This window comes from Nannobrachium achirus (assembly GCF_963921795.1).
Source record: "Nannobrachium achirus genome assembly, chromosome: 16".
Classification (NCBI taxonomy): domain Eukaryota; kingdom Metazoa; phylum Chordata; class Actinopteri; order Myctophiformes; family Myctophidae; genus Nannobrachium; species Nannobrachium achirus.
The window spans coordinates 158,169-446,526 of NC_137823.1; the positions used below are offsets into that span (position 1 = coordinate 158,169).

At 42.6% G+C, this 288,358-nt stretch overlaps 3 protein-coding genes and 1 long non-coding RNA gene across 5 annotated transcripts; 2 read left to right on the forward strand and 2 right to left on the reverse strand.

The window, feature by feature from the left end:
- Positions 1–44,411: 44,411 nt before the first annotated feature.
- On the forward strand, positions 44,412–147,372 carry LOC308300330 (uncharacterized protein; the record flags this gene model as incomplete). Its single annotated transcript, XM_080744146.1, has 49 exons — positions 44,412–44,553; positions 47,870–47,944; positions 49,017–49,041; positions 51,636–51,653; positions 53,363–53,416; positions 56,554–56,687; positions 59,933–60,058; positions 62,218–62,275; positions 64,540–64,593; positions 65,854–65,922; positions 66,634–66,773; positions 68,959–69,087; positions 73,050–73,107; positions 74,396–74,476; positions 75,433–75,489; positions 76,661–76,743; positions 77,572–77,722; positions 78,124–78,149; positions 78,290–78,358; positions 78,754–78,781; positions 79,631–79,654; positions 80,114–80,182; positions 94,495–94,634; positions 95,079–95,123; positions 96,044–96,097; positions 96,201–96,255; positions 97,960–98,007; positions 98,641–98,769; positions 99,664–99,698; positions 114,147–114,215; positions 114,701–114,728; positions 114,837–114,860; positions 115,044–115,118; positions 115,676–115,815; positions 118,853–118,945; positions 125,181–125,292; positions 128,359–128,442; positions 129,576–129,613; positions 131,060–131,128; positions 131,251–131,278; positions 131,401–131,424; positions 135,880–135,948; positions 137,780–137,919; positions 140,552–140,668; positions 141,201–141,255; positions 141,505–141,552; positions 142,100–142,990; positions 144,420–144,532; positions 147,349–147,372. The coding sequence occupies exons 1-49, from the start codon at positions 44,527–44,529 to the stop codon at positions 147,370–147,372; spliced, it is 4,302 nt and encodes a 1,433-aa protein (XP_080600272.1). The 5' UTR covers positions 44,412–44,526.
- On the reverse strand, positions 103,191–110,208 carry LOC308300621. The gene is made up of 5 exons (XR_013962844.1): positions 109,822–110,208; positions 109,451–109,612; positions 109,252–109,360; positions 103,402–103,480; positions 103,191–103,292 (listed from the first exon to the last, which is right to left on the reverse strand). It is a non-coding gene; the product is annotated as an uncharacterized lncRNA (long non-coding RNA).
- Positions 147,373–147,479: 107 nt separating the features above from the next.
- On the forward strand, positions 147,480–169,159 carry LOC308300220 (uncharacterized protein). 2 transcript variants are annotated; one of them, XM_080744029.1, is made up of 16 exons: positions 147,480–147,600; positions 148,964–149,106; positions 150,873–150,995; positions 151,547–152,084; positions 153,763–153,905; positions 156,910–157,032; positions 157,857–158,358; positions 159,670–160,116; positions 160,661–160,735; positions 161,219–161,370; positions 162,190–162,324; positions 164,343–164,400; positions 164,975–165,031; positions 165,280–165,387; positions 165,851–166,045; positions 167,355–169,159. In XM_080744029.1, the coding sequence occupies exons 1-16, from the start codon at positions 147,528–147,530 to the stop codon at positions 168,272–168,274; spliced, it is 3,792 nt and encodes a 1,263-aa protein (XP_080600155.1). In that variant the 5' UTR covers positions 147,480–147,527; the 3' UTR covers positions 168,275–169,159. The 2 variants fall into 2 exon arrangements, with proteins under 2 accessions (XP_080600155.1, XP_080600156.1); XM_080744030.1 differs by lacking the exon at positions 165,280–165,387.
- Positions 169,160–194,236: 25,077 nt separating this feature from the next.
- On the reverse strand, positions 194,237–242,822 carry rhag (Rh associated glycoprotein). The gene is made up of 10 exons (XM_080744553.1): positions 242,440–242,822; positions 209,445–209,628; positions 208,415–208,565; positions 204,924–205,071; positions 203,865–204,031; positions 201,957–202,094; positions 200,129–200,244; positions 199,343–199,419; positions 198,104–198,177; positions 194,237–195,897 (listed from the first exon to the last, which is right to left on the reverse strand). The coding sequence occupies exons 1-10, from the start codon at positions 242,633–242,635 to the stop codon at positions 195,838–195,840; spliced, it is 1,311 nt and encodes a 436-aa protein (XP_080600679.1). The 5' UTR covers positions 242,636–242,822; the 3' UTR covers positions 194,237–195,837.
- Between the last annotated feature and the right edge of the window lie 45,536 nt (positions 242,823–288,358).

Consider the following 288,358-nt stretch of genomic DNA (forward strand, 5'->3'; position numbering starts at 1 on the left):
CAGTCAATGCTAGTTAGTGCAACAAGTATCTCAACATCATGTCAAACACAAGCAGAAAAAAATGCTAACACAACCTAATAGTGCAGTGTCCAAAGGTCAGAGCGATAAAAACAAAAGAAAAAGAAACAGGAAAGGGTGACGCAGCAAGACGCACAAGAGCACCCTCCATGGAAGGTCCTTAGAGGTCAGAGTCAGTGCAGATATAGTTCCAGTAAAGAAAATCAATTCTAAAGAAAACTTGAACTTTCGCTCTATACTTGGTCTGCTCTTTTTCCCCTCTACACCAAAGCTCTTTGCCGATCTACAGGCTCACAACGCCTTACAGCGTGTGAGCTTGTAGATCGGCTATTTTTGGCTAAAGTTCTCCGAATATGGACGATATATAGGGGTTCACGTGGTTATTATAAAAAAGGAGAAAAAGGGTTTTTATCATAAAAAGATTTGGAGGACCCCCTGTAATAACTCTGAGGACCCGGAGAATCGGAGTAGCAGGAGCAGTTTTGCAGTCGCTAAATCGCACTGTTGTGAAGGAAAAAAATCACACCCGTGTGAACTGAGCGGTGGTCGTGGAGGCTGCGCAACAGCAAAACAAATATAGAGCGAAAGTTATATATATATATATATATATATATATATACATATACATATATATATATAATATTTAAAAAATATATTTAAAATAATAATAATAATAAAATAAAATAAATATGGGGGGGGTGCTTGCTTGCGTGCGAGAGAGAGAGAGAGAGAGAGAGAGAGAGAGAGAGAGAGAGAGAGAGAGAGAGAGAGAGAGAGAGAGAGAGAGAGAGAGCGCCATCCATCCATCCATCCATGCCACTCAGGGCAGACTAGACTCAACAGCACCTCTCTGGTCACCCAGGGGTACTTAGGCTTCATACAGACACACACACCCACCCACATACACGGATACATACACGGATACACATACGGCCACGCTATGGAGACGGTGTGACCACCGCTCAAAAAGAGTTGAGCCGTAAGGCAAAGCTCTCTGTCTACCGAGCAATCTTCCTTCCTACTCTCACCTATGGTCATGAAGTGTGGGTCATGACCCAAAGTATAAGGTCGCGGGTGCAAGCGGCTCAAATGGGTTTCCTCAGACGGGTGGCTGGTATCTCCCTTAGAGATAGGGTGAGAAGTTCAGTCACCCGAGAGAGAACCGCTGCTCCTTCACTTGGAAAGGAGTCCGCTTAGGTGGTTGGGGCATCTCGTACGGATGCCCCCGAGCGCCTTCCTAGGAAGGTCCTCGATGCGCGTCCCACTGGGAGGAGACCCCGTGGCAGACCAAAGACCAGATGGAAGGACTATATCTCCAAACTGGCTTGGGAACGCCTCGGTATACTCCCTGAGGGAGTGGAGGAAGTTGCTCGGGATAAGGAAATCTGAATGTCTCAGTTGGCACTGTTACCCCCATGACCCGATTCCGGATAAGCGGTTGAAGATGGATGGGTGGATGGCAACACAGGTTTGTCTGTGGGTTTGATTAAATATTTAACAAATGAAAAGTATCAACTAGATTAAATGTATTAACTAAATACAGGTTCCTTTTTCCATTTCCTGAAAGGTAACAGCGTTGGACTTGGGCCAACAGAGCCAGTATGCAACACGCATTCAGGCTAATGAAGAGGGGAGCCCCTGTCTCTGCCTCCGCGGCTCCGCCGTCATTGAAAACTAGACCAGGTCACCTGGACGTGCCAGACCCGCAATGAAAACTAGTATGGCACTGAACTAACACATGAACACACAGGATTTTATAGTCTCAGCAACAAAGCGTAGTGAGCTTGTAGATCGGCTGTTTTCACTAGTATGGCACTGAACTAACACATGAACACACAGGATTGTATAGGCTGAGCAGCTGGAAATGTTTGTGAGCTTGGAGATGGGCTGAGGAATTTATAGTGTCAGCAGCTCATCAGCCAACTCAACTCAGCTGGTCCTGTACAGGTGACGGCACTCAAGGCAATCAGCCCAGCAAGGGAAGGGAGGGGCAGATGAGCAGTCAAACTGAGGAAAAGAGGGACAGGCAGAGGAGGAAAAGAGGGACAGACCGACCGACCGACAGACCGACCGACAGACAAAGCCTTTTGTAGGCCGACCCCCTGGGTCTGGCAAAAAGTCAGCACCGCATTCCAACAGATAGCATCAGCCAGGGAACTATGCTTATTGTACCACAAATCTCCTCCAACGAGCTGTTGTGTTTTACAAAGCTCAAAGCATCAAACTGTTTTACAAGTACAAGAGTTGAACTGTGCGTGAGTTATTTTTCCATACAACTCTCTTCACCAAAAAATAGCCCATCTACAAGCTCACCACGCATCTTGTGGTGAGCTTGTAGATCAGATTTGAGCAGTGCTACAATATACTGGAACATTTTGATTCCCTTAAATTATTTGAGCAGTATATAGAACAAAGGTCTACACCTATAACCCAACTCTGAGATGGTATTTAGCAGAGGTTGGTTGCGACCGAAGGTCGCAGTTTAGTATGTGAAATGGCACATTTTTTTTTTATGGTCTATGGGTTTGCCTGTCTGACATCACGCTCTGACATCACTGTGATGTCAGGGGAACCACACTAACATAAAATCCCTTTTATACCCATATGTGGAGTTCCCCTGATGTCATCAATATTAAGCCCATATCTAACAGGACTTATTATGGGAATGCCCATATATGGAGGCCACATACCACACTAACAGAATCCATATATGGCCAAGACAGCCCATATCTGTGTGGCTGGTTCTAAAGGCTGGGATCTCCATGTATGGGCATAAAAGTGATTAGTATGATGTCAGATGTCATACAGACGTCATAGGACTTTCACATAACGAATAACTGGTAAGCATGTTTGGGCTCTCACAGCATATCTCCATATGCAGTACAAGGACCTCCATATATGGGTACCAGGGGTCTCCATATATGGGTAACTGGTCCGATATACATCACTGGCCAGATGGCCAAGACATGGCGCGACCTCACCCTTTAGGGCGAGGTTGCTTGTCGCCCTGAGGCGTCTTACTAGTATTTAATGACCGCAGTCATAAAGGCTTCCTCTAGGCTGAGGTCAAAGGTGCTGCCATCTCTAATACAGACACTTCCCTGGACTCTTCATCAACTACAACATCTGGTGTATTACAGTAGCACACACACACACACACACACACACACACACACACACACACACACACACACACACACACACACACACACACACACACACACACACACACACACACACACACACACACACACACACACACACACACACAGGTCAGAGGTCATTCCAAAGGCTCAGAGCTAGCAGGGAGAAGAGTGTCAAGTTGTGGTTCAGGACCCCCAGGGGGTCCCCAGGTGATTCTCTTAAAGGACAACACTGTTTTTTTTACAAGGGTTCGTTTTAGACTGTACTCAGAGAAAAGAAAAGATGGGTGTTAAAATTATTTCATTTACTGCTTTCTATTGTTTTAGAGCGAGTTTAATGATTTTTATTTCAGTGGTTGAGTACAATAAGCCCATTCCCAGGATGCACCACAATCTTTCACGGTCAGATGTGACAATGAGCTTGTAGAAAAGGCGACGTGTTGTGATTTATCATCATCATAATCTTCCTCAGTGTGTGTGTGTGTGTGCGCGCGTGCGTGCGTGCGTGTGTGCGTGCGTGCGTGCGTGCGTGCATGTGTGTGTGTGTGCATACCTCTGTCCCTCCGTGTCCAGCTCCTTTGTGGGGGCTTTGATGACCTTCTTCTTCAGCGAGGCGTGTTCCTCTATCGTTCTCCTGGCTCCTTCCAGGTCTTGAGGGAAGTCCTTTGTGGACACCGTGTCCTGCATCTCCTCCAACCTGGCCAAGGCCACGCGCACCTGTTGCAACAAAATGGTCACAGGTCACTGTATAGGTGAACCCAAAGGAAACGTATGGAAGTTGTGCCACATCCATTGAACAGTGCTTGAACATCAAGGAATCATCAGGACATTTCCCAGGGAACCCATTTGTACAGTTATAAGTGCAATAGACAACATTTAGCCGCTAGATATCACATTCTCAACACAAATATGGTTACTTATTTCCCTGACTCAAGTCTGCAAGACAGCATTTGAGCAGTTAGCAACGTTTTAAAGTGTTGGCCGATGTGTCAGTATCACAGTAAGTAAGAGATGGGCCAGGGGGGTACTGTAGGTTAAGTGGATTTCAGGCCACGATCTCATTTGGACACATACCCCGACTCCATTTCAGCTAGAGATGCTGGGATCTAGATTTTTCACTTTCGATCCGATTACCAATATGGCAGAATGAATACAGGGATTTCAACTCACATCCTCCACCTCTCACATTATAATGATAATTCAAATAATCCTTTCCTCGCTGCCTTGGAGAAGTAGGACAATGTGTAAACACAGAGCTGTTAAATAACCCCAAGAAGACTGGGAGCTTTTGAAAGAGGACGGAAAAGAAAGGAAATGTATGTAGATGGGTTAGGTAAAAATATTGTACACAAATATCTGTTTATTTCCGAGGTTCAGAGAGACCCGACCATTGAATGATTATTAAAGCCCCTTGCGTGCCTCTGGCTTTCATGTGCTGAGGTCTCACTCACTGCAGCCGTGCGCTGTTAACTGATTGACAGGCAGAAGAAGGCTGCCAATGAATCTATAATATTAACACCAAAACAAAAGCCAGGGATAAAGGAATGCTTTTAGGCTATTTTCTATCTTGAGAGGTAAGTCATTTTCGGTTTGTTTTATCATGAGTGTCAGTGTACACGGGTGCTTTCTCATCAGCCGGGCAGCAGCAGACTTGCCTTGGAGTAGCTATGCATCACGCATGCATTAAGCTCTTTTTCCCCCACTGTTAATCTGATCCTAGACCAGCATAATCATCTCACAGTTACACAACCATTCTTGTTGCTGCCTTGCTGCTAACTGACCTGATCCTAGGTCAGCCAAAACGCAGCACACATGTTAACCCATTCAGGCCGGGAACACATTTTAGTGTATGGAAGGGGCTTACAGTACATGTACAGTACAGTATGTAGCAACATATTTGTTTTTGTAGGCTAATTTCTGATTTTACGTGGTGCTGCTGTAACTCTGAGTGTACAAATGGAACCAAATGGACCCTTACAGCTCTGTAACTCTGAGAGTGTACAAATGGAACCAAATGGACCCTTACAGCTCTGTAACTATGAGAGTGTACACATGGAATCAAATGGACCCTTACGGCTCTGTAACTCTGAGAGTGTACAAATGGAACCAAATGGACCCTTACGGCTCTGTGACTCTGAGAGTGTACACATGGAACCAAATGGACCCTTACAGCTCTGTAACTCTGAGAGTGTACACATGGAACCTAATGGACCCTTACAGCTCTGTAACTCTGAGAGTGTACACATGGAACCTAATGGACCCTTACAGCTCTGTAACTCTGAGAGTGTACAAATGGAACCTAATGGACCCTTACAGCTCTGTAACTCTGAGAGTGTACACATGGAACCTAATGGACTCTAACAGGTATGAAACTCTGAGAAAAAGCTTAAACATAACACAACTCCCTGTAGGCTGCAGTTGCCCATTAAGTCCAACAGATGGCATCAGAAAACCATTTCATAGACTGACTATTAGACAACTGAAGATAAACCTTGTACAATACAGTAGGCCTACAGGCTGATATTATTATTCAGTATTACAGTAGGCCTACAGGCTGATATTATTATTCAGTATTACAGTAGGCCTACAGGCTGATATCATTATTCAGTATTACAGTAGGCCTACAGGCTGATATCATTATTCAGTATTACAGTAGGCCTACAGGCTGATATGATTCTTCAGTATTACAGTAGGCCTACAGGCTGATATGATTATTCAGTATTACAGTAGGCCTACAGACCGATATTATTATTCAGTATTACAGTAGGCCTGCAGGCTGATATTCAGTATTACAGTAGGTCTACAGGCTGATATTATTATTCAGTATTACAGTAGGCCTACAGGCTGATATTCAGTATTACAGTAGGTCTACAGGCTGATATTATTATTCAGTATTACAGTGGTGGCCAACTACTGGTTGGCAGAAGCAAGAAGTAGGGATTGCAATGGGATGTTCCATCTCCCCCATCCTCTTCGTGGCAGCCTTTGAGGTCATCCTTATCGCGGCCAGGCAGGTGGTGGGTGGTGTCCGACTGCCTGCAGGTCTGAGGCTTCCCCCCCTAAGAAGCTATATAGTCCATGGGCCAGACGAGATGTCGGTATCAAAAAGGTGGCAAAGGTTATCATGCATTTTATAAAAGCTCTATATCAGTAGATTATATTTTGGTATGATAACCCTTTCTTAGACCCAGCTAAATTGGTGTTATCAGCCGCTAGAGTTGTTGTCCCATTAACTTTACATTACAGGAAAAAAAAGCTAAAAATGAATCTGCTTTAATTAGCATAAGAGGGGTCCAACTAGGGGGTTTTCATGATGCTGAATCCATTGCAAGCATCTGTTTTGCACGAAAAACATCCGTGGGGCTAAAACGCCCCCCACAACAGTGTGAAAAGTGATGACTCATCACTAAACCATAGTCTTGTGGGACAGTTTTTAGCCCAATGAATGTTTTTTGTGCAAAACAGATGCTTGCAATGGATTCAGCATCATGAAAACCCCCTAGTTGGACCCCTCTTATGCTAATTAAGCATATAAAGCAGATTCATTTTTAGCTTTTTTTTCCTGTAATGTAAAGTTAATGGGACAACAACTCTAGCGGCTGATAACACCAATTTAGCTGGGTCTAAGAAAGGGTTATCATACCAAAATATAATCTACTGATATAGAGCTTTTATAAAATGCATGATAACCTTTGCCACCTTTTTGATACCGACATCTCGTCTGGCCCATGGACTAATATGGATGACATCACTTGCCTGCTACGAACTGCCCCATGCACATCTAGGCTGCTAAAGAGGCTGGACGAGCTGATCGCCATGGGCAAGGATGAAGTTCAAGCCTCAGAAGTCCAGGAGCCTCTCATTGCGGAAAGGGGAGAGGAATGACAGAGTCGCCTTCACCATCGGTGGCGAAGACATACCTCTCATTGTGGACCAGCCCCTCCGAAGCCTGGGAAGACTATATACATCTGATCTCTCAGACAAGGATATGGGGAAAACCATCCTTCAGCAGCTGTCAACAGGCCTGGCAAAGATCGATTCAAGCCAGCTACCCGGAAAGCTCAAGGTGTGGTGTTATCACTTCACCCTGTGATGTGGCCTCTAAAAATGTGTGAGGTTACATCAACAGCCGTAAGCCGGATGGAGGCAAGAGCCAACTCCTTCATCCGCAAATGGCTTGGGCTGCCACAGTGTTTCTCAGCAGCTGGCCTATACGGTCGGAATGCACTACAGCTACCCCTGAAATCCATCACCCTGGGCTACAGGCAGGAGAAGTCAAGACTGGTGATGGAACTAAGGGACTCCGCCGATAGGACAGTGGCAGAAGCAAATGCCAAAGTTGCGACTGGAAGGAAATGGAGGGCTGTGGAGGAGGTGCAGAAGGTCATGGGCAGACTGCAACATCAGGAGCTTGTGGGCAGGGTCCAAATAGGGCGGGCAGGTCTTGGATGGAGCACCCCACCCATTCTATGGTCCAAGGCAAACAAGAAGGAGAGGAAGGACCTTGTTGTTGGCGAGATCACCAGAGTGGAGCAGGAGGAGCTCCGAGTAAAGTCTGTGGCACAGGGGCAGCAGGGGCGGTGGACCAACTGGGAGGGTGTCGCAAGTCGAGCAATCAACTGGGCAGACTTCTGGAAACTGCCACAAGCTCGACTTAGTTTCCTCATTAGAGCGACCTACGACACGCTCCCGAGCCCTCGAAATCTCCATCAGTGGTTTGGAACAGAGCAATCCTGTGACCTCTGCGGGACCATCAATGCCTCACTCCAGCATGTCCTGTCCGGATGTAAAACAGCCCTGACACAGGGTCGACTCACATGGCGACACGACCAAGTGCTCAGGAAGCTGGCAGAGGTGCTGGAGACAAGTCGTCAGGAGGCAAATAATCTGAGTCCATCAAGGAGCCAACAGCAGATCCACTTCCACAGGCAGGGGAACCCTGCAGGACACTCCAGCAAGAGACCACCACCCTCCAAACTATTAACACCAGGGGCGGAGTGGAAGATGGAAGTGGACCTGGGTAGACAGCTCCGGTTCCCACAGGAAATATGTACCACCACCTTAAGACCTGACGTGGTGCTGTGGTCAGCAGCAGTGAAAACGGTGCTGCTGGTTGAATTGACAGTGCCATGGGAGGAGGGACTGGAGGCTGCCTATGAGAGGAAGATGGCGAAATATGCGGACCTGGTGGCAGAGTGCAGAGAAAGCGGTTGGACCGTGAGGACATACCCGGTGGAGGTGGGAGCCAGGGGTTTCGTTGGTAGCTCCACGTCACGATTACTCAAAGATGTGGGGCTACGGGGAGCCAGACTGAGCAAAGCCACCAAGGAACTCTCTGAGGAAGCAGAGAAGGCAAGCCACTGGCTCTGGCTGAGGCGGCGAGACAAGACTTGGGGGGGAACATCAAAATAAGTTGTGCTGCAGGGAGTGTCAGGGAGACGTCCCTGTACACTGCCCCGCCACCAGGAGATGTTCTGGGCTAAGGGGCGAAACATCAGTGAACGGTGGTCCCCAGCTGAAGACCCTGCAGCACAACTCCTTTTATGGTATGCGGTCAGGTTTAGGCTAGGCTCAGGGAAGTGGACGCCCCTGCCATGCACAGTCCTCCATCGGCACCGTTGGAGGTGCGTCATGCCTAAGGCCCAGCAGGTATAACATCATCCTGTAAGAAATAAAGTAGGCCTACAGGCTGATATGATTCTTCAGTATTACAGTAGGCCTACAGGCTGATATTCAGTATTACAGTAGGTCTACAGGCTGATATTATTATTCAGTATTACAGTAGGCCTACAGGCTGATATGATTCTTCAGTATTACAGTAGGCCTACAGGCTGATACTCAGTAGGTCTACAGGCTGATATTATTATTCAGTATTACCGTAGGCCTACAGGCTGATATTCAGTATTACAGTAGGCCTACAGGCTGATATTATTATTCAGTATTACAGTAGGCCTACAGGCTGATATTCAGTATTACAGTAGGTCTACAGGCTGATACTATTATTCAGTATTACAGTAGGCCTACAGGCTGATATTCCCCCATGTTGACAAAATGGTGTGTACGGTAAATACAATAAAAACAATAGGGCTAAATATAAGTCAACAAAATAACAATGCATTGACATATTGACATTGACACATGTCTAAAGAAGGTTAGCCCTTGCTATAAAGTGGTATTATTACGAATAAAAGACAGTCCAATGTTGGTAGATGCATACTGTGTAGCCTACTGTAAGTGCCAATGTAGTCACAAATTGCAACACTAGATATTTCTTTTTTTTTAATCGGATGAATCTAGGTTTGCAATACCTCCCATAGGCAGCCAATGCATCAAAACGTTTCTGTTTGTTTTTTGCTATCTTTTTTGACATGGGTTAGGGTTAGGGTTAGGGTCCTTGAAAAGGAAATGGCAGAGAATCACTGGGTTAGGTTGTGTAGAATATCATTCCCAGGTATTTGTATGGCTTTATCAGTGATTCCCAAACATTATAATGTCAATGACCCCCTGTCTGACATGCATTAGGCTACGGACCCCCATTTAATGGCATTTCTATCTCTGAGAACCCAATTTATATTCTAAAATCAATGTTAATTTAACTCAGAGAGTGTGGTTGAATTTGCACACTCTCTGAGTTACATATGGGGTCCATTTGGTTGCTAACTTTATCTGGGGACCCCTGGAACTCCCTGAAGGACCTCTGGGGGTCCCCTAGCCCCTCTCGCCTCTTCAGAATACAAAGTAACAAGAAGGAGCGAGTGGTCCCCGGACCCCACTTTGAGAAGCAATGCATTACAGGGAGGAGACGAGGCAACAAACATGAGAAAGTGAATGACAGACTGAAACTAGTTTCTAGTTGATATATTCATACCTGGAGGCTGGAGGCGATGTCTTCTCATCAAACTGTACATTAAATCCTTAATTGGTCCTTTTGATGCACCTGCGTTTGTGTTGGTTTAAGCCAAGCTGTTGCTGCCTGGTAAAACCTTTTATATTTACTCTATGGTTAAAACACGGTAGAAGCGCATTTTCAAACGGTGGACTAAAGGTGGTTGCACACTGCTGCGTTTTTCGGGCCGAATATCGGAGTGAATTTCGGAGCACGCAAATAAAAAAATCAACCTCACGTTATGTCAGTCACGTTTGCACACTGCTGCCCTTTTCGCGCACCACTCGGTCCCTTGCTCTCTCTATCTCTCTCTCTCTCCTTGCCCTGAAAAACGCATTTCGCAACGAAAAACGCAGCAGTGTGCAACCAGCTTTACTGGGAGAAAGAGAAGGTAGTTTACACTGCTAAACATTGTCGTGTATGTTTCTGTTCAACTTGTTGTTAGCGACGACAGTAAACTAAACAGCATAAGCTCCAGTGCTTCCACTCTCTCTGAAAGCCTGTGGGCGGGGTTAGGCTTCCACGCGTGCGTGCGTGCGCGTGTGTGCGTGCGTGTGTGTGTGTGTGTGTGTGTGCGCGCGCGCCTACTGCCTTGCGTGCGTGCGTCGCGCGCGCGCGCGCGCGTGTGTGTGTGTGTGTGTGTGTGTGTGTGTGTGTGTGTGTGCGTGTGCGTGTGTGTGAGGCTGCACTCACACTGAGACGCACTTTTTTTTTTTTTTTTTTTTAAGTTCAGTCAAAGTTGTGTGTTCAGATGTAAAGGGCCTCTCTATAGTCGGTAGAACGCTATCCATTACACAACTAGCAGATGACACAACCCTTTTCTTAAAAGATAAATCTCAAATTGGTGAAGCCCTCAAAGTCATTAACACTTTTTCATTGGCCTCTGGTCTCAAATTGAACATTTCAAAGTGTGAGCTTCTTCCAGTTAAAAACTGCACGGATGTTGTTATTTCAGGGGTCCCTGTCAAGCACAAGGTTAAATATCTTGGTGTTGTAATCAAAAAGGACCAAAGCTCTAGATTATCAGAAAATTTTGACCCTCTTATTGCTTCGGTCCAACAGAGATTTAATCTTTGGCTTCAGAGAGATTTGTCCATTACTGGGAGATCATTAGTAGCCAAAGTTGAAGGCCTCTCCAGACTTATATATACAGCAATGGCTCTTGATGTCTCAAAGGAACAATGCACAAAAATTGACAAAATGCTATTTGACTTTATTTGGAAAAAGAAAATCCATTATATTAAGAAAAGTGTTATGATAAATAAGTTAAGTGCTGGAGGCCTTAATGCTTTAGACTTCACCTCCCTGAACGCTTCCTTTAAAATCAAATGGATCAAGCTCTTTCTTAAAAACCCCAACTCAATTTGGAACTTTATTTCTGCTCATGTGTTCAGCAAACTAGGAGGATTGGATTTTCTGCTTAGATGTAATTACAATATTGCTAAGATACCGGTTAAACTATCTAATTATCATAGTCAACTTTTATTGTCCTGGTCGATGTTGTACTCGCATAATTTCTCTCCTCATAAATATTTTATTTGGAACAATCTAGATATTAGATTTAAAAACAAGTCTTTGTTTATTAAGAGCTGGTTTGATAATAACATTATATTAGTTAGTCAGTTATTGAATGACAGGGGTCAGTTATTTACATATGAAGAATTTCTTTCGGTTTACATTTTCCCTGTTACTCCTCGAGAATATTCAATTGTCTTTGATGCAATACCAGATGGTGCTAGGAGGCTACACTCTAAAAACAAAAACTAGGCTCTACTCAATTTTATTGGTGAAAAATTTTTACACTCAAAAATATTGAGTAAATATTACTGTTATGAAATCAGGTAGATGATACTCAATTAATTTGAGTAAAAGTAACCAAAACTTTTACGTACTTATTAACAACTAAAATTGAGTAGATATAATTAAATTATTCAGTCAATGCCACAAAAGACTACAAGTAAATACATTGAAATATTAAGTAGATCTAATTGAATATTAGAGTATGATTTAACAAAACAAATATGTCACATTTACTTTATTCATTTACTTTTATTGATTTAATTCATATAGTACCATTTACCCCTTTCATTTACTTTACCTTTTACTCCAGGAGTACATGATGTCAAATGAATACACATGAAATAATTATGCAGATAATTATGTTTTTAATCAACTAATTTTGACCAGTGTAACACCACATCAAGTATGAACATTCAACATACTTTAGTATGTAAATGACATGCAACAATGCCTGCAAAAACAATATGTTTAAAGATAATGATCAGGAAAGGGGTATCCTGACACTTTTAAAATTCTGTTTACTAAAGAGCAGTGTGTGTTCACAATACTGTATATAAGTACCTCTAATTGAACTGTGCATACTGTAAGTAAGCAGTCTGTCAAACATTATGCACCATAAGAACAATGAGCCCATCAAATGAACAGTAAGTCATAGCCACAAAATACATTAAAGAAGACAGTCAGAGGCCATTTGGCATGAAAGAAAATCACAACTTTGAATATGAAATAATAAATAAGCATTTACAGTAGCTCAACATTTAAACATATTGACTATGCACACGTGTAATGTCTATATGCTAAACTGACCTGTTTGCATTATGACTCGAATGCACCAGAAACAAACACTTTACATTAACTAATTACTATCAGCAACAAATACCATTGCAAAAATGCTGTTTTGACAATAAATCCACTTTCAGTAGGTTATACCCACTTTCTGAGAGCATCTTGCTGAACAGTAGTCGGCAAGCAGACATTTTTTCAGTCTCTGAACTTTGGCTGAAAGGTGTCCAGGATCCAACTCAACTAGTACTTTTTGGAACATCTCAAGACCATATCTGAGGTTCTTGGGGTATCTCAGATTAAAGGCATAGAACAGTCCCAACAGATAGCAGCAGATCCCCAAGATTGTTGAGGGCAGTGATGCCCTTAATCACAATACCTACATCAGTAGGTTCATTCATTGAGTCCTCTTGGTTCTGCAGCAGGTAGATCTTCATCTTCATCATCACCTCCTCTGTCAACTTCTCTTCTACTCTGACAGGTGCACCAGCAGCTTCCTTCCTGCACACATTGTGAAGATAATTGTTTAGAGCTCACTTTCAGGCTAAATGTTACAAGACACACAGACACACATTGAGCAATCCTAGCTGTCTCCACACATGCAGCCCTGGGCATAATCTTGAATCAGTTGGACCAGACATGCAACGGATGCAACAGCCATTCAGCCAATGTCACAACCTCATTCTCTGGACATCACTATGCTGTTCCTTTGCATGTGATGGTCTCATCCACGATGACATTAAAACGTCAAAACATTTATTTTACTAACTTGAAAGTCCTTGATCTTGACACTATCTTCTTCCAGATGGTCGATGTGACATCGGATGATGACCTCTCGTGTTCGTTGATTGGGGATTCCTCTCTGCAGAATAGAAAAATAATTATTTGAACAATAAAGAAAAAGTATGACTGCACTTTCATAACTAACATAAACTTTGGCAATACAATTGTTTCCACAACCCAGTTTTAGCAACGGAAGCTGGGAGACTGTCCTTAGTAGCTATTAAGACATACATTTAGAAATGAATAATCAGGAGAGAGAGAGTTGCAGGGGATAAAGATGAGTTTAGCATAAATTAATATAGTAATTATTGTCATTAGCCAGGTGAAATATAATTAAAGCAGTTAGAGTAAATGAAAGTTTCATACCTGAAGTACAATACTCATTTGTGCCCAAACTGCCCTTCTTGGACTGGAACATGGACAGTAGTTTGGGGGTATAGAAGTCCAACATTGCCATACATTTTGGCTCAAGATTCAGTGTGGTGATCATCCTGAACTTTGCACTAACCTGGAAGACAGAGATGAGGGGAAGAGAGTAAAAAAGAAGACATGTAGATAATAATGTAGGCCTATACCTGTGCATTTTATCTTCATTGTACACACCATTGTATGCAGCTGTGCATAGCTTGTAATAAATGCAAAAAGTCACAATGACTAGAGGGCTTGCACATTCCTCTCACTGTAACCTTAACTAGCTGCAAACCTTTGTAAAGAACATAAGTTATACCCAATACATTTGTGTAGCCTATACTATATGCACAAAGATACAGTAAATCTACTTACCAATATTTGCAAACACTCTCCAGGTTTCTTGTTGAAGAAGATGTGTGCTGCTGCTGTTTGTTGACAGAATGTTCCAGTAGAACTTTCCCATGAACCCTTGTGTACAATTTTGAATCTTAGTCATATCTACTCAATTGTTTAAGTTGTTGTGAGAGATGAAAGATTATTAAGTTGGAATGAATAATAATTAAGGGTCTTTTTAAATTGATCCATATAAGTACTCCATACTCAAATATTATGAAGGAAAATTACCAAAACAAATTGAGTATAATTCATGAATAAAATCAGTTGGTCAAATACTAATTTATTCTCATGAAATTAACTCAAATAATATATGTACATCTAACTCAAAAAGAACAGTTGGATTTTTACTCATTTTGTTTGGTGTGACCTACTCAAACAATCACATACATGATATTCAGTGATTTTATTGAGTAAATATAACTTTTTCTAATAGTGCTATTTACTCGGTCACAGAAATCTTTCTTAGAGTGTATTGATATCAGCTCCTAAAGGTAGAAACTGTACTGTCCCAAGTTGGAGTCCACATGATTTATATATTGGCAATGTATGTCCATTATTAAGTGATACATCCACCAATCAATGTGTTAGGAGTATTATTCAAAGAGATATTGTTTCTAAACCCGCAGCAGTTTTCTATTGGAATAATCTATACAATGACATTGATTGGAAAAACGCTTGGGTTTTGCCAAGAACATTTCTTGTTACAAACAAGGTACGTGAGGTTACTTTTAAAATAATGCACAGATGTTATCCTGTCAAGGCTAATATGGTCAAATATAAGTCTGACATAGAGATACATTGTGCTTTTTGTGGAACTGCTGAGGAAACTTTATCTCACCTATTTTGGGATTGCACTTGCACTCATGATCTTAATAATTTTATAAATTCCAAAATTGACTCCTCGCTTAAATTGAGTATTCGACATATATTATTTGGTCTTTCAAACGATGATAAAATAAATGTAGACAAAATGTATGTTATTAACCTTCTCTTAATTCTAGCTAAATATCATATTCATTGTACCAAATTTGCCAACCAACGTCCAAATATTGTTGTTTTTAAAGCCCTACTATTGTCATACTTAGATACTTTAAAACACTGTACTAACACTAAAGCTGTGAAAACCATAAGAATCTGTGATGAATATATTACCTAAGTAACCTCGAGCTTATTATTTATTTTATTATATTTTTCTTTGTATTTCTTAATTTTATTGTGATGTGACTGCTTTTTGACCTGTTCTTTGTATGTAATGTAATATTTTGTCAATAAAAAAAAAAAAAAAGTTGTGTGTTCAGTCAAAGTCTGTTCCAAAAAAGAATACAATTCCCACAATGCTTTGCGGAAGTGGGCGGTTCTGCTTGAGGAGGAAGCAGATATGGTATTTGGCCATGTAGTTCTTTTGGAGGTGTCATTGGGTGCTTTTTGGTGACAGGTAAAATGGATTTACAAGCTCACAGCGTGCCACCATGCGACACGTTGTGAGCTTGTAGATCTGCTATTTAAAAAAGTTACTTTTAACAAATGTTTCAGTATTGATACTTTTATTTAAGCAATGAATTTGAGTATTTTTTTCACCACTGTATATTTGTATGTTTCAGTATTGATACTTTTATTTAAGCAATAATTTTGAGTATTTTTTTCACCACTGTATAAAGCTTTCATTCAATCAATTGCATCTGTGTAGGCATCACTGTCACCATGTATGACATGTAAAGAAATATTTGTAATATTCATTGTTATTGTCGAATGTTTACTGTTACACACACTTAACTTTAATTTATTTATAATATTTCGTTCTGAAATGGAGGTTTCATGTCACTGCAGTGCAGGCAGACAGGCTCTGCTACTGTGGAGTACTAAACTACAAGTGAACACACCTGTGTGGGATTGCATCATGGCCTCTCTGTCCTATTGGTTAGCAGTTCAACCCTGCCCTTCTGTCTCATCAAGTGCAGCTGGTCTGCCCTATAATGCTTGCCTACAACAGTCCCTGTGCTGTGCTTGTGTGCTTGTGTGCTTGTGTGCTTGTGCTTAAGCAACACCACAGGACTCAAGCACTCAAACCATGTGACTTCCATCCGGAATGCATTGTGCTGTCTCTGCCCCCCCCTCCCCCCACACAACTCTCACTAGCACTTTGTGCTTGTCTGTGCTTGCAGGTCTGCAGTCAGAGCAGGGTTCTCAACAACACAGCTGACTCTCACAGGTTGATTAGAAGGGTTGCCAGGTCATGGCTGTGGATCAAAGCACTGAGCACTGATACAGGTCAAAAGATATAAAAACCTGATTAAAGAGTGTATCACACTTTTCTCAGTTGATTCTTATGTAATGTTTGGCATAGAATCCATTTCTGCTTGGGTAATGTTTGTATCGTGCATAGTTAATGAGATAATTTGCATATTTATGTTGAATAAACTATAGCGAATAAAGGGCATCCAACTTGTGTTTTGGTGGTTTTCTGTTAAACTAATGATTATTTTATCTCATTCAGATGTAAGGATATTTACAGTAACCATTGGGTATGTTTATGGTTTATAAAATTCATTCATAGAATAATAAATTGAGTCCCTCCCGTTTTCCCCCGCGTCTGTTTCAAGGCGTCCTTTGCCAGAACGATCAATTAAATACGTTTAAAGTGGCTTAATGGTGATCATTAATTAACTATAATGTATGGATCATCTTTTGTTCTTCTTTTTTTAAGTGACTTTGAATTGTGTAATTTAATTCACATTAATTCGTTTCGGAACACAAGCTCAGGTCTGAGTTGGAGCAAAGCTTAATTGTTAAATTTAATTAGCATATAATGTGATATAGGCCTAATATTATACATTCAAATTCTCAGAGGACCCTGAAATGTGTGAATTTATGCAAAGAGTATAGTGTTAAAATAATGAGTGTAATTAATGTTAACACTTGCTATGCATCCCATCCCATGTCTGTGATCAAAGTACATTACAACCGATCACGTGATGATGCAACTATTTGTTTAGATCCGCTGTGGTCACGTGCTGCTGCACATGTCATGGAGTTTACTACAGCAACAAGTTAACAACCCCAACAACACACAAGCTAGCGTTAGCCGGCTGATCGCCAAAATAAAAGTCTGGGTTTCCGAGGCTAGCCGGCTGCTAACAGAACGTCCCACCTCTAACATGGAGTTTACTCATAGAGTATAATATATAAAGAGTTTACTGCAACAAGTTAACAACACACAGGCTAGCGTTAGCCGGCTGCTAACATGTCAAAGAGACAAACAAAACGTTTTTCAAAAGGACACAGAAACGCTGAAAGCCACAGGAGTAAAGTAAGAAGAAGCAATAAGCAGGATGTGGGCTTTATGTTGTTGTTTGGGCGGTTTTCAACTGAAAGGTAAGCACACGTTGTTTGCATTTATCTTGTGCAGTGTTATTGATTTAGAGCTATGAGTAAATTAGTTTGTGCTGTGATTGAATGAGTGTGAAAATGTCCCATCGCTGTGTGGGTATGATTAACGTCAACGTGAGTCAAGTGGGTCTGTCTGCAGACCACAGATGGGCGGGGTCTTTTGGGAGGCGGGCTTCTTCTTCTTCTTCTTGGCGTTTTATGGCGGTTAGGGAGGCGGGCTGTGAGGCTCATAGGGGGTGGATTGAGATTCCAGGGGGCGGATTGATTCCTTCTCAGACCTGGGGATATTCTGCACTTAGAAAAAATCCCGGCTCAAGTGCCCGCCTCAGCCACTCGCTAACACTACAAGTCAGGGCTATGGGAGATGAGCCCAGGGGGTCCCCGGACCCCCAAGAGAACCAGGGACCACCCTCCCCACCCCAAACCCGAGTTAAGACACCATTCTGGGCCACTTGCCACCCAGCACCACCCTCTACACCTCCGTGATGGAGGGTGTGCTCACTTTGTGCGAGAGGATTTTTCAAAGACAAAGGGACAGGGGGAACTTGCCCTGCCTCTGGCACCTCCAGAGCACCAGGGCCGACTCGCCCGACCCTCTAGCCCGACTCGGGGCACCCTCCTCGGCCACTTTCCACCCAGCGCCGGCCTCTATACCTCCGTGATGGAGGAAGTGCTCACTTTGCTCTGGAGAGTTTTACAAAGGAAGGAGGGGGGGACAGAGCCAGGGAGCCTGGAGCTCGGAGCTCCAGGGCCCAGGGGCCGGCCCCTCACTGCTCGAGGCCGACCTGGGGGCCTCGGCCTCGGCCGAGGGACCACCCACGGACCCCCTGGAGCCGTCGCGGACCCCCGCGGACCCCCTCCGGCGGCCCTAAACGGCCGCAGCTCGGGAAAAAAAAAAAATAGCAGACCCCCAAGCTCGCCAGACGCTTTAGGCTCCCATTCAACCGCCCTTTGGGCCTCGCGCTCGAGCCTGGTACCGTCGGAACCGGCTCGCCGCCCCGCACACGATGGTGCCATCGGGGACCCCCGCGGACCCCCAGGGCCGGCGCCAGGCCCCGAAAACCAGGCCTGGACACCTCCAGGGACCACCGGGGACCGCCAGCGGGGGTCCCCGGAGGTCCCTGGCCGGCCTCCGAGCGCCTCCGCCCGGGGACCACCTCCAGGGACCCCCGCGGACCCCCAGGGCCGGCGCCAGGCCCCGAAAACCGGTCATAGGGGGTGGATTGAGATTCCAGGGGGCGGATTGATTCATTCTCATACTATCCAATAGCATCCCCCCACAATCCGCCCCCTAATCTGTGGTCTGCAGACAGACCCGTCTCACGTGAGTCGTGACATTGCTTGCTCAGGGACAGCGATGTTTTGTGTGTGTGTGTGTGTGTGTGTGTGTGTGTGTGTGTGTGTGTGTGTGTGTGTGTGTGTGTGTGTGTGTGCGTGCGCGTGCGTGCGTGCGTGCGTGCGTGTGTGCGTTCGTGCGTTGATGGACAGTGAATGGACAGAAGTGAGAGAACGTGTCTTTTTAAATAAAACGTCCAGTCGTAATTCTATGTCCCCTCCTAGCCGCAAATTGCAACACTAGATTTCTTTATACTCGGATGAATCTAGGGTTGCAATACCTCCCATAGGGATCCAATGCATGAAAACAGTTTTTTGCTATCTGATTGTATTAAACGACTTCAAACTCACCAATATTGTGGCTCTATGGAAAGTTGGAATTTACTCTTGCTATCTGCAAAGTGTTTGTTTCTGAAAAGTCCACCGTAGAATTGTTATCATTTTATTTTCTGTCAAGAAATCCGAGAAGACAAGTCTTGAACTTCGGAAGCGCTCGTCTATAACGCCATGTCCCGCTGCCTCCTGCATACTATGTGACATTTAGAACCAGCTGGTACACAGGACTGCTGAGTGACTTCCCACAAGCGCTTCCAAACTCCAGCACTTAGAAAAAATAATCACCCGAACTGAATTTCTTGACAGAAAATAAAATGATAACAATTCTACGGTGGATTTTTCAGAAACAAACACTTTGCAGATAGCAAGAGTAAATTCCAAGCTTTCCATAGAGCCACAATATTGGTGAGTTTGAAGTCGTTTAATACAATCAGATAGCAAAAAACTGTTTTCATGCATTGGATCCCTATGGGAGGTATTGCAACCCTAGATTCAACAGAGTATAAAAAATCTAGTGTTGCAATTTGCGGCTAGTCCCCTCCATTGAGGGAAACTACATTAATGAGGACTGGAGGACAGGAGAGCCAGTGAGAGTACTGTGAGACCTTTGTGACGACTTGTCTTTATTACAATACATAAGAAGAACTCATAGAACTGATTGCAACATCTCTGGAAAAAGATGTCAAGTGTCTGAATTTGCAAGCATATGAAGAGGATTCAGTTAGTCATGGACACACCACACGTGAACAAGAAAAGGAAATACATCCTTACACAGGACAATGAATCAGACTGAATCTGAATCTGCTTTTGTTGGACTGGACATTAGTGATATTACTGTTGTACACTGATATTTGTGTTAGCAACAGTGAGTTTGGCTGTGTGTGTGGTGTTCTTACAAATAGTAAAAACAAAAACACTGCACATAACAGGCTATAATATATCAGGCCTAGGAAGCTGCACAGCCATTCAATATTCTAGGAGACTCTCCACATTCTCCACATTGGCAGGCCTTTCTATCTATCCAGTGTCTCTTCTTGTGACTGATGGAAATAGAGACAGGAGACATCTGCTGTAGTCTGTAATGTCTCTTCACTGCCCTCATCATCCATAATGGTGGACAGATGTTTTATTGTCAGGCCAGCCATTGATTTTCAACCTGTAGGCAGTAGATGTTGATAGGCCCATTTCCGTAACATGGAACCTCATCTAGGTGGTGTGCCACCAGTGGGATTCCCAATGCAGAGTCATTGCTTCCCCATAGAAATAACAACTAAATAACTCAATAATGTGTGTGTGTGTGTGTGTGTGTGTGTGTGTGTGTGTGTGTGTGTGCGTGTGCGTGCGTGCGTGCGTGCGTGCGTGCGTGTGTGTGTTTGTGTATTGTTAGCTGCTAGCTAGCATAAGGGCTGCTAGCTAACCAGGGACACCTTAGAGAGAGAGAGATGAAGCAGGGACCCCTTAGCTGAGAGATGAAGCAGGGACCCCTTAGTTGACAATGATTGATTGATGTATCTCAGACATTTAACCATTTAAACTCAGTAAACTTAGCCTCGGAAACCCAGGCTTCTTTGGCGATGGTAAGAAAAAGAAGCCTGGGCGATCGCGTTATGATCACTGTTGTAGGAAGTGTAGAATTTCCCTAACCAATCAGAGTGCAGAGAGCGTTGCACCGAATGTGTTGACGGCATGACGCAGCAGCGTTCTCTGCAGAGGAGCAGAGGGGGGAGGGGGGAGGGGGTAGGAGAACTCGGGAAGCGCTCACTATCCCGACTATCCGCTGTTCCGACATGGTCGGCAGGTTAGTTACTTAGCGTCGGCAGGTTAGTTACTTAGCGTAAGGCAGGTTAGTTACTTAGCGTAAGGCAGGTTAGTTACTTAGCGTCGGCAGGTTAGTTACTGAGGTAAGGTTTACTGAGGTTAGGTTTAGGGTTGGGGGTAGAGTTAGGGTTATAGTTATCTGCATACACAAACTGTCCACATTAGGTTAGAGTGCAGTAAACTTCACCCTTCACTTACTACTCAGTCTTCCCTCTACAACAGGGAACTTCAACAGGGGGTCCTCAGAGTTACTACAGGGGGGCCAACACATCTTTGTGTGATAGGATCACCTTTTTTTTTACATTATTCATTTGAACAGGCTAGTACATAGGGCCGGAAATCTCTCTGTACCTGGCCATTTGATTTGATTAGATTATAAAATGTTGATATGATTGATTATCTTGAATTTTTGCTTGAGATTGTGATTGTGAATGTGATTTGCCACATGAACACTAGCTTCCATATTATACTACTAATCTACAAGCTCCCAACATGTGAGCTTGTACTGTAGATTGGATATTTTTGGCAATTGGGAGATTTGGTGTAGAGGGGAAAAAAGGAGGGGACCAACACAAATCAATTCTATTCTCTGAACAATCATCTGATTCATTCCAATCAAGATATAAAATTGAGAATAATTAATTTAACTTGAAGAAGGTAGAAGTAAATCAAAATGCAGATGCAGTATCTTCTTTTCAAGGTGGCCTTTTGAATCAGAATGTTTTGGCTTTCTGCTCAAGTTTGTGAGTCTGCGTTTGTGAATAAAAGTGTGGCTAGTTTTGTATATCAGTATTTCATTGTTTACATGCTATTACTATTAATTACTATTATACGGGAGAGGGAGATGTACCCAGTATTCCTTTAATCTCAATGAATGGCCTCATCAGAGGCTATACAGCCATTATCCTTACTAGGCTTTGTTTTCTCTGTCCCTGTCCCTGACTCTTTCTCTTTCTTGTTTCATCATATCATCATTAACTAGCAATGCTGCTGCTGTCATCAGCTTTCAGCCCCTGTCAAAGTAATATTTATATATTCTTACTCAGTCAGCCGCTAGCAGGGTTTGCTAAAGTTTTGAGTGATGCCGTGCGCCACCTTCAGACCAAAAGTTCCAGTTGGGTGTAAGGAGCAGAAGGGCCTCTAGTGGCCAGCAGTGGCCAGCAGGGCATTTAAGTCTTGTTTCCTTCTACGTTTCCATCGCGTTGTGAGCTTGGAGATCGGCTATTTTCAAATAGCCACGGTATAAAACAGGGCTAATGTAGTTTATGTATGTTTTATAATTTATATATGCAAAGTAACTTTTATCAAATAAATGTGGTGGAGTAAAAGTACAATATTTGGATCCAAGATGTAGTGCAATAGAAGTATAGGTATTGGAAATTGGAAATACTCAAGTAAAGTACAAATACCTCAAAATTGTACAGTACTTAAAGGGATATTACACTTTCAAAACTTTTTTATCGTCTAATCAGGCTTGTATGAACACCCTGAACAGTTTTTAATTTGCTTCATTCAATATTTAGATATTTTATGTAAATGTTACCACCTCCAACACGCCCAGGCCCTCTCCACATACACACCCATTGTAACTTCAAACTCCATTTTAACCATGATAGATTCATTAAAAACACCCATTATTTTTTCTGGTGACTCATTTTACCTTCCTAATACGTGAGCAGACCGTGTTTTTTCAATAACCTTTTTCTTTTATTTTTAATAATTCTTTGGGAAAATGGAAAACATTAAATACAATAATATTTTATTGAAAATAAATGAAAAAAGTTATTGAAAAAACACAGTCTGCTCACGTATTAGGAGGGTATTATGAGTCACCAGAAAAAATAATGGGTGTTTTTAATGAATCTATCATGGTTAAAATGGAGTTTGAAGTTACAATGGGTGTGTATGTGGAGAGGGCCTGGGCGTGTTGGAGGTGGTAACATTTACATCAAATATCTAAATACTGAATGAAGCAAATTAAAAACTGTTCAGGGTGTTCATACAAGCCTGATTAGACGATAAAAAAGTTTTGAAAGTGTAATATCCCTTTAAGTAAACATACTTAGTTACTTTCCACCACTGTAGCTAAGTACTGTCCATCTTCACCTTGGCCACTTGTCATGCAGTATCCAAGATTCTTATAGCATCAAACTGTCACTTCGGACCACATGTTGCCCTTTCTATAATTTAAATGCCACATTTCTTTCCGTTACTCCTCTCTTAGGAGAACACATCTGGATAGTCCTAGATGGCCCAGTAGACTCCATATGGATGGAGAATCTGAACTCTGTGTTGGACGACAACAGAACGCTGACGCTGGCCAACACAGACCGAATACCCATGGCTCCCAACTGTAAGGTGGTGTTTGAACCGTACAACATCGACAACGCCTCGCCCGTCACCGTTTCACACAACGGCATGGTGTTCATGATCTCCTCCGTGCTCAACTGGAGCCCCATACTGGAGGTATATATAGGGGCGTAACAAGGGAGGGGGGAAAGTGGGACTGAGTTACTAGGGCCCAAGGCGGAGGGGCCTTAACTATTTTATACTTTAACTATCAAAAAAATAGCAGATACACAAGCTCACAGCGCGGCACCAAGTGCCGCGCTGCGAGCTTGTAAATCAGCTATGTTTTAAAACCCGTGAAAATGTGTGCAAATCTTTGAAAATCTTTGAATATATATATATTTTTTAAGCAAACATTTGTACTCAAATTTTTGCTTCTGGGGGGTCCCTGGAACTAAATATTTTCGCAGCGTGCCACGCTGTGAGCTTGTATATCTGTTATTTTTCAATAGTTAAAGCTCAAAATGATGCATAACAATGCGTTCCCAGTCTAAATGGGTTAAACCCCCTCCCTCTATGAAGGACATTTATGGGGGCCCGCAGTGAATCCTTGTACCCAATTTATTTGGACGCGTGAAAAAATATTTAAACTTGAAGTTATTTTCAGTCAATTCTAACCAAAATGGCTATTATCTCAAAGTTGTCCTCGAACATAATCAATAAAAACTCGTCACTGTCAGGCAGAAACCTCATATCTCAAAGTTTCAAATGTGTACGTCTTTTGGTAAAGCAAAGCCCTGCTTCATCATTCAAGACTGTTGCAAAAAACTAGTGAAAACAGCAGATCTACAAGCACACAACGCCTCGCGATGCCAGGCGTTGTGTGCTTGTAGACCTGCTGTTTTCACTAGTTTAGTACATTTTATAGATGATAAATACAAAACGAACAGTTTTGGACAAGGTTTCCTCCCGACAACGACGATATGCTATAAATATAAGGTGCTGGGAGTGACATTTATAATGTAGGGGTGCCTCGGATTAAAACAATATTTATGGGGTGCCCTGAGACAAAAAGGTTTGGGAACCCCTGCACTAGGGGCCCACATAACAAGCCCATTCCCAAGATGCACCGCAAACTGTCATGGCCAGATGTGACTTATGGGGGCTAGTAGTGTTACTGTGAATAGAAATAAAGAAATTGGCAGCTTATTGTGTTGAAAAAGACACATTTAGCCACTTGTACGCATGCTCCCACGCACCCTAACCCATACCCTAACCCTAACCACTGAAATGAACATAATTAAAATCACTAAAACGATAGAAAGCAGTAAATGAAAAAAATTTAACTTAATTCATCTTTTCTTTTCTCAAATTACAATCTGAGTCTTATGCACACCCGATTAAAGCTTAGCGATGGGTGCTTAGGAAGGGGTCAACATGATTTCAGACAAAAAGTACATAGCTACGCTGTCTCTCTGCGTTCTATGATCCTATAGTTTACTGAGACGCTACGCCGTCTCTCTGCGTTCTATGATCCTATAGTTTACTGAGACGCTACGCTGTCTCTCTGCGTTCTATGATCCTATAGTTTACTGAGACGCTACGCCGTCTCTCTGCGTTCTATGATCCTATAGTTTACTGAGACGCTACGCTGTCTCTCTGCGTTCTATGATCCTATAGTTTACTGAGACGCTACGCTGTCTCTCTGTGTTCTACGATCCTATAGTTTACTGAGACGCTACGCTGTCTCTCTGCGTTCTATGATCCTATAGTTTACTGAGACGCTATGGACCCTTGCGGGTCTGTAATTCTGAGAGTGTACAAATGGAACCAAATGGACCCTTATGGCTGTAAATATAGTGTTCTTACTGGTTCTAATGTTCCCCCAGGTCCTCAACCTCCAGCAGAACCAGATCAAATCCCTCCCAGACTCCATCGGTAACCTCCAGCTGCTACAGACGCTCAATGTCAAAGGTGAGCAGTAAGGACGAGTATCAAGGTGAGAGGCTGCCTTACCACCAGTGTTGGGCAAGTTACTGAAAAATAGTACACTGTACTTTGCATAGGATATAATCAATAACACATGCAGAACAAAATGAAACATGGGTGGGGACAGAAGGGGGCTTAGTCTATTTAAGTCACGAGTAGCAGCCGTCTGAAGGTGACTTTTCATACCAGTTTTGAAGGAGGCTAGGGATTTGCACTCCTTTAGGGCCGGCGGTAGGGCGTTCCACTTACTGTACATGCATTTGGTCCAGTAACTGTCTTTTAACTCATTTACCGCCTCCCCCGATAGTCCCGAGAAAATCCCAATGTCGTTCCCCGCCAGGCCCGATAGTCCCGAGAATTTGCTTTTATATAATGTAATGTTTAATTACACTCTCCCCCAGCTTGTTACAAATGTTTAGCCTTTTATCTTACAGGGAACCTAAAATATCACACATCAAAGTAAGTGTGTTTGAAAAAAAGACTGTGATAATGTATAAATTGCAATACAAATGCATATAAATCTCCCCATAACCCACAGTGAACTGGCACAGTGACGCATTTTGCGCACACAAGGCTGGCGGAAAAAAAAGAGAAGAAAAAAAAAGTGTGAGAACAGCTGTGTGTGTGTGTGTGTGTGTGTGTGTGTGTGTGTGTGTGTGTGTGTGTGTGTGTGTGTGTGTGTGTGTGTGTGTGTGTGTGTGTGCACATCTCTTAGCTGGCTGGTGGTCCACGGACCACTGTCTGTTTCAGTGGCCACTGGTCCCCCTGTCCTGATCAGCACAGTGCTATCAGAGTCTCTGATTCAGAGATCTGTCTCTCTCTCTCTCTCTCTCTCTCAAGACACAAAAAAATTATCGCCAATTCGCCATATAAATGCTTCTAAAACATAGGCCTACCTGAGAATGATGATGGTTGATTAGAATCCACAGGTTATAATCCATATATCCAGGCTATAATATATTGTTTTGTAATGGTCCACAAGCAGCCAAGCAGGCCATTGGCGCCAGGCGGTCCTTTGCAAAGGGGGGTCCCTGGTCGGCTTTCTAACGGAACCAATAAGGGGTCCGCGGGCCCAACGCTTCGCTCCGCAGAGCAGTGGGAACACGATAATCAACTCTTACAAAATCAATCAATAAAACTGCCCGATTACATAAAGTTCACACGACGCGATCCAGTTGAGTCAGAGACAAGTGAAGTGGTCCCTGGAAGGGGGTCCGTCCTCTCATTACCCTGCCTGGTCTCCAGCCAACACTTCTCACGGACCACCACCAAAACTCCCACGCTCCCCCACCACGCTCCTCCCAAAAAGCAAGAGATCAACTAGTGTCGTTACTAACGAGCAAAGACGCAGAGGAGCTGTTTAGCAGCCTAGCAGGGCAGTGCAGAGGATTTTTTTAGGGGCAGGGGGAGACATTTTTCTAACATGTCCTAGAATGTGAAAATAGCAGATCTACAAGCTCTACAAGCTCTCTCAATGTGTCACAGAGCGATGTGTTGAGCTTGTAGAGCTTGTAGATCTGCTATTTTCACGTTCGGACATGTTAGAAAAGACTCATGCCCCCTTTGATGTCTATTTGTGTGTGTGCACCTGTACAGATCAAAACCCATCCGAGACCAACAGCAGACACATAGAGACAGAGAGAAAGCGCCCCCAAGTGGGGGCTCACATAAATACTCACATAAATACTGCAATAATAGTATGTGAAATTGCTGAGTGTATGGTCAGACATAGCCAATAAAAATATGTTTCTCTGCATTTTTCTAAACAGAAAATTAAAAAAAAAAAGAAATCCTATTACATAATTACATTAGTACACTTATCTGATAATGCCTGAAGCCATAAAGACAAATATCAAGTGAGTTATCCACTTGAAAAGCAATCGATCACAAAAAGGTCAATATCTCCAGTTTTTTCAATTATAGCTGGATTTTGGTCAAAAATGGCTATTTTGAGATGGCTGCAACTATAGAAGAAAAAGCTTTTTATTTATTTATTTTATTTTTTGGTGAGACTAGAGGTTGTCCTGTTTCATTTCAGGTACTGTATGACATTGTCGAAAAAATACAGAATTTAGGAAAAATGTCAATATAAAAAAACAAAAACAAAATGGCAGTGGAGCCATACAGTCAATGTTAAAATGGCGGCCAATGTGTTAAAGACAGAACAGGGCAAGGAGTCGTCAGGATGTTTGATTATTTGGAGATCTAACGTTGGGGAGGATGTGCTAAATAATGCACTTCTAGGATTTTAGCACATGTTCTCAGAAAGATGCTTTAGTTTCAATATTTATTGATCATTTTCAGACATTTCATTCCTCATTTAAGTTGGTTAAACCACTCCTGATTTAGAGGGATTTAGATTTGAGAAGATGTCTATAGAATCAGGTCAACCTATTATGCCTTGCACACATTGTATTGTGATGTTTAAAAAATAGCAGATCTGCAAGCGCTGTGAGCTTGTATTTCTTCAATGCCTTCCAGGTTAGCGATGAATGATTGATCAAAGCTGTGAGCTTGTAGATCTGTTTTATGTTCTATTTAATAGAGAAGAGACAAGGAGAGTCCCTGTTACTAAACAAACACTCTATAGCAATGATTACTGTCACAATATAGAGCTATTTAACACTGTTACTGAACACTCTATAGCAATGATTACTGTCACAATATAGAGCTATTTAACACTGTTACTGAACACTCTATAGCAATGATTACTGTCACAATATAGAGCTATTTAACACTGTTACTGAACACTATAGCAATGATTACTGTCACAATATAGAGCTATTTAACACTGTTACTGAACACTCTATAGCAATGATTACTGTCACAATATAGAGCTATTTAACACTGTTACTGAACAGTCTATAGCAATGATTACTGTAACAATATAGAGCTGTTTAACACTGTTACTGAACAAACACTCTATAGCAATGATTACTGTAACAATATAGAGCTGTTTAACACTGTTACTGAACAAACACTCTATAGCAATGATTACTGTCACAATAGAGCTATTTAAAACTATTACTGAACACTCTATAGCAATGATTACTGTCACAATATAGAGCTATTAACACTGTTACTGAACAAACACTATAAAAATGATTACTGTCACAATATAGAGCTATTAACACTGTTACTGAACAAACACTCTATAGCAATGATTACTGTCACAATATTGAGCTATTTAACACTGTTACTGAACACTCTATAGCAATGATTACTGTCACAATATAGAGCTATTTAACACTGTTACTGAACACACGCTCTATACTCTGAGACGCTACGCTGTCTCTCTGCATTATATGATCCTATAGTTTACTGAAACGCTACGCTGTCTCTCTGCGTTCTATGATCCTATAGTTTACTGAGATGCTACGCTGTCTTGTATTGTGATGTTTAAAAAATAGCAGATCTGCAAGCGCTGTGAGCTTGTATTTCTTCAATGCCTTCCAGGTTAGCGATGAATGATTGATCAAAGCTGTGAGCTTGTAGATCTGTTTTATGTTCTATTTAGGGAGCGAGTCTGTAGTTCTAATGGAAGCTAGGGAGCGAGTCTGTAGTTCTAATGGAAGCTAGGGAGTGAGTCTGTAGTTCTAATGGAAGCTAGGGAGTGAGTCTGTAGTTCTAATGGAAGCTAGGGAGTGAGTCTGTAGTTCTAATGGAAGCTAGGGAGTGAGTCTGTAATTCTAATGGAAGCTAGGGAGTGAGTCTGTAGTTCTAATGGAAGCTAGGGAGTGAGTCTGTAGTTCTAATGGAAGCTAGGGAGTGAGTCTGTAGTTCTAATGGAAGCTAGGGAGTGAGTCTGTAGTTCTAATGGAAGCTAGGGAGTGAGTCTGTAATTCTAATGGAAGCTAGTGTAACAGAGTTAAAAGTTAATTAATTGAATTTGTCTATTATTGAGCAGCACCAGACAGAATGTGTTTCAAACTAATGTTTATATAGTATTTTGGGTCACTGCACATCGTACTGTATGTCCTAGTGGAGTTGCTGTAGCTGCCGCACTGTGTGTCCTAGTAGTGTTGCTGTAGTTGCCTCAGCAGACAGAATGATTCTGGTCTGCTGAAGGTAAGATGCGCTCTGGAAATACAGTGATGTTATTTTGTGATTTCACTATGGAAAACGTCTCATTTCAACTGTAAAGTGAAGCACACAATGCATGAATATTTCATGATGTTGGGTCATTGTAAGGAGATCAAACTGAATGAAATGAACTGCTTTATAAACGTCTTTTGTTTCATCAAGCTGGAACTAGTGATGACATCAGTGTGGTGCTTTCTCCCGCGAAAATAAAATGAATGTACATTTTGTTTTATGTGTACCCAGACTTTATGATATGCAGTGGCCATCCAAGGAGACAAATGGTGATATTTGTCTGTTTCCTACAGGTATGTGTTGCATACTGTACCTAAACTATATTGTTTTCATTTAATGTTCTGGCTGAATGTTTTTCTGTAAACCCAATGTTTAGCCCAGTAAATGCTGCTATTACAGTATTTTTCTATTCACCTATTGTTAAAAAAAGAAAAGAAAAGTGTTTTAGATTAGATTACTTCTGTTATTGGTTAGGCTGAGATTAGATTATTTGTGTTATTGGTTAGGCTAAAGCTGAAGACTTTATGATATGCAGTGGCCATCCAAGGAGACAAATGGTGATATTTGTCTGTTTCCTACAGAATAAACTGTCAAAAGAGGTTCCTGCTGTCATCATTGCCTTCCAAGTGCTGTCCGTTACACTAGGGAGTGCAGGCATGCAAACGTGTAGCTTTTCGGCGAAAATCGCCGTTTTGAATCCAAATTGGTCATTTGTGTGAATCGTGCAGATTCGTTAAAAAATTGTTTAGGGGGGTGGGGGGGTGTCATGTCGTCAGAGCAGCAGTGAGAAGAGGAGCGTTTATTTCTATTCTCGGAGCCGTACGTTTTGTCAGTACAATGGTGTTGAAGGTAGATGGGGAAGTGGGTCGTTTTATTTTTTACAAATCAAGCGCTCCCTGAGTCCCTTCTCTTGCATGTGACGTCGTCGTTAGCTGGCAGCGCTCAAAGTCAACACTACACTGACTGCACTCAGTGCACTGCGAGCCACCACTGTACAGAGCAGAGCGGTCATAGTCTCAAAGCTTGCAAAGTTGCTGTAGTTTTGGTGTTACTGTGGACTGTTGGCTGTTTGATTCGCTTGCATCGCGGTCGTGCGCTATTCTGCATCGATGCGTGATGATGTGATATTATCGGTTATAGCCTTGTTGTTGATTTACGATGATTCGCTAGCTTAGCCACATGCTAACGCTAGTCACCGTGACTTCTTCCTACAGAAGGACTGGAGGATGCTGAGACAAGTTACAAAAAGTCTGGTATCTCAACTTAAGAACGGACTAACTGAGCTCGAGTTACAAGTGAAAAGGATCGACCTTTTCTTTGACGATGATGGCTAGCTAGATTGCAAAAAGTCAGCCAGGAGAATCCACTAAATGAATCATCTGTGATTTACAACTGTTTCCCAAACACTGGGTCGGGACCCATGTGTGGGTCGTGGACACATTTATATGGGTCCCTTCATTTTTCGTTTCCTACATTTAGTTTTTAATTATTTCAAAACATTTACAAAAAAACATTCCCTCCCCAAAAAAGCTAAACATTTCATGATAAAAAAAAAGAAGTAAATTACTTTTCTAATTTCATGAATAAATAAAATACAAAATGATCTAAGAAATGATCTTAAAAAACAAATAGGCCTATTTAAGAAGTAGTTAAAATAGCCGATCTACAAGCTCACAGTGCACATTGTCACTGTCTATGCCTGTTTATTAAAGACAAGTCCCTAAATATTAGGATATTCCTATAACTACCGGTATATCTGTAGGCTATATTATTGTAGATTTAATTTTCTTTATTGCGACCGTAGGTCGCAGTTACTTGCACTCCTATACTATCCAAACCTCCACTGGCTGTCCGTCAGTCCGTCAGTCAGTCTGTCACGTCAGTCAGTCTGTCACACGTCACACGTCACAATTTTGCCCTGCTCATATCTCCGCAACCGTTGCCCCGATCCATGCCAGATTTTGCACACACACTCCTTGCCTGCCAAACTACAACCTCCGGACCCCCGGAGCTCCAGGGACCCCCAAGTCCCTGGGGGACCCCCAGGTGTAAAAAATGACCAAATGTGCAAAAATGACCACCCCAACGGGGCTGCTCACGGGGAATTCCCGGGGACCACCGACTCCTGGTGCTCCAGAACGGATGCAAAAGTGGTGGCGCCCCCAGTGGAGGACCCCCTCCACTGCAGCTCACATAAAATGCCTTAACTCGGGCTAGGAGCGACCGGGAGAGCCGGGGCCGGTACCTATTTGTCCGCCTCGGCGGCGCGGAGACCCCACCCCTCATTTCTCACATGGCCCTCTTCTAGCGCCACCATGAGGCCGATTCTTGCAAAACACATTTTTGGACACTGCTCCTACAATTTTTGCCCTAAAATCACGCAAATCGGTACACAGTATGTCTACACTCATGTCATCAACTTGGATCTGTCCCATGGACCCCCGGAGCTCCAGGGACCCCCAAGTCCGGCTTGTAGATCTTCCCAATCCTTTATTTTTCTTTACATCAGAGTTTACTAACTTGTTCATGAGTATTTTCTTCACCTAATGAGAGTGGAATTTGCAATTTAAAGTTACATTTGTGACCGAAACCGGACTGAGCACAAGCTCTAGATCCCAAGCCTGGCTTAGGCTGCAGTAGCAGCCCCACAAACACCACCAGGCAGCAGCTAGCCACGAGGCCTCCACCAGGCAGCCACCAGGCCAGCCACCACCATCAGGCAGCAGCAAGCAGCTAGCTTCCAGGCCAGCCACCACCACCAGGCAGCAGCAAGCAGCTAGCTTCCAGGCCAGGAAGCCACCAGGCCAGCCACCACCACCAGGCAGCAGCAACCCACATTCTGACACTCTGGTTAATGGCAGAGACACACACAGCACACACACTTTGACACTCTGGTTAATGGCAGAGACACACACAGCACACACACACTCTGACACTCTGGTTAATGGCAGAGGCATTTACATTTATATTTCTTCACCAAATGAGAGTTAAATTTGGAAATTAAAGTTAAACAAAAACCACCAGTCAGCAGCAAGCAGCTAGCCACCAGGCCAGCCACCACCACCGGGCAGCAGCAAGCAGCTGGCTACCAGGCCAGGCCCAGGAGCAGCCAACCACCACCTGGCAGTAGAAAGCCATCACCAGGCAGAAGCTATCCACCAGGCCAGGCCAAGGAGCAACCAGCCACCATGCCGACTCGGAATAGGAGCAACATAAGTGAGGACCATGTCTCTATGCAGCAGGTGCGTGAAATGCTTGAACAGCAAACAATGCACTATAAAGAACTAATGCAGCAACAGGAAACCAGTTATAAAAACTTTACACAAATAATCATGAATACTGCAAACCAGCGAGTAGATGAACTCATGAAGGAAGTACATGAACTAAAATCCAGCCTCCAATTCACTCAAAAGGAGGTAGATGATTTGAAATTGGCCTGCAAAAAGATCTCCTCTGATGGTGGGTCTAATGAAAAGGATACCCACAAATTGTCTGAAACTATACAGACAATAGATTCAAAATCAGACTATCTAGAGAGCCAACTCAGACGAAATAACATTGTGGTGGATGGCATTCCAGAGTCTCCCAATGAAAAATGGTCAGACTCTGAAGAAAAAGTGAGACAAATGATTAAAGAGAAGCTAGATCTAGAGGAGAGTGAAATCTGTCTGGAGCGAGTGCATAGAATTGGGAAACCGAGGACATCGACTGAGGACACCACCAACACCAGGCCACGTACAATTGTGGTCAAATTCCTTAGGTTTAAGGACAGGGAGGCTGTACTGCAGAGGGCAAAACAACTGAAAGATACCAACATCTATTTGAATGAAGACTTTCCAGAGGCTGTGCGGCAGAAACGGAGGGAACTGTTGCCAGCCATGAGAGCTGCTAGGGAGAGGGGGGACATTGCCTATCTCCGCTATGACAAACTTATCTCTCACCCACCAACACAGCCACGAAGAGATGGAGGTAACACTGAACAAAAGTAGGAAGATTATGCACAGGCATCATTATTTTTAGGAATGTGAATCACTGTCTTATACATATAAACCATGTCACTATTAACAAAGTTACCTAGGAAAGGATTGAAATTGGCTCATATTAATATATGTAGTCTCAGGAATAAGTTGACTGAAATAAATGACTTAATAATCTCAAATAATATACATATTCTGGCTATCTCTGAAACACATATTGATGACACAGTGTCTGATAATGCTGTGAATATACAGGGATATAGTATTTATAGGAATGACAGGACCATAAATGGGGGTGGGGTTGCCTTATACATTCAGAGCCATATTCCAGCTAAACTAAGACAGGACCTTATGCCAAGCAGCATTGAGGCACTGTGGTTGCAGGTTCATTTACCACATGTCAAGCCATTACTGATAGGCTGTTGCTATCGACCACCAAGCGCTAGGAGTGAATATTTAGATATATTGTGTGAAATGATGATTGATGTGTGTGACAATGGAAATGAGGTTTATTTGATGTGTGATTTGAATATTAATTGGCAATCCCGTGAATGCCCACTGAAAAACAAAGTGGTGTCTGTAACTAATGCATGTTCTTTAACACAAGTTATTAAGCAAAATACACGTATATGTATAAATAGTGCTGGTAAAATGACATCAACTTGCATAGATCACATTTTCACTAATGCTGTTGATCTCTGCTCTAAGGGAGTATCAGTTCCTATTGGATGTAGCGATCACAATGTAGTGGCCATAGCAAGAAAAGCAAAGGTACCTAAAGTGGCTCCTAAGGTGGTCTATAAGAGATCATACAAAAGGTTCTGTCAAGAATCGTTCTGTACAGATGTAGGCAATATTTGCTGGTCGGAAATGTATAAGGAGGAGAATCCAGATGAGGCAATTAAAAGCTTTGAAAGTATATTTTATGAAATTATTAATAAACATGCTGGTGCATGTACTGTGAAAAATGTTAGGGCACCATGGATTGACCAAGACTTGAAAGAGTATATGGTTAAAAGGGATGTGGCAAAAGGTGTGGCAAACATGACTGGCAACAAAGATGATTGGCAAATCTACTGTAAACTGAGAAACCAAGTCACCAGTATCAATAGGAAAAACAAAAGAATGTATTTTAAATCAAAATTAAATGAGTTTAAATATGATGGGAAAAAGCTGTGGAGTACTTTAAATGATATAATGGGTAGAAAGCCCAGTTCAACTCCATCATTTATTGATACTGGTGAATCATTCTTAACAAAGCCCAATGAAATAGCTAATTATTTTAACAATTTCTTTATTAACTAGACCAGGTCAACCTGGTTGTGCCAGACCCCGGTTCTGCCAACCCCCTGTCTGTCATCATCATTTATGACATCATGCCTTTTGTAGGCATGTCATCATCATGTCATCATCATATATACCCTTTATATAGAAAACCCGGACAGACCGACATTTGCTTATGTAGGCCTACCCATTTCATGGGTCTGGCAATAAGGTGGATAAATTGAGATGTCAAATGCCATCCACAAGTAACACATTATCATATTCCAATATAGAACAACAAATTATGAAAGGTAAGAACTGTTATTTTGAATTAAAGAAAGTAAATGTAGAAAAGGTGAAACAGCTACTAATAAGCATTAATAATGACAAACCAGCAGGTAAGGATAATTTGGATGGTAAACTTTTGAAGATGGTGGCCAGTGATTTGGCTGGTCCTGTCTGCCACATCTTTAATGCCAGTATTGCAAGTGGTGTATTTCCTGTGGGGTGGAAAGCAGCGAAAGTAATTCCTTTGCCAAAAAATACAAATGAGAATTTTAGTGGAAAAAACAGTCGTCCAATTAGTTTGTTGCCGATTCTCAGCAAACTACTAGAAAAAATTGTAACTGACCAAATACAATGCTTTTTTACAGTGAATAAATTATTTTCAAACTTTCAGCATGCTTACCGTGAAGGGCATTCAACTGGTACAGCACTAACACAGATAACAGATGACTGTCTAAGACATATAGATAATACAAATATAGTAGGTGCAGTATTATTAGATTTTAGTGCGGCTTTTGACGTTATAGATCATACTTTATTATTGAACAAATTGAAATGTTATAATTTTACAAATAATGCAGTAGAATGGTTTAAAAGCTATTTGACAAACAGGAAACAGTATGTTTTTTACAATGGCAGTTTTTCACAAGTGGGGCAGCTACAGTGTGGTGTTCCACAGGGCAGCTGCCTGGGTCCTGTTTTATTTTCCATTTTTACAAATGACTTACCATTAGTTTTAAATCAAACAACAGCCGTAATGTATGCTGATGATACGACCTTATATATGCCATCAAAATCAATTGATGATTTAACAGTGACTATGAACTCAGAATTACAATCTGTAGTAGCGTGGGTCAATAGTAATAAGCTAGTACTTAACTTATCAAAAACAAAAAGCATTGTATTTGGATCAGTGTTTTCTGTGAAAGATAAACCTCAATTAAATATATTAGTAAAAGGAATGCAAATTGAACAGGTAGAAGAGACAAAATTACTAGGCATCACTTTAGATAGTAAGTTAACATGGTCAAAACAAGTTGATAAGACTGTTGCATTAATAGGAAGAAGTCTGTCCGTTATCAAGAGATGTGCCACATATGTACCACAACAATGCATTCCCCAAATTGTGCAAACACTAGCTCTCACTCATCTGGATTACTGTCCAATGGTTTGGTCTAGTGCTGCCAAAAAGGATATAATTAAATTACAATTGGTCCAAAATCGAGCTGCACGTACTGCTCTGAGCTGTCCAAAAAGAACAGGCATCAAAAGAATGCATGTCACTTTGGGATGGCCTTTTGTGGAGGACAGACTTCGTATTTCCCTGCTGTCATTTGTCAGAGGCGTTGCTTCATCAAGAGTTCCGGCTGTCCTGTATGAGCGGCTGGACTTTAGCTCTGATGTACACAGCTATAACACCAGACACGCATCACAAGGTCTTTTTACGCTTCCTATCTCAAATTCTAATTCCATGCAACACACAGTAATGTATAGAGCTATGAACGAGATGCATAGTCTCCCATCACAAATCATACAGGCAAAAAATAAATCTGGTTTTAAAAAGAAATTAAAGAAATATCAAATGGAAATTGCCTTTGATCACGGCTAACACGACAATGCACAATGTTTAATGTTTCTACATAGAATGAATGTAATGCATTTTTATTTGCATTAATTTTGTTTTAATTATTTTGGGTCATTAAGAAGTATTTCTGTAATACTCACCATAATTACTTATTTGTTTTATATTTGGTTGTAGTAACCCTAACCCTAACCCTTTGACAATTTTTAACTGTTTCTTATATTGTATTGTGAAATGTATTCATTTTTGTAATGTATTTTTATCTGTGGACCCCAGGAAGAGTAGCTGCTGCTAAGGCAGTAGCTAATGGGGATCCAAATAAACTAAATAAAAATAAATAAGTCCCTGGGGGACCCCCAGGTGTAAAAAATGACCAAATGTGCAAAAATGACCAAATGACCACCCCAACGGGGCTGCTCACAGGGAATTCCCGGGGACCACCGACTCCTGGTGCTCCAGAACGGATGCAAAAGTGGTGGCGCCCCCAGTGGAGGACCCCCTCCACTGCAGCTCACATAAAATGCCTTAACTCGGGCTAGGAGCGACCGGGAGAGCCGGGGCCGGTACCTATTTGCACCTCTCTACAGTCATGTAATCAAAACGCATCTGTCCCATCTAGCGCCACCATCAGGACTATTTTGGAAAAACACATTTTTGGTGTAATTGTCCCGATCTCCTGATTAGGGAGTCTTACTGGTTATATCTAGAACAATTGGTGGTAGGCAACAAGTCCAATTTTGCTGCATATGTATGATATGTATGAGTAAGTCACTGTTTAACCGAGTTAGAAACGTGCAAATTCAGTAAAACAATGGTCAAAAATGTCACATTTTATCCCTATAAAAATGTGTCACCTTTTTCACCTTGGGGCTGTTTGCATGTCTGGGAGTGAGTCTGTAGCTCTAATGGAAGCTAGGGAGTGAGTCTGTAGTTCTAATGAAAGCTAGGGAGTGAGTCTGTAGTTCTAATGGAAGCTAGGGAGTGAGTCTGTAGTTCTAATGGAAGCTAAGGAGAGAGTATGTAGTTCTAATGGAAGCTAGGGAGAGAGTCTGTAGTTCTAATGGAAGCTAGGGAGCGAGTCTGTAGTTCTAATGTGAGTCTGTAGTTCTAATGGAAGCTAGGGAGTGAGTCTGTAGCTCTAATGGAAGCTAGGGAGTGAGTCTGTAGTTCTAATGGAAGCTAGGGAGTGAGTATGTAGTTCTAATGGAAGCTAGGGAGTGAGTCTGTAGTGCTAATGGAAGCTAGGGAGTGAGTCTGTAGTTCTAATGGAAGCTAGGGAGTGAGTCTGTAGTTCTAATGGAAGCTAGGGAGTGAGTCTGTAGTTCTAATGGAAGCTAGGGAGTGAGTCTGCAGTTCTAATGGAAGCTAGGGACTGTGTCTGTAGTTCTAATGGAAGCTAGGGAGTGAGTCTGTACTGTAGTTCTAATGAAAGCTAGGGAGTGAGTCTGTAGTTCTAATGGAAGCTAGGGAGTGAGTCTGTAGTTCTAATGGAAGCTAGGGAGTGAGTCTGTAGTTCTAATGGAAGCTAGGGAGTGAGTCTGTAGTTCTAATGGAAGCTAGGGAGTGCACCTGTAGTTCTAATGGAAGCTAGGGAGTGCGTCTGTAGTTCTAATGGAAGCTAGGGACTGTGTCTGTAGTTCTAATGGAAGCTAGGGAGTGAGTCTGTAGTTCTAATGGAAGCTAGGGAGTGAGTCTGTAGTTCTAATGGAAGCTAGGGACTGCGTCTGTAGTTCTAGTTGTGTGAGACAACGATGGCATGGTTGCCTGTGTAATGACAATAAGAGATAAACCACTATTTTGACCACAACAAATAGTTTAAAAGTGATAGGCTTATAGGCTCCACTCTATGCTATGAGAGCTGCTGGGTTCTGCTGGGGAAACTGGACAACAGGAGAATTTCTGCCCAATGGATCGATCTATTGGGATCAATATAACACCTAATAGACCCCATGGATCGATCTATTGGGATCAAGCCTAGCACTTTGAGTTTGCTACTTGCTTAGACAAGCACAATAAAAATGCAATCCATTATAGTACTACTATTACTAGTATTGTTATTAGTATTATAGCTTGTACTATTTTATGTTGTGACACTTTTTTAGCTTTTGTAGCTTTGGCTGTTCTCGACAAAGTTTTTTCGTATTGTACACAACAGTACTTGTTTCATACTTCTCTGTAACTTCTTCCTTATACTGCTGTGCTGCCTCTGGGCGACTGATTTCCCCCCTTGGGAGAATAAAGATATTGTTCTATCATATCCGTGAGGTCAGATGCAGAGGTATTGGCCAGCTCCATATATGGAGATGTCTTGGCCATATATGGAGTGTGACATGAGGCTTGACGGACGGACAGACATGATGATCAGCAGGATTGTTTTGTTTTAATGTCTGACCTCTGTTTACATTTATTACTAATAAGGTATTCAATCAATCAAAATGCATACCAACCCTCTCTCTCTCTCTCTCTCTCTCTCTCTCTCTCTCTCTCTCTCTATCTCTCCCTCTCTCTCGCCCAGGGTGTGTATGGAGAGGGAGAGAACACTCAGGTCAGAGTGTCAGAGTTGGAGGAAGAAGTTCGAACTCTGAAGAAAGTCAACAAAGATCTTTACGACTTTTCTACACAGCTGTTGACGAAACCTACACACGCACACACACTCAGTCACACATGCACACACGCACGCACGCACGCACGCACGCACGCACGCACGCACGCACACACACACACACACACACACACACACACACACACACACATATTTTAACCATTTATTTATGTCCACACAAAGGAGATGCATACAAGGACACAAATATTATAGGTGCAGTATACAAAATCATGGCATATGTCTTCATGATACAATAGCATGTCTCTTGGTACTCTACGGGTATAAGTAGCAGCGTCTCCACCATATGTGGCGGCTGCCGATTATAGCGGAGACGGAACGATACTTTGCCAGCCTTTTTGCCTCTTTTTTTAGGCATCCCAAGTTGTTGAGACCCTCTAACAACCAGCCTGTGGGTAGAATGTCCTAGGCTGCTAAATATAAAAACAAATAGTCTGCACCTTTTAGCCCAGCTCTGAGATGGTATGTAGGAGAGGTTGGTATTTAATGACCTTAGTCATGAAAGCTTCGATAGGCTAGGGTCAAAGGTGCAGGCCATCTCTAATACAGACACTTCCCTGGACTCTTCATCGACCACAACAACATCTGGTGTATTCGCTGTCAAAGATGCAAAAATGTCCAAGTTATCACAGAGATGAAACATGGGTGGAATGACACGGGAATGTTTGAATATTCTCACTGAGAGTGCATGATATTTTGATATGTCCTTTGCTATGAGTTCCACTATTCTATCATGGCGTGCTATGTACATCCCTTTGTATGCATAGCAGCCATTCAAGATGTGTGACAGTGTTTCCGTGATCTGTTCTGTGGTGTTATGCAAGCAATGAGGAACCTGAGTGCTGGGGAACCAGATGGAAAGATTGAGTCTGGTGGGAAGGACTTTTAATCTGGTTTAACTGTGAACGTGATGATGTCCTCATTGAGTGCAGTGTTCTTGAGGAATGAGTGTGAGACAGAGTGGTCAGCATATTGGAGACATGCAAGTTTCCCTTGGAGTTTTAGTCCAGTCCAGTGTTGTTGTTGTTGTTGATGCTGGTGTAGATCCATGAGGACCCGTCTGGCACCTGTAGCTGTTAGCAGGTGACTGTGACCAGCATAGGTGGCTGTGGGGCTTTTAAGCTGTGACATCATTTTGTAGTCAGACCTCCAAACAGATGTATTATCAATATCTGTCCCTCGCTATTTCAACAGATCCGAGACAAAAATAACGACTAAAGTATAATTCTACCACTTTCAACAACAAAGAAAGGAAAAATGTGTAAACTGGAAATAGTAAAAAGATTCTCAGGTGCTGGGGCCTTTTGGCCCCAAAAGTTCTCCTCTGCCTACAAAATGATGTCAGACTTAACAGCCCGTTGCCCTGACCTGAATGAGAGGGTCAGTTATAATGTCCTCTGAGACCCTCACACACACACACACACACACACACACACACACACACACACACACACACACACACACACACACACACACACACACACACACGATTCATGTGTCCATATTTGGTGTGGTTTCATGAGAAATGGAGTGAATTAAGGCAGTTGAAAGGGAAATAAAGGAGTTCATTAAATCACATTTAAAAGGAAGAAGGACATCAAACAGACGTATTCATATCATAAATAAACATAAATAAATATCATAAATAAACATAAATAAAGAAACATGGAACAAACCTGGGTTTGTTTTGATGGAAAAAACAACATTTAACATCAGGCATCTTTACTTTGACTTTAATGTATAGTAATTATAATAAAATATTGGAACTAGCAGATCTACAAGCTCAATCATGTGGCATCTCAAGTCGACCCGTTTTGATCTTGTACATCTGCTCTTTCCACTATTTACACAAACGTTTAGAAATATATTATGAACGTCTGTTTTGATTGATTGAAGACTTTATAAGAAGTTTGCTTAGGAAAAAGTACGGTTCAATGGTACAAGGTCAACTAAAAGGAGACTTTCAGCTTATTTACATAGGAAACCTTTATGTATCTCATGAATAACATTGAATAACATGTCGGCATGGAAATCATTGTGGCGATTAGAATTAGCCTATGCAAGCATTTTACAATAATTGTGATACTAAAGGTATTAACTATGCTAACTCATAGACATTGTTTTATTGACATTCATTCATTCACATTTCTTATGGAACCTTTTGATATTAAATGTAATGATTTAAGGATTCCTACAGGAGGAAATGTTGTGGGAAAAACAACTACCCCATGTCCTCCCTCCACGATGTCATGATCTACTGAGCCACAGTGTTGGTTTCAGTCAGTCTGAAAATCCCAGCTGCGTATGTGCGCGTCAGGAGGGAGGTTATGGTGAATCCGTCCCTGAGAAAACAATGTTGCACATTAAGTTAATCATCTGGGGACTCCTCAGAATTTATTTGCACTGACTTTGGTTACTTCTTTTCTGGCCCTGCACAATTGGGTTGTATTGTTTGTACTGTGTACTTTTGCTGTGTTGATATGGCGGTGTGATACTTGTGTTGCATTGACTCATGATGTGCACTTTCTTTTTGTTAGGCACTGTTTGCTAAGTTATGCTTTGAGTATAGCTTTTTCTTGTGTGTGTGACGTCGACGTGTCACTTATGAGCGTTGAATGTTTCGTGGTCACTTTATGTTTATATTCTTATGTTTTTGTTTTTGTTGCAATAGCTCTTCGACACTTTGTTTATATTTTCTTTTTTTCGTGCTTGCTCTTTGGACCGTACACTACAGCACTCTTTTTCTTCAATCAGAGGCCGGGCCGTCCCTCCGGGCGATGGGACGCAGCATAAATGCTTCAGTGGTTCTCAAAAACAGACTTGTTTTAATGTTGTTTACATCTTTGAGAAACTTGCTGGCTAACAAGCTAGCTAGCTAGCTGGCTAACAGATGTAAACAGATGGTACTGCGCCTGCGCTGTCGTCGAAGATTGCCGATCTACAAGCTCTCAAGATCGGCTATTTTCGGGCAGCGTGCATTGTGGGACGCAGGGAACATTTTTACCCCTACTTTAAACATCAGGCATCTTTACTTTGACTTTAATGTATAATAATGTATCATTTAATATAACATATGTTTAACTATTAGTAGAGCTGGTATACTGTACTATCACTATGGTTTACATCCTATCAGTAGACCTGTCTGAACCGTCCTGTGTTTAACTATGAACTGATAATAAAGTATTCTATATTATCATTTATAATTATATATTATTATCATGACCTCCACGTTCTGCTTTGAGACCCAAATGCATTAAAACATGGATAATAGCATCCTGTAGTGGTTCACATACTCTGTGCTTTGAGCTGCATTTTGATGCTAAATGTATTAAAAAGTTGATAATAGCGCCGTCTGGTGGTTAATCTAAGTATAGGTCGCATTGGCTTATTTCTTAGCGTTATTACACATCATAATGTAAAATTTAAAAACGTATGTTTTTATTCTTGTAACAATCGACTGGTGATAATTTAACACAACCATTGAATTACCGGTAATAAAGAAAAATAACACTTTTATAACAAATACAGGACGTTTTACATTGTTTAAGCAGCTAGCTAGCTGGCTAGCCTAGCATGCTAACGGATGTCTCCAAAGGGGATGGTGTTTTTTACTGGTGTTTCAGTCCGAGTGTGGGGAAAGGGTGCGTTCGGAAATGCGCACCGGACTGCGCGGGCGTTTATCGTGGGCTTGCCCAGGCCTTACGGCCTGGGCATAAATATAACGATTGCATTCACCACGGCTTCGTAACGCGGCCCTGGCCAAGGTCCGCTGGCCTTCGCGCCGCTTGCAATGTCGTGGACAATAAAACGAGCGCACCCTTTCATACACTCTGACTGAATCACCAGTAAAAAACACTCTCTCGTCAACGAAGCCAGGTCACACTAGCATAGGGATTTCCGGTGTGTTGCATCGAAATCAGTGACCCTATCGAAGTCTGTGACTCGTGTTTACTTCCAGGTCCGTGCAATGAGCAGAAAGAACCTTTCCGGTCTGGGCGCTAGCAGAAATAAGCCAGGCTCCAGCCTTCAAAATAAAAGTGCGGTAAATAATGTATATTTAAAAGACACAAATGTATTTAAAAGATGAGTATATGATGTATGTCTCTATACTAGTGTACTTCTAATTGTCCCAACACATTTTCCAGGTTCTTTCAGATTGAAATTCGTGGAATGCAAGCTATTAAAGGCCACTTTACACAATGCCATCCCAATTCAATTCGTTCTACTGTACTATCAATTGGCTGTTCATACACAATTTTCCAGGTTCTTTCAGATTGAAATTCGTGGAATGCAAGCTAAAGGCCACTTAACACAATTCCATCCAATTCAATTCAACTCCTACCAATTGGCTGTAGGCCTACACAACACCTGGCCTATTTACTATTAAAAACCTTGGGGTGGGGGGTTCACCATAAAACTGCAATCTAAAAATACTTTGTGGCAAGTAAAAGTTCCAGAATTCAAACTATGTGTAAAATGTACTAGTGCATTATATCTACATATATCTACATATCGTCACTGTCTAGCCAAAACCTCTTCCATTTAGAGGCTTTTGATTTTTTTGGCATACATCAGGGCTGTAAAGATCACATAACATAAAAACATGATAAATGGATAAATGCTGTTCACTGAGTGCATATAGCCTTTACAAATTTGACTCTGGACAGCAGACGGCTCTTTGTGTCGCCACTTTGGAGACATGCACGCGTGCGGGTAAACCTCCTCTATCACGCCACACTCTCCGCTATAAGCGGGGGAGGCGTCCCCTCAATTTCTGCTGGCTTTCCAGTGCAGCCACCTGCTCAAAAAAGTGACATTTTCAGACATTTTCAGACTCTAGTTGGCGCTGGAGAGCAGACGGCTCTTTGTGTCGCCACTTTGGAGACATGCACACGTGCGGGGAAACCTCCTCTATCACGCCACACTCTCCGCTAAGCGGGGGAGGCGTCCCCTCAATTTCTGTTGGCTTTCCAGTGTAGCCCCCCGCTCAAGAAAGTGACATTTTCGGACATTTGCATTTTGTTTGTTCGTTTAGATACTTAATCTATAATAATCTATATTTTTAACGTCCATATTATGACAAAATTATCTGTTTTCAACGTTTTTCAATGGCTTTAGGGGTACTCTTATTCTGAAGAGATCGGCGCCGGAAGCCTTATTTCTGCTAACGCTATTTCTGCTCATTTCACATAGGCGGAAACCACACACACAGATGTTTATAACGGTTTATAATGGTTCTCTCTCCTAAACTACAGATCAATGGTATAAAACAGGGAATAATCCTTATTGTCACAACACAGGACACGAGCTCAGAGAGCTAGGGTTTGATCATGGAACCCCCAGGACTCCACTGTCAGGTATGTATGAACTACTATGAACTTTAACACACGTTTAGCCCTGAATACAGGACGGTCATATGACCGTCCTGTATTCAGGGCTAACACACGTTATATCTATAGGCCTACTGACAGGCATGTATGAACTATGTATGAACTTTAACACACTTTATATTAACTACTTTCAGGTATGTATGCGCTATGTATGAACTTTAACACACTTTTAACTACTGGGTTGTTGTCACTTTACTTTCTCCAGAGCTGTGGTTGCTTCTCAAAGTTTTTCATGTAAATAAAGCCCATAACTACCTCCCCCTTTCCTTTGTAAATATCTCCTATTTCACCTTATTTATTTTTCCCATGTTATTTTAACTCTTTATGACTCTCTCCCCCTTTTGTTACTGACAATTCCCTATGCATAGTAGTACTGTGTTCTATCTGTCCGTCTTTGAATGTTATATGAGATATATAGAGTGGTTCCAGTGTAAATAAGCCGAAAACCTTACTAGGATCTCCTTCTAGTTGACCTTGTACCAAACTACCAGTGAACTGTACTGTCATGAAACTATACTTTTTCCTATGCAAACTTCTAATAAATTCTTCAATCAAACAATCAATCAATCAATCAAGCAATCAATCAATCAATCAATCAATCAATGTCAAGTCAAAGACCCCCTAAATGAGCCCTGAAAACGGATGGGATTCTGGGAATGTATGTATGTATGTAGGTGTCCCCCTACAGCCAATGAGGGACCAGTATTCCTGGCGATGATGTCAGCAGAGTTTATTATATAAGACTAGAGCGCTCTTGGTAATGTCTTCATTAACGGGCGAAGACATACGCATGGGGGCATGCGTACAAGTGGCTAAATATGTATTTTTAGACACAATAAGCCAGCAGTTTCTTTATTGCTATTTACAGTAACACTTCTAGCCCCCATAAGTCACATCCAACCATGAAAGGTTGGGTTGTATCTTGGGAATGGGCTTATTCTGTGTAAAGTGACATATTTAGCCACTTGTACGCATGTCCCCAACCACTGAAATAAGAATCTCTAAAACAATAGAAAGAAGTAAATTAAATCAATTTAACACTCATATTTTATATTCTTTGATTACAATCTCAAATATGAACCCTTGTTGTAAAAAACTAAAGTTGTCCTTTAACACCAATGCTCCAGTGCTTTAACTTCAATAGAGAGTATGCGTGTGACATCATCATCATACCCAGAAGTTATGTGGGAACGCCTACTGAGTGGCAAAATAATACGTTCTGGCCTTGACAGCCCATACATCCAAAATGACTAATCTGGTTGCATTAAACAACGTTAAAGGAGTAGTTCACCCCCAAAATGACTTTTTTCCTATTGATTACTCATGCCATGGAGAGTAGAGTTCAATAATATTTTTTGGTTTTTGTCGCATTCCTAAGACAAAAATTTGATTTGAGTAAATTTACCCCCATTGATTCCGGATGGTGACCCGTTTCGAAATCCGGAATCAATGGGGGTAAATTTATTGTTATCACATTTTTGTCTTAGGAATGCGACAAAAACAAAAAAATATTATTGAACTCTACTCTCCATGGCATGAGTAATCAATAGGAAAAAAAAATCATTTTGGGGGTGAACTACTCCTTTAAACTCACTTTGCCACTGACTTTGCCACTCAATTTGCCATTCACTTTATGCATACCCTTTATACACATTTGACCAAGCAACATTTACTTGTAGACTAGTATAATATTTTACCTGGAGTAGGCTATCTGGACCGGGGTCAGGGACGTGCAGAGAATGTTAGAGAGGCAGGGTCTGACATTTCTAAATGGGCCTTTTGGTGAAAATATAAAAAATAGCAGACCAAGCTCACAATAAGTCGTGCTGCAATGCGTTGTGAGCTTGGAGGTCGGCTATTTTCGGTACTTGATACCACACTGAACTAAGCATAATCAAGTGAATACTTGAGATGGCGTAGGGCCTGGATTTCTACACAGAGAGCGCAATTCTTTCAACATAAGATGCTGCATTCAAGTTCAGGAGAGTTTGGACAAGGCAATTATCTTGTAGCTTTCAGGTATGGCATGGAAGGGGCATTTGCATGTCTTTCATCATAGTGAAAACTGCACTCATGGCCTGGAGAGGGCACTTTTTACAGACGGATAAAGGGGCAGGGGCTCAAGCCCCCCTTGATGTCTATGTGTGCACGTGCCTGACTGGGGTTGAGTTCTTCTTACACCACCGCAGACTGCGCAGAGGCTCTATTGGAGGTTTAATTTCAAGCACTCCATCTTCTGAGTCGAACCAAATGCCCTGTAAAATTGATTGATTGATTAATTGAATTTATTAGAAGTTTTCATAGGAAAAGGTACAGTTTCATGACAGTACAGTTCACTGGTACAAGGTCAACTAAAAGGAAACACCCAAAAAAGCTTAAATAAATACTATGCACTATTTATCATAAGAAAAACAGACGTAAAAAAACAATGCAAAATAAATGGTATTTACAATAAAAAGGTCAGGGTGAGGCTTTTGTGCCCAATCTGGGTTGGACATGATCTGTGGAGCTGCCTCTGGTGTTGTAATTGTGAACATCCTTGACGTGTTGGAAGTATTTTGTCAGGTACATGGGTATCTTAGTTGTGTAGCGTGACACCAGGCCCATTGCAAGATGCTGTAAAACACTTACGGGGTTAGGGTCCATTTGGTTCCATCTGTACACTCTCAGAGTTACATACCCTGAGGGTCCATGGACCGCATTTTGAGAGCCACTGCCATATAATTCATGTATATCTAATGTAGAGATGATGTTGTTTTGTTTCCTGTTCCTGTAATGTAGTGTAGAGCATTGTTTGTTTCCTGTTCCTGTAAAGTTGACCGTCAGGTCGCAGTTACTATCAAAACCTCCACCGGCTGTTAGTCAGTCACATCACGTCACGTCACGTCACACTTTTGCCCTACTCATATCTCTGCCACTGTTGCCCCTATCCATGCCAAACTTTGCACACACACACTCCTTGGCTGCCAAACCACAACCTCCACCCTTCATTTCTCACATGGCCCTCTTCTAGCGCCACCATGAGGCCAATTCTTGCAAAACAAATTTTTGGACACTGCTCCTACAGATTTTGCCCTAAAATCACGCAAAGCTGTACACAGTATGTCTACAGTCATGTCATCAACATGGATCTGTCCCATTTCCCATATTCCCTCCTGATTGGCTACCATTGCCTTCTAAAGTTTGTGTATGCGACCTGACGGCCGCTTCTCCCGATTTAGGGAGTCTTACTGGTTTCCTGTTCCTGTAAAGTTGATGCAGAGCATTGTTTGTTTCCTGTCAGATTTGCCTTCTGGACTGGAATCATCCCAATCCAAATAACTTCCATCAACATCTGGTAACAAAGAGACATAAACAGGTATGTAATCAGCCTCCCCGGGCAGGGAGAGATAAGAGAAATGAGGCGTGGCTTGCGTGGGCAGCGGGCCACCCTGATCAGCTGATCAGTCAGACACATGCTCTATCCATCTGATTAATTGTAAATTGTGCTGCTGGTACACGGTCAATTAAAAGGATAAGATCAAGTAAACACATGGCTTATTTACATTGAGATCCCTTTATTAACTCACACACCATTGAATGACAGGCAGATAAAACAAAGTACTCTGAAGAAAAAAGAAACTCGTGAAAAACACAATGCAAAAAAGGTATTTACAATAGAATGGTCAGGGGGAGGTAAGGATGGGCTACGTTTACTGTTACCAGTTTCGAATAGCAGCCGCCTGTAATTGGCTTAAATACTGTTATGGATTTTTCTAATTATCTAATACTACCTCTTTCTTTTACCTATATAATCTGTGTAAGTCTCCACTGAAGGGAACTTTGGGCTATTTGACCTGTGCCTACTGCTGGACTGTACATTTACAAAGCACCATTGTGACTCCCATCACCATAGCCTCAGTTCATGTGTAGGTCATATGTATACAGTATATTTGCTTCTGTGTCTAATCGTATGCTAGAATGATAATACATATGTCAACTTTAGCGTTCTGCTGTGACAGGTTGATGGTCACTGATTTAATAGTACGATTCACTTGACCACTCTCCGGTCTTGTGATATCAGAGAGGGAGTATCGTTTTTTCCACTGAGAAGTCTTTGTGAAGCATCAAGGTCATTCCATTGGCATAGCAACACACTCGCACCTCTGGTGCTCCGGACTGATAGCTCGGGGAGGCCCCTCCCGTCCTGTTCCTCAGACACATCTTATATATTCGCTTGTTTTCTCTTTTTCCTTTTTCCGGAGAGAACTCTGTACTTCTGTCCGGAAAGCAAACGTGCACACTCATTTACTTGTTGAATAAACCACCAAAAGACAGCTCTTGTTTCCATTCTTTATTTCCATCATCAATACTGATATGCTCAGCTGTGTCATGTTGTGAGCTTTTTCAGCTACTCATTACTAAAGCTGTCTCTTGTTCTCTACCCACAGAACAAGGCTAAACTATTTCAGAAAGGTAAGGCCCTCTCTTATATTTAGTAAACTATACTAGGGGCACTCCACTGGGGTGGTGCAGTGCTAAAGGGTCTGCCCACCACTGTGTAAACTATACTAGGGGCACTCCACCGGGGTGGTGCAGTGCTAAAGGGTCTGCCCACCACTGTGGAGTTTGGAGGATGGAACCCACCACGGTGTGACTGGAGCTGTCATGATTATACATTTTAATTGTCACTCAAATAATTGCGATTAACAATTTAATTGTGTTCTTGGCATTGATTTCTGTTTGTCATTTAGGCCTCATAATCACAAACTGCACAGGGCAGATTTAATAATTTTATACTTTGAAGATAGCGGAAATTCCTGATCTATAAGCTTACAATGTGTCACTTCATGATGCGTTGTAAGCTTGTAAATCTTCTATTTCTGCTATTTGTAAAAAATGTCAACATGGAAATGATTATGACGATTATGCAAAATAATTGCGATTATCTCAAATAATTGCGATTAGACGATTTTGTAATAATTGTGACAGGCCTAGGTGCATCTGGCTTTGTCCTGTGTCTAGTCTCTATCTATACGAACACAATTGGCCCGTGTTCAGGGGAGGGACGCCGAGCGAGGAGGGTGATATTTGACACGACACATACTCCTACAGGCTGGGGGCGGAGCCTGTCAGCAGGGAGGGTTGGGTGGGAGGAGTAGGAGGAGGAGTCCTCACTGGCAGGTGAGCCAGTAGGATACAACAGTACGTCCTCCCTGTGGGGGCTCCTCACTGGCAGGTGAGTCAGTAGGATACAACAGTACGTCCTCCCGTTGGGGGCTCCTCACTGGCAGGTGAGTCAGTAGGATACGACAGTACGTCCTCCCGGTGGGGGCTCCTCACTGGCAGGTGAGCCAGTAGGATACGACAGTACGTCCTCCCGGTGGGGGCTCCTCACTGGCAGGTGAGCCAGTAGGATACAACAGTATGTCCTCCCGGTGGGGGCTCCTCACTGGCAGGTGAGCCAGTAGGATACGACAGTAGTGACAACACACAAATGGGTGTGGGGAGGAATCGGTTGGCATAACAACTAAAAAATGCAGGGCGGGGCAATACTATGCCAGTTTGCCTTCAAGATAATGATTGATTGATTGACTGGCTGACTGACTGGCTGGCTGGTTGACTGACTGGCTGGCTGGCTGGCTGGCTGACTGACTGATGATGTGTTTTGGTAGGGTGGGAGAAGAAGGAGCTTTCATAATTTCTTTTCAACAGATGTTTAAAGATGGAGCATTCAAACGTAGAGCATTCATTATTGCCTGAGGTCATCAAACCGAGGGCTTTGGTGTATCAGTTGGAGCCGTATAGGAGATGTGGTGAAAGTACAATTCAACCAACTTCTACCAAACCAAACACAATACTGAGGCAGGGGTAAAATACACAATGAATCTGTTAGGAGACAGTGTAAGAGCTCTCAGTTAGAATGAGCCCAGGCAAAAAGTTCAGCCTTTTTTTATCAGAACATTGATGAGGTGAAATTATATTATTATGCTGGATTGCTGAATATATTTGCTAGTTTGAGTGTGAGCGCTGAGAAGTTGGATCTAACAGCAGTTGTAGATAAGGTTAGAATGTAGGGAGTGTAGGGAGGGAGCCAAGGTCACAGTGCTGGCAGTAGAGGGCCTCTTGTTTTATGATTCACACTCTTTACATCTCTTGATGCATTATACAGCCCAAGGAATGCTGCAGGCTAACTGTAATACAGAGCTCTGTTTGCTTACTGTATGCAGTACATGTCATCATTAGACCACAATGATTACATGTGTGTGTGTGTGTGTGTGTGTGTGTGTGTGTGTGTGTGTGTGTGTGTGTGTGTGTGTGTGTGTGTATGTGTGTGTATGTGTGTGTGTGTGTGTGTGTGTGTGTGTGTGTGTGTGCGTGTGTGTGTGTTGTATGTATGTGTATATATATATATATATATATATATATATATATATAAATATATATATATATATATATATATATATATGCATAATCGCCATAATCTTTTCAATGATTAAAAAAGAAACATCTGTGATACGTATGATGCTAAACACAGCTAAATGAGTTGAATCTGGTTTATAACGTGTGTGTTTAGAAATTAGATGAGTTAGATGTGTTACTAAAGGAGGCGTTTACTTAAGAGCAGTGGTTCTCAACCTGTGGGTCGGGACCCCCAACAAACTAACATAACGTTTAAGTGTATAGAGGGTATCTGCACATTTCTAAAGTGATAATTTAAGGACTTTTTAATACTTCTAAAATGAAAAATTAAACATTGGCCAAACTGTCAAATATTAGGGGCAGACATTGTGAAAATAGCAGATCTACATGCTCACAACGCCTCGCAACACAAGGTGTTGTGAGCATGTAGATCTGCTATTTTCACAATAGAACCGTGTTATACAAAATGTAATGCCTCAACTATTTTTGCTTGTCAGGATGGGGGGGTCCCCAGTTAAAATGTGATTATTTTGGGGGTCGCGGCCTGAAAAGGTTGAGAACCACTGCTATAGTCAGGTAGAGTTCTACTGAGCTCAAGATGTGTTTGAATTCACCTCTGATCTGTTTGTTTTTCTCTCTGGATGCAGGGTTTGTTCGGGGCCAAGGTAAGATAAAAACCATCCCTTTAATCCATTTAGGCCTAGAATTATTGAATGCTTTAACTATTGAAAAATAGCAGATATACAAGCTCACAGCACGGCACTCGGTGCCGTGCTGCAAGCTTGTAGATATGCTATTTTAGAAAAAGTTGTGAAAATGTGTGCAAATCTTTGAATATATGTATTTTTAAAGCGAACGTTTGTAAATTTTGCTTCTGGGTGGTCCCTGGAACTAGATATTTTGAGATGGGGGTCCGTGGCCAAATAAATATCAGTTTGGGGGTCCTTCACATGAAAATGTTTGAGAACCACTGACATAGTAGTCTCTCAAGAACAGACTAACTGAGCTCCAGTTAAGTGAAAAGGACCTCTACTTTGACGATGGCTAGCCAGATTGCTGACGTTTTTTCAAAAAACCTTAGAAGGATTCAAAAGACACTTATAGAATCGGGTCAAAATTCAAATTTTCACCATTTTTCAGATCTACAAGCTCGCAGTGCGTCACCCGGTGCCGCGCTGTGAGCTTGTATATCTGCTATTTTTCAATTGTTAAAGCATAAAATAATGATACACAATAATGTGTACCCATTCTGAATGGGTTTTAACATACGTTGTTTATGAGAGAGACAGTAGGGATGGGACCATATGAATATTTCATGTCACCATTATTGTGAGCAAAGAAATTGTGATTTACGATGTTATCACGATAATCAAAATAACCCCAACATCCATTAACCTTGGGCGGAACATTTGCCAAAAAATAGCCAATCTACAAGCTCACACCGTTGCACGCTTGTAAATCTGCTATTATTTGGCAAAGAGATTTGCTCGACTCAAGAGTGAAACAAAGACTGTATCAAGTACAGTACGTTATTTCCAGGTCTGTTTGACCAATTATAGAGGGTTTAAGTGGTACCGGATATGCATCTAGGACGATTTCACAATGAAGTTAAATCTCCACGATACAAGTGTTGTTTGTTTTTTTTATCACAGTAAACGATAATAACGATTATCGTCCCATCCCTAAGTGAGAGAGAGACATGATGGTAAATGGTAAATGGGTGCGTTTATATAGTGCCTTTATCCAAGGTGCTTTACAATGACACACACAGGGAGATTGAAATCAGGATTAAAGAACTAGAGAAGTCAGTCAGGGTACAGATGAAACCAGTGCAATTGTAGAAGTAATGACACAAAGAAACGAGCAGAACAAAATTGGAACTGGAACACCCCGACGATCACCAAGAGTTGAGGCATTACATTCCGTATAACACGGTTCTATTGTAAAAATAGCAGATCTACAACATAATTGTAGATCTTCTATTTTCAAAATGTCTGCCTCTGATATTTGACAATTTCGCCAATGTTTAATTTGCCATTTTAGAGGTATTAAAAAGTCCTTAAATTGTCACTTTGGAAATGTGAAGATACCCTCTCACATTTTATGTTGGTTTGTTTACTGTTGAGTGAGAAAACAATTTTCACGTTAAGTTCATCATAATCATCTGGGGACCCCCCAAAATAATTTCAGGACTCCCCTGGGGGTCCCAACCCACAGGTTGAGAACCACTGTTTTAACCCACAAATAGCACTTACACTACCTTTAAGTGATTAATGACAAACATATTGATACAAGGAACAGTCTATTGTTTTAATATTGTGCATTTCTGATGTTTCTCCTTGTCTGTCTGACTCTCTCTCTCTCTCTCTTCCAGTTTATCTGAACCACATTCCCTCTCTGCGGAAGTCCCTGATAGACCCATATTTAGGTTAGTTGTGTGTGTGTGCGTGCGTCCGTGCGTGCGTGCCCGTGCGTGTCAGTGTTGATTTAATTGACGGGCCTGAAAATGAAAGACTAATTAGCATACGTTTTAGCCAGGCCGGGTATAGAATTTGAGAACTCTTATCACAGAGTAAAAGTAATATAAATAATACAAATATATATTTCCTATTTTCATTGAGCCCTTGGCCTGGCCTGGCCTGACTAATTAGCCTACATTTTAGGCCCTACCCTACCCTAAATGTCAGGTCGGGTAGGATCGGGTTCGGGCAGAATTTGCGGACTCTTACCAAGAGGCGCTTTTTCCAGTTATTACTGCACAGTTGTGATTGAGTCTGAAGTAGGGGTGGGCGATATGGAAAAATACAATATCACAATATTTTCCCAAGCTGTATCACGATACACGATTTCATCACGATTCCTTTTCACATTGTTTTTTATGGTTATTTTTCAAGTTACTTGACAAAAACAAGACTCTCTGGGTTCCTTTTAGGAGGTCTAAATTGAACTTTACAAGTATGTAACTCTGACAGTATACACATGAAACCAAATGGACCCTTATGGGTCCATTTGGTTTCATTTGTATACTGTCAGAGTTAAGGGGAGACCTTGACATTTTTAAAATTTGAGAACTTTAAATTTAGACCAAAATGCAGGTTTAAATTAAATTCTGCTAGAATCTCTGTATTAACGATTAAACAGGATTGTTTACAAGGGTCCCTCAATTGTATCACAATATATACGATACCTCTGAAAAGGCATGTCGTGGAGACATTGTATCGTCGCAATGATAATTATCACCTTATCGCCCCCCCTAGTCTGAAGTGTCCTAGCCATAGAGTTATAATAAATATAGAGAGGGCACCAGATATCCCTGCCCATCCACTTGTATTGAGTTGCTCACCCAGCGCATGAAGCCCTTCTTCCAGTTGTAAAATGTGACGTAATGGGGCCCAAGTGACGTGTTTTGCGTCATAGAGTTTGTTCATGGACACGCTGGGGCTCCATGTCATGAACGAGCACTTCCGCTATGAACGCGCAGTCAATTCAAAGGAGCATAGATGTGTGTTCATGTTTCTGGCCCCATCTGTAAAAACGCTGCAGTACCTCAAACGCCCACCATGTCAATTTGGCCTCAGCCCTCCCCCTGGTGTCTGGGGGCTTGGTCCTAGCAGGGAATGTAAACAAAGAAGATAAGGAGACATCTCTGTTAGAGTTTACTGGGACGAGTAGACCTGTTTAGACAAAATACTGCATCAGGGCACGGTCAGATCTAAGTATGGCTGCTGGCCAACAGTTTTTTAGCAGCAAGCGGATAAAAAAAAAAAAAAAAAAAAAAAGCCAGTGACGTACCTGTCAATCACTTTCAGGACCCTCCCCGTGTGAGCGTGTGCAAAGCAACGCGTGCTTGTTAATTTTTGTTTTGTTTTTTGTTGCACTGACCATTGGACACTTTTTGTTTGGCTCTGCACTATTAGGTTGTGTTAGTAGTATTGAGTATTTTGCTTGTGTTTAATGGTGGTGAGATACTTGTAACACTGACTAGCATTGACTGTTATGGGCACTTTTTGTTTGGCACTGCATTGATAAGTTGTGCTTTAAAGTTTTACTATGTAACTTTTTTTATAAAACAAATCTTAAAATTGTCCTAACTGTTAAATCGCTAAAGTTTTAGAACACCCACTCCGTTATTTTCAGCTTCTGAAGCCTTCTCTTTATATGTTTTCTATGAGCCGTGAGGGGGGGAGAATTTCGCGCCATGATGACGTAATCTGCATCATCTGTATACGTTGTGTATACGTTGCCCAATCACATCGCCGATCATGCACACATGGTACACTACCGGCCAATCACAGCTTATCTGCCCTGGTCTTGAAGTGGGGTCGCCATATTTGTAGTCGCCGTGTGTCTCTTTACTCAAAAAGTAATCTCGCCTACCAGGCAGGGTGAAGTCGTCCGTTTCTCCGGAATGCCTGAACGCCCAGGAACCAGGGACCCCTCTAAAGATAGCTCTCGGCGTTGTGGAGGCAGACGCGGGGGTGTGAAGGTACGAAAAACGGGCGAAAGACGCGAACGCGGTTTGCTATATGGCTACTGACCACTAGTTGAGAATCTTACACAGTATAGCTTTAAGTATTGCTATTTGCTTTTTAAGTATTGCTATTACACTTATGAGCGTTGACTGTTTTGACACTTTCTGAATATATTCTTCGTTCTCTTTTTTTTTGGTGTGCCTTGCTCTTTACTGTGTACACTGTGCAAGTTTCTTTTCATATCTTCTCTGTAACTTTGTAAATAACTGCTGTGCTGCCTCCGGGCGACTGATTTCCCCCCTTGGGATAATAAAGGTATCTTATCTATCTAATTAACAGCTGATGCATTTGCTTGCAGCGCCCTCTAGTGATTATGCAGATGTGTCAGTAATGGTCATCATAATATGACACCCCGCCCTTATAGCTACACAACACACATAGAAAATAGCAGATGCTATTTTTAAATAGTTAAAAAATAAAATAATGGTTAACGTAATAACTAGGGGTGTAACGATATAGTAACTGCATCGAAATATCGTTTTTAGCGTAAAAAATCGAAGTATATCGAAATGAAAACAGCTAAAATCGAATCGTATCCTTTGAATTTGTATCGTATCGAATCGGCAGTGTAAAGAATCGATTGTATCGATACTACCTACTACCTACCTACTTAATTTAGCATTTTTAAGAAAAAAAAAAGAAAAGGAGTACCGGTAGTTTAATTACTTTTTTGGTCTATCGATAAATGTGTGTAATCTCTGGGTTCATGTCAAGGTGCAGGTTTGTCAATATACAATGTCCATGTATTTGGCAGATAATCACTGTGTTTACTTATTTATATCCATAATAATACATGTTTCCCATAAAAAACCTGCACTATCCACACCTTTCACACAGATTTAATTTCTTTGCTAAATAGTTACTATATCGATTTTAAATCATTGAATCGAATCGCATCGTATCGCCATGAATGAACAAATATTGTCCATGTATCGTATCGTCAACCATGTATCGTGATATGTATCGAATCGCTATTAAAATGTATTGTTACAACCCTAGTAATAACTCTTTCTTGGTCTCTCTCTCCTCCCAGGCGTTCCGTCTCTGGTCTCTCTGGTCTTGAGCTCAGAGTGTGGCTCCCTGCTCTACCTGTGTCACGCCTGTGAGGACTCCGTCTCTGACCTAAGTGGACATTTCAGCTCCGCCGAGCACTGCCGCAATTACTATGTAAGTTCTAAGAGACACACACCAATTCACTCTTTGTCAAATCCCGCCCCATTCTGCTCTGTTACTAAGTGGTACAAAATACCCAGGGCAGATTGTTTTTATAGTGGCAGTGAATGGGGGGAGGGGGTATTTTCCAGCAAGAGCCGCTGATACAAACGACCTACGGCCTGGTCGCGACTTAGGCCACGACTTGGAGGTCGTAGGTCCCGGTTCTGGAGGTTTTGCGCGATCTCGGTCGTAATTCAGCGACCTGGGAAGTCCGCGATCGAAACTCTACGCTTGCTAAGGGAAGGGACGCGAGTTTAGAAACTCTACGCTTGCTAAGGGAAGGAGCGCCGCGATCGAAACTCTACGCTTGCTAAGGGAAGGGACGCGAGTTTAGAAACTCTACGCTTGCTAAGGGAAGGAGCGCTCGTTTTCAACAGCGTCGGCAGGTTAGCTACTCAGTGTCGGCAGGTTAGGGTTAGGGTTAGGGTTAGGGTTAGGGTTGGGGTTAGGGTTAAGGTTAGGGTTAGAGTTAGAGTTGGGGTTAGGGTTAAGGATAGGTTTTGGTGCACCTCGCGCGGTCCAAGTGACTAGCGCTTCCTACCTCCGGTTCAGCCAATCACAAGCTTCAAAAGGTTGAATAGCGCTGCTGCTCTAGAATATTCTGCAAAAAGACCTTTTAAATACGACCGCGGACTTCCCAGGTCGCTGAACAACGGCCCGATCGCGCAACAACGGCCCGGGGACGACCGAGGTGGCGCAACCACGGCCGGGGGTCGCGAAACTAGACCGGCCGCGACCTAACAAGTATGTACCGCGAACTACGACCTCCAGAACCGGGACCTACGACCTCCAGGTCGTGGCCTAGGTCGCGACCAGGCCGTAGGTCGTTCGTATCAGCGGCTGTCTCTCGTATTTTCATTGCCTCATTATTGCTATTTAAAGTACCAAAGGAAAAACATCTAGGTGATATTAATAAGAGACCAAAGTACGGTAGTTACATTGCAAAACAGGGGGTTTCCCCCAAAAATATATGTTTTAATTTGTTTAATCCCAGTGGGACAGAAACACCAGGGCAGATTGTTTTTACATTGGAAATTAATGGGGAAAAACGATTTTTCATAGCCTCATTATTGCTATTTAAAGTACCAAAAAAAACATCTACTTGATATTAATCGGTGAACAAATGCTATTGGTCGGAGTGATTCTCCGGCAAGTGTATCCCCACCCTTTTGTGACAAAGAATGGCCTTGCTACACACAGAGAGACACTTCAATTACTAAGCTAGGCGCATGCACAGCACGCACTGGCCCTTGTGTAAAAAACACTGTATTTTTCACCCAAATTTTGCGTAGGACATCGTTCAAGTGGCATTTACGAACACGTCCTAAATAGACACACCTGGCGTACATTTGATCCCAGCGTTGATAAATGTGCAGGCTGAAATTTAAATAACACATCCTTAAATATTCTTGAAACGCCCCGACATGAATGACACAAGTCACTGCCATACCTTTTGGATTAATTAATTTAAACCATATCCGTGCCGTGCGCTGACAGAGCGTGTTCATTTGGTTACAAGCTATCATAATTCCCCATGGCCATGATATCACGGGCTCGCCACGTTAATGACAGACAGAACCTGGAAACTAAAGGTCATCTGAATGCAGTGGTTGAAGAATGAAATAGGCTATAAGCTGCTGGCTGGTGTTGAGTGCCAGCTGCTATTATTTTGTATGAGGGGATGGTTCTAACTCCGATCTCTGGGTGGCAACAATATATCCACGGCTTCCACGGGGAAGATGGTGAGCTGTGGGCACAGGTGGAACGTCGGGTTTCATCATTAACTCCAGCATAGTGTACAGTAGCTACTGTATACATTGAGAGACCCCACGGTTACGTTTAATTTATTTAACCCAATATCGGCGACGAGCAGAGTCACGTTGAAATGATAAATGTCGAGACTCGCCTAAATGTTGGTGTACGCCAACATTTTGATCTGCACCACGTTGATAAATGAGGGCCACTGTGTGTAGGGCAGGGTGCTGTGATGCCTGTCCAGGGGTGTCTCGGAATAATCTGATAACATTTGGAGTTCATCAATATCACTACATCAATATCACTTCACTATGCTTAGTAAAACAGATCTGATTTGCACTTTGATGAGTTATTTTTTCCATCTAAGGCCAATTCTCAAAAATAGCAGTTCTACAAACTCACATTCAGATCGACTATTTTTGGTGTGAACCTTCCCCCCAGAAGAGGGATGGTACGGTTCAAGTGGTTAAATATCAACTATAAAGTTCATATTTTAGATTGTAATTAGAGAAAATAAAATATTAGTGTTAAAATGTTTTCATTTACTTCTTTCTGTCGTTTTAGCAATTATAACGATTTAGATTTCAGTGGGTGGGGGCATGCGTACAATTGGCTAAATATGTCCTTTTAAACATATGATAAGAATCAATTGCTTTATTACTATTTACAGTAACACTACTAGCCCCCACATCTGCCCATGAAAGATTGTGGTGCATCTTGGGAATGGGCTTATTGTGTCTAAAAAGACATATTTAGCCACTTGTACGCTTGCCCCACCCACTGAATTCAAAATCATTAAAATGGCTAAATCAATAGAAAGCAGTATATGAAAACATTTTAACACTTATGTTCTCTTGTTTACCGTGCTCTCCCAGCATGCAGAAGCAATCTGCAATGTGCGTTTAATAATGTTTAACCGAGGAAAAACGAGCGTGTACGTGCGGGAGACACCCGCCGAAAGCCAGTTGTTGCGTAGGGCAGTGGTTCTCAACCTTTTCAGGCTGTGACCCCCTAACTAATCATATTTTAACTGGGGAGCCCCCACCCTGACGAGCACTAAGAGTTGAGGCATTACATTTTGTATAACAGGTTCTACTGTGAAAATAGCAGATCTACATGCTCACAACGCGTTGTGTACATCGGCTATTTTCACAATTTCTTTCTCAATTTGACAATTTGGCCAATGTTTAATTTGTCATTTTAGAGTCCTTAAATTGTCACTTTTGAAACACACACTTAAACGTTTAAGTTGGTTTGTTTACTGTTGAGTGAGATTAAACAATGTTGCACATTAACTTAATCATTTGGGGACCCCCCCTGGGGGTCCCGACCCACAGGTTGAGAACCACTGGCGTAGGGCACCCAAATGGCTAGCGGCACTGGACATCAGCTTGGATAAATGCTCTCTGTACTTAGAGATGTTTCTCTCCTGTGTTTCCCAGAGCTACACCAATCCAAATGTTCTGAGGTTCTCCTGGATTCCCAGCCAGCGTATGGAGTTCTGTGTGGACACCCAGGCCCACATGGAGACCCAGAAGACCTGGGCTCTGCACACTGGGACCGTGCAGGTCACAAAGTTGATTGATTGATTGATTGATTGATTGATTGATTGATTGATTTTATACTTTATTAGTCAGAAATGCAAATGACATGTGGTGCACGTCGCAAAATAATATCCTTTGATTGATTGAAGACTTTATTAGAAGTTTGCATAGGAAAGGGTACAGTTTCATGACAGTACAGTTCACTGGTACAAGGTTAACTAAAGGCTTGTTTCAATTATGGTATTCTTTTTAAAAACTCACATAACATAGAATGACAGGCAAATGACAAATAAAACAAAGTACTATGCAGAAAATATATATATAAAAAAAGTCAAAAAACGATGCAAAATAAATGGTATTTTTACGATAGAAAGTTCAGGGGGAGGTAAGGATAGGCTTCGTTTTCTTTTACCAGTTTCGAGTAGCAGCAGCGTATACGTGGCTTTTCAATGCCGTTTTAACACATGGGCTGCTAAGGTTTATAACATTTATAGCTGTTGCTGGTGCCACCATTGACTTACGCTTTGTTTTGACGTGCCTCGCAAGCTTCGTGCGTGTGCACGACACGTGCGTGTCCAGAGAAGATTGAGGAGGATAATCCATTTGTTTACAAACGCTCGCGAAACTAAAATCCAAACCGGGACCGGCCATCGCGGTAAAGTGTCGCCGTGAAAACAATCAGCTCTCTGCTTCCCTGGGGCTGTTTTCATCTCATTCTTAGCCGTTCTTATGTTTCAAAGTAGAATCTAAAGCAATGTTAAGTGCTTCCGCAATTTCTCCCCCAGAAGAGCTGCCAGCAGCTGCCGGGTGACGTAATGGACTCGGGTCATTCAGAGGGCAGCTGCAGGCTCGTAGAGTTAACTCTTTGTTGCCTCGTCTGTAAACGAGATAACTTCCTTTTGGCACAGTGACATCTAGTGGCCTTAACTCGTCCCTGAACGAGTTTGGCTCCCCAAGTGTTAAAGGAAGGTAGGGATTTACACTCCTTCAAGGCCTTCGGTAAGGCGTTCCACATTTTTGCACCATAGCAGGAGAAGGAATTTGACCCTTTTTCTGAGCCAATTCCTTGATGTTGACGGGCAGTATTTGAAATGCATGTATTTGAAATACATTTTTGTATTTTGTAATTTGTATTTGGCTGGGATGGGAAAAAAATGGATGTAATTTGTATCAAGATACTTTCAGGTCTAGTATTTTCTGAATTTCAAATACGAAATACTTTTTTAATGCAATTGTATTGTCAACTGGACACATTTTAAACATTCACAAAGGTTTATCTATTCTAATTTGCTGGTGGTTCATGTGTGTGTGTGATCAACCAATAGCACTTGACATTGATTTTCTTCAAATGTAATGTGTGTTATGATTACAATTTCTAATTACTTGCGCCAGCAGAGTGTGCAAGTACTGTGTTCGGTTGCGTACAGTATGTATGTAGGTAGGTAGGTAGCTGTGTGTGCTTAAGCCCGTAGCCCAATCAGGGACCAGTATTTTTGCCAACGTCATCATTAACAGCCAATGAGGGACCAGCATTTCCTGGTGATGACAGAGGTGATGTCACTGGCATCACCAGTGGTGAGCGCACCTCATGGCGCGCCCTGCTGGTGCACAAGTAGGCCATGTATGGCCTACTTGTGCACAAGGCGCAAGTTGCACCTCAACAGAGTGCAGTTTTAAGGCTGGCAGAGCGGTTTTGCGTTCTATGGAGTACTGGCAGCTGTAAATTCAGTCTCATATGCCATAGTTCCTGTCTAGCTTTCGAAGATAATGATAACTCTGGCCTGCACTCTCACACACTGACACACAGTGGTAAAGGTTTAGGCTGCCTGCTCCAAAGACAAACACCATAGTATGGTCAATTTATTCTTAGAAATTCTGACAGGCAATTAATGTAATACTTGGCAATCAATTTATAAAATTACTAATCATTGCATACATTTTTATAAAATGTATTTTCATGTATTTTCAAAATACGAAATACATATTTGAATCTCAAATACATTTCTCTGGCCTGTATTTATATTTTGTATTTTGATACATTTTTTGACCCAGTATTTGTATTTTGTATCAAAATACTTTTCAATGTATTTTCGCCCATCATGTTGTAACCAGAAGGAACAGGGTGGATTAGGCTTTTAATATACAGTATATGAGCTGTTTTATTCCATCTTCTCTTTGTGCAGGCTCTGGACCTCCCTCCAGATTTGTTTGAAAAGGTGAAAGGAAGCAGTTATGTCAAAGGTACAGTGCTGTTGCTGCTGCCCCTCTGTTTTATGATTTACTTTACCTCTATGGGGAAGTCCTTACCAAAAAAGCATACTTTAGTGACCTAGGATATTATGGAACGCAACAAGACGTTGTCAGAAACTGCATAACTGTAAAATACATGCATATTTCATTTCGCGGGCCTACTGTACATCATTTTGGCACGACTGTCTAAAGTTATTTAGAACACACATCTCAGATTTCCACTTCAAATTACTTAAATGTTAAAGCTCAAGCTCACTTTGCTCACACAAATGGCTGAATCAGTTGAGAATTTTCATTATGAAAAAAAGAGCCGTTTCACTGTGCAAATTTTTTGCACAGTGATTTTTTTGATTATTAATAAATACAAAAACGGCACAATGGAACAAGATATCTGGCCAAATGGATTAGTTTACACTGTGACATGTTAATTACTAGGGCTGTCCTCGACTCGGGATTTTTGAAATCGACTCGAGTCGAGGGGTTCATTCCGACGCGTCGACGAATCGTTTTATAATTTATAGTCTACTTTGTGTAAAAAAAAAGAAAGAAAAAAAAGTGTTGCTTTAAACGTCCTCATCAACACAACACAATAATACATTAAGATGAATTGAATGTACGGTGTTTTCGGTGATATCGGTGCGCGAGCACAAACATTATCTGCATAGCAATGTACAACACACCGTTAAAACAAATAAAACATCTCCGCTGATCAACTCTGCCCCGTCTCGGCAGCATCCACTGCCGTGAAGTAGAGATGAGACATTCGCGAACGATTCCGCTCTCTTGAACGGCTCTTTTAAATGAACGATGGGATCCAGTCCGACTCATTACTCTGTCAGACACCGAGCACTGACAGAGTAATGAGTCGGTGTCGAGAACGGATTCATTTCAGAAACGGATCATAAATAGCTGGAGGCACAGCTCCCAGCTAAGAGCCCTCAGTGTACCCACTGAGCACGCCGTCTAAAAGTGGTCTAATAGACGTATAGATTTGAAAGTTTATTAGTTGTCTAAACTAGACGACTAATAGACTTCTAATAGTCGTCTAAATGTAGACGGTCTACATTTAGACGACTATTAGAAGTCTATTAGTCATCTAGTCTAAGTTTAGACAACTAATAAACTTTCAAATCTATACGTCTATTAGACCACTTTTAGACGGCGTGCTCAGTGGGGTGGACATGTCATGGACGCAAACACAGCAAAACAAACTACAAACATCATCATGGATTACTTACAACACTGGAACAATTCAGAAGCACTTTAATTAGGAAATGTAACAAGTAGCCTACACTTGTGTATGTTAATTTGACTTTAGTAGATTGTTTAATTACTTTGTGGACGTGCGTGTGTGCTGTGGCAGGTTATTTAATATGGGATTTTGACAGCGTGCTTCTCCTCTTAACACATATGGTGCCAACCCCGAGTTTCCCGAGTTTGTATTGGTACCACCGCTGTGCCAACCCCGAGTTTCCCGAGTTTGGGCCGTTTTTGAAAACGGCCCAAACTCGGGGCGTTTTTTTTGGACCTCCAGAAATGTGTTAGGCATGATCGCGATCGCGAAATTGCATGTTTAACCCCCATACCAACCCATTCTTTCAAACATGGCAGCCATGTTTGTTTACATCTGAAGAAAACATAATGGCTGATAAATCATGAATGCCTGAACGGATTTCCAAGCGGATTTTTTTGTTTGAAAGCTGGGCACACACGTGGTGCATCATCTAGGCATGGGCGTGCACGATCCGTGCACTATAAATTACATGGAAGTCTATGGAGACCATGGCATCGCGGGACATTGAAGAGAAAAAATCATGGCACCAAAAAAGTTAACGGAACACCCTCCCGGCTCCGAATGTTTTAACGAAGCGGCGGTTCTGGCCGTTCCGTCTCACTTTCACCCCTATGCTGGTGCGAGACAATAAATAACTGTTCGCCAATTGCTACATCTCTCAATTGGAAGTACATGACACCAGTCTAGCAGTGCACCGCAGTAGTAGGCTAACTGGTGATATAAAAAAATATATATTTTCGACTCCTCGACTCAAACAATTGGCGTCGATTCCCGGGGCTTAAAACGTCGATTTTTAGAGGACAGGCCTATTAATTACAGAACCCAAACCTGAATTCTTGAGTGGACATATTCACCATTCTTCTCTCTACTCTCTCTGACAGCGATACACTCTGTCACATATTCACCATTCTTCTCTCTCTGACAGCGATACACATATTCACCATTCTTCTCTCTCTGACAGCGATGCACACTCTGAGTCACACCCCCTGCCTGAAGAGACTGAAGAGGACCACAGGTCAGTTGAAGAACACTTTTCCATGGGTCCCCTCATCATTTAGCTATGTTTTCTGTTCCCCTCGTTGGCTTCCGGTCATACTGTACACAGCCCTGGTGTTGGCCTTACACGGCAGTCAAGGGTGTGATGGCACACTCTTAACTCATTGACTGCCAAGGCCCGAGTTTCCCGAGTTATTACAGTAGTCCCAGGCTGCCAGAGCCCGAGTTTCCCGAGTTGGAAGCCATTTTGAAAAAAAAAAAAAAAAAAACAATTTTTTTTTTTTTTCAAAATTTTTTTTTATAAAAAAAATTCTAAAAATGCCTCAAATGTATTAGGCATGATCGCAATTGTGAAATTGCATGTGTAGCCCCATAACAAACAAACACATCTTTCAAAATGTCAAAAATGGCTGTTTTGTCTGACTTTGAAGGCTTGTAACTCATGAATGCCTGAACGGATTTCCAAGCGGATTTTTTTGTTTGAAAGCTGTTAAAAAGTACTACACATATGATGCATATATGGTGCATGGGCGTGCACGATCCGTGCACTAAAAATTGATCCGTGCACTAGAAATCTAGGATAGTGGCAGTCTGGTACTTGGGGGCCATCTTGAAATGGCATTCAATGAGTTAAAAATCAGGACTTGATCCAACCCCATAACCCAGCCTGCACACTCAGAATAACTAACACGTGATGGGGCATTCACGAATAGTGATTTTTAGTATTCGAATGATTCGACAACAGAGTATTCGAATAGTCGAATATTTGACAGGACTGGCCAAACTGTCAAATATCGAGTAAGCAAGAGGCGAACATTGTTGCGAGGCGTTGTGAGCATGTAGATCGGCTATTTTCACAATATTAATCTGCGGAACCGAGTCACATTAAATGTAATACCTACAATTCCAAGTGCTTGTCAGGGTGGGGGTCCCCAGTTCAAATATGTTTATTTTGGGGGTCACAGGCTAAAAAGGTTTGAGAACCCCTGGTATAGAGCATTAACAAATTCATCCACCAGGGGCATTGACAACTCATTCTTATGACTTCCTATCTAGCCGAGCTTTATAAACTATAGATTTTTTAAAGAGGGAAAAAAAAAGCGAATATTTAACTTCAGTGAACAACGTCGAATAGTGACTTTAATATTCGAATATTCGAATATCTGGTGAATGCCCTAACACGGGAATGCTTTGCGAGTCTTCCAAAGCATTCCAGTTGGAAAATCCCTGCTTTATCGGGTCGTCACAACTCCAATATGTGTCACCCATGTGTCTACAGATGCAAGGACCACCAGGATGAGCGCACAGACCTACCTGGGGACCCCCGACAGGAAGCATCCTCTTCTAGGTCAGTGCTTTGTAGTCTCAGAATAATAAGACTGTCTGAAGGCAACATAATCACAATTGTTAGGATGTTTTCATTTTTTTATATATATATATTTTTTTTCTGCATATTGTGTTTTATTTGTCTGTCATTCAATGTTATATGAGTTAAAAAAGGACCCCGATTGAAACAAGCCCAACATCTTTTTGAGAAATCCTTTTACTTGAAACTGTGCAGTTTTCCTTTGCAAACTTCTTATAGTCTTCCTTCCTTCAATCAATCAATGAATCAATACTTAACTGTTAGCTGATCCACAGCAGTAGATTGGTTTAACCTTATCTAATGATGATATGAGACACTTCAGCCCAATAATCATGATAATGCAAACCCTCCGGTGTTATATTTCTTAACCCATTTAGGCCTGGAATTGTTATACTTTAGCAAGTCGTGATAATGTGTGCAAATCTTTGAATATATGTATTTTTAAAGAAAACATTTGTAACTCAAATTTTGCTTCTGGGGGGGTCCCTGGAACTAAATATTTTGAGATGGGGTCCGCGGCCAAATACTTAATTTGGGGGGTATTTGACTTGAAAAAGGTTTGAGAAACACTGACATAAACATGCTGTGAGCTTGTATATCTGCTCTTTTTCAATAGATAAAGCATTACATAATGGTTAAAGTAATAATGCGTTCCCTTTCTTATTACTCTGTTGTACCTTTTCCTCCCTGCAGGCCTGGAGCACCTGGTGGAATGCAGCTGTGAGGATCAGACTGACAGACGATTCTATCTCTGCACCGTCTGTAAACTGACTCTGAGCCACGATAAGATCATCAAACATCTGCTCAGCTTCCACCACCTCCATCGCTACATTGTAAGTAGGGATGGGACGATACGCGATATTATCGTATATTGTGATAAAAAACACTCACGATAATCGTATCGTGGAGATTTAATTTATCGGGATATCGTCCTCCGTCATGCACTGGGATCAATTCACCTTTTATTTGCCGAGCAGCATCTGATACCACTTAAACCCTCTATAACTGGTAAAAGGTACTTAATATAATATACATACTTGATACAGTCTTTTTTTTTTCACTCTATCAAATGTCTTTGCCAAAAAATAGCCAATCTACAAGCTCACAACGCGTCGCACTGCGGCGCGTTGTGAGCTTGTAGATCGTCTTTTTTTGGCAAAATGTTCGGCCCCAGGATAATGGATTTGGATTATCGCGATAATATCGTAAATCGCGATTTATTTTGACACAATAATCGTGATATGACATTTTCATATCGTCCCATCACTAAATGTAAGTTCACTAATATGTGCTTTTATCACCTCCATCACTACATTGTAAGTTCACTATGTGCTTCTATCACCTCCATCACTACATTGTAAGTTCACTATGCTTATATCACCTCCATCACTACATTGTAAGTTCACTATGCTTATATCACCTCCATCACTACATTGTAAGTTCACTATGGTCTGTTCTATCACCTCCATCGCTACATTGTAAGTTCACTAATAATCACCTCCACCACTACATTGTAAGTTCACTACACTCTGTTCTATCACCTCCACTGCGACATTGTAAGTTAAGTTCACTATGCTTATATCACCTCCATCGCTACATTGTAAGTTCACTATGCTTATATCACCTCCATCGCTACATTGTAAGTTCACTATGCTTATATCACCTCCATCGCTACATTGTAAGTTCACTATGCTTATATCACCTCCATCGCTACATTGTAAGTTCACTATGCTTATATCACCTCCATCACTACATTGTAAGTTCACTATGCTTATATCACCTCCATCACTACATTGTAAGTTCACTATGCTTATATCACCTCCATCACTACATTGTAAGTTCACTATGCTTATATCACCTCCATCGCTACATTGTAAGTTCACTATGGTCTGTTCTATCACCTCCATCGCTACATTGTAAGTTCACTATGGTCTGTTCTATCACCTCCATCGCTACATTGTAAGTTCACTATGCTTATATCACCTCCATCGCTACATTGTAAGTTCACTATGCTTATATCACCTCCATCGCTACATTGTAAGTTCACTATGCTTATATCACCTCCATCGCTACATTGTAAGTTCACTATGCTTATATCACCTCCATCGCTACATTGTAAGTTCACTATGCTTATATCACCTCCATCGCTACATTGTAAGTTCACTATGCTTATATCACCTCCATCGCTACATTGTAAGTTCACTATGCTTATATCACCTCCATCGCTACATTGTAAGTTCACTATGCTTATATCACCTCCATCGCTACATTGTAAGTTCACTATGCTTATATCACCTCCATCACTACATTGTAAGTTCACTATGCTTATATCACCTCCATCACTACATTGTAAGTTCACTATGGTCTGTTCTATCACCTCCATCGCTACATTGTAAGTTCACTATGCTTATATCACCTCCATCGCTACATTGTAAGTTCACTATGCTTATATCACCTCCATCGCTACATTGTAAGTTCACTATGCTTATATCACCTCCATCGCTACATTGTAAGTTCACTATGCTTATATCACCTCCATCGCTACATTGTAAGTTCACTATGCTTATATCACCTCCATCACTACATTGTAAGTTCCCTATGCTTATATCACCTCCATCGCTACATTGTAAGTTCACTATGCTTATATCACCTCCATCGCTACATTGTAAGTTCACTATGCTTATATCACCTCCATCGCTACATTGTAAGTTCACTATGCTTATATCACCTCCATCACTACATTGTAAGTTCACTATGCTTATATCACCTCCATCGCTACATTGTAAGTTCACTATGCTTATATCACCTCCATCGCTACATTGTAACTTCACTATGTGCACTTGGTGCACATAGGCAGGTTGCAAGGCAGGTTGGTGCCTTGCATGGTTTCCACTGTGACTGGTGTATGAATGTGTGTGTGAATGGGTGAATGTAATGCACAATCTGTGAGTGCCTTGGATAAAGGCGCTATGTAAATGCACCATTGACTACACTGACCTCTGTGCTGTGTGTTTCCAGAACACATGGCATCCCTCCACTCTGCAGCACTACAGTTCATACGACTACAGCCAGCCGTTTAACTGCATGATGCAGGATTTGGCAAAACAGATGGAACAAATACATGGAACCACCATCGCTGATATGAAGGTAATGAGTACAGTACATTATCATTTATCATTAAATCCATTTAGAACAGGTACACATTATTGTGTATCATTATTTTATGCTTTAACTATTGAAAAATAGCAGATTTACAAGCTCACAGCGCGGCACCGAGTGCCGCGCTGCGAGCTTGTAGATCTGCTGTTTTTGAAAAATTGTTTGATTCTATAAGTGTCTTCTATGTCAGCAATCTGGCTAGCCATCGTCAAAGAAAAGGTCCTTTTCACTTAAATGGAGCTCAGTTAGTCTGTTCTTGAGAGACTACTATGTCAGTGGTTCTCAAACCTTTTCATGTGAAGGCCCCCCAAAATGATATTTATTTGGCCACGGACCCCCATCTCAAAATATTTCGTTCCAGGGACCACCCAGAAGCAAAATTTTAGTTACAAACATTTGCTTTAAAAATACATATATTCAAAGATTTGCACACATTTTCAAAACTTTTTCAAACATAGCTGATATACAAGCTCGCAGCGCGGCACCGATAGTTAAAGCATTCAATAATTCTAGGCCTAAATGGGTTAAATCCATGGAACGACCTTCACTAACATGAAGGTAATGAAGTACACTCTAGAAGTAAACGATCATTACCGGTATATCCATGGAACCACCATCGCTGATATAAAGGTGTCGTAGATTAGAGTTTTGATTGATTATGTGTGACGTTATAGAGTAGATCAGGTCTTTATGATGATACTAATACCTGATAGTTAGGAGTAGAGAGGCCTTCAGTGGGCCTCAGTAACTATTGTTTTGGTAAAGCCAAAAGGTACAGCTCGTTCCAGAGGCATTGAAGCCACACAGCATAACTCTAGTGTCGGACCATTCTTCTTGGCAGAACTACCTTACCACTGCCCAGAGTGTTAATTGTACTTCTGTCCATGATATCATGTTATATAAACTTGACCACACCACCGCCTAATATAATTCTCCGTTGGTCAGCTTTCTGATTGGTCCCTGAGACTCCCTGACTGGCCAACCAGAAAACAACATTCACTTTTTGCTATCGGGGGTGGAGTTTGTGCAGTGGAGAATGTTGCTTCAGGCTTTCAACAACTGTCCGCTCTGCGCGACACGGCGTTCGTCCAGTACGGACGCGGGAGGTGATAGCGATCTCGCTCATCATAATGAATAAGCTTCAACAAACTAGTTCACATGGACCTTATCAATGTAACTAAGAGTCAGGATTGGGTACATATATTTTAAATGGGCAGAATTACGAAAAGCCAGCATATTATGTGAGGAGAACTATAATCTGGCTGTCCTCTTCCTACCCAAGATGCAATGCGCTTTCTCTTTCTATTTCTATTCTCTCTCTGATCCAGAGGATTAAACTAATTAAAACATATATTTTCGGGGGAAAACTACTGTTTTGCTATGTAATTACTGTACCTGTTTCTTCCCTTTTTATTAATATCACGTAGATGTGTTTTTTTTGGTACTTTATATAGCTGTAATGAGGCTATGAAAAAATAAAAAAATCCCATTCACTGCCACTATAAAAACAATCTGCCCAGGGTCAAATGTCCCACCATAGTAACAGGGCAGAATGGGGCGGGATTTGCAAAAGCCTGAATTGTCTTGTCTCCTCTGTTTCTCATGATTATTGATTGATCTGAATTCCACCACAAAGGTAATGATTACAGTGCACTCTGGAAGTACAGTAAATTATCATTTATCATTAAATTCACGCAACGACCATCACTGATATGAAGGTAATGAAGTCACAAAACCATTATGCCTTAGGCCCATAAAATTACCAAAGTCTGGAATATGTTTTTTGATTGATTGAGCGCAGTATTTATTAGTAGTTTGCATAGGAAACAGTTTCACGACAGCACTGGTGCAAGGCCAATTAAAAGGATAAGCTCAGGAAAGCACATGGCTTGTTTACATTGAGATATTTTAGTTTTTACTCTAATTAACATTGAATGACAGACTCATAACACAGTTCTATGCTGAAGAAAAACATGATGCATTTAAATCAGTAAATAATTTGGCCTAAGTCAGGTTTAATCCTATTTAATCCTCTTATGTTACATAACATAACTATCATTTTTAAGTCAATTGTCATAATTTCGATGGCCAAAACGCAAAAGCTCCTTTCTGCAAATGTCATGATTTTTGGATTTCACTTGAAATGAGGACAACAGGCTATGCTGCACATGGTCAGTCTGTCTGCAAGATCCTTCTGCCCCTCATTTTGCCAAAAATTTCATGTGACTAGAACATGACATTATTTTTGACAGGTTTGGAAAAGAGGCAAAATGATGAAGCTCAAAACCTCCTATCTGCATTGCCTTATTGATTGCTAATGATTGGTGTCAGGTCACTCAGGTGGTGAAACTTTTGATAAAAAAAAATGTAATGGTAATACTTGTAACTGACCTGTAGAATGTCTGGATAAAAAGTGCTATTTAACAAAGAAATAGCCTAACTATATCTAGGTAAAAACCTCTTATCTGCATGTTGTCGACAAGAGATTGTAGATGGGAGGTTTTGGTGTTGAACACACATTTTCTTTTTCATTTTCCCAACAAAGTGAATTTTTCAGATGGGAGGTTTTGCGTTCTGGCCATCGATATACAGTATTGTTATGAAGTCTGGAGTCAGAAGTGTCTGTGCTGGGGGAAAACACCTGACAGTGCAAAGCTAAGCAGGACGCTTACAGTACGTCATCCAATTGTAACATGTATTAAAGCCCGTTCCAGGAGGATGTGGAATTCAATGGGGTGCGGGACACGGCACCATATGATGTGTTGACACATCAAGGTCTATTTTGTGTTCCCACTATGATGTAGTGATGCCAAACCCATCTGGGTTTACTATAAAGTCCTTTACATCCTGTCTGAACAGCACTTGGTGCTGGGTATTGTATCCGTGCTTTGTAAAGGGGAAAATAACACATCGACTGCAGATGACGTGCGTCAAAACGGCGTTATTTAGTTAGTTAGTCAGTTAGTTACGCCACTGTTCTATGTGAACCCTTGTCGCGTGGTGAAAAATATTTTTTATCTGTGGTTCTCAAAGCTTTTAATGTCAAGGGCCCCTAGAATTATATGTTTTTGTCCTCGGACCCCCATCTCAAAATATTTTCTTCCAGGGACTCCCCCCAGAAGCAACATTTCAGTTAAAAATGTTCGACTTAAAGAATATATATTCAAAGATTTGCACAATTTTTCAATCTTTTGTCTTAAACAATAGCAGATCTACAAGCTTGTATATCTACAAGCTCGTAAGAGATTGTAGATATACAAGCTTGTATATCTGATATTTTATAGTCAAAGTATACAAAATAATGGTTAAAGTGGTTACGTGACACAGACCTGGTCTTATGAATGGGTCTTCCCGGTCTTATTTCACTTAAAAAATAAACTTTTGGTCATTTTATCGTCTAATCAGGCTTTTATGAACAACCTGGACAGATTTAATTTGCTTCATTCAGTATTTAGATATTTGATGTAAATGTTACCAGGCCCTCCTCCTCCAGGACCTTTCCCCATACACACCCATTGTAACTTCAAATTTTAACCATGACGGATACATTAAAACTAAAAGCACCCATTATTTTTTTATGGTTACTCATACTACCCTCCTAATACATGAGCTGGTCGTGTTTTTCCGATAATGTTTTTCATTTATTTTGAATAATATTTTATTGTATTTAATTTTTTTCCCATTTTGCCAAAGAATTATATATAAAAAATAAAAAAAACAACACGGTCTGATTAGACGATAAAATTACCAAAGGTTTCTTTCAAGGTGAAATAGTCTTATCCCTTAAATGTTATGAAGGAAATGAAGTGCTGTAGACTTTAGAAGTTAATGATCATTAGAAATCATTTCCTCAGATGCTCCTGTGGTGTACTGTATGTTAGTGTTAATAACTTCCTAAGGTGGTTCCCACTGTCTGTTAGTTTTAATAACTGTAAGAACTTGTCTTATAGAAAGTGGTCCTGAAGCCTGCTTTGTTATCATCAGTGGAAGGAGCTTCCTATGTGGATGGTAAGTTTTTATTAATTTCTATTTTCAATTCCAGAGTCAGAAACACTATTGTCATTGATATTACTACCGTTGGCCATATTCACCGATCGACTGATAGAGAATTTTCCATTTAGGACTATACTGTGTATACTGTATATGGGCCCCATCTTGCTAGCCGCCTTACCCCTTATCCCATAGGGGCTGTTAAGTCTGACATCATTTTGTAGGCAGAGGAGAACTTTTGCCCCCCAAAAAAGCGAATCCTTTTACTATTTTTACTATTTACTAATTTTTCTTCTCTTTGTTGTTGAAAGGAAAGTGGTAGAATTATACTTTAGTCGTTATTTTTGTCTCGGATCTGTTTAAATAGCGAAGGACAGATATTGACAATAAATCTGCTTGGAGGTCTGACTACAAAATGATGTCACGGCTTAAAAGCATTTAAAAAATAGTTAAACTAACAGATCTACATTGACACGGTGTGAGCTTGTAAATCGGTTATTTGAGCTATTCTAAAATGATTTTCAAAATAGTAAAAAATGGCAAATAAGTTTAAGGAAAAGGAATGAGGTTGCTCGCAAGAATATGCCCTGCACACAATCACATGCACGCACCATTATACTGATGTGCACGCACACACACACACACACACACACACACACACACACACACACACACACACACACACACACACACACACACTATCTCTCTCTCATTATAGATTCCTGGGATGTTTAAGCCATTCCTCCAGTCAGGACATGATAACAGACCCAAGGTCATAGCGCTAACAAAGCTGTAACTCTCAGACTGTGACAGAGCACTTTAGCCTGCGAGGCTGCGACCTATGACCTTCAGGCTTGTTCATCTTGTTGGGGCCCAGTCAGTATCCCTCGTATAACACTTAGATTCTTTTAACAACCCATTTAGACCTGGAATTATTTTATACTTTAGCTATTGAAATCCAGTATCCAGTTGAATGTAGCAACTCTGGAAAGAGGACTTTAGGCAGATGATGATGATGAGATACTGAGGATATGTTGCCCTCTGTAGGTGGTGAAGAAACACTACAGGCGCAAATATAATGCACCTCCAATCCACTCATGAGTGCATGCACCTGATCAAATACATAGATTTTAACAGGTGGATATTAATGGGCAGGTTGAATTGTATATTAAAAATACAATATTTTTTTACGAGGCAATTTAGAGTGCTTTACACAAAACATTAAAGGAAAAACATCTATCTTTATTTTAGAGCCAATATGTCCCTATGTGTAACGATTGAACCGTCCCTCACTGACAATGTTTAGCCTTGAAGATGCTGCAAGACTGGAGGAAACAACGCAGGGAGACCAGCTTGGTGACTCTCATCTCACCAGGAGACGAGCTGGGTAAGTACAAGGGTCTTCAACAGGGGTCTGGGACCCCTAGGGCAGGGGTTTTCAAAGTGGGTGACGGGGCACCCTGGGGTGCTGTGATGGCAGTCCAGGGGTGCTGCGAGATCATTTGATAATATTTGGAATTTATTTGGACACTTGAAAAAATATTTGGTATTATTTTACACAAAGTTATTTTCAGTCAGTTCTAAACAAAATGGCTATTATCTCAACGTTTTCCTCGCAACATAATCACTAAAATATCGTCACTGTCGGGCAGAAACCTCGTATCTCCAAGTTTCAAATGTGTACGTCTTTTGGTAAAGCAAAGCCCTGCTTCATCATACAAGACTGTCGCACAAAACTAGTGAAAACAGCCGATCTACAAGCACACAAACGCCTCGCGATGCGAGGCGTTGTGTGCTTGTAGATCTGCTGTTTTCACTAGTTTAGTACATTTTATAGATGATAGAGTGAAAACAGAGTGAAAACAGCAGATCTACAAGCACACAACGCCTCACATCGTACATTTTATAGATGATAAATACAAAACGAACGGTTTTGGACATACAAGGTTTCCGCCCAACAATGACTTGTGCTATAAATATGCTGGGAGTGAAAATTATATTGTAGGGGTGCCTCGGATTAAAATGATATTTATGGGGTGCCCTGAGACAAAAAAGTTTTGGAACCCCTGCCCTAGGGGGTCCTCAGAGTTACTACAGGGGGGTCCTCCAAATCTATGAGTGATAAAACGTGAGTGAGTTTCAGGTGGAAAAATGTAAACTTCTACTTTTGTTTTTGTTTTGTTTTTCAAATGAAAATGTAAAACAGGTCAAAATGACCCAAACAGAACTTAAGGCTTAATGGGTTAACTTATTTCATGTAACGTCTAAGATTCCCTGTTCCTCTTCTAATCCATGTCTCTTTTTCCTTCCATGTTGTCTGTTTGTTCTTTGTGTTCTTTTCAGTTCATGACAAGTTGAAAGCCAGCGTGACCTTTGGTGACCCCGTATCAAGGAAACAGGGTGAGGTTTCAGCATGGCAGCGCTCTCACTCTCTCTTTCAGGAGAGTGAAAACAACTTCACAAAGTCACAGATCACCTGATCTTCTCTTCTTGTTTTCCTGTTGTTTGTTTGTGATTGATAGAGGGGCATCAGAATTGTGTCTGTTTTATAAAACGGTTAATCCATGGATGGTACCAGGGCAGGAATTTCACGGAGGCCATGAAGGCCATGGCCGCCTTTGCCCCTCAGTTTGGCCTTGTGCCCCTCAAACCAATGGCATGACCTGAGGCCACAGTGGCCTTAATGCCCCAGCTGACTGTGCCACTTTCTCCTCTGTCTATTTCTTATCAATATGTAGACAGTACTAGACACCAGTCTCTTTCTTGTCATGTAGAGGTTATCATCCCTAACCCTTAAATTCAACAATTTTTTTTAGTGGACTAAAATCTTGTTTTATTTGATGGCCTTCCTGCCCTGGCATTTGGCCTTTGTGCCCTCAAAAATGGACAACACCAAAGGCCAAGTGGCAACATATGTACAATTATAGTTACAAGCACTCATAATACCCTCAGCACTATAATCCATAATCATTTATTCATTATAGTTGAAAATAATGCACTTTATAAAGACTTATAAGGTCAATTATTGCAATTATAATATTTCATAATTATTTGCAAGGGTCATAGTGTATTATTATAATGTCATAGTTGTGATACATGTTAATACTGTATTACGGTGTGATTGAGAAACACACACACACACACACACACACACACACACACACACACACACACACACACACACACACACACACACACACACACACACACACACACACACATTCTAATACCTTGTTAAAGTGACCATTTTGTAAAATTTTGCATTTGTAGTTATTTTACTGTAAATTAACAACATAATAACCAGAACAGATAGACAAAGAGACATTCATGGATTTATATTTAAAAGTAACTTTTATGTTCCCCCCTGGACCCAGGGTATGGCAGCTGCATACCCCTGGCCATACCCAATTGATGCCCCTGGTTGTGGCATTAACAACCACGACTACAAAGTTTAGCCATGTGAAATCATCTATGTATAGACATTAGATTCTGCTATGTTACAGGGATTTATTTGACCCTGACATTTATGCTGGGTTGATATGAAGACTTTCTACCTTCTTTTTCCTTTTAGGAAGAATGTCCTACTCGAGAGATTTTTTGATGGGGCTGAGAAACTGTGCTGCGGCCCAGAGAAATCCAGAGTTCTTGTTATTTGTAAGTTGAAAACTTCAACAATACACACTAGATCAGGGCTCCCAAAGTGGTTTTGATAATATTTGGAATTCATCAATATCACTTCATTATGCGTTGCACTATACTTGATGAGTTCTTTTTCCATCTACGTCCAACCAAAAATAGCACATCTACAGACCAAAAATAGCAGATCTACAAGCTCACAACGCGTTGTGAGTTTGTAGATCAGCTATTTTTTTGGTGAACCCCCCTCCACCTGAGATTTGGTAGACATAGTCTACCAAATCTCAGGTGGAAAGATGTGCATATTTACGTTGCGTGAAAAAAATAACGGTGTAATTTAGGGGTCCTTGGATGAAAAGGTTATTCACATGGGGTCCAAAAAGTTTGAGAACCCCTGCACTATAGCAGTGGTTCTCAATCTTTTGAGGCCGCGACCCCCAAAATAATCCTATTTTAACTGGACCCCCCCACCCTGACGAGCACTAAGAGTTGAGGCATTACATTTTGTATAACACGGTTCTATTGTTGAAATAGCAGATCTACATGCTCACAACGCGAGGCGTTGTGAGCATGTAGATCTGCTATTTTCAATAATTTTGCTGACAATTTGGCCAATGTTTGTCATTTTAGAGGTATTAAAAAGTCCTTAAATTGTCACTTTAGAAATGTGCAGATACCTTCTATACACTTACACTTTTTGTTGGTTTGTTTACTGTTGAGTGAGAAAACAATGTTGCACATGAAGTTAATCATCTGGGGACGCCCCAAGATCATTTGAGAACCACTGACACAAACAACCACCGTATTGTTTGTAATGGCTTTATTTTTTATACATTTTTTTTCCAGGAACCCCGGATTGTTCTCAGACCCTCACAGTCACAGACACCCCTGGCTTCTAAGGGACCCTCACAACCACAGACACCCCTGGGTGCCAAGAGACCCTTTTGGTCACAGACACCTCACCAGCAGTCTGCATCCAGCACGGCCACACGTGGTGGTAAACTGCTACATCAACTTACAATTAACACAACTTTGACTGCCATAATTTTACTAAGGTAGATCTTTTTTCCTATTGTTTTTACCTGATCTTCGAAGGCTCCGTGTACACAACATGTGTGCCTTATGTTCACGGGGGGTCCCGGTCACGGGGGGTCCCGGTCACGGGAGACGAAGGTCTTTTCTTTCACACGGAGAAGAAAAAATACAACCGCGATGACCATTGTGCATTTTTCTTTTCGATTTCATTTCATCACAAATCCAATTTCACTTCAGAAATATACAGAGCTAACTTATTTTAACAGAAAATATCACTTGGAACCCCTTTAAATGAAAATGTGTTTTCATGCCTTGTATTGTCTTACCATCTGGTTCTTTATCTGCATACTAATTTCTTTCCAGAAGTATCTTACGTCCTGAGCTGCCAGGTGAATATGAATTCTTAATCTCACCACCATAATATTGACATCATCCACACACTGTACTGGCTTGCCTCTTTCTTAAATGATACAAAGCACAATGTAAGAACCAAAAGACGATGCTGTTATTAATTTATTTCGACTGTCAGGTCTGCGGTGTGAAATTCGAGACAACGTCGCAATATTCTAATCACGTGAAAGGAGGGGAACACAAGCAGGTGAGACATTAGTTTCATACGTTCACAAGTTTATACGAGAATATTAAGCCATTTAGACCGGGAACGCAAATCTCTGTCATATTAGAATTGAACCAATTTAACCATTATTGTATGCTATAGCTATTGAAAAATAACAGATATACAAGCTCACAGTGCGGCAACGAGTGCAGCACTGCAAGCTTGTCTTGTCTCTTTCTACAAGATCACAACGCTTCGTGAGCTTGCAGATCTGATTTTTCCACAATTCTTTTTAAAAGGTTTTAAAATATAATCTTTTTCCACATGGAAACGATTATGACAATTATGACAAAATAATTGTGATTATGTCAAATAATTGCGATTAGACGATTATGTAATTGTGACATTGTGATAATTGTCTGTCTGTCCTTCCACAGAAAATGAAGACAATCTTTGTGACAGAAGGTACTACAGTCTACAGAATATTATACTCTGTTATCTCATGGTTTGTTGTTAATGTTAAACAAACAAAGGAATAGGAGCACACACCAGCAGTAAGGAGGTGCTGAGATACAAATGTGGAAAAGAACAGCAACACATGATCATACCCCTGATGAAGACATACTGTATGTGTCGAAACGGTGGTCATTTATAAATAAGGTTTATTGCATCGTGGCTGCGAGTTGTGCGACCTCCTGTTCTTCTCTACTATTGTTAACTCTTACAGTGCCAATCCCGAAATAGTTCGGCTTTCGGGATCGGCACCAGAGTGCCGATCCCGAACTAGTTCGGCTTTAAAAAAAAAAAAAAAAGAAAAAAAAAATTCTATGGCCATTGGGCGCCCTCTAGTGGTGAAAAGGTGGCACTCAAAGACAACTTTGTTTTTTTACAACAAGGGTTCCTATTTTAGATTGTAATAGAGAAAAGAAAAGATGAGTTAAAATGTTTTCATTTACTGCTTTCTATTGTTTTAGCGATTTTAATTATTTTGATTTCAGTGGGTGGGGGCATGCGTACAAGTGGCTAAATGTGTCTTTTTAGACACAATACCCCAGTGATTTCTTTGTTACTATTTCTACATCTGCCCATGAAAGATTGTGGTACATCTTGGGAATGGGCTTAATATCACTTAAACGATAGAAAGTAAATGAAAACATTTTAACACTCATCTTTTCTTTAATGACTATCTAAAATATGAACCCTTGTTATAAAAAAAAACAAAGTTGTCCTTTAATGTTCACCACATGTAATGTATGTGACATTAATTTAATGCATCTTGTTTATTCTTTATTACTCTCTGTTCTACAATCACAGCAGGTGAACTGGAGAAAGGACGAGGTACAGTATGATTTATTGTTATTCTACTGGTTTTATATGTTGGGCAATGCGAGGCGTTGTGTGCTTGTAGATCGGCTGTTTTCACTAGTTTTGTGCAACCGTATTGTATGATGAAGCAGGGCTTTGCTTTACCAAAAGACGTACACATTTGAAACTTGGAGATATAAGGTTTCTGCCCGATGGTGATTATGTTGCGAGAAAAACATTAAGATAATATCCATTTGGGTTAGAACTAACTGAAAATAACTTTGTACTTTATACTAAATATTTTTTTCAAGTGTCCAAATAAATTCCAAATATTATCAAATTATCTCGTGGCACCCCTGGACTGCCGTCACGGCACCCCAGGGTGCCCCGTCACCCACTTTGAAAACCCCTGAACTAGCAGACAATCATATGTCATTATTTTGTCATTGATCGCGAGTTGTAGAGCTTAACCGTAGCTTTCTGTCATCTCAGTGTACTACAGCTCTTTCTTGAATGAATGCCAGTACATCAAGAAACAACAGCGGACTCAACCAGTCAAGGGTGAGTTACAGTAGGCTGCATTATGTAATGCCAGTATGTAGGCCAGGGGCCAATACTGATACAGGTACCACCCAAGATGACCGTACGTTTTTTACATTTTTGTCTTCCTACATGTCTTTAGTTTACATTTTGGTATGATAACCCTTTCTGAGAAGTAGCTTAATTGATGTTATCACCCGCTAGAGTCGGTGTCCCATTAACTTTACTATACAGGGAAAAAAAGCAACATTTTAATCTGCTTTAAGTAGCATATGAGGGGTCAAACTAGGGGTTTTTCATGATTCTGAATCCATTGCAAGCATCTGTTTTGCACAAAAAACATTCCTTGGGCTAAAACGGCCCCCTCAAAAGTGTGAAAAGTGATGACTCATCACTTTTCATCACTAAACCATAGTTTTTAGCCCAAGGAATGTTTTTTGTGCAAAACAGATACTTGCAATGGATTCAGAATCATGAAAATCCCTAGTTTGACCCCTCATATGCTACTTAAAGCAGATTAATTTTTTCATCCTGTATAGTAAAGTTAATGGGACACCGACTCTAGCAGGTGATAACAATCAATTAAGCTACTTCTCAGAAAGGGTTATCATACCAAAATGTAAACTACAGACATGCAGGAAGACAAAAATGTAAAAAACATACGGTCACCTTGGGTGGTACCAATTTGTTAATGTATCAGTATTGGCCCCTGCCCTAATGATGCTGTTCAAGAGCTACATTTTGCTACATTAGTTTTGTACTTATTGCAGTGAAAAGGTATCTTGTTCTATAACAGTGGTTCCCAACCTTTTCAGGCCACGACCACCAAAATAATGATATTTTAACTGGGAACCCGCACACTCTGACGAGCACTAAGAGTTGAGGCATTACATTTTGTATAACACGGTTCTATTGTGAAAATAGCAGATCTACATGGTCACAATGCCTCGTGTTGCGAGGTGTTGTGTACATGTAGATCTGCTATTGTCACTGCCTCTATTATTTGACAATTTGGCCAATGTTTAATTTGTCATTTTAGAGGTATTTAAAAGTCCTTAACGAAAAAACATGCATGGATGCACCTGGAACGTATCATCAGTGATGTAGCCCAAGCTCATCAGGGTTTCGGGTCTCGCAACATCATACCCCTCACTCAGGTGACCCAGCCGGGGTTGATCAAGTCCCAACTTACGTCCCAATACCTACCCACGATCAGTCCCATTAGGGAAAGGCAGGACCATTCCCTCCACCGCTCCGGAACTGCTCTGCCAAGACTGGGAGAGGAAATGTGGTGCATGGAAGGACCTGGCTCTGTCGATTGACTCCTGTCCGGGCCCTTCCTACGTCTCACCAGGTCCAGGACCTGTGCGTTGCACCAGACTTCAACATTTCACTCAGGAGTGGTGGATTCTTGAGCCGCAATGGTACTGCAAGCTCCACCTAGGCAACGGTGGTGCTGCAGGCTCCGCTTGTGGCTTGAATGGCCCTCCTGAAAGCCTAACCAAGGGTTTGTTGGGCTTCTTCCTCAATTGTCACTTTAGAATTGTGCATATACCGTACCCTCTATACACTTACAAGTTATGTTGGATGGTTTACTGTTGAGTGCGAAAACAATGTTGCACATTATGTTAATCATCTGGGGGACCCCCACAGTTTGAGAACCACTGTTCTATGGTTGCAAACATCAAGGTCTGTTGTCCTTGGGTAATAATGAATGGACCGTCTCCTTTGGGGAGCAGGTCTTCTTCATGGTGTATAATAATAATAATAAATATAGCTGCAAGCAGCGATAAAGTGGCCAAGGCATAAATAGCAGGAAAGCAAAAAGGCATCAAGGGAAAGCAAAGAAGAAATCAAAGAAAAACTGGAAGCAGTGTTCTTCCGAACAGGTCTCCGGCAGGTCAGGTGTTTTTTTTTTTGGCCTAGTGGTGACTATAATAGGCCAAAGTCAAAAGGGTACCACGTGTTCTTTGGCCTTTCACGGCAATCGGACGCTGCATGCGGGATTTGAGGCATTTTGTTCCAAAAATGGGTTTTGCAAAAATTGACCCGCTGGTGGCGCTATAACAGGCCAATGTGAGAAGGGTGGCATCTGTTCCTTGGCCTAGTGGGAATGTGCATGCAAAATCTCACACAAATAGCAGGCTGCGTTTGAGACATTTTGTTCAAAAAGGAGCAATCCTGCAAACCTTGGAATTCAATGTTAGCCAATTAGATAGAATATGATATTGGACAAATCCGTCATGATTACATCACTGTAGAGATACTGTGTGCACATTTGTGTGATTATCGGATAAAATCTGAAGGAGTAATATCGAAGAATGTATTTTCGGCCTTCTGGTGGCGCTATAAATGACAGAGACTCTGCCGATTTTACACTAATCGGCATAGTTATTGGTTAAAGCACAAATTGACCTCTACACAACATGTATGCAAAAGACTATATGCAACAGACATAAAATAGTTCCAAAGAACTCCTCAAGGTTTTAACTCAATCTTTATTTTCCAACTTTTTCATTAGTTGTCTTTGTTGAAGAGTTGGTCATCAGGTTGTAAACTAGCGGGGCTGTTAAGGAGAACAATACTTCAGTTCTGGAAAGAAGCACCACAATTTTACAGAGTGTACCTCTTGGGTCATTCTTTAGAAAAATCACATTAGACACTTAATTTTCAAAATGTCCGCCAGTTTTAAAGATGGCCGCCTTTTCGGATATGTTTTACAGTACGCCAGCCAGTTAATATCGAATTTTCATAATATTAGAGTTGTTTTGTAGGTTTTAAAACATCCTGAGTTCATTTATTACACTTTTAAAGCAGCCAGAATAACCTTTCTGACTTTTGGTTGGGGTCTTTCCTCACCTGGGACCCCCCAGACAGACCCCTGAGCCTATTTTCAGCTCCTGCACCAGAACAATGTTAAATTAGATCTGAAATATGCTCTGAAATAAAAAATGACTAGTAGCAAATAACAGAGGTCTTCCACGGGGGGTCCGGGACCCCTGGGGGGGTCCTCAGAGCTATTACAGGGGGCCTGCCAAATCTCGATGAGATCTTTTTTTTTTTTTTTTTTTTACATTTGAAACTTTGAATGTTTTTATGTATCCTGGTTTTATGTATTGTACTTTGATGGTTTATTAGTATTCTCAGTATTATTTATAATGTTTTTTGTGTTAAAACAGTTATGGTTGACAGCTGTTACTGCAGGGATTGCAATAATGAAGGTATTGCAACTTTTCACTTTGGGTGCAGAACAACATTTCCATTTATTGCACTGCACTCACTGACAACACACACACACACACACACACACACACACACACACACACACACACACACACACACACACACACACACACACACACACACACACACACATTTTAACCATTTATTTATGTCCACACAAAGGAGATGCATACAAGGACACAAATAGTATAGGTGCAGTAGAGTAACATTTACAAAATCATGGCATTATGTCTTCATGATACAATAGCAAGGCACTTGGTACTCTACGGGTATAAGTAACAGCGTCTCCGCCATATGTGGCGGCTGCCGATTATAGCGGAGACGGAACAATACTTTGCCAGCCTTTTTGCCTCTTTTTTAGGCACTCCAAGTTGTTGAAACCCTCTAACAACCAGCCTGTGGGTATGTCCTAGGCTGCCAAATATGAAAACAAATAGTCTGCACCTGTACCCCAGCTCTGAGATCGTATTTAGGAGAGGTTGGTATTTAATGACCTTGGTCATGAAAGCTTCCTCTAGGCTAGGGTCAAAGGTGCAGGCCATCTCCAATACAGACACTTCCCTGGACTCTTCATCAACCACAACAACATCTGGTGTATTAGCTGTCAAAGATGCAAACATTTCCAAGTTATCACAGAGATGAAACATGGATGGAATGACACGGGAATGTTTGTACACACACACACACACACACACACACACACACACACACACACACACACACACACACACACACACACACACACACACACACACACACCTCTTTGTTATTGTCACCCCAAAACCCTCACCTTATCCTCTTATAGAGCCCATGGTTAATTACGCCCAAAGAGATTCACTACACTACAGTAATTTCAGACATGCAGGATATATTCGTCTTCATCATCATCATCATCTTCAATGTCCAACCTAATAGTGTTGACACAGTCTCCACCATAGCATAGAGTGAAAGGCAGGTTATTTGAGCAGCTGCACCGTCCCTTACAACCTGCTTTGCAGACACATTTGATGGGCTCAAGTACTGCCTTTGGAGCAGGGAGAGCAAGAAAACTGAAACCTGGAATATACCCTCCACTCTCTGAATTCCATCTATTTTCTTCGATTGGTGGAAGCACAGGGAAATTTGTCAGGTATGATTTATCCTGCATTGTGACGGAGTTGGCACGGAGGTAATGTGGTAGCAGTGCAGCACGAGTTGGAGGTAGCATCTCACCCTCCAAGTTATTTGACAGAAATAGTTCCCATCTGAGTAATCCCAGGGTTGTTGGACCTTTTGAACTGTAAACATGGCATGCAAAATGTTCGGACTGCAATGTTGATGGAAGCTCACAATTTATAAGCTCAGGAGGAATGGCCAATGACCTTGCCAAGGTCCTTGAAGCGGTTAGTGGCTTGGTCATCATCATCATCATCATCATCATCATCATCAAGTAGGCATTGACCCATGTCTTTTTGGTGATTCCAACAAATGTTCTTCCCCAGTCAACACCTGAAAAACGCAAAGGAACCCTTGACATTTGTAACATCAACTTGAACTCACTCGAATATATCAATTTCCTTTTTTTGTACCGGAGGCAAGGACTTGATAAGGAATCGGGGTATCAGCCTCTTCATGTGTTTGCACTTCCTCAAAATCATGTCCCTTGATGAAGGTATCGTATTATGATGCCTACTTCGTCATACCTGACAAATTGCCCTGAGCTTCCATCAATTGAAAAAATAGATGGAATTCAGAGAGTGGAGGGTATGTTCCAGTCAGGTTTCTTGCCATCCCTGCTGCAAAGGCAAAGCTCATCAAATGTGTTTGCAAAGCAGGTTACAAGGGACGGTGCAGCTGCTCAAACAATAACCTGCCTTGCACTCCTCCCTGCAAATGATATAGTGGAAACTGTCAACATTATTAGGGAGGACATGTATAGTAGTGAATTTCTTTGGGTACAATTGACCGTGAGCTCTTTAAGAGGATAGGGTGCGGGTTTTGGGGTGACGATAACAAAGAGGTGTGTGTGTTGTGTTGTCAGTGTTAGTGCAATGCAATAAATGGACATGTTAGACTGTGCGCCCAAAGTGAGAAGTTGCAATACCTTAATTCTTGCAATACCTGTGAACCTGTCTGTCTAACACACACATGTTATAAATAATACTGAGAATACTAATAAAAACAGTTTCAAATGTAAAAATATATATACATATAAAAAAAAGGAACTTCCCCATCAAGATTCGGCAGGCCTCCTGTAGTAACTCTGAGGACCCCCTAGGGTTCCGGGACCCCTGTGGAAGACCCCTGGGTATTTGCTACTACTCATTTTTGCTGTCAGAGCCCAGTTACAACAACTTTAATGCTTCAGTTATGATCTAATTTAACATTGCTCTGGAGCAGGAGCAAAGCGACTACTCAGATAAGCTCAGGGGTCTGTTTGGGGGGTCCCAGGTGAGGAAAGACCCCAACCAAAAGTCAGAAAAGTTATTCTGGCTGCTTTAAAAGAGTAATAAATGAACTCACGATGTTTTAAAACCTACAAAACAACTCTAATATTATGAAAATCGGACAATAACTGGCTGGCGTACTGTTCAGAGGCAGCCATCTTGGAAACATGGCAGCCATTTTGATTTTTCAGTGTCTAACGTGTTTTATCATAGGAACAACCCCTAAGGAGTACTTGTGAAAAGTTTTAGGTTTCTTTCCACTTGTGAAGTATTTTAGTGCAAAAATGCATTTACCTGCCCCGCTAAACCTTCAAAACAGAGGGTTAACAACCTAGCCATTTTCAGGCATGTCTTTTAAATCACAATGTTTTCAAATAATTCAAGTAGTAAACGTCTTCAAATAAAGTTTTTAAACATTAAGTATTGTGAAGTCTGAACCCAAACCAGCACACGGAAACAGTTCTCAAGGTGAAAACGCAATAAGCGTTGTTTTATTCAATGGGGCGTTCCCCTAAAACATGAAATAAAGTTCTTCACAAAACCGGGGCTTTTAACACGTCTTCAAATAAAGTGTTTAAACATTAAGTATTGTTAAGTCTGAACCCAAACCAGCACACGGAAACAGTTCTCAAGGTGAAAACGCAATAAGCGTTGTTTTATTCAATGGGGTGTTCCCCTAAAACATGAAATAAAGTTCTTCCCAAAACCGGGGCTTTTAACTCAAAATATGCTTCTTTCCAGAACTTAACAAACAGGGGTTACATTCGAAACATATGTTTCACAGTATGCTGTTGCTTCCATTAACACATGCCATTTCTCTTCCAAGACTCAGATGCAGCTCCTAATTTGCCTACAATGGGAACAGATAGAACCACCATTAGCAATGTGGCAAAATACAGAGCAAATGTGCGACAGAGGAGAACATAGTGGAGTTTTGCTTACTGCTCGATGGAAGAGTCCCTTCGAGAGCCAGCTACACAGTGAAGCAGAGCTCGGTGGTTAAGAGCAAAAACATTTGGATTGCCTGACTCGGAGAAGCTGTGTTGCGGCCAGGTGCTGACAAATCAAACTGATTGCAACAAGCAGCCATCTTAGCTGCTGCATTCTGGGAAATGTAGTTTTTTCTGAAAACCAAGCAAAGCCATCAGTTAGATTCAGTTCACATGCAAAAAACAGGGCCTGGATAAAAAAAATAAGAAAAATCAACTAATCAGCCGATCTACAAGGTTAAAACAAAATAAAGTCAACAGATCTGCTGATTTGGAGGTTGTGATTTGCCATCCAATTTGCGTGATTTTAGGCCAAAATCTGTAGGAGCAGTGTTGTAAAATGTGTTTTGCAAAAATCTGTCTGATGGTGGCGCTAGAGAGGGGCATGTGTGAAATCAGGGACGGAGGTTGTGATTTGACAATCAATTTGTGTGATTCTAGGCCAAAATCTGTAGGAGCAGTGTTCGCAAATGTTTTGCAAGAATCGGCCTCATGGTGGCGCTGGAGGGCCATGTGAGAAATCAGGCAGCCAAGGAGTGTGTGCAAAGTTTGGCATGGATAGGGGCAATGGTAACGGAGATATGAATAGGGCAAAAGTATGATGTCACACGGACAGAGTGACAGCCGGTGGAGGTTTCGATAGTAACTGCGACCTAACAGTCGCAATAATACTCACATCTCTTTAGTTAAATGCTTACATTGAAGAAAGAGATGAGGCCACACCCCAAACAATAGTGGACACAGGCAATAATCCACAACTGCACACTCCTGACAATATAAAACACATTCTCACTGTAAACGATAGAACCAAAATAACACAGTAAAACGGTAAAAGAGACCATACAAAATACAAGCAAACAGTCTTACCGGTTAACAGAGCAGCACACACTCAACTCAGCAGTGTTTTGTTCAAACTGTTCAGATGGATTCAATCGGCCGACGCCCAACAAGCAACCATCTTAGCTGCTGCATTCTGGGAAATGTAGTTTTTCTGAAAACCAAACAATTAAGATTCAGTTCACAGGCAAAAAAACTAAAAAAATCAACTAATCAGCCGATCTACAAGCTTAAAACTAAATAAAGTCGACAAATCTGCTTATCTACAAGCAATAATTACATTACCGAAATGAATCTTTTTACATTCCAATCCCAAAACCAGAAACAAACATTTCCGAGCCACATGTTCACTTACCAATTATCTTAGTCACGCAGCCTCAGTGTCAATATCAGAGTTGGTCAGGTGGATCTAAAAGCAATATAGTGTGGGTTAAATATAAATGGAGTAATGCTGTTAGAAATTGGAATAGTCTTGAAATGAAATGTGTACAAACCTGCAGCAGCTCCAATGAGGTTACTGAACAAACTGAAAAAAGACTGGCTTTATACAGGGTGTGGTGATTACGAATGCTCTGCAGCTGTGACTCAGGGACCGTGGTAAAAACATTGCATGCGAAAAATAAGAATATATTCCATTTGAAAAATAAAATAAAATGACTGTAATTCCCGCTGAACCGTGGGTTACAAGTGCACAAGTGCACAGTGCACTAACCTACATTATTGCAAAGTGTGATTTAAATGTGACTTTGAATGTATGTTTTAGAGGCAGAAGAATAACGCACGCGCGCGCACGCACGCACGCACGCACGCACGCACGCACGCACGCACACACACACACACACACACACACACACACACACACACACACACACACACACACACACACACACACACACACACACACACACACACACACACACACACACACACACACACACACACACACACACACACACACCTGTGCCTAACCATTCTGCATTAGAGGTGGGATTTATGGCTATTTGAAGTGAGACAGTACCATCGATCATAAAATGTGTGTGTAAATTAAGCTACCTTGACTTTTGTTATTCATAAAACACCTAAAAAAAACAAGCAGGCAACAATGAACTCGCTCCTCCACTTGTTCTCTCTCTCTCACTCACTCACTGTACTCAGTCAGTACCCAGTGGAGTAGCAAGGAGATGTTGAATTGGGGGGAGGGGGTCTCCCCCCCAAATGAACGGCTCTCTACTGCGCGAACCAGATCCCAACGTTCACTTCAAAGAGCCGTTCAAAAGATTTGATTCGTTCGCGAACGTCCCAGCTCTATTCTGCATCTAGCCTAAGGACCAGATCATGGGAAAACCCTACTCACGTCAGGGTGGGGGGTCCCCAGTTCAAATATGATTCTTTTTGGTTTCAGTGATATTTGGACTTACCCTCTACGGTAGTTCATCATGAAAATGTTACTTTGCATGTATGTTTTAGAGGCAGAAGAATAATTTGCATACAACTTGCAATGTTGATTGAACTATTAAAAAAGCATGTTTCAATGTTTAAAAAATCCGATCTGACAGATCTTTAGATATTGGTCCAAATTTCATGTAAAAAAAGTTCCGTGCACATGACGCGAAAGTTCCGGAATAAAAGCGGGTTTAAGTTTTTTACGAACTGCTCCAAAAGGCGGAAAATCGAAGGGCGGAGCTTACTTAACAAAGACACAGATGTCTTCAGCTTGAGTCAAGGCACGCGTGTAAGCAAGTTGCATGTCTTCAAACGAAACGAGGCATGACTTATGCCCCTTTAAAGTTTGAGTTTTCAAACGCTTCGTATAGCGCCCCCCTTTGGCCAATTGGAGTAAGATTGCTTTCAGTGATATTTGGACTAATCCTCTACATATTTGCCAAATGCCATGAATGTGTCACTTTGCATGTATGATTTAGAGGCAGAAAAATAATTTGCATATAACTGCAACATTGAGTGAATTATTAAAAAATAATGTTTCGCTTTAAAGAAAATCCGCCTAAGTTTTCAGACCGTATTGGTCCAAAGTTCATGTAAAAAAAGTTTCGCGCACATTACGCGAAAATCCCAGGAGGAGATACATTTTTACTGTTTTTCATATAATTCAAAATTGTGGGAGAAGTAAAGGTCAGAGGTCAAAAGTCAGAGCGTAAAAGTTGTTCGGCATGAGGAGACGCATAAGTGTATACAGGTTCCATTGCTGTACCTGAAACAGGGCATGAGCTACACCAGTTCAAAGTTTGCACTTTCGAAGGCTTCCTACAGCGCCACCCTTTGGCCGATTGTTGCGAGCTTCGCGTTTTAGCCGTTTGGCATGGTCCTCTGCCATACTGCCATGAACGTGTCACTTTGCAGTATGATTTAGAGGCAGAAGAATAATTTGCATGAAACTGCATTATACGGTTAATTATTAAAAAATAATGTTTTGCTTTAAAGAAAATCCGGCTAACTTTTCAGACCGTATTGGTCCAAAGTTCATGTAAAAAAAGTTTCGCGCACGTTACGCGAAAATCCCAGGAGGAGATACATTTTTACTGTTTTTCATAGAATTCAAAATTGTGGGAGAGGTAAAGGTCAGAGGTCAAAAGTCAGAGCGTAAAAGTTGTTCGGCATGAGGAGACGCATAAGTGTATACAGGTTTCATTGCTGTACCTGAAACAGGGCATGAGCTACACCAGTTCAAAGTTTGCACTTTCGAAGGCTTCCTACAGCGCCACCCTTTGGCCGATTGTTGCGAGCTTCGCGTTTTAGCCGTTTGGCATAGTCCTCTGCCATACTGCAGAGTTTCGTAAAAAGCGACTGCACGGTCTAGCCGCTAGAGCAAAAGTGGCGGAAGAATAATAATAATAAATATAGCTGCAAGCAGCGATAAAGTGGCCAAGGCATAAATGGCAGGAAAGCAAAAAGGCATCAAGGGAAAGCAAAGAAGAAATCAAAGAAAAACTAGAAGTAGTGTTCTTCCGAACAGGTCTCCGGCAGGTCAGGTGTTTTTTTTTTGGCCTAGTGGTGACTATAATAGGCCAAAGTGAAAAGGGTACCACGTGTTCTTTGGCCTTTCACGGCAATCGGACGCTGCATGCGGGATTTGAGGCATTTTGTTCCAAAAATGGGTTTTGCAAAAATGTACCCGCTGGTGGCGCTATAACAGGCCAATGTGAGAAGGGTGGCATCTGTTCCTTGGCCTAGTGGGAATGTGTGTGCAGAATCTCACACAAATAGCAGGCTGCGTTTGAGACATTTTGTTCAAAAAGGAGCAATCCTGCAAACCTTGGAATTCAATGTTAGCCAATTAGATAGAATATGATATTGGACAAATCCGTCATGATTACATCACTGTAGAGATACTGTGTGCCCATTTGTGTGATTATCGGATAAAATCTGAAGGAGTAATATTGAAGAATGTGTTTTCGGCCTTCTGGTGGCGCTATAAATGACAGAGAAGTTTTTTGAAAAAAAAAAGTTTTTTGAAAAAAAAAAGTTTTTGATAAAAAAAAATTTGAAAAAAAAAAGTTTTTGAAAATAAAATTTTTTGAAAAAAAATTTTTTTTTTTAAAGTTATTTTTTTGGAAATTTTTTTTTGAAAAAAAAAAAGTTTTTGAAAATAAAAGTTAAAGTTTTTTCAAAAACTTTTTTTGAAAAAAAACTTTGAAAAAATATTTTTTTTGAATTTTTTTTTGACTCTGAAAAAAAAAAACGGGAATCCGTGTGACGTCACAAGGATCAACTCTCAGAACAGCACTGGTCTGAGAACCTGTGGAAAGCTTTTCATCTCTGTCTTCCCAAAACCAGAGAAAGACACAATGTACAGAAATAGGACTTTGTGAGGATAGAAGGTGCCAGTGGGACCCCCAAAAAAGGTTTTAAAATAGAAAAAGTGAAAATTCATGGTGTAGGTCCTTTAAGTATTGTGAAGTCTGAACCCAAACCAGCACACGGAAACAGTTCTCAAGGTGAAAACGCAATAAGCGCTGTTTTATTCAATGGGCGTTCCCCTAAAACATGAAATAAAGTTCTTCCCAAAACCGGGGCTTTTAACTCAAAATATGCTTCTTTCCAGAACTTAACAAACAGGGGTTACATTCGAAACATATGTTTCACAGTATGCTGTTGCTTCCATTAACACATGCCATTTCTCTTCCAAGACTCAGATGCAGCTCCTAATTTGCCTACAATGGGAACAAATAGAACCACCATTAGCAATGTGGCAAAATACAGAGCAAATGTGCGACAGAGGAGAACATAGTGGAGTTTTGCTTACTGCTCGATGGAAGAGTCCCTTCGAGAGCCAGCTACACAGTGAAGCAGAGCTCGGTGGTTAAGAGCAAAAACATTTGGATTGCCTGACTCGGAGAAGCTGTGTTGCGGCCAGGTGCTGACAAATCAAACTGATTGCAACAAGCAGCCATCTTAGCTGCTGCATTCTGGGAAATGTAGTTTTTCTGAAAACCAAACTAAGCCACCAGTTAGATTCAGTTCACATGCACGCACGCACGCACGCACGCACGCACGCACGCACACCCGCACACACACACACACACACACACACACACACACACACACACACACACACACACACACACACACACACACACACACACACACACACACACACACACCTGTGCCTAACCATTCTGCATTAGAGGTGGGATTTATGGCTCTTTGAAGTGAGACAGTACCATCGATCTGGCTCACTGAAAAGAGCCGTTCAAAAGACTGGCTCATTTGGCTCCTTGTATATTTATATATTTTTAAGAAGAATTTGTTTAAACATGAATCCACAAGGTGGCACCACATTCCTCTGCTGACAGTTGAGATCACAATTTAGTATTTACCCTTTTCATAAAATGTGTGTGTAAATTAAGCTACCTTGACTTTTGTTATTCATAAAACACCAAAAAAAAACAAGCAGGCAACAATGAACTCGCTCCTCCACTTGTTCTCTCTCTCTCACTCACTCACTGTACTCAGTCAGTACTCAGTGGAGTAGCAAGGAGATGTTGAATTGGGGGGAGGGGGTCTCCCCCCAAATGAACGGCTCTCTACTGCGCGAACCGGATCCCAACGTTCACTTCAAAGAGCCGTTCAAAAGATTCGATTCGTTCGCGAACGTCCCAGCTCTATTCTGCATCTAGCCTAAGGCCCAGATCATGGGAAAACCCTACTCACGTCAGGGTGGGGGGTCCCCAGTTCAAATATGATTCTTTTTGGTTTCAGTGATATTTGGACTTACCCTCTACGGTAGTTCATCATGAAAATTTTACTTTGCATGTATGTTTTAGAGGCAGAAGAATAATTTGCATACAACTTGCAATGTTGATTGAATTATTAATAAAGCATGTTTCAATTAAAAAAAAAAACGATCTGACAGATCTTTAGATATTGGTCCAAAGTTCATGTAAAAAAAGTTCCGTGCAAGTGACGCGAAAGTTCCGGAATAAAAGCGGGTTTAAGTGTTTTACGAACTGCTCCAAAAGGCGGAAAATCGAAGGGCGGAGCTTACTTAACAAAGACACAGATGTCTTCAGCTTGAGTCAAGGCACGCGTGTAAGCAAGTTGCATGTCTTCAAACGAAACGAGGCATGACTTATGCCCCTTTAAAGTTTGAGTTTTCAAACGCTTCGTATAGCGCCCCCCTTTGGCCAATTGGAGTAAGATTGCTTTCAGTGATATTTGGACTAATCCTCTACATATTTGCCAAATGCCATGAACGTGTCACTTTGCATGTATGATTTAGAGGCAGAAGAATAATTTGCATATAACTGCAACATTGAGTGAATTATTAAAAAATAATGTTTCGCTTTAAAGAAAATCCGCCTAAGTTTTCAGACCGTATTGGTCCAAAGTTCATGTAAAAAAAGTTTCGCGCACATTACGCGAAAATCCCAGGAGGAGATACATTTTTACTGTTTTTCATATAATTCAAAATTGTGGGAGAAGTAAAGGTCAGAGGTCAAAAGTCAGAGTGTAAAAGTTGTTCGGCATGAGGAGACGCATAAGTGTATACAGGTTTCATTGCCTTACCTGAAACAGGGCATGAGCTACACCAGTTCAAAGTTTGCACTTTCGAAGGCTTCCTACAGCGCCACCCTTTGGCCAATTGTTAAGAGCTTCGCATTTTAGCCGTTTGGCATAGTCCTCTGCCATACTGCCATGAACGTGTCACTTTGCATGTATGATTTAGAGGCAGAAGAATAATTTGCATGAAACTGCATTATACGGTTAATTATTAAAAAATAATGTTTCGCTTTAAAGAAAATCCGCCTAAGTTTTCAGACCGTATTGGTCCAAAGTTCATGTAAAAAAAGTTTCGCGCACGTTACGCGAAAATCCCAGGAGGAGATACATTTTTACTGTTTTTCATATAATTCAAAATTGTGGGAGAAGTAAAGGTCAAAGGTCAAAAGTCAGAGCGTAAAAGTTGTTTGGCATGAGGAGACGCATAAGTGTATATAGGTTTCATTGCTGTACCTGAAACAGGGCATGAGTTACACCAGTTCAAAGTTTGCACTTTTGAAGGCTTCCTACAGCGCCACCCTTTGGCCAATTGTTGCGAGCTTCGCGTTTTAGCCGTTTGGCATAGTCCTCTGCCAAACTGCTGAGTTTCGTAAAAAGCGACTGCACGGTCTAGCCGCTAGAGCAAAAGTGGCGGAAGAATAATAATAATAATAGTAATGATGAAGTCCAATAACAATGAGTGGCCTTTTGCCACTTCGTGGCCTTGGCCACTAATAATAGTGCTGAAGTCCAATAACAATGAGTGGCCAAGGCTTTTGCCACTTCGTGGCCTTGGCCACTAATAATAATGAATGGAACATTTCCTTTGGGCATACTGTAGGTCTTCTTCACATGGTGACGTGCGTCTGCAGCAGGGCTAACAGCATGGCTCTGTGCGTGTGCCGGGTCTGCCAGTGTACCTTCCCTGGCTCCCAGTTCAGAGCCCATCTGGGTGCTCCAACACACATCTCACACACTCTGGTGAGGCCTCTGCTTTCTGTCCAAGAGACCCTATGTATAACATCACTTGTCACTTGTTATTTATTTAACATTTTGCTGGACCCTGGGGCTGGCCTGGAATCATTCCTATCATCAGTATATGCCCATATATGGGCTTGCCCCCTTTTATGCCCATATGGAGCTGACTGATTTTATTTGTTTGCACCTGATGTTATTGGGACACATTGAGGTTAGACAGCATATTTATGGTTATGCCTGAGTCATAGTGACATGCCTTTATGGGCATGTCAATGTTTTTTTATGGTGACGTGGCCCTCCCTCCCAAGCCAGTTCTAATCTAATCAAACTATAATATAGGATAAGTAAGTGCATTCTAGAGGAACTCTGTCAATCTGCATCCCAAATGACTCTTTGTATTTAAATACAGACTGACATACAGGTGTTTTCTTTCTTTCTTTCTTTCAGGGAGCAGCAGGAGAAGAAAAAGACTGCATTGGTTGTGTATGTTGTGTATGTATGTTTGGATTTGATTTGAAGTCTACACTACAGCCCCTTCTCAATAAAGTGCAGGTTTCAAGTGCAATGACGTCACTGGGGTGCGCAGAGTGCTGTCCCATTCCGTAGACCCCTTCAAATCTATTCTTTGGATGTGCACTATTTCCCCCCGTATTTAAGCATACAGCTGTTGATCGCACTTTGTTGGATAGAGGAGTTCCGCAATGCAACGTGCCACCTCGACTCAACCAGAATAAAACCCAGTGTCCGCCATTAAAATGTCCATCATCTAAAATGTTCAACCCCAAAAGAGCCCTCAAACGTTTAGTTTTTTGCGGCACAGAATTAACGTGTTGTTTTAGGCCTCTGCTTTCTGTCCAAGAGACCCTATGTATAACATCACTTGTCACTTTTATTTAACATTTTGCTGGACACTATTTAGTTGTTTAAATCAGTGTGGTCAATTAAATAGTTTCCATGGGGAAGCCCTCGGCTCGGCTCTGCACTCAGCCGTGCTGTCTCAATTCACGGGCAAAACGGGTGTCCTACATGCACTCAACAGGGCAACACCCTACCCTACCATAACTAGGCCCGCACTTTGAAGGGTGCACAATCTGAATTGGGAAGGGGCTTACATATCAAAGATATGTATAACATCACTTTTTATTTATTTAACATTTCGCTGGACCCTGTGCCCGGCCTGGAATGTCTTTTGCTTACTTACTGACTGACTGAACAACAGTCAGTAAAATGACTGGCTGGCTGGCTGACTGGCTGGCTGGCTGGCTGACTGGCTGACGGTATGACATCGTCTGACGCACCATCTCTGCGCTCTGAGGAGCACGCCTCTCTAGTTGTCAACATGTCAACATGTCGTTGGTTTTAACAAACTAGAGTTTTCTCATTTGTTCTCTTTGATTCTGTTTGCGCTCCAGGAGCATCAAAACCCTCTGGCCAGGGAGAAGGAGAATGCACACATGATGCTCAAGGTAAAATGGCAAACAAAGCACGTTGACATTGGAAGTCATTGATCCTTGTGTGTATTGTGATGTATTGCAGTCAGCGCTGAAAAACCTGACAACTGTTTTCCAGATAATCGATCTCCCAAGCAGGGTTTTTGGCATGCTCAACGATGACTATCAGCATGGTGAGTAGTACTGTACGATGACTATCAGCATGGTGAGTAGTACCGTACGATGACTATCAGCATGGTGAGTAGTACCGTACGATGACTATCAGCATGGTGAGTAGTACCGTACCGTACAATGACTATCAGCATGGTGAGTAGTACCGTACAATGACTATCAGCATGGTGAGTAGTACCGTACAATGACTATCAGCATGGTGAGTAGTACCGTACGATGACTATCAGCATGGTGAGTAGTACCGTACGATGACTATCAGCATGCTGAGTAGTACCGTACCGTACAATGACTATCAGCATGGTGAGTAGTACTGTACAATGACTATCAGCATGGTGAGTAGTACCGTACGATGACTATCAGCATGGTGAGTAGTACCGTACGATGACTATCAGCATGGTGAGTAGTACCGTACGATGACTATCAGCATGGTGAGTAGTACCGTACCGTACAATGACTATCAGCATGGTGAGTAGTACCGTACGATGACTATCAGCATGGTGAGTAGTACCGTACGATGACTATCAGCATGGTGAGTAGTACCGTACGATGACTAGCAGCATGGTGAGTAGTACCGTACGATGACTATCAGCATGCTGAGTAGTACCGTACGATGACTATCAGCATGCTGAGTAGTACCGTACGGTGACGATCAGCATGGTGAGTAGTACCGTACGATGACTATCAGCATGGTGAGTAGTACCGTACGATGACGATCAGCATGGTGAGTAGTACCGTACGATGACTATCAGCATGCTGAGTAGTACCGTACGATGACGATCAGCATGGTGAGTAGTACCGTACAATGACTATCAGCATGGTGAGTAGTACCGTACAATGACTATCAGCATGGTGAGTAGTACCGTACAATGACTATCAGCATGGTGAGTAGTACCGTACTGTACAATGACTATCAGCATGGTGAGTAGTACCGTACGATGACTATCAGCATGGTGAGTAGTACCGTACGATGACTATCAGCATGGTGAGTAGTACCGTACGATGACTATCAGCATGGTGAGTAGTACCGTACGATGACTATCAGCATGGTGAGTAGTACCGTACGATGACTATCAGCATGGTGAGTAGTACCGTACCGTACAATGACTATCAGCATGGTGAGTAGTACCGTACGATGACTATCAGCATGGTGAGTAGTACCGTACGATGACTATCAGCATGGTGAGTAGTACCGTACGATGACTATCAGCATGCTGAGTAGTACCGTACGATGACTATCAGCATGCTGAGTAGTACCGTACGGTGACGATCAGCATGGTGAGTAGTACCGTACGATGACGATCAGCATGGTGAGTAGTACCGTACGATGACTATCAGCATGCTGAGTAGTACCGTACGATGACGATCAGCATGGTGAGTAGTACCGTACAATGACTATCAGCATGGTGAGTAGTACCGTACAATGACTATCAGCATGGTGAGTAGTACCGTACAATGACTATCAGCATGGTGAGTAGTACCGTACTGTACAATGACTATCAGCATGGTGAGTAGTACCGTACTGTACAATGACTATCAGCATGGTGAGTAGTACCGTACTGTACAATGACTATCAGCATGGTGAGTAGTACTGTACGATGACTATCAGCATGGTGGAAACTGATATTTCTTTGTGACATAGCCTATCGTATCTTAACCCTAACCCCCTGCTCTACACCACTTAACAGTTTCTGATGATTCTTTGACAGTCTGCAAGATTCTTGATGAGTACCTTTGCAAAGACTGGCAATGTGAAGGTCAGTGCTTTTAATGTAACACTTCAACAGCTAAATAATGCGTGTGCTTCATTATGACATGTTCTGCTTTTGTGTTAACAAAGTTAACGAAAAAAAAGGTTTAAACAAGATAAAGGTTTTGCCCCCCTGGAGAGTGTGGAAATATAGCCCTCTCCATCATCAAAGTTGCTCCACCCCTGTTCTATAATCATATTTTAACTGGGGACCCCCCTACCCTGACGAGCACTAAGAGTTGAGGCATTACATTTTGTATATACCTCTAATATTTGACAATTTGGCCAATGTTTAATTTGTCATTTTAGAGGTAATAAATTGTCACTTTAGAAATATGCAGATACCCTCTATACACTTAAACTTTATGTTGGTTTGTTTACTGTTGAGTGAGAAAACAATGTTCCACATTAAGTTAATCACCTGGGGACCCCCCAAAGCGAAATGTTAAATAAATAAAAAGTTATGTTATACATATCTTTGATATGTAAGCCCCTTCCCAATTCAGAGTGTGCACCCTTCAAAGTGCGGGCCTAGCTATGGTAGGGTAGGGTGTTGCCCGGTTGAGTGCATGTAGGACACCACTGTAAAATCTATTGTATTAATTTTCTGTCTCATGCGTGTTGCCCGTGTTCTTTTCAGATCACGTCCCTGTGGAGCAGACCACCAGCAGCACCTCTGCTGTGAAACAGCGTGATGTTTCAACAGAGAAGCAACAGACAGCAACACAGCGCTCTCACACCAAGATGAAACTAAGTGATGTTCTAAAAAGTGAGCCTTTTGTTCATTTTCTTTTGTGTGGCACAAACAAATCTCTTCGTCATGATTCTCTATCATTCTCTATCATTTAATGTTCTCTCCTGTCTTCCTGCTGTGAATTGACAAAGTTTGTTGTTTTAAGTATATCTTTGTGTATTTAGGTCATTTTGCCATATATGCCTGTGCAATTTCCAAAGCCTAAAAGCCAAACAGAAATGTAATTTGTTATTCATTATGTCCCAGTGTTCGACAACAAAAACACAATTAAATCCTTAATCACAATTATTTGTGTGACATTTAGTCGTTGTGTAAAATGTCTTATTACCCGGCTTGGTTGAATGCTTGATTCTGATTGGTCGAGCGCTGAAATCAGTGGTGAATTATAGGCGTATAATGACCGCCCCGCTCTATAATTCACCGCTGCTCATCAACGGCTCAGAGAAGCTGCTGTATTCAGGCTGCACTGCGTGGATTTAGTGACGTATCCAACATGGCAGCCATGTAAAGAAACACACAGCCACATTTACAACTAAACGTTGCTCTCAAGAATGTTTTTAAAAACATTTTAGGTGAGAAATAGACAACGTAGTAGCAGAAAATGGATTCTATTTGATCAGCACTTCCTTGTTTTCCAAGGTGACGTGTTGCGCTTGGGGGTTGCACTTTCAGCCGTCTGTAAACAAGGAAATACTTTGTTTTGTTTTTATTTTTGAGTCAAATTATTAATTTTATTTATTAGCCGGGTAATAAGTGCTATAACGTCTTGCTGCGCGGTCATTATGGCTTATATGGACACTTCAGGCTGTGAATTATAAGCCTGTCGTGTCCATATAAGCCATAATGACCACGCAGCAAGACGTTATTGCATACATAATCATGTCAGCGATGTTTGATTTTATTTGACAGGAAAATCCACAGGATTTGGGGTACTGAGCTGCCAGGTGAATATGAATGCTATTCTCACCATCTTAATCTGCATCATCCCATTTCTGATTGATTGATTGATTGATTGATTGATTGATTGATTGATTGATTGAGTTTGCATAGGAAAAGGTACAGTTTCATGACAGTACATGTTCACTGGTACAAGGTCAACTAAAAGGAAACACCCAACAAAGCCTATGGCTTTATTATTTAACTCAACATTAAATGACAGACAGATAGAACACAGTACTATCGTAAAAAAACACAATGTAAAATAAATGATATTTACGATAGAAAGGTCAGGGGGAGGTATGGATAGGCTTTGTTTTCATTTACCAGTTACGAGTGACAGCTGCCTCTAAGTGGCTTTTCAGTGCCGTTTTAAAGGAAGGTACTGGGTAGGGATTTACATTCCTTTAAGGCCTTCGGTAGGGTGTTCCACATTTTTGCGGCATAACAGGAGACCACATTTGACAATTTTTTGTGCCAAATCTGGGTTGGACATGCCTCTGGTGTTGTGATTGAGAACATTGTTGACGTTTTGGAAGTATTTAGTCAGGTACATGGGTATCTTTGTGGTGTAGTGTATCTTATACACCTGGGCGGGGTTGCACCAGCTGTTACTAAGTTATAACGTAGCCTACACACTAAAAAATGTTGGGTTACCAACAACCCAACTTGAGTTATTTTTTAACCCAACACGGGGATCAATAGTGGACCAACCCAACAGTAGTTAATTTGACCCAACAAAATGGGTTGATAATTTTAACCCAACAGATGGGTTACATTATTTAATCCAATAGCTGGGTCAAATGTATTACAGCCCTGGGTCGATTCTACCCAATGATTTGGTTAACTATTGTGCACACATTTAACCCAAATGCTGGGTCAAATTAATTACAGCCCTGGATCAATTCTACCCAATGAAAGGTTAATGTTGTGCCCAAATTAACTACAATTCTGGGTTATTTTAACTACACACATTTATTAAATATTCCATCCAAATGCTGGTTCATATTAACTGCAATAGAATACCCATATATTGTTAAATTACAAACCCTTTTAAATCCTATACTTGGTCAAGAAAATAATATAATATGGAATAAACCATTTTAAAATGTTGTTATCTTAGAAAAGTATTTATTTTCAATCAATATCAATGAAGTAACAATAGTGCAAACTATTTCTCCAACAATTAAAAACAATATACAACTTGTAATTTGCAACAAAACTTTTAAAACCTTAAAAGAACTATAGGCTACTGCATCAATAGTAAACAACCACACTATAAACAAGTAAGACCCCCTAATCGGGAGATAAGCGACCTTCAGGTCACAGCGTGATTTTAGGTCAAAATGTGTAGGAGCAGTGTCCAAAAATGTGTTTACACATGGCTAGGAGAGATACTTTATAAGAGGCCTCAAGTCATGATGAGACAATACATGCTGACTTATCATTGGTTAAGGGAGTACTGCATTAATACTGTATTCTGTTTGTTGGATGATACACTTCAATCCACTTGACAAAAAAATAAAAAATAACGAATATAGACCCAAACCGTGTTGTCAGAGCCAATGAACAACACTGGAGGGGGAAAAAAATCATGAGCAGCAGAGGTTTTCAGTCCACAAGTCCACAGTCTCTACTTACTTGCAAGCAAGTATTGAAGCACGCAGAAACTTGACAATGGAGGGGGGAAAAAAAGAATGAGCAGCAGAAGTTTTAAGTCCACAAGTCCACAGTCTCTACTTACTTGCAAGCAAGTATTGAAGCACGCAGAAACTTGACAGGCTTCGATTCTTCTCCGCCCATCTCATAGACTGCATTTTGTAGTAATTCCCAAACCGGAGCACACTGCTTAGGGTATTCGACACCAAAAATGTAGTAGTCCTTAAAACAGACATCGACAGTCCAAAGCAGGGTATTCTGCTCTAAAGCCTCCTCACAGAGGATGACGAAAGCCTGGGATGTGTGGCGGATGTCATTCCCCAGTGACAGGACATGGGGGTATGGCCTTGATACCCGCGCTTCCTCGAGGTACCCCACCAAGTTTGTTGCAGGCTGAGAAAGGAAAAACAAAACAAAACAAAAAAACAAGATAAATCAACCAGTAAATGATTGTCGAAAAGCAAAGAGTAAGCAAGTTACAGTGTTTACTGATAGTTACTAAATACATTTTCTGAATTATTCTATAACAGGCGGTCAAGCATGATGTTCTCATCTTAACCCATTCAGGCCGGGAACACATTTTGCTGTTTGGGAGGGGCTTACAGTACATGTACAGTATGTAGCAACATATTTGTTTTGTAGGCTAATTTCTGATTTAGCCCTATTCTATAGGTTAGGCCTGGACCTGGGTTGGATCTGCATTTGGACTACCATTTTCCATCTACACCTAATCTCTTTTCACCAAAAATAGGCGATCTACCAGCTCGACACACACATGTCACATGCAAAGCATTGTGAGCTTGTAGATCTGCCGTTTTTTGATAATACCGACCCATGAATATCATATGGATGCTGGGTTCAACTTCAAACCAATGCAGGGGGACTTACAGGCTTATGGTCGATGAAGGCCATGCTGGATTCCTCGACTGTATGGTGAACTACTTTTCGCCCAACTTTGTATACTGTTGGCGGAAGCAGCGCTGGTAGCTGACTCAGAGCGAGTTCCCCCAAACAAACTGTAGGAAGAAAATTAGGTATCAATATGTGGAATGGCATATCTGATTTGTAGACTGGCACCAGCCCAAATCAATCATAACAACGACCGCGTCTATCTCGCTATTAAAGCGGTAAATACAATTCCAGGAATAAATAAAATCTGGTTAGTAAGCCAGACACATAATACCACAGATAAGGGTTGCATGTAGGGATGGGACGATATAAAAATGTCATATCATGGTTACTGTGACAAAATAAATTGCAATTTACGATATTATCGTGATAATCAAAAAACATTATCCTGGGGTGGAACATTTGCTAAAAAATAGCAGATCTACAAGCTCACAACGTGTTGTGAGCTTGTAGATCGGCTATTTATTGGCAAAGACATTTGATAGAAAGTGAACAAAAGACTATCAAGTACTATATTATACGATACCAGATATGCAGCTCGTCAAATAAAAGGTGACTTGATCCCAGTGCATGACTGAGGACGATATCACGATAAATGAAATCTCCACAATACGATTTTCATGAGTGTTTATCACGATTAACACTAATATTGTGTATTGGCCCCCCCTAGTTGCATTACAATCATCTGCTTTGCAACTATTGCGATTAATCAGGGGGTGAACCAATCACTGAAGACTGTCTCTTTGGCAATGCCCAATGGCTACAGTAGGAAGGGCTTTCAGATGGTAAAATGAACAGTCAGGCTATGTGATTTTGTCATTTAGTAGTAAAAAGGGTTAGGGTTGAAACATTTACATAGTCTGATGTACAACAACAACTATAATAATGTATTACCAGGTGTTAATCCATCAACTGAAGAGGTTAACTTCCTCTCCCGTCTTGCCAGGTGTAAGATCTTATTGGTGAAGAGCGGCAGCCAGGTCTCAAAAAGTTTGGGCGCAGCCTCTCCATCCAAGACCGAGAAGTCTTGCAATCTAAAAATATGAGAAAAAAAATAATTCAATGTGGCAGCTAACATACTGATAAATAATAATCATAAACAATGCAGCCTCATATGTAAATGTATACTCCTTCACAACTTACCATGCCCGGAGTGGTAAGATGTGGGAATTCTTTCAGGATCTCTTGGATGTCCCACCTGTTCTCCCTTATACACATGGCCCTGTTTGATGAAACAAAAAGAATGGGGAATTTATATAGTGCCTTTATCCAAGGCACTTTCACATATACTGACCGATGGCAGAGGAAACCACACAAGGCACCAACATGCTCATCATAAGTGATTAGGGTTCAGTGTCTTGCTCAAGGACACTTCCACAGAAACTCTGAGGAGCCCAGGATCGAACAGGGAACCTTCTGGTGCCTCTTACCTCCTGAGCCACTGCCGCAGGTTCCGATTAATTACAGTAAGTAAAACAGTACAACTGAACAAGAATGTTAAAAGGATAAGACAAAAAATGTAAGACTGGTGTCCTTTTATGGCAGTTTTGAGGGAGGCTAACGAGTTGCACTTTATTGATGGCTGGTGATAGATGTTCCACATTTTGAGCCTTCTCACCCAAGCCAGCAGAGCGAGCAAGTACTGTGTTCGGTAGCTCCTTTCGTTCCTGTATTTACCTTTTTTATATTTTGATATTTTATATTGGTAAATACAGTTCCTTGCTTGTAGATTGGCTCCCTCTGATACGCAGCGCTACCACTGTCTGGTCTCGGACGAATACAGTGTCGCTCAGATGTTGTTGAGATTCTTTAAAGATACCCAGAACTGCACTAGGAGAGCGCGGAAACGTGTGCGAAGCGCCGAAAATCGGCGATGCCGTTAGGTATCATTAATTTATCTGTGAAAATTTAGTAGCTTTTTTCCAAACTGTATCTCGCTTCCGTGTCCCGCCTCCCCGCGGTGTGGTTGGCTACGTTCCTGCCTCTGATCTATCCGAGACAGGCTGACACTACCAGCTAGCCAAAAGACGCCGTGGGGAGGCGGGACATGTGACGTAATAAGGAAGCAAGATACAGTTTGGAAAAAGCAACTAAATTTTCACAGATAAATTAATGATACCTAACGGCATCGCCGATTTGCGGCGCTTCGCACACGTTTCCGCGCTCTCCTAGTGCAGTTCTGGGTATCTTTAAAGCATCTCAACAACATCTGAACGACGCTGTATTCATCCGAGACCAAAAAGTGGTAGCGCTGCGTATCAGAGAGAGCCAATCTACAAAATATAAAAAGTCAAAAAATAAAAAGAGGTGATTTTGGGGTCCTGAGAGGGGCTATGTGTTCGGCTGCATATGTAGATAGTAGCTGTGAGTGTTTAAGCCTGTAACCCAATCAGGGACCAGCATTTCTGGCAATGTCATCATTAACAGACAATGAGGGACCAGCATTCCTGGTGATGTCACTGCCATCACCAGTGGTGAGCCCACCTGGGCACGCTGTGTGCAAGCAGAACACACGGTGAAAGTTGGCACCTGAAGTGTAGTTCTAGTTTAGATTTGAATGACTTTGACATCAGGTGGATGTCAGAGGACGCTGAGAGGACGCTGGCGTCACGTTTGTTCGCCGCTTCTCCGTTCTTGAACATAGCTTAGTTTTACCACTTCTTGTGTTATGTAACTTTTTCTAGGTAGTTTAGTTTTAGTGTTTTCTTCCTGTGCTAGTTTTTCAAGTCAGCTTTAATCTCACACTGTTATCTGACACCCTGCTGCAAGCTGAAGAAGTTTGTGTTACTCACCCGCGGGCTCCACTAGATCCACCCGGCTACTCCACCGCCGCTGCGAGCCTTCTCCCCCCGGACTTCAACAGCCTACCAGTCGGATTTACCTGGACACCTATCCTCTGATCCTGGCGCGATTAGCCCTCGCTGGCTCTACGATCGCTTCTGGTTAGCTGGCGGCTTCAGGGCTGGCCGGCTACCAGACTGTTGGCAGGGGCCACAGCACCCGGACCCTTCCGTTCGGCTCTCTACGGTGGTTAGCTGGCGGCTTCAGGGCTAGCCGGCAACCAACCAACCTCAGTCCCTTGCTGACAGTGCCATCGCGGCACACTGTGCTGGTTAGTTGGCGGCCTTAGGGCTAGCTGGCAGCCTGCATCAGTTGTGCCGTCTCAAGGACCAGTGCACCAGGAGTCCAGAACCCATCCGGCTGGTGTACCACCTCGTCTCCTCCGTGTGAGATATCTCCCGGTCGAACAGCCCTCCACTACCCCGATCAGTCCTGTTGACGGGTATCGCTACCCCCACAGCTGGCTCCGCACAGGCAGTAATAGTAGCTCGCAGCTATCCAGGCTCCAGCCATTGCCCTGGCAGCAATAGCAGCTAAAGATAGCAACAACAACAACATCACGTTCGCTGCCTGCCTGTCCTCCCGCTGTTCTACGGATCACCGCTTTTTCACCAAATTCCTCGCTCCTCCGTCATGCTGTGGATCATCGCACTGTGCCTGTCTCTCCACCTCTGGTCAACAAGCGTGCGGCCATCGGCCAGTGTATCCAGGCTAGCAATAACATCCATCGCCTCCAGCAGCATGCCACTCAAATTCTCCGCTCCACAGCTACTGGCACTAAACAAAAACATCACCACTCCATCCCACATCACAGCAGCTATCAAAAAACACGGTTTATTCCTCCGACCTAGATACATCCATCGTAGCTCACGTAGAAAGTTTATTCACTCCCGCACTGACCAACACAGCATTCCTTCACTCTGGACAAACTACCGCTCCGCCCCCACTGACGTCACACGTCATCACAACAACATTCCACACGTGCGCTCTGCCTATCTGCGACCACTCACCAAAGCCCCCCCTCCCATCCAATTTCACCCAACTCTCAAATTTGCTCTCTTCAACACCCGATCACTCAATAAAAAAGGAGCAACACTCAGTGAATTCATAACGGACAATAACATAGATTTTTTCTGCATTACCGAAACTTGGCAAAAACCACTAGAATACATTTTACTCAACAAAGCTACACCCCCCGGATACATCTACATGGACACACCACGCACTGGTCATGCTGGTGGTATAGCAACAATCTACCGCCAACACCTCAAAACCACTCCTGTCAACATTTCTAACCCCTCCTCATTTGAGCACCAATCATTCAGACTCCCTGGCCCCAAACCCCTGGTTACTGCAGTCATTTACCGCCCCCCCAAACCCAACCCTGCATTCCTCTCAGACCTCTCTGAATTTCTCACACAACTTTGTGCAATATCACCATCCGTAATACTTCTCGGAGACTTCAATATCCACGTAGACTCCTCCTCCTGCAAAACTGCCACTGAATTCCTGGACGTCCTGAACTCTTTTAACATCACTCAACATGTCGACTTCCCTACCCATAAAAAAGGACACACCCTGGACCTGATTTGCACCACCGGAATCACCATTAGCAACCTCACCAGCTCCAACCTCTCCGACGCCATTTCTGACCACCTGGCTCTCACTCTGGACATCGACATCCCCACCCCCCTCATCAAGCAACAGCGTTCCATAAAATTCCGGAACATGAAATCCATCCAACCTTCATCTCTATCCACTATGCTGACTGACACCATCCCCACTCACACTATCACCCAGAACCCCTCCCCCACTGATCTGGTAAACAACTACAACCACACACTCTCCTCCTGCCTCAACCAGCTCGCCCCCATAAAAACCAAATCTGTCTCCTACACTCACTCTGCCCCCTGGTACACTGACCACCTCCGCCACCTCAAAGCCAAGGGCCGGCAGCTTGAACGGCTCGCAAAGAAAACCGGTCTCACCATCCACTCCGACATCTACAAATCACACCAACAGCAATACAGAGATGCCCTCAACAACGCACGCACCGCCCACTACTCATCCGTCATACAATCCGGCAGCAATAATCCCAAGACACTTTTCACCACAATAAACAAACTCCTCAAACCCATGGACACCACCACCAGCTCATTCACCACTAACAAATGTGAATCATTTCTTTCATTCTTTCAATCAAAAATCGACAACATCCATGCTGAACTGGCCACCTCACCCCCCACCACCCCCCCTTCCCCCGAACACGACCCCCCTCTACTCTCAAACCACCCACTCACCGCCTTTGCTGAAATCACCACATCCGACCTATCCTCCATAACCTCAGGAATGAAAGCTTCCACCTGCATCCTTGACCCAATCCCGTCCTCCCTTGTTATCGCATGCCTCCCCTCACTCACACCACTGATCACCAACATAATTAACTCCTCCCTGTCTACTGGCTCTGTCCCCCCTTCCCTCAAATTGGCTGCCATCACCCCCATCCTCAAGAAACCCGGTCTGGACCCCAACATCCCCAACAATTACCGTCCCATCTCAAACCTCCCCTTCCTCTCAAAAATACTGGAAAGAGCAGTCGCCTCACAAATCAAAACTCACCTACACTCCAATAACCTGTATGAAACCTTTCAGTCCGGCTTCCGCTCACACCACAGTACCGAAACTGCTCTACTCAAGGTCACCAACGACATCCTCCGCTCTGCCGACACCTCCCTCTCCATCCTCATCCTTCTAGATCTTAGTGCAGCCTTTGACACCATCCAGCATTCCATCCTCATATCACGCCTCCACTCCTCCCTCGGTTTATCCGGCACAGCACTCTCCTGGATGAAGTCATATCTCTCCGACCGCCATCACTTCATCTCCATCAACAACTGCACCTCCTCCACTGCCCCAGTCACCCACGGAGTCCCTCAGGGCTCAGTGCTCGGTCCCTTACTCTTCACCATCTACATCCTACCCCTCGGTCAAATCCTTCGTCACCACGGTCTCCAGTTTCACTGCTACGCCGACGACACACAACTCTACCTCTCCACCACATCCATCACCCCAGCCACCCACTCCACCCTCACCAACTGCCTTACCGACATAAAAACCTGGATGCAAAGGAACTTTCTAAAACTCAACTGCAATAAGTCAGAAATTATCATCATCGGCCCCGACACTCTCACCCGCTCCACCCAGGAATTCTCACTCATCATCGATGGAACCTCTGTTAAAACCTCCACCCACATCCGCAACCTAGGAGTAATCTTCGACCCCACTCTGTCATTCCTCCCCCACGTAAACAACATAACCAAAACTGCATTCTTCCATCTTCGCAACATCGCCCGCCTCCGCCCCTCCCTGACTTTCTCTGCTGCCGAAACCCTCATTCACACCTTCATCTCATCCCGGTTGGACTATTGTAACAGTATACTCTACGGCATCACCTCCAAAACCCTCAATAAACTCCAGTACGTACAAAACTCAGCCGCCCGTCTACTCACCAGCACCCGCCCCAGAGACCACATTACACCTGTCCTCCATGACCTCCACTGGCTCCCCGTCAAACAACGAATCCACTTCAAGATACTCCTCACCACCTACAAAGCACTGCACAATCTGGCCCCCCCTTACCTCTCTGACCTCCTCGAGCCTTACGTCCCAACCCGTTCGCTCAGGTCCAGTGAGGCTGGCCTCCTCGTGGTCCCAAAGCCCAAGCGCCGAACCTGGGGTGACAGGGCCTTCTCTGTAGCCGCCCCCACCCTCTGGAACGAACTCCCTAAACGTATCAGAGACGCCCCCTCCATCCCCACCTTTAAAACCGCCCTAAAAACCTACCTATTTACCATCGCCTTTCCCAGCTGACCTTGAACCTACTCTTGTTTTTATTCTTTTATTTCTTAAGATCTCTTTTGTATCTTTTATCCTAGTTTTTTTTTTCCTATTAAAGTTGTTGTTTTACCTACCACTTACACACACACACACACACACTTAGTGTTGTAAAGCGACTTTGAGTACTCAGAAAAGCGCTATATAAATTCCAGCTATTATTATTATTATTATTATAAGAGTACCATGAGGCAAATACAGAGGAAAATGGCGTTGGATGAGTGCTGCAGCTAGTGTCCTCAGTGCGTTTCTACTGACCTGTACACTGCTGTGTCGAGCATGTGCTGTTCCACTTGGCTGAGGGGCTGTACATTGTTTCTCAGCCATTCTTTGAGCTGTATGGCTCTTTCGTCTGTTATCTCAGAATCTATAAATCAAATGTACACATGAGGATATTACCAATCACTAAATTATGTGGCTTTATTGCTTCAACAAATTATTCAGTTGAAACTATTACCTGGTATGAGTGTCCTTCAGGCTCCAGCTTCCTGGTTTTGTGGCCGTCTTCGTGGTGTGCCCCGTGGCCTGCTCTTGGATCTCATCTTCTTCCTGCAGTTACGAAGCCTCTCTTCCAGAAACCCTGTGGAGGGCTTGGTACTCCTTTCGTGTACCAGACTCCCTGTCAAGAAATGAAAAGACTTGAGGCACATTTTGACAGGGTGGCCACCAGATGTGGCTTGAACAGGTTTTGTCTGTCCGTCTGTCTGACAACACCGGGGATCAAACAGCTCAGAACTCTGGTGATGGGAGAGGAGTTATATTGTGTCCACTGTTCAATAGATTATTTTAGCATCAATTCCTCTAAAATGTTAATATACCGGTACTCACAATGCCGCTACTTGAGTCGTCTCTCAAGCTAGGAAATGTCTGGATCAAAGAGATTGCCAGGGCTGTTTTGGTTTCGGAGGTAGGACTGTAAACACAGAAAAACTAAATTACCAGCAGAGTCAAAATAGATTTTAAGTACTGCTAAAACATGTGTCACACCACAGTATAAAGACTGCAACTAAAAATTGCACCTGCATGGTATCAAACACGACACACGCATGTATCTCCTTGTATTGACCATTCTGTTCTACCGTCTGTGACATCAGCTGTGTGATGTTGGCGTTTTTGTTTTGTCCAAACCCAACCTTTTCCACTGAAAGAACATTCAAACTAAAATATTCATGAAAGTAAGTAAACATTAATGTATTCACATGATGAGGCTACTGACATTTGTTTATTATTGTGATATTTGATCTGCGTATTGTAAGTCGCTTTGGATTAAAAGCGTCTGCTAAATGCCTAAACTGTAAACTGTAAACTATACTTTATATTTAGCACTCCAGCATTGTCCCCCTGCATGTCAAATTTAGGAACAGGTGGTACAAATTGGGTGCTTCTCAACTACCTCTTAGCACATGCACGGAATTTAGTGTAAAAAATAACTTAACATCTCTATGCTGGATTTTTATCAAACTAAAACACTTTGCAGATACAAAGGGGATAATTCAAGCCTTCCATGTAGCAGCAATGATGGTGAGTTTAATGACGTTTAATACAATCAGATAGCACTTTTCTGTTTTGACGTATGGGCTACCAATGGTTCTTGCAAAAAAGGTTGCGGCTGCATCTACACCACAGACCACACATGAGAAAACACAGCATCAACCAATAGGCTATTGTATAAACATCTGCATTTTTTTAATCAAATGTAAAACGAGACATCAGCCATACATTGTTATGTTGTAGTTTCGGTGGCTAACACAGTTTCCCAAGCTGTGGGTCAGGAGTCAGGACCCATTTGTGGGTTGTGACACATTTCTAATAGGTCCCTTACATGTGTTTCCTGCATTGTGTTTAATTGCTATGTCTACCAAGTAGTACATAATGTTATGAATAAATGAAGACATTCCATGAAACAGAAAACAAAATGTTTAAGGAGTAGTGAAAATAGCCGATCTACAAGCTCTCAACTCTGCACAAAGCGACGCGTTGTGAGCTTGTAGATCTGTTGTTTTCACTAGTTTGGGTCCCAGTCAATTCACGACGCGGTTGTGAGCTTGTAGATCTATTGTTTTCGCTCGTTTGGGTCCCAGTCAATTCTAATCTCTTTGGGTCTTGAGCTAAAGTTTGGTAGCCACTGGGCTAACAGGCTTCTCTGTATCATACTCAACAAAATGAACTGAGCGGCGAAAATGCTGCTATAAGGACATTTTACTGCATAAACATGCCGAACAGACTGCAGTCGAATCATGTTTAGCCAACATATTTAACGTTGGATTACTACTGCCCGTGGTAACGTTAGCTCTGGTCCACGCTAGCAACACAGCATGTTACACAGAACAACAACAACAAACAAGCCTCGATAAAATAACGTGGAAATAGACTTCCTGATCACAGACAATATGACGTCGCTATGAAGGTATAAAAGTGTGCACAAACCTTTTAATTTAATGTGCCTCAGCGACGATAAGTTTTCTCTTCTCCTCTGGATGTTGTGGACAGTTACTCGCAGGCTTTGAAATTCAGTGACGCAAGCACGTCAGTATACGCAGTGACGTCATTCCTTCAAAAGCAGGGTTCACGGAACCACCCCCAACCCAACCATAGAGTTATAATCATGGTTATAATAAGAAGAACCCAACAGAGGAATTATTTGTACTATAAATCAGGGGTCTTCAACAGGGGGTCCGCGGAGGTACTGCAGGGGGTCCACGAAATTATTGGTAAAAATAATAATAATAATAATAATAATAAGATTTCAAAAAATGTTGTTTTTCACATTTATGTTAAAAAATAAATCATGATTCTATCTATTTTGAATAGCTTGAACACATGATTACCATTGACAGATTGTTGATATTATTGACATTGGTTCTCAGTTAATAAGTATGTTTAGAAATGGTAGTGGTACGGCCCACCCTGCTCGCTGTAACTTGTACATGTTTAAAATAAAAAATATGTCGTAGCCCCGACACCCCCCCCCCCCCCCCCCCTCACACTCTACAAGGTGGTAGGGGGTCAGTTTGGGGGTCCCCGGCCTGAAAACGTTGAAGACCTCTGCTATAAATAATCCATAATGGGTCAAATATTTAATAACACCATGGTTGGGTTAAAAGAATAGTGTTGGGTTTGCATAAAATAACCAAACAACCCAACAAACAACCCAGAATGTATTAAACATTTTATAACTCAATGGTTGGGTTGATGAAACAACCCAACATTTTTTAGTGTGTAGTTGTAACGTAAATGGCTTAATCGCATTACTAAAATGTCAGGTGTTGCACCACACAAATTAGTTCTTACGTATCTCTAAGTAACAACTAAATATTTACACCACCCCTTGGGCAGCACTATTGTCTTTACTAAGTAACCTATCTCTATGGGAGTAGAGCAACTTCACTACTAACGTGGCAGACAGCATTATATCGGCTATTTAATTAATTCAACAATGAAACGACCCATCTGTTTAAAACATACATTAAGCCCTATATAGCCTTTATTTCGGCCATTTGAAAATAGCCGATCTACAATCTCACGATGTGTCTGCTATTAATAGAGTATTTCTATATTGCAGGATTGATACTGTTTTAATTCATTTGAGTACTTTTCAACCACTGCATACAGCACAACAGCGAATTGAACGGTGCGCTCTCTTCCCCTGTGTCTCCAAATATGCGTTGCTCTATGTGCGTTACTTCACAACGGGGGATACAATCCGTTTGCAGGGCAGTGCGCTGCGCAGGGATGCGCTCGCCCTGTGCGCGCATGTCAGTGACTTGTGTACTGTACTGCACATGCCAGTGGAGAGACGGAGGTCTCTGTTGACAAAAGACGATACAAGCTTTATTTCCGTACTAGAAACAGTTCGCTTTCATTGGATTCGGGAGCTATGACGTCATTTTATGCGACTATACATTACTTTAGGAACAGTCTACGCATTACTAGTTACGTTATGCCTTAAGAAGTCGTGGTGCAACACCTGTTAGTAACTCACTTAGTTACAAACTAACTAGTAGTTACTAAGCCTCTAGTAAGGACTTTACTCCCTAACTTAGGGCAGAACTTACGTTCTGGTGGTGCAACTGGCCCCTGGGCGGGGTTGCACCACCTCACACTAAGTTCAAACGTAGCCTAGTTGTAACGTAAATGGTAAATGGTAAGTCAAGACTTACGCATTACTAAAATGTCAGGTGTTGCACCACTCTAACCTATCTCTAAGTAACTACTAAATATTTACACCAGCCTTTAGGCTGGTGTAAAGTCCTTACTAAGTAACCTATCACTATGGGAGTAGAGCAACTACACTACTAACGTGGCAGACAGCATTATATCGGCCATTTAATTAATTCAACAATGAAACGACCCATCTGTTTAAAACATACATTAAGCCCTATATACATTTCGGCCATTTGAAAATAGCCGATCTACAAGCTCACGATGTGTCTGCTATTAATAGAGTAGCAGGATTGATACTTTTTTAATTCATTTGAGTACTTTTCAACCACTATACAGTACAACAGCGAATTGAACGGTGCGCTCTCTTCCCCTGTGTCTCCAAATATGCGTTGCCCTGCGTTACTTCACAACGGGGAAAAATTTATGAGGCCAATATAATTTGTGATACAATCCGTTTGCAGGGCAGTGCGCAGGGATGCGCTCGCCCTGTGCACGCATATCAGTGACTTGTGTACTGTACTGCACATGCCAGTGGAGAGACAGAGCTCTCTGTTGACAAAAGACGATACAAGCTTTGCTTCCTTACTAGAAACAGTTCGTTTTCATTGGATTCGGGAGCTATGACGTCATTTTATTCGACTATACATTACTTTAGGAACAGTCTACGCATTACTAGTTACGTTATGCCTTAAGCAGTCGTGGTGCAACACCTGTTAGTAACTCACTTAGTTACAAACTAACTAGTAGTTACTACGCCTCTAGTAAGGACTTTACTCCCTAACTTAGGGCAGAACTTACGTTCTGGTGGTGCAACTGGCCCCAGGCCCATTTAAGATGCTGTACTCTGTCAGTACAGCTACCGACTAAAGTATCCAATCAATCAACCAACCAATCACACTGTACTTGCCTCTTTCTATAATTCTATAAAGTACATTAATGGAAGACAAGCCAGTAGACTAAAGATGATGCTGATATGAATTTATTTTGAGGTGTGCAACTGGACAGTGGAGAACCCAAAGGAATACTGTGCTCACGTTCAGGGGTTGAAGCACAAGCAGGTGAGAAATATTTACACATGTTGGAATATGAATGAAATGATCTCATCCACCCACCCATATCACTGTAACATCACAGTTTAAAGTGGGTGACATCTTGATAATGCAAATGGTAAATGTTGCATTTATATAGTGCCTTTATCCAAGGCGCTTTACAGAGATTGTGCATTACATTCACGCACACATTCATACACCGATGGCAGAGGAAACCATGCTAGGCACCAACCTGCTTACCAGGAGCAACTAGGGGTTCAGAGTCTTGCACAAGGACTTTTCTACACTAAATCTGGGGGAGCCCGGGATCTAACTGGGAACCCTTCGGGAAGCCTCTGTGTTCTAAAAAGGAATAGTAGGGAAGAGATGGAACACATACAGAAAAAGAAACACGTAAAATACAGTAAAGTCCATACAATTTTACTAACTGTATACCCCACTCAAAAACATGTGTGTGCGTCTGTCTGTCTGTCTGTCTGTCTGTCTGTCCACAGAAAATGAAGACAATCTTCGTAACAGAAGGTACTACAGTATATTTTACCCTGTTATCTCATGGTGTGTTGTTAATGTTCACCACATGTGACATTAATGCATCTTGTTTTTTCTTAACCCTCTGTAATACAATCACAGCAGATGAACTGAAGAATGAACCAGGTATGAGTCATTGTTTTTGTTTATTACATATTACTTGTTTTATATGTTGGGTTATCAGAGGCGTTTCATAGTGACCCCTGTAACAGTGGAGGACGAGGAGTGATTATGTCATAATTATGTAATTATTTCGTCATTGACTGTAAACTTTAAATGAATCTTAATCTAAGCTTTCTTTCATCTTAGTGCTCTCCGGTATTTACATGTGTAAAGTGATGCTAACGTACATGAAGAACAAGAAGCGGGCAGAACCAGTCATCGGTGAGTTGGGCTGCATTATCGCTATAACCACTACAGACAGCTATGTGATATGATGTCATTTAAGTAGGGATGCACCCAATTCTGTGCCAATATGATATAACAATTTAGCCGATTTACACAATTTAGCGACCGTCACAGTCACGGTCACAGTTACTATCAAAACCTCCACCGGCTGTCCTATCAGTCTGTCCGTCACGTCACGTCACGTCACGTCACACTTTTGCCCTGCTCATATCTCACATGGCCCTCTTCTAGCGCCGCCGTGAGGTCGATTCTTGCTAAACACATTTTTGGACACTGCTCCTAAAGATTTTGCCCGAAAATCACACAAATCGGTACACACTACACAGTATGTCTAAAGTCATGTCATCAACTTGGATCTGTCCCATTTAGCGCCACCATCAGGCCGATTTTTTCAAACACATTTTTGGACACTGCTCCTACAGATTTTGGCCGAAAATCACTCAAAGCAGGTCTTCATATTGTGACGTGTGTCAACAGGTCTTCATATTGTGACGTGTGTCAACATGTCTTCATATTGTGACGTGTGTCAACAGGTCTTCTTCATATTGTGACGTGTGTCAGCCGACAGGGTGACAGTGAAGCTGTGTGCGTTTGCAGCGCCTGCCACCGTACCTTCCTGGCCTCCCAGCTCATAACCCATGTTTGTCATCCAATACACATGCAAGAGACCCTGGTGAGTCGTTGGTTTCATCTGGGGTGGTCGGTGGTTCTCAAAGGACCCCTAAATTAATGTGGATTTGGCCACGGACCCCCATCTGAAAACATATTGTGCCAAGGACCCCATACAAGATTTGTGTTGATAAAAATGACAAGGCTATTAAAACATTTTCAAGATATATTTATTTATTTTTTAATAGCCATTGTATATATTAGGGCCAAAGTGATTTAACTGATTTTGGTATTAACTCATTTTGCTGGGGACCTCTTGGAACTCATTCAAGGATCCCTGCAGGGTACAAATGGAAACGATTCTGTCCCATTTATACACTCTCAGAGTTATAGCCCTGCTGGGGACCCCCAGGAAATCCTGGGTTTCTCCATCAAAATTAGAAAGGCAAAACAAGGAAAGAAACCTGTGGAAAAAAATACATTTGCAGGACATTTTTAGGAAAAGAGCAACTTCAGCGAGACCTCACACGTGCTTTTGTAAGAAGGAATTTCCTTGACTCACACATTGTCATCATAGTGGGGAAATAATACCATGGTATTTGTCTTTGATTTGGTATTTGCTCTAGGTTAGGGGTGTAACGATACATTTGAACAATGATTTAAAATCGATATAGTAACTATTTAGCAAATACATTAAATCTGTGTGAAACGTGTCGATAGAGTAGGTTTTTTATGTGAAAAATCAATTATTAAAGTAAACACTGTGATTCTTTAGCAAACACATGGACATTATATTACAACTAGGGATGTAATGATATAGTAACTGCATCGAAATATCTAAGTATATCGAAATGAAAACAGTTCAAATCGAATCGCATCGTTTGACTTTGTATCGCATCGAATCGGCAGTGCAAATAATCGATTGTATCTACTTGTGCATTGTATTTAGCATTTTTAAGAAGAAAATTTAAAAGCAGGGGTTTAATTACTTTTCCTTTCCATATAGCTACACTGCTCTATCGATAAATGTGTGTAATCTCTGTGTTCAAGTCAAGGTGCAGGTTTGTCCATATGCGTTCAAATACAATGTTCATGTATTTGCCTTAAAACCCTTAAAAACCTCCACTATCCACACTTTTCACACAGATTGAATTGCTTTGCTAAATAGTTAATATATTGATTTTAAATCGTCAACCATGTACCGTGATATGTATCGAATCACTATTAAAATATATCGTTACACCCCTAATTACAACACATGGACAAAGCCGCACATTGACATGAACACAGAGATTACACATATCGATAGACCAAGATTAGCTATATGGAATGGAAAAGTAATTAGACCCCTCTTTTTAATTTTCCCTCTTAAAATTGCTAAATAAAAGGCACAAACTTAGTTTCCATACAATTGATTATTTGCATTGCAAAACGATACGATACAATATAGATCATTGCAAATCAAAAACGATCTTTCGATTCAGTTACTATATTACACCACTACTCTAGATGCAGCAGCATGTGTTTGTGGCTGAAGGGGTCCTGACATCGTTGTTTGTTTCTAGATGAAGGGGTCCTGACATGGCTGTGTTTCTAAGTGAAGGGGTCCTGACATGGCTGTGTTTCTAAGTGAAGGGGTCCTGACATGGTTGTGTTTCTAAGTGAAGGGGTCCTGACATGGCTGTGTTTCTAAGTGAAGGGGTCCTGACATGGCTGTGTTTCTAAGTGAAGGGGTCCTGACATGGTTGTGTTTCTAAGTGAAGGGGTCCTGACATGGTTGTGTTTCTAAGTGAAGGGGTCCTGACATGGTTGTGTTTCTAAGTGAAGGGGTCCTGACATGGTTGTGTTTCTAAGTGAAGGGGTCCTGACATGGCTGTGTTTCTAAGTGAAGGGGTCCTGACATGGCTGTGTTTCTAAGTGAAGGGGTCCTGACATGGCTGTGTTTCTAAGTGAAGGGGTCCTGACATGGCTGTGTTTCTAAGTGAAGGGGTCCTGACATGGTTGTGTTTCTAAGTGAAGGGGTCCTGACATGGTTGTGTTTCTAAGTGAAGGGGTCCTGACATGGCTGTGTTTCTAGATGAAGGGGTCCTGACATGGCTGTGTTTCTAAGTGAAGGGGTCCTGACATGGCTGTGTTTCTAAGTGAAGGGGTCCTGACATGGTTGTGTTTCTAAGTGAAGGGGTCCTGACATGGTTGTGTTTCTAAGTGAAGGGGTCCTGACATGGCTGTGTTTCTAAGTGAAGGGGTCCTGACATGGCTGTGTTTCTAAGTGAAGGGGTCCTGACATGGTTGTGTTTCTAAGTGAAGGGGTCCTGACATGGTTGTGTTTCTAAGTGAAGGGGTCCTGACATGGTTGTGTTTCTAAGTGAAGGGGTCCTGACATGGTTGTGTTTCTAAGTGAAGGGGTCCTGACATGGCTGTGTTTCTAAGTGAAGGGGTCCTGACATGGCTGTGTTTCTAAGTGAAGGGGTCCTGACATGGCTGTGTTTCTAAGTGAAGGGGTCCTGACATGGTTGTGTTTCTAAGTGAAGGGGTCCTGACATGGTTGTGTTTCTAAGTGAAGGGGTCCTGACATGGCTGTGTTTCTAGATGAAGGGGTCCTGACATGGCTGTGTTTCTAAGTGAAGGGGTCCTGACATGGCTGTGTTTCTAAGTGAAGGGGTCCTGACCTGGTTGTGTTTCTAAGTGAAGGGGTCCTGACATGGTTGTGTTTCTAAGTGAAGGGGTCCTGACATGGCTGTGTTTCTAAGTGAAGGGGTCCTGACATGGCTGTGTTTCTAAGTGAAGGGGTCCTGACATGGTTGTGTTTCTAAGTGAAGGGGTCCTGACATGGTTGTGTTTCTAAGTGAAGGGGTCCTGACATGGCTGTGTTTCTAAGTGAAGGGGTCCTGACATGGCTGTGTTTCTAAGTGAAGGGGTCCTGACATGGTTGTGTTTCTAAGTGAAGGGGTCCTGACATGGTTGTGTTTCTAAGTGAAGGGGTCCTGACATGGCTGTGTTTCTAAGTGAAGGGGTCCTGACATGGTTGTGTTTCTAAGTGAAGGGGTCCTGACATGGCTGTGTTTCTAAGTGAAGGGGTCCTGACATGGTTGTGTTTCTAGATGCAGCAGAATGTGTTTGTGGCTGAAGGGGTCCTGACGTCGTTGGCCTGGCAGCAGGAGAAGGCTGGGGGAGCTGAACACATGGTGCTCAAGGTAACATGAAATAATAATAATAATAATAATAATAGTTACCTACTTCCTCCCGAGGGGAAAAAATTCAGTATTTTCAGCCCCACCCAGCTGATTCGCTGCCCACAAGGAGCGTGTGAGCAATTAGGGGTTAAGAGACTTGCTCAGGCACACCCATTGATATTGCTACCCTGGCCTGGAATCGAACCAGGGACAATCAGGGGCTCTGGTTCCCCAGGCGGGCTCCCTAAACATTCAGCTATGCTGCCCCTAAACATGAACACACTGCGCAATTATTTGACATAATCACAATTATTTTTGTCATAACTGTTCATATATTTTCCCATAACATTTTCAAAAATAGTGGAAATAGCAGATCTACAGACGCGTTGTGAGCTTGTAGATCGGCTATTTCCACTATCAATGTTCTTTTATAAAGTATAAAGTGTCTAATGTCAGTCATTTCTTCGTATATACTGTATTTAGGTTGTGTCATAGCCAAACATAAATGTAATTGTCCTTCCTTCCTTCCTTCCATCCATCCATCCATCCATCCATCCATCCATCCTTCCATCCATCCATCCATCCATCCATCCATCCATCCATCCATCCATCCTTCCATCCATCCATCCATCCATCCATCCTTCCATCCATCCATCCATCCATCCATCCATCCATCCATCCATCCATCCTTCCATCCATCCATCCATCCATCCATCCATCCTTCCATCCATCCATCCATCCAGATAATTGAGCTCCCAAGCAGTCTTTTTGCCATGCTCAGTGCAGACTATTGGAACGGTGAGTATTGGCCTTTCCATCAAATGATATCAGGCTTGTCAGTGTGGGGCCCACCTCCTCCCCACTGTTCTGTACTAAAGCTAAATGTTCTTTAATGATTCTTTAACAGTCTGCAAGATTCTTGACCAGTACATCGGCAAAGACTGGCAACTTGAAGGTCAGTGGTTTTATGCCCATGACGCGCCCACACGTCAAACACAGACGTGTGTGATGAGTCGGTTAATGTTTTATATCAAACTGTAGCTTACTGTACGAGGCAGCCGCGGCTGAAGAGAAACACTCCAATTCCCAAAATGCAACGGGAAATCATGTGACCCGTTTGCCCAATACAAGCCAGTGTTAGGAGATTCACAAAAGTGTATTTATCTCCTAATTCACGTTAATGTATCTCCAATTCACATTCATGTTTAAAACACGGCCGTTACAAAAGCACTGATGGCCTCGATTGTCATTTTCCTGTTCTGAGGGAAAGAAAATACTATCGCAAAGAAATTCAGGAAATCTCGGATTACATTTACTCAGATTACTTTTACCCCAAAAAATCATTGTTTAATCAACCACACTCAGCAGGGGTGCGTTTATATGCACATTCAGAATGGCATTCAGAATTAACTTATTCCGAATAGAGCTTCATACCCAAACGTTTACATGGGACCTGAATACAAGTATCCCTCATTCCACTGTCGTTTACATGACCAAAGGATTCATTCGGAATAGAACTTTGGGCATGCGCAAAGTAGGCCTACTTCAGGTCGGAGAAGGGGGGGGGGGGGGCAGTTCAGACAGCAGTTCATTCCGAATGGAGCGTTTATATGACAAATGTATCCCGATTGAAACAGCATAAACCACCTCTTCAGACCAGAATGAAAATTCATTCGGGTCAGACCAGAATGGCCATTCCTAAACGTTTATATGAGCATTTCTATTCTGAATGAGCAGTCATTCCGAATATAAGTGGAATACATCTGTGCATATAAACGCACCCAGTGTGTAATCTAACACTTCAATAGCTAAATAATGTGTGTTTTATTCAGGAATTCAGTTGTTTGGATTTAAAATGAAGCAAACACGGAAAGTTCCTATGATTGGCCGCTAGTTGCGCTGTTCTGGCACAAGAAGCAACATGTTCTCCATAGGATTCCATTCATTTCCCCCGGACATTGGATTGTCTTACCTTAATAAACATTGTCATAAATACTTTATGGTTCCTGTCACTAGTTTAAAGCCTTGTTTCAATCACCATGATTTGGGTTTTGTGAAAATAAGGTCAAATTTATGTTATATTTGATGTTAAAGCAGGGTAAGCTGTAGGAGGGGCTTGTGATGATTCTTCTTTGTGTGCTTTATTTTCGGCTCAAGACAATGTCCCAAGTATCCCTACGGTTGCACGTTACCGCTGGCAGCCAATAGCATTCCTTTGGTGCCATTAATACAATTATGGTGGACACCCATACAAGGGCAAAAAAAGCTAAATTTTTGCTCAGATAGAAACCAATGTTTAGTTTAGTTTACTTTATTTGATCAACTCATACATTTATACAAGTCGTACATCCACATAATTATTGTTACAGGTGATCAAAAGGAATAGGCTGAAGCTGAGGTCCCACCGTCCATATTTTTTACGGCCTATGGTTTTATTATGACATGTTCTGTTTTGTTATGATATGTTGTTTTTTGTGTGTATGTACATAGTTCCAAACATGGTGGTCACGCTTGACGAGCTTCAGGACCGTCTCCCATCTCCTCAGCTGGGTGAGAAAAAACAATTGGTTTCGCTTTCTATAATGCATCATAGACGCAATATTTGTTTTATAATGCTTATAGGCTCATATAATGCTCAATTATCATAAAATGTTCCTCTAAAAATCTCAAGAAAGAAAGATATGCTCATAGTTGATGCATTATAATAATTGAATAATGCATTTATAATCCAGCTATTCAGGGTTCATCACAGTCAACAACACCCCTGGTTGCTAAGGGACAGTCAACAACACCCCTGGTTGCTAAGGGACAGTCAACAACACCCCCGGTTGCTAAGGGACCCTCACAGTCAACAACACCCCCTGTTGCTAAGGGACAGTCAGCAACACCCCCGGTTGCTAAGGGACAGTCAACAACACCCCCAGTTGCTAAGGGACAGTCAACAACACCCCCGGTTGCTAAGGGACAGTCAACAACACCCCCAGTTGCTAAGATACCCTCGCAGTCAACAACACCTGCGGTTGCTAAGGGACAGTCAACAACACCCGTGGTTGCTAAGGGACCCTCAACAACACCCCTGGTTGCTAAGATACCCTCAACAACACCCCCGGTTGCTAAGACAACAACACCCCCGGTTTCTAAGGGACAGTCAACAACACCCCCAGTTGCTAAGGGACAGTCAACAACACCCCTGGTTGCTAAGGGACCCTCACAGTCAACAACACCCGCGGTTTCTAAGGGACAGTCAACAACACCCCCGGTTGCTAAGGGACAGTCAACAACACCCCTGGTTGCTAAGGGACAGTCAACAACACCCCTGGTTGCTAAGGGACAGTCAACAACACCCCCGGTTGCTAAGGGACAGTCAACAACCCCCCCGGTTGCTAAGGGACAGTCAACAACACCCCCGGTTGCTAAGGGACAGTCAACAACACCCTCGGTTGCTAAGGGACAGTCAACAACATCCCTGGTTGCTAAGGGACAGTCAACAACACCCCTGGTTGCTAAGGGACAGTCAACAACACCCCCGGTTGCTAAGGGACCCTCACAGTCAACAACACCCCCTGTTGCTAAGGGACAGTCAGCAACACCCCCGGTTGCTAAGGGACAGTCAACAACACCCCCAGTTGCTAAGGGACAGTCAACAACACCCCCGGTTGCCAAGGGACAGTCAACAACACCCCCAGTTGCTAAGATACCCTCGCTGTCAACAACACCTGCGGTTGCTAAGGGACAGTCAACAACACCCGTGGTTGCTAAGGGACCCTCAACAACACCCCTGGTTGCTAAGATACCCTCAACAACACCCCCGGTTGCTAAGACAACAACACCCCCGGTTTCTAAGGGACAGTCAACAACACCCCCAGTTGCTAAGGGACAGTCAACAACACCCCTGGTTGCTAAGGGACCCTCACAGTCAACAACACCCGCGGTTTCTAAGGGACAGTCAACAACACCCCTGGTTGCTAAGGGACAGTCAACAACACCCCTGGTTGCTAAGGGACAGTCAACAACACCCATGGTTGCTAAGGGACAGTCAACAACACCCCCGGTTGCTAAGGGACAGTCAACAACACCCCCGGTTGCTAAGGGACAGTCAACAACACCCCTGGTTGCTAAGGGACAGTCAACAACACCCCTGGTTGCTAAGGGACAGTCAACAACACCCCTGGTTGCTAAGGGACAGTCAACAACACCCATGGTTGCTAAGGGACAGTCAACAACACCCCTGGTTGCTAAGGGACAGTCAACAACACCCCCGGTTGCGGGACAGTCGTCAACACCCCCAGTTGCTAAGGGACCCTCACAGTCAACAACACCCCCAGTTGCTAAGGCACAGTCAACAACACCCGCGGTTTCTAAGGGACCCTCACAGTCAACAACACCCCCGGTTGCTAAGGGACAGTCAACAACACCCCCAGTTGCTAAGGGACAGTCAACAACACCCCCCGTTGCTAAGAGACCCTCACAGTCAACAACACCTGCGGTTGCTAAGGTACAGTCAACAACACCCCCGGTTGCTAAGAGACCCTCAACAACACCCCCGGTTGCTAAGGGACAGTCAACAACACCCGTGGTTGCTATGATACCCTCAACAACACCCCCGGTTGCTAAGACAACAACAACCCCGGTTTCTAAGGGACAGTCAACAACACCCCCAGTTGCTAAGGGACAGTCAACAACACCCGTGGTTGCTAAGGGACTGTCAACAACACCCCCGGTTGCTAAGAGACCCTCAACAACACCCCCGGTTGCTAAGACAACAACACCCCTGGTTTCTAAGGGACAGTCAACAACACCCCCAGTTGCTAAGGGACAGTCAACAACACCCCCGGTTGCTAAGGGACAGTCAACAACACCCCCGGTTGCTAAGGGACAGTCAACAACACCCCCGGTTTCTAAGATACCCTCAACAACACCCCCGGTTGCTAAGACAACAACACCCCCGGTTTCTAAGGGACAGTCAACAACACCCCCAGTTGCTAAGGGACAGTCAACAACACCCCTGGTTGCTAAGGGACCCTCACAGTCAACAACACCCGCGGTTTCTAAGGGACAGTCAACAACACCCCTGGTTGCTAAGGGACAGTCAACAACACCCCTGGTTGCTAAGGGACAGTCAACAACACCCATGGTTGCTAAGGGACAGTCAACAACACCCCCGGTTGCTAAGGGACAGTCAACAACACCCCCGGTTGCTAAGGGACAGTCAACAACACCCCTGGTTGCTAAGGGACAGTCAACAACACCCCTGGTTGCTAAGGGACAGTCAACAACACCCATGGTTGCTAAGGGACAGTCAACAACACCCCTGGTTGCTAAGGGACAGTCAACAACACCCCCGGTTGCGGGACAGTCGTCAACACCCCCAGTTGCTAAGGGACCCTCACAGTCAACAACACCCCCAGTTGCTAAGGCACAGTCAACAACACCCGCGGTTTCTAAGGGACCCTCACAGTCAACAACACCCCCGGTTGCTAAGGGACAGTCAACAACACCCCCAGTTGCTAAGGGACAGTCAACAACACCCCCCGTTGCTAAGAGACCCTCACAGTCAACAACACCTGCGGTTGCTAAGGTACAGTCAACAACACCCCCGGTTGCTAAGAGACCCTCAACAACACCCCCGGTTGCTAAGGGACAGTCAACAACACCCGTGGTTGCTATGATACCCTCAACAACACCCCCGGTTGCTAAGACAACAACAACCCCGGTTTCTAAGGGACAGTCAACAACACCCCCAGTTGCTAAGGGACAGTCAACAACACCCGTGGTTGCTAAGGGACTGTCAACAACACCCCCGGTTGCTAAGAGACCCTCAACAACACCCCCGGTTGCTAAGACAACAACACCCCTGGTTTCTAAGGGACAGTCAACAACACCCCCAGTTGCTAAGGGACAGTCAACAACACCCCCGGTTGCTAAGGGACAGTCAACAACACCCCCGGTTGCTAAGGGACAGTCAACAACACCCCCGGTTTCTAAGGGACAGTCAACAACACCCCCAGTTGCTAAGGGACAGTCAACAACACCCCCGGTTGCTAAGGGACAGTCAACAACACCCCCGGTTGCTAAGGGACAGTCAACAACACCCCCGGTTGCTAAGGGACAGTCAACAACACCCTCGGTTGCTAAGGGACAGTCAACAACACCCCCGGTTGCTAAGGGACAGTCAACAACACCCCCGGTTGCTAAGACAACAACACCCCCGGTTTCTAAGGGACCCTCACAGTCAACAACACCCCCGGTTTCTAAGGGACCATCACAGTCAACAACACCCACGGTTGCTAAGGGACAGTCAACAACACCTTCGGTTGCTAAGAGACCCTCACAGACACAGACACCTGACCACCAGTCTGCCAAATCTGGTAAGAAGTGGTAATTTTGACATCAAATTTAAATTTTCTCATAGTGTTTTTAACTCATATTGTGATAGAAATTAATTAATGTTCAAAAAGGATGAAGGGTTTGAAGAATTGACAAAGGTTTATTTATCAAAGAGGCAAAAAGTTGAACAGAGTAACAGCAGTACAGATCCTTTGAGGAGCAGGCCTCCTGGCCTCTCCTGTCAGCCCCTCCGGGCACAAGCCTCTCTAGTACCATTACCATACAGCTCTTATAGTCCAATATGCTATTCTAACATGTTAACATGGTCTTATAAGGTTATGTTCTAAAGATAAAGCAACATAGAAATAGTTACACACAGTACAGATTATGCCGACAGAGTGAAGTAGTGGGGGAGAGAACTCAGCTGTTAGATTGACAGCTGCAGGTACATCTACATGAGTAAGTAGCCTTGTGAGAGATTTAGACTACATATACACATATTTGTTACTCTAGAAATATTTCTACCACATTCCATCCTTTTTTTTTGTGAATGAATAATCTATTCATTTACATACAACAGGATATTTATAGAGTGCCAAATCAATAGACATTTCAGACAATTACAGTACATGTTGATATAGCAATTTAAATAATTAATTAATTCATTCATGATTTCCACATGATAGCTGTGTTAAATAGCTATACCTCCGCGTTCCACGGCTAACACCTTTGACTTAAGGTATTGTACGTCCGAGTTCTATACGGCAAACACCTTCTATCATGCAAGGTATTTCTAGTCCTACATTCAATCAAACTTGACTTGTACTTGGTATCTTATGTTATGTTTTATAACATTACCAACTGGCTTGCTTGTTTGCAATGAAATATAAGAGAGCTAGAATTTAGTAAATGTGAATCCATATTTGTTTGTACTTTGAAATTCTGTTTTCCAAAATCAAGAGCCCGCGTGTCTCCCGTCTGACCCAAGTGTTTTCCTTGACAGTCACCACGTTCCCGGAGCTGCGACAACTCTTCAATGTTGAAATACCAGAATTTGGACCATAAAAACTAATATTTTCACATTACGTGGCAAATGCCTTGTTGACAAATGTTTCAGATATCAACTTTTTGCTAATATTCCTATATAAATTACTCAGCTTCATATCAAACATATAGTTGTTGTAGTCTTCATGGCTCTTCTCTCCGTCTTCATTTGGCTTATGGCATGTGGAGGTTAATGTCTCTGCTTCAGCGATCTCCACTGGGCTGGTGGGGTCCAGTTCAGTGGCTCTCTGATGTGCCACACAGCATGTGTCTCCTTGGCTTGGTCTCCTCCTACTGTGGCAAAAGTCTGTTGGTGTTCGACGTGGTGTCGATTTCGTCACCTCCGCTGTCAATCTGTGTGCTTTGGTGGTAGGCTTGCTTTCCTTGTTAGCAAAGCTTCCCTCTGTCCATGATGTTGGAGCTGTCTTCACAGGAAAAATCGATCCGCGAGGTTCCATTCTTGTAGACTTGATGAAAGTCAGTTCTTGTTGAGTTTGCATAGCTTGCAAGTTGCTTCTGTAGTGGTCTCCTCTTTGTCCTTCATGGTGGTGGACCTGCTTTAGGTCTGCTTTCAAAAATCTCATCCCAGACTTTTGACCAAGTATCCATCTATGGTAAAGATGAAATATTGGTCCCTGTTCAGGCGCCAAATTGTGATAGAAATTAATTAATGTTCAAAAAGGATGAAGGGTTTGAATAATTGACAAAGGTTTATTTATCAAAGAGGCAAAAAGTTGAACAGAGTAACAGCAGTACAGATCCTTTGAGGAGCAGGCCTCCTGGCCTCTCCTGTCAGCCCCTCCGGGCACAAGCCTCTCTAGTACCATTACCATACAGCTCTTATAGTCCAAGATGCTATTCTAACATGTTAACATGGTCTTATAAGGTTATGTTCTAAAGATAAAGCAACATAGAAATAGTTACACACAGTACAGATTATGCCGACAGAGTGAAGTAGTGGGGGAGAGAACTCAGCTGTTAGATTGACAGCTGCAGGTACATCTACATGAGTAAGTAGCCTTGTGAGAGATTTAGACTACATATACACATATTTGTTACTCTAGAAATATTTCTACCACAATATACTGCCAAAACAAGTCACGATCGTGCACGTCATGGTCCGCTTGCGAGCAAAATCATCCCCAGTAAAATCCATGCCACATTCGCTGCAACAACTCCAGCGTTGTCTAACGAGGAAGTGAACGGAGGAGAGATTGACCGGAGCCCAAACCGGAAGCACTGTTTTTGGAGCACCGGATTTCGGCTAATTATTTTTGATTGTTTTGAATTAGATCTAATTAATACAATGGCTTGAGAAACTCGGGCCTGAAACAACGGGAATAACTCGGGGAACTCAGGCATGATACAATAAGTCGACTAAATCTACAGTTGATGTTGTTGAAGCGCTGTGGTGGCGTCGTAATGCCTGGTTTTACACTTGGTTGCATGCCGAAAAATAAATAGCAGATCTACAAGCTCGCAACAAGGTGTCGCAGCGTAGATCTGCTATTTACTCACTCCTCAACATAAAAATCTTTTTTTTATTTGTTGAGGAAATTGTCAATTTATTTAGTCTTCATGTTTAGTTTTTATTTAGTTTTTGTCAGTGAAAAAACCTAGATGACGAATATCGTTCGTCATAGTTTAAGACAAGGGAATTAACAGTGATGAACAGTAAGCTTGCAGGCTCAGCAATGCCAAGATAATATGTGGGAAAACTTGAAGTGGAAGCATTTCGTTTTTCAAAACCTTCCTTTTTTATTATTTTAAAAACAATTTAAAAGAGTGAAAATAGCCGATCTACAAGCACACAACGCCTCGCACTGCGAGGCGTTGTGTGCTTGTAGATCGGCTATTTTCACTCATTTCGTCTTGTATGATAAAGCAAGGCTTTACTTTGAAACTTGGAGATACTGCTTGGCTGACGGTGACGATTTGTTCTAACAGTGTCCAGGTTAAAGCCCTTCCCCCTCTGCTTGCCATGCACTTAGTGTGTTCTGGTTGAACTGTTGGACTGCTCCTTGAACCTCACTTCTCATTTTCCTTTTCCTTCCTTTTTAAAGCTACTTCAGAGCCCCCTGGTGGTGAAATGACAGCACAGCGTCCCACCAATACACAGCCTCCAATTACAGTATCCAAGCTGGAAGGTTTGTGTTTCCTTTTTTTTTTTTTTTTTTTATATTTTAGGGTCTTTTTTTTCTGCCTTTATTGGATAGTACAGTTGATAATTACAGGTAAATGGTGCATTTATACAGCACGTTTATCCAAGGCGCTTTACATTGATTGTGCATTACATTCACCCATTCACGCACACATTCATACACCGATGGCGGAGGAAACCATGTAAGGCACCAATCTGCTCACCAGGAGCAACTAGGGGTTCAGAGTCTTGCTCAAGGACTCTTCCACACTAAACTCTGGGGGAGACAGGGATCAAACTGGGAACCCTTCGGAAACCATCCTTGTTCTAAGACTGCGACTCTACCTCTTAGCCACTGCCACCCAACAGGAAACAGGGAGAGAGAGACAGACAGGGACTCTCTCGCAGCAAAGGTCATTGGTAGGGATGGGACGATAATCACGATTATCATTTATTGTGATAAGAAAAACACGATAATCGTATCGTGAAGATTTAATTTATCGTCCTCTGTCATGAACTGGGATCAATTCACCTTTTATTTGCCGAGCTGCATATCCTGTACCACTTAAACCCTCTATAATTGGTGAAACAGTCCTGGAAATAATGTACTCGATACAGTCTTTTATCTCTCTAGTCTCTACCAAATATCTTTGTCCAAAATAGATCTGTTATTTTTTGGCAAATGTTCCGTCCCAGGATAATGGATGTGTGGGGATAGTTTGATTATCGCGATAATATCGTAATTCAAAAAATGTTTTGGTCGCAATAATCGTGAAATGAAAATGTTATATCGTCCCATATCCCTAGTCGTCGGGTTTGCGAATCAAACCCGCGATATGCGCCTTGACCACTAGGCCATTTTTTAAATATTTTTTGAGGGGGCTTTAATGCCTTTATTGACAGGACAGTAGACTTGACAGTTAATGGGGAGTGACACGCTGCAAAGGTCGCCGGGATCGGGAATCGAACCCGCGCCACACTGTCAGGCTGGCATTGCAGCCTAGGGTGCCCGGACCTCCACGCCAGGGGGCCCTGGCCGTGTTGTGTTGTTTTAAGCCGTTCATTTCCATGTATTGTGTTCTTGTCTAGTGCTATAATATCTGCATATCTTTCTCGTTTTTATTTTTATTTTTTGCACAGCAAAGCATCCAGTTATGTTCTGCGTCCTGAGCTGCCAGGTGATTATGAATTCTATTCTCACCACCATCATATGGTCATCACCGCCACACTGTGCTTGCTTTGCCTCTTTCTTTAGAGCAGGGGTTCCCAAACCTTTTTGTCTCAGGGCACCCCATAAATATTGTTTTAATCCGAGGCACCCCTACATTATAATTTTCACTCCCAGCACCTTATATTTATAGCATATTGTTGTTGTCGGGTGGAACCCTTGTATGTCCAAAACCGTTCGTTTTGTATCTATAAAATGTACTAAACTAGTGAAAACAGCAGATCTACAAGATGTACTAAACTATCTATAAAATGTCCTAAACTCGTGAAAACAGCAGATCTACAAGATGTACTAAACTATCTATAAAATGTACTAAACTAGTGAAAACAGCAGATCTACAAGATGTACTAAACTATCTATAAAATGTACTAAACTAGTGAAAACAGCAGATCTACAAGCACACTGTGTGCTTGTAGATCGGCTGTTTTCACTAGTTTTGTGCGACAGAGGTTTCTGCCTGACAGTAATGATATTTTAGTGATTATGTTGAGATAATCATTACGTTGAGATAATTGCCATTTTGGACACTGAAAACTGACTGAAAATAACTGTGTGCTTCAAGTTTAAAATGATACTAAATATTTGTTCAAGTGTCCAAATAAATTCTAAATATTATCAAATGATCTCGCGGCACCCCTGGACTGCCGTCACCGGCACCCCAGGGTGCCCCGTCACCCGGAAACCCCTGCTATAGAGCACTGGTTATCAACCTTTTCAGGCTACGACCCCCAAAATATTATACAATGTCACGAGCCTGCAAGGATTGCAGACATAACTCACTCCACCAAGTGAGCAAGCTCTCTTAGCGTTGCGGGTTGCCTTGTCTGCTGAGTTGGGGGGCCGGGGTTCGTCTCCCATTTGGAGAGAGCGAAAACAATGTTGCACATCATCTGGGGACCCCCCAAATGATTTGGAGACCCCCAAGTTGAGAACCACTGCTATAGAGTACAGTGTACTAAACTTGCTTGTGTTTGACATGATGTAGAGATACTTGTTGCACTAACTAGCATTGACTGTTATGGTCACTTTGATTTGGGCACTGTATTATTTTGATAGTCTTGCTTTAAGACACTTTATGTATATATATTATTCGTTCCATTTCCTGTTGTACCTTGCTCTTACTGTACTTACTGTACTCTGTATTCTGTTCTTGTTTTTTCTTTTTATCTTTTTCATACTTCTCTGTAACTTTGTAAATAACCTTATACTGCTGTGCTGCCTCTGGGCAACACATTTTCCCCCTTGGGATAATAAAGGTATCTATCTATCTAGTGTAAGATAAATCCAGTGGACTAACAATGATGCTGGTATTAATCTATTTCTAACTCCCCATCAGGTGTGTGGTATGACATTCCAGAACACATGATATTAATCTATGTATTTACCTCCCCATCAGGTGTGTGGTATGACATTCCAGACCACATGGCAATATTTCTCTCACGTGAAAGGAGGGGAACACAAGCAGGTGAGCCATGTTTTACTATGTTCACCAGGTGGAATATTAATATTAATATATTAATGAATTCACTTGAACAGAACCTTCCAGTAACGTACGCGCGCGCGTGTGTGTAAATTGTCCTTCCACAGAAAATGAAGACAATCTTTGTGACAGAAGGTACTACAGTATACAGTGTTATACCCTGTTACCTCATGGTGTGTTGTTAATGTTAAACACATGTAATGTATGTGACATTAATGCATCTTGTTTATTGTTAACTCTCTGTTCTACTATCACAGCAGTCGAACTGGAGAAAGGACGAGGTATGATTCATTGTTATTATTGTTATTCTACTGGTTTTATATGATGGGGTTGTCAGAGATGCCGTGGGGAGGATTTCAATAGGAGCCCTTGTTAAAGTGGAGGAGTTCTGCTTAAAGGGATATTTCACTTTCAATTTTTTTTTTTGTCATTTTATCGTCTAATCAGGCTTTTATGAACACCCGGAACCGTTTTTAAGTTGCTTGATTCAATATTTAGATATTTCATGTAAATGTTACCAGGCCCTCCAGGCCCATGGGGCTTCTCCCCATACACATCCATTGTAACTTCAAACTCCATTTTAACTCATTCCCTGCCAGGCCCGATAGTCCCGAGAATTTTAAAAAATAAAAATAAAAAATTCAAAAAAAAAAAATTTTCAAAAAAGATTTCTGACCCCAAAAAATGGAGTAGACATGATAGCAATCGCGAAATTGCATGTTTAACCCCCATAGCAACCCCATCTTTCAAGCATGGCAGCCATTTTGGCAGCCATCTTTGTTAAACATAGTGGCTGTTATCTCATGAATGCCTGAACGGATTTCCATTCGGATTTTTTTGTTTGAAAGCTGTGAGCAATGTGGACACACGTGGTGCATTATGTAGGCATGGGTGTGCATGATCCGTGCACTATGAATTACATGGAAGTCTATGGAGACGAATGGCAGGTGGGAGTACGGAGGTATGTTAAAATGGCGGTCAATGTGTTAACCATGATAGATTTATTAAAAACACTCGTTATTTTTTTCTGGTGATTCATAATACCCTCCTAATACGTGAGAAGGCCTTTTTTTTTTACTTTGTTTCATTCTTTTTTTATATTTTTTTGTATTGAATTAAAATGTTTCCATTTTCCCAAATAATTATTAAAAATAAATGAAAAAAGTTATCGAAAAAAAAAACAGCCTGCTCACATATTAGGAGGGTACTATGAGTCACCAGAAAAATAATTGTTTTTGATGAATTTATCATGTTTAAAATTGAGTTTGAAGTTACAATGGGTGTGTATGGGGAAAGGCCATGGGCCCGGAGGCCCTGATAACTTTTACATAAAATATCTAAATATTGAATGAAGCAACTTAAAAACTGTTCAGGGTGTTCATAAAAGACTGATTAGACCATAAAATGACCAAAAGTTTTTTTTTAAGTGAAATATCCCTTTAATCCACTGGCGTCATAGCCTGGGTTCCAGCCCGACTCAACTCCACCCCCTGGTGGTGGTGAGATGCAGTGAGGAATTAGTCTGAGCAATGCCAGACAACAGGCGTCGACATGTGTGCGGGCAGGCTGACGTGAACTAGCAATCCTGTTTTAGTCTGGGGTCCTCTAAGGTCATTTCGGGGGCGGCAGTGGCTCAGGGGTAGAGAAGCCGTCATTAGAACATGGAGGGTATTTCTTTTCACATAATTAGATGTATTTCATGAGAATGCCTTATTCTTCATGTAAAATGCATTACAATAGTGCCAAACCTCAAATAAAGTATTTATGTGCCCAACATTTGTCAAACGCATAAAATAAAAAAAAGATTGGATACATATTATAGACTTGATGCAAATTCTACCAATTTGTATTTATTTTCAGTTGATGCATTTAGAGCTGAATTATTAGTTCCCTCTCTGCGTGTTTGCCGTTAGAGCAAGTGTGGCCACAGTTGCTTCATGCTAAACATGAGTCTAGTGAGTCTAGTCCAGTGGCGTCAGTTCAGAAAAAGCTAAGTCTTGCACGCGTGCCTTCGCGTGTGTGCAAGACACCAGTCATGTTGCCATACCTTAGCAACAAGCATGATACATTTATTTTAAGAAGTACATTCTATTGTTTCTACGGTTTCTTGGGCTGGATATGGCAGCCTGGAACAGTTGTTCAAGTGCAGCTAAACTTGGCATGTTAGGAAACGTGCCACAATTAACAATAATGCATTGCACCTGTGCAGCTGACCTGCGGAACCTGGGAATATACCATTCTGTCAAGATGGGGAGAATACAAGAGTGGAGAATATAATTATGATACCTTGTTAAAGTGACCATTTTGTTAAACTAGCCCTTACCCGTTCAAAGATATGAGCTCCGAAATGATGTGCAGTGTGTGGGTTATGGGATGTGCACTGTGCACAGTATATGAGGGATGGAAAGTAACTTTAACTGGTGCTTGCATGATAATATGTAGGAGCATCAATGTAAGAAATACCCGTTAATGGCTACAGAGATGACACCCCCCCCCCCCCCCCGCCTGCACACACACACACCATAAAAATGCTAATATACAGCATATGATTTGTGAAAGTGACAAACGGGCTTCACAGTTATGTCAGGTATGTTCATATGCTAATGGTGATGCGATTTCAGATCAATTGCTCCAGCCAATGAGGAGAAACGCTGTGACAGACACTCACTCAGACAGACAGACAGACAGACAGACAGACAGACAGACAGACAGACAGACAGACAGACAGACAGACAGACACTCACTCAGACAGACATTCGGAAAATTATATGTTTGATGTTGCATTTGTAGTTATTTTACTGTAATTTAACAACATAATAACCAGCACAGATAGACAAAGAGACATTCATGGATTTATATTTAAAAGTAACTTTTATCTTCCCCCCCTGGACCCAGGGTATGGCAGCTGCATACCCCTGCCATACCCAATTGACACCCCTGGTCTAGTCTGTTTATTCACCATATTCCTGGCCCTTTCTATGGAGGCTGCCATTTTCTTTTACAGAGGGCGCTAGAGAGTTTTTCTCTTTGTGCTGCTTCAAAAAACATCTTTTCACTTCCTCCCAAGTAAGGAAGTGACATGGAATTGTCTGTTGCCAGATTTTGCCAAAGACATAAGCCCAACAGAAGCAACTAGGCTATACTACTTTACATTTACATTTGAAAATAGCAGATCAGCAAGCTCACAATGTCTCACATTGCGACACATTGTGAGCTTGTACATTTGCTAAATATTTTGAATATTTTGAATATTTTTGAAACATAAATCTCTGTGGAGGTCCCTGGCACCACATATTTTCAGATGGGGGTCTGCGACTGTGGACAAATATGTTAATCTGGGGTCCTTGATATGAAATGATTTGGGAACCACTGGTTTACAAAATATTAGAAAGTAAGCCCAATAAGCAACTATACAATTTTTTTAAAGACACAAATTGCTTATTATAAGCAGACGTGGCAACCCAGGTACTTACAGAGCCCAGAGCCCAGAACGCCAACTACTGACACTTTAATGCAAGGACAACAGGAAACCAAATGATGTTTTTCAGGCCAGCCAAAGATATTTAATTAATGAAGATGGCTCATCCTCATTGGATCCACTAGAGTGCGACATGGTACACAAATCCTACAAATTGACTCCTAAGTGGGCGCCGGCTCTGACTGCAAATCTCGCGCACGTCCTGTTTACTGGTGCTATAGATCCCGCGAGAGTGTGTTGCTGGGACAGCTAAAGAGCAATAATAAAGTTGATTTTCTCCTTTGTTGTGTCGATGAAAAAAGCCACTTTAGTATGACAATTTTGTTAATATTATGTGGCTTGTGATGATCGGGTCCAATATTTAGTTCAGTGACCATAGCTTCTGAACTATTATTTTGATCTGTGTTCACGTTAGCTCTCTCATTGTAAATGAATAGACTCCAACCTGCTTCTGCCTCCTAAAAAGGCGTCCCCCCTACGTCATGCAGAAACGGGAAGTACGGGTCTTTTGCACTCTCTTGCTATCGCCCTCTTGGGGCCAGCTTTTTCAGCCTCCGCCTCTTTCAGGATATGAACAGGAAGCTGTGGGCGGGGCCAGGAATATGGTGAATAGAAGTAGAAACATGAGGCCTAGTGAGTCTGGTCTGTTTATAGAAGGAGAGCTGCATGCTGTGGTCAGTGGTTTTTTTTACTGTAAGCCTGTCACAATTATTACATAATCGTCTAATCACAATTATTTGAGATGGTGACAATATTTGACAAAATTTTGTTCAGAATCATCATAATCGTTTCCATGTTGAAAATTTTGAAGAATAGCAGAAATGGCTGATCTACAAGCTTATCACTTTGTGACACGTTATAAGCTTGTAGATCAGCAATTCTATTCTTTTTCTTTTTAAGTATAAAATTATTAAATTGAAAAATAATAGAAATAGCTGATCTACAAGCTTATAATGCATCACTTCGCTTGTAGATGTAAGCGTTTATTTTTAAGTATAACACTATTAAATATGTCAGTAATCTGCCCTGAGCAGTTTGTGAATATGAAACCTAAATGGCAAACGTTGTATGTCCCAATCTTCAATGCCAAAAGCACAATTAAATCATTAATCACAATTATTTGTGTGACAATTAATCGTCAATTACAATCTGTAATCGTGGCATCTCTAGCGTTACTGTAGCATCCTATCAGATCATGTCATTCTTTAGTCACTGATTGTGAACCGTAAAGCTTAATTGAAGCTGTCTTTCTCCTCAGTGTTGTACAGTTCTATCCTGACTGAATGGCAGTACATCAAGAAAGAACAGCGGGCTGAACCAGTCATCGGTGAGTTGGGCTAGATCAGGGGTTCTCAACCTGTGGGTCGGGACCCAAATTATTTTGGGGGGTCCCCAGATGATTACTCAACAGTGAACAAACCAACCTAAAGTTTAAGTGTATAGAGGGTATCTGCACATTTCTAAAGTGGCAATTTAAGGACTTTTTAATACCTCTAAATTGATTAAGTTAACATTGGTCAAATTGTCAAATGTTAGAGGCAGAAATTGTGAAAATAGCAGATCTATCTGCTCACAACGCTTCGCAACACGAGACGTTGTGAGCCGCAGTCTACCTCCAACACTATTATTTTATCTGTAAGAAGCTATGTCATTAGCAGCTCATTGGTGCATGAACCAGCCGACCGGGGCTAAAAGGATTGACAGACAGGTCAACCAATCTGAACAAGAACACGAGGCGGTCCTGATTGGTCTGTTATTTTGGATGGGCACCCAGTTTAATCGACCAATGACAGAACTTCTCACAGATAAAAAATAATAGTTTTGGAGGCAGATTGTAGCCCGAGGAAGTGTCACACACACAACATTTCTTTAGGAAGCATTGTTAGCCGCCTGAATAAAATATATATATATATTTTTTTTTAAAGATAAGCAATTGCATGATTCCTGCTTATGTCAGCAGAAAACAGCTTATTTCTGCTTTAAGGTCTGCTTCATGTGGTGATGTAGTGACTGTTGTCCTTTCTCTGTTAAAGTCTGCTTCATGTGGTGATGTAGTGACTGTTGTCCTTTCTCTGTTAAAGTCTGCTTCATGTGGTGATGTAGTGACTGTTGTCCTTTCTCTGTTGTTAAGGTCTGCTTCATGTGGTGATGTAGTGACCGTTGTCCTTTCTTTGTTGTTAAGGTCTGCTTCATGTGGTGATGTAGTGACCGTTGTCCTTTCTTTGTTGTTAAGGTCTGCTTCATGTGGTGATGTAGTGACCGTTGTCCTTTCTCTGTTAAGGTCTGCTTCATGTGGTGATGTAGTGTCCTTTCTCTGTTAACTCAGCGAGTGCCCATGCGTCAAACTCTTTGATGTCGCTGGAGGCCCACGACGCGTTTGACGCGTTTACTGTATTTACAGTAACAATATTAAATCTCACCATAAGGTCGGGGCTACACCTAGATGTTGCCCAATCACCGCGGGTTGTTTCCATTGGACGCTGAGAGCATCGCACGGCCGTTTTTCTCCATATACTCCAATGCATTTCCCCATCTTTAAAGCCCTTTATCTCTGATGTATTTTTATGGCTAAAACTGTGGCAAACTGTGGCAAAATGACCACCAGTTTCGCCTCTTTCTTATTCTTTATTTTTGTACTATTATCTTATTTACTACATTTTCAATCGTCTCCCTCCAGGGCCAGAGGGTGGGTGGGTATACGTTAGGGTTTGTTTTGTTTTTTTGTAATTTGTTGTATGTTTTGTTTTGTTTCTTGGTTTGTTTTGTGATTTTATGTACAGTACAGTACCCCCATATGTCCTGTATTTTAAAATGGGAAAAAATTTAATAAAAATATAAATTTTTAAAAAAAATGACCAAATTATGATCGGCAAACAACAGCTATAAGCTACACTGGCCCATACAGTGTGTTAGACAACAACATCCTGACTACGGTCATGTGACCAAGTGACGTCATGACGCATGCATTGACACAGCAGGGCCCTGTAGAATAGAATGGTGGTGGATCTGGGCACTCAGAGGGGATAACTCTGGCGCCATCTAGGGGCAGCCAATGTGTTAAGGTCTGCTTCATGTGGTGATGTAGTGACCGTTGTCCTTTCTCTGTTAAGGTCTGCTTCATGTGGTGATGTAGTGACCGTTGTCCTTTCTCTGTTAAGGTCTGCTTCATGTGGTGATGTGCGTCAGTGCCCGCACTAACTGCACACCTCGCTACGTGTGTCTGGTCTGCAAGTGTACCTTCCCTGCCTCCGGGTTCAAAACTCATCTGTGTGATCCAACACACATCACACACACCCTGGTGAGTCCTTTGGTTCTGTTCATTCTTGGATGCATGTACTGTGCCGAACATTCTGATTTGTCGAGTTGAGTAAAATTGTGAGTTGAAGTCTATAATGTGCATTAAAAAGACCCCACGTGCATCATCACCTTTTCTGTTTGTTTAAAATGTTGCGGAGAGGGGTAGTCAGTGTATGGTTGTTATGTATTGTAACTACAGCTTCACTCACTCTCTCTCACAAGTGTACATTTTGCTCTGTTGCACCTCGCCTCGTAAACCAGCCTCTGGAGGAGGAGGAGGAGGCTGGTTTACAAGGCTATTTTGCACAGTTTAGTGTTCATGAGTGATTCGTTTCATAAGAACAAAACGCAAGAATGAATCATGAATGATTCAATCATTTCCTTAAGGCCCTCTTACATCTAACAACTTTGAAAAGATTTCTCAGTCGTAATAAAGTCGCGGCGCGCTCCCGTGATTAGGTCGTTAGTCAATCGTTAAATGTGAGGTAGTGTTCCGACTCGATTTTTACCCCAACTTGAGAGCCAGATTCTGTTACGAGAATATCAAACTGGTTTAATATTTTCACAAATCGGGGCTGAATGAATACAATGACATAGCCTAGCCTACAACCAAAACAGAACAAGCCAAAAGCCAAGCCATTCATTCCCCAAGACGCTGCCTGAGCTGCCAGCCTGGTCCTTGTTGGTGCGGCTACTACGACAGCCCTTTATTAGTTATTTCTCCGCGTTTCCATTATTCCAAACATTCAACGTTGATAATAAGTTGATAGGATCGATCTGCGCCGGCTAGACTGAAAGGAGAGAACGAGAGAGGAGAGGGCTGAGGGAGGAAGGCGGAGCTCGGTGTGTGTGTGTGTGTGTGTGTGTGTGTGTGTGTGTGTGTGTGTGTGTGTGTGTGTGTGTGTGTGTGTGTGTGTGCCATAGAGTTATGGGTGTGTGCACTGCATGTTTGTGCAGTGATGGACAAAGTAATCAGCAATGCGACGCGCTGTGACTGCGCTTGTAGATCGGCAAGAAAGTCATAGTGTTAGGTCACAGTTGGCAAGATAATTTAATTTAATCACATGGAAACGGACGACTTCTAGGTCACCAGTCCTAGTACCAGCAGAATGGAGATTAAAGGAACAAATTCCTCTAATTCTTGAGCACAAGTGTGTCAATCTTAAACTTCAAAACATTTGCTTTAACTGGGTAAAGCACGCCCCATTCCCACTGGGCACAATAACTATCTATATCTATATAACAATTTGAAACTGACAGAAAAGTGTATTCGATCTACCCACGATCGACGACCCAAAGCAGTCCAATTGGCTAGGACTGATCACGTGGCACACGTGCCGACGTCCTCACGTCACACCAGCGCCATACGTGCAGACGAAAAGTCAACACAAGGCTAACAGTTAGCTAAACAAATGATGTACTCACGTTTGCATAGTCAATAGCACTACTGTCCACATTCCAGTACATTCCATTACTTAGGCACGAGTCCCGATCACATTTACATAATCTTCATGTATGTACATCCCATTACAGCAACGTAACGTTAGTCTTTTTAACCGGAAGTGTGTCCGGCGGTCAAATATGTCCGACCGGAAACGTGCTGCGGCACAATAGTTCCGCCACAATAGTTCCCCCCTTGGTAGATGTCTCATTCACAGAGCTTTTCACGTTAACAACGAGGTGAGGGGGCGTATAGATGTGAGCGGCGCATAGCGCCGCGAACCTCTAGTAACTATATATTTCACCATTGTATTTTCATGTATTTTTGGTGTGAACATTGCCATCCACTTGGCTTAGAACAAATTTAAAACTATATATTTGTATAGTTATAGTACTCAGTGTGAATGGCCGTTAACACCTGTATGTAGTAACTTCAAAGAAACCCTGCAACCTTTTTATTTGTTAAAAGAAATGTCCTCGAACACACACTCTTAACTCATTTCCCGCGATCCCCGTAGAAACCGGAGATTTCCCGCTGTACCTCTCTGCGATGCTCGAGGAGCCCGAAGATTTAATTAGCTTTAATCATTATGAAACGATTAAAAGTATGGTCGCTGTATATAGCCGTTTCGGAGACTTTAGGCCCGCCCCCTAACTGTATCCGGTCGTATTTCCTGTTTAGACCGGATCTAGGTTTCCATATCCGGTCTGAGAGCCCATCGCAGCTGCCGTCCCATAGGTTTGCGTTGTAAGCAGAGGAAGGAGCTGCACGGCCATATCATCGTCTTTTTCACACGTTTTATTTATTTATTTGATAGCTGTTTGATTCTTGTGCCCGCCTGGCATATGATCCGCGCACATATCGTCTGCTATGTGCGCGAACGTGCCCACGTGTTACCATAGCGCACAGCTGCTGTTTCCAACGTTTTCTTATGTGAATACTGGCGGATTCAGCAGGATACTGCCTGGCAACGGATTTGTCTATTCCAATGGATTTTTTTTTATTCGAAAGCTGTCATCTTGTCTACCGGTCTACTACATGAGTTGCGCACAGATCATGCACTATGCGTGCACGTGCCCACGTTAAAAGGTAAAGACAATTTGGCAGCTGCTTACTACAGCTATGTTTAAAATGGCAGCAAAATTGTTAAGGGTCTTTCTACATGTTCTGTCTGATTCAACGTGTGATGCAGATGCACCAGAGTCCTGCTCTGCCCTCTGCCTGGAAGAAGAGCCAGTGTGAAGAGGACCTCAAATCACTGGCCTGGGAGGAGGAGAATGCTCAGGGAGCTGAACACATGGTGATCAAGGTAGAAATTACCTGAACATGATAATCAAGGTAGAAATTACCTGAACACAGGGGTGCTCCGGTCACGTTTTTTTGGGGACATTCACCTTTTTTCGTTTTTTTTTTTTTTTTCAAAGGAAAATATTTAACCTTTGCTACTACAGTATCTGTCTGGTTTGAATGTTCTTACCCATACACTGATTTGTAACTTAGTTTGCCCTTTATTAAACAGTCAGTAGTATATCAGCTTTATGCTTCAATATTAGACAGAGTGTTGAATGAAGAGAGGGTTTAATGCTACCACAGTAACCAAACAAAAATACAATACAAACAAAAAAAGATCTTAACCTAGGCCACCTGAGACAGCAGTAGCTTTTTTACTAAATATCGGTTCCCCCAACTGTGAACTTGGCAACGGCTGATCAAGTCATTAGGAGCTCAAATCGTCCGATTTAAATCGGCCAAGGTAAACTGGTTGATTGATCCTTATGTAAGTGTGGGATGTATCGCAGTCAGTGCTGTAAAACCTGACACATTTCTTGTATTTTTTCCAGATAATTGATCTCCCGTGCAGCATTTTTTACATGCTCAATGACGACTATCAGCATGGTGAGTACTGGCCTCTGTCCTACACCCTCTAAGTTCTCAAACATTTTCATGTCAAGGAAACTCAAATTGCTATGTTTTTTGAAGAGGGGATTTGTGTTTTTTTGAATATCCAACATGAGTGTGAGGAGTAATTTGGTTTCCTTTTGGCTGCAGCACCTCACCAAAGTCTACTGGCAGATTATCTGTGTTTTTATATCCAACTTATAAATGGATAAAGTAGTCTAATTGTTTCTGATGATTCTTTGACAGTCTGCAAGATTCTTGACAAGTACTTCCGCAAAGACTGGCAACATGAAGGTCAGTGGTTTTAATGTAACGCTTCAATAGCTAAATAATGTTAAAGGTGATACACCATTCATTTAAAAAGTATTTATGTCATATTGTTTATGTCCCAAAAACGTTTTTCAAAAGGTTTGAGGCTAAATTACCACTCCTGAATAGAGAGCCTCTCTCATTTTTGAATGGCTCTCAGAGCATTTTCAGCTGCAATACCACCTTTGGCCTGACCGAAGTGGCCTGACCGAAGTTTTCTAAAAAACATCAAATATTATTCAAAAATTACAAAAGAAAAAAATGTTGCTACATACTGTACTACACACAAATGTGTTCCCGGCCTGAATGGGTTTGAGCAATCTTCCACCTCAGTACTACACTCTGAGACAGTGCTCACTTTGAATTAGATATTCACAAATAAAATGTCTTGAACGGGACAATGACGTTTTTAGTCTTTGGTAATGTATGACTGACCGGGGATCAAACCCGACCTCCCAGCCTCAGGGCGGTCACTCTAACCACAAGGCCACTAGTACACGTTATTTAGTTCTTTGTTTTTTTCCCCCGTCAGTTGCCTCTATTGGATCAGACACTCTGAAACAGAGTGCAGAAGAACAACTAAAGACTGACACAGAGCAGGAAGCAGAAGCCCACTCTGAACCCGAAAAAGACCCAGTGACAGGGGGCGAGGCTGTGACTGGGGGCGGGGCTGTGAAGACAGCAGTGACTGGGGGTGGGGCTGTGAAGACAACAGCAGTGACTGGGGGCGGGGCTGTGAAGACAGCAGTGACTGGGGGCGGGGCTTTGAAGACAGCAGTGACTGGGGGCGGGGCTGTGAAGACAACAGGAGTGACTGGGGGTGGGGCTGTGAAGACGATGACAGGAATGACTGGGGGTGTGGCTGTGAAGACAACAGCAGTGACTGGGGGTGGGGCTGTGAAGACGACAGCAGTGACTGGGGGCGGAGCTTTGAAGACTACAGCAGTGACTGGGGGCGGAGCGGTGAAGACGACAGCAGTTACTGGTGGGGTTGATGTGAAGACGACGACAGCAGTGACTGGGGGCGGAGCTTTGAAGACGACAGCAGTGACAGGGGGCGGAGCTTTGAAGACGACAGCAGTGACTGGGGGTGGAGCTTTGAAGACGACAGCAGTGACTGTGGGCAGACCTGTTAAGACGACAGCAGTGACTGGTGGCGGAGCTGTGAAGACGACAGCAGTGACTGGGGGCGGAGCTATGAAGACGACAGCAGTGACTGGGGGCGGGGTTGTGAAGACGACAGCAGTGACTGGGGGCGGGGCTGTGAAGACGACAGCAGTGACTGGGGGCGGGGCTGTGAAGACGACGGGGAGTTCGGAGGTTCAGGTCTCGTCCCGTAAAAGAAGGGCATCCCGTGGGGCGGGAGAGGAGGATGGGACGGAAAGGGGCGTGACCAGCGAGGACGCCACACCAGACCTCGACGGTAAGCCTGTCGCGATTATTACAATACATTAAAAAGCCTTTAGCGCGATTTTCTCAAATAATCGCGATTATTTGAGATAATCGCGATTATTTTAGATAATCGTGATTATTTTGCATAATTGTCATAATAGTTGAAGAATGTTCATATACTTTATAGCAGAAATAGCTTGCAACGCGTCACTCTTGTCTAAAAACCAAACAGAAATGTACTTTTCATTCATATTTTCCAATATTCTATGACACAAAAAAACACACGTTAATGACAATTATTTGTGGGATAATTCGACTTAAATTTTAGATGATGCCACATTCCTAGGTCACCTGGGTTAAAGTGGTTCTAATGGGTTAAATTGGTTTAAAACAGTCCTAGGTCACCTGGGTTAAAGTGTTTCTGATGGGTTAAATTAGGTTAAAACAGTCCTAGGTCACCTAGGTTAAAGTGGTTCTAATGGGTTAAATTGGGTTAAAACAGTCCTAGGTCACCTAGGTTAAAGTGGTTCTGATGGGTTAAATTTGGTTAAAACAGTCCTAGGTCACCTAGGTTAAAGTGGTTCTAATGGGTTAAATTGGGTTAAAACAGTCCTAGGTCACCTAGGTTAAAGTGGTTCTAATGGGTTAAATAGGGTTAAAACAGTCCTAGGTCACCTGGGTTAAAGTGGTTCTAATGGGTTAAATTGGTTTAAAACAGTCCTAGGTCACCTGGGTTAAAGTGTTTCTGATGGGTTAAATTAGGTTAAAACAGTCCTAGGTCACCTAGGTTAAAGTGGTTCTAATGGGTTAAATTGGGTTAAAACAGTCCGAGGTCACCTAGGTTAAAGTGGTTCTAATGGGTTAAATTGGGTTAAAACAGTCCTAGGTCACCTGGGTTAAAGTGTTTCTGATGGGTTAAATTAGGTTAAAACAGTCCTAGGTCACCTAGGTTAAAGTGGTTCTAATGGGTTAAATTGGTTTAAAACAGTCCTAGGTCACCTGGGTTAAAGTGTTTCTGATGGGTTAAATTAGGTTAAAACAGTCCTAGGTCACCTAGGTTAAAGTGGTTCTAATGGGTTAAATTGGTTTAAAACAGTCCTAGGTCACCTGGGTTAAAGTGTTTCTGATTAGGTTAAAACAGTCCTAGGTCACCTGGGTTAAAGTGTTTCTGATGGGTTAAATTAGGTTAAAACAGACCTAGGTCACCTAGGTTAAAGTGGTTCTAATGGGTTAAATTAGGTTAAAACAGTCCTAGGTCACCTAGGTTAAAGTGTTTCTGATGGGTTAAATTAGGTTAAAACAGTCCTAGGTCACCTGGGTTAAAGTGTTTCTGATGGGTTAAATTAGGTTAAAACAGTCCTAGGTCACCTGGGTTAAAGTGTTTCTGATGGGTTAAATTAGGTTAAAACAGTCCTAGGTCACCTGGGTTAAAGTGTTTCTGATGGGTTAAATTGTCCTAGGTCACCTGGGCTCGGAGGCAGGGGGCGGAGCGTCCCAGAAGAAGAGGCAGAGGAGGAGGGAGGACGCGGCACCGGCGGATTGGCCCGACGTCCTGCAAGAGGCCTGGCCATTGGTCAGGAGAGATGTCAATCACACTACACCGGAACAGGAAGGAGATAAAGCCCTCTGCGGTACAGGCCTGTTGTCACCATTATCACATAGAATCTGATCTAATCACAATTATATGAGTTAATCACAATTATTATTTCATCATAATCATTTCTGTGTTGAAAAAATGTTATACATTTTCAAATATTACATAAAAGAAATTGCTGTCTACAAGCTTACAACGTGTCATAAAGTGACCTGTTGATATTGCTAAGGCCTAACAAAATAATATGTTGGTTTCCGGTTGGCGACCGACCCTATTAAATATGTGCGACCCAGATGATTTTATTGGCATTTGGAGTGAAAATAAAAAAATTAAAAAAATTAAGTCAAAATCCGACCTAGTCGATCAAAAACGTCTTACAAAAAATATATTTTGTGCGACCACATTCGCGAAGTTTAATCAAAGTTTTCTTTCGTCTAAAATATCATGTGCGCAAATGTTTTGTTTTACTATTCAGCGTCATCGCGAGGAGACGCGTTGGTCAGGGACGTGCAGAGAATGTTAAGAGAGGCAGGGGCTGACATTTCTAAAAGGGCCCTTTGGTGGACAATTCTCTCTTAAAAGGGCAGGGGCTCAAGCCCCGTTTGATGTCTGTGTGCACGTGCCTGGCGACTGGCGTTGGTAAAAGCAAGAGCAGCAGCATCGCATCGTCTATGCGAAGCGTCACAGCAGCTGTGATGGAAGTTGGAAGTGGAACAACCACGACGTGAAACGAGCAATTATAATCACACCAATGGATTATGTTTTCGTTTGAACCAAATTAGGTAGTCTACAAGAGTAGTGTGACGGAGGGAGTTTTACCGTTACCGTGGCTGCGTGCGGGGGGAGACTCGGTGAGAGAAGAAATCCATGCTTTACATAGTGTTTTCGGTGGAGAAGTCTCGTAAACAGTCTGCCTTCCCGTCACTACCAAATGAGTTGCCCGTTTCAGCTTGACTCGTTATCATTCTGAATCAATTAAAGTTACATTGTGTGATTAAACGTGAGCTAGTTTAACTCGGAGGCAAAGCAGTGAAAGCACTGTGTGTGTTCTGCGAGGCGGAGGACGGTCAGTGTGAAGGGAAAGTTAAGCTGGAGGTTTATTCTTCGCTGTATGACGGTGTCGCTAAACATGCACCCTTAATCTACAAGCCCACAACGTATTGGATCAGCGACGCATTGTGGACTTGTAGATCAGCCCACTTTTGCAGCGGCGAATGGAGACTTCTGCCTCGCGAGACCAGCCACATTTTAACGTTACATGCGCCCAGAATCTCACGAGAAGTGCGGCAGATTTGTTTTAATTAAATATAAATTCATTCGAAGCTCAATTTTTACTTTCGAATGTTCTTATTTTATTTTTGGTATGTGAGTGATACAGCACTTTACTTTGGTACTTTACTTAGAGTTGAATTCAGGCTTTTGCAAATCCCGCCCCATTCTGCCCTGTTACTATGATGGGACATTAACCCTGGGCAGATTGTTTTTATAGTGGCAGTGAATGGGATTTTTTTTTTCATAGCCTCATTATTGCAATTTAAAGTACCAAAGGAAAAACATCTAGGTGATATTAATAAAAAAGGAAGACAAAGGTACAGTAGTTACATTGCAAAACAGGGGGTTTCCCCGAAAATATATGTTTTAATTTGTTTAATCCCAGTGGGACAGAATCACTATTGCAGATTCTTTTATAGTGGAAGTGGATGGGATTTCTTTTTCCCTTCATAGCCTCATTACAGCTATATAAAGTACCAAAAAAAACACATCTACGTGATATTAATAAAAAGGGAAGAAAAGGGTACAGTAATTACATAGCAAAACAGTAATTTTCCCCCGAAAATATATGTTTTAATTAGTTTAATCCTCTGGATCAGAGAGAGAATAGAAATCGCGCATTGCATCTTGGGTAGGAAGAGGAGAACTATAATCTGTTCTCCTCACATAATAGGCTGGCTTTTCGTAATTCTGCCCATTTAAAATATATGTACCCAAACGTAACAAGTTAGACCATTGATAAGGTCCATGTGAACTAGTCTGTTGAAGCTTATTCATTACAATGATCGCAAACGCTATGGTCGCGAGCGGCCTGGCCGTGCTCCGCAGTGCGGACAGCCGGTGAAAGACGGCTCCCACTTTCTCCGACTGCAGAACTCCACCCCCGCTTGCAAAAAGTGAATGTATTTTTCTGGTTGGCCAGTCAGGGAGTCTCAGGGACCAATCAGAAGGCTGACAAACGGTGAATTAAAACTCAAAAGTATTCAACCAGTGTGTGGACATTCTATTCAAAGTTTTCAATTGTTTATTGTTTGTTGTTTTCAGACACTATTTTGTAAGTGCAGTGTACATGAACCATTTAATGATTTAGAAATTGGTAACTCAGGAAAACATAATATATTAAAAAAGAAGCATATCGATCATTGCCATAGGAAAAAAAAACTACCTACCCATCCTTCCCATGAGGAAATAAAATAAAATTCCTTGCTACCCATCATGCCCACAAAAAAATAAAAATAAAAAATAAAATAAAATAAATTCCCTACCTACTCAGCCCTAAAATTACAGCCAACCGGAAACCAAAGTTTTATTTTGTTAGGCCTAAGTATTGATTGAGATTGAGTATTGAGTTTGTTTCTAGGGTAAATCAGGTAGTTGCTAGGCTATAACTGGTTGCTAACTGGTTAGTATTCAGGTGTTTCATGCTCTGTGTGTGTTGACAGACTTAAGGAAAGAGAAAGAGCTGGTTGCTGAACAGGACGCTTTGGATAAACTCCAGCCAAACTCTCCTCCTCAACCTGCAGACACCCCGGCTGTTTCTGAGGTGACCCACAGCATCCAGGTCAGCCCCACGCATCCACAGGACCTCCAAACCCCTCTGTCCACATCTGACTGTCAACCCCGGCCTGGTCCACTCATCTCTGATGTCCAGGATGAGCCACCAACCGACAGGTGTCACCTCCAGGTCACTCCAGAGGACATCATGGACCCCACAGTTACAAACACAGCCCTGTGGAACTACCTCAACAGCACTGAGAGAACAGAGCCAGTCATTGGTCAGCATTCAATCTAATCTTTCTGTTCCTACCAACTTTGTTAGCAACATGCAAACATTGTTAACACAAGAGCTGCCATTGTTTTGAAAATTCTATGTGCTGTAGAAAGCCGCTGTTCACTTACGCTTTATTTTGAAGAGCCCCGGAAGCCACGTGCGTGTGCATGTTGTGTAATCTGACGATTTTCAAATGGACGACAGTCTGTTTGCATTCGGTCGCGAAACAAAAATCCTAACCGCGGCCTACCGCCACAGCCCAAGTGTCACCGTGAAAAAGAGAGGCTCTCTGCCCTCTTGGCGTTCTGGAAGTAGATTCCGAGATAAAACCGTTTCTTTGCATCAGCAATGAACCGGAGCCTATGGAAAATAGACACTCCATGATGCTGGCGGCCGAGTTGCATGATGGGATATGTAGTGTTTTCGCTCACCAGCCCGTTACTGCAGCACCTGTTTACCTGGTAACCATGGCAACAGTTAACTTGTCTGTGGACAAGGTAACAATGCCCTGGACAACAAATACCAACAAAAAACAACAATAAAAAGATCTCATTTATAACACACTATATGTACAGAGTAGGGGAAACGAGGGGGTGGGGCTAAGGTAAGAGGGGGGTGCTCACTTCTTGCCTGTCTATGGGAGAAGTGATAACTACCTCCTTCTCTGGCCTCCTGAAAGGTGAGTTTTCAGGGCAGTTTTGAAGGAGGCCAGTGAGCTACATATGTGTTAAGGGAAGTAGTCAAGGAATTCCACACTTGGGTGGCAGTGTTGTAGAAGGAGAATTTACCCGTATTTTCCTTATGGGTTTGTGTTATCAAGTTCCAGGGGTTTTCAAAACTTTTTTGACTCAGGGCACCCCTGTAAATACCTTTTTCATCCACAGCAATCCTGGATTGTTAATTTTTAGAATCTTACATCCTATTGGAGAAATATCTGTTTCCATCAGAAGTGACTGAAAATAATGTTATACTTGACGTTTAACCACTTGAACCCCAGCATACCTATTCTGGGGGCAAGGTTCACCAAAAATAGCCGATCTACAAGATCACAACACATCACACAACACGTCACACAACACGTCACACAACACGTCACACAACGTGACGCGTTGTGAGCTTGTAGATCTGCTATTTTTGGTGAAGAGAGTTGTAGTAGATGAAAAAAATAACTCATCAAGCACAGTGCAAATCAGGTCTGTTTTACTAAGCATAGTGAAGTGATATTGATGTAGTGATATTGATGAATTCCACATATTATTAAATGATCTCGCGGCACCCCTGGACTGGCATCACAGCACCCCAGGGTGCCCCGTCCCCACTTTGAAAACCTCTGCCCTAAATGACTGTTGTGTGACTGTGTGCTCCAGGTCTCAGCATGATGACAGAGTTCCAGTGGCCTACGGAGCAAAGTGCCCGCAACTATTTCCGCTGTCACTGCTGTTCCAGAGACCTGGTCGGGGCCCAGCACATGGCTCACATCATATCTGCAGAGCACCGCTACAACTATATAGTAAGTATGTGGTATACTTTGTCATACAACGGTGTTGTCTGCTGAAAATAGCCAGTCTTACGAGTCCATTTGTACACTCTCAGAGTTAAAGGTAGGGTAAGTGATTTCACTTATTTTCAGTTCTCGTGTTGGTGACAGGCGGGGCCTTCCTCCAATCATGATCAAGTGGGGGCGGGCCTTGGTGCACGTAAGGCCCGCCCCCACTTGACCATGATTGGAGAGAAGGCCCCACTCTATCCTGATTGGAGGAAAACTAGTCACCCAACAGTTTTTGAAACTGCTTTTTTCTCCTCACAGGGGATAAGATAATTCCAAATATGGACCAAACACTCTATAGTAACTAGTACTCACTGCTGGCTTCTCCTACCTGTTAACATGGGCGCTAATCCAGTTCCCATCGTGTGTGATCGGACACTGCTATGCATCGTGTGTTTGCGTATTCCATCAGCTTCTCAAATCCGTTAATTGATCAATTGATCAATCCGGTCTCCATCTGTAAGCCGTGGTGTTTACACAGAAAGCTAACGGGCCGGAATAGAGGACGGACCATACACTTCCGGTTTACGGCCTCAATCTTAATCGGTCCGCTCCATAATGTGTCCGTGTAGAAACCGATCCCGGAGCATTTAGTTCGGCTTCGATATATATATTTTTTAAATTAAAGCTTATTAAATCTTCGGGTTCCTCGGGCATGGCAGAGAAGCCCTATAAAGGGGTATTTTTTGGCAGCAGTTGTGTTAAGTGGGTCCTTACAAGTAAAACATTTGAGAATCACTCCTAATGCCATAGTGTCATAGTAAATAAGCAGACATCCCAAGTCTCCCGGAAATCAGTGTCTCCTCCCGGACACCCACGACAGGCACTGAACCTCCCGGAAATCCCGGCCGCTCACGCAAATGCCTGCTGGTTCCGGTCTATGGACCGGATCAGCAACCCGCGATGCGTTCTGATTCGTCATCGAACAATCTGGCAAATGAAGGATTGTCATTCGCTGTGGGAGATGTGGGCGTCTAAAAGTGTCCAACCACTGGTCTCGGATGCAGAGACTGGGTTCTCAGACTCAAGCGCGAAGGAAGAAGGATATAATCTGCTCGTAAAAGTAAACAGACAGGTTTTGACAGCTCTTGCTTAATATGAATAAAATAACAGTACTTTACAACTGTCGTTCTTTTCTTTTCGCTGGACATACAACTGAACAGCCTGTGCGATGCACGGCAGCCTGTCTCTCACTGCGAGAGTGACAGAACTTTCTCCCGAATAGGTAAGAAAGACATCATACTGTAAATTAACCCAATTATATTAAGCCTAAAATGGTTCTGCCGCCATGCAGAACCGTTTTTAACAGTTTTTAACAGTTTTTAACTGTAGAAAAAAGAGAAAAAAGAGAAAAAGAGAATAAAAAACACGAGCGGGTGCATTTGGGACCTCCCGGAAATGCTGATCTCCAAGTTGGGATGTCTGAATAAGTGTCATACATATTCTGGAGAAAACCTGGAGACTGACATTCAGTAACTGGGTCTTATGATAAAAATATTATAACATTATAATAGTGTGTAAAAGACTCAAATCAAACATTTGCCACAGCACAAGAACCGAGTCTTTGCCACGGACACATTTGTCTGTGTACGGACATGTTGGTGACCCCTGAAACAGTTTTTATTATATTTTGACACTTGCTTTGGCAATGTAAACGTTATGTTTTCTCATGCCAATAAAGCTTGTTTGAATTGAATTGACTTATAATCTTTCTTTTTTGCTTTTTGCAGAAAAGGTTGCATCCTCATGTGGTCCATGATTGGCCAAGCAGTGTGATCCCTAATAGGCGTTCTAGAGAGCTGAGAGACCTGGCCCAACGGGTGGAGAGAGAGGAGGGATGGGGAAGACTGAGGGTAATGTTTTGCTTTTATCTTTTATTTTCTTAGATTAATTACTGTCTGGTTTGTTCATAATATTTTAGATTGTAATTAGAGAAAATCAAAGATGATTTCATTTACTTTTCTTTTGTTTTAGCGATTTTGATTTCTGTGGGTGGAGGCATGCGTGCATATGGCAAAATAATGTATTTCTAGACACAATAAGCTGACGATTTCTTTACAGTAATACTACTAGCCCCCATAAGTCACATCTGCCCACGAAAGATTGCGGTGCATCTTGGGAGTGGGCTTACAAGATACTAGCACCTTCAAAGGGCCATAGAATGTAACAGCTCTTTATTGTTGAATCCTTTTCTTTTTACCATGAAGTTAGTTGCTACTTGCCTGGCTACTGGAGACAGAACAGAGACCATTATTGATAGTGACCAAGGCTGTTGCCCATAGACTAATGTATGATTCTGAAAGAGCTGTAACAGTGTTGGTTATCATGTTCTAACTCGTGCTTAGCCATTTTGAAACGTGTTAAATAAACAGTCACTCACATAATACTGTGTGCTATTCTATAGGTGACTGTGGTGAGGTCGTCCACAAGCCAGTCCCTGAAAGCTTCCGCCAAAGAGAAAGAGCTCGTTGTTGAACAGGACGCTTTGAATGAACTCCAGCCAAACTCTCCTCCTCAACCTGCAGACGCCCCGGCTGTTTCTGAGGTGACCCACAACACCCAGGTCAGCCGCCCGCATCCCCAGGCCCTCCAAACCCACAACATCCAGCTCAGCCCCACGCATCCCCAGGCCCTCCAAACCCACAACATCCAGCTCAGCCAAACCCCTCCGTCCACATCTGACTTACAACCCCGGCCAAGTCCACTCATCTCTGATGTCCAGGACAAGACATCCAGTGCTGATCTCCAGCAGACCCAAGTTGAGTCACCGACCGAAAGGCGTCACCTCCAGGTCACTCCAGAGGACATCCTGGACCTCCATGTCACTCCAGAGGACATCATGGAGCTCCAGGTCACTCCAGAGGACATCATGGACCCCACAGTTACAAACACAGCCCTGTGGTGCTTCCTCAACAACACTGAGAGAACAGAGCCAGTCATTGGTCAGCATACTCTCTCTTGTGTTTTTTCCAAAATGTTCCTACTAACTATGCCTTGCAATATCTACTTAATGACATTGTGAGAGAGTTTATTATGGTGTGATATTAAACTAGATAGCTTATGATCTTATGTCCGTTACATACATAATTGGATAGTTGTGTTAAGTTTGTCTTGCTCAGACTCAAGTCTTACTGAGCTTTAGTGATGAACTAATCAGTTTAGTAATTTAGTAGTAATTTAGTCAATATGTCTTTATTTGCGGCATGCCACCGAAGGGGCCAGCCTTTAGACGTGGGTCGATCTGAATTCATGCATGTATTGTACGTGTGCATTATGTTACTTGATTTATTAAAAGATGCATATACCAAACGGATTTTCCAAAAGCGAAACTATGCCGCATTAAGGGGTTTAATAGGTAGGCCCTAAAAGTATGTCCTTGAGAGCAGGGGAATTATTTTGGGTTAAAACTGAATCCGATTTGAGCTTTCCGGCCAAATTTTAGTCCTTTGAGGACTACAACATGATGTAGGTGGTTTCCGCTCCCGACCGGATCAAACCCAGGAATTGGAAATGATCCCAGGCTAGGGTTCAGATAGCATCTGATGAGCATTCGCTATATATGTGACTGTGTTCACTATGTTCACTGTGTTCACTGTGTGACTGTGTTAACTATGTTCACTGTGTGACTGTGTTCACTGTGTTCACTATGTTCACTGTGTGACTGTGTTCACTGTGTGACTGTGTTCACTGTGTTTACTATGTTCACTATGTTCACTGTGTGACTGTGTTCACTATGTTGACTGTGTTCACTGTGTTCACTATGTTCACTGTGTTCACTGTGTTCACTGTGTGACTGTGTTCACTGTGTTCACTATGTTCACTGTGTTCACTATGTTCACTGTGTGACTGTGTTCACTGTGTTCACTATGTTCACTGTGTTCACTATGTTCACTATGTTCACAGTGTGACTGTGTTCACTATGTTCACTATGTTCACTGTGTTCACTGTGTTCACTATGTTCACTGTGTTCACTGTGTTCACTGTGTGACTGTGTTCACTATGTTCACTGTGTTCACTATGTTCACTATGTTCACTGTGTGACTGTGTTCACTATGTTCACGGTGTGACTGTGTTCACTGTGTTCACTATGTTCACTGTGTTCACTATGTTCACTGTGTGACTGTGTTCACTATGTTCACTATGTTCACTGTGTTCACTGTGTTCACTGTGTGACTGTGTTCACTATGTTCACTGTGTTCACTATGTTCACTATGTTCACTGTGTGACTGTGTTCACTATGTTCACGGTGTGACTGTGTTCACTGTGTTCACTATGTTCACTATGTTCACTGTGTGACTGTGTTCACTATGTTCACTATGTTCACTGTGTTCACTGTGTTCACTATGTTCACTGTGTTCACTATGTTCACTATGTTCACTGTGTGACTGTGTTCACTATGTTCACTGTGTGACTGTGTTCACTATGTTCACTGTGTGACGGTGTTCACTGTGTTCACTATGTTCACTGTGTTCACTGTGTGACTGTGTTCACTGTGTGACTGTGTTCACTTTGTGACTGTGTTCATTGTGTTCACTGTGTGACTGTGTTCACTATGTTCACTGTGTGACTGTGTTCACTGTGTCCACTGTGTTCACTGTGTGACTGTTCTGTGTGCTCCAGGTCTCAGCATGATGACAGAGTTCCAGTGGCCTACGGAGAAAAACGCCAACAACTATTTCCATTGTCACTGCTGTTCCAGAGACATCCTCCGTTCCCAACACATGTGTCACATCATATCTGCCAAACACCGCTACAACTACATTGTGAGTATCACATCATATAAACACTGCTACAACTGCATAGTGAGTATCACATCATATAAACACTGCTACAACTGCATAGTGAGTATCACATCATATAAACACTGCTACAACTACATAGTGAGTATCACATCATATAAACACCTCTACAACTACATAGTGAGTATCACATCATATAAACACCTCTACAACTACATAGTGAGTACCAGTAAGACTCCCTAATCGGGAGATAAGCGACCGTTGGTCGCTTATCTCCACAAATAGGCCAAAAGTTTGTTTTACCAATTATCAAGACATACGGGCAGTTGACAGTTTGCCATGGTTACTCATTGAAGTTGAATCTCCATATATGGAGATAACCTACGCATCACACTAAGTCTGACCTCACCAGCCCATATTTGGGCATGAGCAACTTATGTCTCCATATATGGAGATATGATGACATCACACAGTCCTCAGCCGATGATGTGGCGTGATGTCATACAATACACAAACGAGCCCTACAGTATAAAGGGGCAATTCTTGCCAGGAAAGAAGCATTTCTTCGACTCAGACCTTATCGCCAGGGTTGGCTTAATAGCAGCTGTCGGTAGGACCATATATGGATTCTGTTAGTGTGGATCTCCTAACAGGGCATCATCTGGGATACAATCCCTTTTATGCCCATATATGGAGATCCCTAACAGAATCCCTTTCATGCCCATATATGGAGATCCCTAACAGAATCCCTTTTATGCCCATATATGGAGATCCCTAACAGCATCCCTTTTATGCCCATATATGGAGATCACTAACAGCTAACAGAATCCCTTTTATGCCCATATATGGGGATCCCTAACAGAATCCCTTTTATGCCCATATATGGAGATCCCTAACAGAATCCCTTTTATGCCCATATATGGAGATCCCTAACAGAATCCCTTTTATGCCCATATATGGAGATCCCTAACAGAATCCCTTTTATGCCCATATATGGAGATCCCTAACAGAATCCCTTGTATGCCCATATATGGAGATCCCTAACAGAATCCCTTTTATGCCCATATATGGAGATCCCTAACAGAATCCCTTTTATGCCCATATATTATGGAGAAATCCCTGCTCTGAGTATCTGACATCAGTGTGATGTCACCTGTTTATGCCCATATATGGAGATCCCTGCTCTGCGTATCTGGTTGCTATGGTAAACAGTTGGTTGCTAGGGTAAAAAAACATGGTTGCTATGGTAAACAGTTGGTTGCTAGGGTAAACAGTTGGTTGCTAGGGTAAAACCATGGTTGCTAAGGTGGTTGCTAACGTACACTAACAGACCAGCAACAACAGACTGTTGCCACAGCAACGTACACAAAGGTTTGTGTACACATGTGGTGTGATGTCATACTGATGCGGAGATATGAGCAGGGCAAAGGTGTGACGTGTGACGTGTGACGGACGGACGGCCGGTGGAGGTTTTCATAGTAAACTGCTCCCTGACGGTCGCAATCACATCATATAAACTCCGCTACAACCAGGGTTGTTAAGTAACGGATTACATGTAACGCGATTACGTAATCAGATTACAAAAAACTGGTAACTTGTAAAGTCTCAGGTTACATTTTAAAATGTGTAATCTGGATTACAGTAACGGATCTGAATGATGGGGGTTACATGCTGGATTACATTCTCCCCTTGCACTCATCAATTTTACAAATAAGTTATAACGCCAAGCAATAAAATAATCAAGTTGAATCAGCGTAAAGTACTGCCACTTCGCTTAAGTAAAATTCTGTTGTCCTTTTCCTAATTTCATTGGCTCAATATTCTTGTCTAGTTATCAATGGTAAAACTATGTTTTATTTAATTAAAGAGTTTTGCTAAACAGTAATCCAAAAGTAACTGAAAGTAACTAGTAGTTACTTTTTAAATTGTGATAATCAGATTACATTACTGACTACAATATCTTTGCAAGTAACTTGTAACTGTAGGGGATTCCTTTTTAAAAGTAACCCTAACAACCCTGGCTACAACTACATAGTGAGTATCACAACACGAGTATCTGAGCCTGTGGTGGCAAGGAAAATCTTTCTAATACTATAATTTGTACATTCAGAATACAAATACTCATGTAAACACCTCAGATATTCCATTCCATTCCATTCGGAATTAATTTTCATTCAGGTTTGGGGGGTGGTGTATGTTGTGGTTTGAATCAGAATATACTTTTATTCAAGTTCTATGTAAACAGTTGGGTATGAATCTCTGTTCAGAATGAGTTCATTCTTAATGAATAAATATTGTCCATGTTGGACAACCACAGCCAACTGTCCCTCACTGACACAACACCCCTGTCCATAGACAAGGAAATGGTTTGTCCCAATTTGGCCCCAAAAGGCTTTCAGGTGTGGTTCCTCACTATTTAGAGCCTTAAACCCCACTCTGACTCTTTTAGGATCCAGACAGTGCACAGCCACGGTGAGAGATGATTGTGACTTGTTGTTCGTTGGTGTTTTCTTGAATAAAGAACCTTAAAGTGTGTCCAGTAGTTTTTTTGTTTGGGTCTGTCCAGTCAGCACCCAGCACGTGTACACCATTACTAGACAGGTTAACTGTGTGGTCATACTGTCACAATATGAAATAAATCATGGAGGGGGAATTTAAACCTTTGTGAACTGACTAACTGGACACTGGGGAGAAGGGAGTCCATATTGTATATGACCACTAGGTGGGGCTGTAACAGCATGAAGGGGGAACTCACAGGAGGGAAGTTGCTCATTCAGCCTGAGACTAATGTTCTTGTTGGAGTTTGGTTTGTGCCCTCTTGCAGTGAGACTCTGTAATGTTGGAGGTATCAGACTCTAATGTTGGGAGGATGGTTTGTGCCTGCTTTCAGTGTGACTATTGTGGAGGTTGGTTTGTGCCTGCTTACAAGGGTTTTTGAATGAATAACAAGAGAGAGAGACCCTATAATAACATTACCAATCCAAACAGAACAATGACTCACTCTACATGGTTGTTTGTGTTATATCAGAAAAAGGTGCGTCCTCATATGCTCTGTGATTGGCCAAGCTGTGTGGATCCTAACGGGCGTCCCAGAGAGCTGAGGGAGCTGGCCCAACAGGTGGAGAGAGATGAGGGATGGGGAAGACTGAAGGTAAACTCTTCTATTCTCTTAAACGTTTTACCAGCACCTTTTGACCCATTAAGACCTGGAATTATTTTATGCTTTAGATATTTGAAAAAAAGCAGATGTACAAGCTCACACTGAGCTTGCAGATCTGCTGTTTTTGCAAAAATGTGTGCAAATGTGTGTATCTTTCACAAGTCACAATTTGACCGTGTATGAAATGTATAAACAAAATTAATATGAAACTCATTTAGACCGATTGACCGATTCAAAAAAGGCCTTCTAAATCCCAAGTTTTCTGAAAAACTGAAGAACCCTCATACTTAAACAGCTATTTCCCAAGATGCACTGTCTGTAAACTTGATGCTGAAAAGTTGTAGCAGTATTTGAAATAGAGGAGAGAATATTCACCTTCTAACCTGTGCACGGTCAATTGAAATGTGTTAAATAAGCAAGCACTAACATAATATTGTGTGATGTTTTAAATGTGGAGGTAGGGATGGGACGATATGAACATTTCACGTCAGAATTATTGTGACCAAAAAAAAAACCTTGATTTACGATATCGCGATAATCAAAATATCCCCAACGTCCGTTATCCTGGGGCAAAACATTTGCCAAGTTGCGTCGCGTTGTAAGCTTGTAGATCTGCTATTTTTTGGCAAAGGCATTTGGTAGAGAGTGGGAAAAAAAGCTTTATTAATTCAATTTCCAGTTCCGTTTTACCAATTATGAGGGTTAAAGTGGTACCGGATATGCAGCTTGGCAAATAAAAGGTGAATTGATCCCAGTGCATTACGGAGGATAATTCCATGATACAATTATTGTGAGTGTTTTATCACGATCCCTAGGTGGAGGTGAGGAAGTTGTCCACAAGCCAGTCCCAGAAAGCCACGGCCAAACCCCCTCTGAAGGAACGCACCGGCACAAGCAAACCGACGGACGCTTCTCTCAAAATGAACGAAGACCTCAAAATGATTCTCATATCCAAGACTGTGGCTGAACTAACTGAACTGTCAAATAGCTGCCAGACTGAAGATGCAGCCAGGACTGATGCTGGAGGTACGATGACTTCTGATGTGCCTGAAACCAACCCAGAACTCTCCATCGTTTCTAAAACTACTGCAACCATCTCCGAACCTGCAGCTCCATCTCATGCTGCAACCATCTCCAAACCTATAGCTCCATCTCATGCTGCAACCAACGTCTCCAGATCTACGGGAGATGAGTCACACCTGACCCTGACCACCTCCAGTGCAACTCCAACCATCCAAGGAACCACAGCCAACTCCAGATCCATTTTAACTCCACCCATGTTCACGTACACCACAACCATCTCCAAACCTACAGAGGGTCAGTATTATTTCTCCAACCGTTTTAACTCTGGCATATCTATTTCGTTGCCATTATATCATTGCTGTTGGGCAGAAACCTCTTGTTACCATTTTAAAACTAGTTTTCTTTATAATTTAACACCCTACTTGATCTTAGCACAGTATCACACAACAGTATCAAAAATAGTAGATCTACAAGATCGAAATGCGGCACAAAGCGGCACACTTTGAGCTTGTCTTTCTGCTATTTTTTAATTTGAATTCTGAACAGTTTTAGACATTGAGGTTTCCACCTGACAGGCCATATGCAACATTTTTCAAAATGTTTACCTCGGTTTAATCTTTAAAACACAGTCATAACTTGGGACAAATGTGTGTGGTCTTCATTCATTAGTTGAGAACACAGACATAGGGTATATTAAAACTGTCCACCTTTTTATGAATAATAATCAAAACACTGCCACTTTCAAGATTTTTCAAAAATAGCAGATACCGTATACAAGCTCTGGCACAGCACAAACCTCTATTTTTTAATAGAGGTTCACCCAATGATTTGAGATAAATGCATATATTTTGTCTTAATCGTTTCCATGTTGAAAACTCTTTATACATTTTAAAGTTGCCGAAATAGCTGATCTGCAAGCTTAAAGGACAACTCCTCCCTAAAACACTTCTAGGCTCATTTTCCTACTTATATTGATCCAAAAAGATCTTCCATGGGGTCTATTAGGCAGAAATGCCCCTGTTGTCCAGTTTCCCCAGCAGAACCCAGCAGCTCTCATTGCATAGAGTGGAGCTTATAAGCCTATCCCTTTTACACTTGTTGTGGTCAAAAGTGTTTATTTTTCATGAATGTGGTACTAGTTGTCATTACAAACGCATCCATGTCATCGTTGTCCCACACAAGCCCTCACACTCTGCTAAACAGATGTTATTCTTATGTGTTTTGCCAAGTCCCGGAAAAGATGCCCTGTGATTGGCCAGTACAGTCACTTTGATTGGAATTTGTGCCGAATGCTCACCCCAAAACATTATTTATGAGATTGTTGTGGCTTGTGTTGGACAACAAAGGCATGGATGTGTTTGTGATGACAACTAGGAACACAATTCATGAAAAAGAAAATCACTTTTGAACACAACAAATAGTGTAAAAAGCGGATAGGCTATGCTATGACAGCTGCTGGGTTCTGCTGGGGAAACTGGACAACAGGGGACATGGAAATGTAATTTTTTCTATTGTTCAAGCCAAGGCCAAAAACACGATTAAATCGTTAAATCACTAGTGTGTCCAATGAATAATCGACTTCTAATGTGTGATGGTGCCACACAGGCCTGGTCCCTGGTGCGTGGCAGCAGACTCCCCAGGATGGAGACACCCAGCCCTGGGCTCCTCTGTTCCCACCAGCACCCTGGTTCCAGTCAGCACCTCTAGACCCGGGTGGTTTAGGACCACAGGACCCAGGGGAACCCTGGTTGCAGTCAGCACCTCCAGACCCTGGAGGTGTTGAACCACAGGGTCCAGTAGAACCTCTGTACTCCCCAGAACCCTGGTTCCAGTCAGAACCTCTATACCCTGGAGGTTTAGGACCACAGGACCCAGCAGAACCCTGGTTCCAGTCAGAACCTCTATACCCTGGAGGTTTAGGACCACAGGACCCAGGAGAACCCAGGGACAGAAGGAGCATAAAAGCAGAGGACACACAGAGGCTGCCGGACTGTCCAGACAGACCAGCGTTCCTGGACCCAGAGCTAGCAGTGTGTCAGAGCAGCTCAGCAGGTACTGTTTTTTGTATGTGTGTGGCAGTGAATCATTACAATTTCATATGGAAGTGAATCATTGCAATTTCATGTTTTATTTTAATCGCTTTCTGTGTAGGTTTGTATCCGTCCGCTGCAGTGTTAATTTTGTCGGCTAAAACTATGTTGAAAATGTTTTTCGTCAACTATTTTTTTTCCACTGACAAAAACGAAATAAAAACTGTGCTATGATAAAAGTAAAACTACATATGTTGTCAACTTTGTCAACAAATACAAACTAGACTCATGTCGAGGAGGGACTAGCTCACTCATATTGTGAGCTTGTAGATCTGCTATTTTCTGCATGCAACTAAGTGTAAAATCAGCCGTTATGACGGCATCAAGGCCTAGAACTAAAACTAAATGGAATTTTATTAAAAAGACTGACTAAAACTAAATCAAAATTTGGTGTCAAAATGAACACTGATTGGCTGTCTTTCTGTCTGTCTGTCTGTCTGTCTGTCTGTCTGTCTGTCTGTCTGTCTGTCTGTCTGTCTGTCTGTCTTTCTGTCTGTCACTCACAGGGGAAATGATTGCCAGCCATGTGTCCTTTTTCCTGAATGTGAAGCTGTCAGAGGCAGAGAGGAAGAGAGTCGTAGGTGAGTGTTTGGTGTGGAGGTGTGATGGTAGCAAGGATTGAAGTATTTTAGAATCGAGTACGTTTTACAATTTACATCATCAGCGTTAAGTGCCAAAGTCAAGGTCTAATGCTGCCCAAACCCCACCAATGATTCTCACATGCAACTGCTTGCATCCATGATCCCCAATGGCAGTTGTAAGGAGTTGCTTTGGTGTGTAGTTTCCTTAAAACAGTTTTGCTGCAAGGAGTTGAGACTAGTTACATTGGTGCATTATGGGCTTTACACCTTCAAATCTTCAAAGCACCAGTTCATCTAAGTCATCGTAAATGATAATGTCCAATACTGAGCCTAACATGTAAGTGGAAGTCACTGATGGAAAGAGAAATGTACATGGTCAAAGGTTGATGCATGTGAACATTATTATGCCGACATGAAATATGAAATATTCACGGCTTTCACAGTGGACTTTGGTGTGCGTTTGTGTGCGTGTGCCCGTGTCAGGTCTGAGGTCGGTGCTGGAGTGTCAGTGTGGAGACATATCTAAGAGTGAGAGACTGGTTACATTCTACATGTGTCGCAGCTGCAGAGAGACGGTCCAACTCAAACACATCTGTGGACACATCATCAGCAACCGTCACCAGCACAACTATATGGTACTTATTACACTATCACCATCACAACTATATGGTACGTATTACACTATCACCATCACAACTACATGGTACTTATTACACTATCACCATCACAACTACATCACAACTACATGGTACTTATTACACCCGTCTGCATGGTCAACTGCATGGCACAACTGCATGGTCAGTGGACTCTCTGGTACACCTGGTCTCGCGTGGCCAGACAGTTGACTCCGCGATTTGCAAATGCTCCCGTCATACAGTCTGGGGTAACGTAAGACCTTTGGTGAGTATCCGGATAAAGCGGAAGTGAAGCCTCCTCCTCACTTCCATTTCATTTTTAGCATCATGCACATTTATCCTAATATAAGTAAAAATCATCTACAGCCTATTAGCTTGCTGCTTAGCAGAAATGACATTTCAGAATATTTTTTCATGAATGGAAATGCCAGCTTCCATTACTCGCCGTTCAGGAGCTGTAGTTCCAGACTCTATATAGCATTCAGAGATTGTAGAATAGTTGTCTGGCTATGCAAGAGTATCTTACACCCGTCACCAGCACAAGTACATGGTCAGTGGACTCTCTGCTACCTCTTGCATCAGTGGTTCCCAAACTTTTTAGCTTGTGACCCAAAAAGAGAGATTAGACTTTCACTTGTTTGGGACCCAAACTAGTGACCCAAACTAGTGAAAACAGCAGATCCATAAGCTCACAATGCGTGCCACGTTTTGAGCTTGTGGATCGGCTATTTTCACTACCTCTTAAACATTTGTTTGCTAATTCATGGAATTTCTTAGATTTTCATTTGATTTAGTCTCCTGTATGTGTGTGTGTTATAGTGGGAGAAGTACCCCAAGATGATGTGTGGGATCTGGAACCTGGAGGAGCTGAGTGAGAAAGAGAAGAGGGAAGACTTTGAGCTCGCTGTCAGCAGAATCTCTGAGCAGGAGCAGCTTTACAGGATGGACGCCGAGGTAACCAGTTTAATACTGTTACTGTATGAATAAGGGCTGTCTTCGACTCGCGGGGGGTTAATGCAACTCGTCGACGAATTGTTTTATACTGTATGTTAAAAAAATCAAGTGTTACTTTAAACCACGTCAATATAATACAATAATAGGCCTACATTAAGATGAATTGAATACACAGTGTTTTCGGTGTTTTCGGTGTTATCGGTGCGCGAGCACAACACAGAGTACGTTATCTGCACACCGAAAAAAAAAAGAAAGAGAACTTATCCGCTGCTCAGCTCTGCCGTCGGCAGGCAGCGCAGTAGAGATGAGACATTCGTGAACGATTCGGCTCTCTTGAACGGCTCTTTTAAATGAACGAATCACAGTCGGGGGACACAGAGCACTGACTGAGTAATGAGTCGGTGTCGAGCACAGATTCAGAATCAACGGATCATCCACAGGGGGGATGCACAGCCCATGCACGTTCCAGCTAGCAGTGTAGACATGGGCGCAAACACAGCGAAACACAAACAGCATGGATTACAAACACACTGGAACAATTCAGAAGCACTTAATTAGAAAATGTAACTAGTAGCCTACACTTGTGTATGTTAATCTGACTTTAGTAGATTGTTTACTTCTTGGACGTGGGTTTGTGGCAGGTTATTTAATATGGGATTTTCCTCCTCTTAACGGAACGGTGTTCCGGCTCCGAATGTTTTAACGGAACGGCGGTTCCGGCCATTCCGGCTCACTTTCACCCCTGCGCTGGTGCGAGACAATAAATAACTGTTCGCCCATTGCTACTTCTCTGCCTGAGACCACAACCACACTCAGTCACTCAATTGGAAGTACATGACACCAGTCCAGCGCACCGCAGTAGTAACTAGTGATATAAAAATAATATATTTTCGACTCCTCGACTCAAACAATTGCCGTCGATTCCCAGGGCTTAAAACGACTTGTCGATTTTTAGAAGTCAGCCCTAGTATGAATGGATGTGATACTGTTACTGTATGAATGGATGTGTTACTGTTACTGTATGAATGGATGTGAGCTAACCAGTTTAATAACAGTGTGTTATTGTATGAAGTTATCCTCTGATGCCTGGGGGTCCACCATTGTGCTAACAGGTGGAAGTGAAACACATGGTACAGTGCTATAGGTCAACAATACAAATGACACTAGTTTTGTGGATTAATCTATTTTTAATGAGTGGCCAGCAAAAGTAGCAGATCTACAAGCTCGAAACGCTTTGTTTCGTTCCACGTTTCGAGCTTACAGATCTGCTAAGTTTGATGCTTTTGTGTGACACTGTAGTGTGTGATCAAGCAGGGCTTTAATTTACGGGAAAAAACACAGCCCATTTAAAAAAAAAATTACGACCACAAGAAAACGCTGTCTACACATCTATCCGTTCTGTCCATTCTTTTCAGTACCCTGGGTGACGCTAAATTCCACCATTGTTACACTAATACAACCATGCTAACGAAATGAGCAAATACCTACTTTCCACGCACGCACTCTGCATACCTGGGGTTGCCACCAGCTGCTCAGATCTTTTTTCGGATTGAAAATCCGACTTACGGGTGAGGAGGAAAGTGTGTTTATATTTATAATTCATTCTAACCAAAATCACAACAAAGGAGATCCAGAATGGACCGTGCACTTCCGCGTTTTCGTTCAGTCACATGATCTGCCGCTGGAGGCAAGCAAGTGTTTCGAATGAAACACCTGTTTAATAAAACCGGCAAAAATAATGCATTTTGAGTTGTTTTATAACCAAAATAACCTATTCTCGTCAATCTACGTCAGTGGCCTAGTTGCCTAATTAATGATTCTCGTCAATCTCTGTCTGTGGCATTAAAAGTGATAAGTTAGAATATGGAGAAAAGAGATTTCTTCCAGACACACCAACAATATACGGTATAGCTAAAATCTAAAATGACACAGAAGCATTCCCTGTTTTAAGGGAACTATAGTGTTCTTTAAAGAACTATAATGTTGATGTATGTTTTGTAATGTTTTCTCTCCACAAGGTTATACTGCTTGACAAGGACTCATATCATCAAGTTCGAGTGTCTTCATTCAATGAAGGTACAGTAGTTATTTCTTTCTCCCTGGAGAAAAGGGCTGTGCAGTAACAAAACTGTGCTTTGGCACTGCGGCTCTCTGCCTTGCTGTGCGCAAGACAAATGGCTGCCGGCACAACCTGTGTAGTTGAAGAGATCACATAGCCCGGGTTGATTGGACGATCAGCTGAGACATAACCAGCCTCTGTTTTTACTAGGAAATGGTAAATGGAAATGGTGCATTTCTAGGGTGCCTCCTTCATCCAAGGCGCTTTACAGAGTTTGTGCATTACATTCACCCATTCACACACTCATTCTTACACCGATGGTGGAGGAAACCATGCAAGGCACCAACCTGCTCAATCAGGGGCTCAGTGTCTTGCTCAAGTACACTTCCACAGTAACTCTAGGGGATCCTGGGATCGGTTGCCAAGCAGCCACTCTACCAGCCACATGGTGCCCTGTGAAACGTGAAAATAAATGGAGCAAGGTGCACTTTAAATGTACCGTATCGGTGTCAGTTAAAAGTCAATCCTCAGCTATGGTCCTTGAATGTGTGGTGTTGAAACTGTAATGGTCTGATTGATTGTTGTCTGCAGGCATCCGCATACTGGAGTCATCCTTGTCACAAGAGGCAGACAAGAGCACAGACGATGGTATACTGACTTTATAGCACAACATCAACATCTCACCCCCCCCCCCCCCCCCCCCCCACACACACACACACACACACACACACACACACACACACACACACACACACACACACCAAATACATGATGCTGAATCCATTGCAAGCATTTGTTACCTTTAGACACATTGGTGAAGAATACCTTTGTAACTATTTGGTTCCCAGATTTGTCAAATATCTGATAAAATTCCCTTATTAATGGTTGTTGTTCAGACGAGACAGACAACATGGTGAAGACTGAGCCGATCCCAGAGCGGAGGTCACACAGATCACAGCCAGAGCGCGTCGCGACCATGAACTCTCAAAACTCAACCATAACAGGTGTGTGAGGTTACTCCAGAACACAGCACATAGAACAGGGTTAGGGGGGGCAACATTGGCACAGGGGAGGGTGATCACTGACTGGCACACTGGCAGAAGTGTGAGGATTTTTATTTAAAAATCTAATATTTTTTTAAGCGTAGTCAATTAAATTAAGCCACCTAATTTACAGTATATTACATCCTGCACTATTCTACACTCATTAAAACTCTGAACTCTGACTGGGGAGGGAGTCGGGGAGACAGGTGGATTAATGATCATTATAACAATGTCCTGCCAATCAAAATATGTCAGAATGTTTGATGGCGTGTCATTAAAATGTATGTTGACATGGCACACTGACTATCTAGAAAATACAAACATGGCACTTCATTTCAAAAAGGTTGCTGACCCCTGACATAGTGTTGAATATACTGTAAACCTGTGTCTAATTGGTCTTAATTGTCTCTCTGCTGTTTTCCAGTCACCATTAAACAGAAGGTGAAACAGGCAGACCACACCCACAGCTGTTCCTCTGGACATACTGACCACGCCCACAGCTGTTCCTCTGGACATACTGACCACGCCCACAGCTGTTCCTCTGGACATACTGACCACGCCCACAGCTGTTCCTCTGGACATACTGACCACACCCACAGCTGTTCCTCTGGACAGACTGGTAAATACACTGACACTTACTGGAACACGTACAGCTTGTCTTGTCCTGAAAACCCAGCCGTTTGGACCAGTTTTACTGTGGTAAAGTACTGACACTGGAAGCAGAGGAAACCATCTTACTACTAGTAAGACACCTCAGGGTGACATGCGACCTCGCCTTAAAGGGCGAGGTCGCGCCAATTCTTGGTCATCTGGCCAACCACAGCTGTATGTTATGCCCATACATGGAGATGGGCATACAAAAACGTACGTTAATTAGTAATGCCAAGCAGGGCCTTGGTTTGATGCCTGTGGATCTCCATTTATGGGCCATATATGGTACCCTAACATTGTCATTTTCAACCTGGAATTTATGACATCAGAAATCTCCATGTATGGACATAAAACGTTTTTTCTTTTTCTGGGAATGACCATATATGTACTTTTATACCCTGAGAAATCTCATAGCTTGTCGGACTGTCAGTACAGGAAGTGATGTCACGTGACATCCTTTTTTTTTTTTTTGATTCTGTACCACATCACTGTGACTCACTGACATCACACTGACATCACTTCCTGTACAGCCAGCTACGAGGTTTTTCAGGGTATAATGCGACCTTCGGTCGCAATAATGCGACCGAAGGTCTCAACAACAACCCTTTGAAACCACAAAAGCATCCGTGTCATTTTAGATTTTAACCACTTTAACCATTATTTTATACTTTGACTATTCAAAAATGGCAAATCTACAAGCTCATATACAAGCCTGTACTGTAGATATATTTTTTAAATATCACCAGGATGTTAGAAATATCATGAAAACGTGTGCAAATCTTTGAATATATTGTCTAAAGAGAATATTTTCCCCAACATCTGGCTTTATCCGGGCTCTGAAGCGTGGTCTACATCTGGCCTAAATCTGGCCTACTTCTGGTCTACATCTGGTCTTCATCTGGCCTACATCTTTGCATAAAGCGCTCAAAGTGTGTTGTATGTCCAGAGTCACATTGGCCAAGCTTCCTGGGACGCTTATTGAAATGAACTCATAAATAGCATTGCTCACTTCACACTAGGTGTGTTTTTTTTTTCTTTTTTTTTTAATCGGCTTTAGGTGTTAATTATGGATTAATTAATGGAATTGATTCTCAGATGGATTTTTATTTTTTCTAAGTGGCAGGAAATGTGTTAATGACACTGTAACAATGTAAATGTCCTCTGCAGTCCTATCTGTACGGAAGTAATGTTTGACATGCTTGTGTACAGAGTGTGTCTCCTGGTACTGTATGTACCTTAACACATTTGTCTGTTTTTTTTCCCAACCCCCATTCCAGAAAAAAGGAAGGCGGTGAAACGCGGTTTGGACGACGTGTCCTCGAATGAAGACGGCGAGACCGAGGCCAAACGGAGCACTGTTTCAAAGTCTCCCGATGATGAGCGGCAGAAATTACAGCTGGTCTTGAACACTCTGAAAATATTAGCTTCCTCCAACTTCAACCTGGCCTCTCCTTCTCCTCCGTTGAGTCCGTCAGCCTCAGCGTGGCTCCCAGAGCCCAGGACGACTCCACAAACGGCCCCGACGTCGCATGCAGATGACTACGTCACGGACCAAGCCGCTGACGCCATCGGTTCCGCCCAGCATCCGGACAGCTGCTACAGAGCAGCCGACTCTGCTGCGGGTCAAGACCTCTCCGTCGCCTTCACCCCGCAGCTGGACTGCATTCGGAACATCTGTGTGGGCGAACCCGGCGCAAGCGATCCAAACCCTGCCCTGGCGTGGCAGACTGGTGTCCGCAATACCTCTGTCTCTCCTTTTGACGCCGGGGTGGGTTCCATGGCCGCAGTCGGCCCAGACCCCACCAGCCAGCAGTACTTTACTGCTTCTGAATACAGAGTGGACCAGCCCACCGAAGCCACGTTGAACCCCAGTGTCTCCCTGCCGGCTGCAGGCTACTATGGTACACCAGTTTATCCTTACAGCCAGAGCCCTTATCTCACACGCGGGTATCCATCTGGTCCCGGGACCCAGAACTCTTCTTACTTCACACACGGGTATCCGTACACAACTGGACCTGCAGGCGTTCACAGAGCTCCAGAACAGCAGAACCCTGTGTTCTCTCAGTATGTAAACTACAGCCATGGTTCTGCTGGAGGACTGAACCCAGTCCAGAGCCAGGATGTGATGTCTGGAGGCTCCTGTTCCACCAGCCAACCTGGAGAACCCTGGCCTGACATGCAAAGACAACAGCAGTGATGTTCTGTATAAACATTGTCCCTTTATAGACCGTTAACAGTTGTGTAAAGTAACTTGTAGCTCACAATTTTGAGTATTTCCCATTTTCAATAACTTTACTTCTACTCCACTGTCTGCTGTTTACACTGCGGCAATGGCGGCAGCGCTCTCTACAGGGGAACGCTCAGGAAAACGGTCTATAGACCTTATTCACATCTTGGATCACATGACTCCCTGGGATAGCAGCCTGCATTACAAACCATTGTGAACAATGGAGCGATGGTCCCAAAATATGAGTTCTATTCAACCATTTTCTTTTTACCAAATCGACAAATGGGCAGATGACAACATCAACATCCCCAAAAGGATTAAATAGAAGGGTACATCCACAATAGCCTATTCATGGTAGTTAGGTTACACTGTTACTCTGTACAAAGACTTGCTACAGTATCTGTGCAGACTAGTGCTTGCTCTGCCATTATATAGTTAATATTACTGTATCATGATTTTTGCATATTAATCAGGAACAATCTAATATGATGGTGGAGCAAGCACTGCACAGATGGCAAGTCTTTGTACACAGTAAGGTTGCAACCTAACTTACCTTGAATATCATTACCTTGGATGTAATCAATCTACTGTAGCCCTTCTATTTAATCCTTTTGGGGATGTTGATGTTGTCTGCCCATTTGTCAATTTGGTAAAAAGAAATTGGTTGAATAAAACTCATATTTCGGGACCATCGCTCCATTGTTCACAATGGTTTGTAATGCAGGCTGCTATCCAAGATGGCCGCGGTGTGAATAAGGTCTATAGAAATCCTCTGGTGTTTTGGCATTTACTGTTCACCAGCCACAGTTCATATGGCCTCAGGGATTGACAGTTGACACTGAGGGTTGCCTGACTGTCCGTGTCAAGTAAATAAAGCGTTGGGGTGAAGTGGAGTTTGCTTTCAGTTTGCCCTGATGGGGGGGGGGGGGGGGGGGGGGGGAAGCAACTGTTGTTAGTTTGCTAACACAACACAAGATGTGGATGTGGAATTTAAATGAAGTCATATTGTATATTTAGAATTTACAACGAAAGGGGAAAAACAATGTTAAGTGTTAAAATACCGTAATGTCCTCTCGTAACTGTCCTCTCGTCTCACTGGTGCTTTTCCTTCCAATTCCTCTGAAAAGCCTTGCATAATGTCTGCCTTAGTGTTTTCAGTCTCTTTGCCTCCTCCATCCTCCATCCGTGACTCTGAAACCTGTGTTGTATTTTCTTCTCAGGGAGCTAAAAGATAGGTGAGGCTCAGCAAGGTGCTTGCAAGTGGAACTACTCTCTTTGACAGAATTAGTGATGTAAGAATTTAAACCTCTTCAGTTATTGGATGTTGTCCTCTGGCTATGGGATGTAAACCATGCTGTTCGGGAGATGGGAGCCAAAAGCCACCGCTTAGCCTCTCAGAAATCAGAGGAATGATTTTTGGCAGACAAAACATGAATCCTTTATTTTCTTATAGTGATGAATGGGCAATGTTTTTACACTAGACAGTTTAAGGAGAGCAGTTTCATTGTTAGCGGTCTCAGGTTGATGAAAGAGAGCAGCAGTGATCAAAGCAGGTGAAACAGTTTATTCATTTGTCAAGTTTCACATCCTATAAAATAAATAATACATGTTTGTTGACATGGTTCATGTCTTTATTTTCATGAATAAAGCAAACGCTACAATCAATCATCCTCTGTATTCCTGGGAGAGTGTTTTCTGCTGGTGTTTCAGTCTGAGTGTATCAAAGGGTGCGTTCGGAAATGTGCACCGGTTCAGGTTAGGGTTAGCGTTAGTTTTAGGCATAGTTTTACTGAGGTTAGGGTTAGGGTTAGGGTTGGGTTTAGGCATTGTTTTACTGAGGTTAAGGTTAGGATTAGGGTTAGATTTAGGTACTCACTACACTGAGCACACACCCGGTGCGCATTTCCGAACGCACCCTTTGATACACTCGGACTGAAACCAGCAGAAAACACTATCCCCTGTATTCCTCTGTTATTCATAAATTGTCTTCTGCAGGGTCTTTTACATGAACCACTTGAACCCTAGCATCTGGATTCTGCAGGGAACACTGGCAGAAAAAAGCAGATCTACAAGCTGATGACACATCGATGAGAGGTTTGGTGTAGCGGGGAAAAGGAGCGGACCAAGTACAGAGCCAAAGGTCACGTTTTCCTATGTATTGAGGGTTTAAAAGAGTTTCAAAAGTATTCAGAATTTGTCACAAACAAACTTGTTTTTGTCCTTTTACTTGCATATTTAGTATTTTGTTTGTATCGTTAGAGCAGTGGTTTTCAACCTGTGGGTCAGGACCCCCAGGGGAGTCCCCAAATTATTTTGGGGGGTCCCCAGATGATTAGCTTAATGTGAAACATTCTTTCCTCAATAAGCAATAAACAAACCAACCAAGGTTTAAGTATATAGTCTATAGTTGTCAAATTATTTGACAACATTAGAAGCAGAAATTGTGAAAATAGCCGATCTGCGTACACAATTTCACGCAGACGGTGTTCATGATTTGAGAAGTTTTTGGCCACTTTATCGCTGCTTGCAGCTATATTTATTATTATTATTATTTATTTTGTGATAGGCATGTTAGATAAAGGTCCTGTGTTCGTCTTGAGCCAAGGCACGCGTGTAAGCAAGTTTGCATGCCTTTAAGCCAAACGAGGCATGACTTATGCCCGTTTAAAGTTTGAATTTTCAAACGCTTCGCATAGCCAATTGTAATAAGATTGGTTTCAGTGATATTTGGACTAACCCTCAACATCTTTGCCAAATGTCATGAACATGTGACTTTGTGTGTATGTTTTAGAGGCAGAAGAATAATTTGCATAAAACTGCAATATTCATTGAATTGTTAAAAAAGAAAGTTTCAATTAAAAAAGAAAATCCGCCCAGACAGTTTGACCATAATTATTGGTCCAAAGTTCATGCAAAAAAAGGTTACGTGCACGTGACGTGAAAATCCCAGGAGGAGATAGATTTTAACCGTTTTTCATATAATTCAAAATGGTGGGAGATCAAAAAAAGGTCAGAGGTCAAAAGTCAGAGTGGAAAAGTTGTTGGGCATACAGAGACGCATATGTGTAGGCCTATACAGGTTGTGGGTCAAACAGCATGAGCTATACCTGTTCAAAGTTTGCATTTTCAAAGGCTTCCTACAGCGCCACCCTTTGGCCAATCGTTGCGAGCTTAGTGTTTTCGCTGTTTGGCATAGCCCCCATATTGCAGAGTTTCGTAAAAACGACTGCACGGTCAAGCCAGGACAGAAAAAGTGGCGGAAGAATAGAAATACCAATCTTATTATTGTTATTGTTATGCAGCTGATAGGGTTGACAACCTTTCCTTATTTTGACCAAAAGGGAGGCATCCCGTACGCGATTATTCCTACCGTAGGAGACGGTGTCGCATAAATGAGAAGACACGGCTTGTGATTGGCTGGAGCGGCGGAGCGCTCGACTGTGGTCACTTGGACCGCACAGGTGTGAATGTTAACCTCTATGCCTAAACATATAACCCAAACCCTAACCTCAGTAAAACTATGCCTAAACCTAACCCAAACCCTAACCTCAGTAAAACTATGCCTAACCCTAACCCTAACCTCAGTAAAACTATGCCTAAACCTAACCCTAAACCTAATCCTAACCTCAGTAACCCTGACGCTGGCGAGTAGCCGACGCTGGTGAACGGAAAATAAGCGCTCCTTCCCCCACCGTCTCCTACGGTAGGAATAATAGAATCCCGTACGGGAAGTCACTCCAGGTAAAGGGAAGAAGCATATAACATTTTTTTTCCTGTGTGTGTGTGTGTGTGTGTGTGTGTGTGTGTGTGTGTGTGTGTGTGTGTGTGTGTGTGTGTGTGGGGGGGGCACCAGTCACCACCAGAAATTAGGTAGCACCATTTTATTCTTTGTATAGCGTGTTAATACATACATAGCCTTATCATGCTGATGATAGTTGTTCATTTCCATACCATAGGTTTGCCTTGATGTAGATTGGCAATGACCCAAACTTGATATTTGCAAAATATTTTAATCTGAACTTAAGGTTTCTCTACATGAGCAGCAGTTGACAAAATACGTCTGTGTGATATTAGGAAAGTCTTAGATATGGAATAGTGGCCTCCAAAGATGATGTGTACCAATGTTCAGGCTCGTATCACCAAGTGAACGGTTCTTCACTTTAAAGCAAACAAAGCTGATCTCTTCAGACAGGACTCTTCTTCTGCTGTCAGTACACCCCTAAGTGAAAATGTCCAAATTGGGCCCAAGTGTCAATATTTTTGTGGCCACCATTACTTTACAGCACTGCTATAACCCTCTTGGGCATGGAGTTCACCAGAGCTTCACAGGTTGCCACTGGAACCCTCTTCCACTCCTCCAGGGGCGGGACTATAGGCGATGCAGCTGATGCAGTCGCATTAGGGCCCGGAGGCATTAGGGCCCGCCGGCCGCCACCGCTCCAGGGAATAAAAAAATAAAAAATAGAAAAAAAAGAAACTTTTATTTTGAAATGCTTACCGGATTGAGAAGACACTCTATTGGCCCTCTTGACGAGTGCTGTAGGCTATACGGTATGTGCGTTGGCTCTCGCCAACGTGCCTGGCACTTTGGCTGACTGGTCAGCGTGCATACCTGGCAAATCGGGGTCCTGGGTTCGCCTCCCGGCCGTGACGCTACATTGGTGGCAGCGGTACAGAGGGGAAGTATTAATCCCCGGCGGCGGTGTAGGCCTGTCCGGCTAGTAGTCGACGACTGTTCCCCCCTGTGTTGCGTTTGCACCCCCCCGGTTTCAAAGTCGATCTTAGATCCTGGCCGGCGCGCGTGGTCGCGCTTCCAGGTAGAGGGGACGACTGTAGGCTATACGGTATGTGCGTTGGCTCTCGCCAACGTGCCTGGCTCTTTGGCTGACTGGTCAGACGCTGACCAGTCAGCTAAAGAGCCAGGCACGTTGGCGAGAGCCAGCATACCTGGCAAATCGGGGTCCCGGGTTCGCCTCCCGGCCGTGACGCTACAGTGCTACTGATTACCCAATGTGTTCCAGTTGCTTTGAGGACAGCTGTTTCCTGTTTACTTTTAGCGGCAGGCATGAAGAACCTTCTCTCTGCTCGAGTCTGCCGTCTGTTTAGCGTTTAGGGCTGTTATCGGTAGTTTCTACAGAATGGCTCTGAAACTAAGTTGTAGGCTACAGAAGCAAGTAGGACATTATTGACATGTTTTGCAGTCCGTGCCTCAATCAGAGGAGGAGGATTAGGGAACAGAATTTCCACTCAAAGGTAATTAATACTATTTATTCCAGGGGTCTTCAACAGGGGGTCCTTAGACAGAGTTACTACATGGGGTCCTCCAAATCTTCCAATCCTTTTTATATTAACCACTTGAACCCTAGTGTCCATATTCTGAGAACTGTAGCCGAAAATAGCCGATCTACAAGCTTGTGTAGAGTAGATATGGAATCTATGAAAAGGTTGTGGGGGTCCCTGCTCCATCTCTCTCTTAACCAAGGGGTCCTTGGCATGAAAACGTTGAAGATCCCTGATTTATACTGTTATATTGTGTCTTCTGATGGCCGCGCTGTTGCCTACTGTATTTTATTGTGTTGGAACTTGGCAGCCGCTGTGCTGCGCTGTTTCTGACGGGGGGGGGGGGGGGGGGGCTGTGGTGAAAACCTCGCGGCTCCTTTATTAAGGCAGCGTCGTCTTGGAGGTGTGTTTGGGGTCGTTATCATGTTGGAATACTGCCCTACGGCCCAGTTTTCCGAAGGGAGGGGATCATGCTCTGCTTCAGTATGTCCCAGTACATTTTGCCATTCATGGTTCCCTCAATGAACTGTAGCTTCCCAGTCAAGCATGTGTGGTGGCAACCAGGTGAGGAGTACACAGACAATTGTGTATTGCCTACAGTCAAGCATGGTGGTGGGAGTGTTATGGTCTGGGTTGCCGCACTGGGAAGCTACAGTTCATTGAGGGAACCATGAATGGCAAAATGTACTGGGGCATACTGAAGCAGAGCATGATCCCCTCCCTTCGGAAACTGGGCCGCAGGGCAGTATTCCAACATGATAACGACCCCAAACACACCTCCAAGACAACACTGCCTTAATAAAGGAGCTGAGGGTAAAGGTGATGGACTGGCCAAGCATGTCTCCAGACCTAAACCCTATTGAGCATCTGTGGGTCATCCTCAAATGGAAGGTGGAGTGCTGCAAGGTCTCAGTGGCAACCTGTGAAGCTCTGGTTAACTCCATGCCAAAGAGGGTAATAGCAGTGCTGAAAAGTAATGGTGGCCACAAAAATATTGACACTTGGGCCCAATTTGGACATTTTCACTTAGGGGTGTACTGACAGTCCTCCTTGAGAAGCTTCTGCTTTGAGGGTTCAGCAGAAGAAGAGTCCTGCCTGAAGAGATCAGGTGATGCAAGCATGAAATTTGGTACAAGTACTCTTCAAATCCTACTCTTTTCAAAAATACCACTGCCCACGAGAAATTCCAAGATGGCGGCCCCCGAAATCCAAGATGTCTGTCCGAAAACATGTATTTTCCTTTATAACTCTAAATGCATTGATTTTAAGACCCATAAACATATTACAGTTGAATATAAATGTGGGCATTGCATGTTCTTGAGATACAGCATATAGGTACCTTTACAGACTCGGGTGTACCTATATACTGTATCTCAAGAACCGAAATAGATACAGACATGTACATGGTACCAAAATATCCGCAATCCCCAACTTTATATTCAACTTCAATTACAATGAATGCATTTGGAGTTATAAAGGAAAAAAAAAAAGGTTTTGGACGGACATCTTGGATTTCGGGGGCCGCCATCTTGGATTTTGAAGTGGCCTGGTTTCTTAAATCGAAGAGTGGCCTCCAAAGATGATGTGTACCAATTTTCACGCTTGTATCACCAAGTGAACGATTCTCCCAAAATACTGCTGTTAGCCGCTGTACTAGGGGGGAGGAGCTCTTTGCAGGCACTGGCACGGAGAGAAAGAGGGAGCGAGAGAGAAAGGAGAGGCGATCCTCGATAGAGGATTTTCTTTTTCACCCATCCTCCAAGTCGCACCGGCGCGACCTGGTTACATTTTAACTCGCACTTTATGAAATTAGGTCACTCTGGAGCCCTGGTGGTGGCTCTCTGTACCATATCAACCACTGGGAGTAGTGTGGTTTACAGAAACCCCTTCAGAGCGCTTCCAGCCAACAACTGTATTCACAGGGACCGTTAGTTAATGGATAAAAGATAGAAGGGTTTATATTGCCGAAGGGAGGGGGAGGGTGAGGGAGAGAGAAAGAGAAGTCGTCAAACAGGATTTGTACCTACATGGAAAACAACTGATCATGTCTACACAAGTCACAGCATGAATGTGACTAGAATGTGAAAGAACCCAGCAAGCACAGTCAGGACCTGGACCAATCAGTGACGTCTCGATTGGGGCCAGATCAAACCATGACTAGTCAGATCTGGCCTCGAATATCACCTGATTTCAACCAACATAAATCCTGCCCACGAAAACGGACATCCTGGATTAATCAGAGAAGGTCCAATTGAGGCCAGATAAATATCATAACTAGTCAGATATGTCCCAGAATATAACCTTACATGATCATATTTCAACTAACATTACAAACAATAAAAAATATCCTATAGTCCATACGACGTCCTGGTAATGACGTCAAGATCATCCCCATATGGGCTGTGATCTGGCCTAGTTCTGAACGTCACCGGAGTCACCGGAGGACGTTATCATAACGTCATCATGAGTCATGACGTCATTTGGCTTGCAGGGAATACTAGCAGTAGATGTAGCTCACTCTAATTTTAAATGGACTGACTGTTTTTTTATGTAATCGTTTTTTTATTGGTTTTATATAGGACATAACAACACAGACAACAGACTATAATGCATACAAACCATGACTAATTAAGCTATCAAACAAGAGTTGGAAACATAAGTCTTGTATAAAGTGGGGCAATCACACAGAGTAGAGATGACCCGTGATGGGACCCCAGCTCCCAGATGTATTCTAATGTTGCTAGACACAAACTCAAATGGACTGACTGTTAGTGTGTGTGTGTGTGTGTGTGTGTGTGTGTTAGTGTACTTCATAATGTAATGATTGTAACTGTTAATGTCATGTGTGTTCCTGACTGTACTTAATAATGTAATGATTGACCTGTGGAGGAGGCAGGCATCACATGAACGCATTCCTAGTTCAGTACGGTTATAAAAGGGAGAAGAAGAAAGTTCACTAAAGGGAGTGGTTTGGAATTGAGCCAGAGACGGCATAGTGCTGCATGGGCGGCAAGGGCTGCCACCCAATGTGATGTGATGTATGGACAGTCTATACTGTTGATGTATAACAGTACCAAAAGTAACCTCAAGTGACCCGTCAGATTGATCACACAGGGGCCTTTTCCACCGGCAAAGAACCGGTTCCAGAACCAGTGCCGGTTCAACTTTCTTGGGAACCTTGGTTCGTTCTTGCGAACCGGCTTGCGTTTCCACCAGATTGAACCATGATTGAACCAGAGGAACCAAGGATTTTGTGGTTCCCGTTCCGAACCAACTTTTACGGTTCGGAACCAACTCGGTTCTCGGTGGAAAAGCTCACCTCTGGTTCATCCCATAGGCGGGAGGAAGAACCCGAACCATTTCTTTGCTGGCCGAAAAGCGCCCTAGAGCACCAGCAGGTCAGATTCATCACACTTAGGGCGCTTTTCGAACGGGAACTACAAAATCCTTGGTTCCTCTGGTTCAATCTGGTTCAATCTGGTGGAAACGCAAGCCGGTTCACAAGACGAACCAAGGTTCCAAGAAAGTCGAACTGCACTGGTTCTTGAACCACGGTTATTTTGGTGGAAAAGAGCACCAGCAGGTCTGTCTCTGTTGAATTTCACCCTACCGTGAATAATGTGTGATCCTTACATTTTCCCAGTGAAACTTTCCATGGTTATTGAAGTTGTCTGCAGTTTGGAGATCTGCATTCTCAGTGATGGATTATAACTATAGGCTTATAAATTATAACTAATCATAAGTATTGCAGTTTGTTTTAAAGGCCCCACAGTGACATTCATATAACATACTGTATGCATTTTGGAGGGATTATTGTGTATGGTTTTGGAGAAAACTGTAAAACTGTGTATGAATGACATATTAAAGCAGGGGTCTTCAACGTTTTTCAGCCCAAGGAGCCCCTTAGCTGAGAGAGAGATGAAGCAGGACCCCCTTAGCTGAGAGAGAGAGAGAGAGAGAGAGAGAGAGAGAGAGAGAGAGAGAGAGAGGGGGGGGGGGGCAGGTGAAATGGAAAAGCAGGAGAAATGGTGAAATAAAAGGAGTCTCCTGCTAAATGGAGGATTGGCAGGTATGCAGTAGACTTGTTTCACTGATAATAATCTAGTTTGTTTTCAGTGGTATCTCGTGTCACTGTCTTCCGTGACTGTGGAGGAGGCGAGGCAACAGCATGTACAGTAGTCAAAATGAAAGTGAAAGAAACAAAGTGCACATGTAGAAACAGACAGGAGCCATTTTGATCCAGACACAATAAGTGAACTTAACATCTGGACAACATATTGGGATTATAAAACATCTGATGGACTAAAACTTGATAAGAAGTGTTGTTTTAATATCACTACTAGTCTACAACCACTTGGTTTTACACATGCAGAAACAGTTAAGCCTACTTTTTTCTACAACTAATAATAATACCACTCCCTGTCTAGTCTGCCTGTCTTAACTTGCTCTTTGTTAGCCCATGTATGAAGGGCATTGCCCATAAGGCCCCAATAAACACCTTGAAGCCAAACTCCAAATAGTCAGTTTAGAGGCTAATAAACTGAGAAACCGGACAACCTCCTTAATCCTTTCTGCCAAAAAAAAACTACTTGGATGAGAAAGTTGAGGAAAACATCCACAAACCACAAGACCTATGGAAGCTATTTAAAACTCAGCTAGGCTGTGGTGCTAAACTTAGATCCATAGCCAGCAACATATCCAACCCAAATCACCCTCCTCACTGATAGTCTTGATGTAGCCAAAAATCTCAACATCTACTTCACATCATCAAAAGTACAAAAGCATTGGCATGAAAATGCACTTAAAGTACCAAAAGTACAAAATGTTTGAAAATAGCCGACCTACAAGCTCGATGTGACGCGTTGTGAGCTTGTAGATCGGCTATATTCGAATCGAATGGCCTTGGTATAGAATAGGGCATATTTGTTAGTGTATGTTTTATAATACCGGTAGCAGAGCAGAACATAAGAGCAGAGAATTCAGAAAATAATGATGGCTATTATTTAACGCTATGAATGACTCATGGATTTGGTATAATGATTATGACGGTACCGTCATGATTTTCACTCGACGGCCTTTCAAATCGGATGGAACTCCGTTGGTTTCTATTGTGAGTTAACAGTAACATCCGGTCTAGAGCCCGCCTACTGTATCCGGTAATTTGCACACATCAATACACGCAGCGTTTCTGTTCCAGACCGGATCTGCAACATGCAAAGATACTTTATCCCTAATCTCACGTCACCAGGCTTTCTCGGGGGAAATCCCCACCTCACCAGTTTACTGTAAACCACGTGATCTAGGAGAAGCGGGTATTTATTGTATTTATTGTGAATGTAGTGAAAAGTAATGAAAAGTTTTAGGCTACAATCAAAATAATCTGTAAAAAATATATTAAAATCTATTTTAATAAAGCAACTGCTGAACCAGTCGACATCTCAAAGCTGCAGTCCATAACTTAGTTTAGTGAATAAAACATTATTTTAACCATGGTAGAGTATGTTAATTAATAGTATTATTAACATGATATTCCAACGTCTACCTCAGACCAGCTGTTAGTTCTGTTGTTGCAACAGCTGCGTCTCCCTGCTCTTCTACTCTATGGTCTAGTAGGACCCCTGCTGGTTGACAAGAGCTACTGCATGCTTCTGCATCTACTGTAGTCTCAGCATTATGTTGGTGATATTGTTACCTCAGGGGTCATGCTTATGTTCCCACGACCCTATGTTCCCTCAACCCTATGTTCCCTCAGCCCAAAATAGACAGATAGGTTAGGTTTAGGCATAGTTTTAATGAGGTTAGGGTTATCATTCACCAGGTTAACATTCACCAAGTTAGCATTCACCAGTGTTGGCAGGTTGGCATTCAACAGCATTGGCAGGTCAGCATTCACCAGGTTAGCATTCACTAGCATCGGCAGGTTAGCATTCAAAAGGTCAGAATTCACCAGCGTCGGCAGGTTAGCATTCAAAAGGTCAGAATTCACCAGCGTCGGCAGGTTAGCATTCAAAAGGTTTGCATTCACCAGCATCGGACCAATGAGACGTCGGACCAATGTCCAGGCTGAGGGAACATAGGGTCTATTTTTGGAGCTGAGGGAACATACGGTCCTATTTTGGTATGTGGGAACATAGGGCTGAGGGAACATAGGGCTGAGGGAACATATGGCTGAGGGAAAATATGGCTGAGGGAACATAGGGCTGAGGGAACATATGGCTGAGGGAAAATATGGCTGAGGGAACATATGGCTGAGGGAACATATGGCTGAGGGAACATATGGCTGAGGGAACATAGGGCTGAGGGAACATATGGCTGAGGGAACATAGGGCTGAGGGAACATATGGCTGAGGGAACATAGGGCTGAGGGAACATATGGCTGAGGGAACATAGGGCTGAGGGAACATATGGCTGAGGGAAAATATGGCTGAGGGAACATAGGGCTGAGGGAACATATGGCTGAGGGAACATATGGCTGAGGGAAAATATGGCTGAGGGAACATATGGCTGAGGGAACATACGGTCCTATTTTGGGATGTGGGAACATATGGCTGAGGGAACATAGGGCTGAGGGAACATATGGCTGAGGGAACATAGGGCTGAGGGAACATATGGCTGAGGGAACATAGGGCTGAGGGAACATATGGCTGAGGGAACATAGGGCTGAGGGAACATAGGGCTGGTGGAGCTTGAGCATAGACCCGTTGCCTCATGTTCACAGTTAATATCTGAATGTAATCATCCTATGTCAATGGCATGTTGATAATACAGCCCCTAGAAACGTTGTGCTCCTCCGGAAATCTACATTTCATTCCAAATTAAATGTAAGTGAATGGGAAATGTACTTGTCCAAAGGACAAGCTGCCTCAAAAAGTTAATGTCAAGCCCTGTACAGAATGAGATAAAAATATTACTGCCGCTGTTCTACAATAAAGGATGCTGATGGTTAATGCCATGTGTCTATAGCATGTTCTGTTTTCTGATCTATTTTATTGACTGCAACCTTGACAGGTTTAATAAAGAGCAACATGGAGAGCAAGAAGGAGGAAGCTGACAAACATCACATCCACAGAGCAGAGTCTCCAACACCCAGCTGTGTGTCTGTGAAGAGTGACGCGTCTAAAGGACTTCCTCTTAACTTCAGTGAACCTGGACCTCCAAACACACCGTATTTCAATCCTCCTATACAATATATAACACTATAACATGACAAAGTGATCTCATGCATCTGGTTGCACGGCCATGCTGATAACCCCCGAGGCGAAGCGGTTCAACTGATCCTGATGGTAAAATAGAAAGGAGACTTGAATTCGGTCCATTATATCTCCCCTTTAATAATACCATTTGGTATTGTATTTTATATCATTATTATCGTTGATTGGTCACCTTTACAACGCGGTACAGCTTGTAAGTATCGGGCATTCGTGGAATGAATACCCCACACCACACCAAACGTGTGGTGTGGGGTAGCGCCGACCCATGTTTTGCCAGAATGGCCTTTAATGTTCTGTTGGTATTCACCTTTGTTGCTTGGAGCATTGAAGACTGCAATCTCCCACAGTAATAAGGACAAGAAAAACACATATTGGCCATATATACATTTAGTTAATTTTACACACAGTGTCAGGGACCTCAGTAGTGTGTGGAAGATCCATATGCAGCCACAACAGCTTGACACCTCCTCCTCATGCTGGTCAACCTAGCCACATTTTGCTGTGGGATGGCATCCCATTCCTCAAACAGGATTTGTCACAAGTCGGCCAACGTGGTTCTTGTTGGTCTCTCTAGCACGTACAGCTCACCCAAACTGACCCCACAAGTGTTCAATTGGGTTCCATCCTCTCCACTCCCAAATTCTGGAGGAATTCTCTGATTATCCTGGGCTGGCTCTGTGGGGGGCGAGCTTTGTCATCCTGGAGGATAGCAGCTGCATTAGGTCACAAATTCTGGCAAAACCCATGCTCAGGTGCTAGGCACACACCTGTGACTGGTACACAACTGTGACTGGCACACACCTGTGATTGGCACACACCTGCCAGCACTTGAAGCCCAAAACGAGAGTGAATAACAGCAGTACAGTATTAAAGGCCATTTTGGAAAAATGTTGGTCTGCGCTACCCACACGTTTGGCTGTGTTGCTCATTCCACGAATACCCGATGCTTACAAGCTGCCCCTCGTTATAAAGGTGACTAATCAACGATAGAGATGATATAAAACAAAATAATAATTATATTATTTATTTATTTTATTAAAGGGGAGATATAATGGACCGAAGTCAAGTCTCCTTAATTTCTTTGCATGGTTTATATTACACACTTTTGCTTGGGACCCCCTGGAACCCCCTCAAGGACCCCTGGGGGCCCCGAACCCCACTTTAAGAACCACCAATCTATGTATCAAACTATCTAATATCTAAATGTGTACAACAAGCTAAGGACTGATATCTATCTATGCAACCAACTATGAAATATCGATCTGTCTATACAACAACCTTTTTCTTCGTCTCCCTTTTATAACTGTTTCTATTGCTATTGTTTGTAGTTGGTTCTGTTGTTTCAACAATGAAGAGCCAAAACAGTGCTACTCTCTCATACTACATACAAATACAATTACTTTTTCATTCACATGATAAATAAACATTTGTATGATTTCCAGTAGTCACAGAGCAAAGTCTCCAACACCCAGCTGTGTGTCTATGAAGAGTGACGCGTCTAAAGGACATCCTCCTGTCTTCAGTGATGAACCAAAGTATGTTAATATATAATAATATAATAATATATATAATATATAGCACTATAACATGACGAAGTGATCTCATGCTAAGTTACATGTGCAAATGACTATAAAACATGACATGTTCATATTCAATTGTTAGCTATTAAGTTAGTGTTCAGTTTGTAAAAGAAGTGGTACAAATCACAACACTGTGTTCAGTGGTGAAGTGATTGATTGTTATCTCTGCCAGCATATGTCTGTCTGTGCCTACCTGCCTGCCTGTTTCTTGAAACATTTCTGCCTGCCTTTTATCATTCTTATCGTTGATTAGGGAGGGGTTGTTTTTTATTGAGGGGTACTACTGGAGAAAATGTATAAGCCCTGATATAAAATGCCATGACCCTCCATCTCAATTGGGGGAAAAATCAATGACCCTCCCTACGCATTAAACAAAAAAAGATTGACCCCCCCCCCCCCCCCCCCCCCCCCAAAACATGACATTTACCACAGTAAAATTATGCCTAAAACCTAAACGTATAGTTATTCCTAACCAGTGGCGAGGTCAGAACAGAGAAGCAAGTTCTGGGTAGGCACTGCAAAACATTTTTTTCCCTTTTTTTGGGGGGGTATTATTAAAGGGGAGATATAATGGACCAAAATCAAGTCTCCTTACTTTTTGTGCACAGTTTATATTACACACTTTTGCTTGGGACCCCCTGGAACCCCCTGGGGGACCCCAAACCCCACTTAAAGGAGTAGTTCACCCCCAAAATGACTTTTTTTCTATTGATTAGTCATGCCATGGAGACTAGAGTTCAATAATATTTTTTGGTTTTAGTCACATTCCTAAGACAAAAATTTGATTCGAGTAAATCTAGGGACAGATTCCAACTTTGGAATATCTATATCTGTCTATACAACAACATTCTTCTCCTTTTGTATTACTGTTTCTATTGCTATTTTTTGTAGTTTTTCCTTTTATTTCAACATTGAAGAGCCCAAAACAGATCTACTCTCTCATACTACATACAAATAAAATGACTTTTTCATTCACATGATAAATGTATAAACATTTGTATGATTCCAGTCACAGGGCAGAGTATCCAACACCCAGCTGTGTGTCTATGAAGAGTGACGCATCTAAAGGACATCCTCCTGTCTTCAGTGATCAACCAAAGTATGTTAATTCTCCTATAGAATATGCAGTATAACACTATAACATGATGAAGTGATCTCATACTAAGTTACGTGCAAATAACTATAAAACATGACATGTTCATATTCAATCGTCAGCTATTAAATGTAATACCTACAATTCCAAATAAGTGCTTGTCAGGGTGGGGATCCCCAGTTCAAATATGTTTATTTTGGGGGTCGCGGCCTAAAAAGGTTTGAGAACCCCTGGTATAGAGCATTTACAAATTCATCTACCAGGGGCATTGACAACTCATTCTTATGACTTCCTATCTAGCCAAGCTTTATAAACTATATATATTTTTAAAGAGAAAACAAAAAATACAAAATAATAAGCGAATATTCGACTTTGGTGAACAACATCGAATAGTGACTTTGATATTCGAATATTCAAATATATTCGGTGAATGCCCTAGTGTCAACAATCCAGCTAAGGAGACAGATTTTAGTGAAGCTTAGATAGGGGAAGGGGAGGGGAGAGGTCAAGAGGGCAGCCATACCAGAGCTGACTCACCCACCCCACAGTCCCTTCAGGACTTCCACCTTCCTTCGATCAGGGCCCACTCGACAATCTCCAAAGCCTTCTTCACGGCCCACCCATCAGACCACTGAAGTGGTCAGAGACCCCAGACCGCCAGTGGTGTCCAGACTGGACCTGCAGGTGCCCAACCAGGTGTCAGCCACTGCATTGTCAGCCAGCACAGTGGTGGAAAATGTACTCACATTCTTTACCTTAGTACAGGGATTTTCAAAGTGGGTGACGGGGCACCCTGGGTTGCCGCGACGGCCATACCCGAGGGAAGTAGGGGTGCTGGGGGTGCGACCGTACCCTCTCCCCCAGGTCCCACCGCACCCCCTAAAGGGGGATTGGGGGAAAAATGTTGCCCCTCGGCAAGTAGAGGCTCTGACATCAGTGGCGTGAAGTAGGAGCTATTGGCTACTTCTATTTGCAGTACAATTTCAAAATAAACATGTGTTGAATGATCGATTGTATAGACAAAAAAAAAAGAAAGACTCTTGTTTTGAAATGTGCTTCTGGGCACTGTTTAGAGAGGAAATCGCTTTCAAAGGACTTCCCTTTTAACTTGTCTGAGCGTCTGTCTCTCCGTGCGTACCATGCGTCATGGACTCGGTGAAATATAACAACACGGGCATAAAGGAATATAAACAGAACACCAAGACAACGGTTACACGGCGGCAGTCCGACGTGGCGGGATTCCGACCATTGACTTCAATGGGTCGGAATGCAGGGGTGCACCCACTTTTCTATAGACACCGGCACTCCGAATTGGTGACACGTCGCCTCTCCGACACGTCGGCTTTTCGACAATATTGACTTCACCTTAATTAATTATGCATTAATAATGTTTTACCAATTTATATATCCGCACCATCCGTCACCCCATGCATCTTGCACCAGAAATGCATTGGTTTAGCCTACAGACTGTATGTTTGTCTTTTTTCTGCTGCAGTGCGCTGATGCAGTCAGACACTCACAGAGAGAGAGAGCGAGTGAGAGCGAGAGAGAGAGAGAGAGAGAGAGAGAGAGAGAGAGAGAGAGAGAGACACACACACACACACACACACACACACACACACAGCTTGTTAGTCTTGCTAGGCCTACTTGCTGCTTTGCAATAGGCCGCCGCCTATGCACGTATAGATCTATGAAAGAGATTAAACTTGTGCAGCGCTACCAGCCTACCATAGAGGTAAGGTGGGTCAGTGCGACCAGGCATCCGTGATGCTGATCCGAGTTAAGTGGTGGTCACAGCTGTTTCGTTTTATTGTGGACTAGTGTGAAAAATTAACAAATGTTAGCCTACAAAATAGCCTAACACACACTCACACAGACACAAGCATTCAGATATTTATTTCCTGCATTATTTCATCCGCGGTTATCCAAAAAATGATTAATAATTATATTTGATTGATCCATCCGCCCGCACCGCGGTAATTTGTTAAAAGACAGGGGAAATCATGATTGAAAGGCCATGGCCACTAACATACAATTGTCTGTCTGCGGTGGAACCGTGGTGGAACTAACATTTGGACTATAGGCCTATTAGGCAAAACAGCAGCAATTCACCACTTCACCCATGCACTTCCGTCACTTTCTCTGATGGTCCGTGCAGTTCATGGTGCAGTTACGTAATCTCTACTCCTTTCAAGTTCAAATTGGCCATTAGGTACAGCGTGTAGCTTATGGGCCATCATCAACTCTTTGATTGATCTACCAGCTGTGAGTTAACAACTCGACGCACGGCGCGCCCCGTCTATCCAATGCGAATTATCCTTGAAACGTAGAAGCATTAGGCCTACAGTATATTTGGGCCTGAAAACTAGTTCCCCCCCAAAAAAAGCAATAAACATAAATACACTGCTTACTATTTCAAATAATAAACAAACAATTTGGTGTAGGGCTGGTGTAGGGAGATTAAATCAACGGTAAGTCACATCCCTTTCATATTTTTTAAAAATACTTATTTAAACCCTTGCTCTGACTCAATCTCTTTAGAAGCCGAATACCCGGCCTATGCACCCATATTGCGGCCTCCCCGTCACTCCCGTCTCCTGTTTTTTTTTTAACTCTTTTTAACACAATAGAAAAATAGAACCATCTGTAAAGCTGCATTAGTTTTAAACACAAACTATTCTATTCACATAAACCAAAAGTTCAGAGTTAAAGCTGAGCACTCTCAACATTAGTGGGTTTAAACCTTTCAAAAGTGCTTAAGTCAATACTGCAATGAAGAAGTATACTCTGTAACACGTAAGTAGGGTAATCAAAATTTACTTGAGTATGTTCACGTGTACTCAGAACCAAGTAATACAAAGGTATTCGTTATGCAAAAGAACAAACAAAAAACAAATAGCCTACAATGCATAAACATCGTCCTAAAACAAAAACATACTTAAAAATGAAAATAATGTAGGCTATAATCAAAAAAGGAAAGAAAGAAAAGAAACATCTAACACAAAACCCTACAAAAAGTTGTGGATGCAGTGCTTGACAGCGTCCCAGTACTGCTCCAAGGTCCTCCTCCCCCGCCTGTATTGGTGCCGGAGACTCCGAAGCCTGTTAGAGAATGTATTAATATTAATGTTAGTAGCTGAACCGTTTTTGTTGTGCACATAATACGTTCTATATAACGCAGCAAATTTAGAGGAGCATTCACAGGCCTCCACCTGATCCCTGGACCCCATGCCTATACAGCATTGTATTATTTCAATACATAAATAAAATAAAAAAGACTCTCTAACCTCTCCTCCAACTGTCTCCATTTCCGCCGCTGCTGGGGTGCTGGAGATCCTCTTTCTGCAATGGCCACCACCGTCTCCACCATCTTCTGCTCGTCCTTGAGACACCTGATGAAAACCCAGATCGAAGGGTGCTGTCTATCCACTCTGTTGTTCCATCTGTGATGGAAACCTGAAATAATCATAGATTTATAAGAACTATGCAGGACACATGGACATGGAAATAAAGAGAAACTAATAATAATAATAATACGGGTAGTAATAATAATAATAATAACAATATTAATGAATCAATTAATTAATTACCCTCCACTGCGTTGTTGCTCCTATTGTCCGATCGACGCCTATGGACGCACCATACAGCAGGCTGGAACAGGGCCTGCTCTCCCACGTACGTCCCTGAAATTTTGCCTCAGGAGGGCGACGGGCAGGTAGCCAGTTGCCATGGCCTTCCTGAGCCATCCTCTCAGGGCCTCGTCGTGCCGGTATGGACCTGCAGAGGTTGAGACAAGAGGTACAATTTAGGCTACTTAAACTTGTATCTTTTCACACAAAAAAAGAGCTCAATTAACATTTTGTGTTGTGTTCTGTTAATACCATCACTAACCTGCCAGGCCAATTTCCTGCACCTTCCTCCAAAGGCTCTGACACAGGTGAAAGAAACACCCCGTTACGCGCGTCTGTGGCAGCTCCGCTCTGAAGGCGTTCATCATCGCCATTTCGTAATCCATAAGGACTTTCTCAGGTCTCCATCTTACATGGATGGAAGGACAAACAGTAAAATAAATAAATACATATATTCTCTATAAAATATTAAAATGCTAGGTGCAGTGAGACACATGAGCGTCTCTCTCTCTCTCTCTCTCTCTTTCTCTTTCTCTCTCACACACACACACACACACACACACACACACACACACACACACACACACACACACAGCGCGCAGAGAATGAAATGGAAAAGTGGTTACTTACGGATGGCCCGTCACGCGTTCCACCCTCCTCTTGATGAGGCGGAGGACCGACTGGTACATTGCCTGAGTCTTGCCGCTCATTAAGACCATTACAAATGGCACCACGCGCTCCATGTACAGGCCATGTATAGTTGCAAATTGTGCGTAAGGCCTTGGGCACGTCTTAAACGTGGCGTCCATGTAAATCTGAAACATGTCAAATTACATAAATTAGACCTGTCGGCTATCATATTGCCCCAACACCGTTTGTTTGATCAAGCATTGATATTATTAAACATTTAAATGATTAGGCATTTCATTTGACTGATTCTCACCTGCCGACACTGGCTCAGTTTGTCGAAGTTCTCTTCAGTTCCAAAAACTAAGTAGCCATGCGGGCGATTGTGTTTGGCGAGGAAATCGTCCCCTCTCCAAGTCAATGCCCACTCATCCGCTACGGCCACGTCTTCCACTCTGGGGGGGATGGGAGGCATTAGCCTGGCACGTGCCCTCTCCAAGCGAGATTTGACCGCGTCCCAGGGGGGAACGTGGCGAATGTCGGCCGTTTGGGCTACGATTAGGTCATAGACCCTCTTGACGGGAACGGTAGGGTCTGCCTCCACCTGTCTGAGCATCTGTTGGATCACAGCCGTGGTGGCTATGAGATCTGGCTCTCCTGCGTGGCCGTGGTTACCTGGCGGCCTAGTAATAACTATTGCTGGATCAGCCTCAGACACATCTAACCACCTGGTGTGGATCCAAACGTTGCACCCAGTGCGGGCACAACGCCAATAGATTTTATTCTCGTTTATCTTGACCTTGTTTCTAAGGTATCTAAATTCATCAAGGATGAGGGCCTTTCCTCCGCGACTGTTTGCCACCTGCAAGTACGCCATCATCGGTGTTGGAAAAGAGAATCCTGCCCAGGTGGGACGCTCTTTTATAGACTGGGACATAATTTCATTGATTAACATCTGCTTCCAATACACGATTGCCTCAAACTCATTGGACTTTGCGAATTGAATACTTTATTGGCACTGTTTTTATCGTGCCGACCTGTCTGTCTGTGGTGATGATGACTGATGAGGAACTGTCCGTGGTGTTGAAATGCTGTGCGCAATTACGCACGGCTGCTGCAACCATCCAGCGCGTCTGTGAAGCTGTGAACTCTGTGCTCTACTCGCTATCGAAAATCTAGCTGTGTTCTATAAGAGAGAGAGAGAGAGAGAGAGAGAGAAATCAATGACAAACAATTATTATTCGATAGCGAGTAGAGCACAGAGTTCACAGACGCGCTGGATGGTTGCAGCAGCCGTGCGTAATTGCGCACGGCATTTCAACACCACGGACAGTTCCTCATCAGTCATCATCACCACAGACAGACAGGTCGGCACGATAAAAACAGTGCCAATAAAGTATTCAATTCGCAAAGTCCAATGAGTTTGAGGCAATCGTGTATTGGAAGCAGATGTTAATCAATGAAATTATGTCCCAGTCTATAAAAGAGCGTCCCACCTGGGCAGGATTCTCTTTTCCAACACCGATGATGGCGTACTTGCAGGTGGCAAACAGTCGCGGAGGAAAGGCCCTCATCCTTGATGAATTTAGATACCTTAGAAACAAGGTCAAGATAAACGAGAATAAAATCTATTGGCGTTGTGCCCGCACTGGGTGCAACGTTTGGATCCACACCAGGTGGTTAGATGTGTCTGAGGCTGATCCAGCAATAGTTATTACTAGGCCGCTAGGTAACCACGGCCACGCAGGAGAGCCAGATCTCATAGCCACCACGGCTGTGATCCAACAGATGCTCAGACAGGTGGAGGCAGACCCTACCGTTCCCGTCAAGAGGGGTCTATGACCTAATCGTAGCCCAAACGGCCGACATTCGCCACATTCCCCCCTGGGACGCGGTCAAATCTCGCTTGGAGAGGGCACGTGCCAGGCTAATGCCTCCCATCCCCCCCAGAGTGGAAGACGTGGCCATAGCGGATGAGTGGGCATTGACTTGGAGAGGGGACGATTTCCTCGCCAAACACAATCGCCGGCATGGCTACTTAGTTTTTGGAACTGAAGAGAACTTCGACAAACTGAGCCAGTGTCGGCAGGTGAGAATCAGTCAAATGAAATGCCTAATCATTTAAATGTTTAATAATATCAATGCTTGATCAAACAAACGGTGTTGGGGCAATATGATAGCCGACAGGTCTAATTTATGTAATTTGACATGTTTCAGATTTACATGGACGCCACGTTTAAGACGTGCCCAAGGCCTTATGCACAATTTGCAACTATACATGGCCTGTACATGGAGCGCGTGGTGCCATTTGTAATGGTCTTAATGAGCGGCAAGACTCAGGCAATGTACCAGTCGGTCCTCCGCCTCATCAAGAGGAGGGTGGAACGCGTGACGGGCCATCCGTAAGTAACCACTTTTCCATTACATTCTCTGCGCGCTGTGTGTGTGTGTGTGTGTGTGTGTGTGTGTGAGAGAGAAAGAGAAAGAGAGAGAGAGAGAGAGACGCTCATGTGTCTCACTGCACCTAGCATTTTAATATTTTATAGAGAATATATGTATTTATTTATTTTACTGTTTGTCCTTCCATCCATGTAAGATGGAGACCTGAGAAAGTCCTTATGGATTACGAAATGGCGATGATGAACGCCTTCAGAGCGGAGCTGCCACAGACGCGCGTAACGGGGTGTTTCTTTCACCTGTGTCAGAGCCTTTGGAGGAAGGTGCAGGAAATTGGCCTGGCAGGTTAGTGATGGTATTAACAGAACACAACACAAAATGTTAATTGAGCTCTTTTTTTGTGTGAAAAGATACAAGTTTAAGTAGCCTAAATTGTACCTCTTGTCTCAACCTCTGCAGGTCCATACCGGCACGACGAGGCCCTGAGAGGATGGCTCAGGAAGGCCATGGCAACTGGCTACCTGCCCGTCGCCCTCCTGAGGCAAAATTTCAGGGCCTTTTGCGCGACCAGAGAGACACGCAGGCTGATTCGGCGCTACCCTGCAATTGATGACTTTATCCAATACATGGAGGGGACGTAAGTGGGAGAGCAGGCCCTGTTCCATCCTGCTGTATGGTGCGTCCATAGGCGTCGATCGGACAATAGGAGCAACAACGCAGTTAATTAATTGATTCGTTAATATTGTTATTATTATTATTATTACTACCCGTATTATTATTATTATTAGTTTCTCTTTATTTCCATGTCCATGTGTCCTGCATAGTTCTTATAAATCTATGATTATTTCAGGTTTCCATCACAGATGGAACAACAGAGTGGATAGACAGCACCCTTCGATCTGGGTTTTCATCAGGTGTCTCAAGGACGAGCAGAAGATGGTGGAGACGGTGGTGGCCATTGCAGAAAGAGGATCTCCAGCACCCCAGCAGCGGCGGAAATGGAGACAGTTGGAGGAGAGGTTAGAGAGTCTTTTTTATTTTATTTATGTATTGAAATAATACAATGCTGTATAGGCATGGGGTCCAGGGATCAGGTGGAGGCCTGTGAATGCTCCTCTAAATTTGCTGCGTTATATAGAACGTATTATGTGCACAACAAAAACGGTTCAGCTACTAACATTAATATTAATACATTCTCTAACAGGCTTCGGAGTCTCCGGCACCAATACAGGCGGGGGAGGAGGACCTTGGAGCAGTACTGGGACGCTGTCAAGCACTGCATCCACAACTTTTTGTAGGGTTTTGTGTTAGATGTTTCTTTTCTTTCTTTCCTTTTTTGAAATTATAGCCTACATTATTTTCATTTTTAAGTATTTTTTTGTTTTAGGACGATGTTTATGCATTGTAGGCTATTTGTTTTTTGTTTGTTCTTTTGCATAACGAATACCTTTGTATTACTTGGTTCTGAGTACACGTGAACATACTCAAGTAAATTTTGATTACCCTACTTACGTGTTACAGAGTATACTTCTTCATTGCAGTATTGACTTAAGCACTTTTGAAAGGTTTGAACCCACTAATGTTGAGAGTGCTCAGCTTTAACTCTGAACTTTTGGTTTATGTGAATAGAATAGTTTGTGTTTAAAACTAATGCAGCTTTACAGATGGTTCTATTTTTCTATTGTGTTAAAAAGAGTAAAAAAAAAAACAGGAGACGGGAGTGACGGGGAGGCCGCAATATGGGTGCATAGGCCGGGTATTCGGCTTCTAAAGAGATTGAGTCAGAGCAAGGGTTTAAATAAGTATTTTTAAAAAAATATGAAAAGGATGTGACTTAGCCTACCTTTGATTTAATCTCCTCCTAGTCTCTAGAACGTGGACCCTTTTTATACCATATTATAATGGTGAACAACAGGAATTGCCATGGCAACCTCCTTGTAGGCAGTTTGAAGTTGGGACGCGCTCCATTTGTACTGAAGAGCGCCCCAAAGAAGCGCTCAGACTACCGTGACCGTTGGCTGCATCTATTAGGTTTAGTTTAGTGATGGGCTGGCATGAAGACTGAAGAGAGAGAGGACGGACGTTCCATCCAGCTCTATTAGACACCACAATTAATATTTATAGACTAGATGTGTATGGCTTGTGTGTTCATTGACAGGGTCAGTGATCACTCTCTAATCACATGCAGGCAGGCAGGCAGGCACGCACGCACGCACGCACGCACGCACACACACACACACACACACACACACACACACACACACACACACACACACACACACAGCGGTGAGACAGGGAGAGGAGAGAGAGAGAGAGAGAGAGAGAGAGAGAGAGAGAGAGAGAGAGAGAGATTTTCTTTTAGATCAAATTGATTCAATGATCGCTCCCAGCCTGCCATGCATATCTCTCTCTCTCCCTCTCTCGCTGGCATATGAGCAAGACACATGTAAACTTTTATTCAATACAAGGAGTAGCCTATTAATGAAGGATTAATTGTTCACAGGTGCACTTGTCATCCTGACCCGAGGCTTCAATCGCAACTGCAAAAAACCCTGCAACTGGAGTTCTGACAGGTCCTGACGGGTCCGAAAGGTGGTCTTTCGAAGTGTCGGAATGGGGGGGTTTCGAAATGGGGGGGGTCCCGGGGGTCGGAGTGGCGGGGTGAAGTAAAGGGGGCGTTTCGAAGCTTGGTTGTTTCGGAAAGGAAACCCGTTACCCAAGACAACACAACCTAGGCTATAAAGGCATTAAACATCGGCCTCTGCTAGTCCTCGCGTCTTCACTGGTGAGTCGTGGCTATATAGACTTTTAATGATGAATGCTATGCTATGCTACTGTGCTGGCTAATGTACTGTTTGGGCTAGTGGCTAATGGCTATGGTGAACCACAGCTGTTTCCTAACACTGGGGTCGAGACCGATGTGGCGGACACATTGCGAAGCGACTCGTTGTGAGCTTGTAGATCTGCTATTTTCATTACTTGTTTGGTACAGGGTACCCTAACGTTTAATGTCTCTTGGTTCACGGGCTAAAACGTTTGGGAACCATCATGCTTGCTGTTGTAGACAGTGGTGTAAAGTAACTAAGTAGATTAACTGAAAAGCTCTGGGAACTGAATGATTTTATGAAACTGGCACTTGTTGTCTGACTGTTGGTACCAAGAAATCCAGACTATATCTTGCTGGATGGTGCATGTGGAGATGCAAAGGGAAAGCCGTTCCCGATTGTGTTACATTTAGCTGAAAAATAGACTGCGGAAACCCGAATAAAACACGATCAAAACCGCATAAATGGCGACGGCAGTCCAGGGGTGCCGCAAGATCATTTTAAACTTGAAGTACAAAGTTATTTTCAGTCAGTTCTAACCAAAATGGCTAAGCAAAGCCCTGCTTCATCATACAAGACTGTCGCACAAAACTAGTGAAAACAGCCGATCTACAAGCGCGAGGCGTTGTGCGCTTTTAGATCGGCTGTTTTCACTAGTTTAGTACATTTTATAGATGATAAATACAAAACGAACCCGACAATGACGATATGCTATAAATATAAGGTGCTGGGAGTGAAAATTATAATGTAGGGGTGCCTCGGATTAAAAAATATATATACAGTATATTTATGGGGTGCCCTGAGACCAAAAAGTTTGGGAACCTCTGCTTTAGTAAACGTATCAATACTAATGTAGAAATACTCCGTTACAATAGAGGTCCTGTATTCAAACATTTACCTGAGTAAAAGTACAAAAGTATAATTTGTATCAACATATACGTAAAGTACCAAAAGTAGAAGGTACTCAAAATGTCAATTATATACAATAGCCGATCTACAAGCTCACAATGTAAATGTAGGAGGAGTGAGTCTGCAGTCCAGACCTAAAAAAATACATTTGATGTCACATTGAATTATTTCTCACTTTGACAGGAACGGCCCCACTCATCCTAGCTGCAACAAAAAAAGAGGAAGAGGTCTTTTTGTGTCTGTATATACTGTATTCAATATGTATCTTTTTTTTTCATGTTAACAGGACCTCCCTCAGCTAACAAATTGGAAATATACTCAACACCAATTGTTGGTACTTTGTTTAAAAATGCAGGGGTTGAAAACAAACCGACAATGTCCATTTATTTATGTATTTATTACAAAACAAAAACAAACTGTGCATATGAGATTACTACATGTAAATAGAATACAGAGGGGGGGGGGGGGGGGGGGAAATAACATCATTTGTCCAGGAACAACTCTTATAATGTCAAATACATAGTTCGAAAAGCAGTCCACTTTAGCCAAAAAAAGCATTTATACAGGTAGATACGCAATGAAATTCTCAGTGTTATCACTCTTCTTTTTCTTCTTTTTTTTCATTAAAATTAAACAACTGAGGATTTTACTGTGTAGAAGACAGTGAGACGTGTAAAACTGATAAGCGATAAGAGAGTTTTCACACTAACTATCCTCGCCCCACGTCAGAGCCATGATGATGCTGCAGCTGATGTCAACCTCACAGACCTGTCATGTGATTCCTGGCGGTTCCAGCAGAGGGCTCCAGTCAGCTCACCTAACATAGCAGGCCAATGCAAGGAAAGCTTATGTTGGCACCAATATTTGTCAGTTCTATTGCAATATAAAAAATGTAATAAAAAAAAAAAGAAATAGTGAAAAAGTATTAGAGGAAATAGACACCATACTAAATGCCTAAAACCATAGTTTTACACTTTGGATATATAATATAAAAAGAAGGAAAATACGAGCTTATTGGTGTATTTGGCTGTCAGCGGTGAAACATTCTTAATAGCCTATTATATGATTTGTACATTGACTGAGGACTGTTGCAAATTACTTGTCACAAAATTCAGAGTACAAATAAAAAAAGTCCTGAAAAATATGGTTCTGTCTATACATTATGCTGCATATTTCTATTTTTACTGCCCTGTTCATGTCCAAGGTTTTATCAAATGAGCACTTTTCATTCTATTTTCATGGTCCTCAATAATGCTCATTATACGATGGCACCATTTCTGTCTACTCACCCTGTATCTCAGAGGAGGAACCTGCCTACCAGTGACATAATCGATAGGCATAGCAGTATTTGGTAATTGTCTTACGTTATTAAATGCAAGAACAGTATGGCTTCTATTCCCATGGAATCAACATGGATGCTGTCATTGGTCGGCAGGTTTCAAACTGTCCACTCCATCGATGCTGTCATTGGTAGGCAGGTTTCAAACTGTCCACAGCCCACCAATGAGACCACAGTAGACAATTGTCTACAATAGACAGTAGACAATAATTGGCTAATAATGAGCATTAGTGATGACCAATTATATAAAGATGATGTTGAAAAGGGGGAAGTGCTCCTTTAATTCCTTGTAGCTGTGTCAGTCACATTCCAAGAGACAACTAATGTAAATGCGTCCAAATTGATTCCACTCAGTACACCACTTCTGGATTTCTGGTTTAGAACAAAAACATTATGACATTTAACACCTGATTATGTTGCACAAAAAAGGTGCTAACTTCCCTGATCAATGTAGTTGAGAAGAGATGGGAATTGACAAAACGTTGGAGAATATTTGAGCAAGAATCCTTTGTTTTTGTTCAAAGATTCCACCGATTTTTTGAGTATTTTTGAATAGGGCTTAAGTGGTTAAGCAATGTAAATGAACTTTGTTGAAATGAGTGGTGGTGAATGTATCTCTCAGGTGGGTGTTGAGTTCAGATGTTTAAACTTCTGCTTTGTTCTGGGCCAGACTCTCCTCACCGTCTGTCTCTTCCTCAGGCACCTGACAAAACAAGAGACAAAGGTGTTTTGTTTTCAAGCAGTGCCACATGGGATTGGAGTAACCCAATCTTTGACAAAGAGAGAGTGTCAGGTTTTTCTCCTTAACACATAACTCCATAGGACACGCTACTGTAGGCCTATAAATTGGAGACCTCACGGTCCAAGAAAAGATTACAGAGGCGCCGCACCGGCCCCGACTCCTGAAAATGCTATCCTAGGTTTGAGTGAGCCAGCTCTGCAATCTGAATGACTGTTAAAACACTTGTTTAAATGGGTGAATCATTAAGTACCTAACTTGTAACATTGCTTCCATATCGCTAGATTTTAATTTCTTGTCATTGTCACTTGGAAATAAAATTGGCTTACATGTGCATGATGATTTATAAAATGTTATATTCACATGGATTATTTATTAGTGTGTTAAATATAAATTTTGCAGCGGATACATGTGTCCAGATGCCTGTCAGATGGTCAGACAATGTTGCTCCACATGTCTACAATGGAACAAAGTGGTGTAGATAAGTCCACTCGCTCCGAATTTGACATGAGATCTGAGTGTATCGTACGCCAACATCAAAGTCACGATGCGATGCAGACAATTGATATTTAGAGGGGTGACAATCTCACCTCCCAGTAAATAGAGTGATATCTAGAGGGGTGATAACCTCACCTCCCAGTAAATAGAGTGATATCTAGAGTGGTGATAATCTCACCTCCCAGTAAATAGAGTGATATTTAGAGTGTTGATAACCTCACCTCCCAGTAAATAGAGTGATATTTAGAGTGTTGATAATCTCACCTCCCAGTAAATAGAGTGATATTTAGAGTGGTGATAACCTCACCTCCCAGTAAATAGAGTGATATTTAGAGTGTTGATAATCTCACCTCCCAGTAAATAGAGTGATATCTAGAGGGGTGATAATCTCACCTCCCAGTAAATAGAGTGATATCTAGAGTGTTGATAATCTCACCTCCCAGTAAATAGAGTGATATCTAGAGGGGTGATAACCTCACCTCCCAGTAAATAGAGTGATATTTAGAGGGGTGATAACCTCACCTCCCAGTAAATAGAGTGATATCTAGAGGGGTGATAACCTCACCTCCCAGTAAATAGAGTGATATTTAGAGTGGAGATAACCTCACCTCCCAGTAAATAGTGAGATTTAGAGTGGTGATAATCTCACCTCCCAGTAAATAGTGATTTTAGAGTGGTGATAACCTCACCTCCCAGTAAATAGAGTGATATCTAGAGGGGTGATAACCTCACCTCCCAGTAAATAGAGTGATATTTAGAGGGGTGATAACCTCACCTCCCAGTAAATAGAGTGATATCTAGAGGGGTGATAACCTCACCTCCCAGTAAATAGAGTGATATTTAGAGTGGAGATAACCTCACCTCCCAGTAAATAGAGTGATATTTAGAGTGGAGATAACCTCACCTCCCAGTAAATAGAGTGATATCTAGAGGGGTGATAACCTCACCTCCCAGTAAATAGAGTGATATTTAGAGTGGTGATAATCTCACCTCCCAGTAAATAGAGTGATATCTAGAGGGGTGATAACCTCACCTCCCAGTAAATAGAGTGATATTTAGAGGGGTGATAACCTCACCTCCCAGTAAATAGAGTGATATCTAGAGGGGTGATAACCTCACCTCCCAGTAAATAGAGTGATATTTAGAGTGGAGATAACCTCACCTCCCAGTAAATAGAGTGATATTTAGAGTGGAGATAACCTCACCTCCCAGTAAATAGAGTGATATCTAGAGGGGTGATAACCTCACCTCCCAGTAAATAGAGTGATATTTAGAGTGGAGATAACCTCACCTCCCAGTAAATAGAGTGATATTTAGAGTGGAGATAACCTCACCTCCCAGTAAATAGAGTGATATATAGAGGGGTGATAACCTCACCTCCCAGTAAATAGTGTGATATTTAGAGTGGAGATAACCTCACCTCCCAGTAAATAGTGATTTTAGAGGGGTGATAAACTCACCTCCCAGTAAATAGAGTGATACTTAGAGTGGTGATAACCTCACCTCCCAGTAAATAGTGTGATATTTAGAGTGGAGATAACCTCACCTCCCAGTAAATAGTGATTTTAGAGGGGTGATAAACTCACCTCCCAGTAAATAGAGTGTCATTTAGAGTGGTGATAACCTCACCTCCCAGTAAATAGAGTGATATTTAGAGTGGTGATAACCTCACCTCCCAGTAAATAGAGTCGTCGAAGCAGTTCTGGTCTGGAGGCTGACCCCAGAATGGAAGCTTCATTATCAGACCTGGAATGAATACAAAACACATTGAAATCCATACAAACACTCAGTAGCGTCAGTTCAGAAAAAGCTAAGGTATGGCAACATGACTGGTGCGCGCGTGCAACAGGCATGATTTTAAGAAGTACATTACATTTTTTCCCCCATTTCTACAATTTCTTGGGCTGGATATCGCAGCCGGAACGGTTGTTCAAGTGCAGCTAAACTTGGCATAGGCTATAGTAAACGTGCCACAATTAACAATAAAGAATTGCAGCTGTACCATTTTGTCAAGATGGGGAGAATACAAGTGTGGAGAATATCATTATAATACGTTGTTAAAGTGACCATCTTGTAAAATTTTGCATTTGTAGTTATTTTACTGTAATTTAACAACATAATAACCATGGATTTATATTTACTTTTATGTTCCCCCCTGGACCCAGGGTATGGCAGCTGCATACCCCTGCCATACCCAATTGACGCCCCTGCAAACACTTGACTCTAGGCCTGTCACAATTATTACATAATCGCTTACTCGCAAGTCTTTGAGATAATCGTAAAATACTTAGTTTGTTAATCGTCTTAATCGTGTTCATGTTGAAAAATATTTATATATTTAAAAAAAGGAAGAAAATAGTTGTCATATCTGCCTTGTGCAAGTGTGCATCTTTTCTTTACAAGCCTAAAAAGCATTTTTTTTTATTCCTAATAATCAAAGTTCTAAAGAATTTGAGAATGTAGAAGAATTGTTATCAATACAGCAATTGTGGGTCTGAGAGACTACATCTCATCAGGGTGGTCCGTGGCTCAAATGCCGAATAAATAATGGACCTTGAAATGAAAAGGGTTGAAAACCACTGCCCTAGACTCAAGAGGCTCACAGCAGCATTTTAAACCACTGCCCTAGACTCAAGAGGCTCACAGCAGCATTTTAAACCACTGCCCTAGACTCAAGAGGCTCACAGCAGCATTTTAAACCACTGCCCTAGACTCAAGAGGCTCACAGCAGCATTTTAAACCACTGCCCTAGACTCAAGAGGCTCACAGCAGCATTTTAAACCACTGCCCTAGACTCAAGAGGCTCACAGCAGCAACAAGTCACGCTCTGCTAGCGCACAAGTAGGCCATACATGGTCAGACGGAAGTTGTCACCTGGACAGAGTTCAGTCTATTGCATCTGTCCACCCACCTGTGATTGCCCCCCCCACCAGAGCGAAGCCAAGCGATGAGGCCAGAGCCGCAGCTTGCATGAACGCCGAGCCGTCCCTGAACGAGAGAGCACACACACACACACACACACACACACACACACACACACACACACACACACACACACACACACACACACACACACACACACACACACACATTAGCTTGATTATGAAGGCTTGCAGACAAAACACTAGATCAGGGACGTGTAGAGAATCTTAGAGAGGCAGGGGCTGAAATTTCTAAAAAGGCATTTTGGTGAAAATATCGAAAATAGCAGACCTCCAAGCTCAAAACGTGCCGCGCGACGCGTTGTGAGATTGGAGGTCTGCTAAACATAATCAAGTCAATACTGGAGATGTGGCGTAACGGCATTGATTTCTACACAGTGAGGGCAATTCTTTCAACTAACGATGTTGCATTCAAGTTCAGGAGAGTTTTTTGGACAAGTCAATTCTCTTGAGTGCTGCCTTCAGATATGGCATGGAAAGAGAGCATTTATTTGTATTTCTTTCACCACAGTAAAAACTTTAGTAATACTGAGTGGTTCCAAAACTTTTTTTTCTTTTTTCTTTTTTTTTTTTATGTAGGAAACGACCCATACAAATTGCTTGGAACCACTAATCTCTCACGATCAGATTCCATGCTGCGCAAGAAAAGAACAGCAGAGGGCGCTGTTTCTCCACTTTTTTCTTCTTCTCCATGTTTTGATGATGGGTCCCCAGATTCAAGGACCTTATTATAGAAGAAAGGGAAACCCTCTTACTTCTTGCCCATGGCCACGGCCACGATGCCAGCCAAGCCTCCCAGGATGCCAGGCATGCCATGCAGGTTGTGGACCCCACAGGTGTCCTGGATGCCCAGGTTGGATGCCAGGATGGGCTGCGGAGGAGCAGATAGAGACATTTGATCACTGGTCAACATTTAAAAAAAAAATCAAACCTCGGTTCGAAGGGAAGCGGTGAATTTTTTAAGCGGTGAAAGCCGCTTCCAATGAGTGGCTTTGTGTGTCCCATATATGGTCATTTCAGTCCAGAATAAACAGTTTTTTTCAAAAACAAAATGTGTGTCCCATGTCCATATATGGTCATTTCAGTCCAGAATGAACAGGTTTTATCTGTCCCGTACATCCAGAATATCAGTCTAGAATGAATAGGTTTTTTCAAAAACAAAATGTGTGTCCCATGTCCATATATGGTCATTTCAGTCCAGAATGAACAGGTTTTATCTGTCCCGTACGTCCAGAATATGTGTGTAGTGTCCGTCCCGGTCTGATGATTGGATACTTTGAGGATTGGTGTCAAGCTTCACATGACAATTTGGCCTTCCAGAGGCATCATTCATTCAGAATATAAAGAATGTACAGATCAGTATCACAGAGTTCATAACTCTAGAACACATAGAATAACAGTTCACCAATCACCGATTCACTTCGAACCAAGGTTTGATTTTTATTATACATTCTGTGTTCTAGATCTATACTTTCTATGTGCTTTAGTTCTATACTTTTATGAATTCTGAATGAATGAATGATTTTGTCTGGAGGGCCAAATTGTCATGTGAAGCTTGACCAATCCTCAATTCTGCATGCACGGGACATGTACGGGACAGACATCCTCACTCCTTGAGAATCTATGGGAATCCTCAAAAAAACAGGTACGGGACATGTACGGGACAGACATTCACACTCCTTGAGAATCTATGGGAATCCTCAAAAAAACAGGTACGGGACAGACAAAGCCACTCTTTGGAAGCGGCTTTCACCGTTAAAAAAAATCATTAAATTAGTGTACCGGTATATATAGTTATAATTCAAAAGAATAATCATAATAAAAGCCTGGGTATACGATAAAACAGCTTTTTTTTTTTAAAGTGAAATATCCCTTTAAAACGAGCTTTTAACTACATTGGATCCATTGGACAGCTCAATGACAGTGGTATTCAAAGATTTGCAAAACAAACAAATCACGATTTTTCAAAAAAATCTACAAGCTCACAGCGCAGCACTTGGTGCCGTGCTGTGAGCTTGTATATCTGCAAACTTTTTGTAGTTAAGGCATAAAATAATGGTTAAAGTGGTTCAAGGTCTTAATTGGTTGAGGTATATTCAGTGGTGGAAAAAGTACTTTTTTTTACTTAAAAGTTTCATTACTGCAATGTAGAGTACTCTGTAACAAGTGAAAGTCCAGAATTCAAAATGCACTTGAGTAAAAGTATTAAAGTATTGGCATCAATAAGTACTTTAAGTACCGAAAGTAAAAGTACAAAATGTTTGAAAATAGCAGATCTACAAGCTCACAGCGTGTCACAATGTGAGCTTGTAGATCGGCTATTTTCAAACAGCCGAGGTATACAATAGGTATAAAGTGGTTTATGTATGTTTTATAATATTATGAATTATGTCCGCAAAGTAACTAAAGATTTCAAATGATTATAGTGGAGTAAAAGTACGATATTTAGATTTGAGATGTAATGGAGTAGAAGTAAAAGTATAGGAAATACTCAAGTAAAGTACGAATACCTCAAAACTTAAGTACAGTACTTAAGCAAATGTAACCCTTAGTTACTTTACACCACTGGGTATATTTACTCACAGTGAGGAACTTGAAGCCCAGGGTGGAGATCACGCCGGCCACCAGGCCGATCAGCATGGCCCCGAACGGCCCGATGGCCATGTCAGCACAGGTTCCCACAGCCACGCCTCCGGCTAGGGTGGCGTTCTGGATGTGGACCTACAGGGTTGTACACATAAGACAAACACCTGTGACCCAATATCAGGGACATGCTGGGCCCCTGATTCATCCCGTGAAAAAGAGTTGGAGAGGCCCTCATTGCGCGCTATCTCTATAGCGCTGCTGCTACTCAAAGATTTGCCATTTCAGATCATGACAAGTGACAAGCCAGTGGGCCAATTACAGGAGTTATATTTTGTCGTTGTCAGGTGGAAACCTTGTATGTCCATGTCCATGTTTGTTTTGTATTTATCATTTTAAAAATGATTTAAACTAGTGAAAACAGCCGATCTACAAGCACACAACGGCTCGTGGTGCGAGGCGTTGTGTGCTTGTAGATCTGCTGTTTTCACTACTTTTGTGCGACAGCCTTGTATGATGAAGCAGGGCTTTGCTTTGCGAAAAAATCTACAAATTTGAAACTTGGAGATACGAGGTTTCTGCCCAACAGTGACTATTTACTTTGTTGGCCGCCCAGCCCCCAAAATGGAACGAAGGCCGACATTTTATTTTACATTTTTTCCTAATGGCCGGCCTGGACCGGCCGGGAATGAACCGGCTGTTCGGGAGTTGTCCCGCCTTTCCCAATGGCCAGCACGTCCCTGCCCAAGATCCCTTTACAACTTTATTTTTATAGCACCTTTCATGACATGAAATGCAGCTCAAAGTGTTTTGCAGAGCAAGAATAAAGCACAAGTGCTTTACAGAAAATGTAAGAATAATTTAACAATAAGGTCAAAAAGACAAGCAAGAGCATAGAAACATTAAAATACATGTGAATCAGGCAATGTGAGTGAGGCCATGAAAAACAAGCATATAGATTTAAAAATCTACGAAAAGCAAGAATGACAAAATAGCTTTAAATCTACTGTATCTACAGAGGCTGTCATTGTAGGCACATCGAGCAGGTCTGAGCTAGAAGACCTGAGGGGGCGGGTTGGAACATATCTAGACAGGCAGTCGTAGAGGTACAAAGGTGCCAGACCATTGATAGCTTTATAAACATGTAAAATCAACCCTAAAAACTACAGAGAGCCAATGCAGTTTCAAGCTAAAGCTGGAGTATTGTTCTCTAGACCTGGAAAGCATTTGTGTCAGTTTAGATCTTAGCTAAATACATACAGTAGCCACATGAGATTTTCAGAAGACTGTTTGGATTAAAGGACAACTCCGCCCTAAATTGCTTCTAGGCTCATTTTCCTACTTATATTGATCCCAAAAGACTGTCCATGGGGTCTATTATGCAGAAATGCCCCTGTTGTCCAGTTTCCCCAGCAGAACGCAGCGGCTGTCATAGCATAGAGTGGAGCCTATAAGCTTTTACACTATGTGTTGTGTTCAAAAGTGATTTTCTTTTTCATGAATGTGTTACTAGTTGTCATTACAAACACATCCATGCCTTGGTTGTCCCACACAAGACACCATAATCTCATGAATTATGTTTTGGGGTGAGCATTCGGCACAAGTGCCGGCATCTTCTCCGGGACTTCTCCGGGAAACACATAAAAGCATATCATCTATTTAGCAGAGTGTGATGGCTTGTGTGGGACAAGGGTGACCGCAACAATTAGTTTAAAAGCGATAGGCGACCTGCTGGAGAAACTGGACAACAGGTGCATTTCTGCCTATAGACCCCATGGACAGTCTTTTTGGATCAATATAAGTAGGAAAATGAGCCTATAAGTGATTTAGTGCTGAGTTGTCCTTTAAGAAAGCACCAGCACTGGTAAACAAAGTCAGTAATTAGTAAAGTGCATCATGCAGGCCTACCATGTCTAGTTTCCCTTTGTGCTCCACCAGGCTGGAGATGGCGTAGGCGGACAGGACGCACGCAGACAGAGAGAAGTAGGTGTTGATGACAGCAGTGAGCTGGTCTTGGGGAGTCTCAGCGATGGCAGAGTTGAAACTGGGCCAGAACATCCACAAGAACACCGTTCCTGTACAGCAGGGGGCGATGAAGGCAACAGTTAAAGGTAGGGTAAGATATTTAATTTAGTTCAAATAATAGAAAAATGGGTCTATGTTCTGATAGTACTAGTGTTATGTTCTGATAGCACTTGTTACTGTAGAGTGTTATGTTCCTATAGCACTAGTTACTATAGAGTGTTATGTTCTGATAGTACTAGTTACTATAGTGTTATTCTGATAGTATTAGTTACTATAGAGTGTTATGTTTTGATAGCACTAGTTACTATAGAGTATTATGTTCTGATAGTACTAGTTACTATAGAGTGTTTGGTCCATATTTAGACTTCAGCCTTATCCCCTGTGAGGAGAAATTTTACTCCACTAGGGGGCATAATCCATCCTTTGCATGCATAGGCTATTGAAGTGCACTCTGTGAGAAGGCCAAGACCAACCTGGTGAATTATGTTAATAGTGCTGTAAATCAGTGGTTCTCGACCAGTGGGTCGGGACCCCCAGGCGGTCCCCACATGATTTTGGATGGGTCCCCGCCAGGTCACTAACCCTAACCCTAACCCTAACCCCCTGGACATGATGTACAAGTACTGTACTGGACATGATGCTAGTATGTCAAATGGACCCCCAATCCAACCCTTGATGCTGAGTGCCAAGCAGGGTGGAACACAGACCCTTTTTTCTGAGTCTTTGGGGCCCATGTTGGGGCCCATTTTTCAGAATCTTTGGTATTACCCAGCTGGGAAGCGAACCCTGACCTCCCAGTTTCAGGGCAGACACTCTACCCACAAGGCCACTGAGCTGGCCACAATCCTGTCCATGGGGCAAGTCAAATCAGTGACTACAGAGGTCAAAGTTGTGGTCAACAGTAAGTTACGAGTCCGCCATGTACAATGGCTGGACTCTTACCAATCATGGCGAACAGGTCGGAGTGGTAAACTGATCCGTCGTTTTCGTGTCCATTCCTCAGCGCGGGACGGTAGAGCACGCGCGCCACCGCCAGGCCGAAGTACGCCCCGAACGCGTGGATGATCATGGACGCTCCCACATCATTGGCCTGCAGAGACACATGGGGGGGGGGGGGGGGGGGGTCATCATTTACAAAAGTTTACATCTAGCAGAGTCTGCAAATCGAACGGTGAACAGTGTTGGACTCCTAACCCTAACCCATCCCTGATTCTGCTGTCTGATATTGTCACTCTAATGAAGGGTTGGGCAACTTTGATGTACTCACTCCAGGGTTGGGCAACTTTGATGTACTCACTCCAGAGGGCCACATTCAGTGTTGTGCGTTCAAAGAACGATCGTTCATGAACACGTTCATATTTTGGGCGAACGTGAACTGAACGTAATTGTTTTCGCTTGATGAACGATATTGTCGAACGCGGTCATTCTGACGCCCGTGAACGACGTTCGTCGGCGTTCGTCGGCCGTTCATGCGGCGGTCCGCGCCTCCGCGGTCGTCTGTCCTCTGCTCCTCTCGTCTCTCTTTTCATTCACATGCTCCAATAGTAGGCACTGCACGCAGCTCCTCGTGAACGTTCCTCCGTTGATATGCGGTGCTGTCTGCACTCTGCTGCTGCACTGTGAATCTCCTCCTCGTCTCGCAAGCCTGACTGACTACTTTGTCCTATGTGTGTTGCACGGCGAAAATAGCTGATCTGCAAGCTCACAACGCGTCGCATCCACGAGACAACGTGAGCTTGTAGATCAGCAATTTTAACCAATGCGGAAACATGCTGTGCACGGTTTAGAAACGTCTGCCTTCTAGTGGGGTTCCTTGTACATGTAATTTTTTGTTTTTTTCTAGTGGGGTTCCTTGTACATGTAATTTTTTGTTTTCATTTCAAATGTGTGTTAAAGTTTCTTTCACTTCCAATTTGTAGATTATGGTCTATAGAACAATTTTGGTTACAGTGTCAAGACAGTAGATTGAAGAAAAATATATTTTTTGCCCTATTTCCAAAATGACCAAAATCGGAATTGTGTTTTTTGAACAATGTCTTAGTTTTCCCACAACTGCTGTGTAATATATATATTTTTTTATTGCTATATCAAGTCAATACTGTGTGGGGAATCAATTGGAGTCAAATATTATGATATTTCACACAATGAGACAATAACATGGTTATTACATTCAGCCCTTCACAATAAGGGTGCAGGAAGACTGGGAACTAGGCAGTGGGTTAAGTTGGATGAAATTATTGCTGTGTGTGGTTCTATATGGGCTGAGTCAATAATTTTGACAAATAATAGCATGAAGCAACTTCTAAACATTTTAGACCTTTATATATTTTTTTTCCTTTTTTTTTTTTTGAATAGCCAAAAGTATATAAAAAAATATGGTTAAAAAAAGAACTAAAAAAGAACTATGTAGTTCATTTTGGGGAACCATGAACTTTAGTTCATAATGGGGAATTATGAACTAAAAATGAACTAGTTCATTTTAGAAGTTCTGAACTTGAACTTGAACTAGTTCGTTTTTAAAGTGAACTTTCCCAACACTGGCCACATTGCATATACTCTCGGACAGAAACATAATTTACGTTGTTAATTCAGTCTATTTCACACTAAAGTAGCAAAAATAGCCGATCTACAAGCTCAAAATCATCATAATATTGATGATCATGTTGTAGGGGGTAACATGTCCTTAGATCGAACACCCTTTGGTCCGACCACCAAAACCTAATCTTAACCCTAACCTCAGTAAAACTATGCCTAAACCTAACCCTAACCTCAGTAACCGTGACGCGGGTGATTAGCTAACCTGCCGACGCTGGTGATTTGCTAACCTGCCGACGCTGGTGAGAAGCTAACCTGCCGACGCTGGTGAGAAGCTAACCTGCCGACGCTGGTGAGTAGCTAACCTGCCGACGCTGGTGAGAAGCTGACCTGCCGACGCTGGTGAGAAGCTAACCTGCCGACGCTGGTGAGTAGCTAACCTGCCGACGCTGGTGAGTAGCTAACCTGCCGACAGTGGTGAGTAGCTAACCTGTCGACAGTGGTGAGTAGCTAACCTGCCGACAGTGGTGAGTAGCTAACCTGCCGACAGTGGTGAGTAGCTAACCTGCCGACAGTGGTGAGTAGCTAACTTGCCGACAGTGTTCGACCCAACGGTAGTTCGACCTATGGGGCAGTCCCCATTGGGGGAGGGGGGGATCATGGCACCCCGTCTGTACTTAAAGGGGAAGACCACCCATTTTCAATATTGAACTATGTCATTAATATACCTTAGAGGAGTTGTGTGGAAATAGAAAAAAAGTTCCCCCCCTTCTGTGTTGCCTAGAACTGGAGGATTGATTTTGGGGTTTGTATTGCAAAGTACAACTTGATGACATCACACCGTTGTACTTTACAATACAAACCCCAAAATCAATCCTCCAGTTCTAGGCAACACAGAAGGGGGGGAACTTTTTTTCTATTTCCACACAACTCCTCTAAGGTATATTCATTATTTCAATATTGAAAATGGGTGGTCTTCCCCTTTAAGTAAATGTACTTAGTTTACTTTCCACCGGGTCCGACTGCAGTACGCAGAAACCCAGTAGGGGCGGGCCTTGGAGGGGGCGGAGGCGGGCCTAGGAGGGGGAGGAGGCGGGCCTTGGAGGGGGTGGGCCAAGGAGGTGTCCATTTCTTAAAGGTATATGACGCTCTGAATAAAGCTGAGACAGGTTTGAACATACGTACTGCCCCCTGCTCTGAATCAAACAAATAAATGTATTTACCTTACTCCTTTTTCTCAATGATTATATTATAAAATGATTATGATTATTTAAAACAAATATTAGAATGACAAGCATTTAACTTACTCCTTTTTGTCATTGATTATAAATTATTATGATTATTAAAACATTTAAAATGTGCCGTGGGACCCCGGTGGAGGGTCGCCGGGTCGGCGGCGCGAGACCCCCGCAGGGTGGCCGACTCACGGCCACCCTGCGGGGGTGCGGGGGGTCTCTCGCTGACCGCCGGTCCTCAGGTCCTCGCTGCTATATTTATTATTAAAAGTTATTTTTCATTAGGAAACTTTTTTTGTAATGTTATTTTCTAGTGTTGAATAATAGTTTGAAGAGTAATTGTTGGCAATAAGAATGAATGCAATACAGTTATTTATTATTAAAAGTTACTTTTCATTATTAAAAAATGTTTTATTTTTTGCGAATGTTAGTTTCCGTGTTCAATAAAGGTTTGAAGAGGAATTCAAAGCCCACCTGTGGGCAGAGCAGCGTGCACGTGACATTACTGCCATGATTCTATTGGATAGTATGAACCTTCTGAATCCGCCTCCCGCATTTGAATCCAGCACCCTCCAAGGCCCGCCTCCTCCAAGGCCCGCCCCTACTGGGTTTCTGCGTACTGCAGTCGGACTCTATTGGAGCATGTGGAGGTGGGAGACTCACCTTGAGGATTTCGGCCACCAGGTGCTCGTTGATGGAGAAGATGGTGATTTCCAGCACGGTCATAATGAGCAGCTGAACGGGGCTCGTCTTCCCCAGCACCGCCCCGAAGGAGATGAGCACCGTGGCCGTGCTGAAGTCTGCGTTGATCATCCTGTGGGTCCAATATACAATGGAAGCATTTAGCACAGTGGTTCAGGACGAGCCCAAAAGAGAGATCATTAGACGTCATTACATTTTCTTAGAATTGTTTGTTTGTTTTTAAAAGTATACATTATTTCATTATTATTACCCACCTCCAACACACTGTTTGAGAAACAGTGATTTAGCAGATGCTAAAATATTTTTATACGTTTCAAAACTTGAAATGGAACATTCAGCATAATGAGTACTTTTACTTTTGGTACTTTAAGTACATCTTCATGCCAATACTTTTGTACTTTTACTCAAGCAAATGTTGAATCCCGGACTTTCTTGAAACCGAGTATTTCGACACTGCAGTATTGACTTTCACTTTCAAAACATGAGTGCTGTTTCCACCACAGGAAATAAAAAGAAAGAGAAAAAGTGAGTATGCGTACAGTATATAGCAGGGTTCCCCAATAGGCGACCCACAGGCCATTTTCGGCCCGCAGGGGGCTACTGTCAGGCCCCCACCAACCCCAGTAATAATGGTGGTATAAGAGCAGCAACAACACTAGTATATCGTCATTGTCGGGTGGAAAACCCGTATCTCAAAATGTGTACGTTCCTTTGCAAAGTAAAGCTCTGCTTCATCAAACAAGGCCGTCGCACAAAGGTAGTGAAAACAGCAGATCGGCTGTTTTCACTAGTTTAAATCATTTTTAAAATGATAAATGCAAAACAACCCGACAACGACGATATCTGAACTGTCACTGGAGTAGCGGGAACGCCACCGTCGCCCCCTGCAATGCTGTGGCCCTCGGCTTGGTACCCTAGACATGATTTGGCCCTTGAGGAAAACTAATTGGGGAACCCTGGTATATAGTATACGTATAATGTTTGTGTTTACTTGAAGATGTCGACTTTGATCTTGCCGTCCGTCAGGTGCCAGATGCCCTGCATGAAGAGGCCCCACTGCAGGCCGAAGGCCGCCAGCAGCAGGTTGAGGCCTACGCTGCTGAAGCCATATCTCTTCAGGAAGGTCATGAGGAAGCCGAAGCCGATGAAGATCATCACATGGACGTCCTGGAACACTGCAGAGGGCGGACACAAAGTACAGTTCAGTTCAGTTCAGTTTCTCACAGGGCTCCTCACATTTTTACCAATTAATTTCCCAAACTTTTCCAAAACATTTCCAGAATATTTAACCCAATTTCCAGGACTATATAACAATAATTCAGCTCAATAACATGTCGCGTACTCCTATGTGCAATGCCCAAAGACAGGTAGTGTATGCCAGTGGTTCTCAACCTTTTCAGGCCTTGACCCTCGAAATAATCATATTTGAACTGGGGACCCGGCACCCTGACAAGCACCAAGAGTTGAGGAATTTTGTATAACACGTTTCTATTGTGAAAATAGCAGATCTACATGCTCACAACGCCTCTCAGCTGTGAGGCGTTGTGAGCATGTAGATCTGCTATTTTCACAATTTCTGCCTCTAATATTTGACAATTTGGCCAATGTTTAATTTGTCATTTCAGAGGTATTAACAAAATCAATAACCAAAGACAATGCACAGCTATTTTTTCCAGGACCTTCCAGGACCCTTGATCAATTCCAAAACTTTTCCAGTAGGCCTACTGGAAAAATATTTTTCTAATTTCAAAATATTTCCAGGAATTTCATGACCGTGGGAACCCTGTTCTCAGTATTTTTGAGCGGTGCAAACCGCTCCTATATTTCACTTTCAGTTTATTTAGTTAAAACATATTAGCACGGAACGATTCTTTCATTCTTCATGGATTGGCTAGTTGAGTAACTAAACATTAGAACCAGTAAGACTCCCTAATCGGGAGATAAGCGACCGTTGGTCGCTTATCTCCACAAATAGGCCAAAAGTTTGTTTTACCAATTATCAAGACATACGGGCAGTTGACAGTTTGCCATGGTTACTCATTGAAGTTGAATCTCCATATATGGAGATAACCTACGCATCACACTAAGTCTGACCTCACCAGCCCATATTTGGGCATGAGCAACTTATGTATCCATATATGGAGATATGATGACATCACACAGTCCTCAGCCGATGATGTGGCGTGATGTCATACAATACACAAACGAGCCCTACAGTATAAAGGGGCAATTCTTGCCAGGAAAGAAGCATTTCTTCGACTCAGACCTTATCGCCAGGGTTGGCTTATAGCAGCTGTCGGTAGATAATGCCGGTTTTATATAAGGGTCATTTGTGTACGGTGTGATTTGCCATGGTTACTCATTGAAGTTGAATCTCCATATATGGAGATAACCTACGCATCACACTAAGTCTGACCTCACCAGCCCATATTTGGGCATGAGCAACTTATGTCTCCATATATGATGACATCACACAGTCCTCAGCCGATGATGTGGCGTGATGTCATACAATACACAAACGAGCCCAGATATGAGCAGGGCAAAGGTGTGACGTGTGACGTGTGACGTGACGGACGTGACGGACGGCCGGTGGAGGTTTTGATACTAAACTGCGACCTTACGGTCGCAATCAACCAATCAGAAACCGTTCTACTCGTGACGACATGTGTTAGCCAAACAGAACAGACCAATCAAATGCTGTGTTGTTCATGCTAATTTAGATATGTCTTGGCCATTACACTTGCACTTGAGACCGGTTTAAAGTTCATGAAAGGTCCAGGCGTAATGGCCAGGTTGTTTCATATCCTGGACTTTTCCTAAACCTTAAACTGGCAGATTGAACACCACACAGGATTCGAAACAGCAACCACGCTACATTACCCTTTTAGGCTATGGTTGCTGTTTCGAATCCTGTGTGGTGTTCAATCTGCCAGTTTAAGGTTTAGGAAAAGTCCAGGATATTGGTTTGGTCAGACTTGGTTTGGCTCTATGCATACAAACTCATTCAAGACAAACTTGGTTGGTTGGTTGGTCATGCCAAGAAGTGCTGGGTTGCCCTCCTGTCTGTTTTCCCTCTGTTTTCCCTCTGTCTCCTAATTGCTTTATAACCCTCAAGAAGCTTTATTTGGCTCTATGCATACAAACTCATTCAAGACAGCGGCCACACTACATTACATTTGTCGATTATGGCCAGGCTGTTTGTCTGAACCTGGTTTAGGAAATGTCCAGGATATTGGGTTGGTCAGACTTTTCCCTCTTAACTTTGACTGACGGACAATGCCAAGAAGTGCTGGGTTGCCTCTTGGAAACAGATTATGTCGGGGAAAAAGGTGGGCAAAAGGTGGGTCACTCTTAGGCCTGAAATGACAGATGTATAGAAATGTGCCTTTTCCTGTCTGTTTGTCTGACCCCCTGCCAGTTTAAAGTTCAGGAAAGGTCCTTCCATCTTTGTGTCTGTCTGACCCCCTCTCCGTTCTGCCATCTGTCTGTTTTGTTTGAGCTTCTGGTCTGGACTGCATATTATTTTTCTCTTCTATTCACTCTTTGACTGCCACCAGGCTGTTAATGGCCAGGCTGTTTGTCTGATCTCCTGTCTGTTCTCCCTCTGTCTCCCCCTTGCTTTATAACCCACAAGAAGCTATATTTGGCTCTATCTGTTTTCAGACAGCGACAATTAGGAGTTTCTCCTGCATCTCGGCTACTCCAAATGGAGTTTCTGGTGACACATAAATGTGCACATGTATGTGCACGATAAATTGTTATTAGCCTTTGGTCTGGTCAAGGATACTAACAAACCTGGCTGGTATGTTGCGCATAATATACTCCCGACATAATCTGTTTCCAAGAGGCAACCCAGCACTTCTTGGCGTTGGCCGTCAGTCAAAGTTAGAGGGAAAAAGTCTGACCAACCTCATATCCTGGACCTTTCTGGCGCAAATCGACCCCCACCCAGGATTCAAGACAGCGACCACGCTGCATTACCCCTGCAGACTATGGTTGCTGTTTCGAATCCTGGGAGGTGTTCGATTTGAGCCGGTGTAAAGGTCAGGACACACGAAAACCTTATATAGTCTGAGCAGACCTCTAGACTGACATCATGCACAACACAAAGAATATTGCCATGCATGCCTATCAACACTGATTTGGGCAGGCGCCCTTACAGGAATTAGTTTGCACCGCTCACTTCGCACGGGTGCGATTTTTTAGACAAAGAATGAATACAAAAACTCATATCTATGTATGTAGTACAACAGTGCACTTTTGAACAAGAACAATTTGGTGCCGTGGCGTGTAGGCCTGTCACAGTTATTACATAATCGTCTAATCGCAATTATTTTGTCATAATGGTCATAATCGTTTCCATGTTGAACATTTTTCATATATTTTCGTGCATTTTCACACAAAGCATTGTTAGCTTGTAGATCGCCCATTTGCACTATCAATGTTAGTATAAAGTTGTCAAATATGTCAGTAATTTCTTTGTTGCGACCGTAGGTCGCACTTACTATCAAAACCTGCACAAACTGTCAGTCTGTCTGTCTGTCTGTCCGTCTGTCTGTCTGTCTGTCACACCTCACACGTCACACTATTGCCCTGCTCATATCTCCGCAACCGTTGCCCCGATCCATGCCAAATTTTGCACACACGCTCCTTGGCTGCCAAACTACAACCTCCAAGGACCCCCGGAGCTCCAGGGACCCCCAGGTCCCTGGGGGACCCCCAGATGTAAAAAATGACCAAATGTGCAAAAATTACCAAATGACCACCCCAACGGGGCTGCTCACGGGGAATTCCCGGGGACCACCGACTCCTGGTGCTCCAGAACGGATGCAAAAGTGGTGGCGCCCCCAGTGGAGGACCCCCTCCACTGCAGCTCACATAAAATGCCCTAACTCGGGCTAGGAGGGTCCGGGAGAGCCGGGGCCGGTACCTATTCGTCCGCCAAGGCAACGCGGACACCCCACCCCTCATTTCTCACATGGCCCTCTTCTAGCGCCACCATGAGGCCGATTTTTAAAACACATTTTTGGACACTGCTCCTACAGTTTTTGCCCTAAAATCACGCAAATCGCTACACAGTATGTCTACACTCATCCCATCACCATGAATCTGTCCCATATAGCGCCACCTTCAGGCCGATTTTTTAAAACACATTTTTGGACACTGCTCCTACATATTTTGCCCGAAAATCACGAAAATCACTACACAGCATGTCTACACTCATGTCATCAACATGGATCAGGAAGATTTTGGAAAAACAAATTTTTGCCCTATTTGTGGAGATAAGCGACCTACGGTCGCTTATCTCCCGATTAGGGAGTCTTACTGGTTATGTGTCAAATCTGCCATCTGCAACTTCAATGCCTACAAGCCAAACAGAAATACTATTGTCAACGCCAAAAACACAATTCAAAATTGCTAATAACAATTATTTAATTAATCGTCATGTAAAATGTCATAATCGTGAATCTGAATTAAATCCTGGTACAGGTAGACAAGTCCATTTGACATAACAGTGTCCAGATTTTAATGTGCTCTTACACATTTAAAGAAGTAACATAAAATAACCTGCAACGTCTACTGCACTTGAATCTCAGATGCCTGAAGGTCTATTGCCGGAATGTTGCCTTAAAGGGGAAGACCACCCATTTTCAATATTGAACTACGTCATTTATATACCTTAGAGGAGTTGTGTGGAAATAAAAAAAACAAAGTTCCCCCCCTTCTAGGCCTTCTCTGCTGGCCCTGCACTTGCCTGATAAAGAAATGTATATTTCATAATAATATATAATTGTTTTTCCACAAACATATTGTTTTTATTTCACTGCCATCATTGTCTCTCATTCACTCAGACAGGCTCTCCTTCCACTCACTGTAGGTCTAAAAACTCAGCTTGTTTTTTTTGACCAATCAGATTTTTTGTTCCGGGTAGAAATATCAACCGTGAGCCTTCAGGATCTCCATAGACCTTATTCACACCGCGGCCATCTTTGATCACATGACCACATGGGGTGGCAGCCTGCATTACAAACCATTGTGAACAATGTAGCGATGGTCCCAGAATATGAGTTCTGTTCAACCAATTTATTTTGACCAAATTGACAATTGGGCAGATGACAACATCAACGTCCCCAAAAGGATTCAATTTAAGGGCTACAGTAACTGGATTACATCCACTGTAGCAATTTTCAAGTTAGGTTGCAACCTTACTGTGTACAAAGACTTGCTTCAAAGAATCTGTGCAGTGCTTGCTCCGCCATCATATTAATTATTTGTTGTTAGATTGTTCCTGGTTAATATGCAAAAATCACGATACAGTAAGTTAAAGACCCAGTGAAATGAAAAATATGTTTTTCACACTTTTAGACCTTATCCGTGGTAATCATATGGGCATTCCTAACACTAGATGAAAATAAACACTTTTTAATATCATAGGTCCCTAAATAGGCCATTCTTAATTATTTCCTGTGAACAGAAATGTGCTGCGTGATGACATAGACAGGTCCGCTTGCATATAAATGAACCTTTGATTACATTCACTTGGTTGTTTCCCCATTGCATTCCTCCGAACACAGCTGTTTTTAATTATAGAGCTATTCCGTTTTGAATCTCATTCAAGATGACTTCCAAACTATGTATTACTCATTGTAAACTTAATGTGCACAATAAAATATCTATCTGTGAACATTATCGGTTAGAATAATAAGCAACTTGGTAACACACATTCTGTACAAGAGGCAACCTGGTCGTGTCTCTGTGCCTTGCTACTGAGGGCTACAAACATAACATTAGGCATCACATGCACACAGGCTTCCTTTCCTTCTTTGAAACTTCAAACTTCAAAAACTTCAAAATAAAATACCAAAAATAGCTATTTCACTGGGTCTTTAATATGCAGAGCAAGCACTAGTCTGTCAGTCAGTCAGATAGCAGAGCCTTCTAGCTGGCCCTGATGACGTTTCTTGCTTGCCTTAGAAACCAAAGGCTTTTATTTTGGCGTTGCTAGCTTCCCATATACCTACAGTCTATAGATCCCATCCCTGGAAAGTTTCCCTAGACAAACTGTCCAATGAGAAACGGGAACCACTTCCTCCAAACCAAACCTTTGTTTTCATGTTCTTTACTCTGAGTCTGATGAGTGATGAGTTCAGTTCGCTAAATTAACTCACGAACAAAGCACAAATAACGAAACATGGCTGAAGGAGGAGAATAAACAGATTTGGTGTGGATTTACTGGAAAGTTTTCCAAGCTTGTTCTAGTAGGACTTAAAGAAAAGCTTGGCACTGATGGACATATTAGCAGCCATGGTGAGTTTAATCGATCTTTATGGGCTATGATTTTGTACTATCTATGATGATTGATCGTTTTATAGGCTATATTGTTGTTGCTGTCTGTGTTGCAAGTTGGCTCTGTCTGACTGTGCACTAAGCTGCAAGTGTGTGTGACTGTGTGTGTATGTACAGTGTGTGTGTGTGTGTGTGTGTGTGTGTGTGTGTGTGTGTGTGTGTGTGTGTGCGTGCGCGTGCGTGTGCGTGTGCGTGCGTGCGTGCGTGTGTGTGCGTGTGTGTGCGTGTGTGTGTGGCTGTGAGCGTGCATGCAGCGTGCTCTTGTGCAGTGCAGCTTTGTATGTTTTTTCACGAAGTAAAGCCCTGCTTCATCAGACAAGGCTGTCGCGCAAAAGTAGTGCAAACAGCCGATCTACAAGCACACAACGCCTCGCACCATGAGGCGTTGTGTGCTTGTAGATTGGCTGTCTTCACTAGTTTAGTTTTTTGTTTTATGTTAAAAACGAACGGTTTTGGACCTACAAGGTTTCCACCTGACAACGACAATATGTAGAGATAGATATTAAATCCCATTCAAGTTAGGGGACATACTGTACACTGCTGCTGACTTTCCCTTTTCTCCTCTGTAAATATTAATGATTCATTAATGATTCATTAAGGACTTCAGCTCTGATATTTGTCCTAGAAGAAATAAATGTCTCGTTTGGTTTACCGTTCTATTTTGTAGGCAAAAGATCTAAGATCTCTGTCCACAGAATAATCATTCAATGTAATGGCCTGGAACCACGGCACAATCCTCCAATACCAAACATACACCATACAATATGCACAGCTTCAAAAAAACAATTCTATCGCTGTCCCAATTTGGACGACTCGTTTTTTAAGTTGTTCTGCAATGCTGCATTTTTATTTTTTATTATTATTATTTTTTTTTCACTTGAACGCTAACGTATCCATTCTGGGCATTTAAGAGAGAATAAGACATAATAAAGCCACAATAAGAAATAATGTGTTGGTAATTAGAACTTTTATGTTTTATTAGACAGAAACAAAGACAGAATAGCAAAAAGAGCGATCACATTCTCTGGCACCGGCACCTGCCGACCGGCAGTTCAACCATCAGTTGTGCTGCATCGCCCGGTGATAGGACCGGCAGCCACCGCACGGAACTGTAGGTAGGACCGGCATCGCTGGTAACTGCCGCGTCAGCCACTACCGCACGGACCGGCAGTTTACCACGACGGGACCTGCCGGTCCATTCGGCAGCCGCCGGTCCTACTGCCGGGACTGCCGGTCGAACTGCCAGGCCTATCGCCGGCGATGCAGTGCGACTGCCGTTCAAACTGCCGGTCGTGTGGCGGTACCTGCCGCGGTAGTTCCGCGGCAAGTGCCGGTGCCAGAGAATGAATCCGCTCTATTTTGTCTTTGTTTCTGTCTAATAAAACATATTGGTTCTAATTACCAACACATTATTTCTTATTATGGCTTTATTATGTCTTATTCGGTCTTAAAGTGTAGTGTAAATTAGGATGGGACCGTCATAATTAAGCAACAGACATTCTGCGAAAATAGCGATCTGCAAATCTGAATCCAGCAGTGTCCTGAATTTCTACCCCATCTCCTGCGGTGCTCCTGAATTGTAATTTCTCCTGAATTTTTCCTGGGTTTGGTATCAAACTCCCACAATTCACCAGAAAACTGTTTTTGGGGGAGGATCCCCAGCATGTAATCATTCAGAGATATTTATTAAAGTAACGAGTTGTTATTATTAAAGATGGATCTTACATTGCTTCAGTCATCAAATCAATTTCTGTATTCTGTAGGCCTGAGCCTATACCTTTTGCATGTTAATGGCTTAAATTGTATGGTGTACCCTACATGTTCCATGCTAGTAAAGCAAGCCTGATGATAAAAGTATCACACAAAATACATCTACTCTGTTAAAATACAATCGGGGAGAGGATTTCCACGCGCAACCCCGGGACCCTCCCACAAATCTCCTGGATTCTGACCCTAACCCACAGTTGGCAGCCCTGGTATAATAGGGTTTAAGAGTTCCCACCCAGTCCTAGCCGGCAGTACATTGAACCAGTAAGACTCCCTAATCGGGAGATAAGCGACCGTAGGTCGGTTATCTCCACAAATAGGGCAAAAATGTGTTTTTCCAAAATCTCCCTGATCCATGTTGATGACATGAGTGTAGACATACTGTGTAGTGATTTTCGTGATTTTAGGGCAAAATCTCTAGGAGCAGTGTCCAAAAATGTGTTTTTAAAAATCGGCCTGAAGGTGGCGCTATATGGGACAGATTCATGTTGATGGGATGAGTGTAGACATACTGTATAGCGATTTGCGTGATTTTACGGAAAAAACTGTTGGAGCAGTGGGCAAAAATGTGTTTTAAAAATGGGCCTGAAGGTGGCGCTAGAAGAGGGCCATGTGAGAAATGAGGGGTGGGGTCTCCGCGTTGCCTTGGCGGACGAATAGGTACCGGCCCCGGCTCTCCCGGACGCTCCCAGCCCGAGTTACGGCATTTTATGTGAGCTGCAGTGGAGGGGGTCCTCCACTGGGGGCGTCACCACTTTTGCATCCATTCTGGAGCACCAGGAGTGGGTGGTACCCAGGAATTCCCCGTGAGCAGCCCCGTTGGGGTGGTCATTTGGTCATTTTTGCACATTTGGTCATTTTTTACACCTGGGGGTCCCTCAGGGACCTGGGGGTCCCTGGATCTCCGGGGGTCCTTGGAGGTTGTAGTTTGGCAGGTAAGGAGTGTGTGTGGAAAATTTGGCATGGATGGGGGCAACGGTTGTGGAGATATGAGCAGGGCAAAAGTGTGACGTGTGACAGACAGACGGACGGACGGACGGACGGACGGACGGACGGACGGACGGACAGCCTGTGGAGGTTTTGATAGTAAACCCTAATCAACCTCTGCCACGCAAAATTCCAACATTTTCAAGATGGCCAGCCAGCTTTAAAAATGGCTGCAACTGAACCTACGTTTGGACTATATCACTTTGCTTGGGCTGTAAATCTTTGATTTCCCCCTAATTTTAATTTAAAGGAATATGTTCTGGAGGTATTACAACCAGGCAAGATCAGAAATAACATTAGGTTCCAATATGGCGTCATATTTTTCAATATAGCTGCCGATAAATAACACAAATGTACATCTGCTCCTGGTTAATCGACAGTTGTTGATACAACCATGACATTTGGCACAGATCACCTTTATACTACCCTATTTAATAATCAACCTCAGGCCACACAAAATTCCAACATTTTCAAGATGGCCTGCAGTTTTCAAAATGGCTGCAACTGGGCTTATGTTTTGGACTATATCACTTTGCCGGGTCTGTAAATCTTTGATTTCTGCCTCATTTTGAAATAAGATGTTCTGGAGGTATTTCTCAATAACAATAATTTTTCAAGATGGCTGACAGGTTTTCAAAATCGCTTCCCAGCCTAATTGATTAAACAAAAAAAAATAATATTGTGTGGTGTCACTGCACTTCCAGGGCACACTGGTTGACACTATAGCTGTGAGACTCAGCATGGGGTTCAATGCTCGCTATTAATTAATACATTTTCTAGTTTCCTAAATGCTGTTTAGCTTGCCCCAAATTAAAGCTAAACAGCCGCACCTGAATTGACAAGATGTGCCAGCGCGGGAGAGCCGAGCCAAGGAAGACGGGGCTTTAGTCTTTCGGAAGGTGTACAGATCACACAGGAATTAAATAGCAATGGATGAATGATCGGACTGGGGGTAGGATAGTGATGCTATTATCTGAGCCCAGTTGTATCCCATACAGTAAAGTGTATTTTCTTTTTCAATTGGCGGTAAAAGGATAATCCCTCGGCCTAAACAATGGACACACAGACAGAAATGCCCTCGTCTTCATCACAGAAAGACACTGACAGTACATCTATTACAAATAAAACCAATTGGAAATTATGCTGTTTGTGCCAGCATAACATGAGTGACAAGTTAGTTGATGCCACTAGCAGTGGTTATCTGACATTGGCTACCAATATTCCCCAGTTTCACAAAATGAATTGCATGCCAATTCTTCTTGACCCAAAGCGACTTGATGATGGTGATGGAATTCAGTCGACACTTGAGAAGAACAAAGCTATCTATCATGGCTCATGTTATATGAAGTTTAAAACATCAAAACTGGAAAGAAAAAGGAAGTCAATGTCCACATCAGAAGATAAGTGTGAATTATCTTCTGCTAAGCCTTGATAAGACTTGTACAGAAGATGATGATTCTGAAACAATAGGAGAGTGTTTCATATGTAACCAAACAGACAAAACTAAGAATCTGCATCAAGCCATGACTCTCCAACTGCATACCAAGCTGAAGAGATGTGCTGAAAACCTGCTGGACGACAACCTTCTGGCAAAGCTCAGTGTTGGAGATGTCATTTCCCAAGAATACATTTATCATCGTATATGTTTAACAAGAGTGTACAACAGAGAGAGATCTATGCTTAGCTCAAAAAATAAAGACTCCAATGAAACAAAACACAAGCAAGAAGCATATGCTTATGCTTTTGCTGAGCTTGAAATATTCATCAGGGAAAAACATATGAAATCAGAAGAATCTTGTTATTTCAAATTGCTGGACTTGTATAACATATACACAAATCGTCTTGAAAAAAATTATGTTGATTCTTCCTCTGTAAATAGGACAAGACTAAAAGAGCAAATTGTTGCACGGATCCCAGAACTTGAGCCATTCAACAAGGGAAAAGAAATCTGGTTTGCCTACAAAAAGAATGTTGGAGCTGCTCTTGCCAAAGCATTTGATGATACTCTTGTGAAAACTGCAATGAATATCAGGAAACAAATGCTTGAGCACAAGTGTGAATTCACAGGAGTTCTTACAGAGAAAGCTCAAAAGGAAGCGGTACCGTCCAGTTTGCTGGAATGTGTTAGTGTTCTGCAGAATGGTGAAAATGTTGTATCACAAACAGAGACGGATGTCACAAAAGCTGACATGGCTCTAGCACAACTCTTGCAGTATAACTGTCGGAAAAGCCAAACTTCAAATCGTTTAATTTCCAGAGAACCGGCGTTTCCTATTTACATTGGCCTTTTGGTATATGCAAAAACAAAAAAGCGTAATTTGATAGATCTCCTTCACCAATATGGTCTAAGTATAAGCTATGACAGGGTCATACAAATTACAAAGGATTTGGGTACAGCGGTAGTCAGCAGAGCTGAAGAAGAAGAGGTGGTTTGTCCAACTCTACTTCGAAAGGATCTATTCACAACCTTTGCTGTTGACAATTTGGACTCCAATCCAAATCATCAACGGCCAAATCATCTTTCCATGGAACAAATCATCTTTCCATGGAACAGGCATGTCAGTTCAAATCATCTTTCCATGGAACAGGCATGTCAATCATCTTTCCATGGAACAGGCATGTCAGTTTCTCAGCACCCAAGTGCTGACAGCAGAGGGGAGGACAGAATTTTGCCAAAGATACAGAAATCAGGAACAAAATCAAAGAAGGTTCCATCCCTGATTACTACTCAAATGTGCCTCCTGCCTCATTTGGACAAAGCAATCCAGTCCCAGTATCATCAGAGAGTGTGGGACACACTCCGCTTATGCTTTCAAAACACCTTTGTCTAGAGTATCAATGGCTCCAAAAGGTCTGTTTGACAATGGATACAGAGGCAGAGGCAGTTTCACTATTGTGGCCTGCACATCATGCTTCCAAGGAAAGACAGAAACCTTTTGAAATAAGCGTGTCTGCAATGTTGCCTCTTTTCCCAGAATCGGCACATTCTATTGCTATGATCAAACACGCCATGGATTTAGTGAAGACAACCACAGCTTTTCTGAACCCAGGTCAGGTTCCAGTGATGGCAGTTGATCAGCCACTCTTTGCCATTGCAAAACAGGTACAGTGGAAATGGCCTGACTTGTATGGAGATATGGTCATAATGTTTGGAGGACTACATTTGGAAATGTGTGCCCTCAAGATGCTAGGTGATGTCCTCAAAGACAGTGGGTGGACCATAGCACTAACAGAAGCAGAGGTAGCCTCTGCAGGAATAGCAGAATCGTTTATTTCTGCCTCACATGTGAAAAGGACTCGCCTAGCACACCAAATCACAGCCTGCAGTCTTTACCAATTGTGTAAGACAGCATATGGCAAATATCTGCAAGAAGCAGGAGATACAGATTTTGAGAGTTTCGAACAATGGATCTCAAGGCGTGAGTCAGAGACTCCTCAATTCCACTTTTGGAATCTTGTGCTTCGACTAGAACTCCTTGTTCTCCTTTTCATCAGGTCATAACTTCGAGTCTAACTTCGAACTTTACAAAGATGTTCTGCAGGAACTCCTTCCTTACTTTTTTGCCCTGGATCACGTTCACTATGCCAGGTGGCTTTCAGTTCATTTGAGAGACATGGAGACCCTAGACAGCAACACGGATGCCCAGTTTTCACAAGGCAAATTCACTGTGCATAAAACAGCTCGCCCATTTTCATGAATTGCTATTGACCAAGCACATGAACAAAACAATGCTTATGTGAAAGGAGATGGTGGAGCTATTGGCCTTTTGGAAGATGAAGCTGCCCTTCGAAGATGGACTGTGGCTGGACCTGAAGTAAGTCACCTTATTCAGGAATTTGAAAATCAGGCTTTTGAAAAAAAGTAAACAAAAAAACACCACGAAGATGTTGGGTTCATGCAAACAGATTTCATGGAGAAAGTCAGGAGCCTGAAGAAAGTCATTCTGGAAATGGGAAACCCCTTTGAGGAGGATTCGACTGACTTACTTGTGCTGGACACGCATGAAATAGTAGACAGCAGTGTTAGCAAGTCTTTGAAATCTCTTGAAACACTTGGAAAGAAACAGTTTACAGAATTCAAAGAGCAACTCAAAACCCCAAGCAGGTTTTATGACCCAATTAGAAAGAACAAAGTGCCCCTGTTCAGTCGAAAATCCAAGCCTAGCATTTCGAAAGACAAAGAAAAAATGCAAACACTGAAAGATGACTACAATCCTTTTTATATCATGTCAGAATCGACAGTGTGACCTGGAAGAGTTCTTCCAGCATGAAAATCAGAGTTCTCTGGCCAGAGCTGGACAAATGCACTTAGGGCAAAAGTCACAACTTCTACCTTTACTTGAAAAACAGGAGACCAGTGTCCCTGATAGAGAACCTCCTGCTGATGCCATTATAATTGATGGTGCTGCTTTAGTAAATTCCCTACGTCCCTCTAGTGGTTCAACATTTGAGTCATATGCAACAAATGAAGTCTTGCCAAAGTTGCACAAATATGCAAAAGGTCACAAACAACTTCACATAGTGTTTGATGTATACAGGGAAGACAGCCTGAAATCCCAAACAAGGCAGAAACGAGGCACTGGAGTGAGGCGCAGAGTAGGTGGTGGAAACAAAACACCTACTAACTGGGCCAGTTTCCTCAGGAATGATCTAAATAAAACTGAACTCTTTGAGTTTTTGGCACATAAAATTGCTTCCATGGACACACAAAACGAAACTTGCACTATTGTCACAATGGGAAATGCAGTACTTTGCAACTTGGATGACCAAGATGTGTCTGACAAGGTTGCACTCACGAGGAAGCTGACACAAGGATGTTCCTTCATGCAGCCTACGCTGCGAATCATGGTGTGTCAGATGCCATCATCTGCAGCTCAGATACTGACGTTGTTGTCATAGCAGTTTCACTCTTTCAAAGACTTGGCTTGAAAAAGCTGTGGATTGACTTTGGAAGGGGAAAGGACCGCAGATGGATCCCAATTCATGAAATTGCATCAGATATGGGATCAAAGGCATCAGGTCTTTGCTTCTTTCATGCATTCAGTGGATGCGATACAGTTTCGTCCTTCCATGGAAAGGGAAAACGGTCAGCATGGCAAAAATGGAACGTGTTTGAGAAAATATCTCCAGTCTTCACAAAATTAGGTTCAACAAGCAGGACATATATGGGGGCCATTTTCACCTTGCAATTTGCACACAAACGCCCCACAAAAGTCCCACCTTCTATCAACGTATCCCGCGCCACTTTTCTTTGAACTACCGGTAGTTACGTTGACGTAGCACGTAGCCTACTACGGAGCAAACCACTTGAGCAGCAGGGGGGATTGAGTCTCTACCTCCCCCCCCCCCCCCTTAATGACATGGGATAATGGGCCGGGCCGGGCCGGCACAGTCGTCTCTATTAGGGCCGATTGGTGGTGACTGCATGCTGCGGGTTTCGAGCATATGGAAGCCTACGGGCTGACCGCAGCCTCTTCTAGCGTCCGCGTGGTCTTAGTGCCGGCCCCATTTGAGGCTTTTTTCCTCTCCTTTTTGGATTTCAGCGTCGCGGCAGCCCAACCGGTGGTCCGCGGCCCACGGGGGACAAAACGTACGCGACCCCCCCGTTTCCTACGCCGCTGTGCACACCCCTCTGTGGTTGCAGTTGCTTGTACACAGGCCTGACACTTTTCCAGACACAATTATAAATGAGGGGGGAAAAAGATAAAAAAGAAAAATACAAAAAAAAAAAACAATAAAATGATAAAAAGAAAAAAAAAACAATAAAATGCTAAAAAGACAAAAAGAAAAACAACGGGGAAGAGGACGACAGCCTCCACGTGGCCTCCCCTGCAAGTAACAAGAAAATCTTGTGAAACGAATGTCGCTACCCAATCATCAAGAACGATGATACACAACAGAAGAATAAACAAAACAAAAAACGCTAAGCTTTATAAGATCTAAGTTTGTGTATGGTGACCATATTTAAAAACATGTCAACCTATTTGAACCTAGGTCATTCTAAAGCTACCAAAACACTTTACAATGTATTCAAATACATGTGTTACAACTTACAAGCAAAGTGATAGTTCAAAACGTAGGCCCAGTTGCACCCATTTTGAAAACTGGCGGCCATCTTGAAAATGGAGGAATTACGCATGGCCCGAGGTTGATTATCAATTAGGGTGGTATAAAGGTGATCTGTGCCAAATGTCATGCCTGTATCACCAACTGTGGATTAATGAGCGGATGTACATTTCTGCTATGTATCCGTGGCCATATTTGAAAATATGCCGCCATATTGGAACCTAATGTAATTTTTTTTAATCTGGTTTGGCAGAAAGACCTCCAGAACATATTATTATATCAAAATGAGGTGGAAATGAAAGATTTACAGCCCCAGCAAAGTCCAAAACGTAGGTCCAATTGCAGCTAATTTTAAAACTGGCGGCCATCTTGAAAAATTTAGGAATTCTGCGTGGCCAGAGGTTGATTATCAATTAGGGTCATATGAAGGTCATCTGTGCCAAATTTCATGCTTTTATCACCAACTGAACTATCATGTCAACTTTCCGCTAGACTATTTGGGTAGGCGGAGATCTCTGATCTGATCTGATCGCTTGATAGAGACAGCCTTGTTGCTTCCGCCTAACAGTATGTGTAATAGAACGACTGAGAACGAGTTGAGCCCCCCCCCCCCCCCCCCCCACACACACACACACACACTCTCTAACTTTCATTTCACCTTTGCAGTGGTGTGTAAAAACAAAAAGGGCCTATATCGTTGCCGTCGGGCAGAAACCTCTTATCCACATATTTTTTATGTAAATTGATCTACTCGACGATTCTACAGTGTCACACGAAATTATCTAAAAATATCAGATCTACAAGCTCTCAACGTGTGGCATCATGACACATTTTGAGCTTGTAGATCTGCTTTTGTTTTTGAATTTGAATTCTGAAAAGATAGCCTGATGAAGGTTAACAGACAGATGCATTTCCATTAAAGGAGTAGTTCACCCCCCAAAATGACCATGGAGACTTGGGTTCAATAATATGTTTTTGTAATTGTCGCATTCATATAGACAAAAAAGAAAGAAAGATTATAGTAAATTTACCCCCATTGATTCTGGATGGCGACCCAAATGCATGGGCCTGGATGGGGACCCAAATAAGGCCCTGGATGGGGACCCAAATGCAAATTAAATTTACCTCCATTGATTCACACAAACTCACACAAATGCATTTGGGTCCCGATCCGGGGCCTCGTATTGGGTCCCCATCCAGGCCCATGCATTTGGGTCTCCATCCAGAATCAATGGGGGTAAATTTACTATAATATTTCTTTTGTCTTAGGAATGCGACAACAATCCAAAAAATATTATTGAACTCTAGACTCCATGGTGTGACTAATCAATAGAAAAAAAAGGTCCTTTTGGGGGTGAACTCAGTGGCGTCAGTTCAGAAAAAGCTAAGGTATGGCAACATGACTGGTGTCTTGCACACGCTCCTTCGCACGCGTGCAAGACACCAGTCATGTTGCCATACCTTAGCAACAGGCATTATATATTTATTTTAAGAAGTACATTCAATTTTTCCCCCGTTTCTACGGTTTATTCAAGTGCAGCTAAACTTGGCATACAATAGTAAACGTGCCACAATTAACAATAATGCATTGCACCTGTGCAGCTGACCTACGGAACCTGGGAATATACCATTTTGTCAAGATGGGGAAAATACAAGTGTGGAGAACATAATTATAATACCTTGTTAAAGTGACCATTTTGTAAAATTTTGCATTTGTAGTTATTTTACTGAAATTTAACAACATAATAACCAGCAGAGATAGACAAAGAGACATTCATGGATTTATATTTAAAAGTAACTTTTATTTTCCCACCTGGACCCAGGGTATGGCAGCTGCATACCCCTGCCATACCCAATTGACAACCCTGGGTGAACTACTCCTTTAAGACTGTGTGGGAGTTTTTTCCTTTTCAGTTTGTTAGACCATTGTTTGGTCTTCTCTAGACGCACCTGTCACCTCTGTAGGAGTACAAGAGACTTGCTTTTTATCGAATTCTGAAAAGTAGCCTATAGCTGGGGAGAATCTGGTAAAGTTTGTGCACTTGGTGCAAAGTTTTTGATTTTTGGTTTTCAAAAACCATCGCAAACGAATTGGGCTTGCCCCCTAGTGGTCTGTTTGCAATGAATCAAATATTCGATACATCAGTACATGGTTCAAACCCCCAAAAACTGATGAAAGAGATTTTTCAATGGAGTCTGTTACTATTGGGTATGATAAACAACATACTAAAAATTCAGGAAAAAATATCTACCGGAAAGGTACCATTTTCAAGATGGCGTCCACGATGGCTGCCGGGAGCTGAAAATGCCTATGAACCGGGTTTTAATGTGTAAAAATTCATAATAAATCTGCACTTGGTGAAGAGTTTTTGATTTTTAGTATAAGGTTTTCAAAAAACATCTCAAACAAGTTGGGCTCGCCCCCTAGTGGTCTGTTTCAATGAATTCAATAGTAGATCTGTCAGTATGGTTGAAACCCCAAATAATTGATAAAAGAGATTTGTCAATGGATTCTGTTACTATTGGGTATGATAAACAACATACTAAAGGTTAAGGAAAAAATAAATACCGGAAAGCCATCATTTTCAAGATGGCGTCCACGATGGCTGCCGGGAGCTAAAAAGGCCTATTTAATGTGTAAAACTTCATATAAAATATGCACTTGGTAACTAGCTTTTAAATTTTGACATGGTGTTAGGTATGGGTATAGGCCTAAGGTTTTCAAAAACTATCGCAAACAAGTTGGGCTCACCCCCTGGTGGTCTACAATATACTAACCTATTTAATATTTGATTAATTGCAAACAGACCACTAGGGGGCGAGACCAACTTGTTTGCGATGTTTTTTGAAAACCTTATACCCATATCTAACACCATGCCAAAAATCTAAAACTTTGCACCAAGTGCACGAAATTGATGATTTTTGACCAGATTCTCCCCAGCTACTAAAGGCTCCTCCAACACACTGCCTGACTTTTTGAGCCGATTGTGCTGTCGCCGACCATTTCTGGCGCTCACCGACAAAAAAAAAACGATCTGCCGCAAGATCTGGCTTTGCTCGCCGAGGTTTTGCTTGTTGTGTATGAAAAGCCCTGCGAGAAGATCTGGCTGCGATTATAGCGATCTGCGATTTCTTCCAGAGCGTTTCTAGATCTAGCAATTGATATTTGGCTCTGTCGCTGCTCGCTGGACATCATAGACCCAGTTTACAAACATTGAGACTAAATGCACAGGTGACTGTATCATGTAATTCCCACCAATCCTCAAACCTGTTGTTTTGGGGAGCGCTGGTTTTATTGGCTAATCTTGGTACCGACTTGCGCGCGCATCTAGTTCTTATCAGTGTAACGTAGACCAGAAATGCATATAGACCGTAGGCTATGAAAGCGTTTGCGAGAGGACCCTGAGAGGATCTGTGTTAAATGAGAGCACAGCAGAGGTGTGTCTGTCTGTTTGTCTGTCTGTATGGAAAGATATATCATGAATAGGCTATAGACCTTTGTTCCGAGGGTAAATTAATTCAGGTGTCTTATTGGTATTAATATTGCTAAATAATAGTCTGTTTCCTCATAATAATATAGATGCTGTTTCATAGCAATATAAAACCAACACATATCCTATAGGTTCAAGGTTCAAGGTTGTGCTTTATTGTTACGTCTTTTGTACTGGTACATGAGAGTAAAACGCATTCTTTTTTCGGCTTCCTTAGAGACAATGCAGTGGTATATATAAAATAAAGCAGAACAACAGAAAACAACACATCTAAAGATAAAATAATAAGTAATAATGACTTGGGAAGAAAGAGAGTGCAAAAGACCGTTCTCGTCTTTGACAGTTTGTTCATGTGCCTGATTGTTTGTTGAAAGAAGCTCTTTTGCAGTCTGTTTCTATGCTAGTAGCTTTGAGACTGCGTAGGCCAATATGTTGATAAAACCCTGCAGCAGCATGGCTGGTGTTACTATGAAAACATCGAACAGGTGCGCAGTGCGCTCACTCTGTTAGGGCTCCTTTGCTCATGGACACTTCGACACAATGCCAGGGGGAGCCGGGGAATCGAACCGACATCCTCCCCTGTCCCAGGTGGCTCTAGTGACTGAGACAGAATGTCAGACGACACACGCCCGCACGCACGCACGCACGCACACACACACACACACACACACACACACACACACACACACACACACACACACACACACACACACACACACACACACACACACACACACACACACACATTGTTATGCAACACCTTTTCCTGCACCCCGCCCTTGTGTTATTTTAGCTGCTGATGAGTTTATAGTCTGATTTATTGTTAGTCGCACGCCAATGGCCATTTACTCAAGTACTGTTACATTTGTACAATTTTTTTAGGTATTTTTTACTTCAGCAAAGCAAGTGTTTTTAATGGATAATTCTGCATGATGACTAATACTGTAAGTATGTTTTGAGGGCCAATACTTTTGTGATTTTACTCAAGTAACATTTTAATACACAGGCCTTTTATGCTTGAAACAGGACATTTAATACATTGTGGCATTTTTACTTCAAGTAAAGCTTGAGTACTTCTTCCACAACTGGACGTGTCTCTATGAGACCACCTCCACTACTTACAGTACATTTACTTAAGTATTGTACTTTCTGTACAATTTCGAGGTATTTATTTATACTTTCCAATTGCTAATTCATTTACTTCTATTCCACTACTTCTCAGAGATAAATATTGCATACTTTTACTCCACTACATTTCTTTGAAAACTTTAGTTACTAGATACTTTTTAGATTTAGATTTTCATTACTAAACATACATTAATCTATTTTCAAGCTATTTTCAAATATTTTGATACAAGGAAACCTTGTGAAATGGGACATGCTGCATGAAAAATACTTTCTACTTTTGTACTTTAAGTAAGTACAATTTGATGCCAATTCTTGCGTACTCTTACTGAATTCTGGACTTTTACTTAACAACAGAGTTAGTAACAGATTATTTCTAAATTGCAGTATTGATACTTTTACTTAAGTAAACAATGTGAGTAATTTTTTCCACCATTGCTTCTTCCGCTTCTGAAAAACATGTCGCTATGAGACACATTGTGAGCTTGTCGCTATTTCCGGTGTGCGACGTGGCGCACGACCACCTCCAATAGGGAGGGAGCGCTGTTTTCCTTTCTGACACCTTGATGTGTTTAACAGACCCCAACTTAATATCGCCACTGTCCGGCAGAAACCTTGTATCTCCCAAGTTTCAAATGTGTACGTTTTTTTTCGTAAATGAAAGCCTTATACTTCATCATACAGGCGTTGTGTGCTTGTAATATATATATATATTTTTTAATGATGAATACAAAACGACGGGTTTTGGACATACAAAGTTTCCACCCGACAACAATGATATCCTGCTGGGATGATGAACTTCCTGGCCATGCTGCTTGGTTCTTTGTTTAGAGATGATAATCTAAATTAATGATTTTTACGTGTGTGTGTGTGTGTGTGTGTGTGTGTGTGTGTGTGTGTGTGTGTGTGTGTGTGTGTGTGCGCGCGCGCGCGGCGTGTGCACACGCATGCGTGCGTACGTGCATGTGTGTGCACGTGCGCGCCCTATAATCCCAAAAAACTCTCCTTGCAGACACACCATACTGTTCTGATGTTGAATGTATTCAACAGAGATCTTTAGGCCTATAAAATTGGTCGACTTGACCATGCAATCAATTAATCCGCAATCAGCCAGTATTTCAATGACGTGCATGAATGCCTATTTCATGTCGACCATAAAGAAGCTTGCCTGCATGGGGCGAAAATAAGGTCGGGCGGTCAACTGAATAAACGTTGCACATCAATTCCAAAGGGGTTCCCGTCTTTGGAATGTTCTAACAACTGAAACGAATGGTAAAGAATGCGTTAAACATCCACTACGACTGAAATCTAATAAGTGTAGATTTATTAACCACTTAAATACTCTGTTGATCTCTGTCCGCCCCAGGGGTCTGCATGGGTCCAGGGTCCCCCACCCTAACAAATCTCACTGCCGAAAACAGCAGATCTGAAAGCTCACAAGGCGGACGCGTTGCAACGCCTTGTGAGCTTGTAGATCGGCTATTGTTTGCGGAATGTTGGCCTTGTTTTGGCAGGAATTTGGGGCCCAGAATGAGGATGCTTTAGTACAGGGGCTTTGATGTGTTTCATTAGATCATGTGAGTTAATGGAGAACACAGAGCCATCACTTCCCACACTCATTGAATTTGCTATGACAAGTTAAAGGCATCGGGGTGGGACTGTCAGGTCTCTCCATGTAAAGTGATTTGACACTTCAATAAACAATTAATTGAATTCTATCGATTACTCCCCCTTGGACACTTGAAATCATTGATATGTTGTTGTTTTTATCATTTGATGACCAGCATTGGTTCCCTATGGAGACACAAAGAGCCTGCTTTGTTCCCTACGGAGACACAAAGAGCCTGCTCACAGCAAAACCCCAATCCGGAAACACAGCAATACATTGAAAATCGCTTAATCGTGTTAAAAAAGGCGGTCTCCCATTTTAAGTGTCTGTTCTTTGCCATCAATTAACTAGTTAAACGCTATAGTTGACTGGATTGCATTATAGGGATCTTATCCCCCTCATTTCCCCCATAAGCTGAAAATTACAGATCTATAAGCTCTGTTGCAACATGAAAAAGTGTGAGCTTTTAGATCACCTATTTTCAAACATTTTACTCAAGTATATTTTGATTTTTTACTTAAATAAAAATGTATTTGTACTTTTTACACCACTGTTCTAGTGGTTAATGCACCTCTATCAGAAAACATGTACCAGTGAAGGTTTGTGATGTTAACATTTTCAAAAGTATCAAGGCATCAACATAATACTTGAAGTACCAAAAGTAAAAACGTATTCTATTCATTATGCAGAATATGTATTCAAAATAGCAGATCGACAAGCATTATTTTTATTTTATTTTTATAAATAGCCGACCTGTATATAAGACTGAAACGATTAATGTATGTCTTGTAATAATAATCAAAATCTATAGGCCTATAATAACTAGCCTAGTAAACGGACTCCTCCCATCTTCTGTTATATAATAACTAGTAACTAAACGTTTTCAAATAATTGTAGTCGAGTAAAAAGCTGAATATTTGCCTCTGTGATGTAGTGGAGTTACAGTAAGCAGTGATGTTAATAGGTTTTTAATGTAATGAGTCCCGGGACCCAAGAGGGGTCTTCCGGATGAGTCCCAGGGATATTTTATGGGTCCCACAAAAATTCAACGCGTCATGTCATTTTTGACAAAGTGCAGCATTTAACTTGAATTGGTTATTATATGGTTATGTTCATCTTACGTAGAAATGTGTCTGAAAGAAATGAACCACAATTCCAAATCTTACAATTTTAATACTTCCAAATAGTCATGTGACGGTTTGATTTTTTTTATACCGAACCGGTAATATCGGATGTTGACCACTTGGGGGCGCAGATAGAAGCTTTTACCGAGTCTTCATAATGAACAGCCACCTGTTATTTTATATACATCGATAATATATGGATCTTCTCAGTGAGATGATGTCTCCTGTTTGTACTGTTACTGCTTCTATGGAATGGGGGAAATGCTCTCTGTCGTGCTTGTGTTTGCTCTGCTGTACAGAGAACCAGTGGACTGGGTCAAAAACAGTGGATTGGGGATGCTTGTAGATCGGCTACTTTTGTTTTGAACGGTTGATCATAGAGGGACGTGCTGCCCCTCTATGGATGGGGGAGGGCAAGGCACAGGCGGCCGCGGTGGTCCCCTGCCCCGGCGGACCACCAAAGGGACGGCGCCGCCACGAAAACACTATAATCAATCAAACAGTTAGGCAGCCTAGGCAGGCTACATACATACTGTCTCAGATAGCATACATGCTAGGCTAGCTTGCTTCCTCCGTGTTGTAGTTGAGCCAATAAAGGTTATTTGACCATGTTCACCACAACGTTAAATCGTCGCTATTGTTGTAAAGACGCAATGAAGACCTGTGTGGCTTCTAACACGTTGTCCAATGTCCACCACATCTATAAACAATAGCGCGTGTATCCAGTTGTTATTGAATGAAGAGGACGGGGAAAGGAGGCGGGTCGCTGTCTGAGCAGTGAGCAGTGACGTCACGTATCTGCGCCGTGCCCTGCCATACACGTTCTGTGGGGCAACCCTTTTTGGTGTATCACCTAACACGCTGTGCCACTATGGTCAGAGAGCGGCCCGGTGCTACGCTAAAACTCAGGCACCCATTGAATTCTGTGACCATGCACGGACACAAAATGGCGTTCAAAACACACTGTCGTTAGTTCTATCGTCTGTTTTAAGACTTTCTACGCGGATTTCATTTGTGTTAACATAGCGTAAAGTAGCATGCCTTCACCCATGAACAATGGTGGCGTCTGTGGACTTTTTAAAATATTTTTTTTTTCGCGACGTGGTAAATTATTTTAACGTGGACTCCAATGGAGGCGATGCGTCCGTGGGACCCCAAGACAATGACGTGAATGCGTCTCTAGGCAACGTGAATGCGTCAGAGACGCGGGACGCGCACGTAATGACGTCACTGAGTAAGTATATATATACTAGACCTTACCTGTTCGAAGATGTGTGCTCCAAAATATTTGCAGAGTGTGGGTTGTGGGGAAAGTTACTGTAACTGGTGTGTGCGTGAGAATATGTGGGAGCATCATAATGTAAGGAGCAGCTCATGGAGGAGTGATTTATGACGGATACAAATAATTTAACAGCAAATTTAGGTGAATAGAAGTATGGGGATGTATGCGCTTGCTCCACATAGTTTTTTCATACCCGTTGGAAGATGAGACACACATCAAACGTACCTGGTGAAAGCGGGTGAGAGAGAGAGAGAGAGAGAGAGAGAGAGAGAGAGAGAGAGAGAGAGAGAGAGAGAGAGAGAGAGAGAGAGAGAGAGAGACCGACCATGCACATTCCTGTGAGAGAGAGGGGGGTGTGTGTGTGGGGCTACAGATACCATGGCCTGGAGGAACGGACCGTAACCCTGACAACAGGCTGTAGAGTTGAACAGAAGTGGTGAAGAAAACGCCAATAAACAGCTTTAATTTGGGAGAAATGAAATTCGGGCTACGTCACCGTTGGTATAATGCTAATGGCCAATACCATGTGAACTTTGGGATCAGTTGCTGAAGCGAGTGAATAGATAAACGTGGATAAGCGTGAGCGTTAGAGCGTTAGAGCGTGTAACCCTAACCCTAACCCTAACCTCCGTGGGGTGATGCGCTATCATTCCTGCCGACGCTACGTTGTTGTGGCTCAAAGCGACCGCTTGTTCCACCCCGCGCCGCACGACGAGCGCTCCGTTTCTCTATCTAACCGTTTCTCTATCTAACTGTGACATATATATATATATATATATATATATATATATATATATATGTGTCACGTTTTTTTTTGCGTCTCAGAGAATTAGAGAAACGGAGCGCTTGCCGTGCCACGGGGCGGAACAAGCGGTCGCCACAACAACGTCCTCCAGGCGGAGCCACTCGATTGTCCACGACATTGCAAGCGGCGCGAAGGCCAGCGGACCTTGGTCCTGCTCTTCGCCCCCGAGCGCCGCAGGCGCGAGTGGCCGCGAAGAGCGGGCCAGGGCCGTGGTGAATGCAATCGTTATATTTATGCCCAGGCCGTAAGGCCTGGGCAAGCCCACGATAAACGCCCTGTCCAAGTGACTACAATGGAGCTAATGGCTAAGCTAAGCTAGGCTAGGCTAGGCTAGGCTAGGCTAGTAAATAAAGAAAGAGAGTCGCAAACGAGTGACGTCAGCGCCTTCACTATTGAATGGCTGCGTCGCCATCTGGTGGTGATTAGTGTGTGGTGAACTACAAAACGAGCGCTCTTACCACAGTCTCACTGAGTTACCCAAAATGACTGTAACATATATATATAGTTAATTTACAGTACACCACTGGAAAGGTGTACTGTAAATTAACCCTAACCCTAACCCAGGGGGTAAAAATAGACCCAATATAGATTTTAAGAGGTTAAAACTATGGAATGCCATCATAGTGGCTGGGTTGCGCTGCTATGAAGAGAGCAGTTGGAGTGCAGCCACAGGGACTGGCTTTGCGCCCATAGTGTTAGGTCATACTGGGCAATCCTCTGCGGAATTGGGTGAGTGTGTGTGTGGGGGGGGGGGATCCCCTCTGGATCTGCTTACTATGTATGAACTGGCGAACAGCCAGTGGCCGAACAAGTACTCAGATTGTTCCACTTGTGAGTAAAAGTAACAATACCAACATTGAATAAAGTAATAGGCCTGCATTAAAAAAAGAAAATTACTTGAGTAAAAGTACAAAAGTTTATTATTATACTTTCAGTAACAAAGTAAAAGTAGGCTACTACCTTTTCGAGAGTTGTCAAAACCTAAAAAAAAGCCTATCTACAATGTGTCGCATTGCTATAGGTATGATTAATATGCTTTGTAATAATAATCTAAATCTACAATGTACCTTTGTAAAAAGGTTTTTAAATAATTGTAGTGGAGTAAAAGAAAAGTGCAACATTTGCCTCTGAGGTGTAAAGGAATTGAATTATAGTGACGTATTGAAACATGGAAATACTCAAGCAGCAGCTAAAAACTGTATTTATGTACAGCAGGGGTTTTCAAAGCGGGTGACGGGGCACCCTGGGGTGCCGTGACGGCAGTCCAGGGGTGCCGCGAGATCATTTGATACACTTGAAAAAATATTTAGTATCATTTTAAACTTAAATTACAAAGTTATTTTCAGTCAGTTCTAACCAAAATGGCTATTATCTCAATGTTTTCCTTGCAACATAATCACTAAAATATCGGGCAGAAACCTTGTATCTCCAAGTTTCAAATGTGTACAACTTTTGGTAAAGCAAAGCCCTGCTTCATCATACAAGACTGTCGCGCAAAACTAGTGAAAACAGCCGATCTAAAAGCACACTTGTAGATCGTGCTTGTAGATCTCCTGTTTTCACTAGTTTAATACATTTTATAGATGATAAATACAAAACGAATGGTTTTGGACATACAAGGTTTCCACCCGACAATGACGATATGCTATAAATATAAGGTGCTGGGAGTGAAAATTATAATGTAGGGGTGCCCGTTCCTCGGATTGCCCTGAGACAAAAACAATGGTGAACCCCTGATGTACAGGACTTGAGTCAGGCACATGCACACAATAGACATCAAAGGGGGCTTGAGCCCCTGCCTTTTTACCTGTCTGTAAAAAAGTGCCCTCTCCAGACCATGAATGCAGTTTTTACTATGGTGAAAGAAATGAAAATCCCCCCCTTTCCATGCCATACCTGAAGGCAGCATTAAAGAGAATTGCCATGTCCAAACTCTCCTGGACAAGAATGCAGCATCTTATGTATAAATCAAGAAATGTGTAGAAATCAAGCATCGAAAATAGCCGACCTCCAAGCTCACAACACGTCGCAGTGTGAGCTTGGAGGTCTGCTATTTTCGATGTTTTCACCAAAAGGCCCTTTTAGGAATTTCAGCCCCTGCCTCTCTAACATTCTCTGCACGTCCCTGACTTGAGTAAATGCACTGAGTTACTTTCCACCACTGCTAGCATTATGTTTTAGCCGGCATGTGCACACATAGACATCAAAGGGGGCTTGAGCCCCTGCCCTTTTATCTGTCTGTGCCCTCTCCAGATCATGCATGCAGTTTTTCCTATGGTGAAAGAAATGCTATACCTGAAGGCAGCATTCAAGAGACTTGCCTATAGTCAAAACTAACCTGAACTTGAATGCAACATCTTCATGTTGAAAGAATTGCCCTCTCTGTGTAGAAATCCATGCCGTTACGCCACATCTCCAGTATTCACTTGATCATGCGTTGGACCTCCAAGCTCCAAGATCTGCTGTTTTTCATTCTGCATATCCGCTCCACATCCAGCTCAAACTGTGTTCCTTTAGGGTGGTTGGACCCGTATAGATCTTTTGGGTGTGTAACTCTCTCAAGAGTTAAATTATTGTTAAACATCTGCGTTACTTAATTCACAAGAAGTCGACACAATCAGAGAATGTAGAGTTGCTGAATTTTGATCAACATGTGCCTGTTATCTCTCCTAATGGTACCACATCAAAACAGCATGGAATCGTGGACAAAATCATATCCAAACACAACAAAATCTTACATTTTTGTGATTCTAGAGGCAAAATCTCATCAAATGGTGTTCCGCGGCTCAAATGCTGAATAAATATACCTTGATATGAAACATGTTGAACAGCACTGCTTTAGGGGGTTCTAAATTGACCAAATGCATCCATTTGTAGTTTCCAACATCCCATCGTGCATTGCGCAGAAATTGGACGGAGCTTCCGGCGCTGCAGCTGCATCTGCGACGCGACGTGAGCTTGTATGTCTACTGCTAACCGGAAGTGTGGTGCAAAACATTCTCCAGTAAATTCCCGCAGAAAGAGGTGGATACTCTCAGATTTAAGGGGGGACTCAGACCAGAACCCCCCTCTCTTGATGTTTCCCTTGATGATAAAGCCATCATGCCTGTTTTGACCCGCAGGCGAACCGCATTCCTTATTACTTATTTCCCTCGCTTTGAACTCCTAATTGTAGCCGTCTGTATGCTGAACCTAATTTCCTTTTTCTTTTTTTCTTTTAATATACCTTTGATTACTAAATATTAGGGGTGCGACCAACATTACGGGTACACATGGTGTATTATTATTTTATGCTTTAACTACTGAAAAATAGCAGATATACAAGCTCACAGCGCGCTGCGAGCTTGTAGATCTGCTATTTTTGAAAAATCATGACAATTTGAATTTTGACCCGATTCTAAGTGTCTTTTGAATCCTTCTAAGGTTTTTTGAAAAACCTATGTTTCTATGTCAGCAATCTGGCCAGCCATCGTCAAAGAAAAGGTCCTTTTCACTTAACAGTTACAGCTCAGTTAGTCTGTTCTTGAGCAACTACTACCGGTATGTCAGTGGTTCTCAAACCTTTTCATGTGAAGGACCCCTGTAAAAAAATATTCATATCTCAACATATTATAGTTCCAAGGACCACCCAGAAGCAAAATCTGAGTTACAAACGTTCGCTCTAAAAATGCATATATTCAAAGATTTGCACACATTTTCATGACTTTAGAAAAAATAGCAGATCTACAAGCTCGCTGCCGCGCTGTGATCTTGTATATCTGCTATTTTTCAATAGTTAAAGCATTCAATAATTCTAGGCCTAAATGGGTTAAGAAATGGTGTGAAAGAGTTCTAATTAGAGCCTCAATCCTGTGAGGCAACTGCCGGCCATAGCATTTTCTGTCCAAATCTGATGTCAAATGTCAAAGTGTTTAAAATAAAGCAGCAAAAAACGAAGCATTGCTTTCTATCCAAAGGGGTTTTTCACCTTCAAACAAGTCTGGGGTCATTTGAATGTCTTCCCCGGCTTTTGTGTGCACCCCATGCTTGATTCAATATATGTCATTAGGAAGGGTAAATCAAATATCTAAATATTGGATCAAGCAACTTAAAAACTGTCCTGGGTGTTTGAAAGTTAAATACCCTTTTAAAGGATTAATTCACCCCAGCCATACTTATTTTCTATCAAATACACACCTCATGAAGCCCTGAATTCATGGAGATAGTTTGTTTTGGGGATATTTCACTTTCAAAAAAACTTTTAGTAATTGTATCGTCTAATCAGGCTTTTATGAACACCCTGAACAGTTTTTAATTAGCTTGATTCAATATTTAGATATTTGATGTAAATGTTACTAGGCCCTCCAGGCCCATGCAGGGCCTCTCCCCACACACACCCATTGTAACTTCAAACTTCATTTTAACCATGATAGATTAATTAAAAACACCCATTATTTTTTTCTGGTGACTCATAATACCCTCCTAATACGTAAGCAGCCCGTGTTTTTTCGATTACTTTTTTCATTTATTTTTAATAATTATTTTCCATTTCCCCAAATAATTATTAAAAATAAATGAAAAAAGTTAGAGAATAAACACGGCCTGCTCACGTATTAGGAGGGTAGTATGAGTCATCAGAAAAGATAATGGGTGAATCTATCAGGGTTAAAATGGAGTTTGAAGTTACAATGTGTGTGTGTGTGTGGAGAAAAACCCATAAGATGTTGAAAGTGGAATATCCCTTTGAGTGTCAGTCGGTCATCAAATCATTGGCTCAGAAAAACTTGAAAAATCTCCATGAGTTGAAGGCTTTGTGTGCAATTGATAGAAAATACATATTTTGAGGGTGAACTACTCCTTTAACGTGAACATTTGTAACTCAGATATTTGCGTCTGGGGGGTCCCTGATACACCAAATACCTATAATTCTAGGGGTCCTTGACTTCAAAAGGTTTTAGAACCACTGACATAGAAACATCCCTTTCTCAAAAACCTTTTGAGAAAGGGATTTATAGATTTGGGTAAAAATATTCAAAGACTTAATTCAAAATAGCAGATCTACAAGCTCGCAGTGCCGCACTCGGTGCCGCGCGTGAGCTTGTACATCTGCTCATTTTAAAGTGGTTTCACAGTTGTGCTAGTCAGATGTATGTGTATGTAATGGGGTTCAACACTTCCCAAAGTAAACAACGGTAAAACTAATCTTTTCCACATTCCACTTGCTCTGTACCTTGTGCAGTACCTCCTCATACCCCTAGGGGTATGCGTATCCCCACTGGCAACACTGCTGCTGCCCAGGGTTCAGATTGAAGCCCAGAGCTAATCTCTTTGGCTCACACCTGCCACACCCATTTATGAGCAAACCACCGCGCTGTCGTTGGTTTATTTACAGTTACTATCACAATGCAAGTGACCACAACAAGCCAAATACAACATGTCCAATGTCAAATATTAGGGATTCTATAGAGAAATACACAGTAAATCCACAGTGTTGGTTTATTCATTTAACTCTAAAAGACCCATAAGGGACCATTTGGCCTCAAGTAATACCTGAGTTCAACGTTAAAGGAGTAGTTCACCCCCAAAATGACTTTTTTCCTATTGATTACTCATGCCATGGAGACTTGAGTTCAATAGTATTTTTTTGTATTTATTGCATTCCTAAGACAATAATTTGATTACTATAAATGTACCCCCATCTGGAATCAATGGGGGTACATTTACTAAAATCGAAATATTGTCTTAGGAATGTGACACAAAACTAAAAATATCATTGAACTCAAGTCTCCATGGCATGAGTAATCAATAGAAAAAAAAAGTCATTTCGGGGGTGAACTACTCTTTTAACACTGGGAAATCCTGAGTTAATTACCTTTTCACACTGTCAGAGTTCACATAATTCCAATATTTCAGTTCATAACTAGTTGTGCAATCAACATGGCTCAATAGCAAACTGTTGCTTTCACACAGGAGTATGTTCTCTCTCTCTCTCTCTCTCTCTCTCTCTCTCTCTCTCTCTCTCTCTCTCTCTCTATCAGAATGAAAGCCATCAACATCTTGTCCGACTGCAATCACAAAACGTCAGAAAGCTGCTGTCTCCTTCACTGCCTGTGGTCTTAATTGCAGACATAATGTTTCTATTACACACCCCATGACGCCTTGAAATCACGCAGATGTATTCGTTTTTGTCGCATTCCTGAGCAAATAAGGATTTGATTACCCTGTCATGGGGGCTGTCACGATTATGACATTTTACATGACGACTTATTGTCACTCAAATAATTGCAATTAACGATTTAATTGTGTTTTTGTCGTAGACAATTACATTTCTGTTTGGCTTTTAGGCTTTTAGGCACATGGCAGATATGACATATTTGACAACTTTATACTTAAAAAATAACATTGATAGTGGAAACAGCTGATCTACAAGCTCATAATTCCTATATTTCAGTTCATAACTAGTGGTGCAATCAACATGGCTCAATAACAAACTGTTGCTTTCACACAGGAGTACATTCTCTCTCTCTCTCTCTCTCTCTCTCTCTCTCTCTCTCTCTCTCTCTCTCTCTCTCTCTCTCTCTCAGAATGCAAGCCATCAACATCTTGCCCGACTGCAGTCACAAAACTTCAGAAAGCTGCTGTCTCCTTCACTGCCTGTGGTCTTTAATTGCAGACATAACTGCCGATGACAAAAACATGTCACTGTCATTAAGGCACATCTCACTATTTGAATGCTGTTTTGAGAGGACGTGGACTTTAATGTCTGTGACATCCTCTGCCGTGCTTTAATGTGTTATGTTAAACCAAAAAAAAAAAAAAAAGTAAGCTTGGGAAAATGGTCAAATCTGCACAATAGTGTTTGCTGTATGCAATCAGTGGTGGAATAATTCAAATGGTTTACCTAAGTATGTAGAAATGCATTTCAACATCACATTACTGCATTAAATGTGCATCACTTAGACTAACTGATAAAGGTGGGACTGATCTGCAAACTAAAGCTGTCAGATAATTGCAGTGGAGCAGCCAGTGGAATAGATGTATAAACTATCAAAGCATGATGGAAATACATGCTTTGATAATGAGTAGGCTACCTAAAATGAAGTAGGCCTACCTAAAAACCACTGCAATCCTACAGAGAGCAGCCTTTTCAGGTTGGAGAGCTGAACATTCTAAAGTTGATTTCACAATACTTATATATTACTTATGCAATACTGGATATTGAGAGTTGAACACTGGCAGAATCAAAGGCTTATTATATCTGGAGATGAAATGCTTTAACACATAATTGATTAGCTATGGGGGAAAAAAAGAAACAACTGTCTTGGTAGACCAGGACCAAACCAACCAATTCATGGGTTATTTCACTATGACAGCCTTAACCAGACATTCTTTATTTTCTTTTGTCCACCTTTTAAAAAAGCTCTCTCCAGATGGCCACATGGGCACATAGTGGAGTCAAGCACTGCACTGAAAGGAGTATAGTTCACCCAGAAAAGTACTTATTTTCTATTACACACAACACACCCCATGACGCCTTGTAATTATGCAGATTTATGTGTTTTTGTCGCATTCCTGAGCAAATAAGGATTTGATTACCCTGTCACTAGGGCTCTCACGATTATGAAATTTTACATAACGATTTATTGTCACTCAAATAATTGCTTAACGATTTAATTGTGTTTTTGTCGTTGACAATTACATTTCTGTTTGGCTTTTAGGCTTTGAAGTTGCACATGGTAGATATGACCTAAATATACAAAGAAATGAAGGACATATTTGACAACTTTATACTAAGGAACATTGATAGTGGAAACAGCCGATCTACAAGCTCACAACGCGTCGCACTGCGACGCGTTGTGAGCTTGTAGATCCGCCATTTCCACTATTTTTTACTTAAAAAAAATATATATGAAAATGTTTCAACATGGAAACGATTATGACGATTATGAAAAATAATCGCGAATATGTCAAATAATTGCGATTAGACGATTATGTAATAAGTGTGATAGGACACTCATAGGGGACTCATTGAGTCACAGACAAACAAAACGATATCCATGAATTCAAGGCTTCATGGGGTGTGTAATTTATAGAAAATAACTCATTTATTTAGGGTGAACTACTCCTCGAAGTACAAGTTGAAGTACTTCTTCCACCAACTCTGACAGCCTTAGCTTAATTTCCATCTGATGTCCACTTAAAAAAAAGATAGACTCCTTTCCAAATCTCCACACGTGTGCACAACAACAACAAGAACAACAACAACACAGCTAAAGCTCTGCCAAGCGAGGTCAGCCGTCAAGGTCTTCCCTTTCCATTTGTACACTATCAGAGTTACAGACTTGTAAGGGTCAATTTAGACCCCCCCAAAAAGGAACCTAGAGAGTCCCTGGAATCCACTTACTGGGGTAGAGGGTCATGGGGTCTTTATGAGGCTCCGTGCCGTTGGCGGCCTTGGCGTGGCCGTCATCGTCGTGCCCGTGTCCCCCCTTCCCATCGTCGTAGACCACAAACACAGCAAACAGAATGATGGTGATAATCTCCAGGGTCAACGCCACGATGGGGAACGTGGGCCTCATGTTGGTGGAGTACGCTGGCATGGTCAACACAGAAACTACTATGAACACTATGCACTACACATACACTATACACTATGAACGTTAAGTCTTCTGGCAGACCGTCAGTCCGTCTGTCTCTCTCTCCCTCTCTGGCTCTGTCCCCTTCTACTCTGACAAACACACACGCTCGCGCGCACTGCACACACACGTTCTCTCTCTGTCTGTCTATCTTTTGGAGGGTGGTGTGTGTGAGAGGGGGGCCGAGGCTGCTGGTGGTTTTAAATTGGTGCATGTTTCGGCGGCGGGCCAATGACAGCGCAGGACAGAGGGGGGGTGTCCCCCCCGCCTGGTGCACTTTGCTCGCGAGGGGACGGGTTTCCTCTCCAGAGCGGAGGAGGAGTGAGCTTGTTTTAAAAAGAGGGGCCAAAACAAGACGTATAGGCTAAACATGCGGTAATGACAGTGTGTACAATAAGGAGACCCACTTCTTAATGAGCCGTTTCCCCCCAACTCATTCTTCACTGTCAAAGTGAGCGTTTAGTTTTTTTTTTGTTTCTTTGTTTTTTGTATTGTTTTTCCTTGTGGTTTGTTAAAGCAATGCTTCTCAACCTTTCCAGGCATAGACCATATTCACACGGTGGCCATCTTGCCATTAAGTTAATGAAATGCCACCATGGTTTTTCAATGGCCGCCAGGTGAATTGCCCCCCAAAATATCGTCACTGTCGAAGCCCTGCATCATCATACAAGACTGTCGCACAAAAGTGGTGAAAACAGACGATCTACAAGCACACAACACCGAGGCGTTGTGTGCTTGTAGATCGGCTGTTTTCACTAGTTTAGTTCATTTTTTAAATGATAAATACGAAATGGCCGCTTTTGGACATACAAGGTTTCCACTCGACAACGACAATAGGCCTATCATATTTGAACTGGGAGTGAACTGGAACACCCGCGCACGGAGCCCCCGAAAATCACGTAATACAATAGGAAAAAAGCATTGGCAGCAAATCTACATTAGTTATGGCAAAACTATGTCAGTCTAAGTGTTAAACCCAGGGGCATAGTTCTGCCGATTTAAAATGACTCCAATACGGAAGTAAAACTTCCTATGATTGGTTTTCCCCCCCGGCCGATCGCAAAAAGAATTGTTTTCCATTGGACCCCATTCATTTTCCCCTTTTGTTTTCTAACCTTAATTAACATTTTCATGAATACTGTATGGTTCCTATCGCTAGTTAAAAATTGCCTTTCAATCACCATCATATTCGTTTAGTCGAAATGTGGTCCAATTTATTTTAAAATAAAATGATAAAGTTGCGGGGGGGGGGGGGGGGGGGGGGGTTCTCCTTTGTGTGCTGTATTTCGGGAGGCTCCGACCACATTCTCCCATGTATCCCTGCGGTTGCACGTGACCGTTGGCAGCCAATAGCCTCTCTGATGCCTTTACAATTCTATGATGGCGACACCCATTCCAAGGGGTAGAAAAGTGCCGTTTGCGCTGCATAGAAACCAATGGCTTCGCATCGTCCATATTTTTCTACAGTCTATGGTGAAACCCAGCAGGCCAACAGCCATGAAGGCGGAGATTATGTTGTTGTCCTTGTCCATCCGTCTGACTGTGGACAAGATATATAGATAGATAGTTACCGTTATTATCCCACAGGGGAAATTAAGTCACCCAGAAGGTACAGCAGTTAAGGTTACAGGACAGTAAGAAAAAAATAAGAAAAGGACTGGTGTGGACAGGCGAGCGACAAAAACAAACAAGAAAGAAGAATCAACAATACAGGAGAATATACCATACAGTAAGTGTCGAGACAGAACACAACACAACAACAAAAAAGTAGTACTAACGTTTCTGTAAGGGATTGCAATTTTAAGGGACTTTTCTAAGCATATTGCAAACTCAAAGAACTTACAATGGTCCAGTCATTCAAACATTAGGAACTACTTCTCAACGTAGTGCCAAAAAATATACACATATATACAGTATGCATAAGTGTTTGCACCAAGACAATAATAATAATGCTTAGCCTAAATAAAAGAAAAAGTGCAGAGCAAAAAAAGTGTCCAAAAGTCTGTGCAAAAAAAGAGGTGACCAGTGTCGAGTCACAACAAAGAAAAAGAAAAATCACACCCGTGTGAACTGAGCGGTGGTTTACTGTACTCTACTGTACCTAACTGTACTGTACTGTACATATTCTGTGTTCTATATCTATGAATTCTATGTGTTCTAGATCTATGAATTCTGTGCCCCCCCCCAGGCTAGTCTCAACAGCACCCTCTTACCCCCCCCCCCCCCCCCACCCCCTCCCCCCTTCCCCCCTGTGTGTGTGTGTGTGTGTGTGTGTGTGTGTGTGTGTGTGTGTGTGTGTGTGTGTGTGTGTGTGCGTGCGTGTGTGTGTGTGTGTGCCTGGCCTGGCCTGGCCTGAAAACAGCGCCCCTCCCTTAACATGTGTGGTCATAAAAGGTACTGTAGGCTACATACAGACAGACAGACAGACAGACAGACACGGACGGAGACAGACATACCCACACACACGGCCACGTATAGGAGCGTTGTGACCACCGCTCAAAAACGCAGATAGGAAAACGCAGGCCAAGGAAGAACATCCATCCCAAATGTTTCAAATCAGCGTCACTGTTGCTGTTAATACATGCTGTTTCACGTTTTGGTCTACTCTATATGGTCTATTGGTCAATATGCCATTCTTGGAGCGGTGAAGCCTTAGTCTGTCAGTGTCCTCCTGTCCTCAACCCTCTCCCCCTGATCCCATGCAGCTTGAACAGCTGCAATACCGCTGGGTGACCAGAAGGGCACTGTTGCGCAGCCTAGTCACACGCACACACGCACACACGCACACACACACACACACACACACACACACACACACACACACACACACACACACACACACACACACACACACACACACAGGGTAGGCTGCTCAAATTCACCGCTCCACTTTGAACTGGTGGTTTGATTTTTTTCTTACAGCAGCACTTTTCTCCAATCACAGTCTTCTTAAAGGGGAAAACCACCCATTTTCAATATTGAACTATGTCATGAAAGAGGAAGCTTGATTTGGGGGTTTGTATTGCAAATCATCACAGTGTACGAAGGTATATTAATGGCATAGTTCAATATTGAAAATGGGTGGTTTTCCCCTTTAAAGGGATATTTCACTTTCAAAAAAACTTTTGGTCATTTTATCGTCTAATCAGGCTTTTATGAACACCCTGAACGGTTTTTAATTTGCTTGATTCATTATTTAGATATTTGATGTAAATGTTACCAGGCCCTCCAGGCCCAGGGCCGCTCCCCATACACACCCATTGTAACTTCAAACTTCATTTTAACTATGATAGATTCATTAAAAACACCCATTATTTTTTTCTGGTGACTCATACTACCCTCCTAATAGGTGAGCAGGCCGGGTTTTTCCGATAATCTTTTTAATTTATTTTTAATATTTTTAATAAATAATTATTAATAATAAATGAAAAAAGTTATCGAAAAAACACGGCCTGCTCACGTATTAGGAGGGTAGTATGAGTCACCAGAAAAAATAGTGGGTGTTTTTAATGAATCTATCATGGTTCAGTGGAGTTCGAAATTACAATGGGTGTGTGTGGGGAGAAAAGCCCATAATATGTATAATGTTTCCCTGTTGAAAGTGGAATATCCCTTTAACATTCAACCATTCACACACTGATGGCAGAGGAAACCATGCAAGCACCAACCTGCTCATCGGAACCATAGACATAGAAAGGCCTCCTTCGGTCTGAGGCGTGAGATCGCGGGACTCAGCGACCAGCCGTTTCCAGTCGTTCCCACTTCCAAGTGCGTCACAGAAACCGGAAGTTGCTAGGCCAATCAGAGGCAGGTGGGGCAACATCAGGAAACGGATGGATTGAAAGACACGGAAAAGACGTGTGCAGTGGCCAATGAGGCATCTAACTTTTTATTGCGACCGTCAGGTCGCAGTTACTATCAAAACCTCGACCAGCTGTCCGTCAGTCAGTCTGTCACATGTCACATGTCACACTTTTGCCCTGCTCATATCTCCGCAACCGTTGCCCCGATCCATGCCAAATTCTGCACACACACTCTTTCCCTGCCAAACCCCAACCTCCACCCATCAATTCTCACATGGCCCTCTTCTAGCGCCACCATGAGGCCGATTATTGCAAAACACATTTTTGGACACTGCTTCCAAAGATTTTGACCTAAAATCACGTAAATCGGTACACACTTGCTCTACACTCATGTCATCAACATAAATCTGTCCCATTTAGCGCCACCTTCAGGCCGATTTTTTAAAACACATTTTTGGACACTACTCCTACAGATTTCACCCTAAAATCACACAAATCGCTACACAGTATGTCTACACTCATGTAATCAACATGGATCTGTCCCATATAGCGCCACCATCAGGCCGATTTTTTCAAACACATTTTTGGACACTGCTCCTACACATTTTGCCCTAAAATCACGCTGCGACCTGACGGTCGCTTATCTCCCGATTAGGGAGTCTTACTGGTATCTATGATCGGAAGCACTTAGGAGTTCAGTGTCTTGCTCAAGGACTCTTCCTACACTCAGCCAGGAGGAGCCGGGTATTGAACCAAGAACCTTCGTAATCCAAGACGGCCGCTGCCGCCCCAGTTCATTCTGCCAACATACTGGTGGGCCATACAAATAAAACCTTACAGGAGGGAAGGAAGCCGTGGGCCGTATAATCTGCCCTTGTGCCGTGATCGGGCCGGACTTTGGAGATGTCTGCTCTAGAGTGTAGTTTTCCCCAAGGGCCGAATTATGTCTAGGGTACCAAGCCGAGGGCCACAACATTGCAGGGGGCGACGGTGGCGTTCCCGCTACTCCAGCAACGGTTCAGATAACGTCGCTGTCGGGTGAAAATCTTGTATGTCCACAACTGTTTGTTTCGCATTTATCAATTTAAAAATTATTTAAAGTTAAACTAGTGAAAACAGCCGATCTACAAGCACACAACGCCTCGCACCGCGAGGCGTTGTGTGCTTGTAGATCTGCTGTTTTCACTACTTTTGTGCGACAGCCATGTATGATGAAGCAGGGCTTTACTTTGCGAAAGAACATACAAATTTGGAGATACGAGATTTCCACCCGACAACGGCGATATACTAGTGTTGTTGGTGCCCTTATACCACCATTATTACTGGGGTTGGTGTGGGCCAGACAGTAGCCCCCCGCGGGCCGCAAATGCCCCGCGGGCCGCCTATTGGGGAACACTGGTGTAGACCATGACTGAGTTCATTCAGCCTTATTATGAATGAAGGAGAAACGGTGACATGTTGTGTTTGTCTTGGAGGTCAGCTCAGTGGAGCTGTTCCCAGACCACTGGCTCAAATCACTTCCAAATGTTGAGAGATTTCACTAGTAGCATAATCACCCACTTTACAATGCTATGAGAGAGAGAGAGAGAGAGAGAGAGAGAGAGAGAGAGAGAGAGAGAGATTTCCACTCATCAAATGAGTGGAAATAGCAGCACTGCAGAAATGCCAATTCCACGCATAGTCCCTGTCATTGCTAATCCCTACTGGTTCGTCTTGGAGAGGGTGTAGACCAGTGTTTCTCAACCACTGTGTCTGGGGACCTTTGGTGTGCCCCTAAGAAGGGTCAAGTCAAGTGTGCCCCTTGAAACGGCTCGAAAGCCAGTATTGTATTTATCATTTCAAAAATGATTTAAACTAGTGAAAACAACCAATCTACAAGCACACAACGCCTCGCGGTGCGAGGCGTTGTGTGCTTGTAGATCTGCTGTTTTCACTACTGTTGTGTTACAGCCTTGTATGATGAAGCAGGGCTTTACTTTGCGAAGAAACATACAAATTCGAAACTTGGAGATACAAAGTTTCTACCCGACAGTGACGATATTTACACCCCCGTATTATGTTGGTGTGCCCATGGATTCTTGGGACATGAAAAGTGTGCCGATGCAGAAAAAAGGTTGAGAAGCACTGGTGTAGACAAACACAAACAAATAGGCAATTTACAATTACAAGTATGTGTGACACATTTCTTCTACATTGCACATTGCTTCTTTTTAAAATCACACCTAGTGTGAAGTGAGTGGTGCTATTCATGAGTAATGTCATTAAGCGGCCCACAAAGCTTGGCCAATGTGACCGAGAGACAGCCGCTGATACGAACGACCTACGGCCTGGTCGCGACCTAGGCCACGACCTGGAGGTCGTAGGTCCCGGTTCTGGAGGTCGTAGTTCGCGGTACATACTTGTTAGGTCGCGGCCGGTCTAGTTTCGCGACCCCCGGCCGTGGTTGCGCCACCTCGGTCGTCCCCGGGCCGTCTTTTTGCAGAATATTCTAGAGCAGCAGCGCTATTCAACCTTTTGAAGCTTGTGATTGGCTGAACCGGAGGTAGGAAGCGCTCCATTGTAGTCACTTGGACCGCGCGAGGTGCACCAAAACCTATCCTTAACCCTAACCCCAACTCTAACTCTAACCCTAACCTTAACCCTAACCCCAACTCTAACCCTAACCCTAACCCTAACCCTAACCCTAACCCTAACCTGCCGACACTGAGTAGCTAACCTGCCGACGCTGTTGAAAACGAGCGCTCCTTCCCTTAGCAAGCGTAGAGTTTCTAAACTCGCGTCCCTTCCCTTAGCAAGCGTAGAGTTTCGATCGCGGCGCTCCTTCCCTTAGCAAGCGTAGAGTTTCTAAACTCGCGTCCCTTCCCTTAGCAAGCGTAGAGTTTCGATCGCGGACTTCCCAGGTCGCTGAATTACGACCGAGATCGCGCAAAACCTCCAGAACCGGGACCTACGACCTCCAAGTCGTGGCCTAAGTCGCGACCAGGCCGTAGGTCGTTTGTATCAGCGGCTCTTGCTGGAGTGACCCAGGCTGTATAACAACATTTGAGTGCTGTGTGCCGAGATGTAGGCCAGATATAGGCCAGATATTAGCAGTGGCATCAGTTCAGCAAAAGCTAGGGTATGGCAAAGATGGGAGTCCTCATGTTTCTACGGTTTCTCGGGCTGGATATGGCAGCCTGGAATGTTTTTTCAAGTGCAGCTAAACTTAGCATGTTAGTAAACGTGCCACAATTAACAATAATGCATTGCACCTGTGCAGCTGACCTGCGGAACCTGGGAATATACCATTTTGTCAAGATGGGGAGAATACAAGTGTGGAGAATATAATTATAATACCTTGTTAAATGACCATTATGTTAAATTTAGCATTTGTAGATATGTTACTGTAATTTAACAACATAATAACCAGCACAGATAGACAGAGACATTCATGGACTTATATTTAAAAGTAACTGCTACCGCACCGCTGCACATAGGGTTGCCACCTTTCGGAAACTGAAATAAGGGACACCTCTTCCGGCCGGGCAGTGGTGTGGGTTCCGGGCGCACGGCACTGCCGCTTGCCAGGAAAAAAAATAGTTTTTTAGTTCCGGAACCCTGAAATACAATATTGTGTAAACTTTTTGCAGTTTGAAATCGGCAATTGTTTCCAAAATATGAAAAATGTAATTGTATGAATATCCTACCTGACCTGGCGGAGACCCGTGCTCTGAGGAGCATTTTTCTAGTTTATATATATTTTTGCCAGGTTGTCAAGATGTGGCAGATCTATAAGCTAACAACATGTCACATTGCAACACATTGTGAGCTTAAAATACCTCTACTGTGTTATTTCAAATTTCCTTCTCTGGGTCAATAGAGGTTTTGTCACCTTATTGTATCTTATCTTGAACTGGTAGAGGGGTTGCTGGTGGCTGCTGGTTCCTCCCACCAACCTGACAGAGGCGCACACAGAGTTTGGTGCACTCGTGCTTTTTGTGTTTTTAAACGTCTCCTATTGAATTAACACAACCCTTCTGTGAACTATTAGAGTGTTGTTATTAAATAACGAAACACAATTACCCCACAAGCGGCTCGCTTGTGGGGTAAATCCGCGGTGCTCACCGCAATGCAGCCTAAATGACTGCAGTCTGCAGGCAGCGGCCGCTGGCCGGACTACAAGTGGACTCCATAGATACATACTGAAAGACCGTGACCAGGCACAGCCACCGCACCGAGTTGCGCACCGAGCCACTTGATGTTTTATGTTCACGCTCGCAGAATGTCCTGCTTGCCTCCCGTGAGTGCTGCCAGTTCATTATTGTTAAATTCAGTGTTTGAGTGACAGACCTTTATGGGGCATTTGGGAAATACGGAACAAACTGCGTTTCGTATTGGTTCAATACGGAACGCAACATTTCATTCTCAAATACGGGACGAATCCGTATTTTACGGAACGGGTGGCAACCCTAGCTGCACACCCCTGCCATACCCAATTGACGACCCTGGATATTGGAGTAGATGTTGCAGCTTAGCTCCAAGAGAGGTTCGGCCCTCCCACCTATGGCACATATGTCGCACCCCCGATCCGACCAACATGCCAAAGTGGGTGCCGTGACACCCTAGGGTGCCGTCATGCAAGTCCAGGGGTGCCTCAGGATACTTAGATAATATTTATTAATATCCCTTCACTTTAACAATATGCTGTAGTCCCTAATTGCACTGTACTTGGTGTGTTCTTCTTTCAATCTACATTCTACACCAAATCTATTGCTGATCTACAAGCTTGCAACATGTCACAAATGTTCGTCCCGGATGCAGGGATACAAGTGATTAAACGTCAGGCATGTTTTTAAACATTTTAATCTGTCCTAAATGGAAACCGACATTCTGTTGTTTTAGAAGTGACATATTTACATATTTAGGTACCGTAATATGACATAAACGTAAGACACATATTACACACAGTAATAATGTAATTTAGGGATGCCACGGAAGAACATATTATTTACAGGGGTGCCCTGAGCCAAAAATGTTTGAGAACCACGGCCCTACTAGTTGAGAAACAGTGCACTAAATGTCCTGGTGACCTAAGATGACGTGTCAATGTTATCTGTCATTTGGTGGGAAGTCTGAGGTCAAGGAATCCCTCAGAAAAGGGAGTTAGAATCTAAAGAAAGGGAGGTGTACCAGATTGGCTGGTTGAAATCCAACAGAAAGGGGAGTTAAAATAATGGGAAGTGTAGTGTACCGGATTGCCTGGTTGAGTCATCATTATTGGGAAATATGCCAATCAGTATATCAGTTGAGTTTGATGGAAGGTTGGATACAGTAAGAGAACAGAATAAGGGTAACCGTGGGATAGGAATAGATCTACGGTTCTCATCCATTCTTGAGCCCAGGACGGGGTTGCACCACCTCACACAAGTTAAAACTTAGCCTAGTTGTAACGTAAATGGCTTCTAAGTCAAGACTTACTAATTTCAGCTGTTGCACCACACAAATTTGTTCTAACGCAGGGGTCTTCAACAGGGGGTCCGGGACCCCTAGGGGGTCCCCAGAGTTACTACAGGGGGTCCTCCAAATATTTGAGTGATAGAAACTTTTTTTTCTCCTTTTTTATATTATTGAACCCTAGTGTCCATATTCTGAGAACTTTAGCCAAACATAGCAGATCTACAAGCTTACAACGCCTCGCAGCGCAAGGCGTTGTAAGCTTGTACAGTAGATCGGCTATTTTCGGCAAAGAGGTTTGGTGTAGAGGGTAAAAAAGAGCACACTAAGTACAGAGTGAAAGGTCAAGTTTATTAAGTATTGACGGTTTAAGTGGTTAAATAACTGAAAACAAAAATTGACATGAATCCAAAATACACTGATGAGTGTGCCGTCAAACAATTAAACTATATGGAATCTATGAACAGGTTTGGGGGTCCCTGCTTCATCTCTCTCTCAACTAAGGGGTCCTTGAGCAGAAAACGTTGAAGACCCCCCTGTTCTAACGTATCTCTAAGTAATTACTAAATATTTACACCAGTCTTTGGGCAGCACTAAGTCCTTACTAAGTAACCTATCTCTATGGGAGTAGAGCAACTACACCTAACTACTAACGTGGCAGACAGCATTATATCGGCTCTTTAATTGAATTCAACAATGAAATGACCCATCTGTTTAAAACATAGGCTACATTAAGCCCTATATACATTTCGGCCATTTGAAAATAGCCGATGTACAAGCTCACAATGCGTCTGCTATTAACAGAGTATTTCTATATGTTTGCAGGATTGATACTTTTACTTGAGTAATTAATTGAGTACTTTTTCAACCACTGCATGTTAGCCGTGGCAGACATAAAGCACAACAACGACTTGAACGGTGCTCTTCCCCCAAGTTTCCAAATATGCGTTGCCTTGCGTTACTTCACAACGGGGCGAAATGTATGAGGGGCTGTTATATTGTTATATTGTTGTTAATGTACTGAAATATTATCTTGCTTATTTTAGTGATGTGTATTACCTGCTTATTGTAAGTCGCTTTGGATTAAAAGCGTCTGCTAAATGCCTAAACTGTAAACTGTAAACTGGGCTAATATAATTTGTGATACAATCCGTGCGCATGGCAGTGCGCAGGGATGCGCTCGCCGCGCGCACACGTATCAATGACGTTGTGCACATGCCAGTGCTGAGACGGAGCTCTCTGTTTGATTAAAGACGATACAAGCTTCACGACCTATACCAGAAACAGTTCGTTTTCATTTGATTCGGGAGCTATGACGTCATTTTATGCGACTGCACATTATTTTAAGAACAGTTTACGCATCACTAGTTACGTTATGGCATAAGCCAGTGGTCCTCAACCTTTTCAAGCCACGACCCCCAAAGTAATCATATTTTAACTGGGGACCCGCCCCCCCCCCCACACCCTGACAAGCACTTGGAATTGTAGGAGTTCGCATTTCATTTAGTTTGACTCGACCTATTCCATTGTGAAAATAGCTGATATACATGCTCACAACGCCTCGCAATGTGAGGCGTTGTGAGCATGTAGATCTGCTTGTTTCACAACTTCTGCCTGTAATATTTGACAATTTGACCAATGTTTGACCGGAGGTACTAAAAAGGTATTTAAGGTCCTTAAATTGTCACGTTAGAAATGTGCAGCTACCTTTTATAGACATATACTGTACAGTATGTTGGTTTGTTTACTGTTGAGTGAGAGAACAATGTTAACATTTAGCTATACATCTGGGGGTCCCGACCCACAGGTTGAGAACCACTGCCATAAGCATTGCCAGTCGTGGTCACATTAGTAACTCACTTAGTTACAAACTAACTAGTAGTTACTAAGCCTCTAGTAAGGACTTTACTCCCTAACTTAGGACAGAACTGGACAGAGCTCCTGGACAACAACCATAGTTCAGTTAAATGATGACTGTTGAGAGCTTGATATAATTTGTTGCATGTAGTCATTATTTCATATCAAGCCCCCCACACCACACCTATTAATTCAAACGTTTTCACACATTTGATGGACTTATGAAATATTATTTCATAATTTTACACATTTTAAAAGGGTAAAATTTGTACGTGAGATATGATCAATCGATTTTATCGTTTCCTGGCTTACATCAATGGAATGAATGTACTGTAGTACAGGGGTTCCCAAACTTTGTTGGCTCAGGGCACCCCTATTAATATTTCTCTCATACGAGGCACCCCTACATTATTTTATTCCTAATAATATCCATTCCATAATATCCAAAATAATAGCCATTTTTGGTTAGTACCGACTGAAAATAACTTTGTACTTCAAGTTCAAAATTATACTAAATATATTTTTAAATGTCCAAATAAATGTCAAATATTATCAAATTATCTCGTGGCTTCCCTGGACTGCCGTCGCAGCACCCCAGGGTATACTTAAAGTTTCCATTTCTTGGTGTCACATTGAAAATGCACTTTTTGCAAGGTTTTAAAGAAAAGAGTTTTGAAGGTTTACAGGGTTGGGTAAATCTCAGAGGGCTTTGGGGAGTGTGAGTTAATATTATATTATCATTAAAATCTCAGTGTTTTGGCAATTATTTGGGGGCCCAATTGCAATATCCGCATGGCCCTCCAGTGGACCCCGGTCATGTCATGTTGCGGCAGTTGTGATGTTTTTATGTGTGACTACGGATGGAAATTGGCTTCAAGCCAAATAAATCTGGCATGTTTACATGTTAAATTGATTTGATTAATGAACATGCATTGCAAGTTCATTAACATGCACTGTCCTGTAAATACATAAACAAACAAAGTAAAGTAAAGGTTGAGAGTCTTATGTCAACCATGGGTTTATTTAATTAGATTAGCCTGCTACATGAAAGCAACAAAGCAACAAAAATAGCTGTGTGTGTTTATTCATAATTATTCTAATTTCTTTATCAAGTTCAATCACTTTGTTGTACTCTGGCCTCTCTGTGAACCTCGCATTCCAGGAAAACCATTAAGCAAATGATGAGTGCTCGCTCACAGCCCACGGAAAAGCAGTGGTTTTCAGCCATTTTCATCAAGGTCCATTATTTATTGGACATTTGAGCCAAGTACGGACCACCATTTGATGAGATTTTGCCTCTCAGATCCAAATATTTTGTTTTCGTTGGATAGGATTTTGTCCACAATTCCATGCTGTATTGATGTGGTACCATTAGGAGAGATAACAGGCAAACATTGATCAAACAATTCTTCTACATTCTAATATTTTAGACTTCTTCTAAACCAGGGGTGGGCAACTTTGATGATGGTGAGGGCCACTATATTTCCACCTTCACTCCAGAGGGCCACATTGCATATTGCTACGTCCTACTTTGGCATTCTAGTATTGCATACAATAGAAGAAAAAATAGCAGATCTGCAAGCTCAAAGCGCATCGTGCTGCGATGCGTTTTGAGCTTGTAGATCGTCTATTTTTGCTTCTTTTGAATTGGAATCCTGAATAATTTTTCTTTGTTATTTCTTAATTGGAATCCTGAAATGTAACATTTTGATTTACATTTCAAACGCATTTAGTTATATAATCATGTTAACTTTATGAACCTAAATACAAATACATTGGACATAAAAAAAAAAAAATAATACTACTATACTAGTCATTAAGCTGACGGAATTAAAGCAGGTCATGTTTGGAATTGTAACAGCTGAAATCAATAATAGATCAGTATTCCGGTATTAACCTGCCCCCGGGCCGCCGGTTGCCCATGTATGTTCTAAATGAAGTAATGCAGTTGTTCAACAATAACTCTTGAGAGCGTAAAATGAGACAAAAAATACAAAAAACTAAAAAACACGAATTCGTTCAAATTTCAGGTGGATAAGTCTGCCTTTCATTTCCTTTGCTGTCATTCGTTCGTAAGGTAACCCTATAACTAGCCTCGGAAAACCAGGCTTCATTTGGCGATCGGAAGAAAATGAAGCCTGGGCGATCGCGTTATGATCACTGTTGGAGGAAGTGTAGAATTTCCCTAACCAATCAGAGTGCAGAGAACGTCACACCGAATGTGTTGACGTCATGACGCAGCAGCGTTCTCTGCGCTGAGCAGAGCAGCAGAGGGGGGAGGGGGGAGGAGAACACATGCTATTGGTCGAGACGTGCGGTGAGACTCGCTGCGCCCGCCCATCTGCCTACACGAACTGGTCCGCGTTAGCCTAGTGTGCCCTATAACAGACAGCCCATCTTCAGATGCTGGGGGTCATGTTGAGAGGACATGGGTGTTTTACAGCCCAATTGCATGACATCACACATCAAACGCAACACTGCCTTGTTGTTCCCTATGCAGCGTCACTATGTATGGAATGTCCTTCACTGCAGACCACCACAGTGCGCTGCAGGGCCTGCATGCTGTTAGTCCCATGCTTCAGGGCAGCTAGTATGACCATCTAGTGCTGTTAGTCCTATGCTTAAAGGCAGCTAGTATGACCATCTAGTGCTGTTAGTCCTATGCTTAAAGGCAGCTAGTATGACCATCTAGTGCTGTTAGTCCTATGCTTAAAGGCAGCTAGTATGACCATCTAGTGCTGTTAGTCCCATGCTTAAAGGCAGCTAGTATGACCATCTAGTGCTGTTAGTCCTATGCTTAAAGGCAGCTAGTATGACCATCTAGTGCTGTTAGTCCTATGCTTAAAGGCAGCTAGTATGACATCTAGTGCTGTTAGTCCTATGCTTAAAGGCAGCTAGTATGACCATCTAGTGCTGTTAGTCCTATGCTTAAAGGCAGCTAGTATGACCATCTAGTGCTGTTAGTCCTATGCTTAAAGGCAGCTAGTATGACATCTAGTGCTGTTAGTCCCATGCTTCAGGGCAGCTAGTATGACCATCTAGTGCTGTTAGTCCTATGCTTAAAGGCAGCTAGTATGACCATCTAGTGCTGTTAGTCCTATGCTTAAAGGCAGCTAGTATGACATCTAGTGCTGTTAGTCCTATGCTTAAAGGCAGCTAGTATGACCATCTAGTGCTGTTAGTCCTATGCTTAAAGGCAGCTAGTATGACCATCTAGTGCTGTTAGTCCTATGCTTAAAGGCAGCTAGTATGACATCTAGTGCTGTTAGTCCTATGCTTAAAGGCAGCTATAGTATGACATCTAGTGCTGTTAGTCCTATGCTTAAAGGCAGCTAGTATGAACATCTATAGGGTTGAGTTACACCAGTGGTTCTCAAACCTTTTCATTTCTAGGACCCTCAGTTTGGATAAGCATTAGGCCACATGGACCCCCCCCCCAATCTCTGGGACCACACTGTAAAATGCTCAGCGTTTTTAGTGAGTGAACAAGTGGAACCAAATGGACCGTAAAACCGATGTTTTGTTATCGGTTTGATACCGATATTGCTTTATTTATTTATTTATTTTTAAGGCCAATATTGCCAATACCGATATACTACTATATATATATATATAGTATATATCCATCATAACTCTAATATATCGGTGCATCTTACTACTACAATTCAAGAGGCCTCGCCCTTTTCGTTGTCAGGGGAGGGCCAGCGCAACGGGTTTTCAGCCACAATATTCCCCTGCGGTCTGGCCACGGTATTATCTATGTGTATTATAGAGTCTGTAAATGTTGTAATGTAGACAACCTTTCCCCAGGTCCTGTTTCTCGTCAGGCAACGGCTCCGGCCATGTCGTACGAATTCCCTCGAAGACATGGAATTCCTGGGGAGAGGGGAGGGAGGGGGAACCCCTGATTTTACTCTCTGGCTCTCCTCACAGAGCAGAGGGGGCTGCATGTTAACCTGCAGGGTAAAGGGAGAAAGAGGTCCTCACCCCAGGGTGAGATAAGAGTTAATTCTTCCAGGGTTAAGGTCGCACACGAGGATACAGCTGGAGTGGGACTCCGGTGAGAAAGAGAGAGAGCTGAACAAACAAAACAGTGATGACCAGAGAGAGGCGGCCTCTCTTCCACGCATGCAGCAACGGAGGAGCTGTGTAATGATTCAATTTACAGTTTGACCCATAACATTAATTTGTTATGGCCGTTGGGGATCATGTTTTATCCCTGCATGTTAATCAATGTAACCACTGTCCCTTTGTGGGCAAAGTTTCTAAATGTATCACAATTTGTCAACACATGTTTTCATTTAAGAATAGTTAAAATAGCCAAGCTCCCAACGCATAGCACGGTGACACCAGTATGAGCTTCTAGTTTAGATTGCCTTCTTTTTTTCTTTTTTTTGCATTTTCGCCATTAGTCAAACAGTGCCATCTTATAATGAGCATTAGTGAGGACCAATTATAATGACTTTATTCATGTTTTACATCATCTTATATTCATGTTTTACATAATCTTATATTCATGTTTTACATCATCTTATAGGCCTATTCATGTTTATATCATCATTTTATATTCAATCCATCATAACTCTAATCCATCATAACTCTAATCCATCATAACTCTAATCCATAACTCTAATCCATCATAACTCTAATCCATCATAACTCTAATCCATAATCATAACTCTAATCCATCATAACTCTAATCCATCATAACTCTAATCCATCATTACTCTAATCCATCATAACTCTAATCCATCATTACTCTAATCCATCATAACTCTAATCCATAACTCTAATCCATCATAACTCTAATCCATAACTCTAATCCATCATAACTCTAATCCATAACTCTAATCCATCATAACTCTAATCCATCATAACTCTAATCCATAACTCTAATCCATCATAACTGTAATCCATCATAACTCTAATCCATCATAACTCTAATCCATAACTCTAATCCATCATAACTCTAATCCATAAATCTAATCCATCATAACTGTAATCCATCATAACTGTAATCCATCATAACTATAATCCATCATAACTCTAATCCATCATAACTCTAATCCATAACTCTAATCCATCATAACTCTAATCCATAACTCTAATCCATAACTCTAATCCATAACTCTAATCCATCATAACTCTAATCCATAACTCTAATCCATCATAACTGTAATCCATAACTCTAATCCATCATAACTCTAATCCATCATAACTCTAATCCATAACTCTAATCCATCATAACTGTAATCCATCATAACTCTAATCCATCATAACTCTAATCCATAACTCTAATCCATCATAACTCTAATCCATAACTCTAATCCATCATAACTGTAATCCATCATAACTGTAATCCATCATAACTATAATCCATCATAACTCTAATCCATCATAACTCTAATCCATAACTCTAATCCATCATAACTCTAATCCATAACTCTAATCCATAACTCTAATCCATAACTCTAATCCATCATAACTCTAATCTATAACTCTAATCCATCATAACTCTAATCCATAACTCTAATCCATCATAACTCTAATCCATAACTCTAATCCATCATCGTAACTCTAATCCATCATAACTCTAATCCATCATAACTCTAATCCATAACTCTATCTAATCCATCATAACTCTAATCCATAACTCTAATCCATAACTCTAATCCATCATAACTCTAATCCATCATAACTCTAATCCATAACTCTAATCCATCATAACTCTAATCTATAACTCTAATCCATCATAACTCTAATCCATCATAATTCTAATCCATAACTCTAATCCATAACTCTAATCCATAACTCTAATCCATAACTCTAATCCATAACTCTAATCCATCATAACTCTAATCTATAACTCTAATCCATCATAACTCTAATCCATAACTCTAATCCATCATAACTCTAATCCATAACTCTAATCCATCATCGTAACTCTAATCCATCATAACTCTAATCCATCATAACTCTAATCCATAACTCTATCTAATCCATCATAACTCTAATCCATAACTCTAATCCATCATAACTCTAATCCATAACTCTAATCCATCATAACTCTAATCCATAACTCTAATCCATCATAACTCTAATCCATAACTCTAATCCATCATCGTAACTCTAATCCATCATAACTCTAATCCATCATAACTCTAATCCATCATAACTCTAATCCATCATAACTCTAATCCATCATCGTAACTCTAATCCATCATAACTCTAATCCATCATAACTCTAATCCATAACTCTAACTCATGGCCTCAGAGTTCTCTGTAAACAGCGCTTCACTGGTTCAGATGGTTGGACGACCGGTGGTGGAAGAAGTACTCACATGTTTTATTCAAGTATCAATAGCCTATAGTAGAAATGGACTGTTACAAGTGCACGCTCGGTATAAAAAATGTACTAGAGTGAAAGTACAAAAGTATTGGCATCAAAATGTAATGAAAGTAGTACCGAAAGTAAAAGTAACCTACTCATTATGCAATAGGGCCCATTTCACGAGTTTTTAAATGAATAGAATTTATTTAAAACAATCTTTGAAAATAGCAGATCTACAAGCTAACAACACTCTGAGATGTAGTAGAGTAGGCAATTGGAAATACTCCAGTGAAAGCTTAGTTTTTCGTACCCCATATCTATCAGACAGTGAAATAATTCTTGACATCAATAAACGGAGGAAACATCTTATAAGTTATAATAGTAATTGGGTTTATTCCAGGAAAGGGATCTTACAAGCATCAGAGCAACATGGTTCCAGATAACACAGTGATACAAAGGTTTTATACATATTGGGGGTTACGTATGACGTCTTTAAGTCAAGCCGTCAGTCGACATATTAATGTGCTCCGTTTCCCAGGCAACTAGGGTGGCGTGACACCAGAACTTTAAACAACTCTGGGGTTAACCTGATGGCTTTCTGTGAGACATTCTACCAAAACAATGCTTATATCAGCCTCAAAGGCACAGACATTTTAACCAAACAAAGCTCACTCACACAAGGTCTGCTGGCTACCAAATATGGAAGCACATACAAATGAAATAATATCTATACAAGAGTGATAAATACATATTTCTCCAGTTAAGTAAAAGTACCTCGAAATTGTACTTTAGTGCAGCACTTGAGTAAATGTACTTGGTTACTTTGCACCACTGGCCTCCAAATAATCCCACCGTGACCCCTCCGGTCCAGTCATGAAGGGGTGAAGCGGGGGTGAAGCGGGGGGCTCCTCTGAGGAATGTTGTGACCCCCAGGAGAGAGCGTTACTGGTAGCCATCGATCACCTCCCTCCCTCAAGCCTTTCCACGCCCTTTGAGCCCTCATATCTCCCTGTTGCACTGAAGCTCAGCTCTGCATCACATACATCAAGCATAGGCTCCACATATCAACTGTACTGAAGCTCAGCTCCGTATCACATACTGTACATCAAGCATACTGTAGGCTCCACATATCATGTACCGCAGGTCTGATTTCAAAGTCAAAGATCCGCGGCGCGTCACAATCAGGGGTCATCGACATGCTGGTAATTCTTTTTTCAAAATTCCCTTTTTGCCACGAACATACTAAAGGAGTGGACAATAATATTACCAGGAACACAAAGAGCTAGCCCTGAATGAACTGGTTTTTAACTCAATGGACGCTACAGGTCCAAACTAATGGTACCATAATTTGGTTCTATTTGTACCCTCTCAGAGTTAAGGGGGTCCCTACAAATAAAACATTTGAGAACCACTACTATACCAGTAATATAGTGGACTATTATTATTATTATTAAGAACCACTAGTACTATAGTGGACTCATAATATAGTGTCATAGTAAATCAGTGTCATACTTGACGTTCAGTAATTGCGTATTAAGATCAAAATCAGAACATTAGAAGGAAAAAACATTGCATGGATGCACCTCAGTGATGTTGCCCATGTGTCTCTCAACATCATACCCCTCACTCAGTAGTCGGGGAGCCACAGGCCCAAAATCTCAAAGAAAAGGGTTGAACTTGTGATGTCATGGCCTACTTTTTATTTCAGTTTTATCTATTAGATTGGTCATTAAGGTACACAGAATGAGAGGCCTGCTCTGCCGGAAACATCACGAAAAAAGGTTATGGCCATTTGTATATTCACTGTCCCACTGAAAAGAATACAAATAATAAATCTGATAAGTATTAAGTTAAGTAGCATTTGTTTTGCACGAAAAAAAATCCTTGGGCTAAAAACGGACCCACAGAACTGTGAAAAGTGATGACTCATCCCTAAACCATAGTTTTGACCCCTCACATGCTACTTAAATCAGATTTATTTTTTGTATTCTTTTCCTATATAGTGAAAGTCAATACAATGGGACAGTGAATATACAAATGGCCTTAACTTTTTTCCGTAATGTTTCCAGCAGAGCAGGCCTTCAAATGAATAGAAAAAACTAAAATAAAAAGTACGTCATGACATCACAGGTCCTCTAAAAAATTTGGGCCTGTGGCTCCCCGACTACAGTCTACAGGTGACCCAACCGGGGTGATCAAGTCCCGACTTTACATCCAAGTAGCTACCCACGATCAGTCCCATTAGGGACTACCCACGTCCCACGATCAGTCGGGCTACCCACGATCAGTCCCAATAGGGACTACCCACGTCCCACGATCAGTCGAACTACCCACGATCAGTCCAATTAGGGACTACCCACGATCAGTCCCAACTTAATTTCTGTTCAGATTTACTACACCTTCGTTCTGTTCGGGTCATTTTTACCCGGGGGATATTTGGTTTTAAAAAAACAACACTAATATACATTTTAACTTAACTCTTTCAATGCCACCTTTTCACCACTAGAGGGCGCCCAATGGCCATAGAATGCTACTGTCACGGATGAAGGCAGATTGAACCCAGAAGCAGAGCCACAACAAGCAGAGTTGCAATTAAAGTAATGACTGAAATGATAACCTTACAGCAAGTAGTAGACCATGGCATAACAGGAGCAGGCAAGGCAGAACATCATGACAGCAGGTTACACAGGATCATCATGGTGACAGGATACTATGAACTGACAATGAGTGTGTGACATGAGTCCAGTCTTATAGTGAGCAGGTTGATTGCAGAAGTGTTCACAGGTGTGGAATGGGCATGGCACTGGGCTGATGAGGGAATTAAGTCAGGTGTGTAACTGGGGCTGTGAGATGGAATGGAATGTGGGAGTGGTCGAAGTGGGGACATGGTCTGTGGAGAGGCAGACCGTGACAGTACCCCCCTCTCAAGGGACGGATTCCAGACGTCCCACCAGGCTGGCCCGGAACACAGAGCAGGGTGGGTGGAGGGGGTCTGGAGGAGAGGGACCAGGGCCAAGCAGGAGACGTCAGGTGGACGACCATGGACCGGGGCCAGGCAGGAAACGTCAGGCGGGCGGCCTGGATGCTGAGACGAGATGTCGTCAGGCGGGCGGCCAGGATGCTGAACTGGAGCTGAGCCGTTGATGTCGGGTGGATGACCAGGATGATGGACCAGATCAGCAAAGATGTCGTCTGGTGGACGGCCGGGATGCTGGGATGAGGCAGCAAAGATGTCATCTGGTGGACGGCCAGGATGCTGGGATGAGCTGTCATCTGGTGGTCGACCCGGAGGCCGAGACGAGAGAGAAGAGCTGTCATCTGGTGGACGACCTGGAGGTTGAGACGAGGTAGTGAAGCAGGAGACATCAGGAGATGAGTACTCTGAAGGCGATGCTGCAGATGCTGTAGGTGACACCAGGGATCCTGCAGGCTCTGAAAGCGGTGCCAGGGATGCTGCAGGCTCTGGAGGCGATGCAGCAGGCTCTGGAGGCGATGCAGATGCTGCAGGCTCTAAAGGTGACGCAGATGCTGCAGGCGAAGCCAGGGGCGATGCAGCAGGCTCTGGAGGTGACGCAGATGCTGCAGGCGAAGCCAGGGGCGATGCAGCAGGCTCTGGAGGTGACGCAGCAGGCTCTGGAGGCGACGCAGCAGGTTCTGGAGGCGACACAGCAGGCTCTGGAGGTGATGCAGCAGGCTCTGGAAGCGAGGCCAGGGATGCTGCAGGCTGTGGAGGCGATGGCAGGGATGCTGCAACCGATGCCAGGGATGCTGCAAGCGACGCCAGTGATGCTGCAAGCTGTGGAGGCAGTGACGCAGGTGCTGGAGGCAGCGACACAGGTGCTGGAAGCGGAGCAGGTGCTGGAGGCTGGGTCGCTGATGACGCTGCAGACTCTGTAGGCGGGACCCCAGACGACACTGCAGACTCTGGAGACTGGACCCCAGAGGACGGAGAGAGCAGGAAGCAGCTGAACAGAAAGCCAAGGACCAGGCCTTCCATGGCCTCGGGCATACACAGGTCACCAGTGGAGCTGACTGACAAGGGCTCTGGTAGGTCATCAGCCAACAGGGCTGCTGTGGGGGCAGAGGGCGCAGGCAGGTCATCTAGGGAGATGGCTGGCAAGGGCTCTGGCAGGTCAGCAGCAGATACAGCCGGTGAGGGTGCAGAGGGCGCAGGCAGACTAAGCTCCAGGACTGGCTCTGGCTCCGAGGCGCTGGACAGGACGAGCTCTGGCAGTGGAGGTTCGTAGATGCTGGGCAGTGGAGGTTCCTGGTGGTGTTGAGAACCATGGCGACCACACCTTCTCCTGGCAGGCCCACGGTTCCCCACTCGAACGGCCATGTGAGACCCCTTGTAAGGGTGAGGTGAGGTGAGGTGAGGGGGGTTGGAGGGGGGAGGGGTGGAAGGGGTTAGGGGGTGATTGTGTATCTGTGTTTGTACACGATTCCTTGTATTTCTGTGCATCAGGGGAGGGGGGGGTTAGGTGTGTGTGGGGGGGAGGGGGGGGGGGGGGGTTCGGAATGGGGCTTCGGAAGGGGGGTGTTAGAAGTGGGGGTGACTGTGTGTCTGTGGTTTGGCATACTACTGTGTATTTCTGTGCAATAGTGCTTCCTGGTCAAAATGACCCGAACAGCACTTAAGGTTCAAAAAATATGAGGGGGGTGTAGCATGGGTGTAGTGCAAAAATATATTTTTTTACATGTTCATCTCAGAAGAATCTTTAAGGCCAGTGAGTTTCAGGTGGAAAAAATGTAAACTTCTACCTTTTTTTTCCAAATGAAAATGTAAAACGGGTCAAAATGACCCGAACAGAACTTAAGGGTTAAGGACTACCCACAATCAGGCCCATTAGGGAAAGACAGGGCCACGGAACTACTCTGTCGAGACTGGGAGGGGCAATCTGTGTCTTCCTCATCTTCCTCGTCTATCTCCTGTTTCCATCATTGTATATCTAGAGAATATAGGTAGGTATCAATGAGAATAGTTGTTCGTTGCAGGAGCCTCTAACCGCTGGCTGGAAGACTAGGTAGGAGGTTTTGACCGAAGAGCTTTTTACTACTTTTCATTGGTTCAATATTATTTTAACCAACACACAGACGTAAAGGGTGTTCAGTAGCCTTGATTTATGCCAAACAATCAAAAACCAAGAGGTTTTGGCCAGACAGTGACGATATGTAAGCACTAAGCAGATGATGATTTGTACGGGTAAAGTTGAGCTTATGGAGAATGCCTACTGTACAATCACCAACAAACACCTTGCAAAATCAAGATCAAAGACATTTGAATAGAACGTGTCTTCGGACGTGGTTACAAATCGTTGCTGTTGTGCAGAAACCTTGTATGTCAATATTGAACATTTAGGAATTCAGGCTCTCTGTCTTGCTACAGCGCTAAGCTAAAAGCAGCAAAAATAGCCGATCTTACAAGTTTGCAGCATATTCGTGACTAAATCATGGGTCTTCAACCCCTAGGGGGTCCTCAGAGTTACTACAGGGGGTCCTCCAAATCTTTCAGTGATAGAAACTTTTTCCTCCTTTTTTATATTAACCACTTGTCCATATTCTGAGAACTTTAGCCAAAAATAGCAGAGCTACAAGCTCACAACGCCTCGCAGAGGTTTGGTGTAGAGGGGAAAAAGTACAAAGTGAAAGGTCAAATTTATTAAGTATTGATGGTTCAAGTGGTTAAATATCTGAAAACACAAATTGACATGAATCCAAAATACACTGATGATTGAGCTGTCAAACAATGAAACTATATGGAATCTATGAACAGGTTGTGGGGGTCCCTGCTTCATCTCTCTCTCTCTCTCAACTAAGGGGTCCTTAATTGGCCTGAAAACATTGAAGACCCCTGGTCTAAATAATAGCCTAATTACACATTTTCTGGTACACAGAGATATCCACCCTACACTTAAATGATATATGAAATACATAGAACACTTGTGAATGATGTCACTCTGGCTCTGCGACTTGCAACGAAGCGTAATTGCTTTATTTAGAGTAGGCATCTTCAAATGACTCCTAATTGAGGGTCCTTCACCGCCGCACCCTTTCCTAGTGTGGCTCCGCGCTGGTTAATCAACCTGCTGCCCACTATCGCCCACAGCATCTTAATAAAAACTACAATGATTGGTTGGGCCCCAACCCAGGACTTCCCATCCAGGAGGACAGAGAGAGCAGAGCAGGAGGGGGGGGGGGGGGGGGGGAGAAGAACAACATCCTGGAGTGATGGATGTGGGGAGTGGGCTTTCAATGCTCAGGATGTTAGAGGATGGATAGTTAGAGAGAGAGAGAGAGAGAGAGAGAGAGAGAGGGGGGGGAGAGAGAGAGAGAGAAGAGAGAGAGAGAGAGAGAGAGAGAGAGAGAGAGAGAGAGAGGGGGGGGGGGGGGGGGGGGAGGAGTGAGAGAGAGAGAGAGAGAGAACGAGAGAGAGAGAGAGAGATAGAGAGAGAGAGAGAGAGGAGAGAGAGAGAGGGAGAGCAGAGATGTGCAGAGAATGTTAGAAAGGCAGGGGCTAAGATTTCTAAAAAGGGTCTTTTGGTGAAAATATTGAAAATAGCCGTCCTCCAAGCTCACAACGTGTCGCGTTGCGACGCGTTGTGGGCTTGGAGGTCGGCTATTTTCATTACTTTTAAAATAAGCATAATCAAGTGAATACTGGAGATGTGGCGTAACGGCATGTATTTCTACATAGAGAGGGCAATTCTTTCAACATAAAATGGCAATTCTCCTGAATGCTGTCTTCAGGTATGGCATGGAAAGAGAGGCATTTGCATTTCTTTCACCATAGTAAAAACTGCATTCATGGTCTGGGGAGGGCACTTTTTACAGACGAATAAAAGGGCGGGGGCTCAAGCCCCCTTTGATGTCTATGTGTGCACGTGCCTGAGGGAGAGAGAGAGAGAGGGAGGGAGGGGGGGAGGGCCAAGTGACTTGTCACGAACATGCAGCCACATAATGTAGGGAGGGAATGTAGGTATGGATCGTGTTGAACCTCAAATTTCATTGTAAAAAAGAAAGAAAGAAAGAAAGAAAGAAAGAAAGAAGAAAGAAAGAAAGAAAGAAAGGAGAAACCTTTTTACATATTGTGAGTTGGCAAAAATTAATAGTGGTTGAATAAGTATTATAATTGTGTAAAGGAATAAATACTCAATGTTGCTCAAATTATACTCAATGTTACTTTAGTAAAGGCATTGGCACTCTGCTGTCGGGCCGAAACCTCATAACTCGAAAATGTTAATTTGCAGGAAAATGAGCTCAAGTGGAGTTAGGAGGTTTTGGCCGAAGGGCTTTTTACTACTTTTCATTGGTTCAATATTATTTTAACCAACACACAGACGTGAAGGGTGTTCAATAGCACATATTTATGAAAAAAAGATTAGGGCCAATCGGGTGGAGTTAGCTGGTTTGGCAGAAAGTGTGGGAGTTAGGAGGTTTTGTTTCCAAGCACTTTTTACTTTCCATTGGTTCAATATTATCAGATGTAAAGGGTGTTCAGTAGCCCTGATTTATGCCAAAACAAATCAAAAACCTCAAAAATTGAGTTAAGAGGTTTTGGCCAGACATTGACGATATATTACAGGGCTTAGTTTTCAGAAGATCCCATTTTACAGATTTTTCAAAGATTGCTGATCTACAAGCGTGTATACTGCTAGATCAGCTGTTATCCAGTAGACAAAGTAAAAAAAAGTAATGTACGTAATGTATTATGTTCTTTACATTACCAGAAAGGAGGAGGAAGCATGAGTATGAATCTTGATTACGAGAGATGTGTACAGTATGAATATTGATTAGGAGAGCGCATGCATGAATCTTGTTTAAACCTCAAACTTTCATCGTTTTAAAAACATAAATGTTGACACATGGAGACAGGAGTTGGCAAACAAACAGACTGTGAAAAAGTGACTTTTGCATATTTAAAGTTTCCTTGTGTTTTCATCGGGCGGGTCTGCTGTAGAAAACTCACGTACGTTACAGCCATTCACATCAAAGGTGTTCTCAGCCCCCTCACAGAATATAATAGAACTGTTTATTTGTGATTTTCCAGCTGTTCAAATATTTGCCCACATGTGAGTAATTAGGGGTTCTGTAATTATCTTACAGATGTGGAGCGTTACTGTAACTCCATCTCGCTGTCACTGCTTGGGAACCGACGGAGGCCCCGAATCCCTGGCTGTTTGGTCGGTCAGAAACTTCTCCGTATTTTTTTTTATTCTTTTTTTTCATAGACGCGAGAGAGATTCATTGCACAAGAGGTAACTAAAACCGATCTATTTAAGCTACATCGGTTATAGCTATTTCTGAATTATTCTGAAAGTGAAAGTGTTTCCAGCTGTGCTGAAATTATTATTGCTTTTTGGACATACAAGATTTCCTTACCACAGTGTCAACCCTGTGCTTGTATTCTCCTTGTAAAGATTCTCTCATCATTATTACTTAAAGCCCGAGGTCAGAATGCTAATAGAAATTAACAGGAGATTAATTAATTTTGTGTGTGTGTGTGTGTGTGTGTGTGTGTGTGTGTGTGTGTGTGTGTGTGTGTGTGTGTGTGTGTGTGTGTTATACAATATGTAGCTTTATCTCTCTCTCGGCTAAGGGTCCTTGGCTTGAAAACACATTGAAGGCCCTGCACAAGCCAAAAGCAGGGGGATATTAGGCTCTAAATCACTCTGCACGTGGGTTAGCAAGTAGTGGCTGTTTGTTAACCCATGACATCCACCATCCATTCCATGCATGGCCAGCAGGCCACTGAGATCCCAAGCCCAGGGCCTGATGGCTGACCCTTGCACAAGGCTAAAAGACCAAAGGTCACTAAGCCTTTGGGTGCAGCGTCCCCCGACTGTGGAATAACTCTCCCCTGGGCAAGAGTTGTGCCCTAATATTAATACTCGATTAAAAATAATCGAGTATTAATATTAATTAGAGGGCTTCGTAATGAATTAACCAAAATTAATCACATGTCTAATATAATATATATATATTATAATTATTATTATTATTATTTTTTCCCAATGAATCAATGATTTTTCAATCTAAATGTCCCATCCACTGGCCAAGCAAGTGCTCTGACTGGCTTCTTTCTTCTCCCATTGCGTGCATTGGGGTGTTTGTTTGTCTGTTGGTTGATGCAACGATATGATCGGTACGCCTGAAACTCAAAGGTTCTCTGGTGCAAAAATTCATTTTCTGCCAGCTCAGGTTGATCAGTCCCCCGAACTTGCGTTCATTTCCAGTCATGAGAGTATCGTTTCATCTTATGGATGGCAGGACTTCTCATGGACCTGTGCAAGGCAGGGGCGTCCTTTTCCCTGAGTCAAGCCTATAGGCTGACCGCATACCTCCTGGCTCCAGTTTAGGCATTTAGCAGAAGCTCAATGCCCAAACTGGAAGCTCCCAATCCAAAGCAACCCAACAATTACTTAAAGGAGTAGTTCACCCCCAAAATTACTTGTTTTCTATTGATTACTCATGCCAAGGAGACTTGAGTTCAATAATATTTTTTGGTATTTGCCACATTCTTAAGACAATAATTTGATGACAATAAATGGGGGTGAATGAACTATAATCCATTTTTTTTGTCTTAGGAATCTCACATGTCTCTCCCCTTCTCCGCGGCCTCCACTGGCTCCCGGTTGCGGCCCGCACTGAATACAAAACACTGATGCTGACCTTCAAAGCAGCCAAAGGTATGGCTCCTCCATACATCCAAGACCTGATCAACGCCTACACCCCCACCCGTTCACTTAGATCAGCCAACACAGGGATGCTGACAGAACCCTCGCTAAAAACTCCAGGGCAAAAATCCACTCGTCCAAGACAGTTTGCCCTCCTGGCCCCCAAGTTGTGGAATAAACTCCCTGTCACACTTAGAACAACGGACTCACTCGCTAGCTTTCGCCGTGGACTGAAGACCCACCTCTTCAGACTCCACCTAAACCCTTAGCACTACAGAAAATCAATGACCATACATGAAGATAGTTAGCATTTGTTTTTAGGATTTTTTTAGAACTTTGATTTTATTGTGTTTTTTTTCTAGATAGATATCCATTTGCACTTGTTATATTGCTGTTGATGTACTGACATATTATCTTGTGATGTTTTGTATCTGCTTATTGTAAGTCGCTTTGGATTAAAAGCGTCTGCTAAATGCCTAAACTGTAAACTGCAACAAATCCACATAAATATTATTTATGTGGAGTCTCCATGGCATTAGTAATCAATGGAAAGAAAGTCATTTTGGGGGTGAACTACTCCTTTAAGTGCTGTACTTAAATACGATTTTGAGATATACATACTTTACCAATTTCCAATACTTTTACTTCTACTCCACTACATCTCAGAGGAAAATATTGTACTTTTACTCCACTACAATTATTTGAAAACTTAATTTAAAGTTACTTTGTAGATTTTGATTATTATTACAAAACATAAATTAGCCACTTCAGCCCTATATACATTTCAGCCGTTTGAAAATAGACGATCTACAAGCTCACAATGTGTCGCGACTAAATGCATACATTGCATAAAGGTTAGAGATGCGACGTTCGCGAACGAATCGAATCTTTTGAACGGCTCTTTGAAGTGAACGATGGGATCCGGTTTGCGGAGTAAGGAGCCGTTCATTTGGGGGGGAGCGGGGGTTTAACACAAAAGCTCCTCCTTGCTACTCCACACTGAGCACTGAGTACAGTGAGTGAGTGAGAGAGACAGAGAACAAGGGGAGGAGAGATTTCATTGTTGCCTTCTTGGTTTTTTAGGTGTTGCATGAATAACATAAGTCAAGGTAGCTTAATTTACACACACGTTTTATAAAATGGGTAAATACAAAATTGTGATCTCAATTGTCATCAGAGGAATGTATTGCCACCTTGTGGGTTTACTGTATGTTTCAACGAATGCTTCTTAAAAATATGTAAATATACAATGAGCCAGATGAGTCTTTTGAACGGCTCTTTTAAGTGAGCCAGATCCATGGCTCTGGCTCACTTCAAAGAGCCATAAATTGCATATCTATGGTCATCTTTTTTATGCCATGCAACACTTTTGTACTTTTACCCAACAAGTACATTTTGAATTCCGGACTTTAAAGCTATACTATGTAACTTTTTAAATAAAACAAATCTTAAAATTGTCCTAATTATTAAATCTCTAAAGTTTTAGAACACCCACTCTGTTCATTTCAGCTCCCAAAGACTTTTCTTTATATGTGTTCTACTGAGCCCTGGTGGCCGTGACCGGGGCTGTTTTTCCCGGCAAAATTACGTCATATGCATCATTCTGTACACGTGTCTCCCTACCGGCCAATCAAAGCCCAGATCATACACTGCCGAGCTCTTCAGGAAATACACTGCAGTGTTTACAATGGGCTAGGAGTCTAGCATATATCTCCCCAACCGAGGCTCGTAGAGGGACACGAAAGACCTCTATGGATAGGTCTCGGCGAGGCGAGGCGGACGCGGTGGTCTGAAGGCCCGGTCCGCGGCGAAAAACGGCCGAAAAACGGCCAAAAAACGGCCGAAAAAAGCAGACGCGACCGCGGTTTGCTATAACGCTACTGACCACTAGTTGAGCAACTTACACAGTATAGCTTTAACTTTCCAAATTGCAGTATTGATACTTTTACTTAAAGTATAACATTTGAGTATGTTTTTCCACCACTGCTGCTATAAGAAAGTGGTTCTCAACGTTTTCAGGCCGTGACCCCCAAAATAATCATATTTTAACCGGGGACCCCCCACCCTACGAGCACTAAGATTTACATTTTGTATAAACGGTTCTAATGTGAAAATAGCCGATCTACATGCTCACAACGCTTCGCGCATGTAGATCTGCTATTTTCACAATTTCTGCCTCTAATATTTAACAATTTGGCCAATGCTTAATTTGTCATTTTTGAGGTATTAAAAAGTCCTGAAATTGTCACTTTAGAAATTGTCACTTTATGTTGGTTTGTTTACAGTTGAGTGAGAAAACAATGTTGCACATTAAGTTAATCATCTGGAGACCCCCCAAAATAATTTGGGGACCCCCCTGGGGGTCCCGACCCACAGGTTGAGAACCACTGCTATAAGACACGCAGAGCGTGACTGACTGACCCCGGCCTGACCAGGTCCATTCCTGAGTGAAGCGTATGGATGTGCTCCATACATGCACAGCGTAATGGCAAACACATTGAACACCATGAGAAAACGGCTCTATACATGTGTGTGTGTGTGTGTGTGTGTGTACTGTGTACAGGGGTGTCACACCACATTCTGGGCCCTGGGTACAAGGATTCACTGCGGGCCCCCTCATGAATTTTCTTCATAGGGGTAGGAGGGGGTTTAACCCATTTAGACTGGGAACGCATTATTATTACGCATTATTTTGTGCTTTAACTATTGAAAAATAGCAGATCTACAAGCTCGCAGTGCGGCACTCGATCTGCTATTTTAGAAAACTTGTGAAAATTGTCTTAAGAATATTTAAAATCCTTCTAAGGTTTTTTGAAAAATCAGTGTTTCCCATTGCAAAATATTTAGTCCCAGGGACCCCGCAGAAGCAAAATTTAAGTTACAAATGTTCGCTTAAAAAATACATTATATTCAAAGATTTGCACACATTTTCACGACTTTTCAAAAATAGCAGATATACAAGCTCCCTTGTATATCTGCCATTTTTCAATAGCTAAAGTATAAAATAATTAAGACCCCCTCCACCTTGGGCCCTAGTAACTCGGTTCCACTTTTCCCCCCCTTGTGACGCCCCTGACTGTGTACATGTGTCCGGCCTGGTGAATGTCTGTGTCAGATTACCGTGGCAGCGGCGATAAGCAGATGTAAAGACCCGTGGGGCTTATTTATTATTGAGGGGCAAAAGAGCGGGGGGGAAGCGGCGAGGGAACGGGACGAGAATAGCGGCGGCGGAGGAGAAAATAACCTGCTCTCATGCGATATTTGGAATGGCATTAGAGGCCTCCACCGCGTGTTAACATACCAGGCTCTGACATGATGTTTGTGAACGTTCGCAGTCCAGGTATTCTTTCCAAGTATTTCACATGCAGGCTCGCTTCGCTGTTCGTTTTCATGCTTCCCTTGTGAAACTTGATAGTTGAACCCCCCCTCCCCCCTGGAACCCCCTGGAGGACCCTGGCTCCCGGGGGTCCGTAGACCCCATGGCGAGAACCAGTATCACAGTATGTAGCATCATTTGAAAAAACTATAGGCCGGTGCCTAACATGCCCAACATGGCCGTTTGGATTGAATCAGGTCCATCACGCTTGGAACCGTTTCTGGAACTGCGTTTTTAACGTGTTTAACTTATAACGTGTGCTATACAAGTACCGGTGGTGAGCGTCTATTTGGTTCTGTTTGTACTCTCTCCTAGTTATGAAGGGAGGGAAGCATACTGTATGTGTATGAATCTTGTTAAACCTCAAACTTCATTGTTTTTAAAACATAAAAGTTGACACAGAGACATGGTTTGGCGAACAAACAAACTGAACAAAGTTAGGGTCCATTTGGAACTCTCTATAATGCAGATGCACAGGGCATCTGGCATAGCGGGCATAGGCCTGGTGGGCCGACCATTAGTGGGCACTAGAGGGGCAATCCTTCAGTAGCACCGGCCTACAGAGCAGAGAGACATCACATGATTAGCCCTATTCACGGCCTGCCCACTCAGCATCCCCCGGGTGCTGAAGTCACGTTTTGAAGGGGAAAATCCTACTATATAAGCCTATAGAGTTAACACAGAAATCGCAAATGTAATGCAATTTCCGAATAGTAAAGTATAAAATACGGCTAGCATGATCAAGAACACAAGATAGTAAAAGGCACAAAGCATTATAATTTACTTTACCGTTCCAAATAATGATTTGTTGGCTTTAAGTCCAGCTATTTCTGTTATAGTTTCCCCTTCTAAATTGATGTCAGCACCCGGGGGATGCTGAGAAATGTGCTGAGTGGGCGGGCCGTGAGAAGGCTCATTGGTCCACTGGCTTGTCTATCATCTGAATACCGGCCTAGTAGCCAAATCACAGGCTACTGTGCATGGCCCAGGAATCCGACCCAAACAACAGCTGATATACAAGCCCACAACGCGTCGCTGCTTCGGCGTGTTGTGGGCTTGTAGATCCTCTTTGTTCGGTGGTGGGCCGGTCTGGGCCAAGACGTTAAAATCATAATGGATCCCAAACCTAGTTGAGAATCACAGCTATAAAACAATGTTAAGTACACTGCACTTTCTTTCTGGTCCTGCCAAAAACTGACTAACTTTTGTTAGAGTGTTTTTGAATGCTTTTCTAAAGCATTTGAGAAGAACTGGGAACCAAGTCCTCTGGTAGCTATTCTCAGAGTAACAAGTGTTTTTGAGCAGTGGTAAACCGCTCCATAGAGTGGCTGTGCGTGTGTCTGTAGCCTTTTTCCTCAGCGCTTTGCCATAGTAAAATGTGTGTGTGTAGCATAGCCTGTACATCCGCACCTGATACACATGTTATCATATCCTTGGGATGGGACTGTTATCAATATTGTCATAACTTAGCCAAGGCTCAGTAGTCAGACTACCAACTACCAGGAGCTGGGTAGTCCCAATATCAGCCTTAATATCAGCCTTGGTCCTGTCATTGTAATGCGCATGTGCCAACACACAAGGGGAAAAAAGAAGTCACGCTGGGATTCGAGACTACAGGGTTAGGCATTCTAGCCATGCGTTCTTACTGAGGACGCTACGGAGATGGATGTGCCGCTCCGATATTTTTTTTTAGGGATTAGGTTTAGCAATAGTTTTACTGAGGTTAGGTTAGGGAGTGAAGACTTCAATATATTGTCCTAGGCCAAGTCAAGGCCTAAGATGCAGTATAGAGAAAAGTGCTTTCGCCATCTTGTTTTTAAAAAGAAAGAATGTTGCAATTTTAAATTGGGTTGGTTCCCCTAGTTCATAAAATCCTACAGGTCATCTTGTAGTTTATGTCCTGTGGGTTTTATGTGTGAGACTGTGCATACTGTACAGTCTCACACTGTACTGGTCGCTCTCTCACTGAGGGAGCGACCAGTACATTGTTCCTGTGAACGTGCGTTGGCGCATGCGCATTGCAATGACAAGTCTATGGGCGATAACGGATCTACCAGCTCCTGGTAGTTGGTAGTCTGCCTTGGTCAAGGCATGACAGGGGTGATAACAGACCCATCCCAAGGGAGGATAACACGGAAATCGGCTGACATCCTAGACTCAAATCCTAGTCTGAAGATGTTATGCAAGCACAACCGCTCCATAGAGTGGCTGTGCGTGTCTGTAGCCTTTTTCCTCAGTGTTTTGCCATAGTAAAATGTGTGTGTGTGTGTGTGTGTGTGTGTGTGTAGCATAGCCTGTACATCCTAGACTCAAATCCTAGTCTGAAGATGTTATGCAAGCACGACCACCGCTCACTTCACATTGGGTGTGCTTTTTAAATGAATGAATATGTTTGAATCTCAAGCCATTTCTCTGGGCATGGTTGTAGCAAGAGAGTTGATGAATGTGGTGCATTTGGAAAAGCTCAGGCTTTCAAGCAATAACAGGACTCATATATTTACTCAAATATGGAATCCTGTGATAGTTTTTCATGAGAAATGAACAAACTGTATAACTGTATAAATGATGTGTATAAATGTACTGTATATCCCTATTGTTTTAGTTGTAACCGTAATGCTGAAGTCTAAATATTTTGTGATCGTGAACCTTGACCATGATGTGTGATATGCCCTATTCACGGCCCGCCCACTCAGCAAATTTCTCAGCAACTTCCTGGTGCTGACGTCAGTTTAGAAGGGTACAGTAAAATAACACAGAAATTGCTGGACTACAAATCATTATTTCGCGGTAAAGTAAATTACCGTATAATGCTTTGTGCCTTTTACTATCTTGTGTTCTTGATCATGCTAGCCGTATTTTATACTGTACTATTCGGAAATTGCATTAAATTTGGGATTTCTGTGTTAACTCTATGGGCTTTTAGCAGGGTTTTACCCTTCAAAACGTGACTTCAGCACCAGGAAGTTGCTGAGTGGGCTAGCCGTGAATAGGGCTAATTGAGTGTTTTTAATAAAAATAAATAAATAAACACGAATTAAGAAAAATAATAATAATGTTAAGTGTAATTTAGCGCCATTTGTTTTTAGCGTAGTATTCCAACCTAGAGTACCTTTAACTACAAGTCCTCAATAAAGAGCTGGACCAAAGCATCAAGCTGGTTAATTTTACAAACACATGACTGTAATGTTCATGGTCTGACAATATTATATTTGTTCCACAAGGGGGCGCTTGGCACTGGAATATACTAGTAGTAGTAACACACTTGAAGCAGTGCCCCGGATGTAGATTCAGATCTGATGTTGACATTGCGAGTGAAGGACACGTTATTATTGCTCTCATGTTACCAAGTAAAGAAGTTAACATAAATACTGTTTGGAGTTAAAGAACTGTTGTGGGGATTCATTCAAGAACTTTACACTGGCGACGATGATTTAAAACAACAACAACAACGAAAATTGAGACAAAATAAAAGTAAAAAAAAAAAAAAAAAACGAAGACAACACCATGGCTGCTGCATTACCGTCATTCCCTGCTTTTGATGTTGCTGATGATCAGAACTCTTCTGTCCGTTGGAAGAAGTGGCTACAGAGGTTTGAGAACTTTATCATTGCTTTGGATGTAAAGGATGATACAAGGAAACGTGCTATGCTTTTGCACTATGCTGGGGAAGGTGTGCAGGACATCTTTGATACACTCACTGACACTGGGGAAGCAAAGGACTACAAAAAGGCAACAGAAAAACTAAGTGAGTATTTCTCCCCTAAAATCAACATTACCTATGAGACATACAAATTCAGACAAGCTAAACAACTTGCAGGAGAATCACTTGACTCATATCACACAAGGCTGAGGCAACTGGCAGCAACATGTGACTTTCATGATGTTGAAAGGGAGATCAAAACTATGATCATTCAAACATGTACATGCAATAAACTACGACGTCAAGCACTACAGAAACCAGAGATGACATTGTCAGAGCTACTGTTATTAGGAAGAACCATGGCACTTGTTGAGATACAAGCATCTGGAATGGAACAACCACAACACAGTGCAATTAAAGAACATACAAGAGAAGATGTTATGGCTGTGGATGTGGAGCGGGGAGCTCTAAAGAAAAAATGCTACAACTGCTCTGGCACATTTCCCCATCGTGATGGCATGCCGTGCCCAGCAAGAGGGAAAATGTGTAATTCCTGTGGAAAACAGGGACATTTTGCGAAATGTTGTCGCTCTAAACGGCCACAGGGAGGCATCAGAAGTCGACATGAAGTGCATTATGTTCACACCAGTGGAGATGGTGGTACAACATCCCAAGCAACAGGCGAACAGGAGGACACAGTGCCTTCTGAGGAGTATCTCTACACCATTTCTCGTCCGAGAGCAAATCTCCCACATGCAAAGATAAAGGTCAGTGACTGCGACATACAAGTCATGCTTGATACAGGGGCATCTGTAAACATCATTGATGAAATGACTTATCAGAAATTGAAGTACAAGCCCCTACTCACAAAATCCACAGTTCCCATTTTTCCTTATGGCTCACACACACCGCTGCCTGCCATAGGGAAATTCACCTCACTGGTGGAATCCAAGCAACGTTTCACAAATGCAACATTCCATGTACTACAAGGCAGCAATGGTAGTCTACTTGGATATGATACTGCCATTCAACTGGGATTAATCACGGTTGCCAACACACTCCACACGTCCCCAAGACTGCCAGTGCAGCCCACAATGACTGAAAACCAGCCAGAAGTCACAACAGTGAATGACCTACTCACTGAATATGCTGACTTGTTTCATGGAGTGGGCAAATTGAAGGACTTGCAAGTGAAATTGCACATAAAGAGAAATGTCCCTCCAGTCACACAACCTCACAGGAGAGTACCGTTTCACGTAAGGAGGCGACTCGAGGCGGAATTAGAGCGCCTAGAAGACCTTGATATCATTGAAAGAGTGGATGGCCCCACTCCATGGGTTTCTCCAATTGTCCCTGTTCCAAAGCCAAAAGACCCAGAAGCAGTGCGTATCTGCGTGGACATGCGATTACCAAACCGGGCCATTGAAAGAGAAAGACATCTCACACCTACCGTGGATGATGTGATACAATCACTCAATGGAGCCAAATTCTTCTCAAAGCTGGATTTAAATTGTGGGTATCATCAGCTAGAATTAGAGCCATCCTCACGTTATATCACAACATTCTCCACTCATGTAGGACTACGACGTTACAAGAGACTGAGCTTTGGGGTCTCATCGGCTGCTGAGGTATTTCAAAATGCCATTCAACAAGCCCTGGATGGCATCCCGGGTGTTATCAACCTCAGTGATGACATCTTGGTGTTTGGCAGGACAAAGGCTGCTCATGATCAAGCTCTGAGGGCGACATTCAAGAGGTTAAAGGAGAAGAACCTGACCCTCAACAAGGCTAAATGCTCTTATGCACAAACAACGCTGGATTTCTTTGGATACACATTCTCAGATGGAGGATTCTCTCCAGACCCTAAGAAGGTTCAGGCCTTACACGACGCAGCTTCCCCAAACAATGCCAGTGAAGTTCGCAGTCTAATTGGCATGGCCAATTACAGCGCCCGTTTCATTAAAGATTTTGCCACAATAACTCAACCGCTGAGGGAACTTACAAAAAAGAATGCTCGTTGGAGTTGGACAGAAGAACACCAGAGGTCTCTTGATGAGATGAAACGCAGTTTGACAACTGATGCTGTGATGACCTACTTTGACTCACAGAAACTAACTGAACTGGTAGTCGATGCAAGTCCAGTGGGCCTTGGAGCTGTACTAGCCCAAAGGGATGGCCCAAATGAACCAGCCAGAGTGCTAAGCTATGCAAGTAGAGCACTGTCTCCCATTGAACAAAAATATTCACAGACTGAACGTGAAGCTCTTGCCATTGTGTGGGGCTGTGAACATTTTCACATCTATCTGTACGGAGCACCCTTCATCCTAGTTAGTGATCACAAACCACTGGAGTGGATTTTCAACAACCCCAAATCCAAGCCACCTGCTCGAATAGAACGCTGGGGTCTACGTCTGCAACCCTATAACTACACAGTGCGCTACAAAGCTGGTAAAGACAACCCAGCAGATTACATGTCACGGCACCCTATCGCACTCTTGCAAGGTGCTTCAGGAGATGAACAGCAAGCGGAAGAATATGTACACTTCATCGCTACGACCGCCGTTCCCAAAGCGATGACACTGGCCGAAATCCAGAATGCAACTAAAACTGACCCCACTCTATGTGAGGTCATTCGACTCATTAAAACAAACGCATGGCGTTCACTGTCAGAAAACCAAGATTTTCCTGATGGGGTTGATGTTGCTGCACTGTTGTCATACAAAAGAATCAAGGATGAACTGACTGTAACTGCCACAGATGACACAGTGTTACGAGGCACAAGGATTGCCGTTCCCCATTCTCTACAGATCAAGGCAATATCACTTGCCCATGAAGGCCACCAAGGCGTGGTCAAAACCAAGAAATTGATCAGGGAAAAAGTCTGGTTCCCTGGCATTGACAGACAAGTAGAAACCATGATAGCTAGCTGTCTGCCCTGTCAGGCTGTTGTGCCCACTCACACACGGGAACCTCTCTGCATGTCTGAGCTGCCGTCATCACCCTGGGAAAAGGTTGGTGTGGATTTCTGTGGTCCATTCCCCTCTGGTGATTATCTTTTAGTTGTAATTGATGAATACTCCAGGTATCCAGAAGTGGAGATCCTACAGTCCACGTCGGCTAGAGCCACGGTTCCCAAACTTGACAAAATATTCTCTACGCTGGGTATACCCCTTCAGGTAAAAACAGACAATGGCCCTCCTTTCCAAGGCTCTGAATTTGCTGATTTCGCGGCATACCTGGGTTTCAGACATCGGAAGATAACACCGCTGTGGCCTCAGGCCAACGCAGAAGCCGAACGCTTCATGCGTACCCTTGAAAAGACTATACGTGCTGCTCATGTTGAGGGCCTTCCATGGAAACAGACTCTGTACACATTCCTCCGCAACTACCGTGCCACACCTCACTGTTCGACTGGCATGGCTCCCGCTGATGTACTGTTTGGCAGGCCCCTCAGAATCAAGCTACCTGAATCTCCTGTTCCCCGTCTCTCTCACACGGATGCAATGCTGCGTCGAGAAGATGCGGTGGCAAAGAACAGGATGAAACTCCACGCTGACAAGACACGTCATGCTGCTCCGTTGGCTCTGAAAGTGGGTGACACGGTCCTATGCCGTCAAAAGGCTCAAGGCAAACTATGCCCTCCTTACAATCCCCGACCTTACAAGGTCATTGCTATCAAGGGTTCGATGGTGACAGCTAAAAATAACGATCATATCATCACCCGAAACTCATCCCACTTCAAACCAATACTGGTGGTCAACGATCACTCTCTGTGTGACTCAAAGACTGTGGATGATGGACAAGATGTCATGAACTGGTGTGAAATGCCAAACCCGGAGCCCCTGGCCCCAGAGCCCTTGGGCCCTAACGCACCTCAGCCACAGTCACCTGTCCGTAGGTACCCGGTCAGAGCCAACAGGGGGCCCCCGTCGTACCTGTCTGAGTTTGAATAATGTGAATGGACTATGTTCCTTGTGTGTATTTCCAATAGCTGTTAAAAAAAAAAAAAAAAAAAAAAAAAAAAGAAGCGTTGAACTGTGAATTGAATTTTCTGTGAACTGAATGTTTTGTTGAATTGTGAACAGCTGTTTAAAAGAAAAAAATCTCTAAGGAGAAGAGGGTTGTAATGTTCATGGTCTGACAATATTATATTTGTTCCACAAGGGGGCGCTTGGCACTGGAATATACTAGTAGTAGTAACACACTTGAAGCAGTGCCCCGGATGTAGATTCAGATCTGATGTTGACATTGCGAGTGAAGGACACGTTATTATTGCTCTCATGTTACCAAGTAAAGAAGTTAACATAAATACTGTTTGGAGTTAAAGAACTGTTGTGGGGATTCATTCAAGAACTTTACAATGACATTCAGTTTCAAGCATAATGTATCAGCACTCAGAGAACAAAGGAAATACGTTCTTGAGCTTTTGTGCGTTCTATTCTTTTGACAGATGTGTACAAATATACTGTATGGTCATGTTTAAGCATTTATTTCTTTATTATTTTTGTTAATAAAAACACCAATCCATCAAAAAACGTCCACTGATTTCTAATGTTTTGACAGAGAAGCAGGCTGCGTGGGAGGATGGAGGGAGTAATGTTTAGCTGGAAGTTGAGTTGGTTTTGACGGTGCTGATAGACGCTCGCCTTGAAGTTTTGACACGGCGTTGACGCATGGCATGTTTATCGAAACCAAACGCACGCTATATAGAGTGGAGGCAAACTCGACACCGGCTCAAAAAAAAAAAAAAAAAAAACACGGACGGATGCTTGAAATTCCAGCCTTGTCGGTTTCAGTTGAATCTCACTCAATATGCTATAGAGTGAAATCATAGAGGGGTCTTCAACAGGGGGTCCGGAACCCCTGAGGGGTCCTCAGAGATACTGCAGGGGGGGCCGCCAAATCTTTGTGTGCTTTTACATTATTTGAACACTCCCATCCCTATTCTGGGGGGAACATTAGCCGAAAATAGCAGATCTACAAGCTCACAACACATCTGCGACGCGTTGTGCGTTTGTACTGTAGGTCGACAATTTCCGACAGAGAGGTTTGGTCTACAGGGAAAAAAGAACAGACCAAGTACAGAGCCAAAGCTCAAGTTTACTTTTGAGGGTTTAAGTCATTAATTGTCTGAAAACACACTTCTAACATCAATCAATCAATCAATCAATCAATCAATCAATCAATCAAACTTTATTTATATAGCACATTTCATACAACAAGTGCAGCCCAATGTGCTTCACAGATCAAACATTTAAAAACAATAAGGAAAGAATAATCAAATTTAACATAGAACAGAAAAATAAGAATAGAGATAAAAAATAAAGATAATCAGAAGTATGGTAAAACCTAGGTAAAAGCAATGCTAAAAAGGTGCGTTTTGAGATTTCGTTTAAAAGTGTCAGTGGATTCTGTGAGCCGCAGGTTTACGGGCAGGCTGTTCCACAGAGTTGGACCATAAAAACGGAATGCTGCTTCTCCGTGTCTCCTAGTTTCAGCCGTGGGCATTTTTAAAAGACCGGTGCCAGAGGACCTAAGTGGTCTATCAGGCAAGTACCGGGGAAGCATTTTAGATAAATAAGCAGGTGCATATCCATTTAGTGATTTGTGAACCAATAAAATAACCTTAAAATGTATTCTACAGGCAACCAGTGGAGTGACTTTAAAATAGGTGTGATGTGTGCTTGAATCCAATGTGTAGATGGGGTCCCTGCTTCATCTCTCTCTCAGATAGTGGGTCCCTGCTTCATCTCTCTCTCTCAGCTAAGGGGTCCCTGCTTCATCTCTTTCTCAGCTAAGGGGTCCTTGGCCTGGAAAACTTTGAAGACCCCTGCTCTATGATAGCTTTTTGGTTTTATTCACTTTTTTCACTGCACTGTAAACTCCTCAGTGTTTATGCAACCAAATGGACCTGTAATCAGTGTTGGGCGGTAAATACTAGTATACTATTACTACTTTCCCCAGTACCCAGTTGTGTCACTTATTACAATAGGCTCAGGAGGTAAATGGAAGGTTCCCGGTCCGACACGCTGGCTCCCTGCTCTGGGCTAGCGTTGAGGTGTCCTTGAGCGAGGCACTTTATAAATGCATTCATGCAACTGCGCAATTATGATGTCCCGCGCAGGGGCGTCACAAGGGGTAGGAAAGTGGGACTGAGTTACTAGGGCCCAAGGTGGTGGAGGGGCCTTAATTATTTGATACTTTAGCTATTGAAAAATAGCAGATATACAAGCTCACAGCGCGGCACCGAGTGCCGCGCTGCGAGCTTGTAGATCTGCTATTTTTGAAAAATGTGTGCAAATCTTTGAATGTATGTATTTTTTAAGCGAACATTTGTAACTAAAAGAAAAAATCATTTTGGGGGTCCTTCACATGAAAAGGTTTGAGAACCACTGCCATCGAAAGAAACATTGATTTTTCAAAAAACCTTAGAAGGATTTGAAATATTCAAAGATTTTCATGATTTTTCAAAAATAGCAGATCTACAAGCTCGCAGCGCGGCACTCGGTGCCGCGCTGTGAGCTTGTATATCTGCTATTTTTCAATAGTTAAAGCACAGGGGCCCCACAGTGAATCCTTGTACCCGGGGCCCAGAATTTGGTTCGACAAATGGAACCAAATGTGTCCATTTGTACGCTCTCTTTGGTCAAAGGAACACTGTGAATTGTAACTGTGCGGGTGTTTGGGGACGTCGGGGTGTTTCGTGTTCAGAAATTGTCTACACACCCACTCAAGCCATTTCCTGTTCTGAAGGACCGTTAGCCCGTCTAAATGTGTGTTTGTTTTAATGTGCGTTTTAGCTGGAGGGCCAACGTGTGTGTGTGTGCATGCCTGTGTGTGTGTGTGTGTGTGTGTGTGTGTGTGCGTGCGTGCGTGCGTGCGTGCGTGTGTGCGTGCGTGCGTGCGTGCGTGCGTGCGTGCGAGAGAATAGCCATCATTGGGGGCCCCAGATCTCAGAGAAAGAACAACAAGTCGTTTGCCGGGTTTTGATGTGAACCAGACACCACGCTTTAACCACTTAAACCAGTGGTTCCCAAACTGGGGGTCAGGACCCCCAGGGTGGGGGTGGGGAGGGGGGGGGTCCCCTAAATTATTTTGCTGGGTCCCCAGATGATTAGTGTGCAACATTGTTTTGTCACTCAACAGTAAACAAACCAAACATACGGTGTAAAGGCATGTTTTCATTGCCGTTCCGGATTTTTTTCCTGCAAAATAATTAGCATAATAATTAGCAACTTGCTGGGAGTTTTGTTTTTTGGGTGTTTTCACATGCCCTTGTTACCGTAAAATACATCGTTTTCACTATACCATTATGGCGGCATGAAAGACCAGTTGACAGACTTTGCGAGAAAAATACGCAACCAGGTGTACGAAAATAAGTTTACAAAGTAGTGAGGGTTTAAGTTTGAATGTCTGACAATACACTTTTAACATGAATCCAATATGCAGTGGGGGTCCCTGCTTCATCTGTCTCTATAAATATATATACTGAGGGGTCCTTGGGCTGCAAAACATTTGAGACCCCTGCTCTGAAGAACTTCTTTCAGTGTTTAAGTGCTTGGTGTTTGGGGGTTGGAGTTCCTAGCAATCATTCTCACTCATAAAAACACAAATAACGAAACTCCCCGCCTCCACTTAACACCATACAAAGGCCCCCTACCATGTGTAAGCGGGCCGCAAACATAGGATGGTGTACGGAACCATAGGGTCTACCCAGGACAATATAGGGAAGTATGTTGTGGTCCTAACTCCACCCAGACCAAGTCTTCATCGATAAGAGTCTGTCGCCACCTGGACTGTGATTGTAGTGCTGTTGCTCCCTTGGGCGTGATGATGATGATGATGAGAAGCTGTGTTATTATTCTGCAACTTTTCTTTTGTGAATGAATGTCATTTTGTCCAATCTGTAATGGTAGGATTAATCCTTTAAAAACAGGAAAGCATATGTGTGATTTTGGCTAGGCCTATAAAAGAATAGCGGATGTACAAATCGTGGAGATTTTGCAAATCTTTGAATCTTTGAACTTCTACGGCAGGGTTCCCCAATAGGCGGCCCGCTGGCTATTTGCGGCCCGCGGGGGGCTACTGTCTGGCCCACACCAACCCCAGTAATAATGGTGGTATAAGAGCAGCAACAACACTAGTATATCGTCGTTGTCGGGTGGAAATCTCGTATCTCCAAATGTGTACGTTCTTTCGCAAATCATACAAGGCCGTCGCACAAAAGTAGTGAAAACAGCAGATCTACAAGCACACAACGCCTCGCACCGCGAGGCGTTGTGTGCTTGTAGATCGGCTGTTTTCACTAGTTTAAATCATTTTTAAAATGATAAATACAAAACGAACAGTTTTGGACATACAAGATTTTCACCCGACAACAACGAAAACTTTCACTGGAGTAGCAGGAACGCCACCACCGCCCCCTGCAATGTTGTGGCCCTCGGCTTGATACCCTAGACATATTTCGGGGAAAACTAATTGGGGAACCCACGGTATTTAATTAATTCTGACCAGAAGCAGGGATATCCCCAAGTTTGGGAGAATAAATCCCTGTGCCTTTGACCAGCTTTCTTCATTAGCAAGCCTACTAGTAGCCAGGCGTGCCAACACTCCTGTCTCCTGGATTTTGACCCCATCTCCTGCCATGCTCCTGGATTGGCATTTCTCCTGGATTTCGCTTGGATTTGGTATCAAACTCCCAAAATTCACCAGAACACAAGAAATTACATCTACTATGTTAAAATCTTTCTGGGGGAGGACCCCCGACCCCCCCGCTTTAGGGGTGGGGGCAATGCATGCAAGATCATACAGATATTCACTTAAGTAATGACTTAAAGATGAGAAGTCATTATAAAAGATGTCTTATTTTGCTTCAGTCATCAAATCTGTACACTTATATTTGGCATTTTAGGGCTGAAATTTTACCCATGCTAGTAAAGCAAGCCTGATAAAAGTGTCAAACATGCACAAAATTCAACAGAACACATGAAAATATATACATATATCGGGGTCAGGACCCCCTGACCCCAGTTGGGGAGTTCTGCACACCCCCAATCAGTGGATTCTGACAGTCCAATGTTGGGAGAGCATCCAGCTGTGACAGATGTAACATACCATACTCTACATCCAGCTGTGACAGATGTAACATACCATACTGCACATTCAGCAGCTGTGACAGATGTAACATACCGTACCATACTGTACATCCAGTGACAGATGTAACTGTACCATACTGTACATCAAGCTGTGACAGATGTAAAATACCATACTGTACATCCAGTGACAGATGTAACATATTGTACCATACTGTACATCAAGCTGTGACAGATGTAAAATACCATACTGTACATTCAGCTGTTACAGATGTAACATACCATACTGTACATCAAGCTGTGACAGATGTAACATACCATACTGTACATCAAGCTGTGACAGATGTAACATACCATACTGTACATCCAGCTGTGACAGATGTAACATACCATAGATCCAGCTGTGACAGATGTAACATACCATACTGTACAGATGTAACATACCATATTGGGTCTCAGTGGATAGCCTGGTTTGCACGCAACAGGAGGGAGAGCTGTTATGTAACACAATGAGGTAAAAAAAGAAAACTCCAACTACACTCCTTTTTAATACCAAATTAGCTCACAACGCCTCGCACTGACAGGCGTTGTGAGCTATGAAGGGCTAAAATTGCTTTGGGAAAACCGGCCAATGTCTATTTCAATGGCCCATTTTGATGCTTTGTTATTGGACCCAATTCCGTGGCTGCCAATGGGACACACGCAGGCACACTTGAAGAGTTTCATTGACCAAGTTGTACCCACTATGGTATGTTACATCTGTACAGTATGGTATGTTACATCTGTACAGTATGGTATGTTACATCTGTACAGTATGGTATGTTACATCTGTCACAGCTGGATGTACAGTATGGTAACAGTGTGTGCTATAGGCAATGAGCCTCTCCAGAGGCTTCATTATAGTATAGTATAGTTTATTAAAGCAGGGGTTTTCAAAGTGGGTGACGGGGCACCTTGGGGTGCCGTGACGGCAGTCCAGGGGTGCCGCGAGATCATTTGATAATATTTGGAGCATTTAAAACTTGGAGTACAAAGTTATTTTCAGTCAGTTCTAACCAAAATGGCCATTATCTCAACGTTTTCCTCGCAACATAATCACTAAAATATCGTCACTGTCGGGCAGAAACCTTGTATCTCCAAGTTTCAAATGTGTACGTCTTTTGGTAAAGCAAAGCCCTGCTTCATCATACAAGACTGTCTCACAAAACGAGTGAAAACAGCCGATCCACAAGCACACAACACCTTGCAACGCGAGGCGTTGTGTGCTTGTAGATCATTTTACATTTTATAGATCATAAATACAAAACGAACGGTTTTGGACATACAAGGTTTCCACCCGACAACGACGATATGCTATAAATATAAAGTGCTGGGAGTGAAAATTATAATGTAGGGGTGCCTCGGATAAAAAAATAAATATTTATGGGGTGCCCTGAGACAAAAAGGTTTGGGAACCCCTGATCTAATCCATCACCTGAGATCGTCTCTCTTATTGGAGTCCCTGGCTCCACTCCGTGGCCAACTCCATCATTTGGGGTTCCTTCCTTGACATGAAGAATGTGCGAGGATCACTGACACACAGCACCTGTTCAGCTCTGTGTCTGATGTGTGTCTGCTGTTCATCCAGGAGTCACGCCACCGCGATAAATCCTGCTGTACACCTGTCAAATATTCAGCTTGTCAAGCAGCAGGCCCGCCCATAAAAGCAGCTTATATAGCTTCTCTAAAGCATGGGTTCCCAAACTTTTTTGTCCCAGGGCACCCCATGAATATTGTTTTAATCCGAGGCACCCCTACATTTAATTTTCACTTCCAGCACCTTATATTTATAGAATATCGTCATTGTCGGGTGGAAAACTTGTATGTCCAAAACCATTCATTTTGTATTTATCGTCTTTAAAATGTACTAAACTAGTGAAAACAGCAGATCTACAGGCACACAACGCCTCCCATCGCGAGGCGTTGTGTGCTTGTAGATCGGCTGTTTTCACTAGTTTTGTGCGACAGTCTTGTATGATGAATTATGATGATTATGTTGTGAGGAAATCGTTGAGATAATAGCCATTTTGGTTAGAACTGACTAAAATAACCTTATACTTTTAAGTTTTTCAAGTGTCCAAATAAATTCCAAATATTACGCAGCACCCCTTCTCAAAGTGGGGTCTGGGGACCCCCAGGGGCCCTCCCAGGGGGTCCCCAGCAAAATGTGTAAACACACCATCACAATCATTCAATAGCAGATCTACAAGCTCACAGCACGTCACTTGATGCCACACTGCAAGGTTGTACACATGATATTTATTTTAAACATTTTGAAAATGTTTGGAACATTTTGAATAATTTGGAGGAAGAAATCTAATACATATAATTTGATATGATACAAACTTGATATGAAAATAATTGAGAACCACTGCTCCTAGCTACATTTTTAGATGTTTAACTATATAATTAGTATGTAATAATTATAGCACCTTTATCCAA

What these genes read in the sequence shown, in the direction of transcription:
- LOC308300220 (XM_080744029.1), top strand. Translation starts at nt 147,528, where the DNA reads ATGGACCCCACAGTTACAAACACAGCCCTGTGGAACTACCTCAACAGC. An exon ending in AGCACCGCTACAACTATATA is followed by an intron (nt 149,107 to 150,872) that starts GTAAGTATGTGG and finishes TGCTTTTTGCAG; the next exon opens with AAAAGGTTGCATCCTCATGT. An exon ending in AGACAAGAGCACAGACGATG is followed by an intron (nt 165,032 to 165,279) that starts GTATACTGACTT and finishes GTTGTTGTTCAG; the next exon opens with ACGAGACAGACAACATGGTG.
- rhag (XM_080744553.1), bottom strand. Translation starts at nt 242,635, where the DNA reads ATGCCAGCGTACTCCACCAACATGAGGCCCACGTTCCCCATCGTGGCG. An exon ending in ATCAAAGTCGACATCTTCAA is followed by an intron (nt 208,566 to 209,444) that starts GTAAACACAAAC and finishes TTGGACCCACAG; the next exon opens with GATGATCAACGCAGACTTCA. An exon ending in GCCGTGGCCATGGGCAAGAA is followed by an intron (nt 199,420 to 200,128) that starts GTAAGAGGGTTT and finishes TCTCTCGTTCAG; the next exon opens with GGACGGCTCGGCGTTCATGC.